The sequence below is a fragment of the Neomonachus schauinslandi genome, chromosome 16 (genome assembly GCF_002201575.2).
Source record: "Neomonachus schauinslandi chromosome 16, ASM220157v2, whole genome shotgun sequence".
Lineage (NCBI taxonomy): Eukaryota > Metazoa > Chordata > Mammalia > Carnivora > Phocidae > Neomonachus > Neomonachus schauinslandi.
The window spans coordinates 14,036,189-14,320,909 of record NC_058418.1 but is presented as its reverse complement, the minus strand read 5'-3'; the positions used below and the strand labels follow the sequence as shown (position 1 = coordinate 14,320,909).

At 50.5% G+C, this 284,721-nt stretch overlaps 3 protein-coding genes and 1 non-coding gene across 8 annotated transcripts; 1 reads left to right on the top strand and 3 right to left on the bottom strand.

Annotated features, from left to right (window-relative positions):
- Positions 1–19,085: 19,085 nt before the first annotated feature.
- Positions 19,086–30,098, bottom strand: WDR87 (WD repeat domain 87). The gene is made up of 5 exons (XM_021701100.1): positions 30,024–30,098; positions 28,975–29,142; positions 25,699–28,574; positions 24,977–25,248; positions 19,086–24,613 (listed from the first exon to the last, which is right to left on the bottom strand). Exons 1-5 carry the CDS (start codon positions 30,096–30,098, stop codon positions 19,230–19,232), a joined length of 8,775 nt encoding a protein of 2,924 aa, XP_021556775.1. The 3' UTR covers positions 19,086–19,229.
- A 124,239-nt stretch (positions 30,099–154,337) lies between these two features.
- LOC123323364 lies at positions 154,338–154,468 on the bottom strand. Its single transcript, XR_006539363.1, has one exon. It is a non-coding gene; the product is annotated as a small nucleolar RNA SNORA63 (small nucleolar RNA).
- A 15,470-nt stretch (positions 154,469–169,938) lies between these two features.
- Positions 169,939–263,429, top strand: SIPA1L3 (signal induced proliferation associated 1 like 3). The gene is made up of 20 exons (XM_021701025.1): positions 169,939–171,581; positions 175,578–175,708; positions 183,108–183,296; positions 184,177–184,351; positions 187,461–187,564; positions 189,846–190,003; positions 196,571–197,147; positions 202,746–203,020; positions 209,912–210,163; positions 210,954–211,091; positions 220,331–220,455; positions 225,862–225,980; positions 227,645–228,072; positions 240,955–241,176; positions 250,612–250,777; positions 251,599–251,845; positions 253,980–254,123; positions 258,213–258,348; positions 260,040–260,121; positions 261,315–263,429. The coding sequence occupies exons 1-20, from the start codon at positions 170,057–170,059 to the stop codon at positions 261,456–261,458; spliced, it is 5,337 nt and encodes a 1,778-aa protein (XP_021556700.1). The 5' UTR covers positions 169,939–170,056; the 3' UTR covers positions 261,459–263,429.
- A 3,345-nt stretch (positions 263,430–266,774) lies between these two features.
- DPF1 (double PHD fingers 1) lies at positions 266,775–279,018 on the bottom strand. 5 transcript variants are annotated; one of them, XM_044922185.1, is made up of 12 exons: positions 278,987–279,018; positions 273,170–273,330; positions 272,939–273,046; positions 271,530–271,657; positions 271,177–271,266; positions 270,499–270,577; positions 270,166–270,297; positions 269,215–269,265; positions 269,003–269,122; positions 267,793–267,905; positions 267,114–267,195; positions 266,775–266,953 (listed from the first exon to the last, which is right to left on the bottom strand). In XM_044922185.1, the coding sequence occupies exons 1-12, from the start codon at positions 279,016–279,018 to the stop codon at positions 266,883–266,885; spliced, it is 1,167 nt and encodes a 388-aa protein (XP_044778120.1). In that variant the 3' UTR covers positions 266,775–266,882. The 5 variants fall into 5 exon arrangements, with proteins under 5 accessions (XP_044778120.1, XP_021556707.2, XP_021556708.2 ...); XM_021701032.2 differs by lacking the exon at positions 278,987–279,018 and adding an exon at positions 274,697–274,725 and having other exon boundaries at positions 267,114–267,225; XM_021701033.2 differs by lacking the exon at positions 278,987–279,018 and adding an exon at positions 274,697–274,725.
- Between the last annotated feature and the right edge of the window lie 5,703 nt (positions 279,019–284,721).

Sequence of the window (284,721 nt, the reverse complement as noted above, 5' to 3'; positions counted from 1 at the left end):
GCTTGGGGTCACAGAAACACCAGGGGTGCCTGAGTGCGGCAGAGTGCCCAGGTATCAGAGCGGGGAAGCCGGCTACAGAGACAGAGCTAAGGCACGGGCTCTCAGCTCGGGGTTACCATAAACCGTGATCCGTGGCACAGTCGGGCCACTGCTCCTCCAGCAGGGACCCAACAAGCGGCAGATCTGGGGAGACTCCCCTTCCTCCCCCAGGAGGAGTGGCGCGGGAGCACACTGCAGGGATCCGCTGGGTTTGGAGACTCCACACGCGGTCGGGTGCCAGAGATAGAAACGCTCGGTCACAGGCCAGGTGAGCATGGAGTGTGGCCGGAGACCGGGGAGACGGGAGTGATTGACTGCTTTTCTCTGGGGGTGCACTGAGGAGTGGGGCCCAGAGTTCTCGGCTCCTCCGGGGCGGAGACTGGGAGGCCGCCATTTTCACTCTCGTCCTCCAAAGCCCAACGGAAAGCTTGCAGGGAACAAAAGCTCCCAAGAGCAAACCCCAGCAGATTACTTAGCCCAGACCGGGCAAGGGCGGGTCAATTCTGCCTCCGGCAAAGACATTTGGGAACCACGGCAACAGGCCCCTCCCCCAGAAGATCAGCGAGAACAGCCAGCCAAGACCAAGTTTACCGATCAATGAGAACAGCAGAACGCCAGTGCTAGGGGAATACTGCACATAGAATTCATGGCTTTTTTCCCATGATTCTTTAGTCTTTCAAAGTTAATTTTTTTTTTTTAAAGATTTTATTTATTTATTTGACAGAGAGAGACACAGCGAGAGAGGGAACACAAGCAGGGGGAGTGGGAGAGGCAGAAGCAGGCTTCCCGCCGACCAGGGAGCCCGATGCGGGGCTCGATCCCAGGACCCTGGGATCATGACCTGAGCCGAAGGCAGACGCTTAACGACTGAGCCACCCAGGCGCCCCTCAAAGTTAATTTTTTTTAACTGTCTTTTTTTTTTTTTGAATTTTTCTTTTTCCCTTTTTCAACCAAATCTTATCAATCCTTTTTTAATTTATTTTTTATTTTATTTTTTTTAAAGATTTTATTTATTTATTTGACAGAGAGACAGCAAGAGCAGGAACACAAGCAGGGGGAGTGGGAGAGGGAGAAGCAGGCCTCCTGCCGAGCAGGGAGCCCGATGTGGGACTCGATCCCAGGACCCTGGGATCATGACCTGAGCCGAAGGCAGACGCTTAACGACTGAGCCACCCAGGCGCCCTCAATCCTTTTTTTAAAAAAATCTTTTTTATTTTTCATTTTTAGAGTCATATTCTATCCCTTCATAGTAGTTACCCTTATTTTTGGTATATATATATATATAAGTTGTTCTCTCTTTAAGATTTTGGGATACAGTTTCTTCTAACAGATCAAAATATACCCTAAATCTCTAGTGTATGGCTTTGTTCTAGTCTCCTGCCTGATCACATTCTCTCCCTTTTTTTTTTTTAAATCCTCTTTCTTTTTTCAACCAACTTATCTTATCAATTCCTTTTATAAAATCTTTTATAATTTTCATCTTTATAGTTATATTCCATCCCTTCATCGTATTAACCCTTATTTTTGTACATATATAAGTTTTTCTTTCTTTAAAATTTTGGGAGGCACTTTCTTCTAACAGACCAAAATACGCCCAAAATCTAGTGTGTGGCACTGATCTATGCACCATCCTGATCATATTTGATCATATTCTGTTTTCTTTGTTTTGTTTTGTTTTTGTTTGTTTCTATCTTTTCTTTTTTCTTTTTTTTTCTTTTTTCTTTCTTTCCTTTTCTTTCCACCCGGTTTCAGGTCTTTTCTGATTTGTTTAGTGTATATTTTCTGGGGACGTTGTTACCCTGTTAGCATTTTGTTCTCTCATTCATCTCTTCTTCTCTGGACAAAATGACAAGATGGAAAAAATCACCTCAACAAAAAGAACAAGAGGCAGTACCAACTGCCAGGGACCTAATCAATACAGACATTAGTAAGATGTCGGAACTAGAGTTTAGAATGATGATTTTAAAGATACTAGCTGAGCTTGAAAAAAGCATGGAAGTTATTAGAGAAACCCTTTCTGGAAAAATAAAAGAACTAAAATCTAACCAAGTTGAAATCAAAAAGGCTATTAATGACGTGCAATAAAAAATGGAGGCTCTAACTGCTAGGATAAATGAGGCAGAAGAGAGAATTCATGATATAGAAGACCAAATAATGGAAAATAAAGAAGCTGAGAAAAAGATAAACAACTACTGGATCATGAGGGCAGAATTCAAGAGATAAGTGATACCATAAGATGAAACAACATTAGAATAATTGGGATCCCAGAAGAAGAAGAAAGAGGGAGGGGGCAGAAGGTATACTGGAGCAAATTATAGCAGAGAACTTCCCTAATTTGGGGAAGGAAACAGGCATTAAAATCCAGGAGGCACAGAGAACCCCTCTCAAAATCAATAAAAATAGGTCAACACGCTGACATCTAATAGTAAAACTTATGAGTCTCAGAGACAAAGAGAAAATTCTGAAAGCAGCTCGGGAGAAGAGATCTGTAACCTACAATGGTAGATACATTGATTGGCAACAGACCTATCCACAGAGACCTGGCAGGCCAGAAAGGACTGGCATGATATATTCAGAGCACTAAATGAGAAAAATATGCAGCCAAGAATACTATATCCAGCTAGGCTGTCATTGAAAGTAGGAGAGAGAAAAAGCTTCCAGGAAAAACAAAAACTAAAGGAATTTGCATACACGAAACCAGCCCTACAAGAAATTTTGGAAGGGGTCCTCTAAGCAAAGAGAGAGCCTAAAAGTAACATAGACCAGAAAGGAACACAGGCAATATACAGTAACAGTCACCTTACAGGCAATACAATGGCACTAAATTCCTATCTTTCAATAGTTACCCTGAATGTAAATGGGCTAAATGCCCCAATCAAAAGACACAGACTATCAGATTGGATTAAAAAAACAAGACCCATCGATATGCTGTCTGCAAGAGACTCATTTTAGACCCAAAGACACCCCCAGATTGAAAGTGAGGGGGTGGAAAACCATTTACCATGCTAATGGACACCAAAAGAAAGCTGGGGTGGCAATCCTTATATCAGACAAATTAGACTTTAAACCAAAGACTGTAATAAGAGATGAGGAAGGACACTACATCCTACTTAAAGGGTCTATCCAACAAGAAGATCTACCAATTGTAAATATCTATGCCCCTAACATGGGAGCAGCCAATTATATAAGGCAATTAATAACAAAAGCAAAGAAACACATTGACAACAATACAATAATAGTGGGGGACTTTAACACCCCCCTCACTGAAATGGACAGATCATCTAAGCAAAAGATCAACAAGGAAATAAAGACTTTAAATGACACACTGGACCAAATGGACTTCACAGATACATTCAGAACATTCCATCCCAAAGCAACAGAATACACATTCTTCTCTAGTGCCCATGGAACATTCTCCAGAATAGATCACATCCTAGGTCACAATCAGGTCTCAACCGGTACCAAAAGATTGGGATCATTCCCTGCATATTTTCAGACCACAATGCCTTGAAACTAGAACTCAATCACAAGAGGAAAGTTGGAAAGAACTCAAATACATGGAGACTAAAGAGCATCCTACTAAAGAAGGAGTGGGTCCACCAGGAAATTAAAGAAGAATTAAAAAATTCATGGAAACAAATGAAAATGAAAACACAACTGTTCAAAATCTTTGGGATGCAGCAAAGGCAGTCCTAAGAGGAAAGTATATAGCAATACAAGCCTTTCTCAAGAAACAAGAAAGGTCTCAACTACACAACCTAACCCTACACCTAAAGGAGCTGGAGAGAGAACAGCAAATAAAGCCTAAACCCAGCAGGAGAAGAGAAATAATAAAGATCAGAGCAGAAATCAATGAAATAGAAACGAAAAGAACAGTAGAACAGATCAGCGAAACTAGGAGCTGGTTCTTTAAGAGAATTAACAAGATTGATAAACCCCTGGCCAGACTTATCAAAAAGAAAAGAGAAAGGACCCAAATAAATAAAATCATGAATGAAAGAGGAGAGATCACAACCAACACCAAAGAAATACAAACAATTATAAGAACGTATTATGAGCAACTATGTGCCAGCAAATTAGATAATCTGGAAGAAATGGATGCATTCCTAGAGATGTATCAACTACCAAAACTGAACCAGGAAGAAATAGAAAACCTGAACAGACCTATAACCATTAAGGAAATTGAAGCAGTCATCAAAAATCTCCCAACAAACAAAAGCTCAGGGCCAGATGGCTTCCCAGGGGAATTCTACCAAACATTTAAAGAAGAATTAATACCTATTCTTCTGAAACTGTTCCAAAAAATGGAAATGGAAGGAAAACTTCCAAACTAATTTATGAGGCCGCCATTACCTTGATCCCCAAACCAGACAAAGACCCCATCAAAAAGGAGAATTACAGACCAATATCCTTGATGAACATGGATGCAAAAATTCTCACCAAAATACTAGCCAATAGGATACAACAGTACATTAAAAGGATTATTCACCACTACCAAGTGGGATTTATCCCTGGGCTGCAAGGTTGGTTCAACATCCGCAAATCAATCAATGTGATACACTAAATTAATAAAAGAAAGAACAAGAACCATATGATCCTCTCAATCGATACAGAAAAAGCATTTGACAAAGTACAGCATCCTTTCTTGATCAAAACTCTTCACAATATAGGGATAGAGGGTACATACCTCAATATCATAAAAGCCATCTATGAAAAACCCACAGTGAATATCATTCTCAATGGGGAAAAACAGAGCTTTCCCCCTAAGGTCAGGAACACGGCAGGGATGTCCACTATCACCACTGCTATTCAACATAGTATTAGAAGTCCTAGCCACAGCAATCAGACAACAAAAAGAAATAAAAGGCATCCAAATTGGCAAAGAAGTCAAACTCTCACTCTTTGCAGATGATATGATACTTTATGTGGAAAACCCCAAAGACTCCACCCCAAAACTGCTAGAACTCATACAGGAATTCAGTAAAGTGGCAGGATATAAAATCAGTGCACAGAAATCAGTGGCATTCCTATACACCAACAACAAGACAGAAGAAAGAGAAATTAAGGAGTCGATCCCATTTATAATTGCACCCAAAACCATAAGATACCTAGGAATAAATCTAACCAAAGAGGCAAAGAATCTGTACTCAGAAAACTATAGAATACTCACGAAAGAAATTGAGGAAGACAAAGAAATGGAAAAACGTTCCATGCTCATGGATTGGAAGAACAAATATTGTGAAAATGCCTATGCTACCTAGAGCAATCTACACATTTAATGCTATCCCTATCAAAATACCATCAACTTTTTTCAAAGAAATGGAACAAATAATCCTAAAATTTGTATAGAACCAGAAAAGACCCTGAATAGCCAGAGGAATGTTGAAAAAGAAAAGCAAAGCTGGCAGCATCACAATTCCAGACTTCAAGCTCTATTACAAAGCTGTAATCATCAAGACAGTATGGTACTGGCACAAAAACAGACTAATGGAACAGAATAGATAGTCCAGGAATGGACCCTGAACTCTATGGTCAACTAATCTTCGACAAAGCAGGAAAGAATGTCCAATGGAAAAAGACAGTCTCTTCAACAAATGGTGTTGGGAAAATTGGACAGCCACATGCAGAAGAATGAAACTGGACCATTTCCTTACACCACACACAAAAATAGACTCAAAATGGTTGAAAGACCTAAATGTGAGACAGGAGTCCATCAAAATCCTAAAGCAGAACACAGGCAGCAACCTCTTCGACCTCAGCCACAGCAACTTCTTCCTAGAAACGTGGCCAAAGGCAAGGGAAGCAAGGGCAAAAATGAACTATTGGGACTTCATCAAGATAGAAAGCTTTTGCACAGCAAAGGAAACAGTCAACAAAACCAAAAGACAACTGACAGAATGGGAGAAGATATTTGCAAATGACATATCAGATAAAGGGCTAGTATCCAAAATCTATAAAGAACTTATGAAACTCAACACCCAAAGGACAAATGATCCAATCAAGAAATGGGCAGAAGACATGAACAGACATTTTTCCAAAGAAGACATCCAGGGGCGCCTGGGTGGCTCAGTTGGTTAAGCGACTGCCTTCGGCTCAGGTCATGATCCAGGAGTCCCTGGATCGAGTCCCACATCGGGCTCCCTGCTCAGCAAGCAGCCTGCTTCTCCCTCTAACCCTCCCTCCTCTCATGTACTCTCGCTCTCTCAAATAAATAAATAAATCTTAAAAAAAAAAAAAAGACGACATCCAAATGGCCAACAGACACAAGAAAAAGAGCTAAACATAGATCGGCATCAGGGAAATCCAAATCAAAACCTCAATGAGGTATCACCTCACACCAGTCAGAATGGCTAAAATTAACAAGTCAGGAAATGACAGATGTTGGCAGTGATGCGGAGAAAGGGGAACCCTCCTACACTGTTGGTGGGAATGCAAGCTGGTGCAGCCACTCTGGAAAACAGTAGGAAGGTTCCTCAAAAAGTTTAAAATAGAGCTACCATCCAGCAATTGCACTGCTGGGTATTTACCCCAAAGATACAAATGTAGGGATCCAAAGGGGTACATGCACCCTGATGTTTATAGCAGCAATGTCCGCAATAGCCAAACTGTGGAAAGAGCCAAGATGTCCATCGACAGATGAATGGATTAAGAAGATGTGGTATTTATATACAATGGAATATTATGCAGCCATCAAAAGGAATGAAATCTTGCCATTTGCAACGACGTGGATGGAACTGGAGGGTATTATGGTGAGTGAAATAAGTCAATAAGAGAAAGACATGTATCATATGACCTCACTGATATGAAGAATTCTTAGTCTCAGGAAACAAACTGAGGGTTGCTGGAGTGGTGGGGGTTGGGAGGGATGGGGTGGCTGGGTGATAGACATTGGGGAGGGTATGTGCTATGGTGAGCACTGTGAATTGTGTAAGACTGTTGAATCACAGACCTGTACCTCTGAAACAAATAATACATTATATGTTAAAAAAAGAAGAAGAAGAAGAAGAAGATAGCAGGAGGGGAAGAATGAAGGGGGGGGAAATTGGAGGGGGAGACGAACCATGAGAGACTATGGACTCTGAAAAACAAACTGAGGTTCTAGAGGGGAGGGGGGATATGGGTTAGCCTGGTGATGGGTATTAAAGGGCACGTTCTGCATGGAGCACTGGGTGTTATACGCAAATCATGGAACACTACATAAAAAAAAAATTCATGTGAGCTCCAGTTTTAGAGGATTATTATGGATTATTATGATATAACATTTCAAGACAATAAAGACACTAATTTTTTATATTTAAAAAATAAATGAATTTTAAAAAATTAAAAAAAATAAATGTAAGAATTTACAGCTATAAATTTCCCCTTTAGTACCACTTTAACTGCATCTCATAAGTTTTTGTTTTCATTCAACTTCATTTCATTCAGCTAATTCATTTTCCCCTGTCGTTTCTTCTTTGATCCATTGGTTGTTTAAAAGTGTTTTCGTTGCCCAGTTTGGTGAATTTTCAGTTTTCTTTCTGTCACTGATTTCTAACTTCATTCTACTGTGGTTGGAGAAGATACTCTATATTACATCTGTCTTTTAAAATCTATTGAGACTTAATTTGTGGCCTAACATATGGTCTATCTTGGAAAATGTTCCATTTTTCACTGGAGAAGAATGTGTGTGCTGTTGTTGGTGAGAGTTCTGTATATATCTGTTAGATTAGTTGGTCTCTTGTGTTAAGTCCTCTGTTTCCTTACTTACCTCCTGTCTGGTGGTTTATCCGTTATCGTGAGTGGGATATTGAAGTCTCCAACTATTGTAGAACTCTGTCTCTCCCTTCAGCTCTGTCACTTTTTGCTTTATATATTTTAATGGGCTGTTATTAGGTGCATAAATGTTTATAATTGCTGTATCTTCTTAGTGTATGAAAGCTTTTATTAATATATATAATGTCATTTATCTCTCTCTTTTTTAAGGATTTTATTAATTTATTTATTTATTTGACAGAGAGATACACAGCGAGAGAGGGAACACAAGCAGGGGGAGTGGGAGAGGGAGAAGCAGGCTTCCCGCAGAGCAGGGAACCCGATGCAGGGCTCGATACCGGGACCCTGGGATCATGACCTGAGCCGAAGGCAGATGCTTAACGACTGAGCCACCCAGGCGCCCCTGTCCTTTATCTCTTGTAAGCATTTTTTATTTAGAGTATATTTTGTCTGATATATACAGAACTCTCACCAACAATAGAGTATATTTTGTCTGAGCCTGGGTGGCTCAGTCATTAGGCGTGTCTGTGCTTTCGGCTCTGTGCATTCCCTCTCTCACTGTGTCTCTCTCTGTCAAATAAATAAAATCTTTAAAAAAAAAGTATATTTTGTCTGATATTAATATAGCCACCCTTGCTCTTTTGATTACTCTTTGCATGGAATAGAATATCTTTTCCCATCCTTTCCCCTTCGGTCTATTTGTGTGTTTGGATCCAAAGCAAGTTTCTTGTAGACAGCATACAGTTGGATCATTTTTTTTTTTTTAAATCTGTTCTGCCAATCTCTGTGTTTTGATTGGAGAGTTTAATCTGTTTGCTACATTTAATTACTGATAAGGGAGGACTTATTTATCATTTTGCTATTTGTTTTCTCTATGCCTTCTTGCTTTTTTGTCCCTCATTTCCTGCATTACTGTCTTTTTTATGTTTAGTCCTTTTTTTGTATTGAAATGTTTAAATTCCTTTCTCATTTCCTTTTGTATATATTCTATAGCCATTTTCCTTGTGGTTTCCATGGTAATTGCATTTTACACCCTAAAGTTATGCACTCTAATTTGAATTTATACCAACTTAACTTCAACAACATACAAAAACTCTGCTCCCTTAGAGCTCTGTCCCTACCCCTTCCAGTTGTTGATGTCACAGAATTACATCTTTATACATTGTATGCCCTGAGACATAAATTAATAATTCTTTAAATTTATTAGTTTCTTAAATTATGTAGAAAATAAGATTTTTGGAGTTACAAACCAAAGTTACAATAATACTAACTTTTAGAGTAGTAATTGTTTCTATTTATTTATTTATAAAGATGGATTGATTCATTTTAGAGAGAGAGGGAGAGAGCATGAGCAGGGGGAGGGTCAAAGAGAGAGTGAGAGAATCTCAAGCAGACTCCCCACTGAGCATGGAGCCTGATACGGGGCTCAGTTGCAGGACCCTGAGATCATGACCTGAGCCAAAACCAAGAATCAGATGCTTAATCAACTGAGCCACCCAGGGGCCCTGTTTTTTTGTGGATTTTTATATATATTTAAATGTATTAGTCTCTTAAATCATGCAGAAAACAAAAAGTGTAGCTACAAACCATTTTTACAGTATGTCTAGCTTTTATAACTGCCCATGTATATACCTAAATTGAGATCTTTATTTCTTCATATGGCTTTGGATCACTGTCTAGTGTCCTTTTATTTTACCTTGCAGGACTTCCTTGAGCATTTCTTGCAGGACAAGAATAGTAGAAATGAACTCCACTCCCTCAGCTTTTGTTTATGTGGGAATGTCTTAATTTCTCACTCACTTTTTTTTTTTAAGTAGGCTCCACACCCAGCTAGGAGCCCCACACAGGGCTTGAACTCACAACCCTTAGATGAGATCAAGAGTCTGATGCTTAACTGACTGAGCTACCCAGGTTCTGCTCCCTCACTTTTAAGGACAGTTTTGCTGGATATAGGATTCTGAGTTGACAGTTTTTTCTTTTAGCACTTTGAATATAGCACCCTATTGCCTTGCTGTCTCCAAAGTTTCTGATGAGAAATCTGCCGATGATCTTGGTGGTGGTGGGGTGAGGGGAGTCCCCTGTATGTGATGATTTACTTTTCTCTTGCTGCTTTTAAGATTCTCTCTTTGTCTTTTAAAAGTTTGATTACAGTGTGTCTTGGTGTGAGTCTCTTCGAATTCATTTTACTTGGAGTTCATTGAACTTCTTGGACGTTTATATTCCTGTCTTTCATCAAATTTGGGAAGTTTTCAGCCATTATTTCTTCAGATACTTTCTTTTTTGAGAGTTCATTTCTCTTTTCTCCAGCACTGCATTATGTTTGTCCACTTCATGGTGTCCCACAGGACCCATGGGTTCTGTTCACTTTTCTTCAATTTTCTCTATTTCTCTTCCCCAGACTCAATAATTTCCTTCATCCTATCTTCAAGTTTGCTGATTCTTTTCTTCTGCCTGCTCAAATCCGCCATTCAATCCCTCTAGTGAATTTTTTGTGTGTGTGTGAATTTTTTACTTCAGTTATTATACTTTGCAGCATTTCTTTTTAGGTTTTCTATCTCTTTGTTGATATTTCCATTTGCTCATATGTTATTTTTTTACTTTCTCCACATCATTGTTTAGTTCTGTGAGCTTCTTTAAAAGTTACATTAAAGTTTTTGTCTAATACATGTGTAGTCAGGTATTTTGTGGGGACAGGTTCTGTTGATTGTTTTTTTTTCCCTTTGAATGGGCCATACTTTTCTGTTCTTTGTATGCTTTGTATTTTTTTGCTGGACACTGGACATTTTAATCTAATAATATGATGACTGTAAATGAAATTCTTCACCTTCCCCCGGGTTTGCTGGATTTATTATTGTCATAGGTTGTCTCTGTGCTGAGGCTGACCCTAAACCTAAGGTCTTCAAATGTCTTTTTTGAGCCCTTCCCTGGCATGTATGGGCACTTTCTGATTCTCTCCATATATGCTGTTGTTTTTGAATGTCCTACCATTTAATGGCTGGCTCCCAAAGGAAAAAATAGAAAAATGAAGAGGGGAAATAAACAGCTCTGTCCCTTTAAATCCCCCTGGAAGTTTCTTCAGTCAGAAGGGAAGGGCTTATAACAATGGAGGAGGTATATTGTTGAAATGATTGCCCACCTCTTTGTCCACACCTCTGTGATCAGAAGCAGCAATCAGAGTGAGAGCACAGATCCCTGATATTTGAAGGGCAGGGTCCTTTTTGCCTGTCCTGGCTCCTGCAATTTGTGTGCAAGCTGCTCCAAGAACACATGCACAGCTGCCTGCCACTGGGCTGGGGTTGGGGGCTGGGTCGCTGCTACTGCACTAAGAGCTGAAATTGACCCAAATTAACTACAGTTAATCATCTAAGTATTCCCCTGGAAGTTGCAAGCCTCAGTAGACTCTAGAGTTCCAACATAGTTCTATCAGACAGATTCAGCCAGTGCAATTGTTTTCTACATGGGGAAACAAGGAGTATGTTGGGCAAAATGGGGTAGATGGCATAGGGGAGGGAATGACACTTCTCTGAGTATACTTTTTGTGTACTGTTGGCTTCTGAAAGCCTGCTAATATACATATTCAAGCAAAAATAAATTAGTAAGAATTGGAAGGTATGGAATCCTATAATTGACAGCAAACTAGTGGAAATGAAACTAATTCTATTTCAAACAAATAACATAACTCTGAAGGAAACAAAGGAAAGAATGGAAGAATGAACTAGTCCAAGTATCTTATGTGCATAGCATTTGACAAATACTCTCAGTCTTGGGCAGGGTAAGGTATGTATGAGAAAAGAATTGCAAACAAATTCTGGAGTCTTTTTAATAGGTTTATTTATTGTAATGGTATGGGCAAAGCAATTCTGAAACTCTTAATTTTTTTAAAGGTTTTTATTTATTTGAGAGAGAGTGAGAGAGCCAGCAAGAGAGAGCATGAGTGGGGGGAGGAGCAGAGGGAGAAGCAGGCTCCCTGTATGGGGCTCAATCCCAGGACCCTGGGATCATGACCTGAACCGAAGGCAGCCACTTAACCGACTAAGCCAACGAGGCGCCCCAAAACTATTTTTTTAAGATTTATTTATTCTAGAGAAAGAGCACGAGTGGGAGGGACAGAGGGAGATGGAGAGAGAGTCTCAAGCAGACTCCACACTGAGTGGAGAACATGATGTGGGGCTCGATCTCATGACCCTGAGATCACAACCTGAGCCAAAACCAAAAGTTGGACGCTTAACTAACTGTGCCACCCAGGCACCCCTGAAACTATTTTAAATGCACCATAAACTTGAGTAAAAGTGAATGTGTTTATGGTGTTAGGAATCAGGGTACTGACTGTAGAAGAAAAGACATACTAATACGAAATAAGGACAGGCAACAACGACCCCTCTGGAGATGGATTGAAATTGAAGGTATTGGTGTGAACTCATGGTCTCTAAAATATATTTATGTAGATAAACATGTTTATGTGCACATGCATAAATGTTTATGTGTATGCATATATGTGTATTTATACATACACATATTTCCTAGCTGTGTCTGCTGAAGGGGCCACAAAACAAAGTAACCCCAGTAGCAATGAGTACACTTAGTGCCCAGATCTTAATTGTTTCCTAGGGCTGCCATAAAATATTGCCACAAACCGGGTGGCTTAAAACAACAGAGATTTATACTCTCACAGTTCAGGATGCCAGATGTCCAAAATCAAAAAAGGGTCAGCAGGGTTGGTCCTTCTGGAAGTTCTGAAGGAGAATCTGTTTGTTGGGGAACATCATCAAAAAGATGTGACAGCTGATTGACCCACGAAGTGGACCCAGGCACTTGGAGGCTCCTCACCCTCTCCTCTACCCTTGGAATGGAGGTTCTGTTTGCCTTTCCCACAGGCTCCCAGTGGCTGCTCCAAGGACAGAGATAAGGATGTGATGCTGAAAACACTGCATGGTATATACAACTGAGCTTAGTTAGGGCCTCTTTATAAACTTTTAAGATTTGGTGGGCGGGATCCATTCATCTTGCTGCTGCTAAGACAAGCCTCATATGCAAGTTCATTTTGCCTATTAAAACTGCCACCTACCAACCTAGAGTGCCTTCCCTCTTTCTTCTCTCTCTCCCTGCTCTCGGTGGACAGGGACCAGTTTCAGATTGTACCCGGGAAGCTCCCAAGAGGGTTGTGAACCAACGCTGTTCTGTGCCTCTCTCCTGTCTTCTCGTGTTTGCTGGCAGTCCTTGGAGTTCCTTGGCTTGCAGTTGCGCCACTCCACCCTCTGTCTCTGTCATCACGTGGCCTTCTTCCCTGTGCTCCTGTGTATCTGTCAGTCTCCCTCTCCTTATAAGAACACCAGTCATTGGATTTACAATCTACTGTAATCCAGTAGGACCTCATCTTGATTACATCTGTAAAGACTCTCTTTCCAAAGAAGATCACACTCATAGGTTCTGCAGGTTAGGACTGTCATATACCCTTTTGGCGGGACATAATTCAACTCACAATAGTTGCTAATACCATTCCCCATTAAGAGGAACCAGGTCTCTCCAGAGAAATAGCTAATTCCAGAGCTGAAGAGGGGTGGGTATAAGATGAACCTGGAATATCTTGTTATACCAGAAAGTAATGAAGTGCTAAAAAAAATAAGTGAGGGGAGCATGTCACAAAGGACACAAGAGGCTGAGGGCTGACTAGAAAATATGGTGGGCATGTTGGAGTCAGAAAATCATTTTGCAGCCATTGTGGTAATGATTGGATCAACTAACTAAGAATCCTGAATGGATGTTCAATCTAAGGAGAAATTTTGATGAGGAGCCAAATATTTGTCTTAGAGTGCCTTCTCATATACAACTTATTAGTGTAAAGGAGGGGAATTAACAGTAAAATATAGTGGAGAAATTGGGCAACCATTCACCAAGTGATCAAAATTAACATGACCAATGAGGGGTAAATGGACATTGTATGCCCTAGATATGATGCCCTAGGAGGATACAACATCATCTATACAGTATTCTCAAGAATGCATTACTTTGGGAGTGCCTGGGTGGCTCAGTCAGTTAAGCATCCAACTCTTGATTTTAGCTCAGGTCATGATCTCAGGGTTGTGAGATTGAGCCCCTCATTGGCTGTGCATAGAACTTACTTAAGATTCTTTCTCCCTCTCCCTCTGCCCCTCCCCCTGCCTCTCTCTCTCTCCCTCTTCCTCTCTTAAAAAAGAATGTGTAACTTTGATCTGTTCATGAAGAAACACCAGACAACCCCCAAAAAAGAAATGTTCAAATAGGGGCGCCTGAGTGGCTCGGTCAGTTAAGTGGCTGACTCTGGATTTCAGCCCCGGTCATGGTCTCAGGATTGTGGAATTGAGTCCTGCGTCAGGTTCTGCACTCAGTAAAGAGCCTGCTTAGGATTCTCTCTCTCCCTCTGCCCTCCCCCTGCTCTCTTGCTCTCTCTAAAATAATCTTTTAGAAAAATGTGTGGGTGGGTGGGTGGACTATATTTGTCAAAAATGGCAATGTTATAGTCAAAATCCTAGCTACAGAAAATAGAATGATTGTTGCCAGGGCCTGAGGGGAGGGGAAAATGGGAGTTAGTGTTTAATGAGTACAGAGTTTCAGTTGGGGAAGATGAGAAAGTTCTGGAGAGGAAGGATGGTGATGGTTGCGCAAATTTGAATGTATTTAATGCCACAGAACTGTACATTTAAAAGTGTCTAAAATGATATATTTTATGTGTATTTTACCACAGTAAAAATGTGTCAGTGTTATGAAAGGCATATAAAGGCTGTAGAAAGTTTCTAGATTAAAGGACATTGAAGAGACATGACAACTAAATGCAATATGTAACTATAGACTGGCTCCTAGAACAGAAGGGAAAGAGTTTACAAAGGGCCCTAGGTCAAGAGACAGCACTGAAATTGAAAAATGGACGAACCATGAGAGACGATGGACTCTGAAAAACAAACAGGGTTCTAGAGGGGAGGGGGGTGGGAGGATGGGTTAGCCTGGTGGTGGGTATTGAGGAGGGCACATTCTGCATGGAGCACTGGGTGTTATGCACAAACAATGAATCATGGAACACTTCATCTAAAACTAATGATGTAATGTATGGGGATTAACATAAGAATAAAAAAAATTAAAAAAAAAATTGAAAAATGGATGGCAGATTAAAGTTTTGGGTTTTGTTTTTTTTTAAGATTTTATTTATTTATTTGACAGAGAGAGAGACAGTGAGAGAGGGAACACAAGCAGGGGGAATGGGAGAGGGAGAAGCAGCCTTCCCGCGGAGCAGGGAGCCTGATGTGGGGCTTGAACCCAGGACCCTGGCATCATGACCCAAGCCGAAGGTAGACACTTAACGACTGAGCCACCCAGGCGCCCCAGATTAAAGTATTGTATCAATGTGGATTTATGGAATTGATAATTGTCCAGTGGTTACAGAATATCCCTATTCTTGGGAAATACACACTTTAGTGTTATATGTAACTTACCTCAAATAGTTCAATATTATGTAACATATACACACATACATGTATGTACGTGTGTGTGTGTACAGATTGACGGGGGAACTCGGGAAGGGAGACAATGAAAAAGTAAATGAGGGGGCACCTCGGTGGCATTGTCTTTGGGCGTCTGCCTTTGGCTCGGGTCATGATCCCGGTGTCCTGGGATCAAGTCCCATGTTGGGCTCCCTGCTTGGCGGGAAGCCTGCTTCTCCCTCTCCCACTCCCACTGCTTGTGTTCCCTCTCTGGCTGTCTCTATCAAATAAATAAAGAAATAATCTTAAAAAAATCTTAAAAAAGTAAATGAGGTAAAATGTTAACAACAGTTGAATCTGAATAAGGGTATACAGTTTTATTGAATTATTTTATTTTTGCAATTCTTTGGAAATTTGAAATTATTTCCAAGTGAAAAGTGAAAAAACAAAAGCAAAAACCCAATCAGTTCATTCCTTTCATTCTATTCTCTTTTAAACCCACTCTGGTCAGGCTGTGTATCCCACAAATCCACTAAAATACATTTGTCAAGGTTACCAATTAAGTCTAGTTTACTAACTTCAATGGGCAGTTCTTGCTCTTTCTCTTACTTGACCCATCACTAGCATTTGACACAGTTTATCACTCCCCTCTTCTTGAAATGTGTTCTCTTGAATTCTGGACACCACTCTTTTACGGTTCTTCTCTCACATTCCTGGCTGCTCCTTCTCAATCTCCTTGACAGTTCCCTTTTATATATCTCCCTCTTCTAAACATTGGAGTGCCTCAGGACTCAGTGCTCAGAGCCAAGTCATCTAGGAGTTCTTTTGTGCTGTCAGGGTCCATTTCCCAATCTCAATCTTATGTCTTTAGTCACTCACCTGAATTTGAGCATGTAGTATTCTTCCAGGAAATGTAAGGTCCTCCTCGTTTTGAGGTCTTACCCAAATTCAACTCCCTATTACCTGTTTCCTGGTTCAGAGCAGTTGGTACATGTGCACAATAGGGAAGATCTCTCACACTATCCTAGCACATATTCTAGGAGAAGGATGTAGGGCTGGAAACCCTTTTTAAAATCCTGAAGAGATCTGAAGTGTAACTGTCCCATCAAAAGTTAGAAACCTAGGACCCAGTAAAGGGAAGGTATTTGTTGTTGGTCATTCGACTGATTACTGGCAGTGTTTGAGCTAAAGCTCAGGTGTCTTCTCACTTTTTAAGTGGTGATTTAACATGTTTGCTTCAGGGATTCAAGAATCTGATGAAAGCTACAGACTTTTTCCAATGGCCAGAGGCTGGGGGTGGGGGGGTCCCTAGTACATTCTTTCTCATCTAATTTCAGGAGTTTGTAGACCTTCGAGCACATCCAGATCTCAGGTTGCAAACCTCTGCTCTATCAGAAAATCCAAAACAAGGAGATATCTACGGGATAACTGATTCAGTGTCTTCAACAAATCAATGGAATAAAAAACTGGGGAAAGGAGAATATAAATGCTTAAGGTTAAAAGAGTCTTAGGAAGTCTAACAGTCAAATGCAGTATGTAGACCTTGTTTGAATTCTGATTCAAACAAACTGTAAAAGGATATTTTGGGGACAACCAGAGAAATTTACATAGAGTATTGGATGACATTAAGGAATTATTAATTTTGTTAGATGTGAGATCATTATGTAAGAAAATTGATTTTTTTTTAGAGATGAGTATCAAAATATTTAGGATTGAAATAGGATGTCTGGGATTCATTTTAAAATACAAAGAAAAGGGGTGCCTAGGTGGCTCAGTCGTTAAGCGTCTGCCTTTGGCTCAGGTCATGATCCCAGGGTCCTGGGATCGAGTCCCACATCGGGCTCCCTGCTCAGCGGGAAGCCTGCTTCTCCCTCTCTCACTCCCCCTGCTTGTGTTCTCTCTCTCGCTGTGTCTATCTCTGTGAAATAAAGAATCTTTAAAAAAAAAATACAAAGAAAAGGGACCACTGGGTGACTCAGTTGGTTAAGCATCTGCCTTCGGCTCAGGTCATGATCCCAGGTCCTGGGATGGAGTCCCACATTGGGTTCCTTGCTCCTCAGGGAGCCTGCTTCTCCCTCTGCCTGCCGCTCCCCCTGCTTGTGCTCTCTCTCCTTTCTCTCTCTGACAAATAAACAAAATCTTAAAAAAAAAAAATACAAAGAAAAAAACATGAAGCAATTTTTTGCAAGATGTTTACAATTAAATCTAGGAGAAGGGGATCTGGTGGTTTGTTTTAATACTGTTCTACTTTTGGGGCACCTGAGTGGCTCAGTTGTTAAGCATCTGCCTTCGGCTCAGGTCATGATCCCAGGGTCCTGGGATTGAGCCCCACATCAGGCTCCCTGCTCAAGCGGGAAGCCTGCTTCTCCCTCTCACACTCCCCCTGCTTGTGTTCTCTCTCTCGCTGTCTCTCTCTCTGTCAAATAAATAAAATCTTAAAAAAAAAATACTGTTCTACGTGATTGAAATTTTTCATAATAAAAAGTATACAAACAAGTTCTGTTCTCTGCCATTCTGGCAAAGACAAGAGGATATCTAGGGTGTCACAGCCAGTACCGAGGTTTTGAGGCTTCCTGAAGAGCCATCCATAGAATTCCTGATTCTAGGACCCCAGGGCTACAAAAGCTAGACTGTTTTTGTGGGTTTTATTTTGTTTTGTTTTTGGTCACAGTATCTTATTTTTGACCAGGGAACCCACTGATCCTGCAAAATGAGTTAGATGGGTATTGCTATTTCCTTTCTGGGAGTTTCAAGGAATTTGTCCATTTCATCTATTGTCAAAACTATGGGCATAGAGTTATCCATAGTATACAGTCGTTATCCTTTTAATGCCTGTAGGGTCTGTAGTGATGTTCATGCCTCTTTCATGCCTGATATTTGTAATTTGTGCACTGTCCTTTTTGACATAGACAAAGGCCAGAAAGGAGAAATTATTTCAGTTAAGGCTGAGAGAGCCAGCTGGGCCATCCTTATTTCTGCTGCCTTGCCCGGCTAGTTGGGTCAGTCATCCTTTTTGACGCTTCCTGTCCCCAGCCCATAGCTCTTGAACCCTCCACGTGGGCCTGTACTGCTTGGCCTCTGAGGTGACTCCAACTTCTCAGAATGTTCTCTTGCCCTCTATCCCTGGCTTCTCCCACAAAACCAAACTCAGGAAGAGGGACTAGAATAACAAAGGAGACGTCACAATGAGGGGTGGCAAATGGCATAGATGGGCTACTTGTTAGAATCTGATGGAAGGCTCAGCTTACCTGGAGAAAGGCAACTCTGAAGTTTCCATGGTGGGGAGAGGAGATCAGGGAAGGAACACAGTTACTGGCAAGGACAACTTCCTCCACTTTACTACCCCTTCCCTTTAACTTTTGTCTTCTTCGTTGCTAGAGGGAAGGGACTCATGAGATACTCTCACGGTCCCCTCAACACCTGCTGTTTGGGACTCCAGTCATCAGCATGCAGAGCTATGAACAGGGAAATAGAGTCTGCCTCCACTATGAACCTCCAAGAACTATGCCAGGTCTTCTGATTCTAAAGTCCCATTTTCTTTCTACTATGTCAGTGACTCTTATATTAATGCCAAATATTCATTCATTTTTGTGCCAGGTGCTTTCCTTCCTATAGTCTTTAGGGGAGGATGAGGGGAGGCAAGGAAGGAAGAGGACAAGGAAAGACTCTTCTGCCTGAAGGCCTCCAGAGGGTGAGCACCCGCTGGCTTTTGGGATGTTTTCCCACTCTCAGGAGTATATATCTGGTCTCCCTCGCTACCTTTCTGGAGAAGCAATGTTTGAGGAAGAGGGACACATTACAGGGATGCTGCAAATGAGAACCTCCTCTTTATTCCATATATGGAAGCTGCTTTCTGGAGCTAGGTAGGGAAAGGGCTTTGGCCTGGCCCTACCTCTGTGTGGGCCCTAGGGATAAGGGTCTAGATTAGGGTGACAAGGCCTTCCTCCAGGTGGGAATGAAAAGTCCTGACCTCTAGTCAGTCCCAAATTAGGGGGTGGGCGCAATGATGTGGGGCATTTCCTTGGTGAGGTGAATATCGGCTTGGGGCAGGCTCTTCCAGGCGAGTTCTAAGATCCCGTATTGAGCAATGCCCATAGGATTCATGGTACGGACATTATTCTGACCTGGGAGGGACACCACCTCCTGGAACTCCAGAGGACCTTTAGGGTTTTGAGAGCCACCACAAAACAGGTGGGAGAACAAGCGCTCCCCCGGAACCAGCTCCATGGCCTTTAGGGCCGCCTCATAGGTGATCTCTTGGGATTGGCGTTCATCTCTCAGTAACAGCTCCTGTAGCAGCTTCTGGATTCGGGGTGACTTAAGTTGGTACAGGTCCATGAGCTGGTAGAACTGTTCCATCCAAGCAGCACTGTCTTTTGCATATCGTTGCTGCAACATCCGCAAGACATGGTACAGTGCCACAAATGTCTCCCAAAGAGGCACCTCTTCCTTTTTCTTAGAGATGGCCTGTGCCTTCTTCTCCAGCTTGGGCAATCTGGGAAACCTGCCTTTGTCCTTAAAAGCCCAGAAGTCCTTTTGAAACATCAGTGCAAGGGTTTGTTTTTCCACAGAGGCCTGGGCACCTGTGAAACTGTCTCCTGTGGCAGGATGAAAGTGTTGCACCTCCATCTCCTTGAGAGCAGTGGATATCTGCTCTGCCCATGCACTCCTGTAAGGCTCTTCTAGAAGGTGCCAATTTACATCCTTTGGGGTTGGAATCCCTTTGGTACCTAATGGGGACTTTTGTGTGGGGACAGTGAAAGGTTTTAACCAGCTTTCCTTTCCTTTTATAGGTGGGATCACTTTCAGGTACTTTGGACCCATGGGCTCCTTATTGGGTTTTGAGATATGTGCGCTTTGTGATTCCAGGACCTGCTTGTGACGGTACACAATGGCTTCAAGTTGGGCCAAATGTAGCCACTCTAAATTTCCCTTTGAGGTGAGGTCTTTGAGAAGCTGGCACAATCTGTGGAAACTATCCCTAGAAAGCTGTTCTCCCGCCTCCATCCGTTCTAGGACATGGCGGATCCACTCTATATCTGAGAGTACTACCTGAGCACCTATTTCCTTGGCCCAGATTTGGGGCACAGGTACCTCAGTCTTTCTCATCAGAGCTGGATGATGCTGCAAAATCCACTGCCACTTGGGCTCTAGTGGTTCACCTTGGAGTTTGTGAGCTTCCATGGTCTTCCTCAATATGTGAGGTAAATATGGAGTCTTTAAGTCTTGCTCTGGGGACTCCAAAACTGTATCCAAAAGTTGTAGAGGTTTGGGCTTATATTTCTTCAACAGTTCTTGTCTTTCCATAAACCTTGACTCTGGAAGTACCCTGGATGCCTCAAGTGCTCTGGCCCTTTCTTCCCAGGATACTTGTTTCGTAGACACTGGCACTGGTATTGTCTCTTGCCTGCCCAGAGCTATTGAGATCACTTTCTTGGAAGGGACTTTCAGAACTTTTAGTTGTATATCACTGTCTTTGATATCAGGGATTCTTTTTCCAATAGAAGGGATTATTTCTCTTCTTTGGTCCTTTTCTCTTTCTGCTTGTGACTTAAATAATTTTTCTTTTTTAAAGATCTCTTTTTTCTTGTCTGCCTCTTTTTTCAGTGAGCTTTTCCCCTTTTCTTTCTCACTCAGACTTTCTGACTCTTCCTCACTCAGACTTTCTGACTCTTCCTCACTGATGCTTTCCTTCTCCTCCTCTTCAAATACTTCCTCCTCCTCCCCTTCCTCCTCCTCCTCCTTCTCCTCCCCCTCCTGCACCTTCTTCTTTTTCTTCTTCTCCTTCTTCTCTTTCTCTTCCTTCTTCTTCTCTTTCTCCTTCTCCTTTCTCCTCTCTTCCACCTCTACCTCCTCCACCACCTTCCCTTCTTCCTCTTCCTCCTCCTCCTCCTCTTCTTCTTCCTCCTCCTCCTCCTCTTCCTCCTCCTCTTCCTCAGACAAACTCTCTCGCTCTACTTGGTCTAATAAGCTTTCCATTTCTTCAGAAAGGCTCTCTCTACTTTCCTCTTGACTGGGAAGCTTTTCCTGTGGTATATCAACTGTCTTTAGCTCTTTTCTCTTTCTCAACCTTTGTTTAAGCAGTGGTATTACCTCTTCATCCTTTGTTAGTCCTTCCTCTTCTTCTTCCTGTATGACTTCTCTCTGTTGTCTAGCCAATCTGCTTTCTTCCTCAGTTATTTTTTTCTCTTTCTTTATCATTCTTTTCATTTCCTTGGCCAGTTTTCTCTGCTTCTTAGCCAGTTTCTTCTCATCTTTGGTTACTTCTGGTTGTTCCTCAGAAAAATCCCACTCTTTGGCATCAAGTTTATTTTTTTCCTTGCTCAATCTCCTTTCCTTAACAAAGAAGTTCCTCTTCATCTTTGTCATCTCTATTTCTTCCTGGGTCAGTTTCATTTCTTCTTTGGTAAGCTCTTGAAGTGCCTTTAAGACTTTGCTGCTTACTTTTGATGCCTTGGAAGTGCCCTCCTTTTCTTTAATCAACTTCCTTACTACTTTGGCTAGCTTCCTTTCTTCCTGCGCATACACTCTCCCTCCTCTGGTAAATTCCAGTTTTCCTTTGGCAATGTCCGTTTGCTCTGTGGCCAGTATCCTATCTTCATACCTCAGTATCTTCTCCTCTAGTGACAATTTCCTCTTGATTAGTTCTAGTTCATTCTTAGTCAGTCTTACCTGTTTTAAGGTTTCTTCAGTCTCTCCTGCAGAGAGAATTTCCTTTTCCTCAGACAGCCTGACTTTCTCCTGGGCCAGTTTCTTCATTTCTGTGCCCAGTGCCTTTTCTTCCTTGGCACCATCCCACTCTCCTCTGAGCATTTTCAGTTCTTGAAATACTGCCCTCTTCTCCATAGCTAATTCCATTTTGTCCTGGGCTAGATTGTGCTGCTTCTGAGCCAGACTTTCCTCTAATTGGGTCAGCTTTTTCTCTGCCTCATCCAGGTTTTTATTCTTCTGGGAAAGTTTTTCCTTTTCTTCCATCAGCTTCTTCTCTACCTGAGCAAGTTTCTTCTTGTACACATTCAGTTTCTCCTTTGCTTGGACTAATTTATTTTTGTTCTGCGCAAGGTTTTCTTTGACCTGGAGGAAGTTCTCTTTCCTCTGAGCCAATTTCACTTTCTCCTGAAGCAGATTCTCCCTCTCCTGAGCCAGAGACTTCTCCCTCCAGTCTAGGATCTTCTTGTTCTTTGTGAGTTTCTCTTTGTCCTGGGCCAATTTTTCTTTTTCCTGGGCCAGTTTTAATTTGTTCTCCATCAGTTTCTTCCTTTTCTGGGCAAGCTTTTCCTCTTCCTCAGGCAGTTTCTCCTTGTCATGGGCCAGTTTGTTCTCTTCCTGGATCAGCAGTTCTTCTTCCAGGGTCAGTGTTTTCTCTTCTTTAATCAGTTTCTGCTCTTGCCAGGCCAGTGTCTTCTCTTCCTGAGCCAGTCCCTCCTCTTCCTCAGCCAGATCCTTCAATTCCTGAATCAGTTCCTCTTCTTTCAAAGCCAGTTCCTCCTCTTCCCACATCAGCTCCTCCAATTCCTGGGCTAGTTCCTTTTCTTGCAATGCCAGCTCTTGCTCCTTCTGGGTCAGTTTTTCCAATTTCTGGGCCAGTATCTTTTTTACCTCAGCCAGCTTCCCTCCTTTCTTTGCTATTTTCTCTTCTTCTCGAGCCATTTCCTCAAACTGCTTGGCCAGTTTCTTCCTTTTCTGGGCCAATTTCTCTGCTTCTTGGCTTAACTTCTCCTCTCTTTTGGCCAATTTTTCCTCATTGTGGACAAACTTCCTCTCTGACTGGACCATTGTCCTGTCTCTCTGAGCCAGTTTCCCATATTCCCTGGCCAGTTTTCTCTCTTCCTGGGCCAGTTTTCTCTCTCCCTGTGCTAGCTTCTGTTCTTCTTGGGCCAGCTTCCTTTCTTCTTGGGCTCGTTTCCTTTCAGCCTGGGCTCGTTTCCTCTCCATCCAGGCCTGATTATATTCTTTTTGGATCTGTCTCTGCTCTTTTGTCATCAGCTCTTCTTGTTCTTCTCCCCATTCCTGAGACAATTCTTCTCCCTCCAGGGTCAATTCCTCCTCATCCTTGTGTTCCTCTCTGGACCTGGCCGCTGTCTGTTCCCAGAACTCTAACCACTCATCCCATCTCAGCTTCTTCTTGTCCACATCCAGCTTTTCCTCCTCTGGGAGTGGCTTCCTTTCATCCGTTTGTTGTTTCTCCTCTTCCTCAAGATGCTTCTTGTCCCAGGCTTTCTTCCATTCATCCCAGGCTATCTTCGTCTCACCCTGGGCCTGTTTCCACTCATCCCAGGACTTCTTCCACTCCTGCCAAGACAGCTTCCTCTCATCCATAACTGGCCTTTCTTCTTGCTTAACTACTTCCTCCTCTGGTTTGGCCACTTCCTCTACTGCCTGACTCACATCCCTCTCTCTTTTGCTCACTGTCTCTTTTTTATCCACTTTTATTTCCTGCTGAACTTCTTTCCTCTCTTGCTTAAAGGGCTTCATAAAGGATTTCTTCTCTTCTTTCTTCGATATTTGTTTTCCCTTGGTGAGGCCACTGGGTCCTAAAAAGATAGCTTTCTTTTTCTTGCCTTTTTTGGGAATCACCTGGGTTTCCTGCAAGTATGGCATGGCCTCTTCTTCCTTTTGCACTTGCTCTTGCTCTTGCTCCTCTGGTATCTCGTCCTCCCTTCTGATGGTCATTATGTCATCTCTGATTGCCCCTTCATGAATAAAAATCGGTTTCTCCTCTGGCCAGGCTATATCCCAGTTGAGGTCCTCAAGCAGAACCTCACTTTTTTTCTCCAACAAGGGGCAGATCTCCTGAAAAAGTTCCCAACTGGGCTGTTGATCTGCCAGCACTTTCTGAGCCGTGGCCACTAGCTCCATGTTTAGAGCTTCTGACATTTTTGTTTGGGAACCAGATATTCTAAGGGTCATAAGACGACACAGATCATCCCGCCATGATGAGCTATCTTCAGGGATGGTCTTGCGGCCCGGCGCTCCAGTGGCACCCCGCCCTTTGGCTTTCAGCTGCTTCACAACTGGTTCTTCCTTCACAGCAGACAGAGATTCCTCAGTTGTAACTTCAGCTTCTTTTGTCTTCTTGTGCCTCTTTTTGGGTTTCTGAACTGTTCTTTTCTTGCCTTTTCTGTCATGTATTTTCCTCAGCATCTTCAGGGTCAGTGCAAACTGGTCCTTTGAGGTGTCTTTCTCTGGAGGTTGTTGTTCACCATCTTTTGAAATCTTTAACACACTGATGGTTGAAGACATTCTAGAATGGGCGGCTGTATCCTCCACCAAAACTGGTGCAGCTTCCCTCTGGTCAATTTCACCCTCTACGGGACCTGGCTCTTTGCCAGCCTCTTTTATCTTCTTGAGGGCCCGCCACAATTTTCGGACTGCAGGGAAGATCAGGAGATGGAGATAAGGAAGGCGTGGGAGGCTTAAGTCACATCTTTCCCATTAATGGTATGAGTAAGAGGAATTGCCGTCAAAGTAGTAGCAACAGAGGGGGCTGAGGCCTTTAAAAAAAAAAAAAGGATTCTCCTTACTTTATTCCAGTGCTCGCCCCTTCCAAATCCTATGGAGATAAGCATTGGAGTCTCCCTGAGTTTGGGTAGATTCTTCCTAGGAAGTTTCTGTGAAAAGATCTGTCTACTTGTCTCTGGTCCTACCTGGTTGATATCTCTTGACCCATGTTAGCCCTAACTATATTGCCTCTTGGGGACCCTGAGGCATGAACCAGATCACCCCATACATACCATGCTTTTTGCCCCCCGCTCGGCCCTGTCTTTGGCCTTTGCCGGACTTGATGGCAGCTTTAGATTCTCCAGGAATTACATCAGGTTGCTTGGAAAGGGATATACGTTCAGAAATCCTTGAGACCTCTAAAGAGAAAGCAGGCTTTTCCTGTCCCTCTGACAAGGTCAGGTTTTCATTCAATCGCTGCTCCACTTGAGTATGAAGGATTTGGAGATCTGTGGCCCGCATCCCCAACAGATGGTCTAGGGATTCCTCCCCAATCATTTCCTGCCTATGAAAGTCAAGGGAGAGGAAAGACCATGGTGAATCAGGGACAACAGGGAGAATGAGAAGGAAGGAACTGCTGTGGAACAGGCAGGGGGCTTGGCACAGTGGCCAACAGAGACAGTGTACGTTGAGGTAAAGGATGGCCAAGAAGAAAGAGGAAGTCTAGAAAGCCAAGGTGGCAATGAATGGAGTGGTTTGTATGGGGACTGAAGAGGTAGGAGAAAAGAATGAAAAGGGGAACTCAAGAGTTAAGGGACAGACAGGAGCAAGAGAAAAAATGGAGACAGGAATGAGCAGTCAGGATTGTCAGAACAGTCTAGGAATGGAAAAAGACTATGAAAAAGAAAAAGGACAGGAAGAGTTAATGGACAGGTATGAAGAGCTAGTGAAGGAAGGGAAAGGAAGAAGAAAATTAGAGGCTAGTCAAGAATTGCAGAAGGCACAAAGAACTTACTGCATCTCCCGGAAGGTCTCTCGGTGCTGGATCAGGTTTAAGAGTGAGGACTTAGAGTGGATTCCGGTGTCAGCCATGAGGCTCAGGGCCTTACTCCTCACTTTTTGGTCCTTGTCCATCAATCCTTGGGCCAGGGGCATGGCAAAGAGATGAGTAATCATTCCTAGATGCTTCAGCCCTTCCCAGGCTAGCTCTCGGATCAGCGGGTTGGAATTGGTGGTATCATCCAGTAGACGATGGGCTGTTTCAGAGCGCAGGGATGAAGACACCTCATAAGAGGCAAAGATTTGCCCCAGTGCACCAATACAGCATTGGTACTTCAGTGGAGAAGCGTGGATCATAATGTTGAGGATTGTCTCCACTAGGCTATTAATAGCTATTTCACTCATCTTTTTCCCCAGCCAACTACGGTTTGCTGAGTCTGTAAGGACACTGTAGGTTACATCCTTGGACAATCTCATTTCTATGAAGTCTTCATCCTCCTTCTCCTCTGAATATTCTCCTGCATCACTTAGAGATTTTACCCTACTATGCCAGAAGAAGAATTGTTGGGACTTGTCCCAATCCGTTTCCCACACAGGTGAATGCAGGTTGCACTGTAGGTATATCGGACTGCCCTCTGGCCAAAGACGGGCACGAATCACTGAGTTGGGGATGTAGCCGTCAGGAGCCAAGAGCCATTTCCGCCCATGACCAAAGTAGCATCGCAATATTTGGTAGGGGCTGAGTCCATCCCAGGCAGTCAACTGTAGTTGGGGAGGAACCACGTAATGGGGAGCTTTGCCCACCTCCATCCCATCAGTTTCTTCTTTATACGAGAAACCGTGTCTGAAGGCAGGCAGTAACATGGGACTCCCTTGCTCATCTTCCTCTATGACGTGTGGCACTGTATGATCAAAGGCAATGGCCCGCTTATTGACAAGTTTCTCTAGACCGACTAATTCCTGTTGCCCTTTTCCAAGGTAGATATACTTGGGCACAAACATGGTCTCAAAGGAGAGGAAGAAGCTTGGTGTGAAAGGCTTAGGGGCCTCTAGCACTTCATCTGTCATGCTCATAAAGGAAAGGCGAGCCAGCAGGGTTGGGTGAAGCAGTTTTAGACAGGACACCAGATAAAGACTCTGGTTAAAAGACACAAGCAAGTCACCCCGGTCATTTGCAAAGCAGAGTGGGCCAAAGTGCAGCGATGAGTCCAGCATGGCTATAAGTCTGCCATGGAAGTTCCAGATCCGGACAGACCCATCAATACCACCTGTGACAAAAAGGCTCAAGGACAGGCAGACATCAAAGGATGTGATGGTGCACTGGTGCAGAGGCAATGTCTCTATAAACATTGAGTCTTCTCGTGACTCAGAGGACAGAAAATCATGGAACTTCCAGAGACGCAGACAGTTAGTCTCCGTGATAGCGCCCACAGACGTGGGTAAGAGTATCAGGTGTCTTAGGTGACAGCTGCTGAGAATGCTGGCGAGGGGCTTCAAATGTACTTTCCTCCCCTCGAGCACAGCTTCTGATAGGTGTACATAGTCATCCATTCCATAGGAGCAGAGCAAAGAGTTTTCTCGGCTACTAAAAAGCCCTCCAGGTAGTGTAGAGAGTGCCAGGATAGCTCCAAAGTGCATGAACTTCTCTATCCTGGCACAGTAGTTCTGGGAAAGCACTCTTATCACACCACTCTGGTGTCCAGAGAACATGAGTCCTTGTAGACCCCGGCCCAGGTGGAAATGCCCATAAGCCAGGCATTGTACCCAGTCTTGAGAATTTGGTGAGGTGCACAAGAGATACTTGGCTGGGCAAGGGCAGCGGGTCGTGTCAAACACCAGCACCTCTGCATTGCCCGTCGCTACGAAGAGCTCCTCTTTTTCTGGGTCATAGGCCCAGTCCACAGCCCGGTCTAGGATCGTGAAGGGCCAGGTGAGGACCAGAAGATCCCCTGTGAGTGGGGACACAAAGCGCAATAAGCCATCCTCAGTAGTGCACAGGATCCGGAACCAGTTATCACCGCAGCGGACCCGACGCAGCTGCTGGGGAGCAGAGCCACAGACGCTGAACAGGCTGTAGAAGCAAGGCAGACGGCGCAAGGAGAAAGTATGCGTAGTTTGGCAGAAGAAAGTAGTGTTGTCGATAAACTCGAGTTCATACAGTTCCTCGCCAAGTTCTAGCCGCCGCAGCAGGTTCCCCAAAGTCAGGTTCCACTCCTTGATCAGGCCTTCCTTGCCAGCCGTTAGCAGGGTGTGGGCTTCTGGCCGGCTGCGGATACAGGTCACCGATGAGGAATGGGCCTTGAAACTGTGGAGAGAGTTTCCCCGGAAAAGGCTCCATACTTGGATTTCCCCAGTCTTATTTCCGGCATAGAGAAAGCCCTGGTCGAAACAGGTGAAGCAGCAGGTGATAGAGGAGCCGCTGGTGGTGGACATGAACCTCTGAACCTCTCCTAGCTGGCCGTGGCCCTGGCGCTCAAGGACCCTCACCACCGTCTCACATAGCGCGAGGAGGGAGCCATTGGGGCCGTTCAGCCTGATGTCCTGGACAAGCTGATCTCCAGGCATGGGGACCATGTGGGCTACTTGGAGGCCCTTGCCGCTCCTCTCGATGATCCAGGTGACCACTGCCCCCAGGATGCCCGACAGAAGCATTTTCATTTCCGGGTCATAGCAGAGGCAGTTGATGTTAAAGCGGCAGGGCACTATACCCAGGGGTTTGAATGACCGGAAGTGGTCCCCAAAGAGCCGCAGGATCAGGTCACCACAGTAGGCCACGAGGATATGAAAGGAACCTGTGTGGACCATGGACTGGATGGGCGGCAGTCGTTCAGTCATGGAGAATGTTCTCTTCTCGACCATGTCCTCAGTTTTGCTCTTCATCCATACTACAGCCTACAAGAGAGTAAGAGGGACACTGCCTAGGAAAGATAGTTGAAGAGGAAAGGGCAGAATATGCAGCTCCTTTCCCCTGTGCTCGTGATGAGGAGGACGTGGAAGACTCTCGAGTGTTTTTACCACCCTCCCTCCCCCCGCCCCGGTTATGGGAATTGGAAATACGTAGAAGCAGGAAGCCTGGGACCCTTTCCCTAACCTTGGCCTATTTTAAGGGAACCAGAAAACCTATTCAAGGAGAGACTGTAATTGAAGAAGGGAGGAGGGGGCGAATCCTAGATCTAGGTCATTTTCATTCAAGAGGTAGATCTCCCCCCTTTGTCAGTCTGGGGTGAGAGCTTACGTGGGCACGGCCCCGTCGGATGAGCTAAGAAGGAGAAGAAAGGCGAGGCAGTTCTACCTGTATTTCTTTGGTGCTTGTCACCCAAGAGAGGGAGGCAAAGAAGTTGGCATCACTGAAGTAATAGCATATAAGTGGCATATTTTGCGGATGGCGAGACTCTCTGAACAGTATCTGGGACTGGTCACTCAGCACAACCACTTCATTCTTCGGGTCTTCTGACGTTTGCTGGGGAGAGGCATGGCATGAAACGAAGAGACCAGGACACATGTGCACTAAATATATTCTCACACAAGCCACAACTGAAGCCATTCCCAAGGTCATGCCTCATGCCTGTTACACCCACACATGCACGACTTGTCACTTGTAGGACACCTACACTTCACAAGCAAGTAACACAATGCCCGACACAGGAGAGAACCAAACCCCTATAGGGCCTAAATGGGCAAATTTCATGGTGTGAGCACAGGGGAAAACAGATGTTCTTCCCAACATACCCGTTCGCTAACACTCCCCCTTCTGTCTACAAGGTACAGATGTCATGAAAGACATATTTAACACATTACCCAGTGCACCACTGCGGACCTACATGAAATGTAACAGAGTGTGACAAAAGTCAGTGCAACTTTAAGTTCTTAATAAGGCTTAAAAGTGCACAAAGGTAAGACATTAACACCCTGCCTGGCCTTTAAACATGACAGAGGAAGATAATATATATGCAATATGTATTATTCCACAGTGATAGAGCGTATGCTATGACACATTCGCCTGGGATAGTTTACACAAAGCCAACCAGAGCAAAACTGAGGTCGGCAAATGTTCTTTCTGGTGCCTTCTCCCTTCTCTTTTAGAAAAATCTGTCTCCCCAAAGGGTTGGTTCCTCTGACAATGCTCCAAAGTGTTCACCTTCCACTATCAAAATGTACTTGCAAGAGATCCCTAGGCTCATTTGGAAATGAACGGCCCACTTCCTACTAAGGGGACAATTGTCTTATGGTCTACTGTGCCTGCTTTCTGCTTCCCTGGAAAATCTATGCTTCTTTGAAGTGCTCATAACAATTAAAATAGATAGAGGCCAATAACACGTTTATGTCCTACATATGTATTACCTTGCTTTTATGTATGATGTCATTTACCAAGTATTTAAAATCCTTCCACAGGGGAATGAGTCTGGTGGAAGACATCACCTTGATTATTCCCTGGTCCACCTCAGGACCGTTGCTTAAAAACCTGTGGGAATCCAAAAGAGTCCAACTTAGCTGTTACTACTTTTTGAGGAACTAGGACTCAGAAGTCAAGATCCATGAACTCATGTGTATTGAACATTTTTTGAACATCAGGAACTATCCATAAGACACATCTCATTTAACCCTCAGTGAGGCCCAGTGAGGTAGGTATGACCCCATTTTAATATTTTATTTATTTATTTGAGAGAGACAGAGATAGAGCTTGAGCAGGAAGGAGGGGGAGAAGCAGACACCCCATGGAGCAGGGAGCCCGATGTGGGGCTCGATCCCAGGACCCTGGGATCATGACCTGAGCCAAAGGAAGAGGCTTAACCATCTGAGCCACCCAGGTGCCCCAGTATGACCCCATTTTATAGATTAGGAAATTGAGACTTGGGGAGGGTGAATAAAAGAGTTGAGGATTGAATCTTAACATTGGCTGTCATACCCTGTAGGATATTATGGGCGAAGGAAGCATGGAGGGGGGCTAGAAAGGAATATGGTCGCAGGCAAGTAACATTTCTTTGCTGCTGGTGGTGTGTCAAGAGAGCATTTTGCAAGGATTGGGAGTTCCCAGAGTGCGGTCCTTGGATCTCATGCACTGGGATTCCTAGGGAAGGAGTCTGTCTGAAAATATAGATCCCTAGGTACCGTCCTGGACCGACTGAAGCAGAACCGTGGCAGTGGGACCCAGGGACCTTCACTTCTAACAAATTCCCTAGATGATTCTATGGACATTCAAGTCTGACTACTGAGATTGTAAATTGAAATGAGGGGGCCCCCAGGACTAAGAGTCAACCCCACCTTGCATCGCTGGAGAAAGGATCCAGCCCTCTGGCTTTGCAGGCCTTTCCAGGCTTTTGGAATCAAGTAGCTCTTTCACTCATGATGCATCTGCTGTTCATCATCCTCTTCCCCATTCCTTTCTCCTTGGCCTTCATGAGGACAAACCTCTATTTTTCCTTCTTGGATTGGGAATCCTACTTTTAATAAGGCCCCCTCTGTCGGGGAGTCTGTCATTGGTCTGACGATGGGCTTGTTTTCTTCATTTGTAAAATGAAAATGCCAGCCTTGCCTACTTCACAGGATTGTTGCAAAGATCAAATAAAATAATTCCTGTGAATTCCTTTTTAAGTATACTCTGAAGGGACAAACAATTACGATTGCTGTTTTTAGGCTGGTCTGGTTCTCAAATATTTGTTTCTCTCCAACCTGTACTTTGTACTTTTCAGTTGCTCTGGAAACATGACAGCTAAATTTATAGTCTGGCCAGCAGAGGGCAGTGGAGGCCATCCTTGTGCCTGCCAGATGAAGGAAAACTGATGCACTTTGAGTTCGAAGAAGTAGCTCCTACCAGAGTGAGATCCCTAGGCCAGCAGCATCAGCATCACCTGGGAACTTGTTGGAAATGCAAATTATCGGGCCCCACACCAGACCTACTGAATTGGTAATTCTGACGGTAGGGCCCCCAAATCTGAGGTTTACAATCTTTCCGGTTGATCTTAGGCACACTAAACTCTGAGAACCACTTACCTGGAGTGGCTGGAAGTTCCAGATCAGTTTAGCCTGGGCCACCTGGGGAAGAGGTGAGGTCAGCAGGACCCACCCTCTGGCATGGCTAAGCCTAGGCCCTGTGTTACCACAGAGACTTGGTGGCTGGATTTGGGGGAGGCAGTAGGCAAAATGTATCATCCTCTCATGTGTAGAGTGGCTTAGAGTCACCCCCCCTCAAGTTTTCACATCAGTCACTTGTTGGCGCCCCCCCCCCCCAAAGTTTCCACATCAATCCCTTCATTCCTTCTCAAAAGAATTCTGAGAGGCAAATAATATTATCTCCATTATACATTATGGGGAACATGAATTCAGAAGGGGAAAGGGATGTGTTCAAGGCTACATGAGGCAGATTCAAGACTAAGATCCCATCCACAGTTCAGGCTTCTTCTACCATATCAGAGGAGGGAGAGCCTCTGCCAGCTGATGCCAAGGAAGCTCTCTGACCCACAGACCCACTAATGGGAACTGGTGACTGGCTGTCAGACACTAATGTCCCCTCTGTCTCTTTCTACTCTCCCCCAGGCTGCACGCTGCCCTCCTGCCATACCTTTTCCCACTCTCTTCCCCTAGAAGCCTACACTTGCTGCTCCTTTGGACCACATTTCAGGAGCCAGTGTGAGCTGCCTCAGATCCTGCACATCAGCAGATGGCCCAGTGGGCCAGGCCCCACAGCTCATATTTACTCTCCTGGCTCCTCCTTGAGGCCCCAGAGCTGCTGAGAGAGTAGTCATTTGTAACAAATTTGCAGCCACTGCCATCACATTCCATTGTTTCTAACATCTCCTCTGGGTCCAACTTCTCTTTGGCCAGCCTGCAAAAAGCAAGCAGTTAGGATCCCTTGGGGGCACATTCCTTGGGGGTTAGTGAGAAAGAAGGCCTTTGAACCCCAAGCCTCTGTTGTTGTTGTTGTTTTGCCACTCTCTCCTAGCCCATATACCAACTTCCTCAGATCACCCTCAGAGGACACCTCTCTCCTAAAGTTTCCCCACCTTTGATTCCCTAATCCCATTATCTGTCCTTAAAAACAAATCTGGGGCACCTGGGTGGCTCAGTTGGTTAAGCGACTGCCTTCGGCTCAGGTCATGATCCTGGAGTCCCAGGATCGAGTCCCGCATCGGGCTCCCTGCTCGGCAGGGGGTCTGCTTCTCCCTCTGACCCTCTTCCCTCTCATGTTCTCTGTCTCTCATTCTCTCTCTCTCAAATAGATAAATAAAATCTTTAAAAAATATTAAAAAATAAAAATAAAAACAAATCTGTGGAGTGAGCTCCAGATGCCTTCGTCCCAATAGTCTTGACTTTTTAATATCCTGATAATCCAAAGATGATGGAATGGGAGAATTCAGGCCCTGCAGTCAATTTAGGGGAGTTAGTATTTGGGGCCAAGTTTTGGTACGTCCTACTGACTATGGAGGCAAACCAGTTCTGTGACTGGGCACCGCACTACATCCTTTTCTTAGCCACAGTCCACTCTCCAACCTGGTGGGACCAAAGGCCAGATTCCAGCAAGCCCTGCCTTTGTAATAAAGAGAATTGGCTCTAGAGGGCACTGCACTCCATGACACTGTTGTGTCCCTGGGCTCCTATTGGGTCACTCAGTGGCTCCATATGCTGTTACAGGAACATGAGGGCAGACAGTTCTTGCCCCATAGAGCTTACAGTTCAGCAGGGAAGGCAGACATCAAAGAGTTGTCATAAAATTGATTACAATGAGAAATTCTGAGTGATGGGTTCTATTTTTTGAACTTTTCTGCAACTTTTAATCTTCTCAAGCTTAAAACAAATTAAATTATGCTATTGATTCACTTTTAGGAAGGAAAAGAACAAAGTGCTGTGAGTACATATAACAAGGAGACTTGGCCACCCAAAAGGAGGGTGATGTGTGCTCCACACGTTGAGATAATGCCCTGCATGAATCCCTTGGCCTCGTAGGTGGCTCTCACATTAGGGGACAGGCATCAGAAGGGCCTAATTAATTAGTCAGAGGGGCTGTAATGTCAGAGGCAATCTTGGGAACTAATTAGGCATTTTAAATATTGTTTCGTTGAATTCTTATGATGATTCTATGACTTAGCTAACATCCTCCATTTAAACAACTTTTTAAAATGGACATGGTAAAAAATATTCAAGATACTAAGGAGCATAGAATGAAAAAGTCACCTTTTTACATGCGATAACCTATTCTTGTTTCCCCTTCACAAAGGTAACCCTGACTGTGTCTTTCTACAGGTGTTCTGTACATACTCAAGCATACATGTAAAAGATATCCTTACAAATAGTAGTGTACTACCTACACTGTTCTGCACCTCTTTCTCACCTAATATATCTTAGAGATGAACTCATAGTAATACATATAGCTCGGTCTCATTTTTCAGCAGTTGCCGGAGGCATGGTATTGATCATTTATTTATCCAAATTTCTATTAATGGACATTGGGCAGTTTCCAACCTTTTGCTACGACAACCCATGGCACAAATGAGTATCTTTGTTTATGCCTCAGAGTTTTAATTTAATTTAATTTTATTTTATTTTATTTATTTATTTTTTAAAGATTTTATTTATTTATTTGAGAGAGAGAGAATGAGAGAGAGAGCATGAGGGGGGGAGGGTCAGAGGGAGAAGCAGACTCCCCGCTGAGCAGGGAGCCCGATGTGGGACTCGATCCCGGGACTCCAGGATCATGACCTGAGCCGAAGGCAGTCGCTTAACCAACTGAGCCACCCAGGTGCCCTAATTTTATTTTAGTTAAATGAAATTTTAAAATTGAAGCAATGTGAATGTTTTCTCATTAAACATAACTTATTTTGGATATATTGGGTTAAATAAAATATTAAAATTAATTTCACCCATTTCTTTAATTTTTTAATATTAATAATTAAAACGGCATAGGTGGTTGCATTATAATTCTGTTGAATAGTCCTGCTTTAGATTGTCCCTCTCTGGTGGTGTCTGATACCCCCACCGGACTCAGCTCCCTCAGGGCAGGAACCCAGTCTGTCTTGACTTCCCGCTGTCCCCATAATCACCCAACCTGGCATGAAGGAGGTGCTTAATACAGTTCTGTTGAATGAATGAGCAAATGAATGACCCTCTGCCCTCTCCTAGGAAGGATATATGCTTCCCAACTTCAAGTCTTAACTGAGCATCTTCTTGGAAGAAAGAATGGTATTCACTGGGTTTTCTTGATAGAGGACCTTGCACTGCAGCCAATTCCCTCGGTAACCCCTATGGAGTTGGAGTGGTAACATCCATTTTGAAAAAAGGATCGGATTCTTGATTATGTCGGCAGGTGGACTAAATGTGAACAAAATTCCCAGGCAGTAGGTACTCAAAAAGCACTAGACACCCTCAAAATGTGTGATCAACGACTGAAGGGTGGCTCACAGAGCCTCCAGGGCAGCCCTTTGGGTGGTGGTCCTGAAGCTCCCGTGGAAGGAGGAGTTCTGGAGCTGCCTAGGCCGGCGAGAGGCCACCACACCCGAGTCCCTACACGCTCGGGCGTCCGGGCCCTCGGCGTGGGCAGGAAGGAGGGCGTGACCGCCTCATGGACCATCCATGCCTATTACCTGTGACGACAGGACTCCCGACAAGGGAACGGGTACGGCGTGTGTGGCGATACCCGGGAGCTCCTATGTGAAGGAGCAGACTTAGAAGGGGCGCCTGAATAGCGACCTTGGGGATGCTGCAGGAAGACTCGGCGGACGGAGCGGTTAGCCCCGCAACCCCGCGCCCAGCGGAGAGACCGAGGCGAAGGGAGTGAGCGCGCGTGCGCACTAGCGCGCGCCCGGTAGGAAGAAGCCCAGCGCGCGCTTCCGCGCGCGCGCGTTCGAAAGGGAAAAAAAAAAGTCTCACCCGCGGGAGCCCGCGGCATTTAGGCCGGTGTTGGCCGGCGAGCGCGCGTGCGCGAGCGCGCAAAGACGCCCTCCTCGGCCGCTCCCCTCCACTGGGGGTCTAGCGCACAGCTCAGCTGTCCCCGCCTCTCCCGAGGCTCGCGCCTTCGGGGTAAGTACCTAGCGCCTGGAGGAGGCAGGGGGTGAGTCCGCCGGAGAAAGGTTGGAGGCGGATAGGGCTGGGAGAAAGGGACAAACCGCCCTCGCGGAGCGAAGAGCTCAGCCACCAGGCAGGAGTCTGCAGAAGACACGCCTCCATCCCTCACGCCCCTCGGGGCTGCGGAAGTGCCCTGGAGACTGGAGCGGCACGGAGGCGCCAGGTGGACTACCATTCCCAGAAGACGGCGCGGGGCTGCGCCTACTGCTCCCGGCAATACCTGCGCGCCAGGCCTTTTTTTTTTTTTTTTCCTCCTCCCAGTTTGCTGCCGCCTAGGGCGAGACTACAGTTCCCAAGAGGCTTCGCGCGAAGCGGCTTGGAAGTGGGCAGCCTGGAAGTCACTCGGGCCACCCGAGCTGGCGGCGTCTCCAGCGAACGGCGCGGGGCCGGACGCCGCGGTCGTGGGGCCCGCGGGGCGGGCAGCCGGGACGCCCAGGTATGTGGCCTCGGGTGCAGGGGCGGCCTCACGCAAGGGTGGCGGGGAATCGGTGTCCACTTGGACCCCGAGGGTCAGCGCGGGCTGGAGACCCGGCGGACGGCCGGGTGTGGGCACCGGTTGTGGGGGGCGGCGGCGCCGGGACTCGCGCCCTCCGGACCTGGCCGGACCTGTGCCCGCATGGCTCAACTTTGGAGACGTGCTACCCAGCACTGTATGGAAGAGCATGGAGTGGGAGTCGGGTAGCGGTGGGTTCGCGTCCTGCCTCTGCCACTCGGAATCTGCAATCTAGGGAAACCGCACCGAACCTCAGTTTCCCCTTCGGTAAAACGGAAAGAAGAGTGTCTTTTGCTGGGGATTCTGTTGAGACGTTGAGATATGGCGAATAAAGCATTTGGCACATGGAAGACACTTACTATATGTTTGCGCTATTGTTGGCTCCCAAGAAATAGGGTGAAGGTGTTATCTATAGCATAGGGTTAGTTGAGGGTGTGCATGTAAAGAGCCTTAGCACTCGGTGCAGGGTGGCTGCTGTTAACTGAAATTATTTTAAGAGCTTTGGTTTGGGAGGCGGAGACCCAGATTCAAATTTAAACTCTGCCATTTATCAGCCCTGCGACCTTGGGCAACTGACTTCACCTCTCTGTGGCTCGGTTTCCCTATCTGTAAAATGGGGATTTTAATAGCCACCTTGTGGAGTTGTTTTGAGGATACAGCGAGAATATTGTGTGTAAAGTGCTTAGAGCAGCAGTTGGCACACAGTCAGCATTCAATAAATGGTGCCATTTATTCAGCGTTTTTCCTGCGTCCCGGAGACCCTCTGAGGGTGGGGCTCTGGCTGTAGTCTAGGTCTGGCCCACCGGGGAAACGTCTGATCTAGATAATTTCCTCTCCTGCAGCCTCAGGTTCCTCATTTGTAAAATGGGATGACAACATCAGTCTCAGAAGGTTGTAAGGATTTGCTGAGATTGTATTCCTAGTCTAGAGCCATGTCTTACTAAGTAGCAGCGCTTATGTATTATAATTGTTCTTCTTCAATGTTCTCCATCTGGCCCAGAGACTGTCTAACTGTGGGCTGTGACATGACAGCCCTGAGCTCCCCCACACATTCACTCCCAGCCTCAGTGTCCCATCTGTGAAATGGTAGTCACAGGATTTTGTGCCAGGCTTGTTTTGATGATTCCAGGAGATAATTCATGTTTAGTGTTTAGCACAGGGCAGGGTGCATAGTAAGCACTTAATAAACATATCTTGTTTCTCTTAAGAGGCCTTTGCTGCTTCTGTTTATATACAGAGCAGAGCAGGGATGAGGTTAGTCCCCCCCCCCCCCCAGTTTTTATTCGTCAAAGATTAAATTCTGGAACATGCACCATATAGGAGCCTGAGAAGAGATGGCACTGGCCTACTGTCAGCAGCCCCCTGCTCACCTCTCCCACACTCCTCCCCCTCCAAGCCAGTACATTCACCCCAGTGCTTTATGTACCACCCTACGGCTGCAAGCACTTGACCCTGTCTCAAAGCCATATTAGCCCCTTGAGCTCCAACTCCAGATGCAGAGCCTATGCTTCCTTGATGTCCCCTGGTGACTGTCCCTTGGGCACCATGAACACAACATGTTCAACCTAAACTTCTCCTCCCAGACCCAGGAGTCACCGTCTTGGCAAATGGGCCAACAGTGACCCAGTTGCCCAAGCCAGAAACTTGGGAGTTGCGCTTCTCCTCCAGCCTTCCCAGGTCCAGCTGATTGGCAAGAAGGATGGAGCTACCATTTCAAAGAAACACCATTTCATTGGCCCCTCACGGTCTCCCATCTCATGGGCACCGGAAGTCCACCTTGGCCACTGGAGATGGCCTTTTCTTACAAGGTTGAGTTGTTTCTTTCAGATCACCAAGGATTAATGCATGTAAAACATTATTAAGGGTCAGAGAAGACAATATGGACTTGGCCTGACTGCAGTGGCCACAGGTGTGGCATAAAGGTCTGATTTCCAGGGGGGCCCATTTTTACCGGTGTGGGCAAGTTCATATCTTTCTCAAAAGTTATACTGGGTCAGTGAGTTAGAATATCCTATATGGGAAGGCAGCCATCCTGGGCATTTGGGGAGGCAGCGCACATGGCGGGGAAGAGGCTGGGAAGGGAATTTATTATATCCCTGTGTAGGTTTAAGTCTGTTGGCAGAAACCTGTCATTGTGATTGCGTTTGATGATGGGAACCCGTGATCTCAGTCACATTTGTGATGGCCACCAAATTTACCTAAGTGTTTTTTTGCTCTGAGGAAATAAAGCGGTGGCTTTTAAAGAAATCTTGGTCTTAATTGTTAGTGACAACAGCACATGGTTTTTTAGCAGTCTGTGTGGAATGGTCTAAGAGTTAAATGTGAGCCTGCTTTTCAGACATGGCAGTTGTCAGGTGGTAAATCAAAAATGGAATTTAGAATGTGCAGTAATTGGCGCCTTTTTTTTTTCCCTGTAAAACATATTTCACTGGTAGATTCCAAATTTAGGTTTAAAAAATGACACAGGTTATGGTTAACAACTTAACCTCGTCATGTGTTTAACTCGCAAGATCTAAATTAAATGTATTTATGTTTTAATAAGACAATTAAACAGTGATCTCCTTTAAAGTGTTTCCTTTTAGCTTTTGGAACGAGAGGCTACTGGACCAGTTCGTGCATCTGTGCTTTCTTTAAGACTGATACTGCTCCTGTTGCTTAGGACTGCTCTGGTCATGGACTTGCTTTGCGTGTGTGAGAATGGGTTGAATTTGGCTTTAAAAAGGTTATGCAGATGGGGCGCCTGGGTGGCTCAGTTGTTTAAGCGACTGCCTTCGGCTCAGGTCATGATCATGGAGTCCCGGGATCGAGTCCCGCATCGGGCTCCCTGCTTGGCGGGGAGTCTGCCTCTCCCTCTGACTCTCCCCCTCTCATGCTCTCTCTCTATCACTATCTCTCTCAATAAATAAATAAAAATCTTTAAAAAAAAAAAGGTTATGCAGAGATACACATGCTTGTTGTAACACGTCAAAGAAGACAGAGATGAATAAAGAAAGTAGTAGGTGCCGCCCTCCACTCTAAAATCCCCTCCCCCGAAGGTAACCATTTACTCAGGCAGGGAGTATTTATTAAGTATCCGTGGTTAGGATTGGAGATAATGGTACTGAACACAGTGGATATGCTTTCTGCCCTTGGCAAGTTCAGTAGATGCCCTCCCTTGCCTTTTTCTGTGCTTGTAAGGATGTATATATGCATCTATTGATTGTTTTCTTTCTTCTCCCTCACCGCTCCGCCATAAAGGAGGGGTAGGGATCAAACCACACATATTTGTAACTTGATTTTTTTCAATTAATAATAGGGCATATCCCTTCAAGTCATTGCATACAGATCTGACTCATTCTTTTTTTAAGATTTTATTTTTAAGTACTCTTTATACCCATCATGGGGCTCAAACTTACAACCCTGAGATCAAGAGTTGCATACTCCACCAATTGAGCCAGTCAGGCGCCCTTGACTCATTCTTTTTAACAGCTAGACCCACATTCTTCAGTATGAGGAGACCATGCTTTATACCACCATTCCCCTGTCGCTGGACATTTAGGTTGTTTCTGGGATTTCTTTTACCTTTGCAAAGACACATCCAGTAAGCGTTCTGGTACATAGGCAGTAGAGCATAGTGACTGAAAGCATTTGGACAGTGAACAAGACAGATAAGATCCTCACTGTCCTAGGGTTTACATTTTAGCTGAGGAGGCGTGCAATAACCAAGGTAATTTTCAATGGTTTAAGTATCATAGAGGAAATAACAGGGTGAGGGGATAGAGAGTGGCTGATAGGGCGCGCTGGTGGGGCGGGGGGAAGGGGTGGTTACTTTAACTTGGATGGTACGGGCAGGCCTGCATGAGCAAGAGGCACCAGCTGTGCCAAGAGCTGGGGGAAGAACATTCCAGGCAGCAGGAACAGCAAATACAAAGGCCCAGAGGTGGGAGTGAGTTGGCTACAAAAACAGGATCATTGTGGCTGGAGAAAGGCGAAATCCCATTTTTCAAGTTCATGCTACTTTAATTTTTGTAAAATAATGCTAATGATGGTAATAACACCTAACGTTTCTTAATGCTTGCTCTGTACTAGTTGCTCTTCCAAGCATTTCACACTTACCCTCACAAGACTCCCGTGAAGTAGGTAAGTGTATGGAACTCACTTTACAGATGAGGAGCCGATTCCAGACTCCAGACTCTGCCCACATGCCAAACTGCTGCTCTTCCCAGACCCTCCTTACGGGGCTGAGGCAAGTTTACGAAGTGGATGCAGCATTTCCTTTCCAACTTGTCTGACATGCAGAGCGCTGCGGACTATATTTAGTACATCATTCATGTGGCAGCACGAGTGGTCTGGGGAAGTTGTGGCATCATTTCCACTGGCAGACACGATGCGGTCAATTTCTGTTGGGATGTTTGTTTGGTTGTTTCAGAATTGAAGGCCCTTTAGCAGAGCTTGTCCTCCAATAAAACAAGGGTGAGCGGGCTTGAGGCGTGAAGGAGAGTGAACAGGGTGAACGTCCCGTTTGGGTGAGCTTTGAAGAGGGACTTGGGCGGGTAGGGGAAAGCGTGTTTCTAAGCACCAGGCCAGCATTTTTGACTGTCAAAGTATCAAAATACATTCCAGCAACTACAGAGCTACCTGGCCCTATGGGGCCCCCAGCACCCTGCTCCCGCCACCACCAGTGTGTCCATTTTGATTTGATATAGCCTGGGCCTTATGGGTTGTTTGAATTAAGGGCAGGCCTGGCTGGATGTGAAGACAGTAGTGGGTGCTTTTAAGACCAGGAGAAGTGTGGAGAGCATCTTTCATCCCGCCATCTAGGAAACATTTTTTTCCTAACTAGCCTGTGTGCCAGACACTGACAGTCTGAAGTCGAATGAGAAGACACGGGCTCTCAAGGGTCTGCAGCAGTATTGTCCATTAGAAATAAAATGTGAGCCACCAATGTGGGCCATATACAGAACTTAAAATTTTATAATGGCCACATTTACAAGAGTAAAATGAAATGGAAGAAATTGATTTTAATAATGCATTTATCTAAAATATTAACATTTCACATGAAATCAGTGTAAGAATTATTGAGACAGGGACGCCTGGGTGGCTCATTCGGTTAAGCGACTGCCTTCAGCTCAGGTCATGATCCCAGGGTCCCGGGATCGAGTCCCACATCAGGCTCCTTGCTCAGCAGGGAGGCTGCTTCTCTCTCCCTCTCTCCCTCTGCTTGTGCTCTCTCTGTCAAATAAATAAAAAAATCTTTAAAAAAAAAAATTATTGAGACGTTTAACATTTTTTTTCACGTTGTCTTCAAAATACAATGTGTGTTTTACGCCTTCAGCCCATCTCCATTTGCGCCAGCCACATTTCAAGGGCTCAGTAGCCACACGTGTTGGACAGTGTGGACATAGGGTATGAGACTCATACGGAAATCAAGGGTGGTAGCTCACGGTGATAGATCAGAGATGCTGTGCCTGTTGTATCTTGGTGAATAAAGGCAGGTGAGGACTGAAAAGCATATTCACCATCGGCAGGTGTAGCTAACCTCCCAGCTGCCATCCGTCATAGGTGCCTTATGGGCCTGGCACTGTGCTTCGTACCGGCCATGCGGGCCATGCAGGCCGTGCGTGCCGGCAGGAACCATGATTATCCCTGTTGAACACCTGAGGAAGCTGCGGTCTGGCAACGAGAGGTCACTTGCTCAAGGTTGCTAGTGATGGAGGCAGAGTTTGAACCCCCGTCCAGAGACCGTACTCAAATCTCTGTCGTCTCTGCTTCTTAGTGTTTGAGGGGGATGGGCTCCGAGTTTTGAGCAATAAAAACTACAGGAAGGGGCGCCTGGGTGGCTCAGTTGGTTAAGCAACTGCCTTGGGCTCAGGTCATGATCCTGGAGTCCCAGGATCGAGTCCCACATCGGGCTCCCTGCTCGGCGAGGAGCCTGCTTCTCCCTCTGACCCTCCCCCCTCTCATGTACTCTCTCTCATTCTCGCTCTCTCAAATAAATAAATCTAAAAAAAAAAAAAAAAACTACAGGAAGGACTCATCACACAAACTGGATTCCCAGAGCTTGTCAGGATCAATCCTTGAGGCCATGGTGGTGCTGGGGTGCTGCTGTAGCCGTGAGTGACTGACACTTGCACTCCTTACTTTGAGCTCTAGGTTCGGTGGAAACAGGTCTTATCTCCCAGGAAAAAGAGGGGACTCTGGGGACTAAGGAGGAGGGTGGTCAGGGACAGTGAGGGAGGCAAGGAAAGGGCCCAGCCTATTGAAAGCCCATTCTAAACTGCTTCTTTGCACATGAAGCCTCTTTTCTCTTTCCGCCACTGACTCTGTTCCTCGAGGCTGTGGCCCTCTGTGAGAGCTGTGTGGCACCTTCCAGCGAGCCCAGCGACAGCAGCACTTACCCAGCAGGTGAATCTCGCCTTTGCTGTGATCCAAAGAGGTACTGTTGGATGGGGGGGTAAGGGACGCCACGGTGGTTTCCTCTTTCATTCGTGAGAGTCATTGTTCTAGACTTCTAATTACTCTCCTGGTTCAGGGTGCCCCCTCTCAGGGGCAGGATGAATCTGGGCCTCCTACCCAAACAAGGCAGGTACTGGAGATTTCTCAGTTTGCTCGTGTCCCCAGGTAGTGGCTTGGTGCCAGTCCCTGCCCCAGGTGGTGACTCATGAGGGTTTTAACCTGTTCACCGCTCTCTTGTCCTGCTCCTAGACAGCACCACTCTCTTGTCCTGCTCCTATGTAACATGCTCAGTAAAGTGTCTGTCGGCTGAAGCAATGATACTAGCCAGCGTTCACCGAGCTCTCATTAGGTACCAACACACTGCTCTGAGTACTTTTCATGTAATTTCTCATTTAATCCTTGCCACTACTCCATGGGGTAGGTACTGTTATTATTCCCCTTTCCCATATAAGGAAACAGGTCCTGAGAAATGCAGGTCCTAAAGCTGCCGAGTGTCCAAGCCAGGATTCAAACCCAAGCCGCTGGCTCCACAGTCCAGGCTCGTAAACACTCACTCTGCGGGCTCTTGTGGAAGAACAGATGGACGAATGAGCAAGCAGGACCACACTGACTAGTTTCAGCCTCTCCACTCCGCGTGTGGTCGCTGTCCTCCTGTTCTGGGATAGCCCTGAGTCAGGTCTCAGCCCATTTGGGCCCAGAGGCTTGAACACCACTCTGGGCATGAGGTTTTTCTATGATTCTGGAACCTTCACTTCCCCTTTCTTTAAATTAACAAGAACTAACTGGGTATTTGATATCATGAAAGAATTCTGATTTTTTTTTTTTTAAGGTGTAATAATGCTACTGGGTTCTGCTTAAGAAAAAAGTCCTTGTCTTTAAGACCCACATTCTAAAGTACCTGTGAACTGGTAAGGTGTCCCGCATTTGCTTCAGAATAATATGGACAGGCTGAGAGTGGAAGGGACAGTGTGTCTGGGTGAATGAAGAGATGAAGGAACTGTTGAAACCGGCCGATGGGGGTTATTATACTCTTTTTTCACCCTTCTGTGTTTGAGATGTGTCTTTTAGAATCAAGGACAACAAATTTCGCTCGGAATTTGTGTATTTCGAGCTCAGGTGTAGGTGTGGGGGAGTTTCTTGCCTCTGGCAAGTCCACTTGTACAATAAGAACAGGGTTTTTTGGTTTTCTTGTTGTTGTTTCCATTATGGGAGTCAATACTTGGCCCAAGGCCTTGGAAACCCCTTTGGTAAAGCAGCGCCCAGGAGCAGCGAGGACACCAGGGAAGGTCCCAGTGGCCACACGCGTCCCCGGCTGCTCTGAGTACTGGCCACGGCAGTTTACAGAGGTCCCACTTGCCTGAGATCGGTTTTCCTCCAGCACCTGACCGTGGGGGCCCCGCCCACATTTTTTCCAAAGACGTGTTTCAACAGGAGGCCTCAGATCCTCCCCCAGTACTCCCCTCAGGACAGACATGCACAGATCCTTCTTTTTTTTTTTTTTTAAAGATTTTATTTATTTGACAGAGAGAGACACAGAGAGAGGGAACACAAGCAGGGGGAGCGGGAGAGGGAGAAGCAGGCTTCCCGCTGAGCAGGGAGCCCGACGCGGGGCTCGATCCCAGGACCCTGGGATCATGACCAGAGCCAAAGGCAGACGCTTAACGACTGAGCCATCCAGGCGCCCCCAGATCCTTCCTTTGATGGGTCTTTGTTAGGGCCCCACAGAGAACCAGAACCCAGCGTTTGGTTCGCTCTCGCATGGCAGCAGGAGGCAGGGAAGGGGCCCCCTTTCGGTTCTGGCTTTTGACAGCAGAAGGGGCCAGATGCAGCTTGTGACAGACAGTGCCTTGGACGTGATGATGCTCCCCATCCAGCCAGCAGTTCAGACTCCTTTACCACGTATATGCACACCACCCCGCCCCACTCCACATATGTAGAGGGTCCTGTTGCATTTGTTTTTTTTTTTTTTTTTTAAAGATTTTTTTATTTATTTGACAGAGAGAGATACAGCGAGAGAGGGAACACAAGCAGGGGGAGTGGGAGAAGGAGAAGCAGGCTTCCCGCCGAGCGGGGAGCCCGATGCGGGGCTCGATCCCAGGACCCTGGGATCATGACCCGAGCCGAAGGCAGACGCTTAACGACTGAGCCACCCAGGCACCCCTTGCATTTGTTCTTTGGGGGACTCTCACTTAATCCGTGTGTGACAGAAATCCTTGTGTGGAAATGGCAGGAAAAGAGGACACCCTCATTTTGAGGGGGGCGGTCTGCTTATCGTTTGCCTGCCAGGTAGGTAGACATGGGTGACGGGGACAGGAGCTCTGGTCTGATCCTGCCACAGGCTGGCATTTGTTCCGTCTCCTGGTTCGATCTTTTCTCCAGTGCCCGGTTTCTCTAGGTGCGTGGGCAGGAAGGCAGAACTCCTCCTGCAGCCCTCCGGCTTCCTCAGCCTTCTGCCCCCAGCATCCTCTTCAACTCTGTCCTGTCTTCTCCTTTCAAAGGCTTTGAGGTGAGTCCAGTGTGGAGAAAACGTGAGGAGGCACTGTCACCAGCTTAGCTTGATTTTCCCATGTTGCCAGTGTAGACGTGCATGCGTGGTGTCCGAGGGTGGCAAACCCCCAGTAGTCTGATTTTTCAACATAGGCATTCGATGGGGATTCACGGAGTTGAGCACTCTTCTAGGAACGAAGGAGACAGCAGTGAGCAAGACAGAAAAGCTTCTCCCCTCCTGGGGCTCTCATTCAAGTGGGGGATTAGACAGTAAACAAGAGAACTCAGGAAGATGTATGCTGTGTCAGGTGGTAATAAGCACTAAGCAGAAGAACTGAAACAGGGAAAGTGGATAGGAAGTATTAGGGTGGGGGGTGTTGAAGTTTTAGACAGGGTGGCCAGAGATGTCCTCCGTGGGAGGTGCATGAGTTCAGGCCTGAAGGAGGTAAGGCAGTGTGAGCGGGTGGGGGTGTCTAGGCAGAGGGAGCAGCCAGTGCAAAGGCCCTGAGACATGGGCCTTGGGGGGATTGAGGAGCTCACAAGGAGGCCCACGTGGCCAGAGCAAGGGATGAGGACAGAGAAATGACAGGCTTGATGATCTCTTAGGATCCACTACAAGTTTGTCTCTGAGATCGGAAGATATTGCAGGGTTGAGTGATTTATTACATTTCATTAAATTTTGAAAAGTGACCACATATGCATGGAACCAAAGGAACAAAAATAAGGCGCTCACCTCCCTTGCGCAGAGGCCACCACCATCCCGGTTTCTTGCCAACGACCAACTTCTTGACATTGCATTGAGTCAGTTTCCTGGCTTGTATTAGGTCAAACCATACGAAATTACTTTTTTGCAGGGCCTAGAGTGTTTGAATATTGGCAGTTTTATGAGGTTCAGCCTAATAGCTTCCTTTCCAAAGCCTGAGAAATCGACCAATGCTTTCTTGCTGCAGGGGTTAGTGCTCAGAGGTCAGGACCTCCTCCCCCTTTCTGCATCCCACACTGCTCTGTCAGTGACAGGCCCAATGCTGTCAGTGACAGGCCCAATGCTGTCAGTGACACCAATGAGTACAGAACCCCTGCCGCACCCAGAGCACCATACCAGTCTTGCTGTTAAGTCTGACAAGAAGCTGCCTCTTCCTGCTGGGACCTTACCTGGGGGTGGCGTTAGTCATTCTTTGGCTTTCTGTATCTTGGTGCCACCAGTTTTGAAATCACAGAGAGCGCCCAGAGGGAAGGGCACCCCTGGCCTCTTGCCGGATGTTTGGCATGACTCACACGGTGGGGGTGCTCTCTGGGGCCGGGCAGAACTTCTGGGCATTCTGGATCAGAAACTGGGCAGAATAGCTGGCAGAGTGCCCAGCCTGGGGTGTCCGTGAGGTATCTGCTGGGACCGCAGAGGCTCAGGCTACGGGAGGAGGTCTGAGGATGATGGAGAAAGGCCTTCAGCCCCTCCTGTGTGCCGCACCCCTGCACGGACCAGACAGTCTCATGCCTCTAGAAGCCCCGGGCGCTGGGCTGGGTTCTGGGTGTAAAATACAGGTAAAGGAGTTTTGGATGCCGCTTTGGAGGAGCTCAGTCAGGAAGTTGTGTCAGTTGGTGCGCCTTTGGTTGCTAATAGTAGTAGTAGCGACGACAGCAACAGCAATTAGGTAATTTATGTAACATCTACCCTATGCTAGGCACTGCGCTAGGCGCTTCCCACGAAGTGACTCATCCAAGCCTCCCAGCAACCCTGTAAGGACTCTTACTATCCCCCTTGTTGCAGATGAGACAGTTAAATAACTTGCCCAAGGTTGCACAGCTAGAAAATGGTAGTGACAAGATTTGGACCCAGGGAGTATGACTCCAGAGGCCTCTGTCTGAACTCACTGTGTGTTTCTGGAGTGGTTTGCCACCCTCAGACATGAGCAGACATCAGAATCCCCTGGAGTGCTTGGTTTTTTTGTAAGATTTTATTTATTTATTTTGACAGAGACACAGCAAGAGAGGGAACACAAGCAGGGGGAGTGGGAGAGGGAGAAGCAGGCTCCCTGCGGAGCAGGGAGCCCGATGTGGGGCTCGATCCCAGGACCCTGAGATCATGACCTGAGCTGAAGGCAGCCGCTTAACAACTGAGCCACGCAGGTGCGTGCCCCCCCCCCCCCCCCCGCCCCCAGAGTGCTTGTTAAAACCCAGATTGCCAGACCCCACCCAGAGTTTCTGATTCAGTAGATCTGGCTTGAGAATCTGCATTTTTTTTTTTTTTTTTAAGATTATTTGAGAGAGGGAGAGAGCAAGTACATGAAGGGGAGAGGGGCAGAGGGAGCCTGATGCGGGGCCCGATCCCAGGACCCTGAGAGCATGACCTGAGCTGAAGGCAGACACTTAACTGCCTGAGCCACCCAGGCACCCAAGAATCTGCATTTTTGACAAATACCCAGGTACTACTGGTGCTTCTGGGCCTGAGAGCACATTTTGGGAACCACTGACCTACTGGAATAGGACACCCAGATGATAGTGGCCTGGTCAGATTTATGATTTCATGTAACAAAGAAGCCCATAGATTGGCAGCACCAGGATTGACTAATTAAGCAACTCCACAGTGCCTCTAAGCAAACCCTCTATGTTGTGCCCTCTGCCATCCTTGGTTTGTCTCCCATGTCCTCAGACTCTCGTGGCCACAAGGTGACTGCCACAGCTCCAGTTGTCACACCCTGACAAGGCTCTATCTAGCAGCAGAAAGAGGGTATCTATCTATTACCATTTGTCTCTCACAAGTGAAGAAACCTTTCCTAGACACCCACCTCTCAGATTCCCCTCATATCTCATTGGCCAGCATTGTGGCACGTGACCATCCCTGGGCAAATCACAGGCAAGAGTCGATCAGGATTTACTCTCAGGGCTGAGGCTAGAACCATCCTTACCTGAAGCACAGGACTGCTGGGAGGAGAGTGGCTACAGAAATAAAATTGGAGTACTGTTTAGGAAAGGACTTGGAGAGAGGGTTGGAATTGGTAGGCAAATGACTGGATCTGCTGCAGAAGTTAGTAAAACGAAGTGGAAGCATCATACTCACACATTTTCATGTCATTGTACTTACACACTTTGTTTTATAATTACCTGAATCAGGACAATGCTTTTGTTCTCTACTCATGTCCACCTTTGGGAAGGTGTACCCAGTGCCTGTACCATAAGAGATGTTGGTCTTGTTGAGAAACCCAATATATATATTTTAAAGATTTTATTCATCCATTTTTGAGACGGGGGGCGGAGGGGTAGCATGTGCGTGGAGCACATGGGAGGGGTGCGGGGGTGGGGCAGAGGGAGAAGCAGGCTCCCCGCTGAGCAGGGAGCCTGACTTGGGACTCCATCCCAGGACCCTGAGATCATGACCTGAGCCGAAGGCAGATGCCTAACTGACTGAGCCACCCAAGTACCTGAGAAATCCAATTTTTTTTTTAAAGATTTTATTTATTTATTTGACAGAGAGCACAAGCAGACAGAGTGGCAGGCAGAGGGAGAGGGAGAAGCAGGCTCCCCGCGATGCGGGGCTTGATCCCAGGACCCTGCAATCATGACCTGCGCCGAAGGCAGCCGCTTAATGGACTGAGCCACCCAGGTGCCCCGAGAAATCCAATATTTTGTCTGAAAATCCAGGCAAATGCAAGCTGAGTGATGAGGCCGCAGTCTGAGGGCAGTGTGCACGTGCTTGAGAGCATTTGCTCTGCTCAGAAACACTTGGCTCTCCCTTCTCTCTCTGCTCTTGACCAATTGCTATTGAAGGTCCTCCTTGCAGAGGCTCAGTTTCCCCTTCTGAGGACTGGCTCATTAGGTGGTTGGGTGGATAAAAGGAGAGGATGCAGGTCAAGTGCTTACCTTTAGTCGCTGGCACATGATAAGTGCTCACAAGTGTGACCTCTGCTATTAACAAATGGGACTTTTTTTTTTAAAGATTTTATTTATTTGAGAGAGAGCCAGAGAGCATGAGCAGGGGGAGGGGCAGAGGGAGAAGCAGACTCCCCGCTGAGCAGGGAGCCAGACTTGGGGCTGGATCCTGGGACTTCAGGATCACGAACTGAGCCAAAGGCAGACGCTTAACTGACTGAGCCACCCAGGTGCCCCAACAAATGGGACTTATTAATTGAATAATTAAGTTACCATTTAATAAGCCTGCCCTCTCCTTCCAACAGTCTGTGAAAATGACCAAAAATTTTGCTGACTGAGGTTTCCTGTGGATGCCTGTTCCTCCTGCTTACGGACACTGTAAAGTTACTGTCCTGCAGGACTACAGAGGGACGAGCGTGGGCTCTGGAGCTAACATGTTGCTGGTAGTGATACTGGCTTCTAGGCTGTTGAGTGGATTCAGTGCATGGAAGTATGTACAGCGCTTAGAACACTGCAGTGTCTGGCCCGCGGTGAGCACTTAATACACGTTGTACAGTTGACCCTTGAACAACTGGGGGTTTAGGGGCACCGACCCCCACACAGTCGAACATCTGTGTATAACTTTGGACTCCCCCCAAACTTAACTACTAATAGCCCTATTGTTGACCCGAAGCCTTACCAATCACATAACATATTTTGTAGGTTGTATTAGATACTGGTTTTTTTAGAAGTAAGCTGGAGAAAAGAAAATGTTACTGAGAAAATCATAAAGAAGAGAAAGTACATTTACATACTGTACTGTAAGAATTATATAAGTGGACCTGTGCAGTTCAAACCCATGTCAAGGGTCAATGGTATTTTTTTTGTGAATGAAAAGAAGGGCAGTAAGAATAATACATATATTTTTTTTTTCCCTGTTCAGTTGCCCAGGATTTAAACACCATGACCATAATCACCCCCTATTTTGAAGTTAGAGGCTGAATCTGATTGAATCAGAGGGCAGCATGTCATAACTAGAGCTGATAGCTCTTGAGCATTTTTTGTGGGTTAGGCTAAGTGCTCACTCTACAGACCTAACTCTCACACTCACCCCATTTTACAGATGCGGCAACTAGGGCCCAGTGGGGGGGACCTGTCTCTCATCCTGCAAGGAGATCTGGTGCAGTGGTTAAAACTGGAAACCCAGAGCCGCTTTTCTGGGGTTACCTCCCCTCCCGATGACCACTTTCTTGCGGTGTGACCTCCAGCCTGTGACTTCTCTGTTCCTGAACTTTGTCACTTGTGAAATAGGAATGATAATAGTACACACTAAGAGGGTAGCAGTGAGGGCTGCGGGGAGAGAACTCCCGCGAAGTGCTTACAGGGGTGCCTGGTGCAGGGTGAGCCCTCAGCTTCTGGTCGTTGTTATTATTAGGCAAAGCCATTCGGGCTGTGCTGGCAAAGCTGGCCGGAGGGGCCCAGTGTTTAATCATTAAGCTGCGTTGCCTCTGCGAGCGAGTGAGCGGCGAGCGGGCGGGGAGCGGGCGGGGAGCGGGCGGGGAGTCCGCCCCGGGAAGGGAGCCCACCTTTGGATGGTGAGGTTGTGGATGGAGCGGGCGGGCGCCAGCCCGGGGCCCGGGGAGTTTGTGGGCACGGATCCAGCCCTGGCCGGTCGGCGAACAGGTGGCCCGCTCCTGCGTCGGCGCTCACAGGCGAGCCGTCTTTGTTACCTTTGAGCTTTCTCTGCAGCCCATTCAGGCTCCTCAGACCACGTGTCCGGTGAGTAAGGAGTCCTTTTTTCCCCCCTTCCTCTCCCCCGCCAAGGGACTGTGGGCGAAGCAGCCGTCTTTGGGAGCGCGCCGGTTCGCTTCGCGGCGAGCGGGCCCCGCGCGGGGAACTCCGGCGGCTGGCGTGTGCTTGCGGCTGCTGAGTGAGTCGCAGTTCGGCGCTGGCGCGGCAGGTTCCCGTTTCCGCATTCCAGACACCCACAGCGGGCCGGGGGAGCCAGCAGCCGGGGGCGGGGGGCCACCGCAGCCCGCCGCGCCCCTCCCTTGCCGGGAGCAGACCCGGCCGCCCCGAACCCCCCTCAGTCACCTGCCCAGTCACCTGCCGGCTCTGTGATCGGGGTGCGCTCCGGCCCGTCTCCGGGGTGAGTGATGTTTGCTAAGTTTGCTGGTAACCTGTAGAGCAGTGAAAGGTAATAATGTGTTTCTCGGTTTCAGGAATGAGACTGGTGGCTTTTTTGTTTTCTTTTTTCCCCCCCTCCTCTGGCATGAAATGTTTACCTGTCTGCTCCCAACTGTGAAGAAAGGTGGGCGGAGTGTTGAGGGTGTGAGAAGAAAATGGAGGGTATTTCAGCCCCCCAGAAGGAATCAGTCGGTGAATGCTGAGCTCCTGTGGGATGCAGACTTCTGTGCTAGGGGCTGTGGGGCATCCCAGCCAGGTACAGAGGCGCTGTGTGATCTCAGGCGGGTTCCTTTCCCTCTCTGGGCCACCGTGTCCTCATCTGATGAAACCGGAAATAGGAGCAGTACCCACTCACCTTTCCAATGAATCTTATTATGTAAAGTGCTCACAACCTGGGCACCGAGTGGTGCACAGTGTCAGCTGTCCCTGTGCCCCCCCCCCCCCCAGCCCGCAGCGCCTCCCCACCCAATTCCCTGGCCTTATCTCTGGCTTCTCAGCTGCTGCTGGCTGTACTCCAGCAACTCGGGCCTCCTCCTGTTCCTCCTCCTGTTCCTCCCTCAGGGCCTTTGCCCTGGCTGTTCCCTCTGCTAGAACACTTCCCCTAGTATCCCCTTCACGTCTCTGCTCAGATGTCGCCCTCTCTGTGAGGCCTCTGTCCTTACTAAATAGCACCTTCTCCACGACTCTTAGCCCTTTACTGTGCTTTATTTTTCTTCATAGCATTACCCCTTGACATAGTTTATTATCTGCCCCTTACCCCAGCTGTGGGCTCCATAAAAGTGCAGGGACTTCTGTCTCTGTCCTTGTAGGGCAGTTCCTGGCATGTGGTAGGTGTGAGATAAATTATTTTATGAATGGATTTATGATATCAGGTGCAATATTGTCCGAGGACAGATGGCTGTCCGCATTTGGGGTTTGAGTTAGAATGTCGCCAAACCTGCAGCTGTGGGGAGGTGGCGTACCCACACCCTCCCTTTGATCCTCATGGGGCCTGCCTGAGGCATCCAGGTCTCTGGCTTCCTGTCCCTCAGCCCCTTCAGTCTGTTCGGTCTGGGCCCTGCTGGTGGCTCATCCAGGCAGCCCAGATTCATGTGGCAGGGGACAGACAGCCTTGGCCCTGGTGAGTGTGGAGGATGTGTGTAGGTTCATTCAGGTGGGGCAAGCTTTGTCGGAGACGTACACACGTCCCTGTGTATATGGAAAGCCCGCTTCATCACCTCATCCTGCTTGGTGTTCCTGCAGCAAGGTCAGGGAATGCCTTGGAAATAAGAATTAACCGAACAGGCCCAGTTTATTCGTCTTCCCTGCTTTAACAGGCAATAATACTCATTCTGAGGCTGAACAGATTTTAATTAAACGGTAAACTCGAAGAGTCTGTGTCGTAGCTGACACCTCATCAGTCCTCTGGCTCCTGGTGTCAGCAATTGGTTCTGTAAAAATATCCTGAGCAGGGCTTCCCCAAGCTCCATGGAACCAGGTCAGTGGCCCTCTCGGATTTCTCCCAACAGCATGAGACACCGAGGGACTGAGGTGCTGATGGACTTCCTGCTGCATCACACATCATCACACCTCTGGGCCTGCTGCTATATTAAGAATGTGCACAGTGTCAGCAGAGCTGCTCCTACAGCATTTAACTGTGCCCTTCGAGCTCCAAGTGCAGCGGTTTTGGAGTTGGGCTGGGGCCCCTCCAGAGAGTCCATTGCACATAAGGCTCAAGTCCCAGCACTGCCCACACTCTGGGCACAGTGCTTACCTTCTCTGGGCCTCTGTTTCCTTATCTGGAAAATGGGAATAATTAGTAGTTCCTGCCTTCAATGAGAAGTTCAAGTGAGATCAGGTGACCCAGTTAGCACTGTGTCTAATGCATAGAGAGCACTCACTAAATGGGGGTGATCATTATGAATTAATTCCAAGCCTCTTTTAAATTGTTTTCTGTCCCTGTTTTGTGGACTCCACTCTGACCCACCTCCATGTCTGCATCCTCCCACAATCCTGCACCCTTAGTATCAATCAAGTACTGTATAGGTCTTTCCACATTTCCTTCCATGGTTATATAATCCTATAGAGAGAAATGTTATCCCATAAAGGATAATATTACCCCTATTTTCCTGCATTTGGCTCTTCTGACATGGCAATACCATGTAGAAACGCCTCCACGTTCTCAGGTAGCACTCACATTTGCTCTTTTTAATGACTGCGTAACACATGGTGGTGTGGGTGTACCATAACTTATTTGGCCAGGCCATCCCTGATGCGCATTCCCTTTGTTTCTGGGTGTTTTTTTCCCAAATTATTATTTTTATTGATAGTCTTCTTTAATTAGATTGCAGGCGTCCAACCTGCTTCGCCACCTTGTTAACTTAAGCTCTCAGCCTTTGAGAACGGATATGAAGTAGCATTAACATAATGATACCTCTGGCCCAGATAGGAGATGTATGTTCTGAGGGTTCTCACCAGGTCTAGCACAACGTTGAACTACTTTAAATGCTTTTTAATTATAAAAATGATTAATAGATTCATCACCCTTAATACAGATCAGTTGTGCCTAATGAGTACTTGTTAGTAAAATAAGAGAGAGGGAGGTTCATGTTTTTTCATTTTAAGGATCTTTGTTACCAGTATGTGAGAGATTTGGTGGGGATCTTGGATCCAGGGGCATGTTTCTTTTTTAGGTGGTCCTTTAATTGCGGAATATATCTGGCTTTGTGAAACTTGTATAGCGGTGTACAAGATAGAGGTTTGTTCCAGTTCGCTATTGCTATAGAACAAGCACCCTGAAACATAAGGCCTTAAAATGACAAACTCCGGTTTACTGAGGCTCCTGCGGATGGCTCTCCTGCCGGTCTCGACTGGGGTTTCTTAGGTGGCTACAGACAAAGGGCGGATGGAGCTGGAACACTCAAGCTGTTTTACTCACGTGACACGTTGGAGATGGCTGGGCCGCTCTCTCTGTGGTCTCTGTTCTTCCATGTGGCCTCGCCAGCCAGTGGCTGGACTTACACCATGGCAGCCCAGGGCCTCCTAAGTTTTTTTACGGCATCGTCCAGAACTGGTCCAGCTCACTTCGGCCTCATTCTGTCGGCTAAAGTGAGTCGTAGGGTCAGCCCAGATTCAGTGCGGGAGGGCTGACATAGGACTTGAGTTCCGCGGAGCGGGGGCCATCTTTAGAGACCACCACAGCCGTCATTTTCTTGCCGAGGTGAGGAGCAGGTGGTGCCACAGCTTACCATCGCTCCAGTGTCCCAGGCTCCTCTTTCTCCGCGTCGCTGATGCCCTTCGCCTCATAGTGATGAGAAGGCTGTTGCACCTCCAGCCCCACGTCCTTGTCACAGGCAGAAAGAAGCAAAACTCGTAAGGGAGACAGTCCTTTATCGGGAAACCACAAATTTCGTGAAATCTTTAGCTGATTTCTGGTTGTGTCGCTGTGGCTAGAGAACTCCATGGCATGACCACTCCTAGCTACAGGGAAGTCTTGGAAATGGAATTTTTAAAGCCGGGCTTATCACGACCCTGAATGAAGGGTCAGTACTGAAGAAGAGAGAATGGACATGCGAGTAGGCATCTAGAAGTGGTTTGTCCAGACAGCCTAAGACGTAGTGAGGCCGCACGTATTAACCATCTGTTCAGTAAGTACTTGGGATGGGCAGCGCACCAGGCCTCTTACCGAGGCTGCAGGTATCAGGGAAGGGAAGCACATTTGGGGGTTAAACTGATCATTTGCAGCCCTTGACTAGATAATTGCTCACCTCATGTCTCCCAGGTAGATGTTTGAAGTTAGACTAATGATAATAATAACCAGCCTCATTAAGGGCTTACCTTGTATAGAGGATCTATGAACCAACCCCCTCAATCTTCACAATGGCCCCATGAAGTAGGCACTGTTTACCGCCCTCTCTTTTCAGATACAGAAACAGACGCACAAAGTTAAGTAACTTGCCAGAGGCCCTCCCCTTCTCCCTCCCTCCTTTCCTCCTGTTCCTAGGGAGTAGCGCAGTTGGCATGCGGTCTCTGGTGGTCTGGCTCTGGAGTCCGAGAACCGCTGCGCTATACTTTTTGAGTTTATTACAGGAAACGTGTCTTGTGGAAATGAATATGTAAGTGACGGCAGAACAAAACATGAAGCAGAAACCACCTACTACCTCATCCCCTCCACTCCTACTTCCTGCCTCAATTGGTCCCATCTGTCAGTAACTTGGTGAACTTTCTTCCTCACCTCTTTCTAAATGTATTCCATTTTTTTTTTAAGATTTTATTTATTTATTTGACAGAGACGGAGATAGCGAGAGCAGGAACATAAGCAGGGGGAGTGGGAGAGGGAGAAGCAGGCTTCCCGCTGAGCAGGGAACCCGATGTGGGACTCGATCTCAGGACTCTGGGATCCTGACCTGAGCCGAAGGCAGCCGCTTAACGACTGAGCCACCCAGGCACCCTGTATTCCATTTTTTAAAGATGGCCTTTGGGCACAACATCAGATTAATCAGAATCCTTGGTGCACAATACACTAGCATTTGGGGGTTCATCCAAAAATGTCTGTTATAATGAACAACCATTAGCCTGCTACCTGCCCAGGAATGAGAGCATGAACATGAACCTGTGTTGTGGTACTTCCCATCCTATCCCCTGCCTGCTCTCCCGGAGGTGACCGCCATCTTGAATTTGTTGTTTGTCATTCCTTATCTTAAAAAGAATTATTTTTGAACTTTATACAGATGATATTGTAAACAAATGATGTATAGTCTTGTGGGACTTGGATTTTTCACATAATATTGTGATTCTAAGATTGATCCAGACTGTTCTTGTATAGCTGTAGTTCATTGTGCTTTTTTGCTGCTATGTGACATTCCACTGGCTGAATATATCACATTTTTGCGTTCGTTATTTGCATGCCAATGAACAATTCATTAGTTTCTAGATTTTTTGCTACTAATGGGCTACTGTGAATGTTGTTCCACATATTTCCTAGTATGCATTGACGAGAATTTCTTTTGGGTATGTACTAGGCACCAGATTGATGGGTTGTAGGATGTGAGCATCTTTCACTTTGCCAAATATTGTCATACTGTTCTCTAAACATTGCCACCAAGGGCTCGGTTTGGTAAAGCTTTTTTATTTTCTGCCAGATATGAAATGAAATCTCATCGTGGTTTCAATTGTGCTTCTCTGAAGACTAGGAAGGCAGAGTATCTTTTACCTTTCTTCTTCTGGTTGTAGCTTGCTCATCACTTTGGCTGCTTTTTAGTCATGATTTGTAGGTGTTTTTTATATACGCTTGATCCTGAAACTGTGTGGGGGTTAGGGGTGCATACCTCCTGTGTAGTTGAAAACCCATGTATAACTTTTCACTCCGCAGAAACTTAACTGCTAATTGTGTACTGTTGATTGGAAGCCTTACTGATAACATAAACAGTCAATTAACACGTGTTTTGTATGTGATATGTATTATGTACTATGTTCTTAAAGTAAGCCAGAGAAGAAAATGTTATTGAGAAAATCATAAGGAAGAGAAAATGCATTTATAGTACTATATGAACTATATACATGGATCTGCATAGTTCAAACCTGCGTCATTTCCAGGTCAGCTGTATTCTGGTACTAATCCTGGGGCAGCAGCCTATTTAAGCTAATTGTAAATTTTGTGATTCTCATGTCATCATTTCCTTGGTTGTTCCCTCACCCCTGTTTGCCCTCTCCCCACCAACTCCATGATAGTTCTTTGTATATCCGCGGCTCACAGTGATTCTCTCTTCTTTGGAGTAGTCCTCAATTTGTGGGCATTTTTATTTATTTGTGTAGATATAGGACCCATCCCACTCACTCTGCAGAGCTTTTTGATCCCAGTGTATCAGTCTGATTAGGTTCAACTGCATATAATAGAAAACTGCATACAAAACAAAATGACAGTGGCCTAAGCAAGATAGAAGTTGCCCAGTGCTGCATTCTTATCATGGACCCGGGCTCTTTATACCTCTTTGATCCATCATCTTTGTTCCTCCACCTCATGATTCAAGATGGCTGCTCAGGCTCCAGCCATTGCATCCCAGCGAGCAGGAAAGAAGGGATGAACTTGGGCACCCCTGTCTCTCTAAAAAGGCGTAATGGAAGGAACACATAAACTTTATACTTTCAGACTCTTGCTCAGAACTTACAGTACCATATATAGTTGCAAGGGGTCTGGGAAGTGTAGTCTTTATTTCACATGGCCTTGTTTTGAGCTAAAAAAACTAAGTTAAAAGGGGAAACTCACTACTGGATTAGGCAGCCAGCAGCTTTACTAGTTCAGAAGTGTTCCCTAAAAATGGCTCTTAAGGGAGCTGTGAGACAACCAGGATGGTACCTCAAGATGATGCCCTTTTGATTCTTTGATTTATTACACAAATATTTCTTGAGCACCTGTTTTGTACCGGCACTGTTCTGGGAGATGGGAAGACAGTAACGAACACAAAAAATGAAGTTTCCACCCTTGTGGAGCTTACATTGTGAAAGGGAAGATAGATAGTAAGAAACAAGAAGTATGTATTAAGTCCAAAAGAGAGAATAGGTGTGAAAAACAATAAAGGAGGGTACACACAATGAGAGTAAGAAGCATGGGGTGCTCTAATTTTTGAAGACATGTGATGCTGTTGTAGAACGGGGTCAGGGCAGGCCGCTTTCAGGAGATGACATTGGAGTGGAGGTGAAGAAGGGGAGTACAGGAGTCCTGTGGGTATCTGGGGGAAGAGCATTTGGGGCAAAATAAGTACAGGGAGCGGGGGAGGGGAGCAAGGGGCGCAATGAGAGGGGCCCGATCGTGCAGGGCTGTGGGGGCCACAGTGAGGACTCTGGCTTTACCCAAGACTGACATGAAGCCCCAGGAAAAAAGATGCCATCTGATCGTTAGCCCTTGGGGAGTGACAGTAATCACAAGCTGTCTTCTCTGAGTTAAGCTCTCTGTTTAGTTGCCTCTAGATACCTTGTGAAGAAAGTAAATAGTTTCAATTCTCTTAACCAGGACCACTCTGGTTTTATTTGTACTGGCCACTACCCACCCTGCGGGATGATTATAAAGTTAAATAGTTTGGTTTCTATGAAAGATAAGAATTTTTTTTTAAGGGCACAATGACAATATTATGGTCCTGATTAAAATAACTAACAATAATTGCTTGACGTCGTCTAGAATCCACTTAGTGTTAACACTTCAGATCATCTCATAAATGTCTTTTTAGAATTGATTGGTTCCAATCAAGGTCCACTGTGGGATTTGGTTCACATGCCTGTTAAGTGTCATTTAATCTATGGGTCCCCCTGCCATCCCCCCTTTTTTTGTATAGTTTATTTGTTGGAAAAAAGCCCTGTAATTAGTTGTGTCGATCTCCCACAATCTGTGTCTGGGATGGTATTTCTGTGGTGGCGGCGAGCTCGTTCTTCTGTCCTTGTGTTTCCTGCAAATGGGTGGTTGCATTTGGAACCTGAATCGGATTCAGTTTTGAGATGTACGCACACATGCACACATATCTGTGTGTGTTTCAGGGGCGGGGATGGCAGTAAATTCTCCCGGCTGTTGCTGCGTGTTTTGTCCGTCAGCAGGTGGGCAAAGGCCGTGGTCTCTCTCTGTCAAGTTCTGTAGAGTTAATGGCTGGAAGTAACCATTTCCTAGGCTCGTGATTTCACCTGGGGTTTGCAAAATTGTGACATTTGTACTTCTGTCCTCCTCTTCATTTATTAGCTGGAATATTTCTCCAGAGAGAAGCCTCCCTCATCTATTATTCAGGTATCCTGAGGGTACCAACTCTTTTGAACTTTTGTTTACATTAGAAATGAGTATTGAACAACTGGGCTGGTGGCTTCTGATCTGCAGTTTTTTCCTTCGGTGATTCAAGTCGTCTTTGTTTTCGTGTTCATTCATTCGATGTGTACTGGTCTCCGCTACTGGCAAGCCTCCTCTTGGATTCGGGAACAAACAGATGAACTGTCACAGATCTCTCATTGTTTAGGCACAGGTGCTGTGGGCCTTACCTTTGGCCAGGTGGAGCCTGTGTGTGTCACCCCATGTAACCGGGGAGAGATGACTCTAGGCTGTTGTTGACATTTCCATTTTTTTGTTCTCTTTCACTGGCCCCGTGTTTTCAGGCCTACAGCCTCTAGAGAGTTCTTGCTCCACCCCAGGGGATTAAACCCTTATGCTTGGGGCAAGAGGTTTTTGAGCATCTGAATTTCTTCTGACTTGAAACTCCATTCCTAGACAAAAGAACAAAAAAGGGCTCTGCTCCACTGGAGAGGCTCTCCTTCTAGTAGCCTTGCCAGGGGCGAGCTCTGACCCCAGGCGCTGTTGTCTAGGTCATAAATTCTTTAGAGCACTAGCACGCATGAAATCATCTGGATGCCTTGGGATCAGTTACGCATTATATCGCACGCTACCTAAGGGCTTTCTTTTCTTCTGGAGATTACAACGACATTTACTCCCTCGGGGCGGTGGGGGGGGGGGCAGATTTGCTGTAGAATGATGTCGAATTCATTAATTCATTCAGTCACTGACTTGATCCTTTGGCATATATTTATATCACAGGAGTTCCAAGGGCTGGGGGTCAGAGCTTGAGAAGGCCTGTCCTGGAGTTTAGGTTCACCTTGAAGGACACAGAAGATAAAGTAGTAAACAGATTAATCAGATGTTTCAGGTGGGGATGAATAGTGCTATGAAGTGATTAAAGCAGAATGATGAGAGACACACCTGGAAGGTGGAGGGAGCTGTGGGAGGCTGGATGGCGGGGGTGGGGGGGTGTGTTCGGAGGAGAGCTTCACTGGGGTGGGGACACATCAGCGGAGACTGGGGAGGTACAGAGGCGCCAGTCTTGTGAGAGATCTGGGGGAAGAGGCGTCCTGGCAGAAAGAACAGCCACTGCAGAGGTGCCGAGGCAGGAATGAGTTAGGTGTGTGGAGGAACAGTAGAGCAGCCCGGGTGGCGTGGCGTGGAAGGTGGTAGAAGGGCCTGCAGGGGCGGGAGCCTGGTGGAGGGTTCGACTTGTATTCTGAGTGTTCTCGCTGTCATTGCCTCTGGCTGCCTTGGAAGCTAGATGGAGGGGTGATTGTGGGACGAGGAGGGAGGCAGCCGTTACTGGAGGGTGGGGAGGGGTGTGGTACCTGACCCGAGTGCTGGCATTGGTGCTTGAGACAGCTTGCTAAGGGATTGGTCAGTGGGTGGTGAGTGGGGTGAGAGATTTGGCGCTTTGGTCTGCGGGTTCGGATGGATGGTAGTAATGACCGTCCCTGGCCCCCTTTAACATGGGCTGAGGTGTCCTACTTACACACATCTCATTTGACCCTCTGTATGGTAGACTCTTACTCCCCATTTTGCAGATGAGGAAACTGAGGCCCAGGGAAAAGAAGCCCTTGATCCTTGTCACTCGGCCAGTTGGGGCTGGGTTGGAACCTGGATAGCCCAACCCGCAGTCTGACCTTGCTCCCCTTTCTCTCACTCCAGACACAGCTGTTATTTCATGATGTTGATACAGCCCATGCTCAGGAAAAGCTGATGTCAGTATCCTACAATTATGGAATCAGGAAGGGCTCAAGTCCACATAGGTGGCCCTTCCACTGTCCCCACTAACCTAGATCCTGATGTGCCTTTTATTACAGTATTTATTACAGGGCAGCAAACAGACTTTCTGGGTGCTGACACGGACGTAATTTGATGCGTGGGCCAGGTAAGGTGTATGTAGGCCCCCGGACTTTGAGCTTCTGAGCCTGCTTAACTGATTGGGCCGAAAGTCTCCTTGCCTGTCAGACCCTTCTTATCTCCTCCTCCAGGGATCCACGTGTAAAGGGAGCTCACTCCCTGTGGGGGTGTGACCCATGTGATACCTCAGCCAGCCACATGGCTTTACTTGGTGTCCTCGAGGAGAGCGGTATGCCCCCCCACCCTCTGTCTACATGTGGGGTGGGTGAAAGGTGGTGCTGAGTTTGGTCCTGCTTGGGGCTCAGCATCACTGAGAGATGCTGATCCTCTCCTGCTCCTTCTTGCATTTAGGTCACGTCGCAGAAATTTCAGATTGATCGATTTTTTTGTTTATTGATTTAAAACTTAAAGAAGCCACATGCTGATTGTCAACATTTCAAGCAGTAGAGCAGTATGTAAAGCAAAGCATAGCAGTTCCTTGTTCCCCTGGTGACCCTGGCACCTGCCCCCCCCCCCCGTCTCTCTCACCTGCACAGAGTGACATTTAGTGTGCCCTTCTTGCTCTGTGTGCAGTAGATTGTGTTTAAGAGCCTGGGCTCTGGAGCCACAGTGCTTGGGTTCAAACCCCAGTTTTGTTATGTACTGACTTGGGCCTTAATCATTCTGTGCCTCATTTTCCCCATCTGTGAAATGGTGGTGATGACCGTAACCTCTTGGCCTGTAAGGATTCATCATGTTAATATATGTAAAAGTTAGAGTGGCACCTGGTGTGTGATAAGCACTCGCATGTTAGCTATTTCTGTTACATACATGTATGCCCATAGTTGTTTGTTTTACAAACATACTCTTTAGGTATGTTGTTCTTCAGACTACACTTTCCTTTAAGGATCTGCCTTGGAGAGCCTACTGCAGCCGTGGGTCAAGGTCAAGGTCAGCCACATTTTTTTTTTTTTAAGATTTTATTTATTTGAGAGAACATGAGAAGAGGGGGAGAGGCAGAGGGTGAAGCAGACTCCCTGCTGAGCAAGGAGCCAGATGTGGGGCTCCATCCCAGGACCCCGAGATCATGACCTGAGTTGAAGGCAGACGCTCAACCAACTGAGCCATCCAGGCGCCCCGGCCACATTCTTTTTAATGACTTCTTGGTGTTCCATTCTGGCAGTGCCCTGTCATTGGACATTCTGTTCATTTCCACCTTTCCTTATGATGACTCTGAGCACACATAAACCTTTGTTTGGGTCTTAGATTTTTCTTAGGACAAAGTCCTGGGGTTACAATTACTGAAACAAAGTGTATAAAAACGTTTAAAGGCTTGTGCTATTCCTCATTGACTTGCCTGTTTCTGGGCCATCTGCATTTGCTCGTTTGTTGCCTGTTTTTGTAGGGGCTAGTTTTTATCTCTTACTGGTTTGTTTGTAGGGGATCTTTATATTACTAAAGGTAGAAATCATGAGTTATGGGATGTAGGTTTACATCCCTAGTGAGATTTGTTTACCTTTTAATTTTGTTATGTTATTAAACATTATACTGAGGTTTTTTGTTGATGTTGTTTGCTTTTGTGCTTTGGCCTTTAATTTAAGATGAGATAAACACTATACTTTCTTCCTAGTTACTTCATAGCTTCATGTTTCTTTTTTTTTTTTTTTTTAAGATTTTATTTTTAAGTAATCTCTGCATCCAACGTGGGGCTTGAACTCCTAACCCTGAGATCAAGAGTCGCATGTAGGGGCGCCTGGGTGGCTCAGATGGTTAAGCGTCTGCCTTCGGCTCAGGTCATGATCCCAGGGTCCTGGGATCGAGTCCCGCATCGGGCTCCCGGCTCAGCGGGGAGCCTGCTTCTCCCTCTGACCCTCTCCCCTCTCATGCTGTTTCTCTCTCGCTCGCTCTCTAAAAAATAAATAAAATCTTAAAAAAAAAAAAAAAGAGTCGCATGTAGAGCTTCATTGTTTATATCAAACACCTGGATTTTTTTTTTTTTCCTGGTGTTAGTTGTGGGATACAGATCTTAAACCTGCCTCTGCCAATAGTTAACTGGGTTGTCTCTCATAGTATTAATCGAAAAATCCATCCTTTCCCACTGCCTTGAAAAGCTCAGTATGAACCCGGCCCCAGTCTGCATGTTGGAGCGGTCACCTTTCAGTCCCCGGCCATAACTCGGTGACGCAGGTTGGCGACATCCGCATCCACAGCGAGGAGCCTGGAGCACAGACCTCACTTAACGTCTCACCACTTGGGATGAGGCAGAATCTGGTTTGGAATAGGGTAGACTTAGTAACCAGGGTCCTTATTGCTAATGTATTTCCAGCAGCTTTTTTGCAGTTCCTCGGCAAACCTTCCTTTTGTCCACCGGTGATAGTCACTGTGATGGCCCCTGGGCTGTAGTGGCCTGTTAGGCCTATTCCCCGCCTCACTGCCCCGGCCAGGGCCTCGTGACAGTGCTCAGTGTCAGTGGAGGTTGCAGGCAGGTGTGGGGACGTTTTACCCTGCAGGGCCCCCCTTGATGGGCGCCTGGTTAGGCAGGGCCCAGAATTTTTCTGGGTACTCTTAAGAAGTCCATGGTGGCCACCGTGTGGCCACGTCAGTGAAACACTCCTCTGTCCCCATGGCTGGGCCCAACCAGGGAAAAAGTTGGCATCAATGGTGACAAAGCTGGAGTACAAGCAGCAGTGGGCAACATTCTGGAGCCTTGAGTAGTAGGGAAAAAAAGAAAAAAGTCTCTCAGCAGGGTTGTGGGGAGCTCAGCAGGAAGCTAGCCCAGCAGACGCAGACGTGGAGAGCAGAGCCTCAGAGTCGGCTGCTGGATCCGTGGAACTGCTTGCCCACCCGGCTGGCATGAGGCCTGACCTCTGACTGCCAGCTTCACCGCTCAGCTTTGCCTTGTCTTGGCTGGGTGTCCTTGGGCAAGTAACTTAACCTCTCTGTGCCTCAGCTTCTGTATAATGGAATAATAATAGTTCCTACCTTCGGTTTTTGTGAGGATCAAATGATCCATGCAAAGTGCTTAAAATAACTGGCTGGCACATAGTAAACACTCAAATAAATGTGAGTCATTGTTTCTTTCTCTGCTTCCCCCCGCCCCTTTCCGTGTTTCGGAGGGCGGGGATAAAGATCCCAGTAGATGTACTAAAGTGTGTGGGGGCAGATATCATCACTTAGGTATTTCCTGAACACCTGTGACGTGGCACCCAAGTGCTAGGGCCACAGCAGGGCTCAGGATAGACACAGTCCCCACACTTTTGGCGCTGACTTTCTGGAGGAGAACTGGAGCCTAAACAAACAGGTAAATAATGTAATGTTAGTGAGATGTGAAGAAAACGGACTGGGGGAAAGACTGGAGAGTGGCAGAAGCTACTATTTTAGCAGAGGTGATCAGGGCAGACCCCTGAAGAGATGACTCTGATCAAGACCTGAATATAAGAAGCCAGCCATGCAAACATTTGGGAAAGAGCATTCCAGACAGCATAGCAAATGCAAAGGCCCTATGGCAGGAGCTGGCAGAGCATGTTGTAAGAAGTACAAGGAGGTCATGGTGGCCAGAGGGCTACGAGGGAAGGGAAGGTGAAAATGACAGAAGATGAGGGCAGAGAGGGAGCCAGGTAGGAAGTTCTTAGCCTAGGTTCTCCGGGTTGAAAATAATAGAAGCCCATGTGTGATCCATCCAAACCTAAAAGAATTCTGAGATGCCTCCTGGAACTTGGGACAGGCATTGTCTGCGGTGTCATGATCCACAGGCTCAGGGCCCCGAGACAGGGGTCTGATTGGCCCAGCTTTGGTCAGTTGGCTACTTCTCATCCAGTGAGCTCTGGCGAAGCAGTAAGCATGACACACATACTTCTTAAAAAATGAGGACTTTCTTTGGCCTCCTGGCCTAGGGCATCATTCCTCTTCTTCCATATGCAGCATCAACATGTTGTGGTTAAGAACAGGGGTCAGATGGCCTGGATTCAAAGCTCAGCTGCTTGCTAGCTGTGTGACCCTGGGTTTATCACTTCACCTTTCTGGGCCTCAGTTTCGTCACCTGTAAAATGTGGATGATAAAGGTTTCTACCTTAAGGGGCCATTCAGAGCATTAAATAAGTTTACATAAAGAATTTAGTTTGAGCCTGAAGCATAATAGGCACTCAGGAAGTACTATTTATCATCATCCTTATCTTTCCTCCTGGATAGCACTCTGTAGTTCAAGCTAGGGCTTGGGAATAGAGTCTGGAATTGATCCCAGATTCACCACCAACTAGCTCCGTGATCTTGGCCGAGTGAGTAACTTCTTTCTGCAGAGTAGAAAGAATAAGCCACAAGGACTCATTGATTGGATGTGTGTGTGTTGTCTAAGATTTGGGGTTATTGTGGAAATTCAAGTGATCCTGATGTAGGAAAGACATTAGGGTTCGAAGCCGATGGCCAAGAAAGAATTCTTGAGATGTCTTTGGTGCAAAAAGGTGGTTTTATAAAAGCATGGGGACAGGGCCTGTGGGCAGAAAGAGCTGCTGCCCTGTGGTCTTGAGGAGAGGCCCATTATATACTTTGAAGTTGGGAGGGGGTTAGGGAGAGTGTAAGCCTTCCAGGTATTTTGGAAACAAGGTTTCCAGGATCCTGAGGGGGGCCAGCTATTGTTAGGAAAGGTCATTTATTACTGTCTAATAAAAACTCAGTCATGAGACCCTTCAGATGTATATCGGTGGGTCATATACTTGGGGGATGACTACCAACATGTATCTTGGGGGTAGAGATAAAGGAAGTTTCCAAAGGAATTTTTATATGTTAAAGTAGACGTACAGGATCCTGGGGGTCAGCCTTTTGCCCTTAGCCAAGTGTCAGCATCGAGGTAGCTGAGTCCCTAGAGGAAGGTCCCTCTGCCTGTTTCAAGGACATGTCAGTGGGCTGTAGGGAGTAAGGAAATTTCATAATTTCTCTTCTGCCTTTGTTTCCCACATCAATCCCGGGTGTCCAGGCGCAGTGCAGCCCTGGCTTCTGATCTCAGGCCCTGAGTGTGACCTGACGGAGAGGATAACGTTGGGACCTGCCTCACCTCCTTCACAACAGCTTGTGCGGGGCCCTCCTGCACGTGGCCGAGCACCGCACCGCTCCCTGTAGGCACATCTGCCACCCCTAGGCTGTGAGCTCTGTAAGAGCAGGACCCAGACCTGACCCCCCAGGCCCCTGGCCCACAGTGCCACGTGGGCGTGCAGGAACACACCTTCATCAGGTTTCTCCTCTTGCGAAAAGATCTCAAAAACAGCTTTCTCAAGAAATGTTGTGTTTGCGTCTGATCACACCCATTCCCTGGACAGTGTGACTCTGAACCCGGGCTGGGAACTGGCACCAGCTAAGAGTCTTACGAATAGTTGGGATTCTCTGGCTTTGCTCCTGGAGCATCTGTTTGGGCAGGTGTAGTGGATATCGGCTGCTGGTTTGGCCTAACAACCATTCATGGTTCTTCTGTGGTTTTCCTTTTGAGGATTGCTCCTCTGCCATCCAGTTCATTCATTCATTGAGCCCGAGTGTGTGTGTGACACTGCTTTCTCCGGGCCTGGGGGCCGGCGGGGGGGGAGGGGGGCAGCGAATCGGACAGAAGCCCTGCCCTGGAAAATGGAAGGAGGTAACTATCTTGTAAGTTGTAAATTATAAGTTATACAGTAGATAACTGTACATTAGCTGACAGGATTATCGCACTGGTACTTTCTGATTTCAGTAATTACGCTGTAATTGGGAGAATATCATTGTTCTTAGCAGACACCCACTGACCTCTGTAGGGATTCAAAGCAAGACAAATTCATGGAAAAAGGGAGGCAAACCAGTATTGGCTGAACAGTCATAAAAATGCCTAAAATACTTACCTTTTTTCAGTTTGGGGATATTGTCATGAAGACTCAGCCATAATGAAATGCTCTGCCGTACAGAATAGGTTTCTAGTCAACAAATCAATGCTTCTTTATGCACAATTTTGAGTTTACAGATTCTAAAAGCTTTGGTAGGTACGGTGTTGTAGATTATTTTCATTTTTTTCTTTGTATGTGTATGTATTTTGCATATTTTTTTGGACAGAACTTTTAGAAACTGGAGTAAAAAAGCCCAGCTTTTAAAAAGCCTTCCCCCACCCCACCTTGTGGAGCATTCTGGTCCACGTGGTTTGGATGTGGAACGGGGACAGTCGTGGGCCTCTCAGATGGTTCCGCTCCTCTCTGCCCCAGTGATTGGCTCAGGAAAGGGCTCATGAGTCACGTCAGTCTGTTCAAAATTTATACACATCTCTTGCTCAAGCTGCCAGGAAGGAGGTACTTTCTTTCTACTGGGGTGCTAAATTGTGGGGCATAAGCCTAATGCTACGGGAGGCCACGTTTGCCCAAAGGGTGAGATAGAAACGACATTGGAAATGATTGGTTCTTAATAAATTCTTTGGGTAACTGGAAATCAGAATAACCCCTGAACCTTTCAGTAACATGAGCCAAAAAATTGCTTTTTCTTTTTTTTTTCTCGAGCCAGTTTGAGTTGGGCTCTGCCACTTGCAGCCAAGAGTCCTATAAGTGATACAGTAATTCCTGTGGGCTCTAGAATCTGTATTTTAAAATTCTCTATAAAGAGATGCCTGGGTGGCTCAGTCAGTTAAGCGTCTGCCTTCAGCTTAGGTCATGATCCCAGGGTCCTGGGATTGAGCCCCGCATTGGGCTTCCTGCTAAGTGGGGAGTCTGCTTCTCCCTCTGCCCCTCTCCCCCGCTTATGCAGCTGTTCTCTTTCTCTCTCTCTGTCAAATAAATAAATTTTTAAAATCTTAAAAAAACATATCCTCCATAAATAGTTTGTATGAATCAGCTGTTTGAGAACCACTTTGCTAGACTTTTCCGAGTGGTTGTCCTCAGACTTCAGTGAGCACAGACTTGGTCTGGGGAACTTGTTAAAAATATAGAGGCTCCGTTCAACACTGCTGGTGATTCTGATCCGGGGCCTTGGGTGTGTCTTTTTTTTTTTTTTTTTTTAAAGATTTTATTTATTTATTTGACAGAGAGAGACACAGTGAGAGAGGGAACACAAGCAGGGGGAGTGGGAGAGGGAGAAGCAGGCTTCCCGCAGAGCAGGGAGCCCGATGCGGGATCCCAGGACCCTGGGATCATGACCTGAGCCGAAGGCAGACGCTTAATGACTGAGCCACCCAGGCGCCCCCCTTGGGTGTATCTTGAGTTTTGAGCAGCATCCTGGAGGATGGGACAGACATCAAGTTTGAGAAGCACTCTGAAAACAGTACAGGGACCATGCCCAACGTCGGGCCTTACACACAGAGGGGGCCCAGAGTCTTTCTCAAATGAGTGAAAGTAGTATGAATCTAGGTCTTCTCTGGAAAATCCTTCTTTTCCTGCCTGTTACCTAGCCTTGCACATCACATCCTGTTCTAGGGAAATTTGGTTAAATATGTGAGCTTTATTAGCATAATAGCTTTACCAGTGTGTAGCCCCTCAGGTAACTTTGGAAAGAGCTGGATATGGTGCATGCTGAAATGTTGCTTCAGATCGAGAACGAAGTCATCTCTTGAAGAAGAGTTTTTGGTAATAGTGGAAACTATTGGTAATTACTCACTGACTTAGTCCCAAGTAATTTACGGAGAATACTTCCCTCCTGTGTGTGTGTGTGTGTGTGTGTGTTGTGTGTACACAAATGTGTACCCATACTTACGTGGAGGTGAAGGAAGGGCCACAGCTCTTTTACTTGGGTGAAAGGGAATCTTTTGAGTTGACCCATTGGGCCAGAAAATCCCTTTTCAAATACCGTCTTGTAGCAGCTTTGCTTTTGAGGCCCCTGAGCTGAGAGGAAGGGGGTGTGAGCCTGCCTGCCTGCCCCATTTGGCTCTCACCCCAGGCACGTGTGACTTTGCCATTGTTTGAAATCTTTTTTTTCCCCCAGGATTTGTACCCCATGCTTAGTTCCTGTAGTTCAGCCACCAGGAATTAGGGCGTGGGCTGGCCAGGATCATTTAAATTTAAACAGATCATCTTCAAATATTTTTGTTTGTGTTCCCTCAAAAGAATTTTGATAAACCATGCCGCCTTGTGCATTATAAACCTAACGTCTAAAATAATTTTATGGTAACTTGAAAATGTTATTTGGAGAGAAAGAAAACAGTACATATTTTGTAAGATGAGATAAGGTGGAGATTGACTGTAGTTGAAATAAATATTATACAATATGGCTAGATAAAGTAGGTTTTTCAGCACTTTATTGTGTAAAGCCCACAGAATCTAAAAGAAATCACATACATTTTCCCTTGGGAATTTTTTCTAGGGGACTCGGAATTTTGATGGTCCTGCAAAACATTCCATTCAAACAAATCAGGGCACTAACCTATACAGCTTTGAGTGTTCAGAATTTAGGGGATCCCAGCATGGGCCAGAATATCCTGTTTTTAAAGTCAAGATTCATATTTAACAGAAAGATGTGTAAGTCAGGGAAGGACAGACAAGCCTGGGGGCTTAAGGAGCTTTATTACTCATTAAAGACAACTTCCTTCAAACCAGTATTTTGATGTTTTGTGTTGTTTGGAGTCCTAGAAGCGTACACACCCCTGGGCAGTGCTCCTTGGGATGAGGCAAGCAGCTGTACAGTAGGGGATGGACAATAAGAAGGCAGGCTGGTTTGCAGTCAGATCAATTTTGGGAAGGGGAACTTGGGGCCATGGACAATCTGAACATTGTTTCCCTTAAAAACATTTGTGCCCTTGGAGCCATTAAAAGTCTCCATAGGGGCACCTAGGTGGCTCATTCGGTTAATCGTCCAACTCTTGATTTCGGCTCACATCATGATCTCAGAGTTGTAAGATCGAGCCCCATGTCAGGCTCCCCACTCAGCGCGGAGTCTTGAGCTTCTCTCTCTCCCTCTGCCCCTTCCCCTCCCCTGCTCACGCACGTGCACACTCTCTCAAATAAATAAGATAAAATAAAATAAAATAAAATTTTAAAAAGTCTCCACAAACCCCTGGGGATAAGCAGCACACTCAAGCCTGAAGACTGTCAGCTTAAAAAATCTGGGTGTTGCTTATCTCATAGAGGAGGAAGTCCAAAGGTTACAGAGATGGTTGATTGGTTCACTACCACCACCATTACAGACCCAGTTTATCTCATTTCCTGGTTCTGGAGAATTCTTCTTGTGTGCAGCCTGAGCCTGATCCCTGGAGCACTCTGGCAGTGTTGGGCATCCTGGCCAGACAAGATGGTGTCTAAAGGAGTAGGAAGCTGGGCACCTGTCTCCAGAAACTGACTTAGGCCAGCCTATCTCCTAGAGATAAGTAACAAACTAATATGTTAAGATGTAAAGTGCTCAAAAAAAAAAAAAAATCACTTCCTGAACACTGAACAATTAACACGATGGCTAAAAAACAGCTTGCACAGCCTTCACACCTCCATTGCCCTCTGGTCAACAGCATCTTGAGCTTGCATCGCCTCTGTTGACCTCAGTCAACATTTTCATGTCCACACCTGGTTCTGACCTTCTACTGATTGTATTTAAGATGTAATCTTGAGACTTCCTGCTTATCATTTTGTTAAAATATGTTATATTGAGTTTTGAGAGCATACAGTTTTGTCATATAAAAATTAGATGAAAACGCATGAAGAATTATATACGTTCCACGAAGTTTGAATTAAAAACCCAAAAGACATTTTACTGGGAAAAAAATGTTATCCTGGAAGACATTCTTTGCAGTGGCCCCTGGCCCATCAGAAGCCCTCAGTATATGTTGGTGGTGAGTGAATTAGGTGGTGAATGAATTAAGAGAAAGTACAGGGTAGTGATTGAATTGACAACTTTTTTTTTTTTTAAGATTTTATTTATTTATTTGACAGAGACACAGCGAGAGAGGGAACACAATCAGGGAGTGGGAGAGGGAGAAGCAGGCTTCCCGCGGAGCAGGGACCCCGATGTGGGACTTGATCCCAGGACCCTGGGATCATGACCTGAGCCGAAGGCAGACGCTTAACGACTGAGCCACCCAGGCGCCCCTGAATTGACAACTTTTTAAGAGCCCTGGAACCAGACCTAAATTCTAATCCTACCTCTGCCACCTTTCAACTGTGTGTCCTTGACCAATTCATTTAACTTGTCTGAGCCTCAGTTAATCTAGTTAAAAGAGGATTAACTCAAAGGGTACTGAATCAATAAAGATAGCTTAGGTTCTGCTGCTGTAACAAATAACCCTAATATCTCAGTGGCTTAAAAGATGTTAAGTCTCATTAATACCACATGTTCTTCATGGTTTGGTGGTGGTCTCCACTCTATATCATCTTCATTCGGGGACCCGGGTTCCACCATTTGGAATAGGTTCCTTTATGCAATAAGGGGAAGATAGGGGCTTGAACATCAGCTCTCAAATGATCCCACATGGAACTGACCCCCATTGCTTCTGCTCATGTTTCGTTGGCTAAAGCACGTCTTATAGCCATAGCCAACTTCAGGGTCGTGAGGAAGTGAAGTTCTACTCTGTGCCTGAAAAGTGAATCAGAAATAATAGTAAGGGGGCGCCTGGGTGGCTCAGTCGTTAAGTGTCTGCCTTCGGCTCAGGTCATGATCCCGGGGTCCTGGGATCGAGCCCCGCATCGGCTCCCTGCTCCGCGGGGAGCCTGCTTGTCCCTCTCCCTCTGCCCCTGCTTGTGTTCCCTCTCTCGCTGTGTTTCTCTCTCTGTCAAATAAATAAATAAAAATCTTTAAAAAAAAAAAATAATAGTAAGAATACTATCATATACCACGATTGCCCTGAAGTTTAAATAAGGTAAATTGTATGAAGCAGTCATCATTAAGTCACAGTAAAAGTAGGAAATGGAAGTGCTAGTTTGTCATGGTTGACAATGATGATAGGAGAATAAGTGGTTACTACTTTCACCCTGCAAATTGCACTGGGGGCTTGGTGACTAAGGTGCCGGCCTAGGTTCCAGTCTCATTTCCCCTACCTGCTAACCCTGTTAGTAAGAGTGGTTATAATAGTGAACTCCTGGGGATGTGGCGATTTGATGTTCATGTATGGAAGGGATCAGTCCAGAGCCTGAGGTGGACACAATCAAAAGTGGGTTGTTACTCAAAAATAATAAAATACCTGGGAGTAAGCTTCACCAAGGAAGTGAAAGACCCGTACTCTGAAAACTATAAAACACTGATGAAAGAAACTGAAGATGACACAAAAAAATGGAAAGATATTCTGTGCTCATGGGTTGGGAGAACAGATATTGTTAAAATGTCCATGCTACCCAAAGCAATCAACAGTTCACGAAATCCCTGTCAAAATACCAATAGCAAAAAATAAAAAATATATCAATGGCATTTTTCACAGAACTAGAATAATCCTATTGTGTGGAACCACAAAAGACCCAGAATAGCCAAAGCAATCCTGAAAAAGAAGAACAAAGCTAGAGGCATCACAGTTTCAGACTTCAAGTTATATTAGAAAGCTGTAGTAATCAAAACAGTAAGGTACTGGCACAAAAAGAGACACATAGGTCAATGGAACAGAGTAGAGAGCCCAGAAATAAACCCACAATTATATGGCCAATTAATCTTTGACAAAGGAAGGAAGAATATACAATGAGAAAAAGACAGTCTCTTCAACAAATGGTGTTGGGAAAACTGGACAGCTACATACCAAAGAAAGAAGTTGGACTACTTTCTTACACCACACACAAAAATAAACTCAAAATGGATTAAAGACTTAAATGTGAAACTTGAAACCATAAACATTCTAGAAGGGAGCACAAACAGTAATTTCTCTGACATTGGCCATAGCAACATTTTTCTAGATACTTCTCCTAAGAGAAACAAAAGCAAAAATAAGCTATTGGAACTATATCAAAATAAAAAGCTTCAGCACAGCAAAGGAAACAATCAACTAAATGACAGCCTACTGAATGGGAGAAGTTATTTGCAAAGGACATATCCAATAAAGGATTAGTACCCAGAATACATAAAGAATTTCTACAACTTAACACCAAAAAAATAAGTAGTCCAATTACAAAATGGGTAGGAGACATGAAAAAACATTTCTCCAAAGACATACAAATGGCCAACAGATGCATGAAAAGATTTTCAACATCACTGTTCAGGGAAATGCAAATCAAAACCACAATGAGATATCACCTTATACCTGTCAACAATACAAGAAACAACAGGTGTTGGCAAGGATGTGGAGAAAAAGGAACCCTTGTACACTGTTGGTAGAAAGCAAACTGGTACAGCCACTGTGGAAGGCAGTATGGAGATTCCTCAAAAAATTAAAAATAGAATTAAAAAAATTAAAATTAGAATTAAAAATAAAAAATTAAAAATAGAATTATCATAGGATCCAGTAATTCCACTACTGGATATTTACCTGAAGAATATAAAAAACACTAATTCGAAAAGGTATATGCACCCCTATGTTTATTGCTGCATTATTTACAGCAGTCACATTATGGATGTGGTACACACACACGCACACTGGAATATTAGCCATAAAAAAGAATGAAATCTTACCATTTGCAGCAACGTGGATGGATCTAGAAATTATACTACTAAGTGAAATAAGTTAAAGACAAATATCATATGCTTTCACTTATGTGGAATTTAAGAAATAAAACAAAGAAGGACAAACAAAAAAGCCCAGACTCTTAACTGTAGAGAACAAATTGATGGTTGCCAGAGGGAAAAATGGGGGGGCAGCGTGAAATAGGTAAATGGGATTAGAGCACACTTATCATGATGAGCACTGAGTAATGCATCTTGCTGAATCATTGTACACCTGAAACTAATATAACAATGTTAATTATACGGGAATTAAAAAATTAAATTACTAAACAAAAATACCTTTGCCTAGGGGAAAAAACAGTGGGTTGTTGCTATTATCACCAATATTGCTTCACTAGGTGGCCCTGAAATAACCTACATCAAGTAAATTTAAAATTACTTATCACTTCTCTCTTGCTTCTTTCCCTCCATACTCCATCGACTCCCCACACGTACCCTACAGATTTTGATGTGTTATTTCTCATGAGTCCTTCATTTCTAAATGATTTGCAATTTTTTTAACTTTTTTTTTTTTTTTAAGAGGTGGGGAGAGGAGCAGAGGGAGAGGGTGACCGAGAATCTCAAGCAGGCTCCACACCCAGCATGGAGCCCAACTCAGGGCTCCATCCTACCACCCTGAGATCTTGACCTGAGCCGAATCAAGAGTTGGACTCTTAACCGACTGAGCCACCCAGGTGCCCCAACTTTTTTTTTTTTTTAATGTAAGCTCTACACCCAGTGTGGGGCTTGAACTCACAACCCCAAGATCAAGAGTTGTATGTATTACTAACCAAACCAGCCAGGTGCCCCTAAATGATTTGCAATTTTTAAACATCTTTCTTGAGGTAGGACTTTTTGCATCTGGCTTCTGTCACTTCGAGTAATGTTTTTGAGATTTTCCATGTTGCGGCATATATCAGTATTTCATTCCTTTTTATTTCTGAGTAATAAATACCTATTGTATAGGTATGTCACACTTTGTTTATCCCTTCACCAGTTGATGGATACTTGGATTGTGTCTAGTGCTGGGCTATTATGAGTAATACGGTTATGAACATTTAGGTACAAGTATTTGTGTGGATATATTTTCATTTCCACCTAGGAATAGAATTGCTGGGTCATTTGGTAACTCTGCTGTTTAACTTTTATTTAAAAGACTGCTGTTTAACTTTTATTTATTTTATTTCTAAAGTGACCACACCATTTTATAGTCCTACTAGCAATGTATTGAAGATTCTAGTTTTTCCGTATTCTCACCAATACTTGTACTTTAAGATATTATTTATTTATTTGACACAGAGAGCACAAGAAGGGGGAGTGGGAGAGGGAGAAGCAGGCTTCCCGGGAGTCCAATGTGGGGCTCTATCCCAGGACCCTGGGATCATGACCTGAGCCAAAGGCAGATGCTTAACCGACTGAGCCACCCAGGCGCCCTTCACCAACACTTGTTCTTATAGCCATCCTGGTGGATGTACAGTGATGTCTTACTGTGGTTTTGATTAACATTTCCCTGAGGGCTAATGATGTTGATCATCCTTTTTTGTGCTTATTGGCCATATGTATGTCTTTGATGAAACGTCTCTTTGAATCTTTTCATTTCTTTTTTTTTTTTTTTTTTAAGATTTTATTTATTTATTTGACAGAGAGAGACACAGCTAGAGAGGGAACACAAGCAGGGGGAGTGGGAGAGGGAGAAGCAGGCCCCCCGCCGAGCAGGGAGCCCGATGCGGGGCTCGATCCCAGCACCCTGGGATCATGACCTGAGCCAAAGGCAGATGCTTAACGACTGAGCCACCCAGGCGCCCCTGAATCTTTTCATTTCTTATTGAGTTGTAAGAAGTCTTTTTATGTTTGAGATAAGTCATTCATAAAATATGTAATTTGCAAATATTTCTCCTAGTCTGTGACTTTCATTTTCTTTCTTTTTTATCTGGCTGCTTGGAGTTTATTTTCCACCTGGTGCAAGGCACACATTACAGGTTGTCAGGAAGGCTCACGTGTGGCTTGGATAGTAAAGAGTGGGGTTCTCTTCCTTTTTGGTGTTCTACTGCTTTGATATAAAAGAACCCAACTGCTTCTGTTTGCTGTGGCCTGTCTAGTCTAACTGGGTGGGGCAGGGAGGGGCCCTGACAAACCTAGTGCCTCCTGAAGTCTGGTGGCTGGTGGTGGCCACTCAGGACTGGGGGCTGGTGTTGGCTTTGCCAGGCTGGCCACCAGGCTGCTTCCCCATGGCCAAGCCAAGTCACAGGTGATGGTGCCGCTTGAGGCCTGGGGAGATTCCAAGAATTCTGGGGACTCTCAACACTGTGGCCACAAGCCAAAGAGTGGACTTCCCGAGAAAGAAGCTTGCCCACCAGTGACCTGAGTGGGCCTTGGGGAGTGGTTTTGTACCCGAAGTTCAGTGGTTTCCTTGAATAAGTGTTTCTCAGGTTCTTGTACTCCTTTGATTTCTAGAATCCTCAAATGGTTGTATTTTACAGTTTTGTTCAGTTTTATTGTTGGTTTTTAGAAGAAAGAATTTTCTGAGCTCCTCATTTCACCATTCCAGAAGTCTGGTTGGCAGTTTTGACTTTGATTTCCTCTTTAAGACCTAGAAAGAAGTATTTACAAATTTCAAATACATAACCCTGGCTGCACCTTGTGATCCATTGGGGAACTTTTAAATTTTTTTGTTTGTTTTTACATTTTGCTTTTTCTTTTATTTCTTTTTTAAAGATTTTATTTATTTATTAGCGAGAGAGAGAGCACGAGTAGGGGGGAGAGGCAGAGGCAGGGAGAGTAGACTCCCCACCGAGCAGGGAGCCTGACGCAGGGCTCGATCCCAGGACCCTGGGATCATGACCTGAGCCGAAGGCAGACGCTTAACGACTGAGCCACCCAGGCACCCCAGAAGATCTCTTTTTAAAACATAACCACAATACAATTATTACAGCTAAAACAATGAGTAGTAATTCCTGAGTATCATCAAGTAGACTTGGGGAACTTTGAAAAATAAGCTGCCCAGTCCAATGAGAACAGACTTGGGGGGAGAGGGGTGGGGGCAGGGTGGAATCCAGGCATCAGAGTAGATTAAACTCTCCAGGGAATTATGACATGCAGCAAAGGTTGAGAACCATTCTGTTAGATTTCTCTATCCCTTTCCAAAATTGTCCTTCCTTTCCAGTTTAAATGTATTAGAGTCAGAGTATTGTGATAGGAAAAATTCTCTTTTAAGGGGGAATTGGAGGGTTTTTTTTTTTTTTTTCTTTTCCTAACATAGAATCAGTTTTGATGAGGGGCGCCTGGGTGGCTCAGTCGTTAAGCGTCTGCTTTCGGCTCAGGTCATGATCCCAGGGTCCTAGGATCGAGCCCTGCATCAGGCTCCCTGCACCGCGGGAAGCCTGCTTCTCCCTCTACCACTCCCCCTGCTTGTGTTCCCTCTCTTCCTGTGTCTCTCTCTGTCAAATAAATAAAATCTTAAAAAAAAAAAAAAAATCAGTTTTGATGAACATACAATGGATATTTTATAAAGACTGAATCTCATCTGTATTCTGGTTAAAAGAGCTTTATATAAACCTTTAAAACCAAGTTGCTGGTTTGTGTTACTTGAATTTCTCTAGCCTTATTTTTGGCCAACTTTATCTGTTACTCTCCTAAAAGAAGTGTGTTCTCACAGTGATTATGATTTTGTCAGTTCTTATATTTCTGAATGTTTTAAACATTTAGATTCCTATTTCCTTCATAACTTTTTGCCATATAAAATGAAGGAAAACTGCAGCAGACTGTCTTCCCCCCCCCCCCACTTTTGCATTTTTCCAAACCTTAGTTGCACTTGGAATGTTTTCTGATGTTGGTGTCATCCACTGTGTTGGGTGACATCAAATGCCATTTCAGCCTTTCTGTCATAGGCCCCCGTCTGTGCAGGGTTCAAGTTAGGGACCCAGCCTTCAGCTCTGTCTTCAGGATATCAGGATGTTGTCAGCTCCTGCCCACCTCCAAAGCACCTGCTGCATTTCTGATGGTTGTGTATGGTAGGCACTTTGAGGAAATGTGCACATTAGGAGCAGCAGGCTTTGATTTAGCACATGAGTTCCTGTGGCCCTGGCGTGTGCTGGGCTAGTTCCCCACCCACTCTGTTAGTACCATTTGGTCTAGACACAGAGTCCCCCCACTCCCCTGCTGTGTGATACATGGCTCACTGTTTTTCCCAAAAGAAGTGCTAATAATTCGTTTTCAGTTCCTCTTGGATTTTAATGCTGTCCACAGCAGCTTTGGTCCAGAAACACTGATCTGTTTGAAGAAAAATTCCTCGGGAGGGAGAATCAGCATCCCAGGGCGCTGGCAGGCTCTGCCCTTCCCTGCTTCTCACGGTGGTCCTGGGTCTCGGCCAGACACATGTACCACCTGCTTGGGCTCAGCGAGGGATACCTTGCAGCGACTTGCTCATGATGGCAAGGACAGGTTTGGACAGAGCTCCCTTTCCTCAAGGGAGAGTCACGGGGCCTTGCTTCGTGGGGGGCTGGTGGGATGTCATGTGACCAACGTGAGTGGTGGGCGGTGGACTCCTGATCTGGGATTCAGGAGCATTCCTGTGTCCTCTGGATGGCTTCTGCCACGCTGCGTTGCCCATCAGGGGCCAGCTCTCTTCTCCAGTCGGCTGCAGGAGGAAGAGGCTGGATCGTGTCAGGCCAGCCATTTGGGGTAGGGAGGTGATTTTGATTGGCCTCCACCCTCCCCTCCAGTGGGTTCTTCTGCTCAGAATACCATCCAGGATTGTCTGGCTTCTGTGCTGCCTCCGGAGGCCTGCTCCTCTGCAGCCATTCTTCGTTTGTTCTCCTCGCCTGCTGGGCCGAGGGGGAGGGGGCGGGCAGATGTCAGTCATGCAGATGGAAAACGGGGGCACAGGGAGGGCTCAGGACTTTTCTAGATCCCACGGTTGAGGGCAGAGCAGTTCCCGAAAGGCCAGAAGTACAGCACAGTGGTTGGAAACATGGCTTCCCAAGGTGGGCAGACCCAGTGCTTAGACTGCTGACTGGGGAATTTGGTGCAGATTACCATGCCCTTCTGGGCCTCAGTTTCCTCTGCAGTTTTTTTTGCTAGGGCTGCCATAACCAAGTACTACAGACTGGGTGGCTTAAATAGCAGAAATGTGTTGTCCCGTAGTTCGAGAGGCTGGAGGTCCAAGATCAAGGTTTCAACAGGGTTGATTCCTTTTGAGGTCCGCAAGGAAGAATTGGTTCCACACCTTACTGCTAGCTTCTGCTGGTTTGCTGATTATATTTGACATTCCTTGGCTTCTGCCGCATCACCTTAATCTCTGCCTTCATCTTCCCATGGCGTTCTCCCTGTGTGTATGTCCATGTCTAGATTTGCCCTTCTTATAAGAACACCAGACATACTGGATGAGAGACCCACCCTAGTCCAGTGTATCTTCACTCTTAGCTTACCTAACTACAGCTGCAGCCACCCCAGCTCCAAATATGATCAGATTCGAAACTACTGGAGGTTAAGACTTCAACATACACATTTTGGGGGAACCCAATTCAACCTATAGCAGAAAAAAGTAGCATTGATAATACCGCCCATGCATTGGGGTTGTTAGGTTATTAGTTCACACCTGTAAAGCACTCAGCTCAGTTCCTGTCACGTAGTAATTGCTCAGTAATGTTAGTCTTGTGAAGGGGCTTTGATGAGCTCCTCTCTCAATGGGACTGTTGCAGTCGCCTCCTGATGGACCTGCTGCTTCTATCCCTGCCTCTTCCATTCCATTCTCCAGAGATAGAAATGAAGTCATGTCAGACCCCAAATGTAAACACTTCAATGATTTCCCGTTTCTAGCAGTTGGGATCTTAGGGCTGCTAGTAACAGAAAACCCAACCGAAACTGGTTTAAGGACATTGAGAGATTATTGGCTTAACATAATTGAAGTCCAGGGGGTAATCTGCTTTAGGTGCTGCTTGATCCAGAGCTCAAATAACGTTATTACCAATACTGAGGTTTTTCTTCTTGATCTCTCAGTTGGTTCTTATGAGCTGTTTTTACTGGTAACACTTAATGACACCAAATGTATGGGGTTTTTTCTCATACCGATCGTTTCTCCAACTCCCCAGATGCTAACCGGGTGTGTTACCATTCTGTTCAATTCTGACACACACTGCCTGGACTTAGCACAGAGCCCGGAAGTTAAGGGCTCAGCCCCACTGCAGACACCGGTAGCAAATCCCAGATTGCTACCCGTACCTCTGACCAACAGGCTATAAATTGGGGGTTCCAGTGACCCTCATCTCAGATCTGTTGATCTGCTGCTAGAATGTCTCACAGAACTTAGGAAGACACTTTCCTTACATTTACTGCTTTATTAGAAAGGATTTGACTCAGGAACAGCCAGTTGGAAGAGATGCATAGGACAGTGTAGGGGAAGAGGCACAGAGCTTCCATGACCTTTCCACGCACACTGCCGCCATGCTCCCCAACCTGGGAGTTCTCCAGCCCTGTTGTTGAGGGGGTTTTATGGGGATTTCGTTATGCAGGCATGATTGATTAAATCACTGGCCGGTGATAATTAGCTTCCTCTCCAGCCCCTCTCCCTTCCTGTAGGTTGAGGGGTGGGACTGCCAGTTCTAACCCTTTTATCATGCCTAGCTGTTTCTGGTGACCAGCCCCCATCCTGAAGTTATTTGGGGGCCTCTCAGCCAGGAGTCGCTTTATTAGCATAGACTCAGGTTGCAAGGGGCTTGTTTGTTAAGAATAACACAAGATGTTCCTATCACCCCTGTCATTCAAAAAATCACAAGGGTTTTAGAAGCTCTCTGTCAGCAACCAGGGACAAAGGGCAACCATATACTTATCACGGTTTCATTCTCAAGTTGGTTGTTCTCTGATAGTTATGATTGCAACAAACCCCAGCCTTGAATTATGAGGCACAAGTCCAGTGGAAAAAGAGGGCAAAAGACCTTTTTTGTGGGGCCCTTTTCTACAAAAGTTCTGAAACGTACCGTGAGCGCGCTTAGGTCATGTGCCATAAGTATTTCCATCATGATGACCAGGGGCAGGCAGGATGCCTTGATTGGCTTTGTTAGGCCTGGGTCAGGGCCGGAGCTCCCTGGCTATCTCATGGCCTGAAGCGGGGAGGGGGGCGTCTGGGCTCCAAGGGAAAATAGGGTGCTTTGTGGGGAAATGTCCTTGTCGTGGTATACCGCACCATGATTGCAGCCCCTGCCAGTCTCGCTCACGGCTCACCAGCCAGGCTTTGGTGTAGCTTCTCAAAGAAGCCAAGCTGTTTTCCTACCCCAGAGCCCTTGTACGTGTTCTCCTTTGTCCTTAAAATGCTTTTTCTGTTGACTCTTCACCTGGCCTTGTCCTTCTCATCGTTCAGATCTCAGCTTAAATGTCAGGTCTTCCAAGAGGCCCTCCAAGGTGGGGGGGCCCACCCCGCCACGGGGCACCTGGGTGGCTCAGTCGTTAAGCGTCTGCCTTTGGCTCAGGTCATGATTCCAGGGTCCTGGGATCGAGCCCCGCATCGGGCTCCCTGCTCGGCAGGAAGCCTGCTTCTCCCTCTCCCACTCCCCCTGCTTGTGTTCCCTCTCTCGCTGTGTCTCTCTCTGTCAAATAAATAAATAAAATCTTTAAAAAAAATAAAATAAACTAGGGCCCCTGTTCTTCTCGCCCAGCAAACCATCAGAGCAGTTGTCATATTTAATTACATGTTATATTTACACGTTTCATGTCCTGTCTTCCCCACAGGAAGGCCAAGCCCAGGCCTATTTATAGTTTCTCCCATTGCATCCCCAGTACATACTAGGTGCTCCAAAAAAAAAAAAAAACTTTATTAAGTGAATGTGGTTGAATTGGAATGGTTTACTCATTTAAAATTATGGCTAGCCTGTCATTGAACTGGAGCAGGGAATAATGACTAGCCGGAAGTATTAAAAACCATGGCAGTGAAACTTCAAAGGGAAAGTTTTATTCGTTGATGAACTGAAATGCGTGCTTCAGCCATATTTTTGTAGGCCTATTGGCATTAATGATGCCCAGACCCTCCTTTTAGAGTCTTGGGGCCAGGGCGCCTGGGTGGCTCAGTCGGCTAAGCGACTGCCTTCGGCTCAGGTCACGATCCCGGAGTCCCTGGATCGAGTCCCGCATCGGGCTCCCTGCTCCATGGGGAGTCTGCTTCTCCCTCTGACCCTCCCGACCCTCCCCCCTCTCATGCTCTCTCTCTGTCTCTCTCTCTCAAATAAATAAATAAAAAAAAAAAAAAAAAAAAAAAAATCTTTAGAGTCTTGGGGCCAGCTGACATCTACATCTCCTAACACTAAAAACTTCACCATGTTAACTAGAGTATGACAATTAACAACATGTTTTTAATTAGCCTGTTAGTCATCTTGTATCTGAGGAGGCCGGGGAGTGGAGAGCTAAGGCCAAGTGTTTTAACACATGGCTTTCTAAATACCTCCAAGGAACCACGCTGCTGAGACTTCAGAATCTCTGCAGTCCATCAGGGATGGAAGCCTTGTTCCAGGTCGCTCTCTTCTCTCCTAAAGCCGCAGTTAGCCTCTTAGTGCAGAGCAAAGTGGTCACCAAACTGGCCTAATGGTGAAGGTGGCTGAATTTTCTTCTCTGGCAGAAGGCAGGCTTGGGGACACTCGAGGATGTGGGCGTGCATCTTGTGGAAGAATTAACTTTGGCAGCCATCAGGTCAAGCAAAAAGGCTGTGAAATGAGATCACCTTTAACCTTTCCTTAAGAGGTTGAGGATTCGTTGACTCTGGGTTTGGTTGCTGTAACAGACCCAGAATAGCAGTGGTGTAAATGAGAGAGCGGTTGATTTGTCTCTCATGGAACAGTTTGAGAGTGAGCAGCTCAGGGCTGACGAGGCAGCTCCACGGTGTTGGGGGCCTCCCAGTTTGTTGCTCCCAATTCCTGGGATGTGAAATTTCCTGCCTTCTTCTTAAGGCAGGAAAATTTTTTTTGACTTAAAATTCATGTAAAATTTACCCTTTTAAGTGTACGATTCAGTGGTTCTTAGTGTATTCACAGGGTTGTGCACTATCATCGTAATCTAATTGCAGAACATTTCTGTGACCCCCAAAACGAAACCCAGAACTTATTCACTCCCTCTTTCCCCCTCCTCCCAACCCCTGGCAACCACTAATCTACTTTCTGTCTCTATGGATTTGCCTGTTCTAGACATTTCATGTAAATTGAATAATGCAATATAGGGCCTTTTGTGCCTGGCTTCTTTCACTCAGCATAATGATGGCCAGTACTTAATTTCTTTCTGTGGCTGGACATTCTTTTGTATGGGTGTACCACAGTTTGCTTATCCATTCATCAGTTGATGGACCTTTGGATTATTTCTACTTTTTGGCTATTCTGAATGCAGTGTGAACGTTCATTTATGTACAGATTTTTCTGTGAACATACCTTTCAGTTTTCGTGGATATATGCCTAAGAATAGAATTGATGGGCCATGTTTTAACTATGTTTTAACTTCCTGAAGGATAGGCAGAGGTTCTTAACATTGGTGTGCCATAGACTTTTGGGTATCTACTTCTCAAAATCTTGTTTTTGAATTCATAAAACACCTGGGATTACAAAGTAAACTAATTTTGTTGAAATGGTTATTGAGATGTGAAGATAACAAATCTGTGAACTAGTATGGCAAAATCCAGTGATGGGTCTAATAACTACATGATTTCAAAGTACTAAAGGGCATGAATGTTATTTTGAGATGTGTGTAAGAACTAACATGATTTTATTTATTTTTTTTTTAATTTTTTTTATTTATTATTTATTTGAGAGAGAGAATGAGAGAGAGAGAGCACATGAGAGGGGGGAGGGTCAGAGGGAGAAGCAGACCCCTTGCTGAGCAAGGAGCCCGATATGGGACTCGATCCCGGGACTCCAGGATCATGACCTGAGCCGAAGGCAGTTGCTTAACCAACTGAGCCACCCAGGCGCCCAGAACTAACATGATTTTAAAAAATACCTGTGATATCTATTGGTGACAGATTCACCCTTTGTGAAAACTACGGTGGTTTGCCTGCGTTCATGGTTGAAGGAAATGCTGAATTTCAGTTAAAGGCTAGTGAAAATAGGTCTTTTTCCCCCACTCTAAATTACCGGAGCTCCTGAGTTCTATCACACTTCAAAGGGGTGACCCAGAAGTCACATACACCTTTTCTGCTCCCATCTCATTGGTCTGAATTTAGTCAGGTGACCACAGCATGCTGCAAGGGACTCTGGGAATTGTAGTCTTCATTCAGCTCAGCCATGTTCCTGGCCAAACGTAGGAGTTCAGTCATTAAAGGAAAAGGGAGAATGGGTATTGGGAGACAAGAAGTCAATATGGCACTATACCCCATACAACCAGTTTCTTCCCTGGGTTCAAAACATGTGTTCTTTCTTCTGAGAAGCACCTGCCAAAGGGGTTTGCCCTTTAGAGGCCATGTTGTATGAACAATGTGCTGCTTTTTTTTTTTTTTTTTTAAGATTTTATTTATTTATTTGAAGCAGAGAGAGCTTGCACGAGTGGGGGTGGGGGCAGAAGGAGAGAGAGCAGCAGACTTCCTGCTGAGCAGGGAGCCCCACGCAGGGCTCAATCTCAGGACCCTGAGATCATGACTGGAGCCGAAGGCAGATGCCCAACCGACTGAGCCACCTGGGCGCCCCTACAGTGTGCTTCTTGAGGATACTAGATGCTACTCAGAGTGGTGATCTGCTCCGTGATGAACTGCGCCTGCCTGAGGGAATAACATATGCTTGACTCTCATCTCACATTCATACCACGGCAAATGCTCATGAAGTGCAATGGTGGACATCTGTGCTATTTAAATTATATGTCCTTTGGGGGGAAGTGGGAGGATTGAGGGGGGTCAGGTGCATTCATTGAGTATGTTGAGGTAAATATCTGATGCAACCACTTTGTACCTTTTTACTGCACAGAAGATGTGTGGTTGGCTTCTCAAATGACTGGGTGTTGGTGTTATATTGAAATGCTTGGTTCGAAGTGTCTGAGCTCCTCTTGGATGACCCAAGGAAGATGAGGGACTGATCTATTGTCTCAGAACCCAAGAAGGTCAACAACAAAGAGGGCAGCTTAGGTGTCAGGGGTAGGAAATTGCAAGACGTGTATGGCCCATTGGCAACGTGACCTCCCCATGGTCTTGCTTGTGTGGGGTTGAAGAGCAGTGACACCACTCATAATAATGGTAACAGCGGTCTTTATTGATTGTTTACTGTGCGCCTGGCAGTGTGCATGGATGAACTCACTTTACAGCCTCGTGATCTGGATCCTGCTGTGTCCCCATTTTCCTGATGCATGGGGTTAATCAACCCACTCAAGATCATATGTTTGTTTATTTGTGGCAGAGGTGGGATTTGAACCCAGAGGGGCCACTTCTGGCCTGTGCTTTTCATTAACCTTAAGAGGAAGGTGAGGGAGGAAAGTAAAGTGCAGGAGTTAGAAGGCTTGAATTTCTGGACAGAGAAATTTGTGTTCACTTTCATGCTTTTGCTTCCCCGGTATTTATTTTTAACGATGACTTTCAAGTTTCTGTAATTGTGCCATCACAGACCCCCTCCCTCTGTTCTTGCACCCAGTGGTACATCCCCCCTTCCTTCGCACCACCAAGTAAATGCTCACGTTGACTACCGATCCTGTTCTCCCTTGATTCTAGGCCAGCCCTCAGCCTGGTTTCAGGTTTTAAGAGCCAGTATTTAGCTGGCCTAGTTTTAAACATGAATTTTAAAAAAGTTGATTTGTTACTCAGCAAATATTTACAGTGCCCACGAAGTGCCAGATCTGGGCCACCAGACACAGGTATATCATTAAGCACGCCCCTTGCCTTCATGGAATTGACGATCTGGAGGGGACGCAGGGATTCAGACACTCAACAAATAACTTCACCAACATGGATTGCCGCTGTGATCAATACCATACAGGGACAATACAGGGAGCTTGGAGAGCAGATTACCCTGTGGAAGAGAGGGCCCGACCCAGAGGGCCTGGGAGCTGGTGAGGGGGGGCTTCCTGAGGAAGCCCTGAGGCCTAATGGCGGCAAGAGGGCAGCATCTGGGCAGAGGGGAAGCAGACCACCTCCAGGGTGAAGTTGAAAGCCCTAGGTACTGGTCAGAACCCCCCATTCCCACTGGACTCTGAGAACACCACCTGACATCAAGGCTCCCTCACCTGCTAGCAAGTCCGTTTCCTCATCTTTTTTTTTTTTTAAGATTTTTTTTAATTAATTAATTTATTTTATTTATTTGAGAGAGAGAGAATGAGAGAGAGCACATGAGAGGGGGGAGGGTCAGAGGGAGAAGCAGACGCCCTGCCGAGCAGGGAGCCCGATGCGGGACTCGATCCAGGGACTCCAGGATCATGACCTGAGCCGAAGGCAGTCGCTCAACCAACTGAGCCACCCAGGCGCCCCTCCTCATCTTTAAGATGGGTGCAACACTGGTCATGGTGCCCACTTCACTGGTGGCCGTGAGGGTTAAATGAGTACTATACGTGAGACCTCTAGAACTCTCTCTGGCGTGGAGCAAGGGCTCTATGGGTATTAGTAAGTAACTAAGCCTTTTATGTTGTGGGACTTAAAACCGCTAGTAGAAAACTGGAATCCAAGTTAGGAAAGGGCTTGACAGGGGCTGCCAGATGGGGGAACCTGGCGTGGGGGTCAAGGGTGCAACCATTGGATACTACGCCCCCGGGAGGCATGCAGAGCTGTGCAGGGTGGTTTGGTCTCACAGTGGCCTGGAGGCCAAGAATGCTAAACTTCCTGCAATGCAGAAGATTGGTGTTGTGACAAGGGAATGTTCCACCCAAAGCAGCAGCAGTAGCTCCCCGGGGCGGCATCTGCTAATGTACGTCCTTGGCTTTCCCTCGTGCTCCTGGTGGATTTCCTTCCCCAGGTGGAAAGATGGCTGCTTTTGCAGGTGCGGGCTGCCCCCAGATGCCCTGACCACCACCTCCACCTCCTGAAATGTTCACAAGCTGCCCCTGCCCTGCAGCACTTGGGAGCACTGCTGGCCCTTGGGCAGAAGGGGTGAAACCAAGTAAGTAGTCCTGGTTTATCAGTTTGGGTTCTTGGGTTGCAAGCAACAGAAACCAGCTGAACACCTGCAGTAAAAGTGAGACCTGGGTCAAGCAGCTCTGGGGCATCTTGAGGGCCATGTTCAGGGCTCTCCTGGCAGAGGAAGGGGCACTGAGGTGGCAGGAAGGCCCGTGACTGTCGCTGGCCTCCAGGGCGTGATTCCCAGCCTCACCACCACTTTATAAGTTTTCCAGCCTTCCTAGCCTTGGTGTGTCAGCTGTAAGACAGGGATAGGTAGGAGGGTTGCTGCAGGAGCCGGCAAGCTGAAACTTGGGACCTTTAAAACAGTGCCTAGTACAGAACATGTGACTAGATAAGTATTAGCCACTACTTTTATTGCTATTACCATTATTGGGTTATTTGTGTCATCATTATATTATTAGCATTAGCACTGTTTTTATGGGCAGCTTGGAATTCAAATTCCTGAGGAAGAGCAGCTGATTGGCCCAGCTTGGGTCACGTGGCTGGGTGGGGCCTGTGATTGGCCAGGCCTCCTCCAGCCCCCTCAGCTAGGAGGCACTGGGGAGGACCAGTAGTCCCCAGAAAAAGTGGGCAGCTATCACGAGAAGTTAGGGCAGAGACACCAGCCCGCCCCAACTCCACATGTCCTCCGTGCTCAGTCATTTGACCTAATAAATTGACCTAATAAATATCGGTTATTTGCCTGCTTTGCAAGAACAGACAGAAATGCAAGGTGTCTTCCTGACCGGTCTCAAAGTTGAGAGGGAAACAGCTGGAGAATGAGGATCCTGGTTAAGACCAAGTGCCTGAAACAATGCTTCGCCTTTAGGATGTCGGTAAATATTTCTTGAATGAGTCAACACGCAGGGAGATGCAAGAGGTTTATGGGAGCACACAACCAAAGCCGCTACTCTCTGGTCCCACCAGTGATTGCGGAAGAAGCTCGTGGTTGCACCTGCAGCCTCTAGGTGAGGTGCAGAGGGCCGTATGCCTGCATCTGCCTGCACACAGTAGGTGTTTAATAAGTGGCCGCCTTATGATCTCCTGGGTGCATAGCCCTGCAGTCTGCTGTGTGTGACAGTCAGGGGCAGACCCAGAGGTGGGGAGCTGGCTGCCTTCTCCATGGAACAGGATATGCAGACGTGGCTCCAGGACACATCTCTGTGGAATGCGGTTGCTAATACAAATGAGCTTCCTCACGTCACAAGGCATCTATTATGTGAACAGTTGGATGACTCGCTGTGGGACTGGGCGGGCTCTCAAGGGGAAATTCATAGCCACAGTCATGCTTCAGGCTTCCCTTCGGAGAAGGCCTTTTCTCCACAAAAGACTCTTTTTTTTTTTTGAGAGAGAGAGAGAGAGAGAGCATGAGAGGGGGAAGGGTCAGAGGGAGAAGCAGACTCCCCGCCGAGCAGGGAGCCCGACGCGGGACTCGATCCCAGGACTCCAGAATCATGACCTGAGCCGAAGGCAGTCGCTTAACCGACTGAGCCACCCAGGCGCCCCCCGACAAAAGACTCTTAATAAGGAAGATAATAATAGCCCGCACTTGCCAGGTGCCTGACACATGCAAAAGGATTAACCCACGGAATCCTCACAACATTCCATGAGGCCCGTATTAACATTAGCCCCATGGTGCGGAGGCTCAGGGAGGAAAAATAACTTGCCTTTTGGGTTCCCAGCAAGTGAGGAAGAGAGCTGAGATTCTGGCCATGGTCTCTCACTCCAGAGCTTAGGCTCTTCACCCCATACACAGTCTCATTTCTCTTTGTAGTACTGACTTTAAAACAGTCTTTTATTCATTTGCACATGTACACCTGCTATATGAATGATAGTCATACTCTTGATCCACACCAAGGGCAGCGGACTACAGCCCATGGGCCATATTTGGCCCACTGCCTGTCTTTATATCACCCGGGCTTTACCTTTTTACATTTTAACGGTTGAGAAAAAAATCAAAAGAACCTCTCACGACAGGAGAAATGACATGACCTTTGGGTCGCACATCCACAAATAAAGTTTGGAGCACAGCCGTGCTCACCCGGTTAGGTGTTGTCTGCGGCTGCGTCCACGCTGTCTCAGCAGAGTTGAGTCGTTGCAACAGAGACCATAGAGCCCCCAAACTGAAAAGTATTTAAATAGTACGTGGCCCTTTGCAGAAAAGGTTTGCCGATCCTTGCACGACACAGTTTCCTTCAACAGCGTGTCTTAGAGCACTTTTCTTGCAAGGTGGCTGTGCTCCCTTCCTCCTTACCCATTTATTTCATAGAAAACAGCCGGGCCGCAAGCTGTGGGCCGGGCCCAGGTGTGTGGCTGGAGGTGGGCCGGTTCGTGCCTCCGCGCATGCTCACTCGAAGCGTTTCTTGGGCACCAGCTGCGTGGCAGGCCCCCGGCTGGCAGCCACAGCAGGTCTAGGCCTGCCCTCAGGAACCCACAGCCTGCCGGGGGAGTCAGTCATTATCAGGCAGTCCCACCCAAGAACGTATTCAGGTGCCTTCTCTCACCCTCTGCCCATTACTCCTGCTTTGTTTTTATTTGTGACCCTTTTAAAAAAATTAGGTCATGCATTTATATGCTTGAAAAGTCAATTTGTGTGTGTGTATGTAGACATACACCTGACAGGTCTTTCTCTGCTGCTCCCTTTCCTGCCTACCTTGTTCCTCCACCCCTTAAGCAACCATTTGTATTAGTTTTTTACATACCCTTTTGAAGTTTTCTTAAGCAAATATGTATATCTGTTTTTATCTTCCCTTCCTTATGCAAAATGTAGCATACACCGTATCCTACACTTTGCTTTTTTTTTTTTTTTTTTTTGTAATCTCTCTTTATCCAGCCCAGCGGTTGAACACTGAAGGATGGGTAGGAGTTAATTAGGAGAAAGAGAAAGGTGTGTATTAAGGAAGAGCATTGCAGGCAGAGAAAATAACCTGAACAGCATGTATGGAGGTCCTGGGGAGCTTGGCTCCCTTCAGGGTCGAGGGAAGGCCTGCGAGGCTAAAGTAAAGGAGGAGGGGCCTGTTCTGGCTGCCAGGGCCTGAAGGCCAAGGGAGGGACCATGGCCTTGATTCTAGGAGCACCTGGGTGTGGAGTTCTGCTCTGTTTCCTTCCATGCCCTGCTTTTCTCTGTGGCCAAGTGCATGTGGCCTTTATCACGTGTGGCGAAGGAGAGGCCAAGAATGTCCTTGAGAGCAGGTTATTGACTGTGGTTAATAATGAAAGAAAATTTCTCTTTTGAGCTCTTCCCAGGAGGTGTGATCTAGTGTCTAGGGGTTTGCAGGCCAATACCTCCGGCCTCCACGGTCCTTACCAACCATGTGACACAGGGCAAGTCCATCACCGCTCTTCTTTTCAATATACACAGTCACGGTGCCAGCTACAGGGGTTTTTGTTTTTGTTTTTTTTATTTTTTTGCTACAGGGGTTTTTGGAGGCGAACACACACACTGTGCTCAGTTCCAAGGTAGCCACACAGTAAAGCGCTCAGTGTGTGGCGGTGATGGCTTCCATTTATTTTCACAGGCCTGGCTCAGGCTCATTCTTTGTTAGCATAGCTCACAGTGAAGACTTCTGATTCGGGAGCCTCATCACCTGGGTCTGATCACCCCTCTGCCAGTTACTGTCTCCACTGGGCAAGTAACTTCTCCCCTGTGTCCTTGACTTTTTCCATCTATAAATGGAAATAATATACCTGCCTCTTGGTCCGGTGCTGAGGAGGAAATGAGTTAACATTTGTGTTGCACTTAAAATAGCGTGGCAAGTGGTGACATCAGTGGCTGGCGGCTATTATTGGTACTGTTATTGCACACTCTCTGCTTTCCCTCAGGAGGTCTCTGCATTACTCTCTGGGGACCCGATGGCGCGATGGCAGTGCCACTGTCATTCAAGGGAAAAGTGCCCTTTGTTACCAGGAACACTTCACCTTTTCCAGAAAAACACCTTCCTACACGTACCTGGAGCGGAGGATTGTCTGTTTAGTCAGGAATGGTAATTCCACTAGGCTCCCCTTTATATGTCATTGGCCATATAAAGCCACGTGACTGCTCTTAGCTGCAAGGAAGGCTGGGAAATCTAGAATTTTCCTAATTGTCTCTCTAGTAGAAGAGAAATACATAGTCACAGGGGTGCCCGGTAAATATTTGCAAACGCATGAATCCATTTACCAGTCTATCCTAATCACTCCTCCCAGCTTGCACGTGTCCACGTTGGGGTCGATTTGCAGAAAGTGACCCCTGGAATGTGGCAGAACTGCTGGCCTCCAACCTGAGGTACTGGGAGAAAGCTTGTGAGGGACACAGTTCTAAAGCCTCTTGAGTTGCATCTGTCTAATAAGGGAAACAATTATACCTCTTAGATCAAAGTCGAGAGGCAGGCTCTGGGAAGAGGGCCTAGAGCAGCCAGAGAAAGGCTGCAGAACCGGTTTTTTTCTAGGCAGGTCTTATTTACCTACTGGTCTGATTGCCTAGAGGACAATCCCACTGGCCCCTAGAGGCCTTCCAGGTCACCTCCTCCCTTGGGGTGGGCCTCTCTCTGTAGATGGCTGGGCCCCCTTGGGCCAGGGAGTGCCTACTGTGTGTTGGAGTACTGTCCAGGGTGCTGGAGATAATAATAGGTAATATTTATTGTGTGTTCACTGGGTGCCAGGCATTGCACGTGCTTGGGTTAACTCATTTAACCCTCTCAGCAGCCCCAAGAGATGGGTCTGCGTCAGGCCCATTACAGATGTGTGAAAAATCAAGTCTTAATTAAAAAGAAACAAACCCTGATTTTTCATAATGTTCAGTTTTTTAAATTATGGATAGCTGGTATCTCAGAATAACAGGAACCTTTTCATTGATGGCTTATTTTGGTACCCTGATTTTTTTTTAATAGACTTTACCTTTTTTTTTTTTAAAGATTTTATTTATTTATTTGACAGAGAGAGACAGCAAGAGAGGGAACACAAGCAGGGGGAGTGGGAAAGGGAGAAGCAGGCTTCCCGTGGAGCAGGGAGCCCGATGTGGGGCTCGATCCCAGGACCCTGGGATCATGACCTGAGCCGAAGGCAGACGCTTAACGACTGAGCCACCCAGGCGCCCTAGACTTTACCTTTTAGAGCAGTTTCAGAGTCATAGCAAAATGGAGAGTACCCCCCTACCCCACCCATGCACAGCCTCCCCCGTCATCAACATCGCTCACCAGAGTGGTACATTTATTACAATTGATGAACCTCCACTGACACATCGTTGTCCCCCAGAGTTCATAGTTTACATAGTTTCCATACTCTTGGTGTACATTCTTTGAGTTTGGACAAATGTGTAATGACACATATCTACCATTGTATCATAAAGAGTAGTTTCCTGCCCTAAAAATCCTGTGTGCTCCATCAGTTCATCCTTCTCTCCCCCTAACCCCTGGCAATCATCGATCTCTTTACTGTCTCCATAGTTTTGTTTTTCCCATGATGTTATATGATTGGATTAATACAGTATGTAGCCTTCTCAGATTGGCTTCTTTCACTTAGTAAATATACTTAAGGTTTCTCCATGTCTTCTTATGGCTTGAATAATATTCCATTGTTTGGAGGTACCAGACTTTATCCATTCATCTACGGAGGATGTCTTGGTTACTTCCAGGTTTTGGCAATTATGAATAAAGTTGCCGTAGACATCTTTGTGCAGGTTTTTGTGTGAAGAGAAGTTTTCAACTCCTTTGGGTGAATACCAGGAGCATGATTAGTGGATCAGATGGTAAGAGTATGTTTGCTTTTGTAAGGAAGTGCTAAATTGTCTTCCAAAGGGGCTGTACCATTTTGCATTACCACCCGCAATGAATGGGAATTTCTGTTTTTCCACATCCTCACCAGCATTTGGTGTCATAAAAAGTGTTCTGGATTTGACCATTCTAATAGGTGTGTGGTGGTATCTTATTGCTGTGGTTTTTTGTTTGTTTTTAAGTAAGCTCTGTGCCCATCATGGGGCTTGAACTCATGACCCTGAGATCAAGAGTCACATGCTGTGCCAACTGAGCCAGCCAGGCACCCCTCTCGTTTTAATTAATTTGCATTTCCCTGATGACATATAAAGTGGAACATCTTTTCATGAGCTTATTTGTCATCTGTAGGCCACCCAGGCACCTCTCTCCATATAAATTTCAGAATCATTTTGTCAATATTCAGAATTGCTGGGATTACATTAAATCTACAGATTAAGTTGGAAAGAACTGGTATCTTTTTTTTTTTTGTAAGATGGGTTTCACTGTGGTACCCAGGCTGAAGTGTACTGGCTATTCATAGTCACGATCCCACTACTGATCGTGGTGGGATCATCGCACAGATGTTTTGACCTGCTCCATTTCTGACCTGGGCCAGTTCACCACCTCCTTAGGCAATCTGGTGGTCCCACCACTCCTGGGACGTTACCATATTGATGCTGAACTTAGTGCTGACACCAGATGGACATCCTCCTGCCTCAGCCTCTCAAGTAGCTGGGATACAGGCCATGTGTCACCTTACCCGGCTAGAAAGACCAGATATCTTGACGACATTGTATCTTACTGTTTATGAACATAGACTGTCTCTCCATTTATTTAGTTCTTTGACGTCTTTCATCAGAATTTTCCTCGTATAGTTCTTGTACATATTTTGTTAGATTTATACCTAAATATTTCATTTTGGGGGTTGCTAATGTACATGATACTGAGTTCTTAATTTCAAATTCCACTTTGTCATTGCTGCTATATAGGACAACAATTGATTTTTTATATTAACCTTGTATCTTACAGCCTTGCTATAATCACTTACTCATTCCAGGAGCTTTGTGTTTTCTTTGTTTTTATTTGATTTTTAGGATTTTCTATACATATGATCATGTCATCTGTGAATAAGGACAGTTTTATTTCTTCCTTCAATCTGTATACCTTTTACTTTTCTTGTCTTATTGCATTAGCTAAGGTTTCCAGCATGATGTTGAAAAGTAGTAGTGAGAAGGAACATTCTTGCCTTGTTCCTGATCTTAGTGGGAAAGCTTTGAGCCTCTCAGATTAACTGTGATGTTATGAAATTATCTTTTCAATCATTAGTTCACCTAAGCCAAATGTTTGGAAGATGGGAACCTTTGCATCCACTTCCCTTGGCCCAATCCTGACCATGCAATAGGTTTTAAAAACATGTCTGAATGAATGAGTGAATGAATGACTCTCGTGGTACAGTGAACAGCTAAACAGAACTTAGGTGCAGTATCTTCTGGGCAGATGTCAACTCAGGGTTAGAGAAGCAGTGGGGGGCAGTGATTGAAAGCAGACCCGAGCCAGGGGCTGAGGTTCAAATCTGGTTCTGCTGCTTACCTGCTGGGTGATCTTAGGCAAGGGACTGCCCCCTCTCGGGACCTTGGCGTTCTCATCTGTGAAGTGGGACCTTCTTCCCCACATAAAAGGACCTACCCCATGAGGTGGTTGTGAGGGTTAAATGAGTTGGAATTGTAGAGTGTCTGGCACAAAGGCACATGCATAAGAGTTATCTAGTGCTATCAGGTCTTACGTGATCGTTTTGAATGTGAAGAGTAATTGAGTCTTGGCTTCAAGTATGTGGAGTCCTAAGCTCAATTCCAGGGGAAGTGAAGCCCAGTTTGACCAGTAACTTCAGCTCAAAACAGCTGCCCAGCAATGATTTTATATTTTACATATAAAACATAAAATTTTGGGGCACCTGGGTGGCTCAGTGGGTTAAGCATCCCCCGCATTGGGCTCCCTTCTCAGTGGAGAGTTTGCTTCTCCCTCTTCCTCTGTTCCTCTCTGCCCCCTCCCCCAGCCCCCGCTCATGCTCTCTCTCTTTCAAATAAATAAATAAAATATATTTTTAAAAACCATAAAATTTTATATGCAACTCTGATCAATAAGCTTGCTTAGTACAGATATGATTATAGAGTTAGAATTTTGGGAGTTGTGAGCAACTGTGTGTTCTTTGTGGGAGAAAGACACAGCCAGGCTGAATCTCCTGAGGATAACGAGTCACTTTCCCAGATGCCCTGTCATTCCAGTCTCAGGGAACACTGCCATAAGCCCTGTGCAGGGTGGGGGCTGGTCAGTGGTTAAGGGCCCTGTGCTGTATTTGATCCTTACTAAATTGTGAACTTAGGCAAGTGACATAGCTTTTTCAAGCCTTGGTGTCTTTCTCTGTAAAATGAAGAACAAGTTCACCACAGGCTTATTAATGAGCTTTGAACTAGTAAAGCACCTTGTATGGTTCCTGGCACATAGTAAGTGTGTGTTAAATGTTAACTGTATTAATATTACTGTAATCGTTTTGTTGTTTTCACTGTACTTTAGTTTCTATGGAATATGGCTGGTTTGGTATTACACAAGTAGAGTTTACAACTCTAGCAAACTAGAGCCTGTTGTTCTGGTGAACCCTCAAAAAGATAATCATCATTTCATTAACCTGACTAGAAATAAAGATCTCTGGGTTCATTCAACAAATATTTAGAGGGCTTCTGCTGTGTGCCAGGCACTTAACTAAAACAGGATACTGTGTGATATGAGCAGTTGGTGAGAGGGATACCTTAGTGGGGTCAGGAAGGGCCTGTCTGAGGAAATGACATTTGATCTGAGACTTGAAGGATGAAAAGGGGCCAGCCATGCAAAGAGTTGAAAAAAGAAGGATCCTGGCAGAAAGGACTGTGGGTGCAAAGGCCCTGAGGTAGGAACAGGTTTGGCAGGTTGGAGGAACCGAGAGGAGGGCTGGCACGGCTTGCGTTGGATGAACAAGGTTCAGAATGTGCTGGGAGGGATTTGCTCCCTGAAGCCTACACTTTGTTCCATCCCTGGGAGCATTTGAAGAAAAGGGCTGTTGCGGGGCTGACTTTGGCATCTAGGAAGAGGTGTGAGGGGACCAGAGGTCTGGCACCTGCCTCACTCGAACCTTCTGAAGGCCCCTTACCCGGGAACTCTAGTCCACAAGGAAGAGACCCTTCACCCCACAGCTAGGTTCTCTGATTTCTCAGACAAGAATGTGGTTCACATTTTTGTCCCACTGGTGGCCCAGCTGTGCTCTGATGCTCTGTGCCTGAAGTCTACTTTCTTCTTCTCCAAAGTAGGACAGCTGAAAGCTAGCTGCCCTGGAGAAGTGCCAGAAAACAGTCCAGCCAAATGGAGTCTGTTTCTTGGTGGTGTGGGGGATTAATGAGCTCTTTCCTTTGTGCCAAAGGTAAGGAAGCTATTAAAACACCGGGGCTTGGTGGAATAGAGCAGCAGGTGGGAGCCTGGACTTCGGTGTCAGCTCTGACTTCACCACTTCCCCGCCCATGTGACCTTGGGCAGATAACCTACCTGTGCCTTGCCTTTGCTTTCTCATCTGTAGAATGGGGACAGTAGTGCCCATGCTCAGAATAGTGCACACAGGAGATGCTGGCTATCATTATCATCACCTTCGGATTTTAAGTCACTGTGAGATGAAGTCCTCTTTCCTCTAGTTTTTTCTCTCTCTTTTTTTTTCCTCAACAATTAAGATGCTTGGATTTGACTCCTGTTTCTCTACATCTCAGCCGGATTCTTGCCCAGGAGCTTGGCGTCTGGCAGACAGCCAGGCCTCAGGTGCCAGAGCAGCTCTGCTCCTGGGGGCGGGGACAGGTTATTTGATGCCAAAAAGCTGAGAATTGACAGGATATTTGTGACCAGCCATCAGAAACTGTGTGGCACCCCCACAGCGGTGACTGCTCCTGCCAAAGGGCCTAGCACCCAGGAATGGAGACTTTTTCAGTGCTGCCTAATTTCCATTCACTGAATGTACCTGAGAATCAACTAGGAATCTTGTGAAAATGCAGATTCTGATTCATCAGGTCTGGGGAAAGGCTGAGGGTCTGCGTTTCAAAGGAGCTCCTCGGGGATGTGGATGCTGCTGGATGCCACTACCCGACCCCGGACCAGTTCCGACCCGGACTGCTTCTCAGACCTCAGAATCTCGGGCCCCCCTCACTGAATCCAGTCGGCGTTTTCACCAAATCCCTCGATGATTCACTGTGTTTTACAGTTTGAGAGCCTAGACCCAGGGTTTTTCAACCTCAACGGCATTGACCTTTTGGGCGGGATCATTCTTTGTTGTGGGGCTGTTCTGTGCATGGTGGGACGTTTCGCAGCACCCCACTCCCAGTCATGACCAGAACCATCTGCAAATGTTCTCTGGGGTAGGGGTGGCAAATCACCCCCCAATGAGAACCAGTGGCCTAAAGCCCTCAAGCTGGGCTGTGCCCACAGATGCGCAGACCCTGCGGCAGAGATCATGGCTACTTTAGTTCTGCGTGGAGTCAGGATCTGCACCAGGCCATCCTAGCAGGATGCATTTAATTCGTTACATCGTTGCTTGTTGGCACAGCACATCTAGACTGGGCCTTGGGTTTCCACCCAACCACCCAGTGGAGGTGCTGAGGACCTTATTGAGCCAGCCTTCCCAAAGAGAGGATGTGGGGTTCACTACTAAGTTAGTTGATGTTGCTTAGAAAGACAAGCATGTGGGCCACCCACCTGGCCTTTTGTCGGGCCTGGTGTCTGTTTGCATGAGTGGAGCTCCTATGTTTACTTAGGGCTCTGTATGGCAGGGTCAGGGAGGCACATCCTCTGGTGTATGCTCTGCAGAATTCTGGAGCAGTGTCGGCTTCTGTTTCTGTCCCTCCCCTCGCCCCTCCCCTCTCCTGGCTGCTGAACCACCCTGGAGTGTTTCTAAGTCATTTTATACCACATCTTGATCTCCATGACCAGATGGACTAGATCACCGGATGCCTGGGAGCAGGGATAGAGGCATCCTTTTTTGGTCACTTAGACCTGGCAGGTGCTCTTGTTAAATAGATTCCAAGAACCTCATTCAGTCACTGGATATCTCTTTGGGGGCCTCTTGTGTGGCAGGCACTGCCTCAGGCATGGCATGTAAGGGGAAAGCAGCAAATTGAGATGATTGGGGTGGGGGGGGTTCTCTTCACACAAGACCCTGGCCATGAAGGGAACATTTATTAAATTCCGTCTCCTTCCAAGTCCTGTGGGGTCTGGAACACAGCCTTGCCTTCATGGCACTTTCTTTTCTGTCTGGGGGGTGGGGACTAAACATACAAATGGCCAAACAAGCCAAATAATTGCAAGCAGACTAGAATTACTGCTGTCTCACGGCTGGTCCAGCAGGAACCAAGACCCCTGTGCCAAATGTAGGCTCACGTGTCCTTTGCCAGTGGCAAGCCAGTGGGTCCTTTGAGAGAGTCTGCTTTTCCTTGATGTGTAGCTGGTAGGTGATCGCAGGGTCTTAGAGGCCCAGTGGACATCTCTGCCCACCGAAGGCGTGAGCGTGTGTTTTTTTTGGGTCACTCACATGAACAGTAACAAACATTTATGTAGCTCTGAGTGCCAGGCCCTATTCTAAGTTTTAAATTCTCATAACAATCTTAAGGTGTTGGTACTATCATTATCCCCTTTTCCAGATGAGGCCCAGAGAGGGGAGATAACTTATCTGAGATCCCAAAGCGGGTAAATGGCAAAGCTGGGATATGAACCTGGGCTGTCTGTCTTTGGCGTCCTCACCCTTAACGTGCTCTGTGAACACATCAGGCGTTTGGACACGACCGGCATTGTTCACCGGGTGATCTGTCTGGAGACCAGAGGAAGGCCCTGCTGAGGCGGGAAGGCAAAGAGTCTCGATGGCAGGCCTTCAGGGAAGAAACACCTCCTCACGCCCCCAGAGCAAAGGCCATAGAGAAAAACCTAACAGCAGGGCTAGGGACAGAGCAGCGTCTCTGGGCAGTTACCGACACCCTGGAAAGACCTGGTCTGGCTCGTGGAGCCCCCTGCACATGAGCTCAATGGATTCACTGCTAAGAAGGTCCCCGAGACCGTGCAGAACAGCAGTTAGCAGGAGGAGAGCGGCTGCTGAGCTCTGTCCTGATGGCGTGTTACAGAGATGACAGGCCACTCCGTTTCCTTGGAGCTAGAGAGTGATTTCTCTTAGGGACTTGCTGCGAACAGGGAGATTTGGGACCGAGTTTGGATACGAGGCTATGGAGCCTCGCAGCTAATGGCTTTGGAGTCACACTGTAGGTAACTGTGTCCTGCTCCACCCTGTGCTGTAGCTGTGTGACTTCACCTCTCTGAGCTTCAGGCGCTTTGTTCTTAAAATACTTACCTGGTTGAGGTGTATCTGTATGGGAGTGGTGGTGTTAATTCACTGAGGTCATCTTATGTGAAGTGTTTAGTCTAGAACTTGGCACCCCATGAGTGCTCAACACGTGGGGGAGATTATGTTGTGGGAGGCGGTGTCACCAAGTGGGTAAGGCAGGGCCTCTGGAACCCCCACCCCCAGCTCATTGGCCTTGGGCTGCTGGCTTTAGCCTCTGTGTGGCCGCATTTCATCATCCTAAAAGAAGGATAATGTTAGTCCCCTCCTCATAAGGAGGCTGTGAGCATTCAGTGAATCAGCACTTGTGAAACATTGAGCACACGTTAGCCCATGGCCCGACGCTCATGGTAGGCCCCATAAGCATTGACTGTCATGATGACGGTCAATTAAGAATGTGGGCCTGGGGCCCGGCAACCAGGCGAGGAGAAACCTTCTGCAGAATAATGAGTGGGTTGGTGTTAGAAAACTACTGTTGGGTCAGCCAGCTCCCCTTTGGGCATGAGGGGTGGTGAGGGAGGCTCTCTTTGGTTGTATCAGGGACTCTTTTCCTCCCTTCAGAGGAGAGTTGGCCTCTCAGAGTTGAGTAATACGAACTCAAAGGGGACACTGAGGAAGCCAGGGAGTGGAGGTGCACCATGACCTCCAGGAGTAAAGGAAGGTTCCATTCAGGTTGAGCTGTGTGCTGGCTCCGCAGGGCGAGAGTGCGCACGAGAGTTGGCAGACCTGGGTCCCAGGTATTCCCAGGTACTGGATTTGAGGTGAGTTCCTCAGACTTGCGCACAACAGTGTCCTGTCGGCACAGAACTTGGTCAGTGCTGGCTGTCCTGGGGACAGCTGAGTAGCGAGGAGGTCGGGACGGCAGGCCCCAGAGTGAGTCCCCTGGATCTGGCCCTGGCTGTGTCATGTCCGAATGGTGGGACCTTGAGCAAGGGACTGAATTCCTTCTGAGCCTCAGTTTCCTCATCTGTGAAGGGGGGGATGATAGCACCTCCTTCACATGGTGCCGTGTGAAGATCATGTTAATCTATATAAAGTCCTTAAAGCACCACCTGGCACAGAGAAAGTCCTCAGTGCACGTTGGCTTTGTTGCTGTTACTATTAACCCATCCCGGAAGACAACATAGGAAGCAAGTATGAACTGTTCCTGCATGTTCCAGGGGAACAGCACCCTGATGAGGGAGTTTGGGAGAGATCTCAGCCTCTGGAAGGGGTTATTTAGAGGTGGCATTTGAACTTTTGTGTTTCTGGAATGTAAGTGAAGGGAGAACGTGCAAAGGAAGGGGGTAGGGAAGAGCAAGCTGACTAGGAATGATGTCGTATTGCCACGGGGACAGGTTTCCCAAGGTCAGATCATTCCACTAGATAATTTGAGGTGGTGTATGAATAAACACTCTAAACATTTTAATGGTTGTACTTTTATTTTAATGCGTAACAGGAAAAGAATTTCAGTAGCACATCAAACCCGGTGTTCCATGGCTATTTCTGCTTTGGGTGAGGCTAACATTGGTGTATAAGCCAAAATAAAAGCGAATGCAGTTAAAGAAAACTGCAGAGGAAGTGATAGTACAGGCGGGTCCGGGGATAGACGTGGCCAAGATGGTTCCGGTGCGCATAGATCCTAGTGGGACGCGTGACCATAGGAGAAGCAGATCCAAGTAGGGCTTTACTCTGCGCTTTCGGCCATGGAAAGGCTGCAGCTCCCTTGGGAGGTTGCGGAGCCGTTGGCACCCCTTTGCCCCTCTGCTCTTTGCGCACGTGATGGAGGCAATCCGCTGTTTGGGACACGTCGGGCCGCAGGTACCAAGATGCCGGCTGATGCTTGGCTAAGCGATGGAGACGATGAATTCTTTCCCTGCAGAGTGTGAAGGAGACAAGCTCCGTGGCCAGTGCAGAGGCTCAGTGACACCTTCAAGAACCGGGTGCTTTCTCTCTATTTCGCGGCCCTCGTGGACATCCGTTTCATCCCGCTGTTGGTCATTGTGTGGTCATAGGATGGCTGCCCCAGCCTCAGGATCTCATCCTTACACACAGCGTCCCAAGCAGGGGAGAGTGGCAGGGGAAAAGGCTTTCTCTTCCTGTGTCTTTCCTTTCCAAAGGGAACATGTTCTCATAAACATTCCTAACCCCAGCAGACCTCTCTTTCTCTCTCGTTGGCCACGAAGGAGCCAGTGATTGCCCCTGGTTACAGGGGAGGCTGGGAAAGCGGAAGTCTCAGTAGTGAGAGGCAGCAAGAGACAAGGGTCTGCTGCCCGTGGGTACTACTACTACCCCCCTCTCTAGAGGAACAAAATCAAGGAGCAGAGAGAGAAAAAGATGGCTTGCCTCGGTCTCTGTAGAGTTTGTATGGCAGAGCAGGGATTTGAACCCACATCTTTCATCCTGCGGAGCCTGCAGTCTTAACCCTTGTCCAGAACTGCCTTCCTAGCAGGGGACACCCAGACAGCTATAATGCAGGGTGATGAATGGCAAGCACCAAGCGCTGTGGGAACGAGGAGGACAGAGATCCTGCTCAGGCACGGGCAGGGGGAGTGAGCTGGAGAGGAGAGGAGAGAGTGTGTAGAGAATCACACTCAGCGATTGCGCTGGCCTTTGAAAGGACTTCTGCCAGGTACAAGGGAAATGGTGTGAGGAGGGTGGGCCCCAGAATGAACGAAAGTGGGCAGTGGGACAGTGCATGCCGGGTAGATGAATCAAGGCTCCTTGGGATGTAAGATCAATTGGTCTTAGGTCACTGGGAAGCCTGGAGGAGAGGGGCTTCAGACCCAGCCTGAGTAGGGGACTCAAACATGTCACTGGGGCTGTTTCTCTACCTTGCTCCACTTGGTTTCACTGTGCAGGCAGGCAGGGTTAAGGTGCAAATCCTCCTGATTTACAAACCCAGGGGAAAGAGGATTTCTTGTCTTCAGCATCTTTACACAAGCCCTAGGGAAGACTCTAGTTGGGTGTCTCAGTCTGTCCATGCCATCTGCTATAACAAAAATACCATAGATTGGGGAGCTTATAAACCAAGAAAATTCTTTCTCACTCCCCTGGAACCTGGGGAGTCCAGGATCCGGGTGGCGGCAGATCTGTTGTCTGCTCAGGGCCAGCTGCCTGGTTCATAGACGACCATCTTTTCACTCTGTCCTCACATATGGCCAGAAGAGCAAGGGTGCTCTCTGGAACCTTCTTTATAAGGGCACAAATGAGATTGACCAGATCACTTCCCAAAGGTCCCACTTCTTCATACCTTCGCATTGGAGATTAGGTTTCAACATAAAAGTTGTGTGGGAGGCACAAACATTCAGTCTGTAGCGGCAGGGCCTGTGCCCATCCCCGAAGGTGGCTTCTGAAGGTGGGATGAAGGATGAATCCAGAGCCACAGCGTTGCCAGTATGGTGGAGCAGGGTAACAGCAGGGTGGAGAGGGGACCTCCTGAGTTTAGATAAGGTAGAGATGCTGGGCTCAGAACATCTGTCCACTAGCACATGTGCGATCTGCAGTAGGTGCCTTCAACTTCTGTACTTTAGTTTCCTAATCTGAAAAATGGGACTACTGTGATCATCCCCACCTCATACACAGGGTCGGGGACAGACCGCACCTAATCAGCATTCACCAGGATGGATAGGGAGTGCTCCGTGGAACCTAGAGCAGTGGCCTCCCCGGTGGAAGGCCCAAGATGCTACTTTGCAAGGACGTGGTGTTACCACTTAAACCTAGATAGTTTGGGTTCGGATAGCAGCTCTGGCACATCAGAGTGGTGTAACCCCAGGCAAACAGCATGACTTCTCTGTGCCTCCATTTCCACATCTGAACCAGGGAGCCAAGTGCTCGGGACACTGCCAGGTACATGGTAGACATCAGCAAATGTTTTCTTGATGAGGGCACGAATGGAAAAGCTGAGTCAGAAGGCACACATAGGTTGTTAAACCTTTTTGGGGTTGTATTGCCAGGCGGCCCTCCAGAAAGCCATTACTCCATCAGTAGAAGACAAGACCCATTTCCCTACTCCTTTGTCAACACTTCTCTTCGAGAGTCTTATTTCCCGGAGGAGAAAAATTCCTTATTCTTTGATCAGCAATGAAACCAGCCTGATGTTATGGACACATAAGAAAATGTCCATATTTTTCAGAGCTGCAAACTGAAACATGTAAAATGACATGATATCTGGGGTTTACTTTACTTCAGCAAGAAAGAAGGGAGGGGAGCAATAGGTAAGGAATAGATGAAGCTTATGGGGCAGGATCTTGGTAATTATTGAATCTCTCTGGGTTGGAGGACATGGGAGTTCACCGTACCTTTCCCTCTACCTTTTTTTAGAATGTTAACAAAACAAACCCAGCCCCACTCAGTCCACAACACACACACACACACACATACACGCACACACACGGCCTAAAATTGAACAGTGGTAAACAGCTACTTAACTCCTGCTGTGCATGGGCAGTTGGAGGGCCCCCTGGATCAACAACAGTCTTGCAGCCCTTCCTCTCCCTGGAGCCCCTTTGTGCAGAGGTCCTTTGGGCTCAGCTTCTGGAAGGGTAGCGGCTTTCAGGCCCAAAGCAGCAATTTCTCATCTGACCCGGGCATTCAGCACCCCTTTTCTGAAATGGAGGTCTTCTCTTCCCTCCCTGGGAAGGTGGGATGACAAACTCCCTAGTGATTAACTCCTGGGAACCACCCACCTTGGAGGTGGGTGTGGTTGTGTCATGAGGTGGGGGGAGTCACGAGAGCTGCTCTTGTCCAAGTATCTGTGCGCTGGTGGCAAAAACAGAACTGGCCGAGCCTCCGCAGTGACCAGATAGTGATCCTGGCTGCCGGAGTCCTCTGAACACACAAGATCAGGCCTTGCCCAACCCTGCCAAGCAGGCTTTGCTCCCAGCCCCTTCTCCAGACCGACTCGTTAAGTAGGTGGCGGGCTGTGAGCTTTCCAGCCTGGTTTGTTCTGCAGGGAAGTTAGGGAGGGGCCTTCCCATCCCATCTGGTGCGGGTGGGGTCTCAGTCAGTGGAGGGTGAACGGCCCAGGAGCTGACCCTGGACCCTTGAGAAAGGTCATCATTTAAGAATGTTTCTTAGGCAGCCCCACAGGAGACCCGCATGTGGATGTGGTCAACTGTAGTTTCCGGCTGTCTCACTTCTGCTGAATTTCGGCAATTTCTCATTTCCTTTAGGAAACAAAATTCGTCTGGAGAGAAGTATGAATAATCATGATGACACACTTGGCAAGAGGGACATTGGGAACCTTGCCCTGAAGCTCACAGTTGGTGTCATTGTTGCCAAGGTCTTGAGCAGTGTAGACCAGGGAAAGGGGGACGACTAAGGCACATGGCCTGGGTTCAAATCCCAACACCGCCACTTAACAGCCAAGTGACCTTGGGAAAGTCACTTAACCTTTCTAAAAAAAAAATTTTATCTATTTGAGAGAGAGAGAGCACAGACAGTAGGGAGGGGCAGAGGGAGAGGGAGAAGCAGGCTCCCCGCTGAGCAGGGCACCTGACGGGGGACTCAATCCCAGGACCCCAGCATCGCGACCTGAGCCGAAGGCAGATGCTTAACTGACTGAGCCACCCAGGCGCCCCAGTCACTTAACCTTCTTAGTCTCACTTTCCTCATCTGTAAAATCATGATGATACCTGCCTTGTAGGATTGTAAGAATTAAATTAGAGAACATTTGTCAGATGTTTTAAATGGCCTCTTTTATAGTAGTTGCTCATTTAATCCTGACAATTGTGGCAATTACTGTTATGGTTGGGCACAGTTAGGATTGAGAACTGCTGGTCTGTAGTAGGGCTCAGGTGGAAGCAGAAATTGGAGGAGAGGAACAGCAAAGGCTCCTTCCTCCCCAAGTCTGTAGTTTGGGGAAGGAGATTTAATTTTGCCATTGAAAAATATTACTTTTCACTTGATGTTTAAAATCTAATAGAAAAGCACAGGTGGGAGACTTTAAAGGGGAAAAATCTCTCTCTCCACTTCTCTATACACAACACCACTCACACTAGAAAAAAAGACTGGAAGGAAACAAACCAACATTTTTACAGTGGTTATCCTTTGGTGGGGAGATTATGGGTAACTGTATATTCTTCTTTGCACGTTTCTTTATTTTCTAGGGTTTTCTTTAAAGATTTTGTCCATTTATTTGAAAGAGAGAGACAGCAAGAGCAGGGGAGGAGGCACAGGGAGAGGGAGAAGCAGACCCCTCACTGAGTAGGGAGCCCGACATGGGGCTCAATCCCAGGACCCAGGGATCATGACCTGAACCGAAGGTATAGGCTTAACCAGTGAGCCACCTGGGCGCCCCCCCCAAGTGTTTTTATATGCATATATGTTTTTATATATATATGCATTCTCTCTCTCCCTCTGCCCCTCCCCACCGCCTGTGCTCTCTCTCAAATAGATAAAAATCTTTAAAAAAAAAAAAGAAGTGATTTTCCCAATGCACATATATATATGTGTATATGCCTACAGCACTTTCATAAACAGAAAAAATATGTTCAAAAGTACGGAATCACAGGGCACCTGAGTAACTCAGTCGGTTAGTGGCCAGCTCTTGGTTTGGGCTCAGGTCATGATCTCAGCTCAAGGTCCTGGGATTAGGCCCCAAGTTGGGTGCTGCGCAGAGCAGGGAGTCTGCTTGAGATTCTCTCTGTCCCCGCCTTCTCTAAAATAAATAAATCTTTACAAAAATAAAGTAAGAGACGCCTGGGTGGCCCAGTCCGTTAAGCGTCTGCCTTCAGCTCAAGTCATGATCCTGGGATCTTGGGATCCTGGGATCCTGGGATTGAGTCCCACATTGGGCTCCTTGCTCAGTGGGGAGCCTACTTCTCTGTCAGCCTGCCCTTCCCCCTGCTTGTGTGCGCTCGCTCTCTCTCTGACAAATAAATAAATAAAATCTTTAAAAATAAATAAATAAATACAAAAAATTAAAGAAATAAGGAATCATGTGAACTGTGGTTCCTGGGGAGGTTGGGTAGAATTCTCCCAGAATACAGCCATCTCTTTAATGTCTGTGTCCCAAGAAGCCTGTGTTCCAAATTTCCTTGATGAGGTATACTCCAGCTCTATAAAATTTCTACTCAAAAAGTTGTTAGTATTGGGGCGCCTGGGTGGCTCAGTTGGTTAGGCGACTGCCTTCGGCTCAGGTCATGATCCTGGAGTCCCAGGATTGAGTCCCACATCAGGCTCCCTGCTCAGCAGGGAGTCTGCTTCTCCCTCTGACCCTCCTCCCTCTCATGCTCTCTGTCTCTCATTCTCTCTCTCGCAAATAAATAAAATCTTAAAAAAAAAAAAGTTAGTATCAAAGCCTATTACTAATTAGCCATCCCTCCACGTGCCCAGCCCTGCTCTAGGTATTCACGCTGTCTCCCATCCTTCTCTTGAGATGAAAGAACTCCAGTTCCTTTGTGACTCTGACCTCAAGAAGGAGCCTCATTTTTAAAATGAGCATAACGGGGGGCGCCTGGGTGGCTCAGTCGTTAAGCATCTGCCTTCGGCTCAGGTCATGATCCCAGGGTTCTGGGATCGAGCCCCGCATCGGTCTCCCTGCTCAGCGGGAAGCCTGCTTCTCCCTCTCCCACTTTCTCTGCTTGTGTTCCTGCTCTCGCTGCGTCTCTCTCTGTCAAATAAATAAATAAAATCTTTAAAAAAAATAAAAATAAAAATAAAATGAGCATAACGGTAGTAAGTACATCATGAGGTTGTCACGCATCTCAGTTCACTGCCATGTACATAGGGGGGCTTACATGTCAGCTGAAGTTATGAATAGCAACAACATGGAGAACAAAACAGTTGATTTATTCAGTAAACATGGACTGAAGACCTGTTCTGGGCCAGGTACCAGTGAGCAAGGCCGGCACAGTCCGCCTCTCCACAGAGAGAGGGCAAGACACAAGAAACACGGCCACACATGATGAGTCCTGTATTCTAAATGTTCAGAAGGATGAGATGTTTTTGAGCCATACAACAGGGGCTTCCCAGAGGCTCCCCAAAGTGAGGTTGAAGTAACATATTCCGGGTGCAAATGGAAAAAGTGAATTTGGTGGGCATCTCTAGATAAGCCTCGCCTCTGCATGTTTCCAGCTGCAGACAGGGAGCTCCAGATGGGCGTTGCTATGGAAGCATCTTCCAGTTCTCACTTCCTGACTGAGTTTATTTCCGAGTTTCCCCTGCCCATGCCAGTTCCCAGCTGTACATACAGACGTGGTGGGGTCCCTTCTTCCTGCGGCCTCAGGGCTGTGCAGAGAGCGGATGTGGCTGGAAGCCAGCCCGGGAGCCTCCTCCCGACAGAGTTCATTCGTTGTGGAACCTGCCGTGTCGTGGCTTCTCTTCCATCCAGGCTCATATTCTCTTTTCTTTGTCGTCTCATGGGACTGTGCCAACATGCCCCAGCCTGTGTTTTGAAACTTTAGAACCCAGCTTGTATTTGATGGAGAAATGAGCTCATGAGGGCTTCCTCCACCACCCAGCTACCCGGAGAAGTTGAGTCAAGTCTCTTTCATTCCGATCCCCCACTGAGGCTAGATTTGCCACCCTCCTGACAGAAACTGGGCTGGCTGTTCTTTGGGACTGTTTGCAAAGAAAGGACTTGGCTGACCTGAACAAAGAAACAGCAAACAAGATGGGGGACGGGTGTAGCTAATTGCTTACTGAGATTGAGACCTTTCAGTTACCCTTCAGTGCTTTAGAATAATAATTGCTGATGTGTTGAGAATTTACAATGCGTGAGGTATTCTTTAAATCATTTTAATCCTCTTAACAACCCAGTGAAGTGTTTATCATTATTATCCCCATTTAACAGCCCGGGAAACTGTGGCAGGGGCAGGTTGAGTCCTTGGCCAAATTGCTAGACTGCTCTTAGAGCACCTGGGGGCTTCAGGTGAAAAAGGATTTAACCAGAGGGTGCTGGATGGTTCAGAAAACCAAAAGCAAAGCCGCAGGAAGGACTGTGTACTCGTCAGTTACTTGGTTGCAAGTAACAGAAACACCATAAGCCCTAGGGGAAAGGATTGGCTCATGCAACTGGAAAGCCCAGAGGTGGGGTCCGCTTCGGGGCTGGTTGGGCCAGGAGCACAGGGCCATCACCAGTGACCCACTTTCTTTCCGTCCGTCCCCTGTTCCCTCTGATAATCGGGTCATCCTCAAACCTGGCTGCCCTGGAGGTTGCAGACTAGGTGTCAGCACTGGTCCAGGTTTAATTCCAGGTTTATTCCGGGCTTGAGGGAGAGAGGAGGGATCTGCCCCTCAACTGTAGTGCAAGGTGTCAGAGCTGCTCTCTGATTAGACTCGCATGGTCATGTGACCTTCCCTGAACCAATCACTGGCCAGGGTGGGATCACAGTCGGGCTGGTTGCTCCCGCCCAGAAGCTCACAGAGGAAGGGCAGGATGGGTGCTGGGAAGCTGCCGGCCTGGAGATGGGAACCAGAACAGGAATGCCACTCTCAGGACTCTTTCCTCATGGCTTCCCCCCGCCCGTGTCTGCTTTATTCACTCTCTTATATTAGTCTCTCTCTGTCTGCCTTCCTTCTACTGGGTGGGAAAGCTGGCCATCTGCAGACCGAGCTGTACACCTTGCAGGACACGCTCCTGCAGAGAATAGCCCTGTGTTCTCTCAGCTCAAGCCCACCACGGCCCAAGGAAGAGAAGATAGCCCCCTTCGGCTCACTAATCAGGACAAGAAGGGGTTCTCAAGACAGGCCCAGCTGAGGCCAGGTGCTCTCCCTGGGCTGATCAGCTGTAGGCAGGGATGGGGTCATTGACGACTCTTTCCTCTCCTGGGTGCCGACTGTGTCCTCTTCCTAGGACCTCTGAGCTGGGAGTCCTCTAAGCAAGACCCCGAGGACAGTGATTGGGCTGTACTTTTTTATTGTAGGGACACTAAAACTTCATTTCCACCCTGGGCCACTAGAGGATGAGGGGTGTCCCATGCAGCGTCCACGCTTCCGAAGCAGCAGCCTGTGGAAAGGCCAGCCCCCCAGGCCTGGCGTGCCATGGCCCCTGCCTGCCGCCTGGCCCTAGCCTCATCCTGCGGGTCCCTCTGCATCTGCCTTCCAGCCACCTGGCCTGCTTTCGGTTCCTTCCATGCAGGGCATTGTTCCCTGCCCTCTCTCCCACCCCCCAGTGCTTCCTCTTCTCCCTGTCTTCCCCTTATGCCAACCCCCACCCTGCCCAGTTCTGGCCTGCCCAGAGTGACTCTTCTTTCAGATCTCTCCTTAAACATCTTTCCAAGGGGCCTGCCCCGACTGCACACCACCGTTCCCTGAACACCTCAGCTTGTGTGTTTGAGGCCTGTCATCCTCTGAATAGTATCAGCTCCCTAAAGTCAGGGACTACATCCATTTTGTTAAAGGTGTGACCCCTTCCACCAGATACACACTTTACTGAATCTTGCTGAGGAAATGAATGAAATTATAATAGTAATGTAATAAAAGCAATAGCTGCTTCATAATAGGCATACTACTAAGCACTTTTACATGCAAAGCTTTTAAATGATGATTTCCATTTAACAAATACAATAACAGTAGTTTATCAAGCAGTGAGTGCCAGCCATTATTCTAAGTCCCTTACCTGTGCCATCTCATTGAATCTTTTTTTTTTTTTTTAAGATTGTATTTATTTGAGAGAGAGAGCGCAAGCACGAGCTGGGGGAGGGGCAGAGGGAGAGGGAGAAGCAGGCTTCCCGCGGAGCAGGGAGTCCAATGTGGGGCTCCATCCCAGGACCCTGGGATTGTGACCTGAGCTGAAGGCAGACGCTTAACCGACTGAGCCACCTAGGCGCCCCCTCCTCATTGAATCTTTTTTTTTTTTTTAAAGATTTTATTTATTTATTTGAGAGAGAGAGAATGAGAGACAGAGAGCATGAGAGGGAGGAGGGTCAGAGGGAGAAGCAGACTCCCCGCCGAGCAGGGAGTCCGACGCGGGACTCGATCCTGGGACTCCAGGATAATGACCTGAGCCGAAGGCAGTCGCTTAACCGACTGAGCCACCCAGGCGCCCCTCCTCCTCATTGAATCTTTTTTTTTTTTAAAGATTTTATTTATTTATTTGAGAGAGAGAGAGCATGAAAGGGGGGAGGGTCGGAGGGAGAAGCAGACTCCCTGCCGAGCAGGGAGCCCGATGCGGGACTCGATCCCGGGACTCCAGGATCATGACCTGAGCCGAAGGCAGTCGCCTAACCAACTGAGCCACCCAGGCGCCCCTCCTCATTGAATCTTAACAGCAACCCTCTGAGGCCAGCATTGCTCTCATCCTGCCTTCACAGCTGAGGCATGTAGCGAACATAGTGACAGGATATTGGGCTTTAGTCCTTTTTCCTTCTTCTTCTTCTTCTTCTTTTTTTTTAGTATATATGCTGCTGAAGCAAGCAGTGTCCTTTTTCCTTCTAGTGCCTGGGGAGGAAAAGAGGGGAGAGGACAAGAGAGGTAGGAGGGCTTGGAATACTGGCGTGAAAATACTTGCCAGGAAGATGACGTATTCACCACACTGCCATGGGCAGCATCGTAGAAATAGGAAGTGCCTTTTAGACACATAAAAAGATACTTGACCTTATGCATAAGACTTGTGCAGTGTTGCTGGGAGAGAAGACGAGACCATCCCTTTGGAGGGCACTTTGGCAGGATCCGTCATCGTGACCCTTGCACACATCTTTCCTTAGCCCCAGTAGCTCCTGTTCTAGGAGTTTTTTGTTTTTTGTTTTTTGTTTTTTGGGTTTTTTTTAAGATTTTGGGCTCCTGGGTGGCTCAGTTGGCTAAGCGACTGCCTTCGGCTCAGGTCATGATCCTGGAGTCCCAGGATCGAGTCCCGCATCGGGCTCCCTGCTCGGCAGGGAGTCTGCTTCTCCCTCTGACCCTCCCCTCTCTCATGCTCTCTCTCTCTCATTCTCTCTCTCAAATAAATAAATAAAATCTTTAAAAAAAAAAAAAGATTTTACCTATTTATTTGACAGAGAGAGACACAGCGAGAGAGGGAACACAAACAGGGGGAGTGGGAGAGGGAGAAGCAGGCTGCCCGCGGAGCAGGGAGCCCAATGCAGGGCTCGATCCCAGGACCCTGGGATCATGACCTGAGCCGAAGGCAGACGCTCAACGACTGAGCCACCCAGGCGCCCCGTTCTAGGAGTTTTTGCCAACAGGTATTCCCAAGTGTGGGAAGTGATCTGTGTCCACGTGGTTCATGACAGCACTGTGTGTCAGAGCAAAGATGGGAACCGTCCTCCTTGTCCATCCTTGGGGGACTGGACGAATTAGGTTGTCTATACAATGGAATGCTGCAGCGACGAGGGGGAATACAGTCCTGATAGGGAGCACCTTCCCTGTCTATGGTACACCATCAAGTATAAAAAAAGGAAAGAAAAAGGAACACCCTTTTTTTTTTTTAAAGATTTTATTTATTTATGTATTTGAGAGAGAGAGAGAGAGAGAGAGTGCATGATCAGAGATGGGGCAGAGGGAGGAGAAGGAGAAGCAGGCTCCCCGCCAAGCAGGAACCCTGATGTGGGACTCGATCCCAGGACCCTGGGATCACACCTGAGCCAAAGGCAGATGCTTAACCGACTGAGCCACCCAGGCACCCCAAGGAGCACCTTTTAGTAGTAATTCTCATATTGGAATCTGAGGGAAGAGTGTAGGTTTTATGAAGATGCCAATCCCAGTCAGCCCCACGAACACTCTTAACTGTCAAACTAGATCACTTTAGGCTTCCATAGCAGGCGCTATGTTCTTGGCTGTGTGTGTGTATATATTTTATATACAGACAGACGTATCCAAAATTATATATATATATATATATATATATATATGCATGCACATATAATCTCATTACTTTATGCTGAGACACTGCCTCAGGCAGGCCTTCCTGAGCACCCTGTCTAAAATGGCCCTCCCTGTCATCGCCGTCTGTCCCCTGCTGTATTTTTCTTCATAGCACTTACCCTCTGACCTTACATGTTTGTTTGCCTTTTGCACCATTCTCCTTAGCATGTGAGTGCTGAAGGCAGGGATCTTTGTTTTATTACTTGCTCTCATCTCAGCATCCAGAGCAACATCTGGCTCCCAGTAGCTTAGTAGTATGTGCTGAACGAATGTGAACAAGCCTGAATAGTAACTATTTTCCCCTTGATATGGATGTGGACTTGAGGCCCCCAGAGGCCTGGTCCTCCTGCACAGAAGAAACGGGGGCCCGCTGCTGTTCTGACTGCTGAAGAGGCAAGACACTGCCCTAGACCTCCATCTTTGCTGTCATTGTGCTTCTCCGTTGACTCACATTTCCTTGAGAGAGGCGGATACGGGCCAGGGTCTCTTCTGCTGGGCCTTCTGCTCATGGGGCATGGAGAAGCCAGCGTAGATAGCTTGGATGATGCTTGTTCTGGGCAATTATTCCCTGGAGAATGGGCAGAGGGAGAAAGAAACTTCCATTCGGAAGGCCTTGCTCCTCAGAAGGACCCTGCACCTCAGCCCTGTGTGTACTGTCGTCAGAGTCCAGTTTGCCCAGGGGACACCCTCAGACTTTGTTCCAGATTTCAGTTACCATGACAGCTTTGCTAACGTCTTTTAGGCCTCCCTCTGTGCCCAGCACTTTACCAGTCACTTGATACCTGTTAGCTCACTTAATCCTCCCAACAGCCCCATCGAGGGTAGGAATTACTCCCCTTCTCTGCTCCCCACTGTACTGATAAGGAAGCCTGGGACTCAGAAAGGTCTGGTGAGGAGTCAGGGGGCTCACAGGTGCTAAGAGGCAGAGCTGGGACTTGATTCTAGCTCTCGTTGGCTGTGGAGATGGTGCTCTCCTGGCCACGTGGCCTTCCTGCTTATCCATCTGCTTTTGGGATTCTCCCAGTGACCAGAGGAGGAGGGTCTGGTTTCCTATAATGTGATGTGGCTTGTTCATCATGTTGCAAAGCCCTGCCAGCCTGCACGAGGCCTTGATGGGTTGGAGGAAGTAGGTGGAGAGCTTTGGGCTTTTTTATTTCTCACAGACATTCGCCACACAAATGACCTGACTTCTCTTTCTCCTTGGGATTGGTTTCCATCTTGGGCAGGGGAGAGGGTTGGATAGCTGCCAGAGGGAACTCTGTTATCGCCCAATCAGATCTGTCTGTCCTCTGCTGAGAACCCTCCCACGTGGCTCCATCTTACCCAGAGCAAAAGCTATGGTCCTCACTGTGGCCAGCCAGGCCCCACACGATCAGCTCCCATTACCTGTGGCTTCATCTCCTTCTGTTCTCTCACTTGCCTTGTTCCAAGTGCCTGGGCCTCCTCAGTGCTCCACAGACACCCAGGTATGTGCCTGCCTCAGAACCCTTGCATGGGCTCTTCCTGCTACCAGGAAAGCTCTCCTTGCCTACCCACATCCTCCCTAACATCCTAAAAGCCTTTGTCCATATGTCGCCTCCTCTTTTCTGTTTTTCTCTGTACCACTTTTCTAACCCGTCTTTTACTTATTTTATTGTTCATCTTCCCCACTAGAATCATCAGCTCCAGGGTTCTGTTCACCTGGATCCCTAGTGCCTAGAACAGTGCCTGGCACTGAATCGGCCGGCACTCAGTAAACATTTCTGGAAAGAATGAATGAGCTCCCAAGTACAGAATGGTCCAGTCTTGCACTATTGTGCTGGGAGAGGAAATGGGTGGGGGTGGGGGGGGCGGGTCATGTTTCTGCTCCTCAAGCCTCAGTGAGCTCCTCCCCTGCCAAGCTGCAGCCCTGGGCTCAAACACCAAGGTAGATAAGCTCTGGTTCTCCAGGCTGATTTAAGCCATGGAGGCAGGGTGCATCTGTTGAGTACTCATGGCCTAGCTGCAGGGGAAGCTGTGAGAACCAGTCCCTGGCCTTTGTCATATTTGATAATGGGAGGTAGGCCCAGGCTTCTACTAAGGCTCCTGGGTGAGAAATTCCCAAATCATAAGAAGGATTATGATTTGCAAAGATTATGCAGCCAAAATGTTTTAATTATTCAGACATCATATTAAACTATATCTATAAAGATATATATATCTTTATATCTTATATATATATATATATATAAGATATATATATAAAAGCAAGGGCACCTGCTGAAAATATGTACCAAATGAACCTTCACAAACGGAACACAGCTCTAAAAACAGTATTTCTATCCTCCAGAAGTCCCTTTCCTGTTCTCTCCCAGTCACTTCTCCCTTCCAAGCAAAACCACTCTCTTGATATTTCACCCCTGACTTCGAACTTGATGTAAATGCTCCTTTTTGTCTGGCCTTTCTAGTCAACATTAGGTCCATGAGATGTCCGTGACATTGCATGTAGTTAGATTTCATGCCTCCTCACCCCTGTATGCAGTCACAGGGAGACCTGACTGGCAGGAAGAAGCCAGCCTTGAGAATAGCTAGAGCAAAATGTGCAAAAAGCCCTGGGTTAGGGATAAGCTTGGAAGGGAAAGGAGGCCATTGGGAGCATTTGAGCAATGGGTAAAATGAAAGGGGTTGAAGTTTGAGTGATGTTCAAGCAGGAAAGCAATCTGATATGATCTCTCTTTGATTTGATTGCTCTGGCTGTGTGCAGAGAAGAGAAGCTAGGAAGGCCAGAGTGGACTCTGGGACACCAGCAGGGGATCTGATGGAGTTGTCCAGGTGAAAAGTGAGAGTGGTAGGAAAGAGGAGAAAAGAAACGGATTCAGGATATATTTTGGAGACAGTAGCAACAGAACCTGCCAATGAACTTGCCGTGGAGGATGAGGGAGGGAGAGACCTAAGATTCCATTGTGTGTCTGCATCTCACTTCATCAGCTCATCCCTGCTGGTGGCCCCTCAGGTTGTCTCCCATTTTCCTCACTCACCGAGGCTGCTCTAGCCAACACGCACAGGCACACATCGTTGCTGAGCTGGGTCTGGAAGGATCAAGGGCAAGGGCATCCCAGGCTGAGGGAACTGGCCAAGCGAAGGCAGGGCCTCCCCTGCGCCAAGCCCAGCTCAGGCCTGAGCGTAGGCTGCAGAATGGGAGCACAGGACCTGAATCCACCACTTGCATGGAGTGGACCTGCTGCCTGTTTTGAGATGTTTTTTCATGCGCTCCCATCCCCCACCGTCCCCAGAGCTGCTTTCTCCTCCAGTCCCCTCCCCTCCGCAGGTTGGTCTGGAGCTTCCACCATCGGTGGAGCCGCAGGTGCTCCTGTTAGAGCTGCTGCCCTACGCGGGGCCCTTGCTCTCCGTGCGGGGTCAGCTTTGGTTTCCTGTCTCACGAGTCGCAGTGGAGCTTAAAATCATTGGCTGGCGAGGCCTTTGGTTGGGGGCCAGCCATCGAGGATGCCTGGACCGTAGAAAGTGAATGAGAAGGCCTCTCATTTGTATGAGCTTGATTCTTTTGTGTTCTTTGTCCCCTGTTCCCTCCTGTTTCTTGTCTCTGGCCTTGTTCTTGAGAGCGCAGGTGCCTTGGGCAGCGGCAGACGCTGCCGGCCTCCTTGGCCCTTTCTGAGAAACTTCGGGCATTTGGGGGACTCATTTGGCATTTGGGCCACTCAGCTAGGAGGGGGCAGCTCAGTCAGCATGAGTTTAAAACAGCGTGGCCTGCAAGGATCTGAAGAGAGAGAGCTGTCAGTGCCCGCAGGCCCCCGAGGATCTGGCTCCTACCCTGGCTCGGGCTTCTCTCTTATGCTGTTGGGAGGGGCTGGCCATGCTTGCCTTGTCAAGACGAGCATCTCGGGGAGTCTGCTTTCTGCCCGCCCAAGGGCTATGGAACAGGAGGAATTGTGGATCACGGGAAGGTAAAATCTGACATCTTTCAGCTCCTACTTGGTCAAAAAAAAGAAAAAAAAAAGGAGGGGGCAGAGTGGGACAGCCTTGAAGGAGAAAAATATAGGGCATTAATGAGCTCAGCTAAGTATTCTCCCAGGCTGCCAGAGAACGTGTGAATCATCGCAACCTCTTTAGAAGACAGCCTGAAAAAGAATTTTTATTTATTTTTGAATGAACGGTATATGCACGTGATAAAACATTCAAATGGCACCCAAAAAGAGCGACGGTGAAAACTAAGTGGCTCCCCCGCCATCATCCATTGTGGCCTAGTTCCCCTCCCGTGAGGACACCCATTTCAGGTGTGTTCTTCCAGAGATACTCAATCCAAAAACGAGCACGTACTACACATACAGTTCTACACCTTGATCTTGGAAACTGTTCCATAAGGTAACTATATAATATTCCATAAATAGTCTTCAGCGCAAGCACTCTCCCACTCCTGAGAATCTACCCTACAGGAAAAAAAATGGCCCCAGTAACAAAAGATGTTTATTACAGAATGGTTTGCAGTGGCAAACAAATAAAACCCTGGAAATAAAATACATGCCCATTTTTCAGGGAACGATTGAGTAAAACATGGCACATCCGTACTGTGGAATATCAGCCGCTAAAAAGAGTGGGTAAACAGCACTGCTGGTTGATTTGGAGGCATTTTTGTGACAGATTTAAGGGAAAGCAAGATTCAGAGAAGTAAAATGATATAATCTCATTTATGGGAAATCCAGTGACAAAAGTTTATGCGCCTCTGTTGTGTTTGAGTGATGGTATCATATCCCCATTCTCTTCCACGTCACGTGGCCTGCATCGCTCAGCATCCTGTCTGAAAGGTGCTGCCGTACCTTAATCGTGGTCCAAACAAACTTCATGTGTCGGTCCACATGGCACCTGTTGGGAGGGTGCTGCGGCCCCCAGGTGGAGAGTCCATGGCATTGGTGTTGGTGAGCACTCACCTGGACCTCAGGCAGACTAGGAGAGGTGAACGTGGGTGCCACATGAGAAGTCCCTTCTAACCGAACGTGCCAAGCACTCTGACCTCCTTCCAGTCTCCATAGAGTGAAATATGCAGAGTTGGTCAGCTGTTTGAAGCGTTCAGTGTGACCAGATCTGCCGCTCATAAGAGTCACATGGGGGAGTTCTAGAAACGCTCAAGTCGAGGCATCGGGGCCCTGGCTGTGTTCCAGATGGAGCTTCGTGGGGCAGGCAGTGCAGGCGAGTCTGCCTTATGTCCACAACCAAGCCCCCCACACAAGAACCACCAGTGAAATGTTTCTCACACCGTGTTCTTAAACCAGATGAGCCCCATGAGAGTGGAACGAGAAGGAAGGTTCTGGCACGCCCTGGCAAGACCAGTGCATTGCACCAGTCCAGGGGCACCGTGGGCGCTGTGGTCTCTGATGGCGGCAGCCGTGGAGATGTTCTCTGTGAGACTCTGCAGGCCTTCCCCTTTCCGACTTCTGGTTCCAGGATAAGGATGCATTCTTCCGGGGTTCTGGTGTTTCCCTCAGAACGGATGTGGCTGTCAGGGTTGGGGCTAATGACCCGTTTGGGTTATGACTTTGTCTTCTGCTGGGCTTCACTTGCAGTGGGTAGTTTTCTAGGGAAAGCTAGAAGGGTCAAATTCAGGCTGCCTCCCCTGACCAGACTGTATTTTTTTTTTTTTTTAAGATTTTATTGATTTATTTGAGAGAGAGAGAACACATGAGAGGGGATAGGGTCAGAGGACGAAGCAGACTCCCTGCCGAGCAGGGAGCCCGATGCGGGACTCGATCCCGGGACTCCAGGATCATGACCTGAGCCGAAGGCAGTCGCTTAACCAACTGAGCCACCCAGGTGCCCGACCAGACTGTATTTATTCACAGTGCTTTCATCCCCTCTGGACCGTGTCCCTTACCCCTCCCCACCCCCACTAACAAGACAGAGGACACTTCCTGTCTCTGGAGCAGCATCTCTTCCTCTGTCCTCCCTTATAGGTTGTTCATCAGAAGTCAGAGCTCACTTCTTGCTGGCTTATCTATTCCTCTGCCCCCCTCAGAGATGGAAGGGCCTTGTTGTTGCTGACTTAGCAGCTTTATCCCGCACAGGGTGTGTATATGTATAAAAGGATATCCCTCAAGTTTCTGGTTTGAGCAGATGGGTAGTTGATAGTGTCTAGTGGTCCACTCTCTACCAGTGGGTGGGAGACAAACAGGTATGGGTAAGGATATTATGTTGAAGGTAAGGATATATGTATGTTTCTATATATGTATATATATGTGGGGAGAGAGAATTTAACATCTTTATTGAAAATACAAAAAAAAAAAAAAAAAAAAAAGCCAGGCAGTGATTTTGTTCATTTATTCAGTTCCTTTAACTGGCGTTTGGTGACCTGCTCTTGTTCTGTGCACAATCTGAGTCTGGCAGAAAACCACTCGAAAAACTCATGAGACCTGCACGTCTTCCTTTTCTGCGTCACCCTCCTGGCCACCCCATCAGCAAGGCCTGCGTGGCCTCAATTTGAAATTCACAGCTTTACCCGCCTCCTCCTTCCCATCCCTCTGCCCTCAGTCTGGTCCCAGCCACCACCGCCTCTCCTTGGATAATGTAGGGGCTACCTCATTGTTCTCCCTGCTTCTTCTGAACCCCGACGGTCTCTTTGCAACAACTGGAGGGATCTTTCAGAAACGTAGATCGGAACACATCATGTCCCTGTTCTCTGTAGTACTTAGAATAACAAGCATGTGTCTAACCTGGGCCACAACGATCTAGCCACGCAGGCCTCCTGTGGGTTCCCTTGAACAGACTCACACATTCTCCTCCATCTCCTGGGATACTCTTTTTTTTTTTTACTTTCACTAGAAACTATTATCAACACAGTGATTGAATCAGAGTAGCCCCTTGAGTGTCCTTTAATTGAGGTATAATTCACATGTCATAAAATTCACCCCTCTTAAAGTACACAATTCAGTGGGTTTTGGTGTATTCACAAGGTTGTGCAACCATCACCAGTATCTAATTCCAGAACATTCTCATTGCCCCCCCCCCGAAAAAAAAACTGTACTCATCAGCAGTCACTCCCCCCCGCCCCAACTCCTCCCAGCCCCTGGCAACCACTCATCTACTTTCTGTGTCTATGGATTTGCCTCTTCTGGACATTTCATGTAAATGGAATCATACAATACGTAGTCTTTTGTGACTGGCTTCTTTCACTCAGCATGTTTTCAGTGTTCATCCACGCCGTGCATGAATCAATCCTTCATTCTTTTTATGGTTGAATAATATTCCATTGTGTGGATGTGCCATGTTTTGTTTATCCGTTCTTCAGTTGATGGACATCCTGGGGCATTCTTACTTCCACTTTTCAGATGGCTTCCTTTTCCTTTCTCTTTAGCTCTGGGCTAAAATTCACCTGGGTTTCCTGAATGGTGCTTCTCACCATTTGCACTCAAAAATGTATTTATTTGCCTGTTTGTTTGTTTTCTGTCCCCCACTCTAGACTGTAAGGCTTAGGACAGGAACACTGGCCTGGACCTTCAGGCTCTTTTCCTTCCCTAAGTGGCCAGAATTAGTAAAGTGCCTTTCTCTACAGAGAGGGGGGTTTTGAAGCTTTTCACGGGCCTTCAGTGTAAGAAGTTCACCATGTCACCAGCAGTAAGAATAATATTAGCTCCCCTTTATTGAACACTCACTACATGATAGGTTCTGCTCTAAATATTTTTCATGGGGTGATTTTCATAGTGCTCACAACACCCCTATTATTATCCCCATTTTATAGGTGAGCAAACTGAGGCACAGATAGTTGACTAACAACCCTACATGTTCTTGCTGCTAATAATGTTTTTTTCATTCTTCCCTTTCAATATATTATGAATAAGAGGATTAACAAATAAAAAGCCTGACCTATTTTGGTAGATTGACCACTGTTCTATCTTCCATCTGATTAGCTGAGATCTGGGGAGCGCTTTGTGGAAAAGCACCCAGCAGTCAGCCACATTGACGGGCTGTTTTCATGGAGTGCAGGAAGGGGCTTAACTGTTGGCACATCCAGCAAATGGCTGGTGACAGGAGGAAAAAGGATCCACAAACTATGCAGGATTTCCCCAGCCTGTGAGCTTGGGGCCAGCAGACCACAGTGTCGTTGTGCCAGTGGGCTGGGCTTGGCCCCTAGAATCACAGTCTCCCTGACTGCTCTTAGACTTCCATAGGGAGAAAGAAGGCTGTTCGAAATTCAGGTTCTCTGAGAATTAATTCAGACACCGAGTCCTCTCTAGATGCCTGTGATCAGTCATGCTTAGTGGAAATCTCTGATTCCCAAAGTTCATCCCTGAGCCAAGTCCTTTTGGAGACACCTTTAGATCCATGTTCGTGGCTGTTTGTGCTCTCCAGGGGGATGGCACGGCACGGGGCTGCCAGAGCCCGGCTGTGGCAAGGTAGTTTTAGTTAGGCGTGCATATGGCTGCAAGTAGTGGTCTAAAGTAGAGTTGTCATTTCAATACACAAGATGTGTCAAATGACATGTGGTTCAATGGCTTGGCAGAGGGCAGAGTGAACACCAGCCCTGCTCTGACTCTCTCGCCCCCTCCTGGCCACAGATGGCTCCTGCACCCACCTTCCCTGGGGGGCCGGGGCACCCAGAGAGTTCAGGCCTTATGTGTCGGCAGACTAGTGTTCTGGGGACAAGAGGGACCCTCTCAAATCCAAGTGTCATCTCCACATCCGAAGCTGGTACAAGGCAGACGGGGAGGGACGAAGGACTGTGGGAATGAGGCTGACCCTTTTTATGAGGAGAACACTCTCCTCAAATCCCTGCGGGAGAAACCTTCACCTACACCAACATGAAGGTACGGAGCCAGACCCACTGGGTCCAGATCCCAGTGGATTTGTGCCATCCACTTGCCGTATGATCTTGGGCAAGTTACCTCTCTGTGCCTCGGTTTGCTGGTCGGTTAAAAATGGGGATGCTACTAGACCCTCTTCACAGGGCTGTTATAAGGGTTAAATGGGTTGATAGTTAACTGAACACAGCACCTGGCATGTAGTTAAATCAAAGCAAAAACCTCGTCCTTCAGGCCAGAGTGAGAATTTGCAAGGCCACATGGGTCTGGGAACTTGGCAGGGAATCCCAGACCCCAGCCAGTGGGGAAGTGAAGTGTGTCACTGAGGTTACGGTCTCTTCCTCTTTACAAGAAATTGCCAACCGCTCTCTCAAAATGTCTCTTCCTAGGTATGCTCCCACCCGCAGTGCCAGAGAGTTCCCCTACTGAAGTCTACAGCTTCAGTACATTTGGTGGTGTCAGAGTCCCGACATTCTGGCCAGGCTGCTGTGCGTGAAATGGTCACACGTTGCTGCTTTTCCTCAGCAGTTTCTCTGCAGAGGTCTGTCTTGTGTCGCTCTTCTGCGGAGTCGCTTGGGCGAGGCTGGAGGCGGGACAGCCACGGGACCCCCTGGCACAGTGAAGCCCTGTATCAGGATGCTTCTCTTCAGTGGGGGTGGCGGGGAGGGAGGACAGGAAATAAGGACATAAGACCCTCCAAGTCAGTGCCCCAACCTCAGTCATTATCTGTGTACTGAGTCAATCAATGAAAGGACTAGTCGTTAGTGTGTTATTAATAGAATATAGGTCATAAGAGAAAACATGATTAATTGCAAGATGATCTCAGTGGCTAACAGTTGAGGACCGAGATTTTCCCAAGGCAGAGTCTTTGCACAGCGCAGCTTTTCTTTGTTGGCAGGTGGGTGGAGGCCGTTGAATGAACAGGTATTTTCCCACATCACTCTTTCAAAGATGGAGTGAGGATGGGTATAATGGGAATCTTCTCTGAATGAAGGATGATGGAACCACTTTATTATAGGTCCCTGATGCCCCAATGTGAAGCTCTGGTGAAGTCTAGGAAGGAGAAGGCAGCTTGTAGCGAAGGGCCCCAGCGAGCCAGGTTCCCGTGTCACCCACTTGCACGATGAGCGCCGCACGGAGGAGAAAGGTCTGGCTGCCCCCAGCCACGCTTGGTCAGGAGAGGGGGTGCGTGTGGCCTGGCCCTCTTAGAGGTTGGATGAACACTGCGCAGGGCTGTGTGTCCTGCTTCAAGACAGAAAGCACAAGAGAAAGCTGCCCTCTCTGGGCGCAGAGAGAGAAAAGAGCGCACAGGCGTGGTGCTAGCCTTTGGGGCTGGGAATGCCGCCCTCTGGGAAGGTGCCAGCAGTCAGAGTCTCTGAGCCGTCTGATTAGCGACCACTTCTTCACTTGGTCTTCGGGGAGGACCAGGCAGAGGGGAGTGGAGAGGTGTAAGTGGATGTAATCCCTGCTTTGTAAGATTTCAGTGACGATCAGAACCAAGGTCAGTAGCATGTAAATACTTTGAAAGGTGGTATGAGACTGGTTTTGCGTATGTTAGTGTGGGACGGCAGAACTTCTGTCAGATACTTCCCTGAAAGCCCAATTTTTAAGCGGAGGGAGCAGCTGTTGGTAAATGGGGGTGGGGGCGTCTGCAGCCTCACCGGCTGCCTCCCTTCCCTCTGCAGTATCCCCCCCCCCCCCAGGACCCGTACCTGCTGGGGCTCTGGAGGGGCCTGGCTCTGCCTCCGCTAGCCCTGGGCCCCAAACAAGTCACGTGAGCATTCTGAACCTCAGTTTCCTTATCCATCAAGTAGACAGTTCAGACTAGATCAGAGTGTTCTTCACCCAGTTCCTATGGACAGGAGCTTCAGAGAGGCGTTTGATAATTTTTGAAACACAGTGTTTTGTGGTTTTGTTTTGTTTTGTTTCTGGAGAGACATGACATAGTTTTGTTTTGATCCTTTGCTTAGAAAGGATCGCATTCACCGAAACATGAAGGAGTGCACTCTTGATTTCTGAGGTTCCCTTCCGGTTCCATCAGTCAGTTATTTCTGTTGTAAATGACAGAATCTTCCCAGCTCCAACTGGCTGAAGCTGCAAAGGGAAGTTAATGGCTTCGGGACTGAAAGTCCCGGGGCTGGCCTGACTGGAGTCAACACTCAGGTGTTGTCAGGAGCGCACCCTTCTCCACTTATGGGCTCGGCCTCTCTCAGCTTTGACTTCATTCTCTGGTGCCCCCCACCCTCCCAGGTGGCAGAGAGCCTTCTGCAGCCCCCGCCTTCCATCCTATGCCCTCCCCCCTGAGGACTTCCGGCCACTTTCCAGGGCCTACACTGATTGGCCCTGCATGGACCATGTGTCTCTCCCAGAGCCAATCACTGTGGCCGAGGGGAGGAACCAGTCAGGCCAGGATACCCTCTCACCCCCAGGTGCTGTCATCTGGGATTCTGTTTCTTGGTGTAAGCCCCGGGGAAGCGAGATGTGTGGCCCTGTGAGTGTAGCCTGTGTGACAGACAGGTGGGCCTGGTGGGTGTTGCTCTGGTGGGTGTGTTGGGATTGCTAAGGCAACTCCAAGGCCATCCTCCTTTCCTAGGTGGTGTAAGGAGGGGCTCTAGGAGCTCTGGCTGAATTGCTGACCCTGTAGCCCACCTTTGCTTCCGTTTCCCCAGCCCCTCAACATCCTCCCCTCTGCTGTGACTTCTCCCATGTAGGAGGGACCCCGTACTGATGGACATGACAGCTCCCACCGCCACACGTCACTGCTGATGTGCCTTTAAAGAGCCATATACATCACTCTAGAGAAGGGAAGGGGGAGAATGAGAGTGGCAGAAAAGCAATTTCCACTGTCATTTAAAAAGGCAGCTATTAAAATTTTACAGGAGCTTTATTGCAGGGGCTTCCCGATCATCCCAGGACTTTTTTTTAATGGAAAGTCTGGTGATAAAGGAAAATGTTCTGGGTGCCTCTGATTCCCTCCTGCCCTGCAAAGCATCTTAAAACCACAATTGTCAGGGCTTCATAGACCAGCGTAGGGAAAGCAACTACCCAAGAGACTATTTCTGAGCTTTTAAAGAACATGTGTTTTTCTGTTTGGTGTTTCTATGTATAGTAACTGTATCTAATTTTATTTTGTGCTTTCCTAAATGGCTTGGTAGTAAGCTATGGGAATTGTCAAGAACTGCACTCAACTCTGTCCTTCGGTGTTAATCGAGTCATTTGGTTTTGTGAACAAATAGAAATTCAGGTCAGCCTGCTTAAGTATCAAAGGAAGTGTTTGAACTCAAGGCCTGGGACATTCTGTACTGAACGGCTTCAGGCGTGGCTAGATCCAGAGCCTCACAGGAGGTGGCCAGGACCCCGTTTCCTTCTACTTCCTGGCTCTGTATTCCTCTGTATTGGTTTTGTTGTCAGATAGGCTCTGAGGCAGGTCCACGTATATATCCAACCAGCTAAGCAGCGCCCCAGGAGAAAGAAACCATCTCTTTCCCTGTAGTCCCAGGACATGTCCTGAGGCTGCTGTTTATTGAACCTAATCACCCTGGCTTCAATGCCAGGGCCACCCTGAGCCATCTCTGAGGCCAGGAGCAGGGAAGAGGAGGTTCAGTGGCTTTATTGGCCCCGCCTGGATCGTATGACCAGCCCTCCCCCTTCCCTGCCAACTCATGGTGGAGGTGGGGGGCATTCCCGCAGGAATTCCAGGTGCTGAGGGGGAAAGGTAAGGTTCAGGGGACTGACTCAGAAAGGGACCCCTTCCCGTACAACCCGCAAGGATCTGAGTCAGCCCCTGAGCTCACCAGTTACCTCCCTGGGGAACCTGCTACTCCACCTTCACCTGTTTGGCGTCTGGCTTCGGGATTCCTAATCTCAGGTCCGTGCACCCTTCTATCTGAGGACGGAATTCAGAGGACCATGAAGTTGGCTGGGGGAGAAAGTTACGTGTTTATTTCCTCTACCGTCTGAAATTTAGCACTTCCTTTCCTTCCAAATGAGGGCCACAAGCCACGTTGTATTGGCAATAACTGTGACTTTGTCACCACTAGAAGGTAAAAATATTTCCATATCACATTACAATTGTTGCAGATATTGTGCAATATCATTTACACTCCTCTGTTTCTAGATTACTCTAGTTATTGGACCCACCACTCGGATCTCGTAATTTAAAGCATTCATAAAGAAGCACGAATATTACTGTATCTCAGATTAGGTTGTTTTTTTTTTTTTTTACAATTTGATAGCTGAGTATAATTGGTTTTCTTTATAACCTTGTGTATTGTATTTTGTACACTTAAAAACATGATTCTGAGGAGGAGTCCACACTCTTCTTTAGCAGGCTGCCAACAGGGGTCTGTGGCATGAGAAAGGCTAAGAAGCCCTTTTGGCTTCTCCAGGAACCTCTAGGGGCAAGATTATTGAAGATAACCTGATTCCTAGATTCTGGAACGTTGGCTAGCTGCTTGCTAGGTTTCCTTCTGGGGAGCTTCATTGAGGAGCTGGCTGGAGTTTGAGCTCAGTGTTGGTGTTTGGGTGGCATTCGGACATTGCAGGATTGGGGGGAGTGGGGCAGGGAGGCATTGCCAGCCTATAGTTAGCTCTCTCTTCATGGATCGCCATGACTGTTGGCCTAGCCAAGTGGTCAGGAGCGGGCCCTGGATCCAGGCTGCCAGGGTTCATCCCAGCTGTAATATACTTCTGACTGGCTGGGCAGCCTCAGCCAATGGGTTCTTTACCCCCTCTGTGCCTCAGTTCCCTAGCATGGGTGAAATCATAGTGTCTACTTCTTAGGGTTATTGAGAGAGTGAAATGAGTCAGCATGTGTCTGCTAGGACAGAGCCTGGCACATAGGGAGTGAGAGTCATTAATTGAATGGCCATTCCTTACAGGAAGGTTCTAGATTATCCCCTCAGATCTCACCTCCCTGCCTCAGTAAGTACTTGGCCTCAACTGAAATGTGAGGGTGAACAATATGGACAGTGGCCGCTCAGCCTGGAGACATTCATTCATCCATAAAATATCCATTCAAATATGAACAACCCTACTAAATATTCAGAAACATAAATTAATAATATAAAGTTTTCATGAAATATCCATTCACATATGAACAGCCATACTAAATATTTTAAGACATAAATTAATAATATAAAGTTACAAGTCAGGACAAGTGCTATTTCTCTGCCACTCCTCTGCTCAGAGTTGTCTGAAGGAAATACCCTCATAATGGCCTTCCATCTGCCCCTGTCACCTCCCTCCACTCGTCCCCTCACTCACCCTGCGCTGGGCACACAGGCCTCCTGCTGGCTCCTAAAAGGCTCCACACACGTACTATGCCTCAGGTCCTTTGCACTGGCCATTCATTCCCGGGGCCTGGAAGGCTCTTGCCCAGACAGTCACATGGTCTGTGGTCCTCCTGCATTGAGGTGTCTGTCCTCTCCTCAGGCCTTCTCTGACCAGTCTGGGAAGCAGCAGGCCCATCCCTCTGCTCACCGTGCTTAGTTTCCTTCAAGACACTCACCACTCCCTGACCCCGCATTATTTATTGTCTTCCTCTCCTCCTGGAACGTCTGCTCTCTGAGGACAGCGACTTTGTCTTGGTCACCAGCGTACCTTTGGTCCCTAGCACAGAGCAGGTATTCAATAAGTACTCGTTGAGGGAGTGAATTTGTGACTGACAGAAACTGGAGCAGGAGGGCTCAGGTTGGCCAAAGACATAACCTCGTACTGTACTTCTGTGTAGATGCACAGTCTCTGACCTCGGCTCTCCTGGGACCCTCAAGGAGCACTAGTGTCCAGAACATACAGAGGGTGAGTACAGTGTGGCTCTTTGTTTGCTTAAATTGTGTGGCTAGGACACATAGGCCTCTGTTATTTTTAAAAACTACTTGAAAAAGTGTCGAAGGGAAAATGGAAGTCTCCTTCACTGTCCTACACGTCACCCGCAAGCGTGACGTCCTCCCTCGGAGGTAATTGCGTCAGCAGTCGGGGGTTGTCCTGCCAGACCTCTTCCCGCACACGAATGGTCCTCCTTATGCAGAGACACACTTACGTGCTTTGCAGTATGAAGAGAGAAGAGGCCATGCTCTGTGTGGGAGCCTCTGCAGCATGTTTCCCACTGTCCCCAGCAACGGTGGAGCTTGGAGATCTTGGTTCATAGCATCTGTCGGTGTATCCAACATTTTTTTTTTAATTAAATTTTAATTTCAATTTTAACTCCATTTACTTTTTAAAATTTACACAGAATAAAATCCACTCTTTGGATGTCCAGTTCTTTGAGTTGAAGCAAATGCATTCAGTTGTGTATCTGCCACCCCAATCAAGATACAGAATGATCCCCTCACCATCCCCCCCCCTCGTGTGGATGTGCTGTTTCCCTTCAGGCTAAGTATACAGTATAGGTACTTATACATAATTAAAATATGTACATATAGTAAATACCCGTGATAGAAAGATTTTGAATATATTATAATTAGGTCTCAGGGGTTTTTGCTAGTGAACATCCTCTTTTGTTTCTTTGGCATAGACTAAGCCGTGACGTTCCAGTTGCTAGTGGGGTGTTCGTAAATGAGGACACCGACCTTTGTTGGCAGGATGCAGTCAGGGTGCTCGGGAGCAGTCTGATCCTTGAGCACCAAATGACCCTAACAGTATGGAAAGTGGAGACCAGAAGATTCTGGCATCCAGACTCTGCACGCAGGTAGTGCTGTTGGCCGAGTTGCAGGGACCAGGGAGTCAAGCTTTGGGAACTGAGCGAATCCAGACAGCCACTTCTCTCTTGGCTGTTTGTTGGATCTCCTCACATTCCTTCCTCCTGGCCTAAGGCTCCGCCCACGTACCCGGAGTGTGTTTGTGGGACAGTCTCAAGGGGCCAAATTTCCATCAAAGAATGCTTCTTAGCACAATTCCTTCTTAACTTTTTTATTTTGGGGGCGCCTGGGTGGCTCAATCGGTTAAGCGTCTGCCTTTGGCTCGGGTCATGATCTCAGGGTCCTGGGGATCGAGCCCCGCATTGGGCTCCTTGCTCAGCTGGGAGCCTGCTTCTCCCTTTTGCCTCTCAAATAAGTACATAAAATCTTAAAAAAACAACAACAACTTTATTTTGAAGGAATTTTAGATTTCAAAAAAGTTACAGAAAACATATGGAAAATTCACATGTCGACCCTTCACGCAGTGTCCCCTCACGTTACCATCTTAATGTACCTTGTCACGATTACCAGAACCAGGAAATGAGCACTGGTCCAGTAGGATGAACTAAATCACAGGGTTTAGTCATGTTTTGCTTTTTTTCCACCAATGACCCTCTCCTACCCCAGGATCCTACTCAGGATGCCACACTTTGTGGTTGTCCTGCCTCTGCTTCATCTCCTCCAGGCTATAATGGTTCCTCAGTCTTCCCTTGTGCTTCCCGACCATAACAGTAAATATGCATTTAAACCCCTTCTGTGATGTTCTAGGCGCTGGGGCTTCAGGAATGAACAAAACAGAATCCTTTCTCTACGAGAACCGACATTCTCCTGGAGAATAAGATAACAGACAAACAGGTGAACGTAGGAGAAGTCGGGTGGGGAGAAGAACTACAGCGATGAGTAAAGCAGGAAGGGGGCTGCCTGGGAGAAACGGGCAATTTTAGGCAAGGTAATCCGGGAAGGCCTCTCTGAGGAGGCCCCGAATGGAAGCAGTAAGGTGGGTGCCCAACCTAATTCTTCCACCGGCCTGCGGGAGAGCTAAACCAATTATCTCACTTCAGAACAGGGTTTCGGGAATCCTGGCAAATAGGACAATGTGTCCCCTCTCCGAGGGGCCACCCCTACTTAGCTTTCGCCCTCAGTTCCCCTGTGAAAATGCCGAGCATTGCCAGATCTTCTGTATATTTTTCCCCAATAGAAGGCAAAAATGAAGAATTCTTACCAGTCCAATGAACCCAAATTATGTTACATCAGATAATTTTCAGTGATTTGTGGAGGAACATATTTTGTTTACATTGTATTTGTTATTATTAGTTATTAAGTTACTTTTGCAGCAAAAGATGCCAGCTTTTCATTTTGGTAGTACTGTGGTTTCCTTTTTAAATATACATATATATATTTACATATACATATACACGTGTACATAAATATGTGTATACATATATATTTAAGTTTAAAAATGAATTGGTTTACTGGGGCACCTGGCTGGCTCAGTCGGTAGAGTTGTGTGACTCTTGGTCTTGGGGCCGTGAGGTCGAGCCCCACGCTGGGTGCAGAGATTACTTAAAAATAAAATTTTAAAAATGAAAATGAAGTGGTTTAAAGAAAATGTTAAGTGAATAATTGCACAAGATGGGACTAGATGCAGCTGAAAAGGAAGAGCAGAATACGGTGACTGAGGCATCGTAAGCACTGTTCAGGCCCAGTCTCCCACACTTTCTCCTCTAGGTCGAGGGTTCTCACCCAGGGACCTGCATGGAGATTGGCGAACTGTTAGCGTGGACTTGTGCCCCGAGCCATTTGTGTTATGGTGGGTGCATCGGCCAGGAATGCTTTTAGCTGCAAGAACAGAAAACCCAGCTCACAGCGGTTTAAACAAATGAGGATTGATTTCTCTCCCTTAACAACAAACCCAGAGGTACTTGGCTGGGAGGTTAGTTCAGAGGCTGAGTGGTATCTGGTCTGGAGCTTCTTGGATTCTCTCAGCCTTCCCCTCGAGGTCACAAGGTTGCTGCTGTGGCTCTGGCCACGACAAGGAGGGGAAGGTCCCCAAGCAGCACGTGTTTTCCCGTCGTGAACTGCTTGAGCATTCCCACCCCCCAACCCCCGCCAAAATCCCCCCAGAAGATTCCACTTACATCTCACTGGCTAGAAATGTGTCATGTGGCTTCCCATAGCTCCAAGGAAGGTGGGAAATTTCATTTAGCTTTCCAGCTTCTCTTGGGGCAGAAACCAGGGGAAGAGGGACTTAAGAATGTCAGTTGGGTTAGCTAGCCAACAGTGTCTGGCTCCACAGAGGAAGAAAAACAATAATCATTAACATTAATGGGTCCTGACTCTGTGCCCAGCCCTTCCCTGAGCACTTTACGTGCATGATCTCATTCCGCGCCCCCCCGCCACGGCACTCACCCTGTGAAGTCGCTGCTGTGATCTCCCCCACAGTAATGACTTGGAAACTGAGGCACAGAGTGGTGAAGCCACTTACCAAGTAGAGGAGCCAGGGACGGGGACATTTGCAGTCTGTCGCCAGAGCCTTCGCTCTTGGCACTGCACTTTGTCTGGGGTCCCAGACTGCTGGCTCTGTGACCTCGGTTTAAATCCTTCCAGCCAGGGAGGAATAGGGCCGCATATTTTGCTTTGGGGAGGTTTCAGTCATTACAAAGCTTTCTTGTGAACCACATCCGTGCTGCGTTAACTACCTCTCCCTGGGTCTGGTCCAGTCCTGGTGAGCAGCACGAACCCCGCGTCTTCTTCCTGGCTTGCAGATTGATGGCTGAGAAGACCTCCTGGCCTCCCCTTTCCAGATTGTATCTGTGATTTTAATTCCTCTTCCTAGAAAGAGGCTCTGGCCTTGTTTCCTTTCTTGGGGTTCTGCTGGCCGATTCAACACACACTTAACCATGAGCCTCCTCTGTGTCCAGCCCTGTAGTGTGGTGGTGTGGGGACCAGCTCATGGCCGGGTAGACCCTGCACTTGTGGGGCTCCTCATCCAGTGAGGGAGGCAGGCCCTCAGTGGCAGTGACTGTCCAGAGCGGTCAGGGCTGGATGGGGGGAAGCCCAGGGGGTTGTGGGCCGCCAGAGGAGATACCTCACCTCGCTAGCCCGGAGGTCAGAAGGCGCTCCTGGAAGCAGCTTTGGGCCTTAGAGGAGGAAGAGACTCATCAAGGAGCAGTTTCTCCTTCTCCATGTCCCCTTTCTTCAGTGAAACTACCCCTTACGGCTCTTCTATCTGAATCTCCATCCCCCTTCCTCTGTAAAATGAGGGGTTGGGACTTGGGTCGCCATCCATCCGTCTCACAGACATGGGGCATTTCCCATTTCCCATTTCCCAGTCCGGTGCTGGGCCCGAGGCTTACAGGGATGCCCTCCTGATAGAGAGTATTTGGGGAGAGCTCTGTAGGTAAACAGCCTGGAGTGATGAGAGTTCTAACACGGGAAGCCACAGGGCTGCAGAAACTCAGAAGGGACACCAAACCCTGCCTTGGGATTTCAGGGCAGGCTTCTTGAAACCAAAATGGCAATATCAAAAATGGTTTGACGTGGTAACCAAGAGCACAGGCTCCAGAGCCCAGCTAAGCCCCGGGTAGGGAGTGCAACCCAGGGGCCTCCTAGCCCTTGAGAATTGAAAAGTGATTGTGGAGCTCAGATACTTAGAGTAGTGCCTGGTGCCAAGTAGTTACATAATAGACAAGGTGGTGGACGTGGTGGGTGATCAAGGCTTACATGCATTAGCCTTACTGTGTGTCAGAGGTTAGGCAGCTTAGTCTCCGGCCTATAAGATAATAAGCACTCGCTGGTGCCGTTACGATGATTTATTTACCAAATATGACTATTTACTTTGCATCTAGCCCCAAGCTGGATGTAGCAGCGCTGTGCTCTGGGAACGGGCTTGTACAGCCAAGGCCTGCGCCAGAAATCTCGTGGGAGCAGAGCAGAGCGGCTCTAGTGTGTGTTGGAAACCCACTGCAGTTGGCTTTCCAGTCCTTTTCCAACTCACTAGTCCCCGGGGCCTTTCAGCACTGGCCGCTAGCATGTGGGCTGCCCTTGACCTCTGTGACCAGAACGCATGGATGCTCTGCTCAGCCCATCAGCCGAATCCCAAATTAGACCTGACAGTGTGATTTTTTCTCTGGGATGGAGCTGAGAGGGCAGAGCCCCAGTGGGTGATTCCGCGGGAAGGTTGTCAGCCCGAATTAGCCCAGGCCCTTTCGTGCAGCCTTGCTGCTTCAGCTTCCTCTAGCTAATCGGGTTTTCCAGGCTGTTTCTGGCTTCTGAGCAGCCTCCTCCCGTCCCCAGGGGCTGAGACTTGGCCAGGATCCCTAAGGAGCTGTGTTTGTTGGGGGCCCCAAGGCAGGCTCTGTTTGGGGAGAGCAGGGGGAGGGCTCTGGGTCCTCTCATCCCTCACGTCAGGAATTCCAAGTGGCGATTCCCCAGGGACAAGTTGTTCCATCCCCTTATTCTCTCTTCCCTTCACTGAGGTTCATTTCTGGCGGCCAGAGGCCACACCACACCGCCTTGCTTCTCACCTCCCATCTGTGGTCACAATGATCTCTGCATCGAGTTGCCTGCCTCCATTCACAGGAATGCCAGTGATAGGCAAGATTCTGCTGCGGTAACAGGTTGACCCCGAAATCCTAGAAGTTGGACCCCACAGATGTCATTTTCTTACTCGTGACACCAGGCAGGTCAGGTGGGGGGTGCTTTACATTGTACCTCAGAGACGCAGGTCGATGGGGGCTCCCGTCTTGAAGCCCTGCAACTAGAACACGTAGCTTCCAGGGTCACCGGCAGGAGAGGGAACAAGAGAGTCACATAGCACTTAGATGCCAAGGCCCAGAGTGACACAGTTCAGTTCTGCTCACACCCAGAACTTGTCACATGGGGGCTGGAAAGTGTTCAGTGAGCAGTAAGTGTCCTGGCCACGATAGTCAGTTGTGCAATTTATTAAGCACCTTCTGTGTGGCAGGCCCTCTAGGGCTTTGGAAATACAAGGGGTCCCCACCTTCCTGGAACTCAGTTCAGGGGAGGAAACCAGAATCTGAGAAACAGCTGTGTGATTGCATCTGCGCTAAGTGCCCCAATGGAGGGACCATGAGGGCATTTCCCAGGGAGGCCTGATGTATTTGGAGGGGTCAGGAGATGTCTGTGGTAAGGACTGACACTTGAGGGGAGGCCAGAGGGAGGAGAGGACCTTAGTGGAATGTGAGGGAGCGTTCCCGGTAGAGGGAACAGCATCCGCGGAGTTCTGGACTGGGAAGAGCTCGGCTCTGCGAAGGAGCTGGAAGGCCAGTGGAACTGCAGGGTGACAACGGGGAGATGTTGGGAGGAGTTGGGTATTTGGAACACCTACCTTGAGGAGCTGTTGCCAGAACTGAGCTCAGTCATTGTCTCAGCAAATAGCGAGTCCCTGCTCTTTGGCAGGCGGTGTTTCAGGTATTAGGGACAGAGCCGTGAACAGGACAGACCAATGTCTCTGCTGTTGTAGAGGCGGCGAGAAAAAGAAATACAGTGATTTTCCCCGGGAAAATGAGTATGACCAGTAAATAGGGTACTTTCACAGAAAGTGTAGGGCGCGGATGCTTTTGGCTACAAATAACAGGAAACCCCATTTGTGTTAGTGTAGGCTGTCAGGGAATGGGTGGGCTCCCCAACTCCCAAGTCCAGGGGTTCTTTGGGCCACCTTCTGGGCCCATGACTTGGCAGCTGCACAGTGGCATTGAGGACTTGGGTTCATTCTGCCACAGCCCTGGCTGCCTTCACTTTAAGGCAGGCCCCGTCCACAGTTCTAGTGTGGCACCTAGGGACACTGTGGGCGGTGTCAGTTGGAAGCGAAAGCTTTTTCAAACTCTCTGTGCCCCAGGCACCTTCACTAGCTCACTTTTGTGGCTAATGAATTGTAGGGGCGGCGGCTGCTTCAAACAGGAGACCGTGGAAAACAGGACCACGGTAGGGCGAGGAGAGGGAGGATGGGGGCGGGTTAGGAGGTAGAGTGGACAGGGCTTGCTAATGGCAAGGCTGCTCGAAAGAAGGAATGTTGAGCAGACAGACAGACACAGACTCACACAGGTGTCCCCCTTGCACTGTGGCTTCTTCCCGTAGAAGTCATGGTTCACATTTGCATTTTACGGGCTCAGAAATCTTGCAGGAAAGAATCCTGCTTCTTTGGCTCTGGGACCTTTTTATTTTCTAAAAGACACTTAGTAACACATTCTGCCAAAAAAAATTGGAAAAATTTTGCTTCCATGCTTCTCCTCCTCGCAGCATATTAGAGTCACTAAGAAACTCCCAAGGCCTGGGCCCCACCCCAGACCAGTTCATTAGCATCACCGAGGGTGGGACCAGGCGTGGGATGTTTTTTCTTTTAAAGCTCCCCAGATGTTTCCAGGGTGCGGCCAAGGGTGAGGACTACTACTTTATCGGGTTCTTGGGTGAGCTTCACATTTAAAAAGCTGTATTGTTTGCATCTCTCATCATCAAATACTTGTGTGTTGGTTAAAAAAAGAAAAGAAGAAGAAGAAATCAAAGGACCCAGAATCCTCCCAGACGATCACATTTGCTAACTAATTTGTTCCTTCCCAGTGTGTGTCCTAAAACAAGGTGTTTCCCCACCTTTTCAAAGAGATTTTTTAAAAAGTTTTGGGGCCTACTTGCACTGTATAGGGACTATAGATGACATAATCAGCTGTCTGTTTATGTTTAAGTTTATTAATTTTGTGACACATTTAGAATCATTATGATATAAAAAATGGTGAAATGTAAATGTTGCTTACATCTTCTCACATATCAGAAAACAATGTTCTACTCTTCACAGGCATCCTTTTCACGAGAGTCATTTTTCTGGCCACTTATACATATTTCCAAAGTCCATCATTTCCATGTCCATCTGAAAGCATGATACGGCACTTCTTGAACTTACGTATTATGCTTTCACTGGAAACGATATCCCAAGCCTCAGGAACCCAGTCACATATCAGACATTTGGGTTTTTTTAATTCCCCCTTTTAGTTGTGTATTGATGATCTCTAAACTATAGCCAACCACGCTAACTTACTTTGTTACATTTAAAAAATTAAAACAACAAACAAAACCCTAGGGCTGCTCGGCTGGCTGAGTCCATAGAGCGTGCGACTTTTGATCTCGGGTTGTGGATTCAAGTTCCATGTTGGGAGTAGAGATTGCTTAAAAAAATAAAATCTCTAGGGGAAAAAATCCTGATTTTTTTTTTTAAGGACAGGTACTGAAAATGGATAAACGAATGAATGTGAACACATAAGAGTGGTTACTATAAGCACTTGTTTTTGAGTCAATCAGACTAATCATTCCAATATGAACAAAAATTGAGGAAAATGAAATTTCATGCCCCCCCAGTGGCACTCTGCTTCAACACAGGTTTCAGTATTACCTCACACACTTTTTTCAGTTTCCCAAATTCTAGTTTAGTGCCTCGTAAGACTTTGCATCAAGTAGTTTGTTTAAAATAAATGAATGTTGCTTAACAATTATTTGTCCCAGTTCCTTTGTAAAAGAATCTTTAAAAGGCCTGTTTAAGTGACTTACAGCACGTGGAATGACCAGGGCATGCCCTTGGGAATATTTTCTGTTATAACGTAGGCCTCCTATTTATCATTATGGAAACCAGTATCATTTAAGCCTTTAGGAGCTAATGTGTCTCTGCCAAATAGTGCTGTGTTCGAAATAAGGTAATACAAAAACTCTAAAAGACAATTCTTATTCCTGAGGATCTATTTTTGGGGGGGGGGGATCTTGCCTTATATCTGGGCAGATCTTGGATTCAAAGTACATTGATTAGGTTAAACACACAGAATTGGCTCAGTGCCTTTGACTTTCCTGCCATGAGCAATGATTAGCTGGAGAGCCAGGGTTCTCCGACTTTCCCAGTTTTTAATCCCATTCATTCATTTCTTCATTCACTCATACAAGCATTGATTCATTTCCTGTCAGCTACCCTAAGAACTGGGGTGGAAGACTGTAGTAAAAATGGCACGCGTTGGGACTCCAGCCTTCCAGTTCTACCTGCGGGACTATGGCCAAAGCACTTAACCTCCCTGTGCCTCAACTTCCCTGTCTATAAACTGGAGGTGGTAATACTACCTACCTCCTAAGATGGTTGTGGAGAGTTAGGGATTTCATACAGATCCACCATCCCAGGTTGGAACATGATCCAAACTGACCGATTATCACTGCTGCAGAAATATCCGTGTGATGGATGCTTCCCCATACCCTGCCAGGGTACAAGCTCTTTTGCCCGTCTAAAATCCAAATTATCCAGAATTCTAAACTACATCTGGCCCAAAAGGTTTGGAAAGGGATCACACAGTATAAAAGCACTTAGCATGGTGCCTGGCACATAATATGCTGTGTTAATGGTACTGATTTATAATTATTATTTAAAGTGCATACCTCACCGTTCTTAATTATCATCATGGAAATGCAAATGATAACCACGGGGAGATACCATTACACACCCATCTCAATGGCTAAAATAAAAAACAACATGGGAGGAGATGAGGTCAGAGAGAATTCCATGGGAAGCCTTATAGGGACTGAAGCTTTCTCCTAAATGTATAGTGGGAAGGTTCTGAGCATAAGACGGACGTGATCTGAGTCATGTTAACAGAGTCCCTCTGGCTGTGTGTGGGACCAGGGGTGGGAGCCAGGAAACTAGGGCGGAAGCTCCTGCCAAGTCCATGGTCCAGGCAAGAGACACTGCGGGGAAGTAAGCAGATCCTAATATTTTCAAGGTGGGGCCACATGGACTGGGTTGGCGGGGTGGGGTGGGGGGGTACCTGGGAAGGATGGCACTAAGGTTTTAGCCTCAATACCAGGTGAATAGGGAAGACGTTGAGTCGAGGACCACCTGAGTGGAGGTTTGCAAGGAGAAGGTGAAGGTGGTGTGAAGAATCGAGAATACACCTTTGGGTCTGTTAAACCTAAGACGCCTTTTAGGCAGCTGTGCTAGCCAGCTAGGAGGCAGCTGGATGTTCAAGTCTGGAGTTCGGGGGAGAGGTCTAGGCTGCAGAAGAATGTAGGAGTCCTCAGCAAAGAGTATTTAAGGCCAGGAGACTAGACGAGATCACCAAGGGAGGAGTGTTGATAGAGAAGAGAAAAGCTGTCCAGAGTCATGATGAAGAATCCACAGAACAGGTGGGAATGGGGGGCCAAGGGAGGGGGAGACCCAGGGAGCACAGAGACCCTGAGGCCAAGTGAGGACAGGCGATGTGATGGACAAGTGGCTGATGGGAGTGGGTTCAAGAGAGGGCTTTGGGGGGTCTTTTGGGGGTTTTTGTTTTTGAAGAGCAGTTTTCAGGTTTATAGGAAATTGATCACAGAGACTTGTCCCCACCACACGATGTCCCCTGGTCTTTACATCTCCTGTTAGTGTGGTGCATTTGTCACAACTGATGAACTGATGTTCATTATCATTAGCTAAAGTGCCTCATTTGCATTAGGGTTCACTCTTCGCATTCTCCGTTCTGTGGGTTTTTGCGGATCCACCATCACAGTACAGTACAGAATAGTTTCATGCTCCACCTGTTTGTTCCTCCTGCTCTCCCTACCCCCCACCCCCCCACCCCGTGCAACCACTGACTGATCTTGCTCCGAAACCCGGCCTTGCGTCCACCTCCCCAGCAGAAATGAGCTGTGTGAACGTGTGGCCCTGTGTGTCCTGTTTGTCGCTCTGTCTCTAGTGCTTAGGCCACCTCATCCAACACACCGTAGTTGCACAGTAAAAATGTGTGAAATTAATGTCTTCTCTGATTGGGGAGGGACTCGAACTTGAAGGGGACCTTGGAATCAGAGGCTGTCATTCCAGAGTGTGACAAAAGTGTGTTTTATGGGCCTGAGCTTCTGTCCCCAGTGAGCATCTTCCCTCCTCCCTGCCACGGGTGTTAGGGGGAAGGAATGATCGGAAATGTCACCTGGGCATTGAGTGCCCCCAAACCATTGTCCCCTGGCAGGACTGACATGGCTTCCCCATCTGTAAAATGGGGTACGGACAGTATTGACCCCACAGAGCTGTCGTATGGAGTCAATGAGATAATGCTGTGAAACACCATAGGTGTTAATAAATGTGAGCTGTTGTTATAAGTAATAATATCATGGGGCGCCTGGGTGGCTCAGTCGTTAAGCGTCTGCTGCCTCTGGCTCGGGTCATGATCCCAGGGTCCTGGGATCGAGCCCCGCATCGGGCTCCCTGCTCAGCGGGGAGCCTGCTTCTCCCTCTCCCACCCCCCTTGCTTGTGTTCCCTCTCTCGCTATGTCTCTGTCTGTCAAATAAATAAATAAAATTAAAAAAAAAAAAGTAATAATATCATTACCATTATTCTGACTTCACGGCACTCACCAGCTGGTGGGGGAGATAGATATCAGATCATCACTCAAATAACCACATAATTTAACTGGCCATTAAACTCTTAAGGAAAAGCCAGGGTACCTTGAGAGAGTAGCAGGGCGGGAGATTGGGGGGGGTGGGTCTGGGAGGGTCTGAGAAGACTTTTCCTGAAGAAGTGCCCTGCTAGCCTGGGCTTGAAGGATAAAGAGGAACTCCCCCAGGGGAGAGGTGTTTTGGGCAGAGAGAATAGCTTGTACAGAGGCCCCGAGATGGTGCGCGGCTGAAGCGTGTTGGAGGAACCTGGTATGGGCCCTGATTGGGGGTGCGGGGGCCGGGTCAGCAGGCCTGTCGTACTAGGCCTGGTGATAAGAGATTTGGACTTTCTTCCCGCGGCCCCTGGGAACCACGGAAGGGTTTTAAGGAGAGCAGTGACACTGTTCGGTTCGGTTTGGTTTTTTAACTCCTGCGTGTACTCTCAAGGCTCGGTGTCCTGATTCCTTCCCCTAGGACGGTTTGTACCACCTGCTGCAAGCCAGGGTCACGGGCAGCTGCTCCAGGCCTCCCCCCATACGCAGCACCTTGAAGCGCGCTGTCCTCCGGCCACTCAGTGTGCGGGGGTAAAAGGAGCTTTATCTAAGGAGAGGGTGCCCTGGTTCCAGACTCACGGCTCCCGGGGAAAGCAGCGGCTTGCCAGCCCAGGCCAGGCCACGGGGAGGCCCGCAGCCCAGGTCCCAGCAGCCCCGCCTCTGCCTCGGAAAGTCTCTGGGCCTCACTTCCTCTTCGAGAAGGGCCCGAGTGCGCTCCCCACGAAGATTACCTCGTTTCCCCCCAGACCCGGAGCTGCCAACAGCACCCTCCCTCCCCGGGTCCCTGTTTCTTTTATAAGATGCCAACCAGTATGTTCTCTTGGTTCCCTCTTCTGGGCCAGGCCCGGGAGAGGGGCAGGACAGGACAGGGAGGGGAGTTTCCAAATTACCTTTGTCTTCTCGGGCCCCGGCACAGGAAATAGCTCTTTTTGTGGGCCAGTTGCTTGGGGAGGCCCTCTGCCAGTGCCCCCCGCCCTGCAGTGCGGGCCCAGGTGAGTCTGCCAGCACCCCCTCCAGCCTCGGAATGATGTCCGATTCCTGGGGTGCAGAGAGACCCGGGTACCCCGAGCAACCACTCTGCTGGAGGGGCCTCTGCCGGTGGCTCGGTAAGTGGAGGCCCTTGCTGTCCCTTGCTCTGCTGTGCCTGTGGCTGCCTGTTCCCAGGGGAGGGTTCGGACCCCAGGGGGAGGGCAGCCTCCCTCCAGAGCACTTGGGTGCCTTGCGCCTTAGGAAATCCACAAGGCTTGCAACTGTGGCTCCTTAGCTGTGCCACCCACGTAGCTGAGAGACTCTTAACAGAGACTCTGAAACAGATGGGCTCCCCATCCAGGCCTGGTCCTTGCTCTGAAGTGTGTTCTGGGTATTGTTGATTCCTTTAATGCTCCCAACAGCCCTAGGAGGTAGATACTGCCGGTTTTATAGATGAGGACACTGAGAGCTGCCAACAGCTCACTTACCGAGCCATACAGCTAGGAAGTGGCAGAGCAGGACTCAAACCCAGGCCGTGTGGGTGACTGACTGCCCACCCGCCCTGCTAACACCTGCACATACTCTCCTTATTGCATCACTGTTGATTTTCTCCGCAGCACTTACCATAATCAATTTGTTAACTTGTGTGTTGCCTGCCTACACCGTTTAGCATGTACGATCCTGTGGTGATACGGATTACGTGATACAAAGTGCGTGTCTTGTTCGTTACTGTAAACCCAGACTAGTATCTAGGATAGTACCTGGCACACGGGAGCTGCTCGGTCAGTCTGGGTTGAATGAATGAACCAAAGTTGCCAGTGAAAAGGATGTCGAGAAACTGGGACTCCCGGACTATGGGGGGGGGAAAATAAAATGGGACCGCCCCTTGCCAACCCAGATTGGGGATTTTTTTTTTTTTTTTTTTTGAGAGGGAGAGCGAGTGAGAGAGAAAAAGCGAGAGCGCCGAGCAGAGGGAGAGGGAGAAGCAGAATCCCCGTTGAGCAGGGAGCCCGACGCAGGGAAGATTGACAGTTTATTAAAAATTAAATATGGGGGGGCACCTGGGGGGTTCAGTTGGTTAAGCATCTGCCTTCGGCTCAGGTCATGATCCCGGGGTCCTGGGATCGAGCCCATCTGGCTCCCTGCTCAGCGGGGTGTCTGCTTCTCCCTCTCCCTCTGCTGCTCCCCCTGCTCTTCTCTCTCTCCCTCTCTCTCTGTCAAATAAATAAAGAAAATCTTTAAAAAAAATAAATAAATATGCAGCTGTTCTGTGACCTAGCCGTTGCATTCTTGGGCATTTATCTATCCCAGAGAAATAGACTAATGTTCACACAAAAACCTGCACACAGTTGTTCACGGCAGCTGGAAACTGGAAACAGCCTAGATGTCCTTCAGCTGATGAATGGTTAAACCAACTCTAGTACATCCATACCGTGATATCCTACTCAGCAGCCAAAGGGAACAAACTATTGATAACATGCATCAGTGTAGATGAACCCGAGGAAAAAAGTCAGTCCCAAGTGGCTACATACAGTAATCATTATACAGACGCCATCTAGAACATTCATAGCTAGAGAGGAGAAGTCAATGCCTGGCCTTCAAGCTTCGAAGGACAGGCTGACTCTCTTGGTAGGGGCAACTGGTGACTTTAGGTTGAAGCCAGTTCTCATGGACCATTCTGAAGATCCCAAGGCCCTGAAGAATTATGCTACATAAATGGAATAACAAAGCCTGGATGACAGCACATCTGTTTACAACATGGTCTGCAGAATATTTTAAGCCCACCGCTGAGACCTACTGCTCAGAAAGAAAAGATTCCTTTCAAAATATTACTGCTCACAGACAATGCACCTCGTCCTGCAAGAGCTCTGATGGAGATGGACAGTGAGATTCATACTTTCGTGCTTGCTGACACAACATACATTCTGCAGCCCATGAATCAAGGAGTCATTGTGACTTTCAAGTCTTATTATTTAAGAAATATATCTTGTTGGGGCGCCTGGGTGGCTCCGTCAGATTAGCGTCCAACTCTTGGTTTTTGAGGGGTTCAGGACTGCAGTGGCAGAAGTCACTGCAGATGTGGTGGAAACAGCAAGAGAACTCGAATTGGAAGTGGAGCCTGAGCACGGGACTGAGTTGCTGCCATTTCATGATCAAGCTTTAATGGATGAGGAGCTGCTTCTCATGGATGAGGAAAGGAAGCGGTTTCTTGAGATGGAGTCTACTCCAGGTGAAGATGCTGTGAAGATGGTTGAAATGACGAGAGGATTTAGAATATGACATAGACTTAGTTGATGAAGCAGCAGCAGGCTTTGAGAGGGTTGACTTTATTTTTTATTTTCATTTTTTTTAAAGATTTTATTTATTTGAGTGAGAGAGAATGAGAGAGAGCGAGCACATGAGAGGGGGGAGGGTCAGAGGGAGAAGCAGACTCCCCGCCGAGCAGGGAGCCCGATGAGGGACTCGATCCAGGGACTCCAGGATCATGACCTGAGCCGAAGGCAGTCGCTTAACCAACTGAGCCACCCAGGCGCCCGAGGATTGACTTTTTTTAAAGCACTTCTCCTGGGGGTAAAATGCCATGAAACAGCATCACATGCTAACAGTAATCATTCGTGAAAGGAAGAGTCAATCGATGTGGCAAACTTCATTGTTGTCTTTTTTCAAAATTACCACAGCCCCCCCCAGCCTTTAGCAACCACCACCTCGATCAGTCTGCAGCTACCGACATCGAGGCGAGACCCTCCACCAGGAAAAAGATTGCGACTCGCTAAAAGCTCAGACATGATGGCCAGCATTTTTTAGCAATAAACTATTTTTAAATTAGGATAGGTACTTTGGGGGTTTTTTAGACATAATGCTCTTGCACACTTAAAAGAGTACAGTACCGGGACACCTGGGTGGCTCAGTTCGTTAAGCGGCTGCCTTCGGCCCAGGTCATGATCCCAGGGTCCTGGGATCGAGTCCCACATCGGGCTCCTTGCTCAGCGGGGAACCTGCTTCTCCCTCTCTCTCCCTCTGCTTGTGCTCTCTCTGTCAAATAAAATCTTAAAAAAAAAAAAAAAAAAGTACAGTACCGTCTAAACATGACTTTTATGTGCACTGGGAAATTCACTTGACTCACTTTCTTGAAATAATCACTGTATTATGGGCTTGGACCTGAACCCAGAGTCTCTGTGAGGTATGCCTGAATATGGCATCTCGCAGTGTCTTACAAGTATATGTGAGTCTTCAGTTTCCTCTATAAAAATTTCTGTTTCAAACAAGTTGCCAATCAGAGGAAGGGGGAGTGGAGGGTGGCTCTGGTCAGAGAGGAGTGGAGAGGTTATCTATTTCTCCCGAGGTCAGCCTCGGAAGGGGTTCAGGTAGGGGAGGGACCTGGCCACGTTGGCATTTCTGAATGAACCTGCTGCCGTAGGAGAGACTGGGGTTAGGGTGAGGCTTTTAGGGGGGTGGCAGCCCAGCGCCCAGGGAGAGGAGCTGGGGCAACTCCCGGATCCTAACTTGCTGGTCCTTCTCCTGTGTTTGGCCGCACAAGTCTGGAAAGGGGCTTTGTGTGCAAGGAAGGTGTCCTGGCTCCAGCCTCGTCGTTCGTGGGGGGAAAATGGCTTGATAATCACCCGTACGCCACCATGAGTCCCTCAGAACATATTTTACTCCGTTAATATGTGTCATTGGCCAGCCCCCAAGTCTTGTTTGGGGTGTGGATTACACAGGTGTAGACAGGTGTCAAAATTCATTACCTGTGCATTCAGAACAGGTACATTTATGTGCTTATACTTCAGTAATTAAGTATCTTCCATCAAATCATAACGATAATAAAACAGCTCATATTTATTGAGCCTTTATTCTGTGCCAGGCTCCATGCTAAGCACTTTCCAAGTGTCAGTCCATTTGATCGGCACGACAGGTCTGTGAGATGGGTACTTCTGTGGGTATTTTATAGATGGGGCAATGCTGGTGAAACCTCTGGTCCGTGGTCACAGGGCTGCCTCGTGGCAGAGCAGTGATGGGCGCCCAGCACAGGCTGACTGCAGAGCTCAGGTTCCTCTGAGTTCCCAATCGTTTTGCCCGGGCCTTTCCCTTGATCCTGATGGACCAGTGATACACTGCAGCCGGTGGGGTCTCCTTGCTGAGGGCCTCGGCCCACGTGCTAGTTCAGAGAGACCCGCTGTCGTCAGATCTTGGGGGAGCCCAGATCCAGAAGTCCGAGCTTTGATTCAGGAACAGAGCCACTGCAGTAGAGCCCGGGCTGGGCTTTCTTGTCCGCTCTCATCCACATCTCCAGCCAGCTGGGGATTAACCTCCTGCTGTTATCAGGAGAAACAGAACATAGGATGCTTACTGCAGCTCGGCTCTTGTGATGGATGAGGGCAACAAAGTAACCCGCGGTGGGAGGTTCCTGAGCCCTTGCGCACAAAGGACAGCGCAACTGGCTGTTTCTGTGGCGTCACGTGTGGGGCGGTCTGGGCGGGCAGGGGACGTGCAACTTGAGACCTGTAAATAATCTCCTTATGTCAGGGTGTCTCTGAAGCCCCCCTTTTCCCTCTTGCAGAGAGGATTCCGTGTTAACAGTCAGAAAATGGCTGCCTAGTTTGTGGGTCCCCGTTAGGATGCTCTTAGTCCCAAGTAACAAAACCTTGACATCATTTGGCCAAATGGCAAAGAAATTTAACGTGTCTTAGATGTCCATCAGGCGGTGGCCGTCAGGTGGGGTAGGATCAGCAGCTCAAATGTCTGTCATTAAGGACTCAGCTTCTCAGAGTTAGCTTCATCCTAGTATGGAGAGATAGAGATCTAGATATATAGATATAGATAGATGTATGCCTTTTTGTCCCAGGATGGCTGCCAGTGACAGTCAGGGCCACTTGCTTTCTTGACCGATGATACACTGCAGCCTGTGGGGTCTCCTTGCTGAGGGCCTCTGCTACACCCTGGAGGGCGCGTGGGCCAGAGCCGCCTCGTGAAGAACACCCCGGCCATTCCTGGGGGAAGAGAGAGATACCTGTCTTCTGCCTCTAGGAGAGAGGGGGGAGGAAAAAAGCCCATCCCTCATGGGTTATAAATACTTCCTTTAGTCTACGATCGATCCCGCTTAGGTCATGTCCCCCCCCCTCTGCAGGCCAATCAGGTCACCTGAGGAATGCCGCACCTTGATTGCCTATGACCAGTTGGGGTCCCTTATCCAGGAGAAAAAGGAATGGGTACGGAGCAGACAGCCAGATGCCTGCCACAGCTGGAAAGGGCCTCCAAACTCAGTCCCTGACCCAGGCTCACTAAGCTGAAAAGCTGTGTCAGGCCCAACAGATGCTGGCATTTGAGAACACAGAAATCTGGTCTTCTTTTGAAGGAGTAGAGTGATGCGTGTCTAGTTTCTGCCTTCTGCCTGTTCATCCACCCAGACAAGTAGAGTTGGTCTCCCATAGACCACTTGTCTGTTCGCAGAAACAGCATGCGTTGCCTCCTTTCTCTAGGCTTTTCTTACTTTTTCCTTCATTCTCTGTCCTTCCCTTCCTTCCCCCACTTTGAGGTGTGTGTGGTGTGTCTAGAGCTGTGTACATACCCCTGCAAAATATACACTGAGATTTAAATAAGAGCTTCCAGAAGTGGTTTAGTGCTCCGTATCTCAGTCTGTTTCTTCTGGTTTTCCCCAAACAACAGGTTTTGAGATTGACCAGGTCGCTCTGTGAGTTCCAGTGTGTTGTGTCTGCCCGCTGGACAGCTGAACGTGATGTGTTACCTGTCACTCCTCACGTTTCCAGTCCCCGGTGTGGCACCCGGGTCACCCCCAGCTCCACACCACCACAGACGGCACTCTGTGAACATCCGCATACCTATGTCCTTCTGAGTCCCTGGGGTTTACATCCAGGGGTCATGTTAAGGCAGAAGACAGGTATCTCTCTTCCCCCAGGAATGGCCGGGGTGTTCTTCATGAGGCGGCTCTGGCCCACGCGCCCTCCAGGGTGTAGCAGAGTCCAGCTTTCCCCGTTGACTTGTCACCATTTGCTTTTATTCTGCTTCCTAATTTGTGCCAAGCCAGTGAAGTTGGGGTCTCAGATTGCTAGTCTGGCTGAGGGCTACTTCCTGCCTCCTCCTGCACCTGTTACCCGGACTCAGGCCTCCCTCGGCATGAGTGGCCCATCGAGAGATGAAATGAGGCGGGAAGGGCACGGTCATCAGGGCCACACTCTGGAGCCGGCTGGCCTAGGTTCACATCCTGACCCTGCCATCTAACCTGGCAAGTTGCTCAACCTCTCTGAGCCTGAGTTTCCTTAAATAGAAAATGGGAACAACAATAGTATCTGTATCTTAAGATTTTTTTTTTAACTTTTTTTTTTTTTTAAAGATTTTATTTATTTGACAGAGAGAGTCACAGTGAGAGAGGGAACACAAGCAGAGGGGGTGGGAGAGGGAGAAGCAGGCTCTCCGCGGAGTACGGAGCCCAATGCGGGGCTCGATCCCAGGACCCTGAGATCATGACCTGAGCCGAAGGCAGACGCTTAACGACTGAGCCACCCAGACGCCCCTATCTTAAGATATTTTGAGGATTTAATGAGATAATACATATAAAGCATTGTGTGATATGAAAATATCAGCAGTTACTATCATCATTATTGAGGGTTGTAAGCTCTCTGAACATTCGAATATTTTACCTTCTCTTTTCTTTTAATTCACTGCAAATTGTCCGCCTGTGGAGGCATTTCTGGCTTCTCTCTGCCGGCTTTTTAGGAAGCATGAGAGAGACTGTAGTGAAACTTGTAAAAAGACAAATTGGGCCTGGATATACTCCTCTCTCCCACATTTGGGTGGGTGGCATATACTCATTTGCATGTATGTGGTTTTATTTTTAATTTTCTAAAATACGCTATGTGAATTTTTAAAAACGTCAACATTATAAAAGTATGTAAGGTAAACATTGAGAATCTTGCTCCTCCTTTCCCTGTACCCCCCTCCAGTCTCACTTCTTGGAGATAACAATCATTGTAAACAGTTCACAGTGTGGCTGCCATTTAAGGGTCCTATTAAGGGTGCGGACCCTGGAGCCAAGTGACCTGGGCCTGCGTCTTGGTTCCGGCACTGACTGGCTGTGTGACCTAGCGCATTAGCTCGCTGTCGCCTTCATAACAAAGCGTTATCATAGCCTGGCTGGTTTAAATAACGGAAATTCATTTTCTCCAGTTCTGAGATTTCCAGTCTAAGACCAAAGTGCTAGCAGGGTTGGTTTCCTCTGAGGCCTCCTTCCCTGGCTTGTAGGCATCTGCCCAACTGCACTTGTTCCTCTGCGGGCACATGGAGCCCACTGTCTCTCTGTGTCCTAAGTTCTCCTTACCAGGACACCGGTCAGATCGGATTAGGACACACCCTAATGGTCTCCTTTTAATTTACCTCATTAAAGGCCTTAATCACCAAACTCAGTCACATTCCAAGGCACTGGGGTTGGGACTTCAACATCTGACTTTGACATCCTGTGCCTCACTTACCTCCTCTGTAGAATGGAGACAGTAACTGTATCTAGCTCAGTGCGCTTAATGAGCGTATGATATATAACGTGCATGTAAAGTGCAGTGTTATATTCGTGTCTGCCCTTCTCTTGATGTTGGAGTTGCTGGGTCCACGGATGTGCATGGTTTTAATTTAATTGACAAATTGCCTTCAAAGAAGGTTCTGCTAGTTAGTACCCCCACCCACAGGACAAGGACCAGTTTTTTCTTGCCTCTTGGTTTTTGTTTTAATAATGGAAAAATTTCAAACATTTCCAGAGGTAGAAAGAAGAGCATACAGAGCCCGCAGGTACAGGCTTGTCAGCAGAGCCTGTCGTTCCTGGCACACGGCCAAGCATGCTTCATCCATCCCCCTGCCTTTGGATTATTTTGAAGCAGTTCTCCAACATCGGATCGTTTTGTTCGGGAGGGGTTTAAACACCACTCTCACAACGCGCCTGTGCCTTATGGAAGAGAGGAGGCTTTTTCCATAAAATAACCCTTGATTCATGTGGTGCTTTCCACTTTCCAGGTGCATCTTCTCCCTTTGTTCTCAGATGCCCCTAAAAGGCAAGTGAGACAGGTGTATCTGTCAGGAAAACAGCATCTAGGTATTTCTGGGTATTTTAGGCAGAGGGAATTCGACATAGAGAATTTGGTTAAATTAGTAATAGAGGAACAGGGGAACCAAACAGGGACAGGGAGGCAGTCCTGAGACTAGACCCAGAGCTGGAGGAACACAAGGGGGAGGTGGTATTACTGGAGCCCAGGGCAGTGGGGGTGGAGGGTGAGAGGGAGAAGCACCTCCATTGGCTGAACTTAACCAGGAATCCTGGGAAACGTAGACCCCTGTGATTCAGAGCAGGGCCGGAGGTGGACAGGCAATGGATCAATCAGGGAAATTGATACCCATTTTATAGATGAGGAAACCAGAGCATCTAAGTGGCCTGGTCAGGGGTGCTTTGCTTGGTGACAAGCACCATCCGGGAGCCTGGACTCCCTTGGTCTCCCGGGAAACCTGAGGCAGCTCCTCGGGCATCGCCGGCCAGCTGCTAGTCACTGCTGCCTGGGATGGGCCTCCCTTGGGAAGCTCAAGGCCATTTGCCCATGGTTACAATTTCTTCCCTTGCTGGAGGGAGCCTCTCCAAGCTCCCCCCACCCTAGGTTCAGATAAGACACTCCCTTTTGTTCCTGTCAGAGGACTGGGTTGTGCGGTGACCTGAGAAAAGCCTTCCTGAGGACTCTGTGCCTACAAGCAGAGCTGCACCCTCCTGGAGCTGCTAGCTTTGTGAAGGTGGGGGAGCCTAGGGACCACGGGCCGTGCCAGATAGGCAGACAAGGGAGTTAAACAACAGTGCGGGAGTGAAATAAAAGAGTAGGCGGTCGGGGCGCCTGGGTGGCTCAGTCGTTAAGCGGCTGCCTTCGGCTCAGGTTATGGTCCCAGGGTCCTGGGATCGAGCCCCGCATCGGGCTCCTTGCTCAGCGGAGAGCCTGCTTCTCCCTCTGCCACTCCCCCTGCTTGTGTTCCCTCTCTCGCTGTGACTTTCTCTGTCAAGTAAATAAATAAAATCTTAAAAAAAAACAATTATACATCAAATGTTAAATGTATAGGGGCGCCTGGGTGGCTCAGTCGGTTAAGCGTCTTCCTTCGGCTCAGGTCATGATCGCGGGGTCTTGGGATCGAGCCCCACATAGGGCTCCCTGCTCCGCGGGGAGCCTGCTTCTCCCTCTCCCATTCCCTCTGCTTGTGTTCCCTCTCGCTGTCTCTCTCTCTCCGTCAAATAAATAAATAAGATCTTAAAAAAAAGAAAAAAAGAGTAGGCGGTCAGTCCTCAAGAGAGCCCCCAGTCATAGATGATGAGGATTGCTAACAGTAACTGGGCCCTTCTCGTAAAGCAGGCCTGTTTCAGGGACTTCACACTTCACGTAGATTAACCTCCTTAATTCTCACAGTAATCCTGTGAGGTCAGTACGACTAGTAGTCTTAGAGAAGAGAGAGTTCGGTAACTTGCCCAAGGTCACTTGCCCAAGGTCACGCAGGCTAACATTCCTGGCGATCACCTATGCTAGGCTCTGCTCTAGAGCTTTACATATTAACTCATTTTTTAAAAAGATTCTATTCGTGGGGCGCCTGGGTGGCTCAGTCGTTAAGCGTCTGCCTTCGGCTCAGGTCATGATCCCAGGATCCTGGGATCGAGTCCCACATCGGGCTGCCTGCTCGGTGGGGAGTCTGCTTCTCCCTCTGACCCTCCTCCCTCTCATGCTCTCTGTCTCTCATTCTCTCTCAAATAAATAAATAAAATCTTTAAAAAAAAAAATGTAAAAAAAAAAAAGATTCTATTCGTTTATTTTTAGAGAGAACACGAACAGGGAGAGGCAGAGAGAGAAATCTGAAGTAGACTCTGCCGCTGAGCATGGAACCTCACACGGGGCTTGATCTCATGATCCTGAGATCATGACCTGAGCCCAAATCAAGAGTGGAACGCTCTTGAGCCACCCAGACACCCCTACAAATTAACTCATTTAATGTTCATGTCAACCCTGTGAGGGAGGCGCTTCTGTTATTTCCATTGTACAGGTGAGGTAACTGAGGCACAGGGAGGTCGAGTGACTGGCCAAGGTCACATGGTAGAACTGCGATTCAGACTCAGACAACCCGCGTTCTGACTCCATGCTCTTAGCTGCCACACCGCACCGAGTCAAGGATGAGAATTACCATTTGCTTGCAGGGTGCTTTGTCCTGTACTTTTTCAGATTTTGTCTCCTTAAAGGAGAGACAGATCATGGTAGCCATTTGACAGGCAAGGAGACGGCCAGGGTGAAAGAGGCGGAGGGCAGATAGCAGCTAGCGCACGTCCCCAGCATCACAGCAGGTCCTGTCTAAGTGCTGCACACACAGGGCTTATCAAAGTGCCCTCCCAAACCCTGTGAGGTAAATACTCACAGAGGAGGGACCTGAAGCTGGGGGAGATGAAGCCGCCTTGTTCAGAGCTGGGAGCTATGCCTCGGTACTCGGGTCCTGTGCTGTCAACGACCCTCTGTGGATCTCCAGGGAAGTCAGTCAGGATCATTCACGGGACGTTGACTGTGTGCTGAGCACTGTGCTGGTGCTGAGAAAACAGTGAACAAAACTGGCATTGATAGTCACCCTCAGGGCGTTCACATTCAAGTATTTGGATTCAAGCAGGGCTGGCGTTTGGCAGTGTTCACCAGCTGCCATCCCTTATAATTGCCTGTTGCCTGTGCCATACTGGTTTCTAAATACTTTGTGTCTCAGCCTGGAATATAAGTAATAGATACTCAGCAGTTCTGGGATGCTTCAACAGCTCCACATGTCAGAAGCCCAAGTGTGTGCTTCTGAAATCATTTTTAGCTTCTCCTCATGGTTGCAAGATGGTTGCTGTGGCTCCAGCTCTCACATCCTGTCATAGCCATGAGGCAGGAAGTGGGGAGGCAGTCAGGACCATGTTTCTGCTCTTTTATCAGGAAGCCTCTCCCTGCCCCCCCCCCTTCTAGCAGATTTCTCAGCTCTCAGCTAGAAAAATTAATGTCTGGTTTTTTCAACATCAATATTGGCAGGTAAGCACAGGAGAATAGGTTTGGAATGTTACGGGGAGGCCAGTGAGAATGTTTGCTCTGGCTTAGGAAGTGAGCTTCGCCTTCCGCTCAGGCCCGGCCCCAGGTGTTTTTCTTCATGCCATGGACATTGGTGCATTTACTCATGCAACAAGATGGGAGAGCCAAGAGGTTAGAAGCATGGACTCTATAGAGTTAGCCAGCAGGATTGGAACCCAGCTTTGCCATTTACCAGCAATGTGACCTTGGGCTTCAGTTTTCTGGTGTATAAAATGGAGATGGTAATAGTACCTCTCAAAGGATTGTCATGCGGAGCGAATGGGTTAATATGCATAAAGCTCATAGAACAATGCCAGGCGCATTGTAGACCCATATAAATGTCAGGCAGTGTGATCATTCATTCTCCCATTCACCGGATGCCGATGAGCATCTCTTCTAGGTGCCTGCTCCCCCAGGGAGGCAGGAGAGGGGAGGGGTGGTGCCTGCTCCCAGGAGCTGGTCTTGCGGAGGGCAGATGCGTGTACGCGCAGCACCCAGCAGGAATGCCAGGTAGGATAGGCCAGACAGGGAGGGCCCCAAGGGCTTCCCAGGGGCGGGGGCAGTACCAGATGGGGTGGGGGGGGGTCAGGGAAGGCATCACTCAGGAGGCAGCTTGGGAAGCAGGCCTCAGGAAGAGGAAGGGTTAATGTGCAAAGTGCAAGGCAGTTACTCCTGGCAGAACCCAAGGCTGAGGCCAGGAGGCAGGGATGCCGAACGTGGTTGGGAATTAGTTGGGAGTCCTGGGGGTTTTTGGCCTGTGAGTTACAGATAGTTTGCATAGAGAAATCATCTTTGAACCCAAGTTTAAAAAATAAAAAGATCATCTAGAGTTGGCAAAACCATTTGGTCATGGGGAAAGGTCTTTGGAAGAGGAGATCCACAGCCTCCATTTTGGTAATAATGGAATCAATTATTGGGCACTTAACTGGACACCAGGCCCTGTGCTTTATATTTATTCCTCAGTGAACCCTCCCAGCCTCCTGTTAAGGGTGGCATTCCTGTTTTCCAGAAGAGTCACTCGACCTTCCCATGCGTTCAGTCATTGCCCCTTTAGCGTGTGTGTGTTGAGCACCTGCTACCAGCCCAGTGCTGTTCTGTGTGGTGGGGAGTGAGTAGAGAGTCCACATTTTATGGAGCTCATGCTTCTGGTGTGGAGGATGGACAAGCCAACTCTTAAATGAAGAAGTGAATTGAAGCCAAGCTTTCTCCAAAGCCAGTACTCTTGACTGAGATTCAAGATGCTGCTGTGAAGTGGTTGGGATACAGACTCACATCCAGCCTCATCTTCTCCTGGCTCTGTGTAACCTTGGGCTAGTGACCTCCCCTCACAGAGCTTCAGTTTCTTTATATGTAAAATGAGGATCTGGGTAGGACCTCTACCAGTCAAGATTGTGGTCTGCTACACGTAACAGGAAGCCAGCAAGCAGTAGCTTAAATAAGGCAAGGTTTTTCTCTGGCACATAGGAAGGGAAGGGAGTATGGGTAGACTGGGGCAGGGCCACTGGCTGGGAGAGTGGGCTCCCCTGACTCCTTGCCCCCGCCGTCCTCAGCATGTGGCTTGCAGCCTCCGATCACAAGATGGTTACCTCACCTCCAGGTATGGTGTCCACATTCCAGGAAGGAGAAAAATGGAAGGCGTGTGCTGGCTGAGCTTAGTCCTTTCTACTAGAAAGCAGTAGCTTCACCAGAAGACCTCCTGCCCACCCCCAGCCGACTTCCACTTAACCTCTCACTGATGAGAATGGGACACAGAGTTAGCCCTAGCTGCAAGGGAACCTGGGAGAGGGAGCTTTTTTTTTTTTGGTAAGATATTATTTATTTGACAGAGACAGACACAGCGAGAGCGGGAACACAAGCAGGGGGAATGGGAGAGGGAGAAGCAGGCTCCCCGCTGAGCAGGGAGCCCGACGCGGGGCTCGATCCCAGGACCCTGAGATCATGACCTGAGCTGAAGGCAGACGCTTAACGACTGAGCCACCCAGGCACCCTAAAGAGCGGGCTGTTCGGATGGGCATCCTGCTGCTGCAAACAAATTCAGACTTCTCTCAGGGAAGGAGGGTGGGCTTGGATTTGAACAACACTGGAGGCTCCGCCGTGCAGCCACGAGTATGAGGCCCTTGGCACCTGGAGCAGCCCCCCGGTGGGGAGCGTGACATAGTCTCCCACTGAGGTCCTGAGTTCTTGTCGTGGAGAAAGGACACCGCCCTGTGTTCCGTCTCCTCATCTGCCCGTCAGGAGTGAGGTTCCTTGCCTTCGTGCCTCCTGAGCAGCACCTGTGAGTCTATGAAACCCTGGATGGGAAGGACTGCAAGGTACATCCCGCCCTGTAGGAGGGCTGGGGCTGGCTTTTGTTTGGAAAGTTGTCTCTTTTTCTTAAAGCTGAGCCCAGCCCCGGCACCTGATGGTTGGGCCAAACATAGTGACCTGAGATGGCTCATTTATTCGTATATCCGTCCCACTCGGGTCTGAGGAGCATGGGGGCGAGAGCAGGAGTGACAACTGCATTTCTGTGACCGGATCTGGCACAGCACCCTGTACCCACCTGGTATCCAGCTTCTTAGGACTAAAGGCCGTGGAGCTCCGCTTCATGTGAGGAAACGGCCAGATCCTCTCTAGTCTGTCCCCTTCTCTGTGCCAGCGCTGTCCCTGTTCGGGGCCACGCCACGCCCCCCCCCCCCCCCCCCCCCCCACAAAGGGATGGCTACCCAGCCTCCTCATGGGACTCTGCTGCTTGGTGGGTTCATTACCTACGGGGCATTCGGGTGGGGTCACTGCCTCCAAACACACTGGAGCCTTTGCACTTACTGCCTCTGTCCCCCCCACCTGCCACCACCCCTTTCGTGAAGGCTTCCTTGGCCCCCACTGTGCAGCACCCTGTTCTTCCTTTTACCCTTTATCCTCTCCTCGGCTAGCTTTGTGCTGACGCGTGTACTTGGTAAAGGCACTCAATTCATGCGTGTCTCCCTTCTCCGGCCAAAGGGCAGAGAAAGGCCTACCTCGTTCCCTGCTTTCTTACATAGCTGGTTCCCAGGAAATATGCGTCTAGTGAATTGGAAATCAGCTACATGAATGGAAACTTCCTGCTTTGTCTCCCTGGTTTTGAAAACCCATTCGTTAAAGGTAATTTGGGAGACTACAGGAAGGTAGAAAGAGCACATTTTCAAAAATCACTGGTAGTCCCAGCACCAAGAACTAACCCCAACTGACATTTTTGAGCATTTTTTTTTCAGTCTTTTTTCTATGACTGCATCTGCACATGTATATAAATGTTTAACGTCCTAAGGTTGAACAGTGAGACGTGCAGTAATCTATTTAGCCATTCTCCTGTTGTCGGACATTGGGTTTGGTTCTCTCTTTTTGCTTTATAACCAATGCTATAAATGTTTTTCTTCATTCCCATTGTTTCTTTGGGATCAATTCCCAGAAGTAGCATTACAGGCTCAGAGGGTAAGAACATTTTTAAAAGCTATTGCCAGATTGCCTCTAAAAAGGTTCCATCACCTGTGAACATTAAAAAAAAAAAAGAAAGGAAGGTTGTCCTTGGGGTGCCTGGGTGGCTCAGTCGTTAAGCGTCTGCCTTCAGCTCAGGTCATGATCCCAGGGTCCTGGGATCGAGCCCCGCATCGGGCTCCCTGCTCCACGGGAAGCCTGCTGCTCCCTCTCCCACTCCCCCTGCTTGTGTTCCCTCTCTCGCTGTATCTCTCTCTGTCAAATAAATAAATAATCTTTTTTTTAAAAAAAGAAAGTTGTCCTAGGAATGAGTTGCTGATTTCCTGGTGTCCTGGGCTCCTGGAGAGCCATTGTTTTAGGGTCCTGAGGGCCCAGTGCCCCCTTCCAGCCCTTCTGCCTTGGTCTTAGTCCCCCGGGCAGGATGTTTGATTATGGTGTTGTGCAAACAGAGCTGCAGGCTTTCGCCATCTGCCAGCTGGTCCTCAGGCTGACAAGAGGCTTTGCACCTCGTAGTCAAGGGTTAGGACTAGAGTCTTTCTAAAGCTCACTGTGGGATCCCTGCAGGGGCAGAGCTAGGATGCGAGCTAGCGTGGCCCCGCAGCCCCTCTGCCCTGTAAGGCCTCCTCCGGGCGGGTGCGGGTCCTTGCCCCTCTGTCCCCCAGCCGCCATGTGGTGAGCTGTCCCAGAACTGCTGCTGTGAATGTAGCCCCTGCTCTGGCCACCTCCCCTGGGGCCGGGAGGAAGTGCACAGTCCCCCAGCGTGCCCAGGATGTTTGTGTTTGGCTGGCCAGGTGAAGTGGCTCTGCCGCTTCTGGGAAGTGGAAACCTTTCTTACAGGAGAGAAAGTGAATTTTGAGCCAGGGGAGTGACAGAGACTGGGGTGGCTCTGCGTGTGTGTACGAACACACACAGGTCTTCAGGGAGGGGCTTCCCTGTTTTTTAGCCATTTTATTTATTTGTTTGAGAGAGAGCTGGCGGGGGTGGGGGAGGGATGGAGGGGCAGAGGGAGAGAATCTCAAACAGACTCTGCACTCAGCACGGAGCCCGTGACCCTGAGATCGTGACCTGAGCCGAAAGCAAAAGTCAGACGCTTAACCTACTGAGCCACCCAGGCGCCTCTGAAAGAGGGTCTTATCTGTTTTTTTAAATTACACATGGAGTACAAGAGTACAAGTTCATTGTTTAAAATGAACGGATACAATGCAAAAGACTTTAAAAGACTTTAAAACTTTGTTATTGTGAAATATAACCCTTGCACCAAGAAGTATGTAAAATGTAAATACACAGTCCAGTGAACAATGATAAAGCAAGCGCTCATGTAACCCCCACATCAAGAGAGAGAATCTTGCCAGTACCCCAGAACCCTCTATGTACCCCTGCCATCTGAACCCTCTCTTTCTCCACCAGACTTCCGTGGTCACCATTTCTTGCTTTTTTTTTTTTTTTTTTTAAAGATTTTATTTATTTATTTGACAGAGAGAGACACAGCGAGAGAGGGAACACAAGCAGGGGGAGTGGGAGAGGGAGAAGTAGAGTCCCCGCTGAGCAGGGAGCCCGATGCGGGGCTCGATCCCAGGACCCTGGGATCATGACCTGAGCCGAAGGCAGACGCTTAATGACTGAGCCACCCAGGCGCCCCTCAAGTCAGTGTTTTACTTGGTAAACATGTCTGAGACCATGCATCCCTGGCTGCTAAGCACCATGGCGGACAGGGCTAGAAAGGTAACAGCTTTATTTTGAGCAGGGGGCAAAGACAAGGCAGCACTTTACAGCTACATTGTAACTAGATCCTGTATCCATTTCTTACTTTTTGAAGGTTTGTTCGCCTAGGAGAGTAACCCTAAGTAAGTAACATGGTTTCATTCTGCCTGTTTTTGAACTTTATATAAATGAAATCATAAACGATTCGTGTTGTTCCGCGTCTACCTCTTTTCCTCAGAATCATGTCTGAAAGCTGCATTCTGGTTTTGACGTCAGCACATTTCTGGGACCAAAGCTCATATCCATGGACCCACAGACAAGCTTTACAAATGTTCGTATTCATGCATTTTGTTTGAGGAGTCTTAGAAAAAATATAATGAATCCAATACTGGTGTGATTATTAAGGTTTTAGTAAGTGAGTTGGTTGAAAGTATTGTCTTAAGCAAATATTAGTACAGGTGGTCTGCGATGATGCCAAAGTGGAGGCGCATGACTTCGGGAAGTTTTGGAACTTCGCAGTTGAGGATAGGACGATCACACGTGCACGCACAATGTCACTCCCCTCCCTGGGGTAACCACTTACAGGTAGAGACTGGCCTTCCAGATCTTCGCTCTGCATCGACCTAGGTGGTTATATGGATATAAAATACGTCGCATTGGAGATTTTTTTAATACTAATTTTTTTTTTAAAGATTTTATTTATTTATTTGAGAGAGAGAGAGCATGAGAGGGGGGAGGGTCAGAGGGAGAAGCAGACTCTCCGCCGAGCAGGGAGCCCAATGCGGGACTCGATCCCGGGACTCCAGGATCATGACCTGAGCCGAAGGCAGTCGCTTAACCAACTGAGCCACCCAGGCGCCCAATACTAATTTTTTTAATTGTAAGAGAGAGTATGCCGTTCTTCTGAACTACTTCTGAATACATTCTTGGGAGTTTCTGAGTTTATTCTCTGATTAAAGCAGCCAATTTCCTTGTAAGATTCCACATCAGGGTGGGGGTGAGACTGGACAAGACCGGCGTAAATCCTTCCTGGAATATGAGAAATTAGGGGCCCGAACAATGCCACACGTGCCAGTGGTTCTTTTACTCAGCAGACAGTTTGGGATCTGCCTCCTACATTTTTTTTTAGAATAATCTTGCCAATTCCTTAGCCTCTCTCCCTGTAGATGCTGGGAACTTGGAATATGGGAGAGAGTTAGGAGGGACCAGGCAGAGGCTGCCTGGCCTAGGACACATCCTCAGTGGTGAGTTAACTTGGGACTGTGTCTCAGGGGCCAGAAATAAGCAGAGCTATGTCCGTCTGTGTGTGCACATATGTGAGAGAGATACACACCCAGAGGGACACGCATAGGTGTGAACAGGGACGTAGAAACATGGGATAGCGATGCAGAGAGATGGGGTCGAGATGGAAATAGGGACAGGGACACAGAAACAGGAGACCAGTTGGCTGCTTAACTGGTGGTTTGGCTGGCTGGCTAGGTGGTTGGTAAACTGGATGATTGGTTGGTTAGTTGGTTTTCTGGTTGGCTGGCTAGTTGGTTATCTGGCCAAGTGGCTGACTGGTTCATTTGATTTTTCTTTTGTTTTCTTTCCTTCCTTCCTTCCTCCCTCCCTCCCTTTCCCTTTTTTTTTTTTCAATCAGTGGACTCAGCAAAGACTTATGGGGGACTCCCCTGATCTCAGCACTGCTTTGGACCTGGGGAAGGAGTGGTGAACAGTGGGTGCGGGCATTGGGTGTCTGACCACTGCTCCCCGCCCCTCCCCCCACGAGGGAGCTGTGAGTGCAGCTGTGGAGTGGTTCTCGTTGTTGTTTTTCAAATCTGAGTAAGGATGTACGCGTGCTTCTTCGGTGCCCTTACCGTGGGGAGTGGTGTCTTAGGGGGTCATCTCGGGCTCCTCTAGCAGTGCGACAAGGGGCCACTGCGGTCTGCTCTGGTCTGTGCTGGGGCCAGGATTTTATCCCAGGATCCCAGCATGAGCCTGATTTCTGTCTTAAATCACCAAGGGATGGAGACCAGGTATTTATTGAAGCCCATCGTGTTCACAGCTCTATCCCAGCTTTTTATTTATTTTTATTTATTTTTTTTATATTTATTTATTTGAGAGAAAGAGAGTGAGTGAGAGAGCACACAAGCAGGGTGAAGAGCAGAGGGAGAAGCAGACCACCCCCCCCCGCCCCCAAGCAGGGAGCCCAATGTGGGACTAGATCCCAGGACCCTGGGATCATGACCTGAGCTGAAGGCAGACACTTAACCCACAGAGCCACCCAGGCGCCCTATCCCTGCTTTTTAGAAATGAGAGTGGTTCTGGTGGCCGTAGTCACCCGCCTGGTTCCAGTCCTCCCTGTGCCTTTTATCTCACGGGTAGCTTGCCCCTCTGAGTCTCAGTGTTCCCTTCTGTAAACTGGGGAGAACAGTAGGGCCCTCACCCCGGGACGCTGCATGGGCTGAGTAGGGCCAAGTGTAAGGCCAGTGCTTCTCAGTGGGGCCACCCCACGTGTAGCTTCGGGACCTGGACCATTGGAACAGGCCTCCAGTCTGGGCTCCTGGTGGCATAAGTGCCAGTTTTTGCTCTTACTTTTGACAACTTGTCTCTCAAGACCCCGGAGTCAGCCAGAGCCACGTCCAGAAGCCCTGTTCCTCCTCTCATTCTCTCTGTGACCTTGGGCAAGCAGTGTCCCCTCCCAGAAGCTCAGTTTCACCATTTTGAAATGGAGGTGACGAGAACACTGCCACAGTGGACCATCAGGAGCCCGGTTCTGTGGCAAGCACTCCACCCTGGCTGGGGACTGGCCCTCAGCAGCCGCGGGGGTCAGGGGCAGGTATGGTGATTACTGCTGGCAGATGGTGCCCCCCAGAATAGCAAGGGTTACTCCCCTCCCCTCCCACCACAGGGAGCCTTTCTGTTTCTGTGTCTTCCCCCTCCCCCTCCCTCCAAAAGCTCCTCAGGTGAGGAGAAGCAGAGCCAGAGATGCCCCCGGCCGGCCCCCAAGAACAGGCTGGAAAGCCCAGGACTTCAACAGATGTTCTTTGACAAGGATTCCCTGGCTGTTATTTAATCAAGATTGTCAAATATTGATTTAATCTCTGAGCCCAGCAGATGTGATCTTAGCAGGTTTCGGTGGCAGTTAGCTGGGATTAGTTTGCAAGTCAGGCTCCATGCTGACAAGACAGCATCTTCTGAAGGAGGCTTGGCCTGGTCACAGGAGTGAGCCCGTCGGGGGGACATACTAAACATTTCGCCACCACTCCAGCCTGGGGCAGCAACAGCCATGGGAGCGGACCCCGCAGCGTTGCCCCCATGCAGTGATAGTGGGGACTCTCAGGGTTCCAGGCAGCAGCTGTTTATCAAAAAGTTGCAGTATCAAAGTCAATGGCACGGCTACACCAGCGCATGTGGCTTGACCGCGGGCCTGGCTAGGGCTGGGGAGATCCCTGTAGGGCCAGCCGGCCACTTGGAGCAGTGGTTGTGTGCTGATGACGTCTCCCCAGAAGGGGCGTCCCCGACCACAGACCCCTCATCCAGCCCCCAGCCAGCGCAGCTCGGGCACATCATCCGAGGGCACAAGCTTTTCTGTAGCTCCTGGGTGGGCCTGGCACGTGTGCCCATACTCCAAGAGGCATCCTTTTGTAATTTTGCATTTCAAAGTCTCATTTGAAGTGAGTAGGACTGTGCCCACAATTGGAACAAGATGCCTGCTCCACATGCGCTTCGGGGGAGGTAGCAACACTCTCTAGTCTCACCCACCCGACCCCCCAGGGTCTCAGAAGGGCCATCTCCCTGTGGCCCTGGCTCTGGGCTGCCAGGAAGGAGGGGGGGCTGGCCCAGCTTCTCTGGTTCAAAGCAGGCCACCCTGGGCGACCCGGCTCCTGAGCCCAGAGCAGCCAGGGTTCATGCCAAGGCCACATTTGGTTCTGTTTGCTTGAGGTTTCGTTTTTATTATTATATAAGTAAAACGTTAATAGCTAATACTTGTAAATCCCTGTGTGCCAGGGACATTCGAAGTCTCTACAGTCTTTTTACCTCATGACATCCCTAGGAGTGAAGTGCTGTTATTATCTCATTTTACAGATGGGAAAACCATCCAAGTGACCTGCCCAAGGTCCAGGTAATTAAGTGGCCAAGCTGGGAATTGAACCTGAGTCATCTTGGCTTCTAACCCCCGGGCGACAGCTGCCGCATCAGGAAATCTCCAAGATCTGATAATAAGTCAGAAAAGCAAACTATGAAGCCTGTTTATTATTTTTAAATTCATCTCTCTATATAAGCACATAATTACACAAGCATTTAACCCACGTAACTCCTACTGTACTGGCTCGCAGACTAAAACAAAGAAGGCCAGATTGCTGTTGAAGCATTTAAATGCCGCCTCTGTTTCCCTGAGGAGCATGTGGACACAAGATGGGGTGCCCCTTCCTTCCCTCTGTGGGTCTGGGTGTGAGCAGCTTGCCAGGCCACGGAGGAATCTCCACTTGGAAAGATGAGAAGTTTTCGGACTCCCGGGGCCTCGCCGATGCTCGACTGAGGCGGCTCATCTGTTTTTTTTTTTTTTAAAGATTTTATTTATTTATTCATGAGAGACAGAGAGAGAGGGGCAGAGGGAGAAGCAGGCTCCCAAGGAGCAGGGAGCCCGATGTGGGACTCATCTGTTCTAACTCTGCTTTCTGGACGGTCAGGGCTTTCCAGGGGGTGGCTTTCCCTCTGCCCATGTTTCCTCTCACAGGCTCACTTTCACAGCTGAAAACTTAAAGCCCGAGACGCCCCTGCCCTGTGCAGTTGACACAGAGAAAGGTCTGGAAGAAAGTGTGCAAACCCTGTTCACGGGGCTCCTCTCCAGGATGTGAATTTGGGGCAGGCCTCATAGGGGGCCCCGGAAGGGCCTTGAACTTACATGTTTGTAAGAATACAAGCACAGAGGGGCACCTGGGTGGCTCAGTCATTAAGCGTCTGCCTTCGGCTCGGGTCATGATCCCAGGGTCCTGGGATCGAGCACCGCATCGAGCCCCGCATCGGGCTCCCTGCTCGGCGGGAAGTCGGCTTCTCCCTCTCCCACTCCCCCTGCTTGTGTTCCCTCTCTCGCTGTGTCTCTCTCTGTCAAATAAATAAAATCTTAAAAAAAAAAAAAAAGAATTCAAGCACAGACACGTAGAATTTAAAAGAAAAGGTGTCCTTTTATCTCCATCCCCGGTTTTACTCCTTAGAGGTAACCACTGTTAACGGTTGGGTGGGTGTCCTCCTAGGCCCTTTCTTTATAGACATTTATGTTCTCTTTCCCTCTTTCTCTTTAATGAAATCCACCCCCTTCTGTTGAAGCCAGATTATTTTGTTTTTTTGGTTTGATTCTGTAGTTTGCCTCTCTTTCCCTTCTCAAGTGGCACCATGGAGTAAAACTGGGGAAACCCTGGAGCGGGACTGCTTGGGTTCAAATCCCAGTGCTACTGCTCTCCTGCTGAGTGACCTTGGGCAAGTTACTCTGCCTCTCTGGACTCAGTTGCATTGGCTTTAAAATGAGGCCGGTGGGGGCGCTTGGGTGGCTCAGTCGTAAAGCGTCTGCCCTCGGCTCAGGATCGAACCCCGCATCGGGCTCCCTGCTCAGCGGGGAGTCTGCTTCTCCCCTTCTCCCTCTCCCACTCCCCCTGCTTGTTGTGTTCCCTCTCTCGCTGTGTCTCTCTCTGTCAAATAAATAAATCTTTTTTTTTTTTTTAAGATTTTTTTATTTATTTGACAGAGAGACACAGCGAGAGAGGGAACACAAGCAGAGGGAGTGGGAGAGGGAGAAGCAGGCTTCCCACGGAGCAGGGAGCCCACTGCGGGGCTCGATCCCAGGACCCTGGGACCATGACCCGAGCCGAAGGCAGACGCTTAACGACTGAGCCACCCAGGCGCCCCAAATAAATAAATAAAATCTTAAATAAAAAAAAAATTGAGGCTGGTGATTGGCCCTCCATCACAGGGTTTCCTGAGGATGAAATGAGTTAACGTGTGGAAAGCACTTTAGCCTGGTACACAGTGAGCACGCCTAAGTGTGAGCTATACCCATTCGCTTCGGGCCACGTGGGCCTCTTACACGCAGGACACGTGGCCTTACCTCTAGCTCGCTGTTTATTACCGCTGCATTGCATCCTTGGAGTAGAGACAGCCAGACGCATTTAGCCCATCCTCTGCCGATGAGCTGTTTGGCTCTTCCCACCGCTTCCATATTACAATAGTGTGGCGGTGTGAATGCCCCCGCAGCAGAACCACCGTGCACCTGAGTTGCCATGTGCACTGGTGTGAATATCTGAGGGACAGATTCCTACAAATGGAATTGCTGGATTAAAATAAAATAGTTGCACACCTGATACTTCAGAGCATAATTACAATTCTTTCTCCCCACTCCCCCAAGGAAGGGAAAGAAGCTCTACTTGATTTACACACTTTGAAGAGAACTGGCCTTTCGGGAACTCAGACCCTGGGAACCCTTGCCAGTTTGAGTGGAATGGCTGTAAGATTTCAATTAGAAACATCCATTTTCTGGGTTCTTTGACCTTAAATACGAAAGTGCAAATAAAAATACATATATTTGGTCTTCATCCCCAGTTCACGGCCCCAAGAGCTTCTAAAAACCCTTGGAATTTTCTGAGTGATGTGGTTCATAGGAGCCTTTTTTGTTCTTTAGGATAAGCCCCTTTCAGCGGTACCTGAGTTTATGCTAATGAGGTGATTCTTGGTGGACTCCTGGATAGCTTCGGGATATGGGCTGGTTGCCAGGGAAACCAGCCCTGTAATTAGAGGGCTGGAACTTTCAGCCCCACCCCCCTGACCTCTGGAGAGGAGGTGGGGGCTGGACATTGCCAGAGTCGCCAGTGGCCAGTGATTTAATCAATCATGCCCGCATAATGCAGCCTCCATAAAACCCTAAAGGATAGAGTTCAGAAAGCTTCTAGGTTGGTGAGTGCTTCCACATGCTGGGAGGGTGGTGCACCTCAAATTCCATGGGACTCGAGACCCTTGTAGACTTCATCTTGAGTATCACTTCATCTGACTGTTGATTTGTATCTTTTATAAGAAACCAGTAATTGTAGGAAAAGTATCTCAGTTCTGTGAGCTGTTACAGTCAATCACCGAGGCTGAGGAGGGCGTTGTGGGAACCCCAGTTTGTAGCCAAGTCAGACAGACGTGTGGGTAACCTGGGGACCCACCACTTGTGATTAGCATCTGAAGTGGGGGGCAAGTCTGGTGGAACTGAGCCCTCCAACCTGTGTGGCATCTGGACTAACTCCAGGTAGTTAGTGTCGGGATTGAATTAAATTGTGGGACACCCCATCAGTGTCTGCAGAGATCTGGAGAATTGCTTCGTGTGGAAAACCCACACATCTGGTGTCAGAAGCATTGAGAGTAAAAATCAGATCGGAGTAGTACGCAGCCGGGTGGCCATGCTCAGGGCCTTGCACCTCGTGTTTTGGGCTGATGGAGCAGTCTCTGCCTCGGGGCTTCCTAATGAGATGTCTGGAAGTTCCAACCATTTTGTTTCTTCGGGGAGCTCTAAAGGGGTCCTGTGTATGCTTGAATTTCCAGTAGAGGGGAGAAAACAGATTCTTTTAAGATGTTATTTATTTATTTGTCAGAGAGAGAGAGCACAAGCAGGGGGAGCGGCAGAGGGAGAGAGAGAAGCAGGCTCCCAGCTGAGCAAGGAGCCCGAAGTGGGGCTCGATCCTGGGACCCTGGGATCATGACCTGAGCCGAAGGCAAACGCTTAACCAACTGAGCCATCCAGGCGTCCCTAGAAAACAGATCCTTAACCTGAAATCTGCTGAGCTGTTGCTGACTCTCTAGAGTTTTGTCCTTATGAATTGATCTTTGAAGATATTTACATCATTTGCGTATTCACACAACACGCTCATTTGGGCTCCCACCTCTCATTTACAGTGTAGTGGCAAAAGTGTGGGAGCCAAACTGAGGAGATTTGGGATCCTAGGTCCTCCACCTATCTACCTGCCGTGTGACGTGGCCACGTGACCTTTGCCTCATCTGTAAAATGGACATGCCAGAAGTCCTTGCTTTATGAGGTTATTACAGCACACGTTCATACATGCTATGTGTGTGTATTACCATCACCTCTACATCATCACCCCCTACCCTGCCTGTGTGGCAAGAACACATGTGGTAGACCCTAGTCCCCTGCAGACTTGGAGCTGCTCAAAGTCCAAGGAGGACCAAAGCTACTCAGAGGCTTACAAATCCAGTGAGCTGGTGGCGCCTGGGTGGCTCAGTCGTTAGGCGTCTGCCTTCGGCTCAGGTCATGATCCCAGGGTCCTGGGATCGAGCCCCGCGTTGGGCTCCCTGCTCCGCGGGAAGCCTGCTTCTCCCTCCCCCGCTCCCCCTGCTGGTGTTCCCTCTCTCGCTGTGTCTCTCTCTGTCAAATAAATAAGCAAAATCTTAAAAAAAAAATCCAGTGAGCTAACTCCTATAGCACAGGGTGTGTGCAGACCCCTGGGAGCTCAGCAAAGGGAGGAGGGGAGCCATTGTGTCTGGGGTAGGGGAGGAAGTTAGGAAGGAGGAGACAGGGTAAGCCGGCCGCACTGGCAGAGAGGACCAGGGGGACAACGCATCCCAGAGCAGCAGTCCCCTGAAATACCTCCTTCTGTGGTCCCTAGTGCCCTTCAGGCCAGTAATTGTCATCATATGTGACCCTCTCAGCAGCCTCCAACGCTGTGGACCACCTGCTCCTCCCTGGACCACAGCCACTGCCAGGGCCTCAGGGACACCTGCTCTCCTGCCCCTCTGTGCGGGCTTGCTCTGGCTGAGCAGGGCTTGGTGCCGGGCCCTCCTTTCTTTGCTCTCTGTTCCTCTGTCCTCAGCCCTGACCGCATATTAGAATCAGCTGGAGGGCTTTTGAAAGGCTCTCAGGCCTGGTCCCCAGCCCATACCAGCTGATTCAGACTCTCTGGGGGTGGAGTATGAACACCTGTATTTTTACAAAGCTCCCCCGGTGCCTCTCATGGCCAGTGGGGGAGAGAACTACTGCCTTGGACGAGCCCACAGGGCCTTGTACACTGGCCACTCCCAGCTTTCCTGCCCATGCGTGTCAGCCTCGTTCATCAGCATACCTGGTGCATGGCAGGTGCCCTCCCTCGGGATCAGATGGCACCCCACAACCAGCCCTCCCAACCACCCCCCATTGAGAGCAGCCCCTAGCCCTACCCTGTCCCAACGTTTTAGTCGTTTAAACTGCTCATCACCCTTTGAAGTTACCTTGTTTTCCGTCTCGGTTGACTTATTTCTGAGGCTTCCCTCTCCTGAAGGAAGTTCACCAGAGGGGAGTGTGGTCTGTCCTGCTCAGGGCTGTAGCTCCATCTACCAAACAATGTAGTAGGTGCTTGAGAAATCTTTTGAATAAATGAGTGGATTTTAGGTGCTTGGCGTTTGTGAAATGAGTGAGTTATACACGCCTGGTCAGTGTTCAGTAAAAGAATAAGGTTTTAGTGCTCTTTGACCGAATGAATTCTTTGGACTAAATGATTTTTAAGAACGTGATAGGTGTCTGTTGTATGAACACGCGCGCACACACACACACACACACACACACACACTCCACGTATTACTTTCAGCTTCCTGAACATGCTTCTTCCCGGGGCAGACACACTGGGTCACCAAGCAAGCGCCACCTACCCTCAAGTCACAGACCCCAACTGAGCCAGTGCTCTTCCTGGTCTGAGCGAGGTTGTCATCCCTCCACTCATTTCTCTCTCCACACGTACTGTGTGTCAGGCCTGTGCTGGAGATGCAGGCAGTAATAAAGACTCCAGTGCCTCATAAACCTTACATACGGCTAACAGTTCATTACGTGGTGATTTACATACATACATTGATGCAGGTAACCCCAAAGAGAAATGCTCCGAGAGTGCTCTGAGAGCTCAGGTTGGGGATTGAACAAGGTTCCTGAGAAGGGAAAGGCATGTGGAGAAAGTGATGTTTGTCCTGACTCTTGAGAAAGAACTATCTAGGTAAGGGCAATGGGAATGGCCTGTGCAAAGGCCCTGAGGCAACAGAGAGGATAAACAATAAGTGGAACTGAAAGAAGGACACTGTGGCCTGGGCTCCCAGAGCAAGGAGAAGAGGAAAGGAGCCTTGAGGGCCAAGGTGAGGATTTTGAATTTTATCCTAAGATTTGGATTTATACTAAGATTCAAATGTGAATATTGAATCCTGCTGCATGGAAGAGGGCACTTAGGGGGGAGCAGAAGCAGAGGGAACAGGGAGGCTGTTATGTGGTTTAGCCATGTCCCTTACCTGTGAAATTAGCTGGGTCTCTTGGAAGAACGGCTCTGTCGACTGGGAGTAAAGCAGTCATGAGAAGGCCCTTGGCCCACCTGTGTTGGGACATGCAGAATGACCAAGAAACACACCTTTGTTGTGTAAGCCCCTGGTACTTGGGGTCCTCTGTTACTGTGGCATAACTTAGCCTACCCTGACGATTTCTGAGAAGGAACAAGTTTGTGGATGGGGAGAGATCAAGAGTTTGGGGTGGGAATGGTTAGTTTGCAATGCATGTTGACATACATATGTGATGTCAAGTAAGCAGGTGGCTACCAGAGCCTGGAACTCAGAGGACCAGTTGGATCTGGAGATATTTTACAGTGTGTCACCAGTGAGGAAAAGGAGGATTGGAGGTCCGGGACTTTGCCCACTGGGCAACCTGGAGGGCTGGTGCTTGAACTCAGGACCGCCTGACTTCAGGAATGAAGCTTCTGGATCATTTGCAACTCTGCCACCTCGTGGCCATCTGGCCTTGGGCACATTACTTCATCTGCCCACTTCAGTTTCCTTATGTTAAAATGGAGATAATATCTACTTCACAGGGTTGCTGTGGAATTAAGGGAGATAATAAATGTAAAGTGCTTAGAGAGGGACCTGGACCATAGAAGGATCACATTCGTGGTAGCTGCTGTTACAGATGTTGTTTTGTTATATAACTAAAACATCTAGTGGTGGGAAGTAGAATAGTGGTGGCTTCAGGTCCACCTTAACTCAGACTAAAGTGATGACTACAGCCCCCAAGTCCCCCCTATTTCAGCCCCTTTCACAAATGGTTCTTCCCTCATGGTCACAAGATGGCTGCAGTGATTCCATCCCTCACATCCTCTCAGACTCAGGGTAAGAGGGAAAAGCACAGCCTTCAGCCCTAGGACTCTTGGCAGTGATTTCACTGGTTCTGATCCAGTTACATGGTTAGTTCCTGAACTCAAGGAGGAGCTCCTCCTCTAGCCCACTGGGTGGGAGTCAGAGAAGGGAGGTTCCCAAAGGGAAATCTGGGCTGTTCTTGGAAAAAAGAGTCATAGAGGCCAGGGAAGCAAACCACAAGTGTCTACCACTGGAAGGCTTGTGTTTTTTCCTTCTACTCTGCCATGGGAGGTTCTGGCAGACATCGTGGCTCCTTCACAGAAGAGCAAGGCCCTTCAGAGCCAGAACATTGCGGCTGTAGCACTCGCCTGCATGTCTGCTGTTCCAGCCTCTAGGCTTTGGGGGCCTGATAAGGGAGCACCCTCTCAGCTCAGACTTCCCCAGCTTCTTTACAAGTGACAGTCTGGTAGCATTTACACAGATACGCTCTTGGATGCCTGCTCCTCTAACAGACCCTGACGTTTTTAGGGGGCCAGTGTGGCCGGCTCCCTAAGTCCTCACCAGCCTAAGGGCAATCGGGATAATCCCAGATTCTCAGCCTTCCCAGCTTTCCTTGCACCTGGAATGGCAACATGTGACCACATTCTGGCCAATTAGGAATCAAAGAAAGTCTGTTGAAGTGTAAGGGAATGTTCTGGCAAACATCCTCCTTCCTGACTAGGGTCAGATGGGTAAGAAGTAAGAACAGTCGTACGTCACCCCTTTCTTCCCTCCCCTTCGCCCGTGATTCAGTGCAAAGTGTTGCTGTGGCTGCCAGCTCGCTCCTCTGAGGCCAAAAGCCAAAGGTGTAAGCCAGCAGCACACTGAGGGACGCAGAGGAGGATGGGGTGGGGGCAGAGAAAGCACCTGACATCATTCCCGTGTACCAAGAGTGGAGGCACCGTATCTGGTGGCCTCCTTGTGACACAGGATAATGAAAGGTCTTTACTGCCCGAGCCACCAGCGGAAGGGACTCTGTTGCCTGCAGCCACAGGCCTCCCACCTGACTCTCCCACCGCCCCTCGCTTCTCCTTGTGCTTCCGCCCCCCCATGTTTCCCCGTCCACCATCCCCAGCTGCCTTCCTTGTCCACGGCACTGTGCATGAGTCCGGGTCCTCTGTTGCCAGCAGCAGAAGCCACTCTTGACAGTCTTGGGCAGAAGCAGAATTTATCAGGGGCTGACCGATCACCAGGAGGCCGGAGGAGCCGGCGTAGAGAAGAGGCAGGAGCCAAGGAACACTGGCAAGAAGACACTTGTGCAGAGAGATCCACGCGGACACCACTCAGCCGCCGAGCCCACCCCTGGCTGTGCTTCTGTAATTGGGGGCAGGGAGAAGAAACAGGAAGGAGAGAACCACAGTGATAGGAGTGGCCAGGACATAGGCGGTATTCTGCCCATTTTACAGATTGAAACTGAGTCACGGTGTTAGTAACCAGCCCGTGGCCTACTAGGATCTGAACCCAGGCAGTCTGGCCCTCAGAATAGGGTCTTCCGCATCAGGAAGATGGGGGTGCTCTTGGGAGCGGGGAGCTGGACAACCGGCAGCTGGAAAGGGACAGTGTGCAGCAGTCCCCGAATCCCACAGAGGCTGTGGGTATCACTCAGCCTCTTAGTAGCACAGGGTGACTTGGCTACACCTGCTCCTGGAAGGGATCTGTGGAAAGACACTGGGGCCTCAGGAACATCTGTGTGTTTTCACAGAAGAGAGCAAAACAGATGGGGGGTTTCTGACTGAGCTGGAAACAAAATGCCATCAGCAAAGCCCATCTGTCGGGAGGTGCTTGCATAAGCAAGTCAGGGTCGCATCTGGGCCGCTGGTTTTCCCAGCCAGCCCCAGTGTGGCCTCAGAGGGCTGATCCTCCGTGCTCTCCCAGGGTGGCCCAGGGGTGCCCCTGGCCAAGCTGCACCCCCCAGTTTGGCCTGGGATCCAGGGCCCCACAGAGTATAGGGGCACTCCTCTCTGGCGAAGCTGCTGCGCTGACCCATCACCAGAGGTCACAGACCAGCATCCCCTGCCCCAATTTAGCCCACATACTTATTTTGTTGACCCTTACTTGGTTTTTGTTGGTAGTGTTCTTAAGTATTTCTTTATCGACCAGAAGTACATGCAAGCAATTCCAAAGGTAGCCAGTGGTGTACAATGAAAAGTAAGGCTCCTTCCTTCCCCTACTTTCAAGACACATTTAGATCCTGGGGATACAGCAGTATCTCACCTTCTCATGGGGTGGGGATCAGGAATAAATAAGAGAAAGAAGTGAGTATATTGAGAAGTACTAAGGAGCAGAGTACAGCAGGAGAGGGGCTGGGAGTGGGGGAAAGAAGCCTACTTCCCTTTCCCAGACTGTTAGCAGTTTCTTGAAAATCCTTGTAGAAGTCTTCTCCGCATGGTAGTTGGTTGTCGTTGCTGCTGTTGTTTTTGTTTTTCAACCTGGGAAAAGTTGCATACAGTTCAAGATTTCTGTTTCTGCTTAAAAATCCAATGCCCTGGCATCCACATCCCCGCAAAGCTTGGTCGCCGGAGCTGAGGTCCACCTGCCTCTATAGAAATGCCTCTGCTGGGGCGCTGGGGCGCTGGGGCGGCTCAGTCGGTTAGGCGCCTGCCTTGGGCTCAGGTCATGATCCCATGGTCCTGGACTCCCTGCTCAGCGGGGAGTCTGCTTCTCCCTCTGCCCTTCCCCCCGCTCGTGCTTTTTCGCCCTCAAATAAATAAAATCTTTAAAAAAAAAAAAAAGAAAGAAAGAAATGCCTCTGCTGTCCCACTCACCTGGCCTTGCTTCTGTCTCCCTTAACCAACGTGGCCCTGGGGCCTACCCCTGCCCCCCCTTCTCTGCCCCCTCCCCTGTGTGCCTGCCTGCAACATCTTTAGGAAGATGCTCCCTTGGGAGCTAGGAAGAGGAGTGCACTCTTGCTCCCCACTCCTCCCTTCTGATTCTTACTTTCTCAGATGTACAGGCTCGCCTCACTGTTTTGCTCCATGAATCTGCTTCATGCTGCCCCCTGGTTCTCTCTCTGCCAGCTTGTTCCGTAGCTATGGGCATGAGTTAGGAAATGCCCCCCACCCCCCCCCCACACACACACATGGCCTTCCCCTTACTCAGAAAGCACCATTAGTCATTGGTGGGCTTCTCTTCATAGGGAAGGCTTCATTGAAGAGTGGACATCATGCAAGGGAGCCAGCTTGGTGAAGAACCAACGGAAGCATATCCAGATATCCTGGGTGGGGTTTGGTATGTCAGCAGAACAGAAAAGAGGGCCAGTGTGATGGGATCTTAGGCAGGGATGGGGAGAGGCCTCAGGGAGACTGGCAGGGGCCAGAGCCTGTGGGGCTTGTGGGCCAGCAGAAGAATTTGGATTTTATTCTAACGCAGTAAGGAGCCACTGGGGAGATCTCAGCAAAGAAGTAACAGGAGCTGATTTACTGGCTCATGGTATCTATTAATCACATAGAGTTCTAGAGACATCCCCTCTCCCAAATCTACCAGTATCATGGTGACTCATCTGTCATTTTTACTTCCTTTTTGGTGGGGTGGCTGGTCAGGCAGACTGCAGGACAGATAGACAGCAGCCCAGCCTCTACCTGCAGGACTCACAGAGGGCAGAGGAATGTGTTTAATGACACCACAAGGGAAAAGGCAGCCAGATCCTGAAAGTGGAAAACTACATGGGACGAGTGACCTCATTCCTTCCACAAGTGAATAGCGTCACAATAAAGGTGATGGGCATGGGGGAGACATTATAGAAGAGACTTACAAAATATACCTGCCAGAGTAGGGATCTTGTTTTGGATCCTGATTTAAACAAACCAACTCTAAAAGACACCTTTGAGACAATGGGGGAAATGTAATGCAGATATGGGGTATTACATGATATTAAAGAATTCTTAATAATCTAGATGGATGTGATAAAGGTATCGCGGTTAATTTTGAACGGCCTTAACTGCTAGATATATAAGCTTAAGTTTTTACAGGTGAAATGAGCTGATACCTGGGATATATTCTAAAATATTCTGTCAAATAAAAGTTGTAGGAGTGGGTGGGGAGATGAATCGGGAATTGTTAACTGTTGTTGAAGCTGGTGGGGTACTCATCCTGCTCTTCTTTGCTTTGAGTATGTTTGAAAATTTCCATAAGAAACAGGTTTTTTTTAAATGAGCATAAAGCTGCCACACAGAAAAAGTCTTTCTCTGGGAACAGTAACATCACATCTCACCTTTGCCTTCTCTCCTTTTTCAGCATGGCAGGGAGGACAGCCCAGCAGCCTGCTGACCCGCACCCACATCTGCTGCCTGCTCTGTCCTGCTGAGCCACTCATACTGGAAACCCCAGGACCGCACCTGCCTCCTGAGGTTGTCCTGGCTCAGTTGTCCACAGCGATGGTGGAGAACTGGACTCCACAGGCTCACAACCTTCCCGTCAGGCTTCAGGGGCCAGCATCCTTCATCCTGGGACTGGTGGCCCTGAACAATGGCTGAGGGCCAGGGGACCCCATAAAGTCACTCCACAGCTCACGGGGGCCAGTAGCACTCCAGTGCCCGTGGACTATGACCACCTATCGGCCCATCCCCAGTGATGGTGTGGACCTGGCAGCCAGTTGTGGGGCCAGGGGGGCCGACCTCCTCCCCGGGCCACACACAGGGGACTATGCTCCCATGGGATTCTGGGTCCAGAACGGAGGCATGCCCCAGCCCATTGGTGAGAGCCCAGTCAGTGCCACCACCCGCCCCAGTCCCACCACCCCTGCAGTGCCCAAGATGGGGGTGCGCGCAAGAGTGGCCGACTGGCCGCCCAAGCGGGAGGCGCTGAGAGAGCAGAACAACCCAAGCCCCTCACAGGACGCAGACGGCGCGAAGGCCGCAAAGGTGGCCCATTCCATGAGGAGCATGCAGAACGGACAGCCCCCCGTCAGCGCCGTGGCTTCCTCGGGGCCCAAAGCCTTCCACCGACTCTCCAGGAGAAGGTCCAAAGATGTGGAATTCCAGGACGGGTGGCCCCGGTCCCCTGGCAGGGCCTTCCTCCCCCTGCGGCACCGCAGCAGCAGCGAGATCACCCTCAGCGAGTGCGACGTGGAGGACGCGGGCGAGCCTCGGGGGTCCTGGCACACGGGGGCCCTGCCCCTCTTCCGGGAGTACGGGAGCACGTCCTCCATCGACGTGCAGGGCGTGCCCGAGCAGAGCTTCTTCGACATTCTCAACGAGTTCCGCAGCGAGCAGCCCGAGGCCGCGGGCCCCCAGAACCTCCGCGCGCTGCTCCACGCCGACCCCGGCGCCCACGTCCCGGGGGGCAGCGGCGGAGCCAAGGCGGACCCCCGCAACGGCCAGCCCGCCAAGGACAGCCTGCTGGGGCTCCAGCCCGCCAAGGAGAAGGAGAAGGCCCGGAAGAAGCCGGCGCGCGGCCTGGGCGGTGGGGACGCCACGGACTCGTCCATCTTTCGGAAGCTGAGGAGCGGGAAGGCGGACGGCGAGGCGGGCCGGGCGCCGGGGGAGGCCGAGGAGGGCCGGAGCCCCCCGGAGGCCGGCCGCCCGTGGGTGTGCCAGAAGAGCTTCGCCCACTTCGACGTGCAGAGCATGCTGTTCGACCTCAACGAGGCGGCCGCCAACAGGGTGGCCACGGCGCAGCGGCGCAACACCACCACGGGCGCCTCGGCCGCCTCCGCCACGGCGGCCCTCTCGGCGTCGCGGGCACACGGCCTGGGCGGCCTGGACGCCGCCTTCCCCAGCACGGAGGACCTGAACTGCAAGGAGAACCTGGAGCAGGACCTGGGCGACGACAACAGCAACGACCTGCTGCTCAGCTGCCCGCACTTCCGCAACGAGATCGGCGGCGAGTGCGAGCGCAACGTGAGCTTCTCGCGGGCGGCCGTGGGCTCCCCGGGCGGCGGCGGCGGCGGTGGTGGTGGTGAGGGCCGCCCCGCCGAGCCCGCGCTCAGCGCCCACCGCACCAACGCCAGCATCTCGGTGCTGGAGGTGCCCAAGGAGCAGCAGAGGACGCAGAGCCGCCCGCGGCAGTACAGCATCGAGCACGTGGACCTGGGCGCCCGCTACTACCAGGACCACTTCGTGGGCAGAGGTGAAGGGGCGCGCGGGCTGGCGGGCCGCAGCTTGTCCCCGGGGCTCCCGCTGCGCATGCCTTCCCTGTGTGCCAGGCCCCGAGGAGGCAGCACGGGGCGGGGGGGGCGGGGGGGGCGGGGGGGCGGTGCTGAGGATGCAGTGAGCGGAGCCTCATCCAGCGCTTAGCTTGGTGCCTCACACAGGGATGAACTCGCCAAAGCCTCGAGCCACAGGAGACGATAGGCATTATTTAGCATCTGTGTGCTGCGTTCAGCTATGGGCCAGGCCCTTTCTAGAGCCTGGGGATACAGTATTGAGCAGCTTAAAACTAAGATCTTGTCTTCCTAGCACTTAAGTGGGGGGAAGGCAATAAAATTAGATTAATGTGTGAAGTATATAAGGTGTTCTAGGGTGGGAAGCGCTATGGAGAAAAGTAAAGCAGGGGAGAAGGAAATAGTGACCAGGTCACAGGCTGCATTTTCAATAGGGAATGGCCTGGGAGGGCCTCCTAGGTAGGTGCCATTTGAGTACTGAGCTGAAGGACAGAGCTGTGTGGAGATTGGGGACAGTGTTCTGGCACAGGGAAGAGCAAGTACAATAGTCCTGAAACACTAAGGAGGAGGAAGGAGTCCAGTGTTGCTGGGACAGAGTGACTGAAGGAGAGTGGAAGGAGCCCAGGCAGAGAGGTGATGGGGGCAGATCGTGTGGGACTTTGTGGGTCATGGTGATGAGGACTCTTGCCTGCACCCTGAGTGAGATGGAGCCACAAGAGAGTTCTGAGCAGTCGAGGACCCTGATCCAACTCGGGTGTTACAGCCTTCCTCTGGGGGACAGACGTGGGGCGATTGGGAAGCAGGGAAACCAGGGGGGAGGCTGCTGCACTAGTTCAGGCAGGAGGTGATGATGGACAAGTCTAAGTTGGGAGCCCATGCGTGGGGGAAGAAGCCAGCAGGTTCTGGATCCCCTTTGAAGGTGGAGCTGTTGATGTTGTGAAGGTGTTAACACCAGGGAGAGATGGGCTTCCTCTGTCACGAGGTTCGTCAGTGCTGGTGGGGCAGTCGCAGGAGACAGCATAGCCTAATGCAGAGGCCACAAACCCAGGCAGCTAAGGGGCCAGGCAGCGACTGAGCAAAGGGCAGTCCCTGCTCAGCCCCACCTCACTGTAGGCATGCAGGAAATGCAGGAAAGCCCATTGTTGCCAGCCTTTTCAATTTTTCTAGATTCTCCTGAAATTAAGTTCGTTTGGTTTTTTTTTTAATGTGGATTCTCCTCATTTTTAAATGTTGACAACTGTATTGATTTGGAATTGCTTATAACTGCCAGTGACAGGCTTTAACGACATAGATGTTTATTTCTCCAATATAAAGAAGTCTGGAGGTCAGCAACCCAGGGCTGGTATGGTTTCTCCTCAGCATCAGTGGAATGCCAGCCTTAGCGCATGGCCTCCAGCCCCCAGAGTAGTCTCCTGGCCCAAGAAGGCTGCTGCAGTTCCAGCTGTCACATCCACGTTTCCAGGCAAAGAAAAAGAGGAAAGGGTAAGGGAAAAAAGATCTCCTGTCAGCCCCTTTTAAAGAGCTTTCTCATAAGCCCCATCCAACCACAGCTGCTTATTGACCACTTCTATCTACAAGGCAGGCTGGGAAATATAGGTCTTTAGCTAGACAAATCCCCCCTCTCTACTCGTAGGGGATTTTTCTTGAAAAGGAGGAAGGGAAGAATAGAATGGGTAGGCAGCTAGTACTCCACAGCAACGAGTTAAAAAAATTTTTTTTAAACCAGTGTCCTAGTCAAACCTAACAAAATGTCAACTAAGTCATTCCATGGGATTCAGAGCACGTGCAGTCTCTGGAGCTCCATTGTTGCGAGTCAGACAGCCCAGGGTTTGGGATGTCTGTGTCATAGCTTATTAGCTATGTGACACGTTTCACTCATTGGATTCTGTATCCTCATGTGAGGAATGTTGGGGTGATTATAGCAGTATCACACGCCCCAAAGCAGAAGCACACAGAAATTGAAAATAAAAGGATGGGCAGGGGGAGTTCCAGGCAGTGGCTAACCTGGAGAAAAGAAACTTGAATAGTTGTGAACCTTTATGCACCTGGCAACCTGGGTTAGGGGATAAGTATTTAAAAATTGACAAGGCTGCAGGGAGAAGTGAACAGATCCACAATCAGTGGGAGACGCTGACACGGTCTCTCTGAAATTGACAGATCTAGTAGTCAAAAAAATAAGGCTGAAGAGGATTTGAATAACTCAATCAAAACCTGATTCTACTATATATATAAATGTAGAATCAGGTTTTGATTGGGTTATTAATTATATATTATGTTATATATAATTACTAATTTTATACCTAACCAACAGATAACATGTTTTTTTCAACTCACACATTCTTTTCAACTCACACATGGAAATACCTACACGAAAGACTATGGTGAGGATCATATAAGATTGTATGTTAAAACAGTTCTTCATTGGGCAGGTAATAAGTACTCATCATGGAGCTTCAAAAAAAAAAAATCCATTTCCTTTCAAAAATGGACTTCTTTGGAGCCCTGGAAGCTTATAAATAAATTACTCATTGGTTATTGTTTATTGAGTGCCTACGGTATGCATTGGTGGAAAATAAAACAAAACAACCCGTACAACTGTTTCAGGAATGAGCTGCTATCTGTGGAGCAGATAATTCTTCTGTTCTCTGACCAGCTGTGGAGATGGTTTAACCCGGTGCAGGTGCTGGTCTGACCGGTGCCGTTAATTAACACACATTATTTGGGCCTTAGATAATCCTTTGATTCACTAAGAGCACCTTGTGAGAACAGGAACCATCAGTTAAATATTCAGAGCACTGGGATGGGAAGGAATTCCTGGCAATGGTTAGATGTTGACCTCGTGGACTTGGGTTAAGACCGACTGCTGGTGGGTTATCTACCACAGGCAGGAAATACTTGGGTTATACATCAGGAAGAAAACGTTTGCCTGGAAGGATTATAAAATAGCAACATGTTTAGAGAAAGAGGGGAGACAGCTGTTATTTAGGGAAGAGAAGAGATTTGCTCTGTGATTCAAAGGTTCCATCACCGCAAGGGAAGAGTAGTTTAAGTGTCCTAGCTGTTATAGAAACGTGGCTGGATAAAGGTGATGCCTAGGGGCTTGAATCATGGTCCCTTTTCTCTGACAGACATCATGCCCTTGGATGATAATAGCATTTCTTTCGTGCTTACTGTGTCCCCGGCCCTGTGCTAAGTGCTTCACGCTTATTAACCTATTTAGTTTTTTTTTTTTAAAGATTTTATTTATTTATTTGAGAGAGAGAGAATGAGAGAGAGCACATGAGAGGGGTGAGGGTCAGAGGGAGAAGCAGACTCCCTGCCGAGCAGGGAGGCCGATGCGGGACTCGATCCAGGGACTCCAGGATCATGACCTGAGCTGAAGGCAGTCGCTTAACCAACTGAGCCACCCAGGCGCCCTAACCTATTTAGTTTTGACCACCGTTTCGGGAGGCCGGTCCATCCTTACTGATCCCATTTTACTCATGAGAATGCTGTGGAGCACCTTGGCCTGGACCATCCATCCAACCTAGTGGCAGACCCTGGATCTGAGCCCGGCAAGCAGCTCCCTGGAATAGAATCTTCACCACTTCATGGGGCCAGTCAGCAGCTAAGCTAACAATGAACATTTGCAAATCTGGGATAATCATAGCGAGGCTGGGTTCTTACCCAGTGCCAGACACTGCACTGAGCATTTAATATGTGTAGCTTCGTTTCATCCTCACATCCACTCAATGAGTTACGGGTAGCGTCAGGGCCCCCCATTTCTCAGATGAGGGAACTGAGGCTCTGAATTGGCAGAGGTGGCACAGTCCGGTCTTGCAGTCGGTCTGTCAAGTGTGGCCGTGACCAGGAGGTTTGTGTGAGCAGGATCCCACGGGTCGCACAAGAACCTGCCCCGGGCCTGGCGCATCACCCCTCCTTCCAGAGAGCTTACTCTGAACTCGCCCGCTCTTCCTTCCCAGAACATGCCAATTACTTTGGTGTGGACGAGAAGCTGGGGCCAGTGGCGGTGAGCATCAAGCGGGAGAAGTTGGAGGACCATAAGGATCATGGGCCGCAGTACCAGTACAGGATCATCTTCCGGACCCGCGAGGTAGGTCGCATCACTGTCGTTAGCTGCTCACCTCTGTGAGCCCTTAGTCTGCGCCGGGTTCTGCGGGCACGTGCTTCCGCTTACATCTCACGTAAGCCGGTAACCTCCTGAGGGCAGTCCTGGAAGTCCCTCCATTTTACAGAAGAGAAAACTCAGACTCAAGAGAAATTCAGTGACTTGTATAGGATCAGCGAATAAGGGGCCAGGCCAGGATTGGAACCTTGGAGAGCCCAAGATTGCTACACGTGCAAGAGGTTCACTCTCGTTAGCATAAGAAATAAAGGGAGAGCCATAAGGGATTCTTTCAGAATCTTGAGATGTCCTGCAGAATAGAGAGAATTAAGGCAGCAAGCCTCGGGCAGGGCAGGAATTGGGGGATCTCAGCCACAGCAGCCACTGCTGTCGACGCCGTTCACCTCACAACACTCCCGGTGCTTTCAAGTCTGAGTAGAGAAACCCGTTGTCCTGGGTTGGTCGGAGGTCTTCGCCTAGATTAAATACCAGCTGTGGCTAGGGAACAAGGCCTGCTAGGGGCACCCTGCTCAATTAGGGTGAATTGTAATGGACAGAAATCTAGTTCTAACTGGTTTAAGCCAGAAATAGAATTCATTGGTTCATATAACTGCAAATCTGGGGTAGGACTAGCTTCAGGCATAGCTGGATCCAGGCACTCAAATGATGTCACCAGAATTCTGCCCTCTGACCGCTCTGCTCCTCTAAGCTCTGCTTCTTTTCTGCATTGTGAATGTCATTCTCTTTTTTGCCACCAGCAAGCTCTCTCCATGTCATGGGAAAATGAGACTGGTGGCTCAGCTCTTCTGCATCTTTATACGTTCTCCTCCACAAGGGAGATATTTGCTGCCAAATGTGTGGGGAGGACTCGGATTGCCTCTGCTTGGATCACATGTGCTCCACTGGGTCTGGGGGCAGGGCAGGACGCTGTGATTGACAGTTCTATCAGACCCACCTGGAGGAGGCAGCTGGGGAGTTCTTCTGCCAAAAGAGGGGAGCTGGGCTAGCAAAAACAATAGAGACTTCCAAAAGACCCAAGTAAGGACCACCTTTCCAGAAAGGGGGTGGTAGTCATCTGGGCAGGCCCCCCCAAAATGGGTCTCCCTCAGCCCTGCCTTGCCCCGTCTCCCTTGTTCCTGGCCTTTGCCCAGACGTGGGAACCCAGCAGGCCGCCGCCGCCAGGGGCTTTGGGTGTGGGGCCAGCCGAGCCTGGACGTCATCCAGACTGGCAGATGCTGTACCAAGGGCCCTAGCCCATCCCCTCATGACGACCCTCTCGCTGAGGAGGAATGGGATGGCACAGGCTTTGTGGCAGTTTAGAGGAGGTGGCCCCCAAACCCCATGCCCCCGACCACAGGTGGTCACCAGCCCCTCTGCCTCCCAGCCCCCTCCCCACTCTCCTTACCTTTATGGCCAGATGAACACCAGGGCAGAAGGTGAGGTGACAGCTCACACTGCTTCAGATTGTGTCATGACATCCAGGGAACTGCTGGGTGAGATGACAACAGTCAAACAGGAATAAATAATATTTGTTACAATGACTCTGATGTTGCCGATCTCCTTAACGCTGTCATGTACCAGATTTACCCTTCGTGTATCTTCACGCACTTAAATGTCCTGACAGTTCCATGGTGAAGGCACCGTTTGCCCCATTTCTGGAAGACGAAACAGGCCCCGAGAGGTTAAGGGACTTGCCCAAAGCACCTCCGGAGTCCGCCTGTTCTCCGGCCCCCGCTCAGCTGCCTCTGGGATCCCGCTGACTCGGCTCAGTCTCCCCGACAGACCCACTGCTGAGTTACAAACTCACCTTGGTGCTAGCGCTGTGGTGGTGGTGGTTTTTATTAATAAAAGTGGAATACAGAGAACGAATTTTTTAAAAAACCAGCCTGCGTCGCACATACCGGGGCTCCTGAGCCCTGGGTGAAGGGATCCTAGGTCGGGGAGTAACATTTTTGCTGTGGTTGCTCTTCAGTAAGTTTGAAACCGGCTTAGTGCCGTGCCTGCTTCCATCCACTTCTGAGCCCCAGCACCCACAAAACTTGCCTCCAGCCCTCCCCAGGGTGGGGGTGAGGCTCTTGAGGCTCAGGGCCGCAGGTCTGGGATTCGTTCACTCGGCCCTGCTATCTGCCAGCCCTGCGCTGGGCACTGGGAGCACAGGAGTGAATGAGGCAGCAGAGATGTTTGTGGGACTACGCCCTCGTCGGGGAGGCAGGCAATACACACATACTTTAGTAAATCACACAGTGTGGTAAGCGATGACAAGGTAGAAAGTAAAGCAAGGAAGAGATAAGTGTGAGGGGTGGTTCAATTTTTTTTGGCAGAATGGTCAAGGGAGGTCTCACTGGGAAGAGAACATTTGAGTAATGACCTGAAGGAGTTGAGAGAAGGAGCCATGTGGACATCTGGAACAAGAGCATTCCGGGCCGAGGGAACAGCCAGGGCAAAGGTCCTGAGGCAGGACCGTGTCTGGCACATTGGAGACCTGGTATGGAGTCCTAGTTTGGCCGCCCACCCGCTGTGAACGTGGGCCCCTGGCTTCTCTCCTCAGAGCCTCCGTTGCCCCCTTGGGAATCCCAGTCTCACAGGACCGTGGTGTGGGCCCCGAGGTTACACATACAGGCAGCACCAGGCCTGGCACTCGGGGGGAGCCCAGTGAAGTTAGTTGGCAGGGAGTCTCCGTCTGCTGTCCCCATGTCACATTTCAGGCAGGCCTTTTTCTGCCCCCACAGCCTCAGCCTTGAGCCCGACTCCTTGTGGAGCTGCCCTACTGGGCACTTGGGCCTGAGGACCTCCTCATCTGGGGTTGAAGGGAGGGCAGCGGCCAGCAAGGTTTGCCTCGCCTCTTGCTCGAGCCCTTCCTGTGGCGGCGGCAGGGCAGACAGTCACGCATCCAGCAGCAATAATAGCTAACACTCACAGCCAGACACTGTCCTAAGTGTTGCGTGTGCGTGGAGCCTTCAGGTCCTCTCAACAGTCTCATGAAGTGAGTCCCGTTGTTCCCATTGTGCAGGTGAGGGTGGGAGATGGAGGCCCAGGGAGATCATCATTTGTCAGGGTCCCCAGTGGCAGAGCCAGGACGTGGACCCAGGCTGCCCGGGGCCCGAGCCCCAAGCCCAGGCTCTTAACCGCTCGGCACCCTGCCTGTTGGGTCGAGTTTGAATTCTGGCTCTGGGAACAGACAGCCCTGGTTTTGGTCCAGCTCTGCCACTCACTGGCCACGTGACCTGGGACAGATGGCTTTGCCTCTGGGCTTCTCGGTTTTTTCATCTGTAAATAGGCTTTGTGCTGTTTGCTCCCCATCTCCAGGAGCGGCCGAAGGTTCTCTTGCATCGGCACACAAGGCTGCAGGGCAGTGAGTGCCCTGGCTGTCGCTCTCCCCCACGAGGTGGGCCGTGCCGGGGAGCGAGGGTTGAGCTCACGGGCAGAGTTCTGTCCTCCTGTCCACATGCACAGATCTCAGGCTCCCGTAAACCGAGGTGTGGGGTCCAGAGTGAAGGGCTCAGGCTGTTTTCCAAGCCAGCAGACCAGCCTGCCCCAGATGGCCACCCCCGGCCGCCAAGCGGACAGTCAAGTGGGTCCCCATCTCCCAGCAGATGGGTTGTGAGCATTGGCAGCACTGAGCTTCCCACCAGGGCAGGAACAGACTGGGAGCTGGGCTTTGGCACCTCACGCCTGAACATCAGCACCCCCCCCACCCCCCAGCCTGGACAGGACGAGCCCCGGGCCAGGGCTGCCCCGTCCCGAGCCCCTTGCTGGCCTCTCCCTCCCAGTTCACAGGGAACTCCAGCCAGCCAGGGGCAGTCTAGCCTCTTGACCCAACAGGTTCCCCTTAGCCCAGCAAACACGAGTTTTTGACAGGCTTCAGTTTTGTTAGGGTTAGAGGTTTGAAGTTGTCTTTTGTTTTTAATTTAAAAAATAATAGTCACTCATTAAGAATTTAAGTATATAAGTGTACGAAGTAGAAAAGGGAGAGTCTCCTATTAAGTGAAAAAAGCAAGGAGCAACAGTGTATTGACTAGGACCTCGTTTGTGTTCAGGAGGTAGCTCTGATTGTGTGTGTTTATAGAAATAATCTCCAAAGAGTATTGTTAAATGGGGAGAAAAGCCAACTGTATCTTCCTGTTAAAGATTAAATTTAAATTATTAACTATGCATATGCCTTTGTACAAACACATTTGACATGTGTGTATCCATAATGATGTCTCTTATGTATTGAGCGCTCACTGTATACAATGCTGAGCACTGCACGTGGACTATCTTACTGAATCTTTACAAGCCTGGGAGGTAGCTGCTATTATCCCCATTTTATAGATGAGGAAACAGGCACAGAGAAGTTAAGCGTCTTGCCCAGGGTCACACAGCCAGGGAAAGGGTACAGTCAGGATTTGAACCCAGGCAGACAGACACCTCAGTGACTTCCCAGGAAACGTTCCTGACTCAGATGCATCCCCTTCTCCGTTGGGCAGCGGGGCGGGAGCAGGGAGACCAGGAGTAGGGCTATTATCATAGGCCAGGTAGGTGATGACGGTGGACAGACCAGGTGGAGGTTAGAGATGGCTGGCCACTCGTTGCATCCTGCCAGTGCCCTACTTATTATCCCCAGCAGACAAGGAAAGGCTGGGAGCTTTTCAGGTCGTGGCTTTTGGTTAAGTCTTCAGAGCCAGAATGTAGAGGGGCCACCTGTCTCTAGTGTGGGAGAAAGAATGAGGTGGAGGACCATGCTTCCCCTTGGGCCCAGCAGAGGGCGCTGTGGGCCAGTGTCAGCAGGATACAAAAACCCTGATCCTGTTGGTGCATTCTTTGAAACCCACTGTCCCAGGGCTTCCCAGACCAGCAGGGCAAAGCACCCGTCATCATTGCTTTTCATGATCTGTTTCAAGATCATGATAAGAGAGTACTTGTTTATTAATTACTGGGGCCAGAACTAGGAACTCCCAAACACGAGATCATCATTCCTTCCGTGCATGCCTCTTGCCCAGGTCCTTTTTGGAAAGGGTGGGCTGTATGCTTAGAGGCGACGTCATGACACGTTGTTTTTGCCACCTCCTGTGTCAACATGTTCACTTAGGGCCAGCATGTTTTTCCAGTTAACACTGATCCTCCTTAGTCTTTAAACCATAGCCTCAAGTGTGTTCTGGGTGCTTGTAACAATCGCCTCAGGGAGGATATTTTTACTGGTATTGCTGCAGACCCCCCATTGTGCTGTCTTGGGGGGCGCTGGAGCTGCAGGGCCTGGCCCTGCCCATGGCATCACCTGATGGCCAGCTCACGTTGTGGATAGAAGCCAGAACTGGTGCAACAGGGACACGAAGCAGCTGGGGTTCTCAGGGTAAGCGGGGCGTAAATTGGTACAACCACTTGGAAAACTTCGGTAAAATTGAAGATTAACATGCCAGGTGACTCAGCAGTTCCTCTCCTGGGTATGAACCCAAAAGAAAATGTGTTCATGTGCACTACGAGGTGCTTCTGTGAGTGTTGCTAACAGCAGCGCTCATAGTTGTCCCAGCACTGGAAGCAGTTTCTGTGCTCAGCGGTAGAATGGATTACATCCGTTGTGGCAAAACATCAGCTCCTCCCAGCAGCGTGGTCGAATCTCGTATGCAAAGCATTGAGAGAAATAAGCCAGATACAAAAGAATACAAACAGCATGAAGCTCAAAAACAGGCAGAAATAAATTGTGGAGTTGGAAGTCAGGGTAGGGTTGCCTTTGGGGAGGAGGAGAAGGGATTTGGAGAGCTGAAAATATTTATCTTTTTGATTTGGTGGTGATTACCTAGGTGTTCACTCGGTGGTAATTCCTTTAGCTATGCTTACGTATGTTGCGTGCTTTTCTGTATGTGGATTATACTTCCCGGTAAAAAAAAAAATTTAAAAACCTTCAAAGAAAAAAGTCATGAGTTTTGGAAAAGTCAGGGCTGCATTGGAATCCTGGTTCAGTCACTTTAATTTTGGTGACCTTAGAGAAGGCACCTAACCTCTCAGTGCTTCAGTTTTTGTTTTTGTTTTTAAGATTTTATTTATTTATCTGTTGAGAGAGAGAGCGCACACACATATGTGCACACAGGTGGGACAGAGGGAGAGAATGTCCAGCAGACTCCCTGCTGAGCGCAGAGCCCAACGAGGCGCTCGATCCCACAACCCAGAGAGATCATGACCTGAACCGAAATCAAGAGTCAGACACTCAACCAACTGAGCCACCCAGGCACCCCAGAGCTTCAGTTTTCTTATCTGTAAAATGGAGATAACAAAACCTCCCCTGAACAGACCTATACATCGAAATAGATAATTACTCTTGTACCTGGAATACAGCACCTTCACAAATGGGACTTTGTTATACAGGTCTGTCAGAAACTGCTTTGTCTGTAAACCTGAAAACCTGACTAACCATAGCTAGAACACATAGAGGGTTGCTTTAGTTCTCTAATGAGAAGTCTGGAGGTAGGCAACTGCAGAGATAAACTTTTCTGTGGTTTTTTTTGTCTCTTTCCTCATGATGATAAGATCATAAGCCACAGCTCCAAACATCTTATCCTCACACCAATGTCCTTAACAAGAAGAAATGGGCAGGTGGAAAGGCTTTCCTTTAACTAAGGGAAACAGATGTCCCCAGAAGTCCTTCCCAAGCTGAATGCCCCTCACGTTTTATTACCTGGAGCTAGTCATGTGGCCCACTATAGGAAAAACTTGGAAAGCACCATCTGGGAAAGGGGAATGAGATGGCCGTGATTGGCTGACTCAGGTTTTCAGTCCTGGCTACCCATCAGAATCCTGAGTGGCATTGAAAAGATTATGTGTGTGCGTGAGTGTGCTCACATGTATGTAAATACACAGCTGTATAAATCTGAATACATACATGCACACGTACACATCCCTGGGCCCCACCACAGACCAACCATGGTAATACATTTACACATACTGGAACGAAGGCAGAGTGTTCATTGAGTACTCGCCTTATGGAGCCTGTTTTATTCATTATACTTCTTACTACCTGACATAATCTGTCTCCCCACTTAAATGCCAGTTGGGTGGGGGCAGGGGTCTTTCTTTCATTCACTGCACCCAGAACAGGGCTGTACTCCGGGGGCGCTCAGTTGGTATTTGTTGAACGGACGAAGGTGTGCTCTCATCAGCTTAGTCCTCCCGGCACCTTTCGGGGCTGTGATGCCGTCACTGTACTCATTTCATGAAAGAGAAGGTGAGGCCCAGAGATTTGAAGGCGCTCATGATCACACAGGGAAGAGGCAGCAAGTTCAAGTCCTGGTCCAAACCCAGGGCTGGCCCTGGGGCCCAAGCTTCGGACCATCGCACACGTTGCTCTGAGAACAGGACTCTGTTCCCTTCCTAGGTCCCAAGAGCCTCCTAACCTGCCCTTCTCTCCCTGAAACAGCTCATCACCCTGCGGGGCTCTATCCTGGAGGATGCCACCCCCACCGCGACGAAGCACGGGACAGGGCGGGGCCTACCCCTGAAGGACGCCCTGGAGTATGTCATCCCTGAGCTCAACATCCACTGCCTGCGGCTGGCTCTCAACACTCCCAAGGTGACCGAGCAGCTGCTGAAGCTCGACGAGCAAGGGGTGAGCTGGGGGCCAGCGTGGGGGGCCACCGCAATCCATCCTGGTACCTCTTTCTGTCTTGGTCTTTGTTTTTTTTTTTTTTTCTTTTTTTCAGAATAGAAACCCACCTAAGCTAGTTTCAGTAAAAGGAGGGATCTCTTGTCAAATACCAAGGGTGCCAAGAGCAGGGATGTGCCGGGTTCTCAGGAGAAAAATGAGGATGAGACAGCCACTGGGGTGTGTGTGTGTGTGTGTGCGTGCATGCGCACGCGTACGTGTTGGTGTTGGTATTCCCTCCCCCTCTCTGCACATAGGCTCCCTCTGCTTCTCCACCCTCCCACAGCTCCCAGAGTGACTTCGAGAATGACAGCTACCTGCAGACCCCAGCTGGCTGACTGTCAGTCCGAGGAGAGCCTCTGACTGGCCCACACTTAGGTCAGGTGTCTGTCCAGAGTCCAGTCCCCAGTGACCAGGGGAATGAGCGAGACACACAACAAACATGGCGATTGGAGGCCCACCCCCTAAAAACAGTGTTGACTGTGCTGAGCCCTGAGCCCTCGAGAATTTCCTTTTGCAGAATCTTAGCCAGTTCCAGGCTACCTGCTATGGGAGCCAGCCAAGGCCACGGTCTCTTACTCTTGAGAGAGTGGTGTGGCCCTCTGTAGAGAGAACAGGAGCCCGCTGCACGGACACTTCGTTGTGCCTCTCTGAAATGGGAAGGAGGGAGAGGGACAACGGGGACGTGCCCCCTGTGCCTCTCTCCTTCCTCTCTGGCTGTGGTGCTGGATGGCTGTGGGACCCCGGCAGCTCCCTGGGTGCCACGGCTGAGAAAGCCCCTTTGTTCCGTTCCCTCTGACGTCCCCGCCGGGCCCGCCTCACAGAGCTGCTCTCGCCTCTGCAGCTGTGCCGGAAGCACAAAGTGGGCATCCTCTACTGCAAAGCCGGCCAGAGCTCGGAGGAGGAGATGTACAACAACGAGGAGGCCGGCCCCGCCTTCGAGGAGTTCCTCGCCCTCATCGGGGAGAAGGTCTGCCTGAAGGGCTTCACCAAGTACGCCGCCCAGCTGGATGTCAAGAGTAAGTGGCACGGCGGCCTCGTGGGGGGAGCCGGGTAGATCGCGGGGGGGCCACCACTGCACCCCCACCCCGGGGGCAGAAGTCACAGGGCCTGGTGGTAGCGGGGTAAGGACGCAGGGCAGTGGGAGCTCTCAGCCTCCGCTGACGGGGACGCGGATAGTGCAACCACTTTGGAAAACAGTAGGGCATATTCTAGTAAAGTTTGCAGGTGCACCTCCTCTGGGAGTCAGCAGTCGCACTCCCAGACGCGTCCTCTGAGAACTCGAATACACACACACGCGCGCGCGCACACACACACTGCGCTGGGAGATGTCCTGAGGGTTCATAACCGCCGGCACCTACACGGCGCCCAGCGCGCACGGGCAGAATCGTGGTGTTTCGTGCAGCACAGTGCCGTGTGACAGTGACAGCGATGACAGGAGCCACAGGCGTTAGCCTGGACGAGGGCCGCGTGCTTGATGGTGAGCGGGGACAGCGGGCTCACAGAGCAGGTAGTGAGTGATGCCTTTTACACAGCAGTTATTTGTAAAGCACACTCGACAGTGTATCGTCTGGGGGGGTCGTTCTTGTGCAGTAGAACTCTAAAGAAAAGCAAGGCGGTGATGGACACGACCACGTTCAGGGTAGTGGTTGCCTCCAGGGAGAGGGTGGATATAATAGAAAACGGTAAGGATCGTGGAGTATCGGTGGCGGTCTGCTTCCTAAGGCGGGTGCGTGATACAACACGTTCGTTCTAGCACTTCTGTACGGACATCTGCTTATATGCACATGAGACGCGTACTTGTGACAAATAGGATGGAAGTGTTTCGTGGCAGCTTGGGCGGGATGGAAGAGCGATGTCGTGAAGTCACGTCCTGGCTCCCTGGGGAAAGGACTGACTGCCCCTGGTCCTTGGAGGGGCGCGTTGCTAGGTTCGTTGCTCAGGCGGAGTCGGAAAGCCCTGTGATGGGGCCCGGGCCCCATCACTGGCTCTTCCCCTCGCCTTGCTGAGCCTCAGCTTCCTCATCAGGGAGAGGGAGGCCTAGGTGAGGAGACCGAGTTTGGCAAGATGACAGAAGCGTTCGCAGGGGCCTGCGGCTGTCGTCCGTTCAAGGAGGCAGTGGGAGGAATAAGATCGTCGTGCCATCGCTGGTTTAGGGATCCTGGACCGGCAGCCTTGCCTCCCTGTGCCTCAGCTTCCTCATCTGTCGAGTGAGGCTCGTAGTTGGCGCTTACCTCGGGAGCACAGTGGTGAAGCTAACATACCGAGCCCTCACTCCGTGCCGGACCCCGGGCCTGCCCAGCCTCCCCGAGCTGCCCTGGCGCACAGGAAGCCCGCAGCAAGCGTTGAGCATTAGGACTGTGCTTCTGTTGCTCATTCCTTCAGGTGATTGCTTCACCGCGAAAGGGGCGGGCGTCCCCCTGCTCCTGAGGCTCAGCGCCCTGCCCCAAATGGTGGCCATTACGTTGCCCCCTCCCTTCCCTGAGTTGCTGCGAGGATCAGACTCCAGCGCTGCGCCTTATGGAGAGTCAGCACGCAAGTGCCAACTACTGCCACGTGGCTTGTGTGGGAAGTAGATTGTCTCCGGAGACCCCAGGGAGCACAGTGCTCTTGGCCAGTGTCCCCGGCTACCAGATAGGGATGCCCCGGGCTTGCAGCCACCCGAAGGTCACCTGGCTCCGGGCCTGGCTCTGGCACCGGCCAACAGTGGCTTCAGTGCCCTCGCCTGTCCCAGCTTCTCCCCAGAATGTAAGGCCACAAGAACAGGGTCTTTGTGGTTAGTTCTACCCCTGTTTCCACAGCACCTTCGGTTAAATAAAGCTTGGTGGCCCTGAGTGCCTGAAAGGGCCAACGAATGGGCCTCCTGGGGTGAACCTGACACCCTGGAGGTCCTTGCAGCATGGTTCGTGGGTTCGCTCCTGCATTCGACAGAAACCTGCCAGCCTTCCTCCCTGGGCGGGAAGGAGCTGTTCAAGATGATATGAGCCTGCATGAGGAACCTGATCTTAAGTCTGAGAGGGGAAGGGCCCCCAGAGAACATGGCCTACAGCCTGAGAGGGGTGAGGTGGAATAAAAGAGGCAAAGAGGGAGCAGGAAAAGCATTCCAGGAGAAAGGAACAGCACATGCAAAAGCCCTGAGGTCTAAAGGCTGTCATCCAGGGAATTAATGTGGAGGATGGAGTGAGGAAGGCCGGCGGGACCCACCCTGCAGGGCCTTCAGGGCCCAAGTTTAGGGATTTGGATCTATTTCCTATAAGGAACGTGAAACCCTTAAGAGCCACACCGAGTACTGTTAAAACACCATGGAGTCAGACAGCCTGAGTTCCAGTCCAGACTCCACTGCACCTTGCAGTGTGACCTAAGGCAAGTCACTCCCTCCCTGTGCCTCAGTTTCCCCCTCAGAAACATGGAGCCAATAATCAGATGTGCTCCCTGGTCACAACCCCCTCCCACTGGGGGCAACCAGTGTCCTGACTCTCATGATTATCATCCATCGTTTTGCTACCTATATATGCATCTCTAGATCTAATTTGTTCAGCTTGGTTTTGAACATAATGTGAATGGGATCCTATAGTATGTGCTGCTTTTGTGTCTGGTGTCTTTCATTCAGCATTATATATGTGTGATTGACCCGTGTGGTGACTACAGCTCATTTCAAGGCTTTGTATTTTTTCACAGTATGAGTATACCAGTTTGTTTATTCATCTTTTTGACTGACGTTTGAAGGTGCTTGTTACCCTTATCCCAGGGCACGTGTATGCGATTTCTCTAGGTTATGATCCTAGGAGAGAAAGTGCTGGGTCGTCAGTTAAGCCCATCTTCAGGCTTAATCACTAGATATTACTAAGTTTTCCAAAGTGGTTGTACCAATTTACACACCTAACCAGCCACAGAAAGGGATCCAGTGGCTCTACATTCCCCAACAGTCCTTGCTACGGTCAGACTTTTAAATTTTTACCAGTGTGTTGGGTGTGTAACAGAAGGTTTCCTTTTTACCTAAATTTATTTAATTTTCAAGAGTGGAGTTAAGTGCAAACATCAAGCTGAAAACTAACGCAGATGGCCTGTGGGATGTGGCACAAACCCAGAGGTTTGGGAAACGTGGTGCTAAGTGTGTTTCTGTTGCAGCTGACTCCACGGGCACCCACTCCCTCTACACGACATACCAGGACTACGAGATCATGTTCCACGTCTCCACCCTGCTCCCTTACACCCCCAACAACAGGCAGCAGGTCAGTGGGGCCCAGGGCGGGGGCCCCCACATGATTTCCAGTGGATGCACGACTGAACCCCAAGTCACTCTCCTTCCCTGCGGCTGGTAGCTGGCTGCCTAGCAGGCATCGGTTCTCCTTCTCCTGTCCCGTGCAGTAGATGGGGGGGCCTGTGGCCTTGGAGATGCTCCGCACCATGGGCACGTCACCTGGGGGATGGAGGCTAGATCAGGTGTTGTTTGATACCAGTGTTTTTCTAGCTGTTCCTTGGCCATCCTGCTTGCATCTAGCTACCCAACTTAGCAGTCTCTTGCATCACCAGGGGTCCTGTGAAAAAGAAGAGTGAATCAGTCAACATTATTTCAACAGAAGTAACAGAAACGCAAACCAAACTGCCATAAGCAAAAACTGAGTCTTACCAGGTGGTGTAACTCTCAAGTGCCTGGTTAGGGTTGGCTTTAGGTATGGCTGGATCCAGGGCCTCAGTGTTAGGAATCCTTTTCATTTCTTATCTCTGCTTTTCTTCATCATGGCCTTCACAGGTCTTCCCAAGTAGTGGCAAAGATGCCCCCTGGCAGCCCTCTGCTCACATCCCACCAGGAGAGCCACCCCTGGGGAGAGAGAGCTATGCCTCCCTGGCGTCCCAGAAACGTTTTGTTGACCAGTCACTCACTTGCCGGTCCCTGGGCCTGGGGCAGGGGTGGAACAAGCTGACTGGCCAAGCCTGAAGCACATGCCCACCCCTAGGGAGGGTGAATGGGGTCAGCTCAACAGGAAATGTTGATAGGGATCAGGGAGGTGCTTTCCCAAAGGGCACGCACATGGCTGCCAGAAGAAGGAGGAAAAGGTACTAGGTGGGCAAGAGCAGCTAACGCCTGCTTCATGAGGCTCCTCTCCTGAACATGCCATGCAGACTCTGTCCTGAGACAACTCTTCCTAGTTTCTAAAGAACAGAAACCCCACAGACTTGTGGTTTAGAAAATGCCTGTTTTCTTCATTGGTACAGATGACATTGTAGATTATATAGACCAAAAATGGTCGGATCGGAGTGATCTCATGAAGTTAACCTGGTAGCATTCTGTAAGAGCATTGGTCTCAGAGTTAGCCCTGATTTTGAGTTCTTTCTTTACCACTTCTTAGTTTTGTGATCCTGCATCTCTGAGCCTGGGGTCCCTCCTCTGTAAAATGGGCAGAATGACGGCACCCATATCTTGGGAAAGGTCTCTGCACGAGGCAGGGCCCAACACCCAGGAGGGGCATAGGAGGCAGTCCCTCGTGCTGGATATTTGGTAGGTGGGGAAAGCTTGGGTTGCAGAGTCAAGAAGAAGTGGATTCAAATCCAGGCTCTTTCTTCCCGTGACTGTGTGACAGAGGGCAAGTCACTTAACCACTGGGAGCTTCAGTGTTCTCATCAGTAAAGGGTAAGGATGAGTTCATGCCCCACGGGGTTGTTGTGATAAGATGAGCTGGCCCCTCGGAGACCCGATGGTAAGATGCCTCGCCCGGGGCTGGCCACAGCAAATGGGTACTTTATCTAGCAATGTCACCGGTTTAAAGCACACATAAAGAACAGTTCCGTAGTGTGAATCATGCTGCTCGGTGTAAGTGTATCTGGACTCCACATTCTGGGCCACTTCATGTCAAGCTACACGGGATGCCCATCTGTGGACCTCACGTTCCCAACATGGATCCCTGACCGTGACAGTCACGCAAAGGCTAAACTCATGTAAATAGGAATGCTGTAATGTCAGCAAATAAGTAAAATACTGTGAATACGTCATCACCTGCAGAGGTAACAGTCTCTTGGTCAGAGACTGTGAGAAACAGAGGAGAGAGGACCGGGCTCCCGTGGGCCAGTCCGAAGCCACAGCTGCCCCAACCTTCCCACCCCAGGTGTCCGGGGCAGGGACGGCGCAGCGGCCTGGGATGGGCTCTGCGGGTGGTGTCCGGTCAGCTGCCATGGGCCGTGAGCAAGTCCGCGTCCACCAGCCCATGCGGACCTCCAGTGGATGTTAATTGAACACCTACTGTGTGCCAACACTGCTCTCAGCACTAAGCACACTGCAGTAGGCAGCGAACGAAACACCGGGGGCTCTTTTACCCCGAGTGGGGCAGAGCCACCAGAGGACTCTGAGCAGGGAGAGACATGCCAACCCAGGTCCATGGCTCCCTGTAGCTGCCTGTGGGGACCACACCGGGGAGGGGTGAGAACATGGGGTGGCAGGGAGGCTGCTGTGAGGGTCCAGGGTGGGCCCTCAAGCCAACCTGTGCCGCCCTCCTCTCTCCCGTTTCCATTTACCAGCTACTAAGGAAGAGGCACATAGGAAACGACATTGTGACGATCATCTTCCAGGAGCCAGGGGCGCTGCCTTTCACCCCCAAGAACATCCGCTCACACTTTCAGCACGTCTTCATCATCGTCCGAGCCCACAACCCTTGCACTGATAATGTGTGCTACAGGTACGCATCCCTGCACCGGCTCCCCCCACCCCTGCCCCCTCCCCTGCACGCACCGGAAGTCGCAGCAGCTGATCTCCAGCCTCCGGGCAGCGTGCAGAGAGAGAGCCAGCAGCCGGCCCGGCGGACACCTCCAGTGCTGCCTGTGTGTGCTTCACATCCCCACATGTCCTCACGTCCCCACATCTTCTAAGAGAGTGATCCTCAGTCAGAAAGCGGCATGGCACCCCAGTTTTCATTGGGGATTTGCATTTGCCTGGCATCTTTCGGTTGCAAGTGACAAGAACACCGCCTCGATCTGGCTTAAGGCAGAAAGGCATTTGTATATATCGGCTCTCCCAAATGACAGGTTCAAATGTAGCTCGATCTGCTCCACTTTCCTGTACATTGCTTCGTTTGCTGGCAGCTCTAAGCTTAACATCCTCCCAGCTGCAAATCCAGCAAAAGGAGGACTTTGCTTTCCTCGGAAGAGAAGCTCCAGAATTGAGGCTCACTGACCTGGTTGGGGGGTGAGGAGCCCATCGTGGAGCAAAACCACCACCAGGCCCAGGGTTGGGGTGGGGGGCACAGGGGCTGAGGCACAGGGAGTGACGGCCGGAAGGAGAATCAGAAGATGGAAGGATGGGGGCAGGGCAGACACACACGCGTGCACGCATGCACCACTCGATATAGAGCTGAGGTTTCAGTTCACAGATCAACAGGCCCCACAGGCCTCAGACCATTCAGCATCCTCCCAAGGGCCAGGTCTCACCCCAGGGAGTGGCCAGCAGCCAGAGGCCAAATGGAAAGCTGTCCGGGTATGGGGTGAGGATGTAGTCCTTGGAAACCAGCTGACAGATGACCTAGGCCCGGGCCAAGGGCAGCACATGTCCCTGGAACAGCACCACAGACTCTGGGGAATGGGCTGAGAACGGTTTGAAATTCAAAAGATACAAAAAGAAAAAAAAAAAAAAAAAAGTCACAGTCTCCTCCCACCCCTGCCCCACCCCCCACCACCCAGTTGCCCTGTTAGTTTCTTGTGCATCCGGAAATTTCATACATGTGCAGGTAACTACTTCTAAGTATTCGTTTTCGCCTTGTTAATACACACGGAGCATGTCACACACGCTTACCGATCCTTGAGATCCCCAAACCATCCCCAAACATTAAGTGCTTTTTTATTCCTTATGACCGCACGACATTCCATCGTGTGGATGCATGCGACTCTTCCCCCCGTGGTGGGCATTTGGGTTGTCCTGTCACCCACTGTTCCACTCCATCCTGCGGTGAATAATCTTATTTCTGCTCTCATTGCACGTGCGTCCACATATACAGCTGGGGAAATTCCTAAAAACAGGGTTACTGGGTCAAAGGGTATGTGTGTAGGTGCACTGGTGGTCCTGATGGAATTGCCAGAACCTACCATTTTCCTGTCAGGTGAAGCGGAGAAGGGAGGAGGGTTCCATCACCGTGCAGCGCATGCGGTTACTCGTTCCTGGGACACAAAGTGGCCGCCGCAAGTGCCTCCGTCTTGCGGCTGGGTGAGCCTGAGCTCGCTCGCGGGATGGGATGTCCCAACGTTCCTCGCGTCAGAGGCAGGGCTTGAGCTGGGGGCGTGGGGTGGGCCCCCTCCTTCCCTGCTTCTGCCTGGGCTGTCACAGCAACCCACCGCCGACCCCCCACCTCTCCAGGCCAGCCTTTGGCCTCCAGGATGCTGGCTTTGTTCTGATTCACAAACCCTTGTTTTTTCCTGTTTTTTGTTTTGTTTTGTTTTGTTTCGTTTTAAGATTATTTATTTGAGAGATCGAGCAAGCACCCCGCGTGAGCCGGCGGGGAGGGGCAGAGGGAGATAGAGAATCTCAAGCAGACACCCTGCTGCTCGCAGAGCCTGTTGCGGGGCTTGATCTCACAACCCTGAGATCATGACCTGAGCCGAAATCAAGACTGCGCCACCCAGGCGCCCCTAAACCCTTCTTGTTTTTTACAATTTAAAATATTTTTATTATGCAATATTTTAAACATTCTGAAAAGCGCAGAAAATAATATAACAGACACCCATGTGCCCACCACCAGATTTAACAGATGTTAACATTTTGCCATATTTGCTTCGGCTCTCTTTTCTTTATTTTTAAAGAAAGAAAATGTTAAAGACACAACCAAAGCTGCCCCCCCTCCTTCCCCGCAGGCAGCTGGTCCCCAGACAGACCACACCCTGCCCCCCCGCCCCTCCCCCCCATGTCCCCCAACACATTTCCATCACAGCACCCGTCATGCTGTAAAAATGACTTCTTGGCGTGTCCCTGGCCTCCTTTGAGGATAACCCCGTGTCACATCCCCCTCCATGTATCTGTCATGGCACGGGGCCTGCCATCTAGTGGGCCCTGAAGACATTTTTGCTGACCAGACAGATGCCTGGCCCAAACATCACAGGCCCTGAGGAAATAATTGTTCAAGGAATAACTGTGAGTATTCTGGAAATACTTCCTGAGCTACAGCGACCAGGTGGCCTGGTGTCACACCATCTCCTGGTCGTGTAGCGAGGTGCTGTCTTTGTGGTTCCAAGTGCGCCATTTCTGAGGGGCACGCCGTTGTCCCTGCAGCCTGGGGGCTGTGAAAACCCAGTCCCACCTGCTGGGACGTAAGGGACCAGCTGTTCTCCTTGTCCAGAAAGCTTCAGCAGCTTATAGTTTCATGATTCTTCAAATCGTGGATCAGGACTATGGGAAACACCAAAGTCTGTCACTCTAAGCAGTGAGGTGCTGCCTGGAGAAGTTGCAAAGCTGTTCACATCTGTAAAGTACAGTGTGGACACACCACGAATTAGAAAAACTGGCCAAGTCATCAAATCCCCCCCACCCCGCGCTGTAGGCAAGGCCTCGCCCACAAGGTTTTGGACAGAAGAAAACCCACCTGGTTTATGTGGCCTTCGAAGAACCACACCCCTGGGAAATGCCTTTTTCGGTCAAGCCTCTAGAAAACCTCCTGTGCATTGATAGAACTGTTTCTTCTTGGTCTGTTCAAGTTTAAGTCATTTTTTTTTTTTTTAAGATTTTACTTATCTGGGAAAGAGAGCACAAGCAGGGGGAGGGGCAGAGGGAGAAGGAGAAGCAGGCTCCCCACTAAGCAGGGAGCCCGATGCAGGGCTGGCTCCCAGGACCCTGGGATCATGACCTGAGCCGAAGGCAGATGCTTAACGACTGAGCCATCCAGGGCCCCCTAAGTCGTTATTTTAATCAGTAGTGAACAGCTGTGCTGGTGCTGGGGGATCAGCTAAGCTCCAGGTGGCACCTGCCCACATAGCACTCCGGAACTGGGGAAGGGTCGTTGGACCATGAACAGTGGAGGTAGCAGGCAAGGGATCTGGCCTGACCCGTCTGGGGTGTGCAGGAGCTTCCTCAATGATGATCTGCCTGTGCTCTGGTCCCTTGCAGTCCTTTCTTCATGGGGCAGCCATGGTGATCTTTGCAGATCGTCAGTCTGGTGGTCACTCATTGCTAGCACCTGTGTCCATCATGGACCGTTAAGAGGCAAATGCCCCGCTTGGGTTTTAACAGGGTGAATGAACAGGCGGGCCTAGGTTAAGGGAACCAGTACAGGAGAGTGAGGCGTCCAGGGGCCAGCAGCAGCAGGGAGCCATTACGCAGCCCTTTTGGCTTGATGAGGTTGGAGAGGATGAGAGAAGTTTCTGGAAGCTAGAGAGAGCTATGGCTCTGGGAGAGGGGCCACCAGACAGGAGCTATGGCTGTGACTTGAAGGATCAAGGACGGCAGCCGCTGCCACCAGCCCAGCAAGAAGGCCACAAAGAGAACGCCATCTGCCAACCTCCCTCTCCTGTCCGCTCCCGTCGCCTGCTGCCGCTTCCTGTTGGCAGAATTCACTGGAAGCTGGAGGGCATGGGAAGCCAGGTGAAGGTGACCGCCTGCAAAAACCCACCTTCCAGGGCACTGAGCAGGGCAGAGAATGGCAGAGACCAGATCGGGGGGTGCAGAGAGTGAATAGCGAGTCCAGATGGTTAAAGGATCGCTTGCTCTCACGATTGAGAGGAAAAGTGCTAACACACCGTCAGGGCCCTGCGATGCCTGGCTCCCATCCCGCTCCTCGCTTCTGGACTCCGACCACCCCAGCCTCATCTTTCCCCATCAGGGCTTGCACATGCTGTACCCACTGCGTGCAGGGTCCTCCCCTCAGCTTTTCCTCTGGCTCCCACTCAGCCTCAGAGCCCAGCATAATTATCACTTCCTCAGAGAGGCCCTCCTGGATTCTCCCCCGTCTAGATCCGGTCCTTCTGTTGTTCTGTCTGTAGCCCATTCGCTTTCTTTGTCTTTATAATTTAATTTGTAAGTGTGTGTGTTTGGTTCGCGTCTGCTCCTGGATGAAAAGCTCTGGGGATCAGGGACTACTGTACCCCCAATGCCCAAGAGAGGGCGTCCCAGATATGCTTGTCACACAGAGGGAGGAATGTTACACTGTCCCCCTTGTCATGTGGGGGGGCGGGTGGGGGCTGGGAGTCCTAACCTGAACAAGCCTTGCACTATGTTTGGGTTTCATGGCATATGTTTTAGTCAGGAATCTTGTTATTTGAAAATTATTTTACCGTCGGGAGAGAAGCATTAGGAAATCTCTCCTAACACTGTGCTCACAAGGTGACATCTTTGTGGAGGATGAATACAATGCTCTTTAAGAAACTTAGCAAGCTGACTTCTCACTCAAATACAGCGACTCACACTGGTTTTAATCATCATCACCGAAACAGCATAGCTCCTGGAGTCTCCACCACCCCTTTAAACATCTTCCGGCGAGAGTCACGTTCCCCTGCCCCTGAGTGAGGACTCTGGAAGGGGCCGTAGCCTCTCTGCCTGACTTTAGAAATCGGCTGCCCTACAGTCACTGAGTCGCAACTCGATCCGGTCATTGGAAGGACGTATCAGAGATACTCATCCAATCTTCGGATTTGACTTACCAGCGAATCTTCTCCCACCTCCCAGCTCAGGGCTGCTTCCTGCTGGAGGCCTCAGTGGTTGGGGAGCCTGCTTACCTCTCCTCTGTTCCTCCACGTTGCACTTCTGCAGCTAACGGCTGATTTCTGACATGTCCAGGGTTGGAGCCCCGGGAGGAAATGGGAGGCAGGCAAGTGTCACTGGACTGGGAGCACAGCTGAGCGCATGCTCCCTGGGCTCTGTGGGGGCTCCCAGCCCACCCTCCTGATCTCCCGGGCAGGGGACCAACTGACCCCAGGCTCCTCCTGGCTATCAGTCACCTCAGGGGTGCCTGCTGCTGGCGAGGGTGGGTGCAGACATGATGGGGCTCACCGCCAGCTTTCTCCAAAGGTGTTCCTCCCCATAGGCTCCTCTCTCTCTGTGGTTTGCGTAAGGGGTGAAGGGGCTCACTGGTTTGGCAGATCATTTCCTTTTTACTTTCTCAGTGGCTGTTCGTTTCTGTCACAGCGGCACCTCAGTCATAACCGCAGTAAGAAGGGTCTCTTCTAACTTCTCGTTACAATGAATTTTCAAAATAAGCTGTGTAGAGATGATTTACACGGTATGTTAAGTAATGTTATACGGATATGTGAAAGAAGCAAATCACAGGGTCCTGGGATCAAGTCCCACATTGGGCTTCCTGCCCGGCGGGGAGTGTGCTTCTCCCTCTGCCCCTCCCCCTGCTTGTGTGCTCACTCTCGCTCTCTCAAATAAATATCTTAAAAAAAAAAAGCAAATCACATAAATGTCCCACATCAGTTAGGTGTTCCCACAGTAACACTGCTTAACAAACCACCCCAAAATCCAGTGGCTCATAGGCATTAGCATTTTCTCTCTGCGGCACACGTCCGCAGGTCGGCTGAGGTCTGGCTGGCCTTGGCTGCGGGTCTGCTCCAGGTGTCCCTCCTCCTTCTGGGACCCCCTGAGGCATGTCCCTCTCATGGAGGTGGCAGGAGCACAGGAGGCAAGCCCGCCTCCACCCACCACATTTCATGCCTTGCTTGAAAGCCATTGGCCAAATCAAGCTACATGACCAGGCCCAGGATCGGTGGGGTGGGCATGTACCTGTCCTCGAAAGTGGAGAGGGAGGAGTGAATTTTTGCCAAACTGTAATCTACCAAATAGTTTATACGTATGTAAAATGAGAGCAACTGAAATGGAACAATACTAGGAGAATTATTCTTGGAACGTCAGTGCATCGATGTTCTAACATCTGCTGTCCAGAAAGTAAACATGCATGCATGTGCCCTAAGACTATCTCACTTCCAGTCTAGTTAGCCAGCAACTTACTAGATAGATGTAGATTTCCATTCTTAAAAAGCATACTCCCTGGGGTGCCTGGGTGGCTCAGTCGTTAAGCGTCTGCCTTCGGCTCAGGTCATGATCCCAGGGTCCTGGGATCGAGCCCCGAATCGGGCTCCTGCTCGGCGGGAAGCCTGCTTCTCCCTCTGCCTCTCCCCCTACTTGTGTTCTCTCTCTCCCTGTGTCTCTCTCTGTCAAATAAATAAATAAAATCTTAAAAAAAAAAAAAACACTCCTATTTCTGATCGCATATTTTCTTTCTAAAGGGAATCTCAAGTGCTTTTCTTTCTACCATCTATTTCTCCCTCCTCAGTATGGCTGTGACCCGATCCAAAGATGCTCCTCCTTTTGGTCCCCCAATCCCCAGTGGAACCACATTCCGCAAGTCTGATGTCTTCAGAGACTTCTTGCTGGCCAAGGTGATTAATGCTGAGAACGCCGCGCACAAGTCGGACAAATTCCACACCATGGCCACCAGGACCCGCCAGGAGTACCTCAAGGACCTGGCTGAAAACTGTGTCTCTAACACACCCATTGACTCCACTGGCAAGTTCAACCTCATCTCCCTGACCTCCAAGAAGAAAGAGAAGACAAAAGCGCGGGCGGGCGCTGAGCAGCATAGCGCAGGAGCCATCGCCTGGAGGGTGGCGGCTCAGGACTATGCCCAGGGCGTAGAAATCGACTGCATTTTGGGGATTTCCAACGAGTTTGTGGTGCTCTTGGACCTGCGCACCAAGGAGGTGGTGTTCAACTGCTATTGCGGGGATGTCATTGGCTGGACCCCAGACTCCTCGACGCTCAAAATCTTCTACGGGCGAGGGGACCACATCTTCCTGCAGGCCACAGAGGGCTCCGTGGAGGACATAAGGGAAATCGTCCAGAGACTGAAGGTAAGGGATAGAGCTCCTCAGTGGTACAGCTCTTCTGTGGTTTGGCGGAGGCCTCAGGGAACCCGCCCCCAGCCCCATCAGTCAGGCCAGAATACTAATTGGCCGCGAGGGAGTCAGAATTGCCACTTACACACTAGGGGATCTCATGGGCCCTGCAGCCTGGGTTCTTTCTGGGGACAGTTCGGGCCAGGGATCCAAGGCTGTCCATGAGGATCACCTTGGGGAGAGAAAAGATAGATTTATTTACTCTAGGTCTTGGTAGAAAATACAAGTTTACTCTTATGTTCAAAATGTAAGGGTACTTCCTAGAAGAATTAAAATAGAATGAAAAGCTTCAGGCTGTTAAAGGATAGGGCATAAAGCTGATGGGGGCGCGGGGGGGGCGGATATAAGAAAGCATGGTAAAAGAAACAGACAGTTACATAACAGGAGTAATTCCAGATCTGTAATCATAATAAATGGGAATGGTTTAACTTTCTCTATTAAAAGATAAAGATTCAGTCAGTCTGGGTAAATTCTTGCTCAGGTGGCCTTCACAGAAGGCCACATCATGCATGTGAAATAGGGAAGGGAGCCTGACACGGACATGGGTTCTAGAGTCAGAAGGCCTGGCTTCGGGTCCTGGCACTGCCACTGGCCATCTGTGTGACGTTGAACCAAGTCCTTAACTGCCGTGTGACTGACGTTTTTCAGATGTCCCCATCTGAAAAATGGGAACAAAAATTACCCTACATCATGTGAAAGTTTTAAGGATTGGATGAGTTACGTTTCCCAGACAAGCTTGCCTGACTCAGCAGGCTGTGACCTCCAGATGCCAGTGCGTTCACCCTTCTGGGCCTTTGCGCTCTCATTAAGTTCAAGTTGAGTTGATGGAGCCCTGCTCTCGGCTTCCCTGACCCCAAAATTCATGCTCAGTGTTAGACAGCAACATGGATGTGAGGTCCGAGAACCAGGGCCTCCATCTGTTTTGTTCACTTGCTTATGTCCTCTGCATAGATCAGGGCTGGCACACAGTAGGTGCCCAGTAAATACTGATTAGGTGGTTAGCTGAATGAGTTTAATTGAACCCTGTCTGTGTGCGGATAAGCAACAGGCATGCGCAAGCTCGCGGTCATCCGCCCCACAGAGCGTAGGTACTGTTCTTATCCCCGCTTGACAGGATGAGGAGATTGAGGCTCAGGGAGGTACAGACTCTCACAGAAGGTCATGCAGCCAGCAGGGGGCAGACTGGGCTCTGAATCCAGGTTTTCCTGACTCTGAAACCCATTTGTGCCCAAACTCAAGACTGGTAGCTAACTGCTAGCTTGGCATCTCCACCCGGGCGTCTTGGAGCCCCTGAAACTCTGTCCGAGAGCAGACTCCTGGTTTTCCTCCCCTGCCCCACAGCATTTTCCTGTCTCTGGAAAGGGCAAGTCCATCGCTCCATTTGTTGAGGTCGGAAGCCTTGGCATCAGCCCGCTGTTCTCCTCTCACTCCCACATCCCATCTGGCGGCGCCACCTCCGGTGGGCAGACTCCAGCTACCCCTCCCCTTCCACAGCCTCCCCTGGCCTCTCCTGGACTCTGCAGTCACCTTCTGTCTCGTCTCCCTTATCTCCACCCTTGCTTCCTTAGGGTCTGTCCTGAGTAAGGCAGCCCGAGGGATCTGATCCCATCACTGCTCTGCCCAAAACCCTCTGCCCTCTCTAGATGGAAGCCAGAGTCCTTGCAGTGGCTTCTGAGACCCTGTGTGACTGGCTCCCTGTCGCTCTCTCCGCTCTGGGTACACAGACCTTTGCTGCTTCCTGAGTGTGCCAGGCAGGCATCCAGCCTCAGGGCCTTTGCACTGCCCGTGCCCTCTTGCTGGAGCACTTTTCCTGATCTCCCTGTGGCTCACTTCCTCCTCTCCTTTAGTCACATGTCACCTTGTCAGGGAGGCCTCATTATGTAAAATTGCAACCCCCCCCAACTTGGCCCTGAGCATATTCCACCCACTTACCCTGCTTTAATTTTCTCCATAGCACTTACACCATATGAAGCGTATTTATGTATTTGTTGTTCACCACTGTGTCCTCAGCAATGAGGTTGGAATGCGGCACACACTCGGCGAACTCGTACTGAATGCCTGGCTGCATATTGCCCTGTAGTAATAGCAAAAGCGAACATCTACGGAAAGCTGTCAGACCCTGCCCAGCACCTTGCACGACTTTGCATTTTTTTCCTCCCCAAAGCCCAGTGAAGGAGATGCCCTTCTCATCCCCACTTCACAGATGAGGAATCTGGGACCCAGAGAGAGTTAAGTGCCTGGGTTCTTAAACATAAGAGTATTCTTCCTCCCAAAATCCTGACAACAGCTCGCTTTTCTTGAGCAGTGGCCATGCCGGGCCACGTGCCAGGTGACATGTTTTACCCACATCCTCTCTGTGCTGCTCCGTCCCACGCCCACCCCCGACCCTACTGTCAGCGCAGCATTTTACAGCCCGTTAGCACAGCCCCCCCTCACAATCTCCATGCCCCAGAGCCCACTGAGGATCCAGGTGGCCAGGAAGTGATGATGTAAGCCATCTTCTGTGAAGGGACAAACCCATCATACACGACTCATGACAGCAAGTCTGCTTCACCGAGTCCTCCAGGGGAAGGCATCCACGCCGTCCCCAGCAGAGCTAGGATTCAAACATCCTTCATTTGTTAAGTCAGCAAGTATTATTACTTGCTTCTGTTTGAGCTGGGCAGTGCTGGGACACAGCAGTGACCATGATGGGCCCCAGCCACCCTCCTGGGGCTCCCGTCAGAGGCAGAAATTGAACAAGGAGTTACAAGTGCCAAGAGGTTAAAGAGCGAGTATTGAGGATGCCAGGGGAACCTATCGTGGGGAGAGGTCTCAGAGCCACAGGTCAGATGCAGCCCCCCAGACCTAGTCAGTTAATTACTAAAACTCGACCTTCGGAAGATGTCACGTGAGGGTAGCTCTCCAGGGGCTCTGGCTATACTGGGCATATGTTTGCACAGGGCGGTGGGCAGCTGAAGCAGGGCGATCAGTGCCCTGTTGCGATGGGGGCACAAGTGTACTATTTGGCCATGGTCCCACCCGCCTACTTCTCACTTAACAGTACCCGCCAACTACCCCAGCTTGTGAGCCCGGGCCGGGGGGTCCCTGAGGAAACAACTTTTAAACTGAGACGAGAGCAAAAAGTCGGGATCATCGTGGTGCAGAATGAGGCGGAAGGAAACAAGGGGGGCAGCGAGGAATGTGGCATGGAGGCTAGAAGCAGGAGTTAAAAAGTCAGGTCTGTACAGGTCTTACATCTGTAAGATAAGCAAATCAGTTGTGCCTGCCTCACCAGTGAGACACTGGTGAAATTAGGCCTATGAAGGGTTTAGTGCACTGAGAGAGAAACTTGACAGAAACGTCCAGTGTGTCCGCGCCCGTGACCAAGGAGGCCACACCAGCACTGGGGGGTGGGGAGGGCCCGACCGTCCCCGGAGGCCACAGCGGGCCTGCTGACTGCCGTCCATCCTCCATTCCTCCCCTCCTGCTTTTGGTGGTAAGACCTCCCACAGCACAACAGACATGGATGTTTTTATTACATCTATTGAGATGATTATATGATTCACATCCTTTCTCTTATTGATGTAATGCATCCATTATTTGATTTGCAAATATTGAAACACCCTTGCAACCCAGGATTAAATCCCACTTGAACTTGGTGAATGCGGACACACGGGACGTTTCTCTGTCACCCACAGCCAGATTCTTCAGACACAAGGGTGACCGCTTCAGGGGGCAGAATTTGGACTCCCAAAGCAGAAGTAACGGGCTAGAATGGAGCCAGTCACAAGCTTCTCTCTCAGTACACTAAACACTAGGCTTTCCTTTCCAACCAGTTTAAACTTTTTAATTGTGGACAACGTCAGACAGCCACAAAAGTAGGAAGACTCAATCTAGCAAACTCCCGGGCTGTCACTGGCTCCCTCAGCTGTCAGCCAGCCCGTGGCCGGTCTTGCTTCTTCTTTCCCTCCCCTCCCTTCCTCCCCGCCGCCCCGATTATTTTGAAACAAATCCGGGACATCCTATGGTCTCACCTGTACACATTTCAGTATTTATCGCGAAAACACAGACCGTTTAGAAAGCAACTGTTTTGTCATTATCATACACCGAGCAGTCATAGTAATTCTTTATCGTCACGTGAACAAGTTGGGCTGTGAAAGCAGCTGCTGGATCTCGATCCAGAATTCTGGAGGACAGGATAGGAAAGGATACAGAGTGTCATGCGCATGCCAGTGAGTAAGGATCAGTACTGTTCTGTGGAGCGGTGCCGGCTCCTATGTGTGCCGCCCACTGTGCAGACGTCCAGACTCTCGCCGTCTAGCTCAGATGTGGTTACATCCTCAGGTGAGTGCCTCCCCATCCACGCTCTCGTTTCCGGCTGCCTATGCCCCGCAGTGTGCTTGGTTTGCGCTGCAAGGAATGTGTGTGTAAACGGACGCGTGAATGCGTAGAGTGGTTTGTGACCTAAAATTTCCTCACGGGGCGTTGTGATGAGAGAAGGGCGAAAGCCCCTGCTGTGCTGGGTACGTTGGGCGGCAGTGTTTCTAGCCACGGGATGGCTTCCCACCGGCAATTTGAACTATTGCACGTTCTCTTTCCTTGATGCAGTTTCCGGAGAGCACAGACCAGACCAATCTCGATGTAACTTGTTCAGTAGCTGTGGCTGTGGCTCGTTAGGTTAATCCTTGTCTCCCAAGAAGAGGAGGGAATTCCTAAGGACACGCTGAGGGACCGGGGTTCTCTTTGGCGGGTCCTCTTATCCATAGTAACACGTGATCGTGGCGACAGTCACACACACATGAAGCAGGGAGTGAATCGGAAGCAAGGCCTGGTGTGGTCTGGTCAGCTCCAGGCTGGAGGACAATCTGAGGAGGAGACTGGGGAGGGGGTTGTGCCTCTAAGAATGATGCCATGAAGTAAAGAATATGGCGCGAGCCCCCAACCAGAGAAGATCCCAGGTCTCTGGTCTGCTGCTTTTCCGGACTACTTTGAGTAGTTGAGTCATTGGATCAGGATAAAATATTAGTGGCTTAAAACAATAAAGGTTTATCTGTTGCTCACACTCAGTGTCCAAGCTTAGGTTCAGCAGGGGTCTCTGCTCCACATTGTTCTCACTCTGGGACCCCAGCTGACCACAAACAGCCACTCTCTGGAACAATCGCAGTAGCTGTGGCAGAGGGGAAAGGCCTACAGAGGGTCTCACCCTGGCAATTAAATGCCCCACCCTGGATCACCTGACAGTTCCACTCACAACTCATTGACCAAAACAAGTCCCAGAGCCCACCCCCAACAAGGGGGCCAAGAAGTGTAATCCCACTATCTGGGGAATGGGGAGGCCAGGGGCACTTGGAGAACATGGCTCATGACTGCCATGGTCTCTCCCGGCTAAGAAGCCACATGGTTGCCTATCCTTGTTTCTTCAGAAGTCAAGAGCCCAGGCTGGGACTGGGTGGGTGTTTACACCTGTATCCTGGCATCACGTGGGAGGGATGGGGGTCAGCAGGGTCTTTGGCCCCGAAGGTGGGGAAGAATCTGTGCAGGGGTCATCCAGAGCTTGCCTATTGCCCACAGGTCATGACCAATGGCTGGGAGACGGTGGACATGACCCTGCGGCGGAACGGGCTTGGGCAGCTGGGCTTCCACGTGAAGTACGACGGGACAGTGGCCGAGGTAGAGGACTACGGGTTTGCCTGGCAAGCCGGCCTCCGGCAAGGCAGCCGACTGGTGGAGATCTGCAAGGTGGCCGTGGTCACACTGACCCACGATCAGATGATAGACCTCCTGCGCACCTCTGTCACCGTCAAGGTGGTCATCATCCCGCCTTTCGACGATGGCACGCCCCGGAGGTAAGGGCATCTGCCCTGCAAGGTGGGAGCCGGGTGAGGGGATGGTAGCTTCCAGAGCACTGTCACCCGACGCCCTTTCTCAGCAGGAAGAATGGTGACGGGGAGAGTCGACATCTGTCAAACACCCACCGCGTGCCACTTACGGTTGAAGCTCTCCAAATGAGCACTGTCCCATTTCATGTCCAAAATAGTCCCATGAGGTGGGCACCCTCATCAGTCCCATTTTCTAGATGATGCACACAGCATTAAAAGTAACTTGCCCCAAGGACACACTGCACTTGATCCATTTCTTCAGCATGTATTTATTGCACCTCTAACAAGGTGCGAGCTCCATTCGAAGTGCTGGGGAGACAGCAGGGACAAAATGGAGTGAGTGCCTGCTCCCTTTGGAGTTTGTGTTCTAGAGGCAGGGACAGGCAGTAATGAGGTTTAAGAAGAAAATTAAAGCAGGCTGGATAAAGGGCCTGCAGTGTGGTGGGAGAGCTGCTCATGGGTCAGGGAAGGCTACTGGGCAGAGGCAGCCATGTGGTCTTGTCCAGGCCAGGGCGTCCCCGACAGTCTGCAGAGTCTCCGAAGTGTGAGTGTGTGTGGCATGTCCATCCATGCAGCAGAGACCAGTGTGGCTGGAACAGGGGTGAGAGGTGGGGCAACCTTCGGGGGAGCTTACACAGTGACAGACTTGGGTTTTACTCCACATACAGTGGGAAGACAACGGAAAGTTTGTCTTGTTTTTTTTTTTCTTTTTCTTTTTTTCTTTTTTTTTAAGGTTTTATTTATTTATTTGACAGAGAGAGACACAGCGAGAGAGAGAACACAAGCAGAGGGAGTGGGAGAGGGAGAAGCAGGCTTCCCGCTGAGCAGGGAGCCCGATGTGGGGCTCGACCCCAGGACCCTGGGATCATGACCTGAACCGAAGGCAGACGCTTAACAACTGAGCCACCCAGGCGCCCCTGACTTGTTTTTTTTGTTGTTGTTGTTGTTGTTGCTTTAAGATTTTATTTATTTGTTTGAGAGAGAAAGAATGAGAGACAGCGTGAGAGGGAAGAGGATCAGAGGGAGAAGCAGACTCCCCGCTGAGCAGGGAGCCTGATGCGGGACTCGATCCTGGGACTCCAGGATCATGACCTGAGCTGAAGGCAGTCACTTAACCAACTGAGCCACCCAGGCGCCCTGACTTGTTTTTTTAATAGAACATTTCAAGTGTGTCAAAAGTGTAGCAAGCCCCGTTTCAACACACGGCCAGTTTTTTGGGTTTTTTTCCAAGCTCTGTACCTCCCTCCCTCCCTTGGATTATTTGAAGCAGCCCCAGTGATTAGAATGTATCTCTACCCGATAAGAACCTCTAAAAAATTATGACTATACTGAAAAATTTTACCAGTAAGTATCAACTACCCATCTGTGTTTACCTTTCTATTGTATCAGAGAGATCTTTGTTAAAAAGAATTGTTTTGTTAATCAGGCTCTTCCTGTTGTATTTGGTTGATGGGTCTCTTGGTCTCTTCAGACTCTTTTAATCTATAAGCTTCCCCTCCCACTTTTTTCCCCCCTTGGAATTTATTTTGGGAAGAAACCCAGGTCACTTATCCTTTAGAGTTTCCCACTTACTGCATTTAGCTGCTTGCATCCCCCTGGTGTCCTTTACCCTGTTCCTCTAGCACATGAATTTCCTATACACTGGAGTTGGATGTAGAAGCTTGATCCAGTTCTGGTTAAATTTCTTCTGGTAATGACACTTCCCAGGTGTGTGTCTGTCACGAGGCACCACATGTCTGGTTGCCCTCCGTGAGTGACCCTAAGGGCAGAGGGTTAGGTGGTGGCACTTGGACCCGTCATCATACACTGTCCTCCTCAACAGCCATGGGTCATTATTGCCTCAATCAGTTATTTCATCATGGATCACAGAGTAGTGAGTACTGTTCTCAATTCCATCATTCCTTCTTCATTTATTGGCTGAAATCCTTCTAAAAAGAACGTTCCTTCAGTAACTATTTGGTTACTCTGGGGTAGAATTTATTAGATGGGGAAGGCAGGATAAATGCAGCTTTTAGAATGGTGAGTTGGTGCCCTAGCAACCTCCAGCGGTGGCCAGAGACAGAGAATCACTACATCCCAAGTGCTGGACACACAGCTGCACAGAGGAGTCAGGCCTTGGCCCTCATGGAACTACTGAATGGATCAGGGGAGGCAAACGATGAACAAGGGAATGTGGTGATTTCATATAGCAAAAGAGGGAGGCAATTGAGCATCGTGAGAAGGCAGGCTCTGCAGTGAGATCACCGAGGTTTGACTCTTAGCTGTTCCTCTTAGTAAACCGTGGCCTTGGGCCAGTGGCCTCATACCCTGTGCCTCAGTTTCTTCATTTGTAAAAGGAGGATGGTGATAGATCCTTTCCCCAAAGATGGTGGTGAGGTTGGAGAAAAGCTTTGTAAATAAAGCAGAACAGCACTTGGCCTGTAGGGGGCGCTCTAGAGACACCAGCTGTGAGATTCTAGGTGTGAGGAAAGAGCATAGCCTGACTTTGGACAAGGTCATCAGGGAAGGCCTGAAGGTGAGAAGGAGCCAGAAGAAGGGTCTTGCAGGGAGGGAGTGGCCATTATGAAAGTGAGGACAAAGGGCCTTGGCTTGTTGCCAGACCGCCAAGAGGGTCTGGAGCAGAGTGAGCCAAGGGGAAGGCTGACATAGGTGACACGTGACCCTCACTTTACAGATGAAAAACTGAGGCCCCGAGGGGACTCATCAGTTGTGCAGAGTTGTACAGCTACTAAGTGGCAGACAAACCTCAGTCCAGGTTTCCTAATTGCGGGGTGCTCGGCGGCCTCGGAAAGCTGGCGAGAGCTGTGCGCATGCCCAGCTGTGCTTGCTCCACCTGCCTCTTCCTGCTTGCTCCCAACTTGGCCGGGGGCAGTCCTGGGCGCGCCTAAACCCTGCAACCAAGGGCTTGGCCTTCCCTCACCCACCTCCCCAGTCTCCCCTTGGGACTTCAGTCAAGCCCCAGGCGTCCCCTTCTCTCAGCCCTCTTACCGCGCCACTTCCCAGCCACACCCGCTCCAGGCTCTGCAGGGACAAGTCAAGCCCAAGTAACTCCACAGGCCAGCTCCCCAGCAGACCCCCCTCTGCCTCACTCTGCACACACCCTCATACCCATGCGCATGCACACGATAAGCCAGGCCGCCTGTGGGAGGACTCTCTGCACTGGAGGCCACAAAGACGTCCCTGGACCTGCAGGTAGGGGCCAGCGGAAACAAAAGTAAAAGTCTGCAGGCTCCCTTCTCCAGCTTTGTGGAGGCTTTGGGGAGACCAGGCCAGGGAGGGTGTGACCAGACAGACGAGCCCTGTTGCCTGCCCTCATTAGGAGAAAAGCTATCATCCTATCCCGTTGGCAAAGCAGCCACTGAAACAGGATCTTCTGTTTGCAAGGGCAGGTGTGGGTTGGGACTTGCATGGTTTTTGTTGTTCTTCAAACGCAGAGGGGTCTGGCCGACCTCATTTGCAGAGCTGATCACCCCAGCTCTGGGGTCTCTCCCAGCCTCTTGCTGCAGCCCTGGCTTCCTAGCTCAAATGTCGAAATAAGCCATGAGTGGAGACACATGGGGACAGGCAGAGATGCTTTCCCTGCCACCAGCCAGGCTCTGCATGGTGTGCATCTAGACCCCACACTCTTCAGACACTGAATAGTAGATTGGATCATCCGCACACTCCCATCAGACGGGGGTTCTCAAGTGAGCGCTGCACCGCTGGCCACAGCTGAGCTGGGCCAGGTAGCCGGGAGAACGTCCCACAGCCTGATGAGATGGTCATCGTGACGTTGGCCGCTTGCACGGGCTCGGGAGGAATGCTCTCATCTCACTTTCTCTGTCGCTTCCTGATGGGGAAGGCCATCTGGGATGCTTTTGTCCCCTTCAGTTGAACTCAGGAGCTCTGGTCAAGGGGGTTGTAAACTCTTCCTGGAGAAGGGAAATTGAAACCCCACAAGTGAGTGAGCAGGAGGGGTAAGAAAGGAGTCCCCATGGCCCCCAGAAACTTGGCTGTTGGGAATTGAGGACAAGGAGGCAGTGAGGAAAAGAGGTCTGTGAGCCGGGGGGTGTCCTCTCTCAGACATCTCCCACACCCGGCTGAGGCTAGAGCATGCTCTCTACTGTAGTATTGTTGGTCGAGACTGGAAGCAACCTAAATATCCAACCGCACTGGGTATTTAGGCCTGACTGGCTGAGTAAATCCCAGGTCATCCGTGTGATGGAACAGTATTTGACTGTTTAAAGGAAATAAAGTGAATTTGTTTGTACTGAGAGGGCTTGGTAAGAAATATCGTTAGTTGGGGGGCCAGAAGGGGGAAGCAAGATGGTATTTGGAGCTAAGTGTGCTGGCCTTTTTTTTTTTTTTTTCCTGTTTTAAATAATATTTGCATAGAAATACCTGCATAGGATACTTTTGAAAGAACATATAAGAAACTGGAAGCTGTGGTGGCTTCTGGTAGGTGAACCCCGGGGACAGGGATGCCAGTTTTGTCCCACTTTCTCAAACTTCGTCTTGTGTCGAAATCATCTCCAGCAGCTTGGTAAAATGCAGATTCCCGGGCCCCCAGCTCAAGGCGGACTCTGATTCCGGTGGGCTGAGTTGAGACCCAGGTATCTGCGTTCCTCTGCTGAGCTCTCAGGGTGGTGTGTATGCTGCTGGTTCTCAGACCAATGGGGAAGGATCTGTTCCAGAGCCCCCAGCAGGATGTGGTTGGACTTCAGAAGGTAGAAGGGAGACTCGGCCTCTGAGCACATGGAAACAGCAGGCAGATTGGCCACAGAATCAGCTGAAAAAGGCGACAGCACCAAGGCCCCATTTGTTAAGCACTTCACAGGCACCAGACTCTCTCCTAGTGCTCTAGAATGCCTGCAGCCACCGTCTTACAAATGAGGAAACAGGTTCTGGAAGGAAATCCTTCGCCCAGGGCCATGCAGGCTGGGGTCTGAACTGGCCATCTGGCCCAGAAGCCCTGGCTCTCTACTACCCTGTGCTGCCTTCAAGATGACTGGATAATGTTTCCCTCTTGGAGATCATGCCCAGGGCCACGCTGTCAGTAACGGGGAGAGAAGACTGGGACTCGAGAAATCTCACTGGCTCCCAAACCGCTCTTCAGGGGCCCGTGTGCACGGTGGTTAAAGTTGTGGCCTTTGGAGTCAACTTACTGAATTTAAATCCAGTTTCCACCTCTTACTGGCTGTGTGACCTTGGACAGGTTACTTAGCTTCTCTGTGCCTGTTCACTTCTCTCGAAAGTGTGGTTGTAGTGATCAGGATTCTGGTTCCCAACAACAGAACCAGCTAAAGCCTGGTGAAGCAAAAGACAGACTTTCCTGGCTTCTATACCTGACAAACTAGGAGACAGAGCAAGATTTAGACGTGGCCAGATGCAGGGACCTAGACGCCCTCACCAGGAATCTTTACCACCTGTCTCCTTTTCTACCTTGCTGTCATTCTCGTGGGACAAAGGTGACCCACCCTTCTTCACAGTTTCAGCTTAGGACTCCCCAGTGCAGCAGCCCCAGTGAACCAGATCTTTCCCCCATTAGTTCCAGAAACAGTTCCAGAGTTGACGCCGTCTCTGGCCGCACATGGGGCACGTGACAATCCTGTGCCAATCATGGTGTCCGGGGAAGGAGGGAGGAGAGGTTTCTGATTGGCCGGGCCTGGGTGACATTCTCACACCTGCAGCCAAGAAGTGGGGTCAGCCCCACAGAGCACACAGACCTGTTCCCAGGTGATGGGGTGCAGGAGCTGAGTAGGCAAGAGCAGTGATGCCGTGATGGTCCCCTCGTCCACCTCCACCTGGGCCTGGCATATCTATGGGTTCTGCTAGCCGTTTGTATTTTGTCATTCCTCCCATGGTCCCTGGTGAGGCGTTGGTACCTACCAACCCAGAGAGATTGCCAGAAGGAGCTCTGACCCTGATAGTGCCAAAGGGCACAGCGTGTTGGGCCCAGGGGCCAGAGCACCTCCTTGGGTCGCCTTCTGAAGACTCCTCAGCAGCCATGTCCTGAGCCCCCAGCCACCAAATCCACCACATCAGCCAGTCCTGAAAGTTCCCTGGGGTCCAGAGGACCCAGGAGATCCGCGGAGGCTCAGCTTGATGAGGGCATGAGAGCTTCGGGCTCGAGGGCTCCAGGCTCCGCTCCGGCAGCTGCTGGGAGGTGGGTTTCGTGAGCCCGGCCTGCTCCCAGGGCTTGGAGCCCCCTCCTGTGCTGCCCTGCAGCAGGGGTGGAGAAGGCCAGCCCAGCCTGCGGACCGCCCCGCCTCGAGCCAGGAACACCGAGGCGTGTGTGCCCGCCTGGTCTGGGGGGAGTCACAGGCCCTCCTGCATCTATTTCAAGGTTCTGGGTTTCATGGCTTTTTTTTTTTGCTTTTTTTTTCCAAGTCACCCTGCAAAGTAGGCCACCTGCTCCTCTTCCAGCTGCCTTTGAGCTTCTTTGGAACAAGGCAGATACTACCCTTTGATTCTGAGGGCATCCGCCTTTCTGGCCCCGAGTACCGCTGCAGGGAGGGGAGGGGCGGGGAGGGGGCTGCTGAGCCATTCCATGGAGGACACTGGTCCACTTGAAGCCTGGGTCAGGGAGAAGGGAGAGGAAGAAAGACGAAGAGAGAGTGAGGAGCAGAGAGGAGGTGAGGGAGAGAGGGCCAAGCGGTCAGAGCCTCTGGGTTGGGCCCTGTCCTGACTGACTTCTCTGAGCTGCTAAGTTTCAGACCAACTTAAAGGGTACCTACTCGGCCTTTAAAATAGGCCCTCATGGTTCAGATTCGGCCAGAAAACCCAGCCCAGTGTGACGAGGCACTGGTCTCTCCTGGGCAGCAGGTACGTGTGCTGGTGGGTCGGGGCCCTTCTGAGTAACGAAGCTTTTCTTCCCAGGGGGTGGCTGGAGACCTACGACATGAATACCTCGGAGCCCAAGACGGAGCCAGAGAGCATGCCTCCCGGGGGCCGGCCCCCCTACCGCAGCAACGTGCCCTGGCAGTGGAGCGGGCCTGCCTCCCACAACTCTCTACCAGCCTCCAAGTGGGCCAACCCCAGTGCTCCCGGCCACGCCCAGTCCCTGAGCCGGCCCCCAAAGCAGACCCCCATGGTCCCCTTCCGGGAGCCCCAGCCCCTGCACAGCAAGAGGTAAGGACTGATGAGGGGCACCACCCAGTGTCCCAGTCTGCATCCCTGCTTTGCCCTTTTCTCCCTCCTCCCTCTTTTGTCCAGTCTCTTCCTCTCTGTCTTTCTCCTCCTCTCCCCGTTCTTATGCCTCCCTCCCTCCCTTCCTTCCCTTAAATTTTCATTACAAGCCTCTTGTGTGAGGGCCCAGTGCTGGGGAGCTCGGTGTCTGAGGCTGGGTAGCCACCATACCATGTATGATTAAAACTATATATTTTTTGAAAGCTCAAGGGACTAATAAGCACAGACTTCTTGGTAGTGATCACTTCCTAGGGGAGGCAGGGAAGTGGGAAGGGGGAAAGCCCACAGGTAGGCGTGTAGAGGTGCTGCCATTCTAGTTCTTGGTTTGGGTGGTAGCTTTGGGAGTTTGTTTTATTATGATGGTGTGTATCTTGCAGATAAATTATCTTGAAGGTAGTGTTTATTTAAAAATAAAGAAAAATTTCTAAGAAATGAAGGAATCCAACTTGCAGAGGTGCATCTTGCTTCAGCGGCCCCCGTCAGGCCTCTGTCAGGGCCTCAGAAGCTGAGGGGCAGGCACAGCTGTAATGGGAGAGGGAGGGCAAGGGGTATCCTGGCTCCCGGACACCACCCTTTGCTCTCAGCAGCTCTCCCTGCATCCTGATGGGAGCGTGGTAGACGAAGCAGATGGAATGTGGTTGGGCCTGAGGGAAAGGTCTGTCTTCCCTCCTCTGAGGGCAGGGGTATCCTCAACTCACCCAGCCTTCCGCCATCCCTCCTGTTTCTGTTGCAGGCCCGTCAGCTTCCCGGAAACCCCTTACACAGCATCACCAGCAGGGGCCGACAAAGTCCCTCCCTACCGACAGCCTTCTGGGAGCTTCTCCACCCCCGGCTCGGCCACCTACACAAGATACAAGCCATCCCCAGAAAGGTCAGAATCTCTTCACTCTTTCCAAATTAAGGAATCTGATGAGAGCTGGGGATCCTTCTTCCCCAGGAAATGCACAGACCCTACAAGTTTATTTGCCATTTGATGGAGTTTCTGGATCCCTGAAGGTCATCAGAGGACCTCCAGGAAGACTAGCTGTTTGTTGAGATTTAGCGCCAAGCTGCCCTGGGCACGACTCACCGCCGGCTTTCCTCAAGGCAGGATTTCTGCTGGCATGTTATTGACACCTGAATCACTTGCTTAAGCAAGACCATTTGCCTTCTAGAAGGCGTGGCCACTCAGCGACCTCTCCAGCTCCGCCTCCCCAGGACCAGGCCACCAGCATCACCCAGTTTTCCTGGCCTTTCAGCCTTCAGTCCTGTCCCCTTGAGCCTTTCTCCAATCTGGCAGCCTAAGGGATCCTCCCAACTCCTCCATGGCTCCCTGGTGCCCTGTGTCCTTGTTCCTCCAGGATCCCTGACTTAGTCAGGGGCAGCCCCTCCCCTGTCCTCAGGCCAGAGCCGTGGGCTTCCTCCTGGATGTCTCCCTTCCTCCTCCTGCCTACTGCAGACCATCCATTTGGCCTCCTGAGCAGCTCTGCCCCCCACCCCTTCCTCCTCCCCAGTGCCCCACCCTGGCCACCTCCCTGAGCCCCAAGCCTCCATCCCATCTCCTGTGGTCCACCGTCCACTCAGCAGCCAGGGGGATCTTTCTATATGTGGCCATGTCTGTCCCCTGCTTCAGACCCTCCCATGTGTCCCCCAGCCCTCAGGACACAGCCTCAGCACCTCGGTGTGGCCACCAGGCCCCACCCGCCTCTCCAGCCTCACTCAGCCACACCTCAGCCTCACTGGCCGCTTTCGCTTCCCTGGGTAGGCTGTCTGAATTTCAGAGCCCGCCTCCGTGTTCTCCCTCTGCCTACAGATTCTTCACACTCTTCACCCCACACTCCCCCGTCCTGCCAACTTGAGCGCTGATGCTTCTCCTCTGGGAAGCTTTCCCCGAACCTCCCCCTGCACTAGATGAGGTGCTGCCACTGTGCCCCTCAGTTCCCTGTGTATTTCCCAACCGTGACCTTGAGTGCTCTCCATTCCGTCAGCCAGGTCAAGAGTGTGTGTGTGAGCTCCTCTTCAAGATCTGGGACCCTCCCAGTGCGTCTTTGTGAGACCATCACGCAGCACAGAGGCTGACCCGTGGTAGATCCTCGGTATCTATTTGGTGAAAGGACGGGGTGAGGGAGTGAGTTGGTTTAAATGAGACCCCCTGCTGTCAGGGTAGGGATCCTTCCACTGATCTCCAGCATGCCTCCGGATCGCCCCAAAGGGGCTGGGCCTCCCCCTGAGGCTCCGACTTGGTAAGTCTGGAGTGTAGAATGCGCGAGGCTGCCGGCCCAGGGAACACACGCCGAGAGCCACTGAACTAAACCATTGTTGGATCTCAGCCTCTGCTGTAAAATCGGGGAAAACAGACTCCTCTTCCATTTCCCGGCCACCACCATTCAGCCTTCATTCAGCGGTGGATCTCAGGCACTGTCTGTTGCCGGGCCCATAGAAAACTGTTTGAGATACTCCCTTACCGGGGGTTCCTGCGCTCGGTGCCGCTGGCTGGCGGAGGGACCGCCCAGGAAACCATGCGCACCCCGACGAACGCGCTGGTAGACTCAGGCCATGGAATAGGGAGGTCTAGGCTGGCTGCCTGGAGGAGGCAGCGTTTGAACAGGGCTTTGAGAGGTCAGTAGGAGTTTGCCGCAGAGAAGAGGGAGAAAGTCTTTCTAGACAGAGCAAAGGCCACAGACAGGAGTAAGCAGAACAGTGTGGAATGCAGGAGGAATGGAGAGGAGTCTGGCGTGTGGGAACACCTGGGCGGCAGCAGCAGCTGAGGCTGGAAATGACAGTTTGGTACCAAGTGATTGGCCAAGAACAGATGTGGTGGGAATGATGTTACTGATAAATCCAGGGAGCATTTTTTTTGTTTCAGAGTCTTGGCGTCCCTCTCCTTTATATTATTATTATTTTTAAACTTTTTGAAATAATTATAGGTTCACAGGAAGTCACGAAGAAATGTGCAGGGAGCTCCATGAACCCTTCACCCAGCCTCCCCCATGCAAATAGCAAAGCAAGGCATTGACATTGGTACAGTCCATAGAGCTTATTCAGAATTCACCAGTTGCACATGGACACGTGTGTGTGGTGAGTGCGTTTGGTCACACGTGTGCTGTTGTCTAACCACCACCACAATTTACACACCATACCAGCACCTCGGAGCTCCGTCCTGCCACACCCTTCCCGTCCCCCATCCTGAATCTCGGGCAACCATTAATCTGTTCTGCATCTCTAACTCTTGCTATTTTATAACTGTTATATAAAAGGAATCACACAGTATACATCCTTTGCAGATTCTTTTTCAGCCAGCATAATTTCCTTGAGGTTCATTCAAACCATTGTGTGCATCAGCAGTCAGTTCCTCATTGCTGAGCTGTGTTCCATGGTGTGGAACTAGCCTAGTACGTATAACCAACCATTCGCCCATCAAAGGATATTTGGGTGGTTTCTGGGCTTGGGCTACTACAAACGTTCATCCTCTGACCGTGCATGAAAATGAATTTTTCTTGCCCTGGAACAAATGCCCAAGAATACCATTGCTTGCCAAGATACGGAAACAACCTAAGCATCCGTTGACCGATGATGAACGGATGAAGGAGATGTGATATGTATACACACAGTGGAATATTACCCAGCCATAAAGAAAGTCCTGCCATTTGTGACAACATGGACGAATCTGGAGGTTATTACGCTAAGTGAAATAAATCAGACAGAATAAGACAAATACTGGGTGCTGTCACTTACACAGAGAATCAAAACAAAAAGTTGAACTCCTAGAAAAGGCAGAGTAGAGTGGTGGTTGGCTGGGGTGGGGGAAATGGGGAGATTTGGGCCAGAGGGTACAAAGTTGCCAGTACAAGATGAGTAAGTTCAGAGGATCTAATGTACGTGTAGGCGTGGTGCCTTGAGTTAATAATTCTGTGCCGTGCATTTGAAATCTTTAGCATCGTCCCCCAAAACAGGGTAACTCTGTGCCATGAGAGATAATGCTTGTTAGTATGATTGCGGTTATCACTTCGCACTGTGCGCGTACGTATATCGAATCATCACCTCATACACTTGAAACGTATTACAGTTTGTTAGCTGTGCCCCAGTGAGGCTGGGGGCGTGGGGGGAGGGATGCTCTGAGAGCTGCTTGCTCAGCATACAGCGGACAGCGTTACTTGAGTGAATGGGTGTGCTGACTATTCTGCATTGCACAGAGGAAAGCGCTTGGGGGGGAAGAAGAAAGTACAACTGCTTACCACGTGGTAAGTCCATTTTTAGTTTTAAAAGGAACTGCCAAACTGTTTTCCAGAGTGTCTTTACCGTTTTACACTCCCCCCCCCCCCAGCCCCACAAGCCCCCAGAAGTGTATGAGTGATCTGGCTTCTCCGCATCCTCACCAGCGTTGGGTGTCCTCCCTGGTTTTCACTGTAGCTATTCTGATAGGCGTGTAAGAAGATCTCGTTGTGGTTTTAATACGCATTTCTCTAATGGCTGATGGTGTTGAGCATCTTCCCGTGTGCTTATTGGCCAACTGTGTATCTCTTTAGCAAGTGTCCGTGCCTGTCTTTTGCCCATTGTCTAATTGGATTCAACATTTTTCAGCTTTGGAGAGTTCTTTGTATATACTAGACATGAGTCCTTTGTCAGGCGTGTGATTTGCAAGTACTTTCTCCCAGTCTTTAATTTGTCCTTTTGTCTTCTTTTTTTTTTTTTTTTTTAAAGTCCTTTTGTCTCCTTAACGGTCTGTAGCAGAACAAAAGGTCTCAGTTTTGATGACGTCCAAGTTACATTGTTTCCCCTCTCATGGTTCACGTTTTTGGTGTGAAGTCTAAGAACTCTTTGCCTAGACCTGGGTCCTGGAGATTTTCTTGTTTTTTTTCCTAGTAGTTATATTTATTTATTTTTTTAAGTAGGCTCAACGCCCAGCGTGGGGCTTGAACTCACAACCCTGAGATCAAGAGTCGGATGCTCCACGGACTGGGCCAGCCAGGTGCCCCTAGATGTTTTATTGTTTTTATATTTCACATTGAAGTCCGTGATCCATTTTGAGTTCCATTTTTGCATAAGGTGAGAGGTTTAGGTTGATGTTACTTTTTTGGCCTACTGACAGTGTCCAGTTTGCTCCAGCACCATTTCTGGAAAAGGCTCTTCCTCTTCCATTGCATCGCTCTTACTCCTTAAAGCAAACGATCATTGGAAGGGGAACTCAAGTGGGCACGTTTGTGTGGGTCTGTTTCTGGCTCCCCTGGTCTGTTCTGTTGAGCTGTATACATGATCTCAGTGAGTGCTCCCAGGGACTCCACAGGTGGGTACTTAATTATCCCATTTTACAGAGAGGAAATTGGCTCAGTGGATCCCCTTGGTCAGGGTCACTCTTCCAGGAAGTGGCAGAGTTGGGACAGGAACCCAGGCCCATGTGATTCTGGAGAGAGGACATTGACCCGAGCGAGACCTGTCCTGCCAAAGGACTCTGAGCTTATCCTCCAAATCAGGGTAAAATACACGGTCCCTTCTGGAGTCCCCACCCCACAGTGACACTTCATCTCTGTCAACATCTGGGTCCCAAGTTTGGCAGAAGGGTGCTACATGGTACATCCCCTAAAACTTCAGAAGTGTCTTTCACAGCCGGTCACCAGCCTGTGGTACGAGGCCCGGGAGCTGGCCAGGACTGCCCCAGTGGCCTTTAGCCTCAGCTCCTTTCCCTTTTCCCCTCCGCACGGCCTCCCCGTGACATCCTGGAACCCGTGTGAGCCCGGCCAGACATTCCTGCGCAACCCCGGACTTCCCCCACTCAGGACTCCTCTGTATCCTGCTGTCTCCAGCGGGCCTGCTACTTGCCGAATTCATCAAGCTTTTAGGATCGTGGGGGTCCATATGCTCAGAATCTGTCCCAGGCCCATCTTAGATTCACTGGGAGACAAGGTGGTAAGATGGCCTGCCCTTTATCTGCCCCATAAGTGTGGGCCAGCAGCTTCACCTCTCTGAACCTCGAGTTTGCTCCCATGTAAAATGTCTATCCCTGAGCAGCACTGAGAATCTTCATGGAGGAAAACCCTCTAGAGCACTCAGAACTGTGCCTGGCACACAGTAAGTGCTCCTTAACCTTGAGGATCATTACTGCCCCATGCAGCGCCTGTCCTGGCAGCTGGGGGACAGAGGCTGGTGGATGCTTTCCCTGTCCTCAGGAGTTGGCCACCCTCGTTCGCAAAATGAGCAGACCACCAAACTTCGTATGGAGCGTTAGGACAGAATAGTGTGCCCGGCTCAGCAAGCCTGCAGGGCTGGACTGGACCCTAGGCATTTGTTCACCAGACCCCCTGGCTGGCTTTTTTTTTTTTTTTCCCCCTGTTTTTCTCTGCCAGCTCCATAAAGAGTGGTACATTGGTGAGGAGGCATTTGACTCCAGGTGACAGAAAACCTAACTCGAGAAGGCATGAGGCACTAAGGAGATTTATCATCACATAGTAGGTCCACAGGTGGGGTGGCTTCTTCAGGGAAATCCTCAGGGACCTGGCTCCACTTGTGACCCATGATGGCTCTTGGGGCCCCAAGCAGAATCAGTGCCCTGCAGAAAAGGAGGGAAGAGCCTCTCTTCATTTTTAAGAGTAAAGGAGCTAAGTCATTTTGCCTACCCCTCAACCAACCCCTGGCAGGTCACATTGGACCCACACGACTGTCTGCAACTGTCAGGATTTACTCAAGTCACATGGCTGAGCCATGGCCGCCACTGCGGAACCTGGGCTTCACCAGCAGAGACCAAGAAGGTTGATGGTTGTTGGCGTGGTGGCCAGTTATGGCCACATCGTCCATCCACCCTCTCCCCGGTCATCTGGGAATTCACCCATGCGTTGTGCCATCAGTCCATGTAGGCGACTGGCAGAGCAGGCTGGAGCCCTCCCCTCCGGAGAGGCTCTTGCCCACGTTCACGTCTCTCTTGGTACTTTTCTCTGTGGCCATAGAGGAAAATACCAGGCTCAAAGCCAACATCCCAGCAGCCCGACCCTGCTAACACTCCCTGCAGGTGCTCCCTGCCTGCCTCCCCAGGTCAGTCAGCGCAGCAGCTTCTGCCTGACGATGCCTGAAACTACAGTGAGTTTCTCACCAAAACCCAAACCCCTTATCTCTAACGTGATGTCATCTTCCAAGAAAAGATAGAAGACGTTAACGTTTCTCAGATGAGCTTGACAACAGCGCTGGTCTTCGCTTCTTCTGGGGATTTTTGCCCAGAGCCGTGCATGCTAAGAGACCAGCAGGTCCAGATTTCCAGTCGGCTTGATCAGGCCTTGGCTGTGATCTGCACCCCCAAAGAATGGGCAGCGTAGGCCAGTCAGTTTATTACATCAGGCTAACAAGGTTCGTTCGAGAATTACGCAGCTGCACAAAATACAGGTCGTCTTCATGGAGGACGTAGCTGAGCGGTGAAGCCTGCTGAAACACTTCCAGCTACAGACAGTCTGTCAGGATTAGGTTTAGCTGCCTGAGAGAGAAAACAGTGACTCAGACAAGACAGTTTCTTTCTTTCCCCCATGTTGTCAGAGACCCCAGCTCCCCCTCACCCGTGCCCCGCCGACTGTGGCCTGTTGCCTCCCGGTCTTAAGGTGGCTGCTGGAGCTTCAGCTTTACGGAGGAGATGAGGCAAAGGCGCCCACAGCACACTTCCAGAGATTTCCTGGAAGTCACATGCGACGCTCTTATCTCATTGGCTGGAACTGCAAGACAGCCTGGAAACGCAGTCTGTTAACCAGTTACACTGCGGCCCCGGATACGGCCGGGGTTCCGTTACCGAGGTAGAAGCGGGGAGTAGAGACTGCGGGAGCCTCCACTCAGACCTTCCGCTTTCCTCTGGCTGACCCCAGTGGCCACTGACGTTGTCCTCCAGCACTCGGGATTTGATGCAGACATCTTGAGAAAATGGAATACATGCGTCAACACTTCAGTTTCCCACCGTGGCGGAGCCGCATTATACCAGGAAGTTGGCTGACCGATAAGTCAGTATTGCAGATTGCTTTGCTTTTTCTTGTTTCGGCCCTGTCTTCCTTCCCTGGAGGAATTGGAGGTCAGCGTTTGGGCAGGTGGGGAGAATATGTGTTTTCTTGGCAGATGGGTAGAAACAGAGTTTCTCCTCCAGAGCAACCCCTCTGCTGCCCGGGAGGCGTTGAAGCCTAGGGGCTCAGAGTTAGTCTTTGCAGAAATAGCTGTGGCTTTAGGCTGGCAGGACGACCCTGCAGTTACAAGTATAGACAAAAGGAACCAAATGGGGAAATCACAAAATCAGCTCTATTAATGGGGACTCAATTAAGTCTTCCCAAGTACAGGGGCGCTTCTGGCTGCAAGTAACTGAAATTTGGCTGGCTCAAACACTGTAGGAATGTGTTCTCCCACAGAAAAGGAGTCTCAGAAGTAGGTCAGGCTCGGGGTGCCTGGGTGGCTCAGTCATTAAGCGTCTGCCTTCAGCTCAGGTCATGATCCCAGGGTCCTGGGATCGAGCCCCACATCCGGCTCCCTGCTCTGCAGGAAGCCTGCTTCTCCCTCTCCCACTCCCCCTGCTTATGTTCCCTCTCTCACTGTGTCTCCCTCTCTCTGTCAAATAAATAAATAAAATCTTTAAAAAAAAAAAAAAGTAGGTCAGGCTCCAGGCAGGGTGAATCCAGCATTTCAGCCACATTATCAAGGCCCCCGTCCCTCCCACCTCTTGTCTTCTGCCCTCAGCGTCGGTCTCATCCTCAGGCTGGTAGCAGGAGGGCGACAACAGCTCGTGGTGTTCTGTCTGGACCCAGCAATACCTAGGTGAAGGAGAGCAGCCATTCTTCCTCGTCATGTCTCTGAGGAACCGGGAGACTTTTCCCGGAAGCCCTCCTCAGCACACTTCCCCCATGTCGGTCACAAACACCCAAAAATGTCAGTGACTTAAATCAGCCAAGGTGTATCCCGCACCCACACTACGGCTTCAGCTGCTGGTTGGCAGGGGACCCCTTGGAACCCCAGCTGCTGGGGTCACTTCCCTCACAGCTCATTGACAAGACCAGGCCCAGACCCCAGTCCTGCTGTGTGCTTGCCAAGGGGAGGGCCAGGCATGTTTTCTGAGAGTCTTTATAACTCTCACATCCTTTCACGTCACATTAGCCAAAATTGTGTCCTTTGCCTGTCCCCGAAACAACCCCAGGCGGGGAGAAGGGTTTCAGTCATGACTGGCTCTGATCTGAGGTGGAATGGACATTGGAGGCGCCCTAAGGATTCACTCCAGGGCGTAGAACCAGTGCCCCTGGGACATGAGGCCACAGGGAAAGCCTTCTGCCATTTCCTTCCCTAGATCTCAGCCCTCCCTGCGAGTGTACAGAGCCGGCCTCCAGGAGAATCTCTGTCCAGGAGATGACTTTGGTATTTCATCCACCCTGCAACCCTGTGAAGTAGAAAATGTCATTATCCCATTTTTCAGATGGGGAAACTGCAGCTCAGACTAACGAGCACTTGCCTGACCAAGGTCGCGGAGCTAGTAAGGGATGGTGCTGGGCTTCGAGGCCCACTCTGCCTCATTCTGGAGCCCGAGCACACAGCTTCTGTCCCGAGCTCCTTCCTCCAACAGGGGGACAGGCACAGCGTTCTGGCCCTGTTGGCACATTGTCACAGCTCGGTGTGTGCGTCAGCGTTGGGCTACGTGTGGGGGACGCAGGACATCAGTCGGCCTTTTGAGGAAAGGCCCACTGCGATCGCCTCTTGACAGTTGAGAGAAACTGCAGCTCAGGGCTAGGAAGGGACTGTCCCTGGCTGAGAAGGAGGCCAGGGCCCCTGTACCTACAGATGCTTTAGCCCTGAGACAGGCCTGGGAAGTGGGGCTGCTAACAATAGCTCATCCCGTTTCACGGCCAAGAAACAAGACCCCTGAGGAACCTACGGGTAGGGCCTCCGCCCTAGTGGCTTCTGCCCTGCCTTCCCTGGAGGACCCTGCATGGCCCTGCGCTCCCTGGCGTGCTTCCCAGGCAAGACTCATTCCTGACCCTCCGCTAATAGCACGTTTCCAGGATTACTCATCTAGCCTCCCCTCCGCGCGGAGCCTCCAGTGTATTTAAAACCCACCAGTGAGCAAGTCTCCGGCTCAGGTGGTTTTTGTCACATCAGCCCCTCACCCTGTGCTTGCCTCTCACTCCCCTGCAGGTATGCAGCCGCCCCACACCCACTACTGTCTTTTGATCCCCACTTCAGCCACGATGGGATGTCCAGCGACTCCTCCTCGGGCGGCCTGACCAGCCAGGAGAGCACCATGGAGCGTCAGAAGCCAGGTAGGGCCTCCCCAAGGCTGGCTGTGCCCACCCGCCTTGCCCCGCGGGACCTCTTCTAATCCACCAGGTGACACCCCTCCTCGTGTCAGAGATGGGTAGAACCCAAAAGGAAGCTGTTGGAGCCACACACGAGATGAGGGAGGTCACCCAAGAGAGCAGCACGGACCAGTGAGCCTGATCCTCCTCCATCCAGACGGGGCATCAGCAGATGGCACTCCCTCGGGAGCCAGCGTCCAGATGTGTGATGCGGGGGTGGCGACCTCCCGGGGAAACAGCTGAAAGTGGACCAAAAGCGGTGCCGTCAGGGGAGCAGAACCGACTGTGTTCTGAGGCTTTTCCTTACATAACCCCTCCTGTGCTCTCTTCCCACTGCTGTGGATGTACGGCCAATGCCGAGGGTAGAGCCCAGATCCTGAGTGTCTGGAGTGATAACCTGTCACGGAGTGAACGCCCCACGCCCCACACCTGGGGTGAGAGGCCGAACACGGCCAGCCTCCGGAAGCCCCCCAGGCCCCTCCCAGTCAGCGCCTCCAGAGGCCGCCCCTGCCCTGCTTCTCACAGCCAGACTTAGTTCTGCCTCTTCCTGCGTTTCATGTATACGAAGCAGACCCCTGCGGGCTAGACGCATCGTGTGTGCGTGTCTGGCTTCTGTCGCTCAGGATCGCCCTCTTGAGCATCGGCCACATGGTCGTCCGGAGCAGTGCAGTTTCCGAGGCGTATTCCACTGTATGAACGACCCACAACGTATTACTCCATTCTGGCGTTGATGGACATTTGGGTCGTTTCCAATCAGGGACAGCTTAGAATAGTGCTGTTGGGAATATTCTCGTACCTGCCTGTGCTGAGCACACGCTCACACTTCGGTAGCATGTCTGCCTGGGAGTGGAATGGCTGGGTCGCGTGTTGAACTTTGTAAGAAGCTGCCACCCCTTTTCCCAGGGTGACAAACCATGTCACGCTCCTGCCAGTGACAGAGGAGCACTCTGGTTGCACCATGTCCTCACCCACCTTTTCACTTCGGCCGTTCTAGAAATGAGCGCCTAGTGGCATTGCCTTGCACTTTTAATGTGCATTTTCCTGGTGCCTGACGAGACTGAGCATCTTCTCCTCTGTTTATTCTCCTCTGTGTGATGATTAATCATGAGCATGTACACTTAGATGAATATTTGACATATAATTTCACACAACAAACTTGTAGCCCCTCCGAAGCCTGAGAACTGCTAGATGGATGGGTGGGTTCAGAAGAAAGAAAACAAATGAAGCGTCAAAGAGCATTGACATTTGGAGGAGGGAGACATGGAGCTGTCCTTTTAGATATTCAGGAATTTCCAGGCAGCTCCAGGGGATGACCACATCAGCACGTCTCCAGCCCCCTCAGGCACGGTGGGTCAGGGAAGAGCTTGCATGTCCCAGGATTAGTGGCCTGGGAATTCCTTGGCACCCCAACCCCCATGGTTCCCTTAAACCAGGGAAAATGGTTGAACTTCGGGCAAGCAGGTCACCTTCCCGACTTCGCTCTCCCTTCTGCTGCCCCTGGGGCCTGCAGACACGGCTTGCTTCCCTCCTCAGCACAGCCCTGCCTGCCCCTGCCCGCCCTTCTGTGCTCTCTGCTGCAACACACACAGATCTGCATCTCTTTCGCCCCGCCCCGTTCAGAAAAAGAAAAGCGTTGTTTGGAGATCTCATGACACCAAAGTGTAAAACGGGGAGGACATTTTTCCAGTGTTCACCCAAATAGGGTGTCACGGAAACTCCCCATTGTCCTTCCCTTCTCTCTTCTCTCCTAGAGCTTGGTTCCCCCTTTACTTCCTTGGAACTGTGTTACAGGTTGACTTAACACCAGCGCCCGCCCCCCCCCCCCCCCCCCCCAGAAATCAGGGCAGTCTGTTTAGAAATCATCCTGAAGCCTAGAATTTGCTGAAGACACAGAGACAAGGTAGTTCAGGGTGGGGAGAATCAGGCACCGTGACAGACGTGGGGAATTGCCCAGATCAGATGATAGCAATCCTGGGAACAGCAATATGATTCTGCACACATGTTAGATGCCCGGTGCTGTACTAGGTACTCCCCGTGCCCTCTTATTTAATCATCTCAGAAATGCGACAGAGTGGGCACTTTCTACGGCCCCATTTTAGAAATGAGGAAGATGAGGCCCAGGAAGGTTGTCACTGGTCCAAGGTCCCTGCTGGTGAGAGGCATGATTTAGATGGAACCAAGACCTGTTGGGTGCTAGAACCCCTGAGCCCCCAGCGTCCACAGATGCCACCCACAGCCCCTCACCTGCCAGGCGTGAGCATTTCTCAAGCTTCAGAGCACCCAGGTTGGGAAGGTGGCCCCTGAGTCACCAGCTGCCCCGAGTCAGCCAAATTCATGTCTGTCACGTGACAAGGGAGATCATTCCAGCAGGAGAGCCAAGAGGTCACCAGGGGCTGGTCCAGAGAACCAGGGAAGAGCTCAGTATCAGGGCCTGCGAAGGGCAGAGCCGAGGACCCTGAGGCAGCCCAGGAGGAAAGGAATCTGGCCCTTCATCCCTCCATTCATTTGACATATCGCTAATGATAAACACCAGCCTGGGTGCCAGGACACACAGTGGGAGCCAGACAGGCACGTTCCCTGCCTTCTTGAAGCTGACAGGCTGGTGGAGAGACGGACAGCAGACGGGCACCCAGTGATAAATGAGCACCATGAAGGCTGAGTAACAAGTGGAAACTATAACACAGTGCTGAGAGAAATGGACAGGTTTCGGGGGAATCTCTGAGCAAATCACATTTCAGGCAAGGCTGGAAAAAGGCAAAGGAGTCTGCTGGGAGGAGAACATTCCGGGGAAAGAGAATAGTCAAGGTATACTGAGGTGGCAGCTGCGTGTAGGAGGAACAGTAAGGAGGCCGTGTGGCTGGAGAGGTGGCGGAGGCTGAAGTCGGAGGTGACGGGGCCAGAGCCTGTGGGGGGACTTTGTCCTTTGCTTAAAGTGGGACAGGAGCTCGGTCCTTCTGAGCAGAGGAGGGATGAGGGTTTCCGTGACACCCTATCATCTGATCTGAGCAGAGGAGGGATGACTCAGGTGTTTACAGGGGCCTTCTGGCTATAGATTCTTGTAGGGCGGGGACGCAGGTGAGGGAGATGGGCAGGTTCTAAATACGGTCGTTGGAAGGTAGAGTTGACAAAATTTCCTGATCCTCTATGTGGATACGGGAGACGGGAGTCAAGGGTGACACTGTGGAGCCACGTGGATTGAGTAGGAAAGACAGTGAGCGATGCAGATTTGGGGGAAGATAAGGAGTTGGCTTTGGCCACGTTCAGCAGGAGGCATTGGGAGGCAGCCACATACACGAGTCTGAAGTCAGGAGAGGTCTGGGCCAGAGAGGGAAAGATGGGAGTCACCAACGTTATAGGTGGTAGTTGAGGCTGGATGCAGCTGCTACAGGCTTGGCTCTCTGTAGAAACATGGTCTCCAGCATGATCTGGCCACCTCCCAGGAAACCAGTACCTCCCGGGCCTGTGGGAGGCTCTACGGAGGAAAACCATCTCCGGAGGTGGAGAAGGTAGAAGAAGTGGGCAGCCTCCCCACCACCACATGGACAGGACACCCTTGACTGTGCCAACCAGGCTGTTCTCTGCGGTGGCCCTGAGTGCCCCGCCCAGCGTACCAGAGCAGGAACCTTCCCTGGCAGGAACATGGGCCCACAGTGCACTGGGGCTGCCCTGGAGGCAGCAGCCTGTGCTCGTGAGCTAGGCTCCAACAGGCCCTGTGGGAAGCTCAGAGTCAGCCACATGACCTCGGTGGTGACCTCATTTGTCCCAGCTTCAGGTCCCTCCTCTGCGGTGGACATACTGTCTCTCCTTCCTGCGTGGTATGAAGGTCCAGTGAGATCACCCCCACACAGCCCTCTCAGCACAGACCCCAGCCCATCATTAAGAGAATGATGATGCCTGTTTTGCAAGCACATACTCTCCATCGTTGCTAGTGTTGTCCCTGTTGGGGAAACACAGAGAGAGGGTGCAGGGGTGGATAGCACAAGTCTGAGGCCCTTTCTGTGTGACATTGGACCAGGTACTTAACCTCTCAGAGTTTTGACATCCTTCATCTTTCAGAAGTGGTGTAATATCCACCTCGCAGTATTATTGGGAGGACTTGGCAAGGTAATGTGTGCAAAGCAGTTCTGGTATTAACTAACACAGGTCATGTGCTTAATGGTCATCTTTATTATCATTAATTTCAACACAGCAGTGATCAAAAGTGTGGCCCCTGGGGTTGGACCACCAGGGTTCCAGTCCTCTGTCCCTCTGTCCGTGCATTTGTATTTGGTAAGTATTAACTGGTCCTCCACTGGAGCTGTACATTTTTTTTTTTTAAGGTCAGTTGCTGAGTTGAAGCACATTGACCACCTAGAAATGTAGTCATTTACACCCACACCAGCTGTCCCAATTTTAAACCTATCTTACCTGGTTCCAACAGCAACTCCACTTGTGGAGTTCTGGCCCAACACAATCCCACGCTTGCTCAAGGCTGCACATAGAGGAAAAGCCACCCAAACATTGTCGTAAGGAAGAATTAAAAATAACCTAAATGTTCCTCAGTAGGAAGCTGGTTTAAAAAGTGACATCCAGGGCGCCTGGGTGGCTCAGATGGTTAAGTGTCTGCCTTCGGCTCAGGTCATGATCCCAGGGTCCTGGGATCGAGTCCCACATCGGGCTCTCTGCTCCTTGGGAGCCTGCTTCTCCCTCTGCCTCTCTCTCTCTCTCTCTCTCTCTCATGAATAAATAAAAAAATCTAAAAAAAAAAAAAGTGACATCCATTCACATGATGGAATGCTATACAGCCATTAAAAACAAGGTAACTTTATGTTCAGTTATGTGACGATGTACTATGATGCTATAAAGTGAAAAACAAGTGTAAGTGTAATGTAAAGTGAAAAGTCACATTGTAGGACAAGGCTTAGTGTGATTCCATTTTTGTTTAAAGAAATAAGTTATGCACATTTAGCCAGCAAAGGATTGCTACCTTCTGTACATGAAGAACGCTACTTGCCAATAAGATAAAAGACATCAGTCCCCTGGAAAAATAGGAAAAGGAAATGAACAGGTAATTCACAAAATAGAAAATTCAAATGGCCAGTAAGGATGAAAATGTGCTCAACCTTCTCTGGGGTGACGATGGAGGGGTCCTAAGGCTTCAATGAATTAACCCATGTAAAGCACTAGGATAATGTCTGGCACATACTAAGTGCCTGGTAAGTATTTCATTAGTGAGTGTTGTTCTGCCCCAAGACATAAGTTGATGGGGTCATGGTCCTGTGTGAGCTGAGCAGAGGGGTGGGACCATTTTTAGGGCCAGATTCCTCAGGTGGACTCAGGCCAGGGCCTGAGTCACCTCTAACCACTGATGTGTCTCCTGTCTTCCTGCAGAGCCTTTGTGGCATGTGCCTGCCCAGGCCCGGCTCTCAGCCATGGCTGGAAGCGGTGGGAGCAAGCACGCCTCCAGGCAGGACGCGGCAGGAACAGATTCCCCCAACAGGCATTCCAAAGTGAGTCTGGGCCCCGCCTGCCTAATCCTGGGGAGCCAGGGCCTCAGGAGCCAGCTGCCTCGCCTCCCTGACAGCTGTGGGCTGGCCAGTTTCACCGGGGTGTGGGCCTCTGAACGCCACACGTGAGCACGTCCTCTACCTTCGCCTCCTCCACTCTAGCAAAGGGGCTATAACTGCTTGGTCTGGAACCAGCCAGTAAGCCTCTTTCCACATGGTGATTCTGGAACCCAGGTTCGCTGTCCCTTAGGGCCTCAGAGCCCTCTGCTGGGTCCCTGCCTCTTTCTGGCAGATTGGGGTGGGAGCAAGAGAGGATCGGCTGGTAAGTCTCTATGGTCCAGGCCTGGAAATGGCATAAATCATTTCCACTTCTATCACATTGGCCATTACATGTGAAAACTCCATCACGTGGCCACACCGCAGCGCAGGGGAGGCTGGGAAACGTAGTCTGGTGTGCCCAGGAAAAGGAGGTGGTTTTGGTGAGCACTCGGCAGTCTCTCTGCATCCCTTAAATCAGCAGGAGTTTGGTGGGCACTTACCACATGCTGGGCCCTGGGACCACAGTGGTGGAGGGGACAGATGAGCCCCTGTGCTCACAAAGCTGACATCCCAGTGGGGGCAACGAGCAGGAAGCAGATGAACACACATGTTCTGTAACAGTTCTGTAGGAACTGGTCTTTGCTATGAAAGAAAACCAAAGCCCAGTTCAGGGAAGAGAGAGCATCAGGCTCTGCTGCTTTAGGGTGAGGTGGTCAGTGAGGGCCTCTGGGGAGGGGACTGAAGCCCTGAGTGAAATAGGGGGCAGTCCGTGAACACACCTGAGGGAAGAGCCTTCCAGACGGAAGGAGCAGCAGGTGCCAAGGCCCTGAGGTGGGGGTAGGTCTGACCCACGCAGAGGAAAGCGAGGAGGCCTGTTTGGCTGCAGCAGAATGATCAGGCGGGAGGGGGCAGATGAAGTTAGAGGCCAGAACATGGGGCCAGACTGCGCAGAGCCTCAGGGAGGACTCTGGTTTTTCCAGTAAGTGAGATGAACCACAGGAAGGTTCTAATCAGGGAAGGGACATGAAATGGTGCGTGAAATGTTCACAGCCTCCCTCCGGCTGCATGTAGGGAACAAACTGGGAGCCGGAGGACCAGGGGGGAGGCTGTTGCCGTGGTGCAGTGGGAGGTGGTTGGTGGTGGACGGGCCCAGGCTGGAGCCGTGGAGGACTGGAAGTGGCAGGTCCTGGGTCCCCTTCGAAGGTGCAGGCCACGGCATTTGCTGTGGGGCTGGACATGGGTGTGAGAGCAGAAGCAGGGTCCAGGGTGATTCCAAGACTCTCTTGTGGGGCGGCTGACAGGATGGAGGTGCCTTTACTGAGGCGGGGAAGAAGCGGATCCGGGAGGGAAGGCCAGGAGCGCAGCTCTGTATGCGTTGAGCTTCCGCTGTGGGCGGCACCTTGAATGCGTGAGGTCGTGTATCCCTCTGAGCAGCCCCACGAGGCAGGGTTATCACCCACCCAGCTTTACAGATGTGGAAAATGAGGCACAGGAGAGCTGTGTCATTCACCCAAGGTACCATGGCCAAAAGTGAGGGAGCCAGAGCTTAGGTGTGGGGAGGACGCCGGGAGGGGAGGTCCACGCCCCGGCTGTGGAGTCTGGGATGACACACTCGTCTCGCCTTCCAGGGGGAGCCTCCGTACTCCAGTCACTCCAGCAGCAACACCCTCTCCAGCAACGCATCCAGCAACCACAGCGACGACCGCTGGCTGGACCCCCTGGACCCCCTGGAGCCGGAGCAAGACCCCCTCTCCAAGGGTGGCTCCAGCGACAGTGGCATTGACACCACGCTCTACACCTCCAGCCCCAGCTGCGTGTCCCTGGCCAAGGTGCCTCGGCAGGCCAAGCCACACAAGCCCCCGGGAAGCATGGGCCTCTGTGGGGGCGGACGGGAGGCCGCTGGGCGGTCCCACCATGCAGACAGACGGCGGGAGGTCTCGCCGGCCCCCGCAGTTGCTGGCCAGACCAAGGGCTACCGCCCGAAGTTGTACTCCTCAGGCTCCAGCACCCCAACGGGCCTGGCAGGGGGGAGCCGCGACCCGCCCAGGCAGCCTAGGTAAGCCACTGCTCCTTACCCCGGTCCTTCGGGGGAGCCCTGACCACCGTCTCATCCCCCCGCAGTCCCGACATTGGGGTTCCCTTCCCTAGATACAGGCTCGCAGATGGGTGTGCTTACACACTAGTTTGCTTCCAAAGTTGGGAGGCTCGTGGACCACCCGCTACTGCCCATCGTTCAGCCCTCGGGTACCCTGGGTGGAGGGCAAGAAACCCCTGGCTGTCTGCTTCATCTGTCTCTGGTGCGCTCTGACCCTGTTTCTCTTTCCTTCTCTCTCTGCTTGAGACTAGTGGTTTTATGCTTTCTGAGGGTAACTGAATGTGTTAGGAGAGTGCATTTGGCTGGCGGTAACAGGACATCTGACCCACAGTGGCTTAAACAGACAGGTTTCCCAGTCCCCTGATGGGAAATCCACAGAGGGCAGAGCCAGGCTAGGACAGCAGCTCAGGGAGGGCCTCAAGGCCTGGACCCCGGTCCTTCCTGTGTCACCATTCTTATCATACTAGCTGCAGCTTCCTCGTCTGACATAGCCGTGGTGCCCTTGGGGGGCATGGAGCCAGAGAACAGAGGAAGATCGCTTCTTGTAGCTCCCTTTCTCCAGAGAAAGCAAAAGCTTTCCCAGAGCCCTTTGAGCAAGCGGTGTCACGAGGAGGTCTGAAAGACCACGGTTTAGTCTGCCAGCCCCTAGAGGGCCGTCGAGCACAGACTGCAGGATCCTGCTCGGAGTTCCTGATTCATTAGGTCAGAGCGGGGCCTGAGAATATGCATTTTGTTAAGTTCCTGGTGGATGGTGATGCTGCTGGTCCGGGGACCACACTTTGAGAACCACTGGTGGCCAGGCAGGCAGGCAGGGGAGTAAGTGAGAAGGAACTGGCATTGGTGAGCCATCAGTCTGGGGCCTAGACCGCATACGCTTTCAGCATCAGATGAAAGCCGTGAACCATCTCCCAGAAGAATGCACGGAGGTGGGAAAACGCTTCTGCCCTCACAGGGCTCACGTGGTTCTGGTACGTGTGTCCCCTCGAGGTCTGCGACCCCAGGCAGGGATTACGCTGCTGCCATCCCTGGTGCAGACCCCGGAGGGGCCAGCCCAGGACCCTGATACCGGGGGGGTCCTCCTCTCCTTTGGTTTCCTGATGCCTTTGCCAGTCCTCAGACCTACGGCCTCTCTCCACACAGGACTCCTGCCCCCAGGCAGTGGCCTCAGGCCTTGACCACAACCTACAGTGGCCTTCGTCCGTGTCTCTGCAGAAATAGCTGTGTTTTTTAAAAGGCGAAGCAAAAATGCCCCAAACAGTACTTAGCCTGTGTGTGAAGCACTCTGATGTAGTCTCATCTGTTGAGACCGTGAATACATCTCAATACCTCCTTAAATGATCTCATGACTTAGCAGTGGTTCTCTGACAGATTTGGAAACCACCGTGTTTGAAAGTGCTCCACCCCCTTGCTCTGGTCCCCAACCTCCCTGAGTCAGGGGTCTCAGGGCACAAGATGGAGAGGGCACAAGTTCCAGTGAGCTTACTTAGGCCCTGGCTCAGCCCACCTCCCCACACAGGTAGTTCTCAATCATCTAAACTCTCAGACTTTTGATCAGCTCCTTCGTCCATTCATTTATCCATCTGTTTCACTCACAGATAATTTCTTAGGGATCTGTTGGGTCACAGACGCTGGGGTGGGAGCTGGGGAGAGATACTGAGCAAATGCAGACGAGTCCATCAGGCCATCACTGAGACAAATGTCAAAGTGCACCCACCCAGAAGGACTCTGCACCAGGAGAGTCCTGGGTGCCACGGGGGTCCCAGGTCTCAGTTCTCCTAGTCCCTGTGCTGGGCATGGGACCGTGTCAGTGAATCTGAGCAACTGTAGGGTTTTGAAATCTATGATATAAAGGCAGCAGCGCTGGGGAGTAGACTGTGGCTGAAGCCAGGGGGTGGGTATAAAATTACCCTGTGTCTGAGAGAAGGATTTGCTGAACCCAGAAATGAAGGGAATAAAATGGGAGAGGAGCCCACTACAAAAGAGGGGCCTGTGGTTGGGAACGTTAATTTGCATACAGACAATTGATGCTAATTGCAAATCATTCTTATCTACTCATTAAGCTGCTTCCCGAAGTTTTCTCCTAGGCAACCAGGCTCTAGTGTGGAACGGCATTTCTCAAAATGGGGTGCTTGAGGTGATTTGGGTGGTACAGGAGGAAAATGTGTTTTTTTAAATGGATATATGTTTGCTTTAATGAGTATTAGGAAAATGTTCTCCGCCAATCCCCTGCTTTTACAGATATGGTCTTGGACAAGCTAAGGAAAAGAAAATTAACTGAGTTGATTTAAAGAAACATCTGCCTGGTAGATGAGAGGATGGACCTCCTCCAGGGTTCAAGCCCTCCCTCTGCCTTGCCTTGGCTGTGTGGCCTTGGGTAAATGACTGAACTTCTCTGGGCCTCAGTTTCCTCGTCTATAAAATGGGGGGATGCATTGCATGCCTCTACTTCCTAGGGATGCGGTGAAGACTGAATGAGCTAATGATTGTAGGGCCCTTAGGACAGTAGTGGGCAGTATACCCTGAGCCTGCTGTCATTGAAATCACAGGGGATTGTTCTAAAACGAACTAAATCAGAATGTTTCTCCCGGGCCATGCCTATTACAGGCAGTGCTGGGGACAGCACAGTGACTTGAGACAGCCCCAGGCCTGCCCTCTCGGGGCTCAAAGTCCAACAGGGGAGACAAGCCCTTCCCCAGAGAGTGGTAGCCCAGAGTGGGCAGTGTCCGGGTGAGGGAAGCACCTGGGATGTGGGAGCCTGAAGGAGGGGCCAGAACCCATCATGGAAGGGGCTTTCCTAGAACAGGAGGGTAGAGTGTCCCAGACAGAGAGGATGTGCAAGACCCACTGTGGGCCCCGCTCTGCTGGCCCTCCCCCAACCTTACCATCTCGGCAGGGGAACCAAGTTCCCAGACGGTCGCTGGGCACCTGCGTCCCGAGAGGCCCACGCGCACCTCCACTGTCAAGGCCCCAGGCCGCCCACCGACCTTGTGCAACCGCTGCCCTTAACCTGCTTGCTTGGGCTGAGCTGCAGGGACAGCCTGCTGCCCAGCCTCGGCTCCTCAAGGGCAGGCATGCGCGCCCCACAGCTGCTCTTGGCTCTAGTTCCCCAGTACTTTGTAACGGAGCCCCCCCCGTGTTTGTTCGCACAGCGAGTGCCCCGTGTGTGCCCGGCCCCTGCTGGGTGCTGCGGGCACGCGGGGCCCCTGCTGTCCTGACACTGACCAGATACCACGGAGACAGCAGGCAAAGAATGATAAAAGTAATGACTGGATTGTGCTCGGGGAAGGCCTGGGGAGAGAAGACCCGCTGGGGTCTGAGGGTGGATGTGGGGCAGGGCTGGAGGGAATGTCTGACCTATAGCCTGAGGGGCAAAGGGAGTTTCCGTGAGGAGGGGTCATTTCTAAGATAAAAGCAACAAGGAGGAGGGAGCAGGTGAGTGGTTTCTGAGGGGCTGATGATATATTCTTGACCCAGGGTGCAGTTATATGGTGTCTGCTTTGTGACTATTTCTTAAGTTATACGTATATGTTTTGTACACTTTGCTGTATATGAGCTATGTGCAGTTAAAAAAGAGAGAGAAAGGGGCACCTGGGTGGCTCAGTCAGTTAAGCATCCAACCCTTGATTTCAGCTCGGGTCATGATCTCAGGGTGGTGAGATCTAGCCCTGCATCAGGCTCTGTGCTCAGAGGGGAGTCTGCTTGAGATTCTCTCCCTCTGCCCCTCCCCACTCTCTAAAATAATAAATAAATCTTAAAAAGAGAGAGAGAAAGGAAAGATGGGATGTGGAGAGGGTGCCCCTATGAAAGGGAGCATCATGTGCAAAGGCCCTGAGGTGGAAAGGAGGGTGAATGCCGTCAGGTCACTGAACCACACGCTCCTTGGCTCAAGGGTAGAAGCTGAGGGGGCAGCTGATGGGAGGTTTTTCGGGAGGTCAGCAGGAGCCAGACCACACAAGGCCCTGTCAGCCACATTACAGAATTTGGATTCCATCCTCAGAGCTATGGGCAGCAAACAAAGGTTTCAGCAGCAAGGGTAGTAGAGGCAGATTTATGTTTTGAAAGATGGTGCTAGAGATGGGACTGGAGGCAGAGCATCAGGGACAGGGCTGAGGCTGAGATGAGTGAGAAGGAAGGGACCTGGGCCGGAGGACGGAGCAGCTGTGACTGTGTCAGCAAGTGGCTTTGCTAGGACATAAGGAGGGAGGGAGGCACAGGTCTGGGATGGTGCCAGCGAGCTGAGAGTCAGGAGGCTGCTGCAGACAGGGAGTGGTGAGGTTCTTAAGAAGAGGAGAGCGGGGCAGGCCCAGCCCGAGAGGAAGGTTATTCTTATCACTAAAGCACCCACTGTGTGCCGGCGACTTCCAAACATGGTGACGTGGCAGGGAACAGAAGTGTTTCTCTTGTGGAGCTGACATTCTCCCGGAGAGAGAGCAAGACAGACTGACAACTGAGCAACCACGTGATCTCACTATGCCGGGGGCTGATAAGGTCTGGGGAGAAAAACCCAACAGGACAGAGAGCCGGGAAGGCCTCTCGGAAGAGTTGGTAAGGGATTGACCTGGGTAGAGGAAACAGCAAATGCCATGACCCTGAAGGTGAACTCATCTGCAGTGCTTAAGAAATGGTCAGGTGGCCAGAGAGGGGGGGAGCAGACAGGGCAAAGGGGGGAGAGTGGCAGGAGGTTGGTTTTGCAGGGTAGGCCAGAGCCCAGTTCTGGGAGGCTTACCAACCACGGTCAGCCGCTGGGATTTGGCTTGGCTCTGAGGGACGTTGGGAGCCATGGGAGGAGTGCGAATGCATGATCTGACTTAGGTTTGAAAAAGATTACTCTGGGGGGCAAAAAAAAGATTACTCTGGACAATTTGAAGGATGGAAGGAATTGAGTTTACCCGCAAAACTCAGGGACTGCCAGGAGAGGGATGGGTCAGGCCGTGCCCGAACAGGGAGACACCCGCCCCCTCCCTCCTTGTGCTGCAGCCCTGCCACGGAGGCCTGTAGCGGCTTGTGCCCATCGATGATTTCAGGGACTTCGCAGATGCTCTCTCCAGACGTTCGTCATGGGAGCCCAGCTTCCAGGCACACGGCCAGGCGTCAGCACCCGCTGTGGGCACCGCAGTGGGCCGAGTGATCCCAGGCGGGCAGCCACCTGGCCCCCTGCCCTCTCCTGAGGCAGCACACGCTCCAAAGCTCCCTAGGTTTCCAGAGCAATTTGTCAGAGCTGTGAAGGGGCACTCAGAGGCCCTCGGCTCCACGGGGAGCTGCCACGGCCAGGCAGGAAGCACGTGGTTTTGCTTCCCCAGGCTAGGCTGGGAGGGAGTCCCCGGGGTACCGTTCTGGGGACACGACCCTTAAAGGCAATGCGAGGGCCTCAGGATCCACTGGGGTCACGCATGACAGAGATCCACTTGGAGAGTCACAGTCAGTCTGGGCATGGAGCCCAAGCTCTCTCAAAGAAAGTGGGGAGCAGTGCAAAGGCCCCAGGGCCAAAATGTTTCTAGCTGGAAAGAGTTTCCCCGGCTGGAACCTGGTGAGTGGGAGGAGCTGAGGGCAGAGGGGGCCGGCCAGGTGGCGTGGGGCCTCCTGGGCAGAGGGGAGGACTCTGACTCTACCCTGAGTTAGGCGGAGCCACAGAGAGTCCTGGGCAGAAGAGGGCTGTGATCCGACTCAGGTGTTCACAGGCTCCCTCTGGCTGCGTGTGGTGGGGGTTGGGCAGGAGGAGGTTGCTGCCGTGATGGGCATGGGGTGGAGGTGATGAGCACTGATTGGATTCTGCATCAGTTTGACCCCATGTCCTACCCTGGAGCATAACTCCAGCCACAGGCAGGGACTGGTTCAACTCTCAAGGCCATGCCAGACACCAGGCCGAGAGGGCAAGGTTGGTCCAGCAGTTAAGACCAAGCAGTGAGGAGTATGGGGGGAGAGCAGTGTTATTTCCGGGACTCTGGCCTCAGACTACCAGTGTCCAGATAACAGCTCCACAGCTGTCCCAACTCTGTGATCTCCGACAAGGCTCCTTAGTTTCTCTGAGGCTCAATTTTCTCATCTGTAAGATGGGGTTAATAATAGGATCTGTGGTCTCTGGCTGCCAGAATGAACCAACATCATGCATTTAAAGTACTTCGCACGGGGCCTGAGACGGCGCTGGGTCCAAAAATAGCCCCCTGCTGCTAGGTTTCGTTTGCACTTACCACGTATTTATCGTGACTGCCGTTGTCCTTGAAAGTACAGGCTCGTGGTTAAAAGCAGGGTCTCTTGAGCCAGACTGGGTTTGCATCCTGGCTCCATCCCCTACCAGCTGCATCACTCGAGGCAAGTTATTTCATCTCTCCGGGCCTCAGTTTTCCCACTTGAAACCCGGGGCTGGTGTAGCTCCTGCCTTGTGGGGTTGCCAGGACGATTAACGAAGGGACGCCTGGAAGATGCTTAGTGCAGGGTCGCTCCATGCTCACGGGCTCCGCATAGCCAGCGCCGTCCCTCCCTCCCAAAGGCTTGTCGCCCACCCGGGGCCACCCACCAAGACTCGAGTGTTGAACGTGTGCGTGCAGATCTGGCTTCTCCAGCCAGCCCATGGTTTTTTCAGCTTTTTTCGGAAGCCACAAAAGCTTTTCCTCGCACAGAATCCTAAGTGCTCCCTGAGACAACACAGATAAGCGTGTCGCCTCTCCGGGTGCAGGTGGGGTGGTAGTGCAGGCACACCACATCCATTCACAACTTTGCACACTTGACCTCCGGCGGTGGTGCTGCTGGTCCCTCGTTTCTCGGAGGAGGGGACAGGCTCACTGAGGGGAAGGGAGCCTAGCTAAGGTCGCAGTGTGTCGCTCAGAGCTGGGGTTGGAACCCCAGGGTCAGGTGAGCGGTGCAGCCCGCGTTCTCGTCCACCGCACGGTGCTGCCTTGTTTTTCAAGTCCTGGCTGAGGCCCGGGGAAGGCGTCTGTCCGTGTCAGTGCTTCAGAAAGGGATCGGTAGGTGGGGTTAAAAACTCCACCCCGGACTGGGTACCTGGGCTCATGGTCCACGGATGTGTGGGAAGGGGCGCCCACCTCAGGGCTGGGTCGAGAGACACAGCATATTCCGGGGGATCGTTCTGTGTTGAGGCCATACTGTATGCGAAGGACCATCTACTCCTGAGTCTTGGAGAAGTTGAAGATAGGGACACAGTCATGGGCATGCCTTTGGCTACAAGTAAGAGAAAAGCCCAGCTCAGCTGAAGCAAGTCTGTTCTCTCACGGAATGAAGTGCCAAGTTAGGGAGGGCCCCGGGACTGGGTAATGTATTGACTCAAAGACCTAAGTTCTTTCTCTGTTTTGTGTCCTGCCTCCATCAGCCTACAGGCTGGTTCCCCTCCATCTCAAGGTGGCAGTCCTTCACCCAGGTAGTCACGGTGTCCAATGGAGGAGAACGTGATGTTTTCTGCAAGTGTTTTTTGTTAGCGAAGAAAGCTTCCCCAGAAATCACCCAGCAGGGGCGCCTGGGTGGCTCAGTTGGTTAAGCAACTGCCTTCGGCTCAGGTCATGATCCTGGAGTCCCGGGATCGAGTCCCGCATCGGGCTCCCTGCTCAGCAGGGAGTCTGCTTCTCCCTCTGACCCTCCTCCCTCTCATGCTCTCTGTCTCATTCTCTGTCTCGCAAATAAATAAAATCTTAAAAAAAGAAAGAAAGAAAGAAAGAAATCACCCAGCAGACAACCCGTAGACGCACTCCCTGACATCTCACCGGCCAGAAATAGGTTACAGACCCACCCGTACCCCTCCCAGCAAGTGACCTCACCCAGTCAGGACTTGCCCCCTGGGCTGGGTGGTGTCAGGTCACCTCCCTCAAGCAAGGGATGAGTAAAATCAGCCTCTGTTTACAGGTTGAGGGGGGATTAGGCCGACACCCACAGTGTCTGCGGCAGCACCTGAGGAGGGTCCAGCGCATCTCGAAGGAGGCAGTGGATGGAGCCTGCTGGTAGAGGCAAAGGGCGTTCGTCTTTTCCCCTTCCTTCTTTAATCATCTCTTGTTTTTTCAGCTCACGAAAGCTGAGTGAACGTGCCAGATGGCCAAGTAGAGAAATGTAAAAAGGTTAAAATCACTAGCGATAGATTCATAGAGTGGACCCCCTGTGGCCATTAAAGAGAGGGGGCTTGTGTGGACTGACACGGACGGATCTACAGAATATATTGTTACGGGGAGAGCAGGGTGCACAGCAAGCTTATCATACGCGGCCATTTATTTTACAAAGGAAAGCGGGAGGGGCGCCTGGGTGGCTCAGGTCATGATCCTGGGGGTCCAGGATTGAGCCCCACCTGCATCCCGCTCCCTGCTCTGCTTCTCCCTCTCCCTCCCCCTGCTGCTCCCCCTGCTTGTGCAAGCGCTCTCCCTCTCTCTCAAATAGATAAATAGAATCTTAAAAAAAAAAAAGTGGGAACCATACACACTCCCTCTCACACCCGTGTGCTGTGTGTGCCCAGGCTGTCTGCTGAAGAAAGGATGGGTCTCGGTTGCCTCAAGCAGGGAGACCAAGGTGTCAGGTACACTGCCTTTTTACCCTGTACCACCGGTATGGTTTCATTGGACTTGTATTCTGCCCATGTTCCCCTCATTACTCCCTCCAGAGATCACCAGTCTGTGCACACTCCCCCAGAGATTTTCCTCCAGACCTGCACCAGCCCAGTTCTTTCAAGCATTTTTGACCGTTACCCAAAACGGGGGAAGCACTTTACGTTACAACCCCGCACAGACATCCAGAATGAAGTTTCACAAAATGCTGATTATCCTTAACTTACCTCACATCCTGTACACCGATGTTTTTTATTCCTATCTGTCAGGCTTGGGTGTTTTTTCTCCCCTTAATAATGGTCAAGAGCCAGTAAAATGGTTTAATGACCCACAGTTGGGGAAGAAAAAAAAAAACTACGGTTGTAAGAAAGACAAAACAAAAAAAAAAAATCAATAATCCTACACTCTATGTGCATATATAAAAAGAAAGAGCAGAGTCATGCCTTTTTCCCTGCCTGTTTCCACTCAAACATCTGTCCTTGTTTATAAGAAACCTACCTCATTCTTTGAACTGGCTGCATCATTTTGTTTCAGTTTTTTTTTAAGATTTTATTTAATTGAGAGAGAGAGAGAGAGTGCACGAACCAGGGGAGGGGCAGAGGGAGAGGGAGAAGCAGACTCCCTGCTGAACACTGCACGGAGCCTGCCAGAGAGGTGCGGGGCTCCATCCCAGCATCCTGGGATCATGACCTGAGCTGAGGGTGGTCGCTTAACCAGCTAGCCACCCAGGCGCCCCGAACTGGCTGCATCATTTTTGATCATCAGGGTGTGCTTGGAACATCTATTAATCCCCTGTTAAAAGACACCCAGGCCAGGTCTAACTTCCTTTCTTTCTTTCTTTTTTTTTAAGTTTTTATTTATTGTCTTAAAATAATCTCTACAGCCAACATGAGACTCAAACCCACTGCCCTGAGATCAAGAGTCACATACTCCTCCTACCAAACCAGCCAGGCGCCCCTAACTTACCTGATTACACACAGCACTGCGGTGACCATCCTTGTATGTGCCCACAAGTACTTGTGCAGGCTTTTCTGTGGCACAGATTTCTGGGGGGTCAGATGTTAGACTGATGCTACTCATCCTTCAGTTCTTGGCTCAGCTGCCGTTGCCTCCCTGGGGAGGCCTCCTGATCACCCTGAGGTCCATTCCTCGTGTTATATGCTCCCTGGCTCCCTGGGCATCCCCCCACCAGTTTGTAACTGTGGCCCCATTAATAGATGTTGCTAAATCTTAGAAAGCATATCTAGTCAGAGCTCGCTTCTTTTAATCCAGTCTGACAGTCTTCTGTCTTTCACTTTGGGTGTTGAAACATTCACATTTAGAGAAATCGTTGATAACAATTGAATTTACATTCCCCATTTTGCTATTTTCCATATGGTTACTCTCTTCTTGCTCTGTTCTTCCTTTTTTTTTTTTTTTTAAGATTTTATTTATTTGAGAGAGAAAGTGAGAGCAGGGGGAGGGGCAAAGGGAGAGAGAGAATCTCAAGCTGATTCCACACTGAGCATGACACAGGGCTCAATCTCATGACGCTGAGATCATGACCTGAGCCAAAATCAAGAATCAGACGCTTAACCAACTGAGCCACCCAGGGCCCTGCTCTGTTCTTCCTTTACTGCCACCTTTTGTGTTAAATAAATTTAGTGTACCGTTTGGATTCCTCTTGATTTTTTTACCATATTTTTTTAGTTATAATATGCATCTTAACAGTGTAATTTAGATCTAGTAACCTAATTCCAATAAAATATAGAAACTTTTCTCCAGAGGCGCCTGGGGGGGCTCAGTTGGTTAAGCATCCAACTCTTGATTCCAGCTCAGGATCATGAGATCAGGCCCCCGCTTTGGGCTCCCTGCTGAGCGTGGAGCCTGCTTGGGTTTCTCTCTCTCCCTCTGCCCCCTCCCCAACCTCAAAAAGAATTTTTTTTTTTTAATTTTAAAGAAAGAAACTTATCTCAGTATAGCCACATTCCCTTCCCCATCCTTTGTGCTATTTTTTGTCATTTTATTACATTCGAATATGTTATAAGCCAAACAATATAGTGCTGTTCTTACTGCCTTTTACAATCTTATGTCTTTAAGGAAATTAGAGAAGAAATAAGGAAACATAAATCTATAGTCTTATTCTAACCCACAGATTTACCGTCTTGGACCTTTCATTTCTCCGTATAGATTCAGGTCACCATCTGGAGTCATTTTCTTCTTTCTTCTTCTTTTTTTAAGATTTTATTTTTAGGGGCGCCTAGGTGTCTCAGTTGGTTAAGCGGCTGCCTTCAGCTCAGGTCATGATCCCAGGGTCCTGGCTCCCTGCTCATCGGGGAGTCTGCTTCTCCCTCTCCCACTGCCTCTCCTCCCCCTCCCTTTAGCTTGCTCTGTCTCTCAAGTAAATATTTAAAATCTTTCTTAAAAAAGATTTTATTTTGGTGGCGCCTGGGTGGCTCAGTCGTTAAGCATCTGCCTTCGGCTCAGGTCATGATCCCAGGGTCCTGGGATCGAGCCCCCTGTTGGGCTCCCTGCTCAGCGGGAGGCCCGCTTCTCCCCCTCCCTCTGCCCCCTGCTTGTGTTCCTTCTCTCGCTGTGTCTCTCTCTGTCAAATAAATAAACAAAATCCTTAAAAAATAATAAAATAAAATTTAAAAAAAATAAAGATTTTATTTTTAAGTAATCTCTACACCCAGTGTGGGGCTTGAACCTGCAACCTGAGATCAAGAGTCGCACTCTCCGTGGACTGAGCCAGCCCGGTGCCCCTGGAGTCCTGGCTTTCAGCCTGAGGACTTCTTTTATTAATTTACCAGGCAGATGAGCAGGCAATCAATTTCTCCGTCTGTTTATCAGGGAATATTTTTATTTTACCTTCATATGTGAAGGATATAGTTTTGCTGGATACAGAATTCTTGGCTGGTGGTTTGTTTCTTTCTGCACTTTGAAAATATTCCATACCATTGTTTCAAATACGAAGTCAGCAGTTAATTATATTGATGCTTCTCTGTATGTGATGAATCCTTTTTCTCTTGAGGTTTTCAAGGTTTTTATCTCACTGTTTGACTTTGAGCTGTTTTTCTGGATATGAATGTCTTTGTATTTACCATGCTTAGGGCTTGGGGAGCTTCTTAGCTGTGTAGATGAATTTTTTTCATCAAATGTGGGGAGTTTTCAGCCATTGTTTCTTTAAATTGTTCTTCTGCCCTTTTCTCTCCTCTCCTTCCAAAACTCTCGGTGCACACATGTCCGTATGCTTGATGCTGTCCCAAAGATTTTGGTGTGGCGGGAAGGTCCTTAGGCATTGAGCTGGGCAGGAGGATGGCAGGAGCCCCAGCCAAAATGCCACAGATTCCCTCTTTTCTCATCTGATGTGCAGCGGCTTTTCAAGCATAGATGACTCTCAGATTGTCGTATGCCCTTGGTCAATGGCCAGAGTGCCGAAATGGTTGTTTTGTCAATCTTGTGCTTCAGGGGAGAGGATCTGCCGGTCTCCTCATTTGATCATAGTCAAAAGTCCCACCCGTTCCTATTGTTAAATTGACCATCAAAAAGCATTTATTGACTTAAACCCCAAAGGCATCAATTTTCTCATTAAATGCCTCTCACTTGAAGTGGAATTGGAATTTTATTTAAAAGTTTCAAAAAGTCACTTTGTCTAGGGGAGTAAACAGCTGGGTCCCCAACTGTTGGGTTCTGGTTAGCAGCATGAGGTTCATTGTAGCACGAATTCCATGGGAATCAAGCATTTGGGATAATGAGCTGTGGTTTTAGATTAGATCAGCAGGAACGTTGTCTGATGTATAGCAGGTACTCCAAAGTATTTGAATGAAAGGGCTCCTTGGCAAGCTCTATTTTAAGGAAAAAAAAAAACTTACAGAACAATATATTAATGCATCCCATAACAACATAAAATTTTCCTCCTCCCCCCACCAAAAAAGTTCCTACCTCCCTGATCGTATTCAGGTGTATATTTGTAATGCATAGGAAAAGGGAGAGAGAGGGAGAGGAAGAAAGTGTAAGCGAGCGAGAGAGCGAGCAAACTGTAAACTATGGATCTCTCTAGAGACGAGCAGGTAGGACCCCCACCTTCAGCTACGTAGGCTGTGCCCAGGAGATAGGGAATCTCAGGGTGTGTCCACCCACAGGTGGTGACTTTTGTAGATTCGCACAGAGGCATAGAGGGCATTCCTGGGGTGGGACTGGGGGCCGTGTATTTGTATCTCTGTTGTGTGAAGGAACTTTGTTGTTTCCCAAGAGTAAATTTAAACAGATCGCTTTGGGGAAACGGGGAATGGATTCAACTGTTTCTCTTGTTTTTACTCTGCAGTGACGTGAGCTCGCGGGCTGGTTACCCCGTTCAGGTTTACAAAACTGCCAGCACAGAGACTCCTCGACCCTCACAGCTGGCGCAGTCCAGCCCCTTCCAGCTCTCCGCCTCTGTCCCCAAGTCCTTCTTCTCCAAGCAGCCCATACACAGTAAGCACCCGGCGGGATGGAAGAGGACAGATGAGCCCCCGCCACGGCCGCTCCCCTTCACCGACCCAAAGAAGTAAGTGCTCAGACCCCCAGCGAGGTGCTGCAGGAACCGAGCCAGGCATCTCTGGGCACAGGGCGGGGTTGGTGACCCCTCACTGGCTCATTCGGCAGGGTGCCGTGGGTACAGCTGTGGACAGAACACCCTTAGTTGGGGGGTCAGAGCGTCCCTTGGCGGCCTGAGGGGCACGGCTTCCAAGGAGCTGCCATGCCAGAGATGGGGTTTGGGGGAGGCGGAGCAGGATGGAGGCCGAGGAGGAGGGGGGCTGGCTTCAGGATGGATATGCTTAAACGGGAGCAGCCGGGGTTGGCTGGCAGACCGAATGTGGGCTGCGGGGAAGGGCGAGGTTGAAGAACACCCCAGGTCCCGTAACCGGAAGGGCAGACTGGCCTTGAGCTGAGATGGGGACTGAGCGAGGAGCAGGCTTGGTTGGGGAAGAGCCCCCGAGCTCAGTCCCGGGTGAGTTGCGTTCACGAGGCACAGAAGCCATGAAGGAGGCGGTTGGGTCCGGAGTCTGGAGCTGAGGGGAGAGGGTCAGGCTAGAGAGGGCAGTTGGGGTGTTGTCAGCACAGAGGCACGAGGCTGGAGGCACACCCAAGGCCAGGAGTGTGGGTAGAGAGGAGGGGGAGGTGCAGGACGGGACCAGAGAGCCCTCAGTGTCCAGAGAGTATAAGGAGGGGCCCAGGCGAGCGTGTGTCCCGGGAGCCCAAGCTTGACGGGCTGTGAGCCTCATGGAGGTCCCTCAAGGGTGCAGGAGAGAAGGGAAGGGCAGAATTGGAGGGAAACTGTGTGCTCCGCTCGTTTGAGTGCGGAGAGGCAAAAGAGAGGAGAGGAATATGCATTAGGGAAGGATTTCTGTTTCACGTTAGGAGAATATGGTATCTTGTATTTACTGAGTACTCACTGTATACCAGTCTCGGTTCTTAGCTCCTGTAGATGTGAATTAATTCCCTCAATCCTCACAACAGGTCCGTGAGGTGGACCTGTTACTCACCCCATTTTACAGATAAGGCACAGCAGCCGGTAAGGGATAGAGCTGGTTCCGGGGGAGGGGGATTCTGCCCTCCTCCATCCGGTTCTCTGTAACGTCTTTCATGACCTGGATGGGCCCTTCAAATGTAGGGGTGACAGAGCTCAGAAGGAGAAAGGTGTCAGGAGAGAGAAACTGGTCCCTGCAGATGTTGGCAGGCGAGCCTGGGGAGCTCACACCAAGAATCCAGTTCACAAACATCACTGGTAGCCCCAGGCTCTGAGCCTCTGCTCTCCTGATCGGAACCTCCAGCGGCTTCCCCCACTCCGGGGATGGATGATCCAAGCACACCGATGGTACCAGGTGTTCGTGTGGCGTGTGCTATGCCCACACTCCTGCCCAGACCCTGCACAATCGGCCTCCTCTCCCCCTGCCCTCCCCTCCTCCCGCGTTGCCCCTCGCTCTCTCTACTCCACCAGCCTCCGCTGTTCCTCCTGCTTGCCAAGGCCAGGCCAAGCTCGGGGCCAATGTAGGGGTTCTCTAATGGCCTGGAGTGTTCTTCTCCCAGATCTTGCAGCCATCTCGGGGCAGGGGCTTGGTCCGATGTCACCTCCTCAGATGGGCCTTCCCAGCTGTATGTACCCCCGCCGTCACCCTGTCACTTTCTCTGTTCCCCTGAAAGCAGGCACCGCTGTCTTAGTCACAAGACACCTGCAGGCTGCCCGGCGTCTGGGTGCTCCTTCGGTGAACGCATGAATCACGCATCTCGTTTTGATCTCGCTGCCATACAACCCCATGAGATCTACAGGGCCCCCACTTTTTAGGGTGGCCAGAGGGGCAAGCCCTGCAGGCCCCGTTAGGCTCTTCCACGTGGCAGCTGACCTGGCCGTCCTTCCCCCGGGTGCACGCTAGACCCAGTGTGTCACAGTTCTGGAGGTCAGACTTCTGAGATCATGGTGTTGGTGGGGTTGGTTCCTTTTGAGGGCTGTGAAGGGGGATCTGTTCTGGCCACTCTCCCAGCGGCTGGTGATTCCTTGGCCTGTAGATGCATCTGCCCATTCTCTGCCTTCATCTTCACACGGCATCCTCCCTACATATGTGTCTCTGTGTTGACATCTCCACTTTTTATAAGGACACCAGTCAGTGGATTCGGGTCCATCCTAATGGCCTCAGTTTGCTTTGGTTACCTCTGTAAAGACCCTATTTCCAAATAAGGTCACACTCAGATACTTGGGGTTCGTACTTCAACATGTTTTTGGAAGGGACCCATAACACCACCTCTCAGGTCTTAACACAGACATGCCGTCGTCCTTGGGGAAGCTCATTCAAGCCCACGCTGGGCTCACCTTCCACTGACTGCATGCTTCTTCCCTGCCCCGGCACCTGTCCCAGGGCACATCAGACCCTTTTCCTAGCGGCTTGCCTCCTCTGTCCCCCACAGTGAACTGAGAATTCTGGGGGAGCAGAGATACTGTGAGCCCCACCCAGGGCCCAGTACATAGTACGTGCTCAGAAAATATGCCTGGACATATAATAACCCTAAACAAACAAAAAACCCCTTTTCCCCATGATAAGAATTCAAACAAGACTTTTTATAGGTGTGTATGTATGTTTGTTTTAAAGATTTTATTTATTTGAGAGAGGAGCATGAGCAGGGGGAGGGGCAGGGGGAGAAGCAGACTCTCCACTGAGCAGGGACCCCCACACACACACACACACAGGGCTCAATCCCAGGACCCCAGGAACATGACCTCAGCCAAAGGCAGCCGCTTAACTGCCTGAGCCATCAAGGCACTCCTGGATGTGTATGTTTGTATAAACATGTAAACTAAATATATAAAATATATCAATATATAAATATAATAAAATATTTAGGACCACACATAAAATAGTTTCATGGCTGCTTATAATATTCAATAATTTAGTTATAGATACGTTTTTTTAAAGATTATATTTTTAAGTAATATCTGCTCCCGACATGGGGCTCGAACTCACAGCCCCAAGATCAAGAATCACTGAGTCAGCCAGGCGCCCCATATAGATACATTTTTTAAAGCACATGTGGAAGATAATATGCTAATTTAGAATTGCTTTTGTCCACATACTCCCATTTCATAAAGCTGTTTTATTCAGACTCTCTATGAGCATTTTGGAGATAGTGTCTTTTTCATTGTTAAAAGATCCTTCTGAGTCACCTAACCTAGTTTTCCAAAAACATCATCTTCAAGCTAAATTATTTGAGGTTAAACATACTTTTTTTTTTTTCCGTATATGAAGCTGTCACTGAAATTTTATCCCAAGGCACAGGAGCTCATTTGCATAACTTATTTACCTACGTATATTAATCCCTACTTTACCAAGTCCTGTTATAAGCCCTTCACCTACATTGACTCATTTAATCCTCACTATAGAACAAGGAGATGCAAGTACTTTGCCTCCCATTTTCCAGATAAGAAAAATTGAGGTACAGGGGCGCCTGAGTGGCTCAGTCGGTTAAGCGTCTGCCTTTGGCTCAGGTCATGATCCCAGGGTCCTAGGATTGAGCCCCACATCGGGCTCCCTGCTCAGCGGGAAGCCTGCTTCTCCCTCTCCCACTCCCCCTGCTTGTGTTCCCTCTCTCCCTGTCTCTCTGTCAAATAAATAAATAAATAAAATCTTTAAAAAAGAAAAGAAAAATTGAGGTACAGAATGGTTATGTCACTTACCCAGATTCACTTGGTTAGTTAAGGTTAATCACTGCAGATATTGTGCTTGTTGGTTTTGTGATTTGTCCCCCAGGGTCACCACATATTATGACCTTATTCCCCACCCCCACCAGGAGTAATTCCCAAATCTGTCTACTTTCTTTGCTTCCCTTGTCATTGATACCAGTCAGGGACGTCTAACACATCCCACGGAGAAATGCTAATGGCCTCATCCAGCACAGGGGTGCTCCCTTTCCTCCAGACTGCTTGGCTGGGGCTATACAGACCTGGCCTCAGTGATCCTCCAGCAACCCCACTAGAGGGATGCTGTTGTTACCCCCATTTCCAGATGAGGAAACTGAGGCACAGTTAGAAGTACATAGCCAGGTCCACAGCCAAAAGTGGCAGAGCTAGGATTCGTATCCAGCAAGGTAACTAACAGAGCATCTCATCATATGAAAGACCCAAGAAGGACTCCTGTCCAGGGTGGTGACTCCTATTTCCTGAGGACTGATTTCTCGGAGGGGATAGTCTCCTCTGTATTGGGGCACATGCTCTAGTTGACCAAACGACAGAGTAAGCTAGTGAAGAACAGAGAATCTGTGCTCTGTCTCCCACCCCCAGACCTTCTGCTGCAGGCCCCTGGTCAACACTTGGGGAGGGACAGGCCAGCACCTCTGCCTCAGGGGATGGCCAGACAGCCCCATTTTGGCCACTTTGTCCCAGGACGCATTAATTCATTGGCCTGCCTTCTCCTAGCCATTAGAGGGCAGAACAGCGTGGGGGTCAGGATGGAGATCCATTGGCTGCTTACCCCCACCTTAGCCCCTCAACTTCCCTCTCTTTAACCTGGAATGACAGCCATCCCTAGCTCCAGGGTTGTGAGGATTTAGTGAGTTAATCCATTCGAGGCCCCAGCACCACCTTCGAGCTGCCAGGGGCTTAGCAGGTGAGGGTGTGACTGGGCCCACAGGTTTCCCTTCTGACAGGAGGGGCCAGACTGGAGCCCGGCCGGTTGGGAGGTGGAGCAGGCAGCCCTCAGCCCTCCTGGGCACCGCCTCCTCAACGGGCCAGTCTCGGCCGGGCTGCAGGGCTGGAGATGCCACTAATGGGCTAGTGGTCACTGGGCCACCCTGAGAAGCCTCTTTCACAAGGTAGGCACAGCCAAGAACAGGCCACCGCTCTTCCAGATAATGGCCCTACACTTCTCTCTGAGTGTTAAACCAGTCAGCCACACAATGTAGGGTTGTTGTTAGGTACACGTGCTTAGGCCCCACTGGCCCCTGGCCCCGCAGACTCTGGGCCCAGCAAGGAGGAAGCAGAGCCTCCTCCAGGAATGGTCTCTGTTGCCTTTAAGTGTGGAGTGGTGGATGGGAGGGCCAGCCCCCGGGTCACACCTGAGGACCCAGGCCCCCCAAGCGTCCTCCTGCAGCGCCACCGAGGGGGTGAAGGGAAATCCCGTGTGTGAAGGCCACCGGGGCCCAGGAGCGCGTGAGCACAGAGGTGACGTGAGGATTTCAGCAAGTCGTAGGGAAACACCCGGTCACTGTTGGCTGGGCTGACAGGCACTGGTGTCTCGTGGTTGGCACCTGCCATTCCAGCTCCTTCCTCAGATTTAGGTCCAGCTCCGTGCAGCCACGGAAGGAGCGGCGGGGAGAGGCCTCTCCCCAACATCCCCACCCCATAACAGGGCAGCCCCCCTCCCCAACGGGCCTCTCTCCCAGCCATCCCTCCAGGAATATCCGCCTGCCACCTGAGGTGCAGCCCTGCTCTGTGTCCTCACCAGCCACGTTGACACAGCCCCCGGCCCAGAGAGGCCGACAGTGGTGCTAATTGGCTTAATTAACTTGGTCCTGAGGGAGCTGCCCCAGTTGGAGGCCAGAGCCCAGAGTCAGCTGGGGACAGGCCCAGCCAAGTCAGAGCCATCGGTCACCGTCCACCTCAGGCCCTGCTGTCACAGGAAGAAGGAGTCGCTGTTGTCTGGGGGGACCGTACTGCAGCGCTGCCTTTGTAAGTTGTCTGCCCTTGTTTTCTGCTATAAGTGGTGTCATTCCACAACACGGCCAAGTCCAAGTTCAGGCAACGCGAGCAAATCAGAAGTGATGTCTGGTGCTGTCGGGCAGACCCCGGAGAGAAGGCACATCTTTCCGGTGTGCTCTTCGTTTGTCTCGTGAAAGGTAAACCCTGGCCAGGATAAAAACCGAACTAGTACCAGAGGGTTCACGGCACAAACCCAGCCTCTGTCCCTTCCCGGCCCCCAGCCGTCCAGCACCCCCCTCCCCAAGCACAACCATGGCCTTCGTTTCTTCCACGTCCATCCCGAAGTGTTCCAACCGAGACGAGCCCGTGGGACCCCACGTGCTTCCTCCCTCACGCCCCCTTCCGTTGGCCAGTGTGGCTCCCCGTCTCTGCACATCTGCCTTTTTCACTTGCTCTTTCCTCTTCGTATCTCGGGGACAGTTACCATATTAGCACAGAGAAGGTGATCTCATCCTTTTGAACCGGCAGAGAGCAGTCTCTTTTGTCCTCCGGGTCATTAGGTTTTCACAATCATGGGGACCCGAGATCTTGAGAAAAAGGAAACAGGTCGGAATGTACAAGCGCAGTCTGGTTGGTTTTGTTAACCTGGAGTTAATGCCCTTTTAAATGATTGCTTAGAATTTGCCATTTAGAAACTACATCGGGAAATTCTTCCAGAAGAAAAAAATAAGAGCAAAAATGATTGATTTGACGCCCCAAACTGAATTCCATCGTACTCTATTCCCTTTAGACACAGCCTGGTGGCGCAGTGAGAGAGTCAGGCCTGCCGCAGAGATGTGTGCGGGCTTGGGGGTTGGGGCAGGACCTTGTACAGGATGTCTCCTGGCGAGCCAGCCTCCCACCGCAGAATCTCGAATGCCCCATCAGACTCCCAGAGGTCCTGGGAGCTGGGAAGGCAATGTTAGCACATGAACACAAAATTAAACAGAACAGGGAAGAAATACTTGTGTTCTTTTGGCTTAACTTTTTAAAATATCTCTGTGCTTTTTCCTGCTTTATAAAAGTCATTGACACTTCTTAGAAAAGGAAGGAAGAGGGGCGCCTGGCTGGCTCAGTCAGAGGAGCATGCGACTCCTGATCTCAGGGTCGTGAGTTCGAGTCCCACATTGGGTGTAGAGATTACTTAAGTTTTTTTTAAAAAAAGGAAGAGAGGAAGGTTGAAAGGAAGGAGGTAAGTAGGGAAGTGGGTTGGTGGGTTGGTTGGTTGGTTAGAAGGAAGGTTGGCTCCGTGTGATTCGCGTTGAACAGCTTCTTCTGAGTGCTTGCAATGTGGCAGGCCTTGTTCCCAACACAGAACAGAAGGCTGCAGATGAGGTGAGAGTGGGACCACAAACACACAAGCGCCTCTGACATCTCCTGCCAGGAGATGAGCACAGTGAAGCAGCGCACAGGATTGGGTGATGGAGCACGCCCGGGCTGGGAGGGGACACTAGAAGCTTGAGTGGTCAGGCGAGGCCTCCCAGAGGAGGCAACATTTGAGATAAGCTGGATAGATGAGAAGCTGCTATTCATGGGGAATGCTGGGGAGGGCAACTCCAGGCTGCCAGAACAGCCAGTGCAAAGGCCCTGGGGCAGGACCGTGCCTGGCATGCTAAAGGAACATTGGGAGGCCTGTGTGGGAGGAGAGAAGGGCAGAGGCAGGGCAGGGCAGATTGTCAAGGATTTCACAGGCTGTGGTGAGGCACATTTTTGGAGAGCGAATCCCCCAACGTACCCTTCCTTTGGAGCTGAGAGTTTGGTAAATTTTAATACATCAAACTAGGCTATGTGTAAGCTTTGTTTTCTAAAAATGATTTCACACTGTACATACCACTTCTTTATTCCTGTGACATACCGGGGAGAACCTCTTTCTGTGTTAGGTGAACCAGCTCCACTTCTCTTTAATACCTAGATGCCATGATTCCGTGGGGCCTCGCTCTTCCCCTGCTGGCCAATTCTGTGTTTGCTTCACGGACAGGACCCTATTAAGTGTCCCCATATACTTGGCACACGTAGGTTCACACGGCCCTCTCTGAAGGACACATGCCCAGAAGCAGATAGAGTCCCTCGGGCCAAGAGCATGCACGTTTGAAAGTGTTCCGCGGGAGGGCGCCTGGGTGGCTCAGTTGGTTAAGCGACTGCCTTCGGCTCAGGTCATGATCCTGGAGTCCCTGGATCGAGTCCCGCATCAGGCTCCCTGCTCGGCAGGGAGTCTGCTTCTCCCTCTGACCCTCCCCCCTCTCATGTGCTCTCTCTCATTCTCTCTCTCTCAAATAAATAAATAAAATCTTTAAAAAAAAAAAAAAAGTGTTCCGCGGGTGGCTTTGTGCCCCTCCCAGAGGGCCAGCCTCATAAACAGTGTCCCTTTCTTGCCATAGACGGGCTGAAGTCCCGGCCTGCTCCCTCTTCAGGGAAGATGGGCACAGCATGGGACATGCCCTGCACTGAGTCACAGGCTCCACCTCCCCTCCTTGCAGGGGATTCTGGAAAACTGTGAAATCCCTTTGGAAGGGGGAGGGCTGAGCCCCCTTCCAGCTCCCAGGGGAGGAACCATGTACTCATTGGGGTGTATGCTCTTCTTCTGTTTCACTGTGTATTTCTCTCTTTTGGCTCTAAAGCTTTTCATTTGCCAAAGAACACACTTCAGAAAGCATTGTAATGGAGCCAGAATTACCCTAGACCTGGAATTCTAATTTGGGGTGGAATACGACCTGACAGGGAAAAATTTGCCACCCTCTCTTCCTTCTTTTGTTAAAACCCCAAGGTGGCAGCTGAGAAAATGAGAAAAAATGCAAACTTCAAAACATTCAGGAGCCCTAGACATCGTCTTTCTTCCTGGGTCCAAAGACTTTTTCTTTCTTGAGTTAACAAAATGACAAATTCCAGGTGTCACCTTTTTTTTAAACTAGTTTTTTAAATCATCATTATTGTTCTGGCACTTAATTATGGTAAAATAAATTGAGACAGTTCAGAAGGGTATCAGATGAAAAGTGACAGTCCCATTTTTCCAACTCCTAAAAAGATTCCTGACCTCCCAGGGGGTCATGTACCCACTGTTCATAATTTCCCCAGAACTTTTTCTCTGCACTTAAAAGAATATTACTAAACCAAATGTAGTTATGCTCCCCACACACTATACATCTTTTTGTTTTAAGATTTTATTTATTTATTATTTATTTGGGGGGTGGGGGTAGAGGCAGAGGGAGAGAGAATCTCAAGCTTGATTCCGCGCTGAGTGTGGAGCTTGATGCGGGGCTCGATCTCACTACCCTGAGATCATGACCTGAGCCGAAGTTAGGAGTGGGACACTTAACCGACTGAGCCACCCAGGTGCCCCCCCATACATCATTTTTATGCCGTGTCTGTGATATAAACATGGCAGTCAAGTTCGGAGGTGACACCTGTGGGCTCTGCGGCCTGGTGGCCTCAGCTGGAATCCTGACTCCTCCACTCACACAGCCTGTGTGACCTTGGACGCCTGTTGTATAGTTACTTGTTAATTGTGGGTCTCTGTGACTGGAGGTCAGCTGCATGTTCTCTGCTCTGTGTCCCCCGCCTGGAACAGGCACAGCCCAGGGCAGGTTCCCAGGAAATCTTGTGGGATGAATGAATGGAGAGAATAAATTTGATCCCTCTTCCGGCTCACCTCCAGCAGGTGAACGGGAGAAGGCCGCAGTCCCTTCCCCCAAAGGCAGCCAGCCTTCTTGGGTCAGGAGCACTTTGAGAAGCAGGGTGAGCCTCCGCAAGGCCACTCTGACCCTCATCCTCTCATTCCAGGCAGGTGGACACCAATACAAAAAACGTCTTCGGGCAGCCACGGTTGAGGGCATCCCTCCGAGACCTCCGCTCCCCACGGAAGAACTACAAATCCACCATTGAGGACGACCTGAAGAAACTCATCATCATGGACAACCTGGCGCCCGAACAGGAGAGAGATGCGGGGGTATGTAGAAGCTGCCCCCCACCACACACACACACACACACACACACACAGAATCAGGTGGGCCAGGTGGTCGTGGGAGGTCGAGGGAGGAGTACAGAGCTCCCTGTGCTCACTCCGGCCTCCTCCTGCCCGTGGCCTGCACCTGCAGCAGCGGCCAGCCCCACTTTTATGTAGGTGTATGTGGCTTCATAGCCAGAAGTCAGGTCGTCACATTAGTCAGGGGCCAAATCACAGTATAAGCCAGCCTTGGCAGGCAGGTAGGGGATTCCTTCCGCACTAGGGTAGCTCACGTGACTGGAAAGGGATGCTCTTACTGGCTCTCGTGTCCCTCTCCTGGAGCCCAGGGTGGAAGCAGCCTCCACCCACCCAAACTGCGTGGACCAAGAGTGGGGGCGGGGTTCCCAGGGGAAATTCAGGCTCTTGTTACCCAAAGGCAGGGGAACCATCAGGCTCCCTTAGTCCCTCGACACTGTCTGCTTCTCTCCTTCTGGTTATTCGCACTCTTGTGGGACCCAGCTGTCCCCAGTGGTCCCCACCAATGACTGGATCCCATAAGTCCAGCTTTGGTCACACCGCCTTCCCTAACCTTCCCTGGAGCAGGAGGGTGGCAATGGCCTCTGGAGGGCCAGAACCAGGTGGGGAGGGAGGAGGGGAAGAGGCATCCCCAGGGGAAATTTGAGGTGCTTTGAGCAGAAAGGGGCAGAAGCAGATGCTGGGTGGGTAAGACGCACAGCTGTCCGAGACGGGAAGACGCCTGTGAGGACAGTAACCGGGAGCCAGGCCACGACTGTGCCGCGTGACCGTCCGTGTCTCTCCAACAGTCACCGCAGAAGAGCCTGCAGCGGACACTGTCCGACGAGAGTCTGTGCAGTGGGCGGCGGGAGCCCAGCTTGGCCAACCCTGCCGGCCTGGAGCCGGGCCTGCCCAGCGACGTGCTCTTCACTAGCACCTGCGCCTTCCCCTCCAGCACGCTGCCCACCCGCCGCCAGCACCAGCACCCCCACCCGCCCGGCAGCGGCAGTCCCACCGCTGGCCCTGCCGCCAGCAGCGGCTTCCCGGAGAAGAAATGTGAGCACGGGCGCACTGGGGCCAGCGGGGGCTTCGCCAGGGTTGGGGGGCGGGCAGACAGACCACACTGGAGGTCATCAGTGGTGGTGTCAGCCGAGGTGGGGAGCTGGGGCGCGTCGGAGCTTCTGGGGGGTACTGACGGTGCCACCCACAAGAGCAGGGGATGGTTAGCCGAGCATCAGGGGGTCTCCTGGGGGCCACCTAGCTAGAAGTCTGGACTGCCCAAAGATGGGAGTCAGCTAGAGAAGGCTGCAGACAGGAGGGCCCCGAGGATCGGGCTTTCCCTTAGCTGCTCCCCCAGCTCCCTGCTCCAGCACCAAGCAGATGGTTTCGTGAATGTTTATTTACTTACCTGATTCCCCCCAAGTCTGCCAACGCTTGGAGGGAGAAGGTATAAGGGTGTGACTCATCCATTCTTTTATTCACGCAGCAACTATTTACCCAGCATCCCCCACGAAGGGGGCACAGTGCACACGGCCCCCATCAAAGCCCATGCACCGGCTGGGGTGGGTCCTGCCTTCAGCCCCCCCTCCAGTCCCGTATTCACAACCCCAAAGGCTCCAAAACTGAGAGGCGATGCAGAACTTTGGGCCAGGCTCATTGAGCAGCAAAACCCAACCCAGACGGCCATGTGGTGCGAGCGATCATCACTTCATTGCAGGTCACTGGCGTGACTACAGGGTGCTGCCCGGCCTTTCCGGGGGCCATTCCAATAGCACGTGCGCAGCACCCTCCAATGCAGACAGATCTTGACTTCAGAGATGTGTCTACCCCAGGGGTTTTGGCTGAGCCTGTGTCCCATATCATTGAGGTGGAGTCTCCCCAGAGCCTGCTCCCACTCCGTCCCCGGCTCAGCTCAAGGCGAACCTACCCCTCACCACATTACACTGAGACTCAGACGCATTAATACGTGGAAGACACTTAGCACAATCCCTGATCTATGCAGGAAGCACTGAAAAGCACTAGCTGTTTATTATTTTGTTGGTATTCTTCCGTCTGGAGCAAGCATTTTAATCCCACCGTGAGTCAGGCTTGCACCTCGGGACTGGCGAGCAGAGTTAGGACAGAGTATTAACAGGGACCTTCTAAACCCCAAAGCCTGGCGGGGCTGGGCGTCGAGCAGGGTCAGCGTCAGACCACGCAGTTCAGAGCCAAGTGCCACTGCCAGCGAGTGTGAGCGCAAGCCAGGCGTCTCGCTCTGAGCCTCGGTTTCCCCCTCCACAACACGGGGGAGCATCACAACACCTCCCTCCCGGCTATGGGGTGATGGTCCCGTAGCACCCCCAGCATGGTCGGGCCCTACCTTTCCTGCCTGAGTCACCTCCTGACCTCTCTGTCCCCTCCCCTTTGGCAGCTGGGAGGCGGCAGCAAGCTGAGGCCCCACATGCAGCTGCTGTCACCGTCACTCCCAACACCCGGAGACTTCAGGGGCCTCTTTCTCTGCCCCATCTCCCCACGGCGACCCTGCCGCCACCAGACACTGGCCACACACGACCCGGATTTCTATCTGCGGCCTGGGCTTGCCTCCTCTGCTCCACACCTCCAGGAACAAACTTGTGGCCCACCCCCAGCCTCTTCATCTCTGAAGTCACCCTGCACCCTTCTCTCTGGCCCACGCTCACCTCCCCTCTTCTGGAAGTACTTTTGGTTGCATGTAAAAAATCATTCCAGGACCTGCTGCTACTTGTTCCCGTCCCCCAGCCTCACCCAGGCCGGTCCACTCTCCCCGGCAGCCTCCTCACCACCTCCCTGCTCTCCATCCTCACAAGGTCCGGCCTCCACACGCAGCCAGGGGGAGCCTTTGGCTCCATCCCACTCGCAGTAAAAGACAGAGTCCTCCTGACCTACGAGGCCCCACACGGTCCAGCCGTGTCACCTGTGACTGTGCGTCCCACTGCTCTGTCCCTCTCATCCCGTCCCCACCCACATAAACACCTGACACTCCCACCCCCTTACCTGCCAGCATTTGGCATCTTCTGATGATGGTAACGTGTTTACTCAATCATATGTGCTATTGTAACAATTATATAGCATTATAGAGCTACCCAGAAAGTGAAATAGAATGGATGAACGTCTTTGTTTCCTTCACGTTGTCATCCTCCCCCCATCTCCCCTCTCCGCTCTTCCTACCCAGCCACCATCTCTGCCTCGGAGCTCTCGCTGGCGGACGGGCGGGACCGGCCGCTGCGGCGCCTTGACCCCGGGATGATGCCCCTGCCTGACACGGCTGCTGGCCTTGAGTGGTCCAGCCTGGTGAATGCAGCCAAGGCCTACGAAGGTAGGCACCTTCCACCCAACCTGGCCCGATCCTTCCCTTGCTGCTCTGTCCTAGAAGGATCAATGGAGGGCCTTGGGGCTCTGAAGTGGGGCACACGCAGGATCTGGAATTAGGGGGAGCAGGGTTCACATCCTGCCCTGTCTCTTGCTCACTGTGCAGTCCTGGGCAAGTGTATTTGCCTGTCTGATCTGCAGAACAGGAACGTGCCTGGGGCTGCAGTGAGGATTACATGAAAGGCCACCGTGTGTAAAACACGTCAGACACAGAACGAGCCCTCAACAGATGGCACCTTATATCACATCACAGGGCAAACTTGTAATCATCCAAACTGTGTTTAGATTTGCTTTGGCTGCAAGCGGCAGAAAACCCAAATTAACAATGACTTAAACCTGTTTTATGCAGGTGAAAATTCCTGGGGGTGGGGGGGTGGGGTCTAGGGCTGGGCAGCAGTTCCATAAATGCATTAGGGGGTACAGGCTCCTTGCACCCTCTGCTCTGCCATTTCCGGGGGGGCCTCACCCTCACGGTCCAAGATGGCTGCTAGAGCGCAGGCCACCATGTTCAGCTCCGAGCAGCAGGAGAGAGGACACAGCCCCAAGCCTGACACTCCCCCTACGCGTACTTGCCGTGGGCCAGAGCATTGCACAGAGCCGTACCTCATGGCTCCAGGGCAGGCTGAGAAATGAGGCCCTATGCCCAACGAACGTTTGGGATTTGTTCTTACGGAAAAAGGGAAAACAGATAATGAGGGACAGCTAGCACTTTGCCATTTCCTTCCCGTGTGACCTTGGGCAAGCAGCTTGATCTTTCTAAGCATCAGTTCCTCATCTGTACAGTGGGACCCGTGGTGATTCCCTGACCAACCCGAACATATTCTTCTGGCTCATTTTTCCATCTTTTAGATGATAGCTTTGCTGTCCTTCCTTCAGGAGCCCTCCCTGATATCCCCTAGTCTGGATTAGGCACCTGCCCTGGGCTCCCCCAGCCCTGCCCACTCAGGGCCACTGCTGCCCAGTGATGGGTCTATATTCCCCACTGGCCTGGGAGGGCAGGACCTGGGGTCATCTCTGTCACCGCTAGGTGCCTGGCATGGGTCTGGCTCAGAGCAGGATCCCTTAAACCAGACTCATAGGGTACGTGGCCTTCCTATTTCCATGTTTGGGCCAGTCCACATCTGGCAGGTGGCCTGGAGAAAGCTTCCCTCCTTGTCTGCTCCTGTTGGTCACTTCCATCCTACCCTGCAGCCTCTCCTGGTCTCAGGGCAAAGACGGTCAGGCGTCCGGGTATGGCCGGGTCCGGCCTCTGGTCTACCCCTGCCTTCCGCTCCCTTGGGAACCATCAGCAGGGGCCCAGTGCTGCAGGTAAACTTGACCCTTCGGAGCCCTGACACGCAGTGGCGGAGAGGCTTGCTCCGCAGCACTTGGAGGAGGAGGTGACACGGCCACGGTGACATTACAGAGCATCTCCATGGAGCCAGCACTTGACCGCCTTACAGACATCACTTCTAAGCTCTGGTCTCAGGGATGCGTGAGGATTCCCGTTTACAAATGAGGAAACTGCGGCTCGGCCGCCAGAGTCCCCTAGCTGGCCAAGGGCACACAGGGTCAGGATTCAAACCCAGGCCTGAATGACCCTCCAGAAAGATGGGCACAGGAAGCAGATCACTGTGGAAAAGGAAACTCAGATGCTCTTATACTTTTGTACATACGCTCAGGCTCTCTCCTCATTGAGACAAATTTGGGTCGTAACTCACTGAGCTGCAGTTCTTCACCTCTCAGAGCTGCAGAGACAGAGTTGGATGACCCCAAGCCGCTCCCTGAAGACCCAGATGCCACCAGCAGCTGTAGTATTGTGTTTGGAAGGCAGAGCTGTCCAGACACTGGGCCCCAGCTGTGGGCTTCTGGGAGGAGCTGGGGCAGCCAGAGCCCCCTCCCCCGCAGCCACCCCGTTTACACTGCCGCACCCCCCACCTTGCCTGAGGAGCCAGCACCACCCCGTGAGAAAGCTGGGGGAGCAGGTTGGTGGCGCATCAGAGTCCCGCAGGGAGCTTTCTCCTCCTCCTCCTTGAAATTAATAAATGAAGCCCAGCAACCACACAGAAGGTTAGGTAATGGGTGATGTGGGACGGTGTAGCAGAAAGGCCTGGAAGGAAACACACCCAAGGCCACAGTGGCAGTTACCTCCCTGTGGAGCAGGGAGAGGGACCGTCAGCGGAAAGGAGTCAGGGTGGTTACAGCTCGCTGTGAGCTTGGTTGGTCTGTTTCAGGGACAATGTATGGATGTTATCCTGTGTGATCTAAACAAATGGAAAAGACTGAAGGCATTATTGTTAACTTCGGCAGGTGTATTCGTGGCGTGGTTGCTGTGGCATAGGGAAACTGCTGCAGGGGAACTACAAAGATATCTGGGGTTTGCTTCAAAATGTTCCAGAAAAAAAAAAAGTAAAGGGGATCACATCTTGTGGTGCTAGAAAGTAAGGAAGTGTTTTAGCAAGGGGCGGGGGGCATGTCAGGGGTTCATAGGAGCCATCCCGAAGAGCTCCCAGTGGCTGAAGTTGGAGCAGTTGAACAGCAAAATAAATAACAGCAGCATTGGATTCTAACCCAAAGAATAGAACAAATGTCCATGAGTCCATACTCCTATCAGTAGGTAAGTGAATAAACAGACGGTGGCTAGGACAGCTCTTACTTATAAAAGGATCCCAGTTAATCTAGAAGGAATGAGGGAAATGGAAAGTCATCATTAAAATAGCACAGATGTGATTGATGATTGCTAAAATTAGTGGGGAGACTTTAAGCAGAAGCAGGGTGTTTCCATAGCCTCGAAGTATCTACCCCAAAATACTTATGAATGATTGCGCAGTCCCCAAGTGCTTTCATACTGTCCCTCCTGGAGGTGGGGCTTCATTCCCCTCGCTGTTGGGAGTGGGCTGGACTCAGGGTCTCACTCCTAACAAAGTGACTGTTAGAAGGGAACAATAGTAACTTCACAATGGAGAAAGCCGGTGGACGGCACCTTAACCCAAGGGAGCAAGGTCACCACTGCTGGTTACCAAGACACATCAACATCTGGGCCGCCTGGGTGCCTCAGTCAGTTAAGCGTCTGCCTTTGGCCCAGGTCATGATCCCAGGGTCCTGGGATCCAGCCCCTGGCCGGGCTCCACGCTCAGCGGGGAGCCTGCTTCTCCCTCTCCCTCTGCCCCTTCCTCCACTCATGCTCTTTTTTTCTCACTCTCTCAGTCTCTCTCAAATAAATTTTAAAAATCTTCCAAAAAAAATAAAATAACTTAAAAAAATGTCAGAACAGGAGTCGGGGGCCTGCCTCTGCCAGGTGTCCAGCTCGTACCACCAGCTGCTGGTGGTACCTCTGCCCGAGGGGCATGCAGGGGGACCCGGCTCCTGGTTTTCTGTGCCCACGTGTTCCATTGTCCGGCTGTCCCCGGGCTCACTGAACCAGGCGCTCGCCGAGGGCTTACAGAACACCTCCGAGTCCCCGCTTAAAAATGCAGGTACTCGGGCCCCATCCCCAGGGCGAGTCTAGGGCGAGACCCCAGAATCGGAGCTTTAACAGCCATGGGATTTCTTTTCTCTCTTCAATATGCATGGTATTCTCTGTCTTGCTTCTCTTTTCGCTTTTGAAATTTCAGACATTCTCAAAACCACGAATCCTCAGGAACTCCTCACCCAGCTTCAACCCTATCCACTTGGGGCCATTTTTTTCATACCATTTACTCGTTGGTGAAACCAGGTCATTTATGCCGAATTTGGGTGGTTACTCTCTCACACTGGCATTTAACTTGTTTCTATCCCTTGAATTTTGTCTAAACCAGCCATTGGGTCTAGAAGCTTGCTCAGAATCAGGATGGGATTTTTGTGTGTGTGTCACTTGATTTGGTTTTTGGGTAGATAGCCATCCTAAATGCCTGTATGATCGAGCACAAGTGATTGAGAATGTTGGGGTGGTTTGGCTGGGAGGTGTGCGGGGAAAGGTGGTTAGGCAGGGGGCAGTGGGGGGATGCACAGGGGTGGAGGAACGGCGAGCTCTGCTGACCCCTCCTCCCCTCTCCCCCCCCCCCCCCCCCCCAAGCAGTGCAAAGAGCCGTCTCGCTTTTCTCTCTCAACGACCCAGCTCTGAGCCCGGAGGTCCCACCTGCACACAGTCCTGTCCACAGCCACCTGAGCCTGGAGAGGGGGCCCCCCACCCCCAGGACCACCCCTACCATGAGGTGAGGTTTCCCTGGAAACACCTGGAGGCCGGCAACCTGGGTCCCTACAACGCAGACCCCCGCCCGGTGAAAGAGGGGCCACAGACTGGGGGGGACACACCGGGACCCAGTGGTGACCGAGTCCAGGTTAGCCCCATCCCCATGGATGGAGACAACACTGTGATCAATACAGTCAGTTCACTTCTAAGTCGTGAAGCTGTAAGGAGTGCCCCCCACTGCACACTGCACCGTGGTCCCTTCCTCCCTCTTTCATCTCCCCCCGTCTGCTCTTGGGTCCCCTCTGCACATGCCTGAATTATGCAGACAGTCACCTCTCCCCTGGCAGCCCAAGCTGGGCTCTGTGGACCCAGGAGCTGGGCTGTCCGTGGACCCAGGAGCTGGGACCCAGCGGGGACAGAGGGGGACAGAGGAGGACAGGGACACAGACCTCTCGCATCTGTCCTCTTATGTTTAATGCAACATATCTGACCACTCGCTTGGCTTGCGTGTACATCAGTGGTGCGCTGTACTTTATGGGCAAATGAAGGGATTTTCGAGAGAAATTTTGACTCTTCTGGGTTTTCCTGACTCTTCTTTTTTTTGACTCTTCTTCACACCCCTCTTTCACTGGCTTTAGAACTCAACCTCCACCAAAGATGTGGCCCGACCGTAAGCACAGGAACGAGGCGGCTGCAGATGGTGCCGCTGCGGCGAGGGGGGCAGCGAGGGGGGAACGGGCTGGTGTGGGAATGGCAGGACTGTGGCCTCGGGGCAAGCTCCCCGCATTCCCTTCACCCCTGCGCTGGTGACCCTCTCCACCTGCCTCCCACCTCCCCTGCAGCTGCGGGTCCCCAGGACCCAGGACCAGGGAGGGGGAAGAAAGGGGCGGGAAGGCAGGCAGCCGAGTCCTCTCCCCTCTGTCCCCCTTCTGGTCTGCTGCAGCCCACCCCCCTCCCTGGCGCCCCCACTGTGCCCCATGGAGCCCGCTGGAGGGAAGGGGCTGCCCACTGTCCTCTGCAGGGGCCCAGCAGGCCAGGGCTGGGGGACTGCACAGAGGAGGAGCCACAGGCTGGGCTCCCTGCTCTGTCCACCGGTAAGGACGTGGTGACCTCCCAGACCACTTTGGGCCAGGAGCTGTGTTACACTGAGACTGTGCCCAACGCAGGGTAGGCTCTCCGGAAGGGCGACGCTGTCATCATCTTTGTCAGCGTCCTTTATTATCGTCCCCAAGGGCAGGCCCTCCTGTTCCGTTGCCCATTGCAGATGCAGGGCCCAGGTCTGCTGGGTGCTCAGTGGAGGTCTGCGGGGCAGGCTTGTATTGTGCTCTGTGAGGTGCTCACACCCGGGAGGAATTTCTTGCTGAAGTACACGCATGGTCTGTGCCTGGGGGGAGGGCACACTTCGGGGCAGGCACGCACACAGCCTTCGACAGGCGGCCACAAGCCCCGCCCACATCCACAGATCCACAGCCCCCATCCACATCCACAGATGGACCCTCTCTGGGTGGAGCACAGCAGGGAGGAGGGCTGGCTTCAGGCTTCCCCCAGAGCCCCTCCTCCAGAACCCCCTCAGGACCCCAGCAAGAACAGGGCTCCCCAGAACTTGAGGGACCAGAGGGTCCTGGCCCCCCTGTTCCTCCCCAGCTGTGGGTCTGGAACCCTCCCCCCAGGCCTGGGGGGCCTTGAGTCTCACCCTGTCCCTTGTCCTTCCAGCGAGGAGCCTCCCCTGGACCTCACAGGCAAGGTGTACCAGCTGGAGGTGATGCTGAAACAGCTGCACACCGACCTCCAGAAGGTAAGGCCGCCGGGCAGCCAGGCCTCCGCTGTGCGCCTCCCTGTTCCGCTTCCCAGACGCGCGCGAGGCTGACGCACCTGTCCCCACCCCACCCATTCTAGGGGAGACCGCCCAGCTTTGAATGTAGTCATGAGCAAAGAGTAGAAAGCAACAATACCAAAGTCTGGTAATAAGCACATGGAGAGAACTCTCCTAAATTGTTGGAGGAAGAACAAATTGGCCCAACCTTTTCGGAGGGCAGTTGGATAATACTTATTAAAAAAAAAAATGTGGCTGGGTATCTTGTCAATCCCGCAATTCTGCTTGTGGGAATTTGTCCAGCACAATTGCAAGCATGGGGCCAGAGATCCATGAGCAGGGATGTTCACTGATGCTCTGTTGGCAATAAAACTTGGCACCAGTGCAGCTGCCCCGCCCCCCACAGGAGAGTGGTTATATAAAGGACAGGACACCCGTGCTGTGGAATATTCTGCAGCCAGTTAAAACACTAGCAGGAATCTGCATATTTACTGACATGCAAAAGAAGTCTAGTCACTCAAGTAGAAACTAAACAAGCTGCAGACTACTGCCTAGAACATTATCATACTTGAAAAAAAAGTTTAAGGTCCGTGGGTCAGAGTGTTATCTAGAAGGCAGCATTCCAAATTGTTCGTTGTACTTACCTCCAGGATGTAGAAGGAGGAGGAGAGAAGTAAGGGCAGAGGACTTCTGTTTGGTACTTTATATACTTCGGGGTAAAAGAAAGGTGGCAGAATATACCGTGCGAGTCTCAAGCGCAGGAATCGTAGGGGCCCAGGTTCCAACCCCCCGTGTAATGCTGTGTGACCTTGGACAAGTCGACTGCCTTGGGATGTCACAGAGCCTGGAAGGGCACCTCAGAAGGGCCAGCGAAGCCCATACAGGCAGCCCGTGTCCATCCTCATCCCAGCTCCCCGCCTGCTCTGCAAGGCTGGGTTTCCTCTCCCTCCTGGGAACCTGAGGCTAACAGCAGTCCCGAAGTCCGCGGGTGGCCGTGAGGGTAAACTGAGGTGATAATGATTACAGTGAGGTCTGTGTTCTAAGAGTTGAGGGGGACGGGTCCAGAGAGATGAGGCCATTTGACCAGGGTCGCTCAGCTGCCGAGCAGCCGAGCTGGGATTCGAACCGTGGCCGCCTGGCTCCGCACACCTGCTGACGCCGGCCCCGCCCCACAGGAGAAGCAGGACAAGGCCGTGCTGCAGTCCGAGGTGGCCAGCCTGCGACAGAACAACCAGCGCTTGCAGGAGGAGTCGCAGGCCGCCAGCGAGCAGCTGCGCAAGTTCGCGGAGATCTTCTGCAGGGAGAAGAAGGAGCTCTGACGTGGCCCCCTGGCCGGGCCGGCTGTGGGCTCCCGCCCTCCCATCTCCCTCAGCTCGCTGCCCGGTTGCGGGTGTGACCGAGATGACGCAGCCAGGGCCCCACTGCCCTCCTCGTGGACACGGAGACCCTGGACGGCAGCAGGCCTCACCGCTCCTCCGGCCCCACAACGTGACCCGGTCTCAGGCCGCCCCTCTGAACTGCCAAGCTCTGGCCCCTGGACACTGGACCGTGCCCATCCCGGCCCCACGGGGATGGCCCCTCTAGCCTCTTCCTAGGACCAAGCCATCAGAAGCCATAGGAAGAGGAGAAGGGAGGACGAGAGTGTGTCTCCAAACCCCACAGCTCCGGGAGTTCACAAACCAGGTTTCTTCACGGCGTAGAACAGAGTTTGGGCTTATGGGGCCAAGCCCCCTGCATGAGAAATGAGTGTGAGACTGGCCCAAGCTTCCCCCAGGCCCCAGAGAGCGGAGGTCCTGTGCGGACACTGGCGGGGGCTCCAGAAAGCACGGACGTGACCCCCTTCCAACCGTATTCTTCCAAAAACCCACCAGGAGCACTTTCTTAGAGTTTCAGTTCTTTTCTTGGGGCCCCAGGATGGAGAGAGGAAGCCCCAGCATCCAGAGTCAGCTTCTCTGAGGGGAAACTCTATTTGCACACTCGGGACCGTTTCTGCAGTCTTTTCTATCAGCCCCTCGACCGACCGCCAGAGGCCTACGGCGCCTGGGCCGCTCCACCACCTTCCATCTCCCGCGCAGGCCTGGGCCGTAAGGGCCCATCTCTCCTCCCCAGCCCCGCCAGTAACAACCACACGGCCAGGGCCTCTTCCGGGCACCAGGAGGGGCTCCACGCAGCCCTCGGGTCAGGGCTGGAGAGAAAACAGCCTTCGGCTCCTCTCTGGTTTTGTTCTTCCTTCGCAAGCGGACGTCCGGACACCCTCACTGTGCTCCCTGGGGAGGCGGGAGGCCTTTGCCGTGTGAACCCCCACGGGACGCTGGTTCTCTCGAGGCAATAAGGGGCAGCTTGCCAGTCGGCCAGGCCAGAGCGGTACTACGCTGTTCACCCAGGAAACAGAGTTTCTTTTTTTTTCCTTTAAAAACAAAAAAGAGATATATATATATATTTATTTTTTCATGTAGAGTTGCGCCAGAACAAGTCTGTATGGCCACAATCTGTGGATTCCCCCCAACCTCAAGCTGAGGATCAAGGGGTGTCCCCCACGGGCTGGGACTCAGTGGGAGGACTCCCGAGGGATGCAGTCAGGGGGAGCAGGCCACTGGACTTCCCCGTTTGGGGAGGCCCCAGGCAGGGGGAGTTGGCCCCGCTGCAGGCAGCACTCTCTGGGCTGGAAGCCAGCACCAGGTGGCCCAGCCCTGGTGCAGAGACCCCACCGCTTTCTCTTTGGGGCCAGAAACCTCAGGGAAGGGGGCTGTGGGGACCGCAAGGGCCACAGGCACTCGGAGAGGTGCCAGGCTGGGCCAGCAGGGGCAAGAGGAAAGGGCACTCTTGTCTCCCTGTGATCCACCTCTGACCCCAGGAGCGCGGCAGTCGGGCAGAAGCCCTCAGACCTGCCGTCTCTGTCCCTCACCCTCACCCGCGGAGTGAGAGGGCCTCAAGGTGGGGCCCGCTTGGTCCTCAGCCCTGGCCAACTACTGTGATATCTCTGCCCCCTTTCCCACCCCCTTTTTGGAAGGGCTGTCCAGAACCCGCCCCACCGCCCTTTCCTCAGACCCTAACCTGGAGGCTGCCCCCTCCCCCGCTCTTTTTTTTTAAGTTCTCCTCACATCTTCGGATCATTCGAATCATTTTGGGGACCTAATCATGTACATTGACAAGTGTAAATTATGATTTTTTTTTTTTGGTTTTGTTTTCTGTTTTTTTTTTTTAAGGATCTCTGCAAAAGAAATCTATTTAATTTGAGGTTGGTGTTTTATCTGAAGGCTTGAAGATAGCAGGGGTTTTTTTTTCGTATGTTGATCTGTTTCATTTGGATTTTTTATTCTTTATTGTCTTTTTTTTTTTTTTCCCCTATCCCGGTCTTGAGATTTTTCTGGCATGTTTCTGGAGGTTTCAAAGGAAATAAATGTTTCATAGAAATGGCTTGTGTGTTCACTAGCTGGGCAGCTGCCTGGAGTCACTGATGAGAGGGTGTGGTCCAGCGTCAGCCCCCTCCTCCCGTCCCCCTTGTCCCAAACGCAAACTCACACACACACACTCTTTCCTCAGCACCAGCCTCGCAAACTTCCTTTCCTTGAAACCCAAATGACAGGAACCCAGCACTCAGAAGGTAAAAAGTCCTTAAGTTGAACAGAGGGATAGATTGCACCGAAGAAACCATTTGTAGCGGCCAGAAAGCAGACCAGGCCCACGGAGTGTGCCGGTTTTAGATTTAATGGTCAAACTTTTAAAAATCTGGAGGTAGTACAGACAGCCGGATTTCCAGCTTGGTAAATCCGTCCTCGGCAGCGGGACTCCGAGCCAAGGGGCCCCCTGTCTCCTTCCCCTGAGGCCTCCCCAGGCCACACCCTCCCGGCGCTGGCTAATTTGCCTGGCCCCGCCCTCATCGGTGGGAGGAGGCCTCCCACCGCCCGCCGTCGGGTTCGTGGTTTCGGGTGCAAATCAGCCCCTGCTTCCAGGCCAGGGGGGAACACAGTGAGGCGGGGTGCCCCATAACCTCGCCCCTGGGCCAGGCCTCCCTCTAGGGCCTCTCGTGGCCCGGCTCCGCAGCTGCCCTGATGAAACACTCGCAGTTTGACCTGGGGATCAGGGTCCCACTGATTTTCTGAATCTCAGAATTCCACGTGAAAATCCAAGGTCTGGCCTCTTGTGTGAGAAGCAGCCCAATCTCGTGACAGGGCTGGCCAGGTGGCTAAGTCTTCCTGACCTACCTCACCCCCTTACCTGTCATTGGGTCTTCCATCTCTGAGCTAAAACCTGATGCTTCTCTGACTCAGCCTCTCCCCTCCCCCCCCCGAAAAAATATCTTTTTCCAAAACGGGCATATAGCCTTTTTCCAGAGGAGGTGGACCAGCTATTTCCACATCTCCTAAAAATTCTAGAGTGTTCCAGACACTCTCCCAGTCTCCGCCCTCCTTGAGGCCCCATCCTCTCCCCGTGCCGCCCTTCCCCCACCAGCACGGGAACGGTGGAACAAGCTGTTCTCACATCCTCTCCTGGCGCCTGTGACACACACCAACGTCCAACGCCCCGCAACTCGCACCCACACTGGTGCCCTGCCGGTCCCGTCCCCGTCTTGCCCCAGTTTTTGCCTTCCGCGGCCACGTCCCGATCTCTCCAGCGGGCGCCCTCTTGGACCCTCCGCCAGTCTCGCCCTCCCGCCCATCACCCCTGGCTCGGTCCCCAGCCAACCTCTGAAGCCCTTCATACCTTTGGCTCTCTCCACATTTCTCTATTGTCCCCTAAATTCTTTGTCCTCTCCCCTGAAGTCTCATCTCTGTGTCATTGTCCTGGGACTCTACCTGTCCGCAGATCCTGTCTCTCTCTCCCCAAATGTGCTTCCCTCTTATTCTTCTGTCTCTCTCCTAATTTATGTGCCCGGGTTCTCTGCCTCCCCTCATCGAATCTCTCCTGCTTCTCCAGATCACTCTCGACTTCCTCCTTCTGTCTCTCCCTGGTGTGTCTGCTATTTTTTCTTACTATTATTTCCTCTCCCACTGAATCTCCATCTCTCTTCTGTTCTCTCCCCCCACCCCCACCCCCGTCACTCCTGTGGCTCGCTCTTCTACCTCTCTCTCCAGATCTATTTCTTCCCTCTCCTGCTCTTGTTCCGATTCTTTATAAATGTGTGGCTCTGTGTCTGCCTCCTGATCTCTGGGTGTCCTGGTTCTCTCCTCATCGCACCTCACCCAAATCTGCTTCCCTCCCAACATCCCTGGAATGGAGGACCCCAGGGGAGGTCGGAGGTGGGGGCGAGGATTGGGAGGAGGTGCTCCTGGCACCCCCGCCCCCTACCCTAGCCCGGGAGGGCGGCCTCCTCATCTTTCCATCCCTTCCCCCCCCCCCCCAGGCCCCAGCTCCCGCCTCCCCCCTCACTGCTGCTCGCTGCAGCTGCAGCAGTCCGTTGCCAGGGCAACCACAGCTGGCTGGGCGGGAGCCCCCTCCACCCCATCCCCCCCTCTCCTTTCCGGCGAGGCTGGGAGGAGCTGGGACAAAGCCAGAGAAAGGCGGGGGGGGGGGGGGATGGAGGGAGAGGGAGGTCGGGCCCGCTCCAGCTGTTAACCTCGGTCAGTTCTCCCTCAACAAGGCCCCCATCTCCCCTTCATGGCGATGCGCCCCCAGTCCAGCCTGGAGAACGAGGCAGTCGTGGGCAGAGGGGTCAGGCCCAGTTTAATACACAGAACAAGTTAATTCACAGCAGAGGCAGGCAATAAAGGAGACTCGTTTACAAGGGGGGGGCATGCCCGGATCGGGGGAGACCCCCCCCAAGCCCACCACCTCCCCCACTTGCAGTCTCAATTTCCCTTTTTTTTAAACCCGAACAACAAACACACACAACCACAAGAAACAACCACGCCCCCTCGCCGCCCCCAAAATGGCCAGCGAGTGGGGCAGGGGGGCAGCCCGGCCTGGCCGCTGGGGAACTGGAGCAGGGGAAGGAGGAAAAACTAGTCCGTTGCAGAGTCTGTGCTTCTCATTCCAGCAGGCGCTGGGCAGGGGCCCGCCTGCCCCCCGCCCCAGCCGACGCCCACCAGCCACGGCGGGGCCCCAGCCACGGCAGGCTCAGAGCGGGCAGGGCGGGGCTCTCAGGGAGGGAGCAGGAACGGAGTTCAAAACCATGGTTCACGTCATGCAGTATCCACGGTGGGCACCAGGAGGGGGGCGAGGGTGGACACCACACCCACCTGCCCTGGGCACACGGGGGGAACGGTGCCCACTTGGGGTGAGGAGGTGGGACAGCTGCAACTCCAGAAACTGGGGGGGGGGGGGGCTCGTCCGGAAGCTGGCATAAAATGGTGCCCCGGGGGGGCGGCCCGCAGGGGCCCCCCCCCCCGGCCGGGCCTTGGGGGGCTCTTTGTATATATTAATCTTTTTTCTTTTTTTTTTTTTTTTTAACTTTTTGACTCTTTCTTTAGAAAAACGCTGTGTCCGTGCCCCGGGCTGGCATCTACTGCCCCTCATGCCCGCCCAGAGGCGGGGTATGGCTTTGAGGGGAGCAGAAGCCCCTGGTGCCCATTTGCCAAGGGGTGGGGAAGGAGGGAGGAAGGGAGAGGGGCCCTGCTGGGCCCACCAACCCACAGGGCAAACATTCCACTTGCACAGAGGGAAGGGGGTGGCCCAGCCCCCTCTCAGGCTCCCCCTCTCCCCCTCCCGCTGTGGGGCACTGAGGGCGGGAGAGCGTGGAGGAGCTCCGAGAGAGGCAGATCGGGAAGCACCACCCCAGAGGTCCAGGTGAGCCAGAGCCAGGCCTAGGTGAGGGTGATGTAAGCAGAGGCCTTCTCTTTCAGGTGCCGAAGACAGAGGTGACAACTCCAGCTCCCTGCGGGGGCGGGGGAGGACAGGGAGTTAGGCCCAGGTCCCAGAAGGGCTGGCCCAACTCCCTCCCAACCAGCAGACACAGTCCTGGGTCTTCACCGGCAGGAAGACAACTTTTCAACCCCGCCCCCCGCCCCCCGTGTGGTGCCCACCTCTTCTCTCACCTTCCGGGGGCTCCGCCATGGGGGGGCTCAGGCAGTACATGTGGTAACCCCGATCGCAGTCGTCACAAAACAGCAGCTGGTCCTGGGGGGTGAGACCCGCCCAGCTGGCACCCTGGGGGCACGGGCACCAGAAACCGGGGTGGGGGGGCTGGGGCAGGGGTAGGTCACAGGGGCTGGGGAAGGTGGGCCCTCCCACGAGAAGGGGCTCCGAGCAGGTCTTTGCAGAAGCGGCTTGGCCCGGCAGAACGCCCCTGTGGTCTGCCCGTTTGCAGCTAGCTCCTAGGCCGGGTTTTATGGATTCTGTGGAACACTTAAAAGGACACCCAGATGGTCTGCGACCGGCTCTGGAAGCCATGGATGTGGGTTCGGGTCCTAGCTGGGGGACCTCGGGCAAGTCATTTCCCCGGTCTGAGCTCGGTTTCTTCTCTGTGAGGCGGGGACAAGAGCACCTACCTCCGAGGGCGGTTGGGAGGAGTCAGAGAGCTGGAGAGCACTAAGTGCTAAGTGCCGGGCTCAGTTAATGGACACTAACAATAACAATAATACAGGTTACGAGTGCTCCCCAGGGAGGGGCTCCGGGGAGCGGCTTTAGGCCCCGCGGGCGTGGGCGGGCGGAGGGGCGGGGCGGGGCGGGGCGGGGCCCGCCAGGGGGCGTGTCCCGGGGGCGGTGCGCACTCACGTCGTTCTCCGAGGTGCCGCACAGGCTGCAAGACTTGCACTCGATGCACTGCCAGCGGTAGGTCCGCACGGCCGCCGTCATGTTCACCGTAAACTGTAAACATGAGGGGTGTCCTGGGGGCCGAGGGGCAGGGGTGCGGTTAGGGGTCATCATGCCCCTGGGGGCCGCTGAGCCCCGGGGAGGAGATGGCTCGGCACCCCCCGCCCCCCCACCCCTGACTCCGACCCCGCCCCGCTCGCGGTGCCCCCGCGACCACACGCTTCCGTGGCCACCAGGCTCCTACCCAGCCACCATGGTAACCACATTCTGCTCCCCGGAATACCATGGCAACCGCATTCCATTACCCACAGTGCTGTGGCAACCACCTTCTACCACCCACAACACCCGGGCAGCCACATTCTGTTAACCACTGGCTGAGGCAGCCACATTCCATTACCCACAGCAGAATGGCCAACAGGTTCTGTTAACCACAGTAACGTGGCAACCAGTCTCCCAGCCACGGCGCCATGGCAACGGCCTGCCACACTGGGGCCCCCACACTCTGGGTTCCCTGCAGCCCAAGCCCATTGCCCAGGAGACCCCAGCAACCAAGGTCCTTCTGACACTACCGTGAGATGCCAACCCCCTGGCCGTCCCACTGTCCTGGCGCAGAGATGCCCTCAGCCACTACCCCAGGGCCACAACAGCTACAGGCCACGAGACCCAGTCGCCATGACAACCGTATCGCACTCCCGTAATACCATGACAACCGCAAGTCATTACCCACTGTGCTGAGGCAACCACAGTCTATTAGCTACAAGCCCACCTGGGAAGCCACGTTCTGTGAACCACAAGTCCATGGCAAGTGCCGTCGGTTATCCACGGTACCCAGACGGTGGCCATCCATCCATTACTCACTATCACACTCCACTACCCACAATGCCTCGGAGGCCTGCTTTCACGACCCCTCGTGCCATGATGAGCACGGGCCACTAGCAGCAATGCCATGACAACCACTTCCTGTTATTCCCAGAGACTCTCTGGCCCCCCTCAGTGTCCCACAGTCCTCCGCAGTGGAGTCCACGCCACCAGCTCGGGGTTGTCACCCCCTCCCCGCCCCACCCCCACCCCTGGCTGCCCCGGCCACACTTCTCTGCCTCCCACCCTCCAGATCTGGACTCCTGGGGTGCCCTCCACCCCGGCCCCCAGCAACCTCGGGTGGGGGTATCACCTGATCGCCCACAGTCAGCACAGGAGATGAGGTCCTCAGGACACCCCGTCTTCTTGGAGCCACCCAGGCAGAAGTCACAGTAACCGTTGGGGATGACAGTGCCGTCGGGCGCCTTCTTGGCTGAAAGACAGCAAACGGCGGTTGGTGCAGGCAGGCCGGGGCACCTAGTCGAAGGCTGCTGTGGAAGTCAGGGCAGAGGGAGGCGTCCCTACCTGTGTGTTTCCTCTGTGCCTCAGGGACCCAGGCCAATTCTTTGTAAAACTCTGGGGTTGGGGGGACAGAGAGAGGGGCTCTCACCATAGGCAACGCTCCACCCTGCCCCCAGCCTCAGCCCCAGGGGTGGACCGCTTTTCCCAGGCAGGAGGGGGCGGGTAAGGAGAGAGAGTAGCTACCCCCGAGCTGTGGCCAGGAGCAGAATAGTCGGGGACCCAGATAATTCTCCTCAGGAACCCCGAACTCTCTGAGGACAACTCACACATCCTCTTTTTCTTAGGTAAAACTGCACAGAACAGCTTTCGGACGAGCCCCCTGCTTCCCCATTCACACACACTTCTACCAGACAAACCAGCGCCACCTGAGCCCCAACTAGATGAAAACTGGGGACACCACTGGCCAAGATCTGGCATGGAGACAGACAGACATTCAGAAGAAAACTCCTGAACACAGAGGTGCCTGGAGGTGGAGTGGGGATGGGATGAAGAGACTGCCCTCTCCCACCAGGAGACGGGTGGGAAGACAGTTTCTCCCCTGGCAGAGCCGCCCCCCGAGCCCTCCCCCACCCCTCAGCTGTCAGGGCTGGCATGGGATTGGCACGGGCAGGCGCCGAGGGCTCCCAGGCCACAGACCCTACCCCTCAGCCAAAGCCTCAGCGAGAAGGGAGAAAGGGAGGCAGGGAGGGAGGGGAGTCATCTATCACCCCCCCTCCCCAAGCTCTAATTGAAACAATAAATCAGACCCAGAAATATTATGCCCGGGCCGGGAGCGAGGAAGAGATGGTTGGTTGCCATGGCAACCCCAGAGTCAGCATCCCCATGGTCGGTGGGGGGAGGGGACCGCTGAGCTGGAGATTTTCCAGAAATGTCTAATGTGCCCCCTCCCTCCCAGGCTCCTCAGCCCCCACTCCCAGGGTCCCTCACTACCCCACGGCCCGCCTGCCTGCTCACGTTTGTGGTTGTTTTTCCGGTGGAAGGGCAGGGCGTGGCGCTCGGCGTTCTCCTCCCCCTCCTCCTCAGCCAGGTGGGTGTGGGTGTAGTGGTAGCTGAGCCCTGGCCGGTTCTTATACCGTTTCCCACAGACTGGAGAGCGAGCAGGGAGGGCTGGTCAGCCCTCCCAGCCCAGGTGGCCTCCACCCTGGCCTCGGGGATCACGCCTCCCGCCCTCTGCCAGAGGCCTGAGCATCCCCTCCCACCGGGCTCTAGAACGGGAGGGAGGGGGCCGGCAGGGGAGAGGTCTCTAGGCCCCACTCTCTCTCTTTCCCCCTCTTCAGAAGGACTCACTATCACAGACATACGGCTTGTCTCGGTCCTCCAGGGAAGCGGTGTCCTGGCGTTTCCGGAGACCCCCGATGCCATATGCCTGGGGGGGGAAGAGTCGGGATCAGGGGCCAAGAAAGGGAGGGAACTGAAAGGGCTTTCATCATCTGAGCCCGAAAGGTGAACCGCAGCTCTGCCACTTCCTAACTATGGGCCCCGACCTCTCTGACGTTCGGTTTCCTCATCTGTAGTGTGGGCATAAAGATGGCTGTAACCCACTGTACTATCTCTGCTTTGCAAAGGGCTTAATAATATCTGAGCCTCGGTTTGCTCCTCTGTAAAAATGGGTCTAACCCCCTCCCCCCTTCAGGCTGCTCTGGGGATTAAATGAGGTCAGACTGGGGCAGGACCTGACCATTGTGCATGCTCAGTACATGGGGCCTGTCATTGAAGAGAGGGATGGGCGCCTGGGTGGCTCAGTTGGTTAAGCGACTGCCTTTGGCTCAGGTCATGATCCTGGAGTCCCAGGATCGAGTCCCGCATCGGGCTTCCTGCTCGGCAGGGAGTCTGCTTCTCCCTCTGACCCTCCTCTCTCTCATATGCTCTCTCTCTCTCATTCTTGCTCTCTCAAATAAATAAAGAAAATCTTAAAAAAAAAAAAAATGAAGAGAGGGATGATGGAGAAGAACTGGGCGGCAATACCTTTCCTTTAGCCCTGTTCTTCCTCCTGGGAATGTCATCCTCCAAGTCTTCCACCTCGAGATCATGTGGAAACTCCAGCAGCTGCTGTTTCTGGGCACCAGGAGAAGGGAGATTGAGGTCAAGAAAATGGGGGATGCTGTCCTGCTTTGTGGGAGTTCTGGACACAGCTGGAGACTGGGGGGAGCAGGGCACGTCAGGAGGTCTTCCAAAAAGAGAAGAGGTGTGGAAGGATGGAGACTTAGGATGCCCAAAGGCCCTAGGGAGCCGGGGGAGATTGCAGAGCAGGACCAGGATGAGCCAGGGCAGGTGGCCGGGGTGAGAAGGCAGCTGGGGCCCCTGAGGGGTGGTCCCACCTGGCAGTCCATAATGGTCTCCTCCTCTTTCAACTCAATCTTCTTCTCCCCGGTCTCAGCACACAGTAGCGCCTCAAGGACTGGCCCTTCCGGGAGGCCACCCTCCTTCTTCAGGGGTGCCTCACAGTCTGGGGACAAGGCCATGGTGGGGTCAAGTGGGGAAGATGTCCCTGGAGGATTCCTCAAAAGCCCAGGTCGGGGTGCTTCAGGAAAGAGGCTTTCCCACACTCGACCAGCGACAAGACTCAAAGATGCAATCATACACCGTGGGAAGGATGCTGAGACCCCGGGAAAGGCCCAGCCAGACACTCAGACCCGCTCAGAAGGAGACACGGCCAGACCCTCACTTACACCTGGATGCAAACGGAGAGATACAGATACTCAACCAGGGGGCACATGGGAGATACCGACTGATCATCTTGAGACAGCCAGACACACAAAGGAAGAGATACACCCAGACACATGGAGGAAACACATCCAAACCCTTGGAGACACCCGAAGACCATCAGATAGAGACATTAAACCATTAGCTATCCCTAGATCCACATAAGGAAGACACAGCCAGACCCAACCCTACACCTGGACACCCAGGGGGAAAAGACAGACATACCTAGGGAGAATCACTCAAACGGATACACGCGGACATACACAGAGGAGGAGACACCCAGTCCCTCCCAGGTAGACAGACACACCCAGAAAGACAGCCAGGTGGACACGTCAATACACCTGGACCCACACAGACCCTTGGATGCACCTGGACAGGGGAAGAGAAACAGCCAGTGACTCTGATAGTCCTGATCACATCCAAGAAGTGATGAAGCCTGACACTCTTGCTGGACCAGCACACAGGGGCAGAAACACACCTAATACACTAGCCACTAGGGGAAGAGATCCTCCCAGACATTCCAAAGCATCTGGCCACTCAAAGGAAGAGACAGCCAGACACCCTGATACACCCAGACACACTCAGAACAGCGGGATACTCTGCGAGACCAGACACACACAAAACTAAATAAACCCTCAAGTACTCTTGGAAACACCCAGAAAAGGACACAGACACTTAGATACACTCCACTGCAGATGGAAAGACACTCTGACACATCCAGACACACGCGGGCACCCATAGGAAGAAATCCAGCCAGACACCACACATCCCAGCTCACCAGGGAAGATCCACCGAGACACACATAACAGATATCACTCTGCCCCCGGATACACCTGGGCCCAAGTAGGAGAAGATACAGTCCAAGTCCAAGCCCAGACACTCAGGGAAAACTGGAGAAGGTCTGGGCTATACCCAGACACACACTTGCAGACACTCGCTAGGAGGGAAATAAAGGCAAATGCTCAGATCCACACTGGCTGGGGGCACTGAGGGGGGGGGCCACCCCGGACGCAGCTCCACCCACCGATCTTGTACTCGCAGGGCCGGAGTCTGGGGTCCTCCAGGATGTTGAGTCTCCGTTTCTTTCTCCAACAGCGCGCGGGATACGTGTAGATCTGTCCAGGGGCCAAACCTGGAGTGAGAAGGCCGAAGGGGCCCTGAGAACGCAAGAAGGCAAGAAGGCGGGCCGCAAAGCCGCCGCTCCGCCCCGCCCCCACGCCCCCCCCCCCTCCAGGGCCGGTTCCGGGGCCGGTACCAGGGCCGCGGTGGGTCTTTTCCATCCAGATGTAGCAGTTGTTCTGGGCCACGCCGGTCTGCGAGTCGAGGAAGGGCAGGCGCAGGCTGCGCTCGGCGCACAGGCGCGCGTTGTAACTGCGGCAGTGCTCAATGGCCTCGCGGTAGAAGTCCTCGCCTAGGCTGCGAGGGGGCGGGTGCGCGGGCGAGCGGCTGTCAGCAAGGGCAGGCGCGCCTGGTCGCCCAGCACCCCGCCCTCCGCGCGGCCCTCGGGAATGGGTGGGCCGCCTCCCCCCACCTCACCCCTCCCCCCCCTGTCGCTCCTGGACTCAGGAGTCCCCAACCTAGGGCCCAATCAGGCCTGGAGCCAATGAGTAAGATACACACAATATGGAAACAGACAAAAATGCACCAGGACCCATCCGTACATGCACACATCAAAATACACAACACAACCAAACCACACAGGATTCACACACAAAGACAGACATATCCCAAAACTCACAAAGGAGAAACAGACAAATCTCACATATGTGCACACACAAATATCTACTGAAAAAACATTAACATCGCAGTCACCTAGTGTAGAAACAGACACATCACACATATATCCATGCACAAATACACATCACACATCCAAAGACACACAACATAAACAAAGCACCTGCACAAAGACACACAACATGCAAACAGATCACACACACACACATCCAAAGACACACAGAGATACACAAATATTACGAGAAGAATGCTAAAACAAACTGCCCACACGTGCACTTACATACCCAAAGACACAACACAAACAAATCACACACACACACACACACACACACAATATCCAGACACACTATACAAAGAAATCACACAGATTCACACAGGACACACTCACACACAATCACAAAGATACACTATAGAAACCAACATCTAAAATACCACATATTCACACAAAGATACACACACAGACAACATAGGAACAGACAAATCCAGCCATATTCACACAAAAATGTACACATAAATCCATGCATACCTACAAATCCAGACACAGAACACAAATGATGTGCAGTTTCAAAGGACATGTACACACATTCAAAGACCCAAATATCAAAAGAAACCTAGTGTAGACTAAAATAAATTAAACACATATCCACACACATATTAAAAAAAAAAAAAACAACCCACAAACAAACAAGTGACACACACTCCACATGCCAAGACAAAGGTAGTGTGGGCTTCACTCAAGTTTACCAAGGCTCCCACACCCCCAGGCCATTTCACTCTCTCCCCAACCCCGGGGGTCGCGGGGCGGGACATGACCCCCTTCCGCCGAAAAGGACCCGAAGAGGACTCCGAGTTCCCCACACCCTCCGCTCCTCCAGGAGCAGCGCATCAGACACCGTTCTTGCCAGAGACCCACAATCACACACATTCGCAGCACGGCCCACGGTGACAGCCCCCCAGACACCCCTTCGGCCCCACCCCCGGCCGCCACACACACGCCCGCGCACACCCGCCCGCGCGCCCTCTCCCGCCTCCCGCAGGCCCGCAGCACCTCAGGGGGCCGGGGATGACCGTGGCCATCTTGCTCCCCGGGTCCTGCCCCCAGCAGGTCCCCGCCGGGTCGGTCCTCCCAGCGCTCGGGCGGGCGCTGAGGCCGCCCATCCATTCATTCCCGCGGGGCGGGAGCACCGGGGCCACAGCCAATCGCGACGGCAGGGCGGGCCCGCCCGGGCCATGCTGGGAGTGGTAGTCCCGGGCCTGGGGGCCGGCGGGACCCCGCGGGGAAGGGGGCGCAGAGGTGCGGCCCAAGGAGCGCGCACGGCCACTCACCCGCGCTCGCTCTTACGCGCATCCAGTGTCCCGGGCATCCACTCACACATGCACACCTGGACTCGCACACACCCACGTACGGCAGTTTACACACACATTCACACGTATACTCACAGCCTCCCACGCAGACTCACGCACACTTCCCTCCCACACCTTCACAGACTCACATACATTTACACTCACACAAACACTTCGATGCCACGAGACTTAGAGCTACCTTAGAGGTGCCCACGCAAACGTCCCCACCGGCATGCCTACACTTGGCTCACTGACACCTCTCCCTCCCCCATCCCCAGGCCCTCCCAGCTCCGGGGAACCCTATCTGTCCCACCAGGGCAGTCACTCTCACAGTGACCCCGCCCTGCTCCAGCCGTCCTTCCGCGGGGCAGGCAGCACGGTGCTCCTAAGGAGCAGTAGCCACACCTTGCGGGTTCAAATCCTGGCTCTGCACCTTGGGGGCCATGTGGCCTTGGGCAAATGACTTAACCTTTCTGGGCCTCAGTTTCCTCATCTGTAAAATGAGGGTGACACCTCATTGGATTGTTGTAAGGATTAAATGAGTAAATATGCATAAAGTGTTGTTTTTGTTTTTGTTTTTTTTCCCTGCCCAGCGTGGAGCTCACCGCCTGCTGGGCTTCCTGAAATCCAGACCTGAGTTGAGATCAAGAATCCGATGCTTAACAGATTGAGCCACCCAGGCACCTCCATGAAGGTAAAAGGCACCTTTTTAAAAAGGTAGTAGGCGTTCAGTAAATTCACTCCCCAAAGAGTTTCTGATGTGCAATAAGATGTACAATGGTGATAGCCAAACATTACTAGAAAGAATAATGCCTGGCACACAATAGATGTTCAATAAATTTTTGTTGAATGAGTAAATATACTGAGTACCCACCATGTGCCAGACACAGTTCTAAGTACTTCCAGAGGAGTAACTCCTACAATCCTCATAATGACCCTCGGAGGTGATGCTATTTTTGTCCCCATTTTCCAGATAAGGAATGGAAGACACAGGGAGGTGAAATTACAGGCCCTCAGCCCTGGCTGCTGTTTGAAGGTGGGACTAAGAGAAGGATTCACTCACCTAGATATCTGGACCCAAGTGAGGCTTACCTCCTCCTTTCTCCTACTGTCACCCACACAGACTGTCCCCTAAGGGATTCCCAGACAGCACGCTGACCCACCAGGCCACACCAGCGCTCACCTGGAACCACCCTGGTCCAAAGTTTGTGTTCAAGTTTGAGCCCCCACATGGATAAAAACGCCCACAAATGTCGTTGTCCACCAGGGGGCTCTCCAGCAGACAGAGAGGCAGACTAGCCTTCCCCTCTTTTGTCACTTGATGCCTCCACCTACCCTCTGGCGAGAGAGACACCCTCAATGTCTTCCACACTTATCACTTCTAAACACACACACACACACACCCTAGTCTTAGACCCCCTGCACAAACTTTCCCCAATCTCCCCCAGGTAAGGCCTTGACTCCCCCGCCCTGCACTCCCAACAGGACACAGTGGGTCTCAGCTTCACATCTGGCCTAGAGTAGGTGGCAATGGGGAGTAAGTGAGGGACGCTGGTACCCCCACGCTCACGCTGCCTCCAGGCTCCTATACTGGCCACCCCATGCCTCACCCGCAGGAAGCCCTGCCCCTCCGCCCATCAGCTCAGCTCCGAGAGTGCCCTTGCCACCTTCCTCTCACACCTCCCACCACCCTCACAGGTCCCCCAACACATGACACTTGGCTCCCCACACCTCCAGCCTCAGACACCCCAGCTCACTCCTGCCCCACCCCAGAACACTTACATCAATTTGATCCGTTTGGAGCCTGAGTGTAGAATATACTCCATGACCTCCCTGGACGCCCTTGTCCAGCAGCATGATTGACCACAGACCCAAGCTGACACTTCCCTCCCTTTCCTTACCCCTAGTCACCTTCACAGATCCCTCTTCCACACTTGAACTCCTAGCCCCATGGCCTACCCTCATCCCTGCGGACCCCTCAGAAGATGAGAGCAAAGAAGGGAGCTGGCACTCCCACCCTAACCTTATTCTGGCCTCCTGGCCCCTGCAATGCCCCATACGGAAAGTGGACCACATGAGAAATTCAATATTGATACTACTACTAATAATTGGTACACTTAGTCAGGGTCAGGCTCTGTTCCAAGTGCTTTACAAAGATCACAACAGCCCCTTGAGGTTATAGGCACTGTTATGATTCCCCACTACACAGATGGTAACATTGAGGCTCTGGAGGAGGGGGAGAAGGGGAGGTGATTTAATAGATCAAGATGAGGTTTGAAGCCAAGCAGTCAGAACCCCTAGGCCTGCTCCTTCCACTTTCCCACTCCCAAGGCAATTAGCTCTCACATTCTTTTCAGGAGCCAGTTCCTACCCTCAACCCTCCACCCTGCAGACCTCTCCCACGATGAGAGCAAAGGACAAACAAGGGGGCCGGCACTCCCACCCCAGCGCTTCCTCTGGCCTCCTCCAAGAGGTCTGGGCCAGGGTCAGAGTGAGGAAGCCAGAATGCCTGTAGATCCAGCAACCTGTACAGGAACACTGTCCCAGCCAGTTTGAGGGTGTTTCTCATAGGAGACACATCTGTCTGTGTGTAAGATAGAGTGAGAGGGAAGCAGAAGTGTGTCACCATCACACACCTCCCCACACTGACCCCAGCTCCGCACACACGCCCTGTAAGCTCTCTCTGGCTCACCGCAAAGCCACACGTGTAGGCGCGTGCCTATTAACCCCCGCCCCCTCCTCTCCCAACAGCCCCCCGCCAGAAACCAGAAACTACTGGGGGGCTTGGGTCCGGCCGTCTGACACAGCCCTTGGGAGGGTGGGGGGCGCTCCCATCCCCTTCCCCCTCACCACCAGCCAGCACACGTTGCTCAAGGTCAAGGCGGCGAGCGCAAGGGGTTGGGGGAAGCGGGGTTGGGGGGGTAGGTCGCCCCAGCCCCTTTGTGCGGCGCCGCGGGCGTTCGCCCTCCGCCTCCTCCCCCAGGCCCGGGAGGAGGGGGAGGGGAGTGCCGCGCTCGCCAGCCGAGGAGGGAGGGCGGGAACGGCCGCGCGCCTGTCACTCTGAGCCCGCTATCACCGCCGGAGGAAAGGGGGTGGGGAGCGCTGGGACCCGGGAGTCCGGGATCCCGAAGAGGGAGCGAGAGAGAGAGATGGAAAGAGAGAGAAGAGAGGCGGACAGAGCGAGGGATGGCTAGGAGAGGGATGAGACAGGGCTGGGCTTGAACCCAGGCGTCCAGGTTCCTAGCCACCGGGCCCAGGAGGAAGCTAACACTCGGAGGAGGGACGCGGACAGGGAGAAAGGGAGGGAATCCCCCGAGATTGAGGGCTGCTGCCAGCATCCTCTCCCAAGGCATCCGGTCCCCAAGGGGTTGAGAGATGCTCTCATTAGATGTCTATGGGCGGGGAGAGGGAGCGATCCCACGGTCTGACCTGGGCGTCGGAGCTTCTAGGTCCTGAAGACCGGGGGAGGAAAAAGGGGAGAGAGGACCCCCGACGTCTCAGCTCCCACCCTGCGGCCGCGCGGGCCGAGGTCCCCGGAGAAAGAGGGGTAAAAAGAAAGGTGTTCTGATGAGAGGAAGGACGGTGGTGAAGACCCCGGAGACTGAGGTCTGGACTTAGGCGTCCGTACTCCCAGCCCTATGCCGGGGCAGGCCCGGCGCCCCCGGAGATTCGGAGGAGGAGAGATGGAGGAGGAAGAGAGGGAAGCCCCTACCCCCACTCTGGGTGGGGAAACGGCCTCCGCCACCCCCCAGCCCGCGCGCCACATTCCTTCACTGACAGCGACAAAGAAGAGACGCCCCCGCGACCCTGAAGGGGCTCCCGCCCCCAACCCCAGGGGACAACAAGGGGCGGCGGGTCCCCCAGGGGTGGGGGGCGCTCTGGGGGTCCCCATTAAACTACCTTCCGCGCGCCGCGTCCCCTTCCCCAGCGAGGGCGGGGGAAGGGCCGGGGGTGGGGGGCGGGATGGAGGGACGTGGACGGCGGGGACACTCACGACTTGAGCGGGTTCTGAATGGCGGTGGCCATGGCCCGCTCGGCTGGGCCGCCTCCGGCCCGGGGCGCTGCTGCCGCCGCGCGCGGGCCCAGCCCGGCCTGCGCCGCCCGCTCTGCCGCCCAGCGCGCTACGATTTCATTCATTCTTGGGGCTGCGGCGCGAGCCGAGTGGGGCGGGCCGGGGGCGGGGCTCGGCCAATCCCCGCACCTCCCGGCGCACGACGGGACGTGGAGTCTCGGGGCGCGCGGCGGCGCCCGAGGGCGCCCCTGGCCGGACTACACGTCCCAGGGGGCTCCGGGAGGACCACAAGCCCATTGGCTGCTGAGGATACAGGGCGGGGCTGGGCTCGTCCCAGAGCATCCTTTCCTCCTCCCTGAGGGTGCCTCCATTCCCATCTCGGGCTCTCCATCCTCCAGGACCCGCAGACGTGAGAGCAGGTGGTTCCTGGCCTCTGGGTCTCCCCAGGGTATGTGGATGACCCCAGGATCTGTCGTGTGTTCTTGTCTGTGCTTGCTGGTCTGGGTGTCTCTTCTGTGTACGCCAGCGTGTAAACAAGCACAGGGGTTAATCACTGCCTTTGTTCACTTATTCAGTGCCTGCCAGGTGCCAGGCACTCTTCTAGACACCGTGGCATACAGCAGTGACCCAACAAAGTCCCTGCCCTCCAGGAGCTGACCTTTTCATGGAGAAAGACAGATAGGTGATAAAGAAGAAAATAAAGAGACAAAATCATTTTAGAGAATTATGAATGCTATAAAGTGGCTTCTCTGAGGAGATGGCATTTGAACTGAGACCTGAGAAGTTCCAGCCAGGCAATAGGAGGGGAAAGGGATCGAGCTTTGACAAGTGCAAAGATCAGTGAGAAAGCTGGTGTGACTGGAGCAGAGTGAGTGAGGGGAGAGACAAGGCTGGGGAGCGAGCAAGGACCCAGATCATGTACAGCCTTGTAGGACATTACAGAGAAATTGGATTTTGTTCTAAGTGCAATCAATCATTGGCTCTCTTCTTTTTCACACCCACCCACCCCCCCCCACACACACACACCAAAAGCCCATCAGCAAATCCTATTATCTCTACATTCACAAAACAGATCCAGAATCCACCTAGTCTTCTCCCTTCACAGCCTCCACCCGGTACCATCTACCATTGTCTCCTGCCTGGACGGCTCCAGGTCTGTTCTCCCCACGGCAGCCAGAGTGGGCTATCTAAAACATATGGCATCACAATGCTCTCTGGCTCAAAACCTCCAGTGACTTCTTTCACAATTAGAGTAAAATGCAAAGTCCTCCCTCAGCCCCCAACGCCCTACTTGATCCCCTCCCCAACCGTCATCAGATTTCTGACCTCATCTCCCTCTTTCCTTCCGTTGGCTGACTTTACTCCAGTCACACTGGCCTCCTCCCTGTTCCTGGAAGATTTCAGTCCCATGTCAGCCACAGAATCTTTACACTTACTCTTCTCTCTGCCTAGAATGTTCCTCCCCCAGATATCCACATGGCTCCATCCCTCACTTTATTCAGGTTCCTGATTAAATGTCACCTCCTCAGATCCAACCTCAGCTAAAATAGCATTCCCCATAACCCTGTCCTCTCAAATGCTTTTTCTTCCAACACTTATCATAGTTTGTCATCGTGTAATCGATCTATTTAGTTATTTGACTTATTGTCTGTCTCCACCCATTAGAATATCGGCTCTGTGAGGGCAGGGATTGTTGTCCCGTCCACTGTTGTCTTCCCAGTGCCTAGAACAGGGCCTGAAAAGTAGTAGGTGCTCAATAATCATTTGTTGAACAAATAAGTGGATCAACCAGAAGTTGTGTTCCATGCGTCTCCCCACCGTCTAGCTCTGAGGCATACAACCAGCAGAGCAGAGAGTAAGGGGGGCTCCATACTGTGCCCTCCACACACAGATACTTGCACAACCTGAAAGGGGGGTGCTGTATTAAGGAAATCCCCCAGCAGGGGGTCTGGAGCTAAAGACAAAGAGAAGGGAGGGGTTCACAGGCACATTCACTCCTTTCTAGAGTATTACGGTCCCCAGCTCCGTGCAGGCATGCTGGACACAGCAGTGCTGGCTCTGCCCTGGGCTCGTAAGCTCACAGCCCAGTGGGATAACAGACCCATCCCCACAAGATGACAGCCAAGAGTGGAGGAAGCGCAAGCAGAGTGGTCAAGGCTGGGATAGGGAAGCACAGGAGCTGTGGGAGCCCAGAGGAAGCTCCTGACCCAGGCTGTGGGTCAGGGAGGGGCTTTTTGGAGCAGATTCCAGGGGAATCCTTTCGAGTCCTGACCCCTTGCCCTCTCAAGACACGGAGCAATTGTCTGTTCTGACATCTTGGGGCCCCAAGATGTCACCCAAGTGTTGGGAACATGGACCGTGGAAGTCCTAGCCTTTGGTCACTTCTCCTAACCCTGGAGCCCAAGGATCTGGCCAGCAGAGGGCACTGTGGCCCCAGTCTTTGTCCACGCAGGCTGTTCTGAAGCCTCAGACCTGGGACAGATACCTTACTCTCGCAGTGGGGCCACTAGGGGAGACACTGGTCCACCCACCCTGGGCCTCCGACCCTGCCCAGCACCTGGTCACTGGTGTCTGACACCCCACCCCCAAAAGCTCCTGTGGAATCGCTAAGACACCCTCTGTTCCAGACCCCCGGGGGCTTCACCTGGGCCTCTGAGGGTGACACCATTGCTAACCTACTGCCCCATATTCCTCTCTTCCCGACTCATCTTCAGAATAGACAGCCCTCCCCTAAGCCTCCCTTGGGATGTTCAGACATGATCTTCTGAAGTCTCCTGACCAGATGGGGATATTGAAGTACAAAGGAGGTGAGGTCAGGCAACTTAGGCTCAGAAGGACAACACCTTCATCAAGAGCCCCCGCCCATCAGGGCACGGGGAGCTAGGATTTGAACCCCGGTCTGACTGAGAAGCTAACCTCGCCTTTCCTCCTTGTGCTACTCTGAGGGGGAGCTTACTGACTTCTCTGGGTCAGAATCCACTCAGGTCTTCTGTGAAAATGCCATCCCTGCCCATCCCCCCCAATGCCCCGGTCCTAGGGATTCAGGGTCTCTGAAAACAGACCCCAGAATCTATCCTTAGCAAGCCCCCACATCTTTCTAATGACCTCAAGGCATGAGAACCACTGGGTTAGTGTTTGAGGACAAACACAGAAAGAAGAAACAAAATGTAGTTGAAGGGAAGGTTGTCAAGCACTGGGGTGCGGTGGGGTGGGGGGGACGGGGGTCATGCCATAAGCCACAGAGCCAAGAGTGGATGGCGTGGGCTCTGTGGGCCAATGTCCTGTGTTCCCCTGTGGCTCTGCACGAACCTCCTCCATCTTTCTGAAACTTTAGTTTTCCCATCTGCAAAATAGGAGTACTAGTTCCAGCTTCCCAGGTGTGTGGGGAGGATACTGTGGGTCCATGTGAAGCACTTAGAACAGTGCCTGGCACTTTAGCACGCGATAAATGTGATCCTTACATCATAAATTCCTGTGGCTGAACACCTACCTTGCCCTTCACCTGGGCTGAAAGTTTTACATATCTAATCTCAACAGCCTAGCGGGTTGCCCATGGTTCCAGCCCCTTCCCTTGCCCCCCTCAGGGGTGGTCTCTGGTGGGAGATCACAAATAAATCCCAAAGCCTGGACTTGACCTTGGGTGTGCTAACCCCAAAGCACCCTGTGTGCTGCCCTGACGGGCTGTACATGGCGGGGGGGGGGGGGAGTCCTGGTCACTGAGCACTCTTCCCCCTGCCAGGGCACAGTCATGTGACCCTCACAACAATCTTGAGACCCAGGACAAGGTCAGACCATGTCAGGTAGGGCCTTAAAACCCAAGGGAAGGAAGCCAGTGTGCTTTCTAAGCACGATCTAACGCTGCTGTGGAAAGATTCCCACGGTTGCACAGGTGGGCCAAATTTTGGGGGGTGGGAGCACAAAGACCAGGGAGGAGGCTGCGGTAGCTCCAGTCGGAGGAGGGGGCAGAGCACGGATGAGGAGGGGATGAGAAGCGGCAGAACCGCGGCCGCTGTGACAAATGACTACAAACTTGGCGACTTAAAATGACATAAATGTCTTCTCCTACAGTTCTGGAGGCCAGAAGTCTGAAATCGGTATCGCTGGGGTGAAATCAAGGTGTGGACAGGGCCCCCCTCCTTCTGGAGATGCTAGGAGAGCATCCCGTCTGCGCCTCTCCCAGCCCCTGGTGGCTGATGGCTTTCCGGGCTTGTGACCGCCAGCTCTCCAAACTTCAAGGCCGGTATCTTCAAATCTTTCCCTGCTTGTCTTCACATCACTTTCTCTTCTGCTTTCAAATTTCCCTCTGCTTCTCTCTCTCTCCTTTTTTTAACTTTTAAAAAAGATTTTACTCATTCATTTCAGAGAGAGAGAGCGCACAAGCAGGGGCAGACAGAGAGGGCGAAGCAGGTTCCTCACTCAATGAGCAGGGAGCCCCACTGGGGGTTCGATCCCAGGACCCTGAGATCATGACCTGAGCAGAAGGCAGAGGCTCAACCGACGGAGCCACCCAGGAGCCCCGCTCTGCTTCTCTCTTATAAAGACCCTTGTAATTACATTGGACACTCCATGAGAATCCCGGATAATCTTCCCCACCTCAAGACCCTTAACTTAATCACATCTGCAAAATCCCTTCTGCCATGTAAGATAACATAGTCCCAGGTTCTGGGGATTAGGACTCGACATTTTGGGGGCCATTTTTCTGTCTACCACAGTACCCTATTGAAAATGGCAATCTTCCCCCTTCCTAGCACTTCCAGTCTCTTTGCTACGTTTAATTTTTTTTCTCTTTGTTTAATTTTTCCAATAATTCTTGGGGCCGCCTGATTGGCTCAGTCAGAGCATGGGACTCTTGATCTTGGGGTTGTGAGTTTGAGCCCCACGCTGGGTGTGGAGATTACTTAAAAATAAAAAGCTTTTAAAAAAATCAGAAAAATGGGGCGCCTGGGTGGCTCAATCATTAAGCGTCTGCCTTCGGCTCAGGTCATGATCCCAGGGTCCTGGGATGGAGTCCCACATCGGGTTCCCGGCTTGGCGGGGAGCCTGCTTCTCCCTCTGACCCTCTCCTCTCTCATGCTGTTTCTCTCTCGCTCGGTCTCCAATAAATAAATAAATAAAATCTTTAAAAAAAAAGATTTTATTTATTTGACAGAGAGAGGCACAGTGAGAGAGGAAACACAAGAAGGGGGAGTGGGAGAGGGAGAAGCAGACTCCCTGTGGAGCAGGGAGCCCAATGCAGGGCTCGATCCCAGGACCCTGGGATAACAATCCGAGCCAAAGGCAGATGCTTAACAACTGAGCCACCCAGGTGCCCCAGAATGTAAGCTCCTGATATCACCTGGCACCTGGAACAGTGCCAGACATAAAGCAGGTGCTAAGAAATATCTGTGACTGAATGAATGGATTACTCCCCAGAAGCCTAGACCCTGATGCACTCCCACCCGCAGTATATGGGGGGCCCTATTTCCCCAGGCCTAGGCTACCCAGTTTATCCAGTTCACTTACCATGCGTTACCACGTACTTCATCCATGCTTACCAGTCCATTCTGTTGGTCAATACCACTGCTACTCCGGCCGACACTTGGTATCATCCAGCTTTCTAACTTTTGCCTGATCAATAGATGTTAACTGATAGCTCACTGTTGTTTTATTTTTATTTTTTTTAAGACTTTTATTTGTAAGTAATCTCTACCCCGCAACATGGGGCTCGAACTCACAAC

What these genes read in the sequence shown, in the direction of transcription:
- WDR87 (XM_021701100.1), bottom strand. Translation starts at nt 30,098, where the DNA reads ATGTCTTCCACCAGACTCATTCCCCTGTGGAAGGATTTTAAATACTTG. An exon ending in CAAGCACCAAAGAAATACAG is followed by an intron (nt 28,575 to 28,974) that starts GTAGAACTGCCT and finishes ACTCTCTTGTAG; the next exon opens with GCTGTAGTATGGATGAAGAG. An exon ending in GAGACCTTCCGGGAGATGCA is followed by an intron (nt 25,249 to 25,698) that starts GTAAGTTCTTTG and finishes TGACTTTCATAG; the next exon opens with GCAGGAAATGATTGGGGAGG.
- SIPA1L3 (XM_021701025.1), top strand. Translation starts at nt 170,057, where the DNA reads ATGACCACCTATCGGCCCATCCCCAGTGATGGTGTGGACCTGGCAGCC. An exon ending in AAATCGTCCAGAGACTGAAG is followed by an intron (nt 197,148 to 202,745) that starts GTAAGGGATAGA and finishes TATTGCCCACAG; the next exon opens with GTCATGACCAATGGCTGGGA. An exon ending in TGCACACCGACCTCCAGAAG is followed by an intron (nt 260,122 to 261,314) that starts GTAAGGCCGCCG and finishes CCCGCCCCACAG; the next exon opens with GAGAAGCAGGACAAGGCCGT.
- DPF1 (XM_021701032.2), bottom strand. Translation starts at nt 274,725, where the DNA reads ATGGCCACGGTCATCCCCGGCCCCCTGAG. An exon ending in AGAACAGGGCTAAAGGAAAG is followed by an intron (nt 270,578 to 271,176) that starts GTATTGCCGCCC and finishes TTCCCCCCCCAG; the next exon opens with GCATATGGCATCGGGGGTCT. An exon ending in CAAGCCGTATGTCTGTGATA is followed by an intron (nt 270,298 to 270,498) that starts GTGAGTCCTTCT and finishes CTCGCTCTCCAG; the next exon opens with TCTGTGGGAAACGGTATAAG.